Source organism: Phyllostomus discolor, chromosome 13 (assembly GCF_004126475.2).
Source record: "Phyllostomus discolor isolate MPI-MPIP mPhyDis1 chromosome 13, mPhyDis1.pri.v3, whole genome shotgun sequence".
Classification (NCBI taxonomy): Eukaryota; Metazoa; Chordata; class Mammalia; order Chiroptera; family Phyllostomidae; genus Phyllostomus; species Phyllostomus discolor.
The window spans coordinates 21,459,903-21,690,786 of NC_040915.2; the positions used below are offsets into that span (position 1 = coordinate 21,459,903).

Consider the following 230,884-nt stretch of genomic DNA (forward strand, 5'->3'; position numbering starts at 1 on the left):
CAAGCTGACCCTGCCACCCCTGGGCCCGGGTTGGTTGTCCCTTTGTGCTGTCACTTTCCACACAAAAGCATCCATTTTTCTGTGTAGTGGGTTTACTGGCATCAACTCACCAGGCTGTGAGCAATTTGAGGTCAGGGATCGCGTTTTGTTTGCTCTGAATGGTCGAATCCTCAGCAGCTGGCACCGTGCCTAGCACACAGTAGGCACTTCGTGAATACCTGTTGAATAAATTAACACTTTGTATGCTTAAGAGCTCAGTAATATGAGGAAAAGGCATTGGTGAGACATGGCTTTGGAGACAAAGAATGAATTAGAAGGAAAAAACATGAGTCCTTGCTGGAGTTCATATTCCAGGGACTTTCGGCCCCCACCCTCTATCAGAGCCTCCTTAACGGCTTAGTGCGTAGGCAGGGAAGAAATTATTGACCCCATTTAACTGTGGGGGAAGTTCACTCCCCCTCCAGCTGGAAGAGATCATGGAGCCCAACCTCTTCGCCTTGCAGGCGATGTGGGATGGGGTGGTAACACGCAGACGGTGAACTGAGTGTTCTCGCTCATTTAAAATCAAAACAGCCATTCGAGGGGACAGCAACCACGAAGGAAAAAACAACATGACTGACCCTAGTCCACCCTCACCCTGTGACCCAGCCCCGCCGGGCAGACACACAAGGCCACCACCCCATTTATCGTCAGGAAATCCTCCCCCGGGGTCAGTTCATGAGAAACCGCAATTATAGACTGACCAGCACAGACGAAACCTCTCGATTCTAATTTCTTCATCTCAGAGTCCAGGCTCAGGGAGAAGAGACTAGTCTAAGGCGCATGCTGAGAAGGGTCAGGGTCCCAGAGCCTCAGTCCAACCTTCTCCAGTACACCTCCATGCTCCCCTGACATGAACCTTCTAAGCTGGGGACGGGGTGAGAATGATGGAGACCTGACTTGGGCATTTTTAAAGCTGGGGGTCCTGTTGGGAGCAGAGAGGCAAGAGGGCTGGTGAGCTGCCTAACCCATCTGGTTGTCCGACTCCAGAGTTTATTGGCTCCTTCTAGGTCTCGTTGTTTGTGCGTTGTTAGTTAACCCACAAGAAGTAGGAAGTGGGCTGTTTACTGTCCAGTAACTATTTATAAAGATTGTTATTGCTACTCCAGTCCTGTGGTCTCCCAGCTAACAATAACCTAGAGAGGGTGCAGGGTGGGTGGAGTGAGGCGAGCAGAGGCACAGGCAGGGAACCCTGCCAGGAAATGGGGGAAAGTGTACTTGTTTTGGGTTCCAGCAACATGTAAAAACATTGAGAAGGGAAGGGACTTTTTTTTTTTTTTTTTGAGTGAGAGAGAGAGAGAGGAGAAGGGAGGGAGAAAGAGAGGGAGAGAAATACCGATGTGACACATTGATCAGTTCGCCTGTCGTACATGCCCCGACCGGGGACCAAACCTGCAACCCAGGTATGTGCCCTGACTGGGTATCAAATCTGCAACCTTTCGGTTTGCACGACAACGCCCAACCAACTGAGCCACAGCGGCCTGGGTAGGAAGGGACATTTTGACGCAAAGCTTGGAACTGTGGACTCTTACACACACCAGTACTTGCTGTGGGACCCTGGACGGATAACGCAATCTCTCTGAACCCCAGCCTCTCACAAGAGAGGGTTGAAAGAGGTAGTTTCCAGGGCCTCTTGCCCTTTCTATCACGCTCCCTCCAACAAAGCAGACTTGGGAAGGAGTGGGCGTCCTGTGCCGAGGCCTGTGTTTGCCAGGCCAAGTCCTGTTGAAATTAAACCAGGAGACGGAAGAAGAGTGCGGGAAGCAGGCCTGAGACTGCTATTCTCAGAAGACCTGCTTGCACAGTCGGTCCCGGGCCGGCAGTCAGGAACTTCGATCTCAGGAGGATTTCTGTCCTTCCAGAACTGATAAGGGTGGCTCCCTGTGCCTCCACTGCCTGGACTAATGATGCGGTTTGTGCTGCACACCTGCTTTCCTCCTGGGAGCCTGTAGTTCCGTGCTGCACAGACGATGCCCGCACGGCTGGCCCCCAGCAGAAGCCCTGGGCACCAAGTTTCTAACGAGCGTCCCTGGTAGACAGCACGTTACACGCGTGGTCACGGTCTGTCGCTAGAGGAGTTAGTTGAGTTCACCCTGTGCGGATCCCTGGGGAAAGGACTCCTGGAAGCTTGTACCTGGTGTCTTCCAGACTTTGTCCCATGCACCTTTCCCCTGTGCTGATTTTGCTTTGTATCCTTTCACCATAATAAATCATCGTGTGAATGTGATCACGGGCTGGGTTCTGTGGGTCCTCCTAGTGAGTCACTGAACCTGGAGGTGGTCTTGGGGAACCTCGGACAGGAGATAAGCCTAGATTTCACAGAGACCGTAATCCTATACCGATTTCCTATAAGCAGATAGCTTAAACCAGCACTGTCCAACAGAAATCAAACATCAGTTCCGTGTATCATTCTAAATTTTCCAAAAGTCACCCTTTAAAATAAAAACAAGTGAAGTTAATTTCAAGAAAAATGTTTTCTTTAACCCAAATATAAAACTACTAACATTTCAACATGTAATGATGTAAAGATTTACTGAGATATTTTTACATTCTTTTTTTCATACTAAGTCTTCAAAAACCAGTGTGTAGTTTATGTTGATAGCACACCTCAATTTGGATTAAACGCATTTCAAGTGCTCACTAGCCACACTCATTCAGTGGCTGGTAAATTGCCAGCACAGGCTTGGAGATGAATGGCAAGGACTCTGGAGACAGTACATCCGGGTCAGAATCCTGGCTTTGCCACCTACCAACTGCATGGCTCTAATTAAGCAAATACATGTAACTTCTCCATGCATTTGTCTCCTCATCTGTAAAATAGTACCTGGTGCAGACAGGATATTGGGTGAGTACTGGCTGCTACTCTTATTACCCAAAAACTTGGCCCTTGAGATGAACGTGTCTGACTCCTCACTCCACAGATGAGGAAACCGAGGCTCGGAGCTCAGAAGGCACTGGGCTCCAAAGCAATGGCTCCAGCCCCCTCCCCTCTTCATAGACTCCCTGTCTCCTGGCTGGCTCTGAGACTGGATCTGCCGCTTCTTCAGAAAACCGGCATCTGGCCCAACCTAGGTTCTGCAATCCCGTTTTGATTGCAAAACAGGGCCACTCTGGGAAGCTGGCATTGAAGCGATGGGGCCTGGGCCTCCCTGCTGTTGCCTCCACCTGGACCCACTCGCTGGGCAGCTGACCCCATCCCTGAGTCCAGCACTTACTCAACAATGACGGGGCTGGGTTTCATCATTTGGGCTTTTACAGCCTTTTTAGTTTATTAACTCATGTTCTATGTTCCTTGGAGACACAGAACATCAACACGTCTTTTTTAACCTCCTTCTAAGTCACCTGCTGCCCCTATTCGCTCACCAGGCATATATTCTGGGTAAGTAGCGCGCTCCCTGTACACGCGTCAAAACAGGGTGAAAAGGTACTACGTGCCCACTGGTCGGGGATATAGCAGAGCACTCCCTCGGGCTGGAAGCAAAACTGGCTTGTGACTTGTCTACAGCATCCGTCTCCACCCTTCCCTTCCCAAAACCCCATGCAAATCACCTGCTCTCCTCTGACAGGCTCACTCAGCATAATTTACACGGCTCGAGTCTTACTAGCAGGTGGAATCAGACCAGTTTTTGTGGGCTCAACCTCGTTAGCATGTGCTGACCTGAAACTCTGCTTATTCTTTACTCCAAGTAGTGTTTTATCGAGTAGATTTTGATTGAGCATCTACTATGCATTAAGCCCTGTGCAAAGCACTGGGAACAAAGCTTTTGTGTGCCTTATGATTTAGTGTAGAAAACAGACAAGAAATGACAATAAAGCATTGCAAAGGGTTAATATAGAACGTGTCAAATGTGTTAGGAGCTATAAGGGGATCTGAACTATCATAAGGGGACTCTATAAGGAGACCCAAACGAAACTTTTTTCTTAGGAAGTGACTCCAAGTGGAGGCCTGACAAACGGCAGGAGAGAACCCGTGAAGGAGAGACCGTGGTGCGCTCCAGGCCCAGCAGAGACAAAACCTGGAGGCGAGAGACAATGGCATGTTGGAAGAACCGACTGAAGTCCAGCACGGCCGGGAGACAGAGCAAGAGCAGTGTGGCAAGAAGGGGAATTGACTGGACTTTGAGGACGTTGTCTGAAGCACTAAAGAATTTGGACTTCAGCCTGAGGGCAAGAGGAAACAGCCTGGTGGAGCATGACACCTTTCAAAACAGAGGGTTCCTGGGAACAAACCGACCAAATTGTGCTTGAAAAACCAGCAGTGGGAAGACTGGGAGGTGCTGGTTTCCTTCTCGCCTCCACGCACTCCGTGCCGAGGCTCAGACCTCCGCTGGAAGCTGTCTTGTGGCCTGAAGGCCTGCTCGGCACCAGGTTGTGCTCCCCTCACCCCTCACCCCACTGTCTGTGAGATCGAGTCCCCTCAGTTTGGTGCAGCATGGCCTTCCTCAGACCCCTGGCACTGCAGGGCCACAGAGGACACCCTGAGGGACTGTCAAAATCCCTCGTTTACCGGATGGGTCCATGAAGGCCCGGAGAAGGGAAGCACCTTGTCTACGGCCCCACAGGCGGCCTCGGCCTCTCAGACCTTCTCGTTTCCACCAGAGAAACTGGACAGCAGGGCTGGGGCTCGGGTGAGGCAAGTCGGCACATAGGGTGCAGAGCCCAAGGAGGTGCTCACTCTCCGGTGCCAGCTCCGCACTTGCAGGACCCCAGGTGCTCGACGCGCCCCATCCCAGGTGTGCTCTTGCCTCCTCCCGGTCCTCACTATAGCCCCTTGAGGGCAGGGGTTATCACTTCTAGAAAACTCTTTGACGTCTCTCAGGGTGTTAGTGCCATGCTAGGCACACATTTTGAGTCACTAGAGGGTTACAGACGCAAACGAATGGCGGGTTTCTGACACACGGATAGGCGTGCCGGTGTGTGTGCCCCTGGGCATACGTGACAGTGAAAAGATGACAGAACAGAGTGAAGGGGGCCTGAGCCTGGAGTCTAGAGATTTGGGTTCTGGTCTCCCCTCTACCTCCTCTTTGCTATGGGCACTTGGGGAAATGGTTCCCCATCCCCGAGCTTCAGCGGAATGAGGTGGTTGAATAAATCACGTGCACTGAGCACAGACTCCGCCGTGTCAGCCAGTGTTCAAATGTTTCTGTGCTTTCACTCCTTCCCAGGCTTCCTGGCCTTCCTTTCAACAGGCTATGTGTTGAGGTGAGGAAGGCTTCACAGAGAATCTGGGCCTGGAGACTGACCTGCAAAACTCCCACGGGAACATAATATCTTAAATCATTAAAAAAAAAAAAAAGTGGTATCTCAAGATCCTTCCCCGTCAGAAGGCGGAGACTCACCTGCTTCAGAATCACCCTCGGGGCACGTCTGAAGGCAGGTTCTCAGCCTCTGCCCCTGAGGTTCTAAGGCAGTGACTCTGCAGGGGGCGGGAAACCTGCATTGCAGACTTCCGAGGCAGTCAGACAGCTGCGGAGAGCGAGCGCGGAGGTCAACACACTCCCCTGTCTGCGGGCAGGGCCATACCTGGACAGCACAGACCTGGAGCCGCCTGGCCCGACCATCAGCATCTCCCAGCAGAGAAATGAATTCATGGATTGAGTAATGCAGCAAATATTAAGCATGTTGCGTTCTAGGCTCTGTTCCAGGCAGTAATTATGCGCCCTGTTCTCAAGGGACTCCCGGTCTGTTGCTTATTTTAGAAGCAAGTCATCCAGCCAGAACCAGCAAGGCCTTAGAGATCATCAACTAAGCCCATTGCACAGTTTGGGAAACTGAGGCCCAGAGAGGGAAAGCAACTGGTTCGAGACTATACAGGGAGCAAAAGTATTTCCTGCTCCCAAAGCAGCTGAGGCGTCCCAAGGTCCTCCCAGGAGGGGGCTGCATTCAAAGTCCTAGAGCAACCAGTTTGCTTCTGAAACATTAAACCTACACAGAGTAAATGTTGCTGGAAGTCTAACATCAGGTCTTGCTAATAATTTAAATCCTTAACATACCTTCAACCAGAATGCGGGCAGTAAGGAGGCGGGAACACCACGGGGTGTTTAAAGCCTGGGAGTAAGAAATGCTTCTGAGGACTGAGCTCTCCACCAGTTTTTCGGTGCTGTTTGAAGCCCTGGCTATGATGGAGGCACTGTGCCTGCCCCCTCCTGCACTTTAAAACCAAAAGAAGAGGGGCCCGCCTCCCAGGTGCACGAGGATCGACTCCCCGGTCTCTGCCCAGACTTGCTTACGTCACTGTCACCCGAAGCCGGGGGAGGGGGAGACGCGGGTAAATCGTGCCCGCCCCTGAAATGCCAGCCGCCCTGCGATTGGCTACAAGGACTCCGGGCCGGCCACGGATTGGCCACCACTGAGGGCTTGAAAGGTGGCTGAGAGCGCCCGACACCTCAGTCGGACGGTGGCCCGGGATCAGACAGTGTCTCAGGCAGCGAGCCTGAGACGCCCCCCAGCCCGCCATGGCCCGGCTGCTCCGGGCGTCCTGCCTTTTGTCCCTGCTCCTGGCCGGCTTCGTCCCGCCGAGCCATGGGCAGGAGAAGTCGAAGGTGAGTAGCCTCTGGGGTGGGGGGCCAGGGAATGCACATAGTCCCCAGGGGTCCAGCTCTCGGTGGAGAGGCACCCCTCTTCCCGGGGTCCCCTCCAGGAGGCCGACACCTAGGTGAGAGGGATACCCTATACTCCGTTGCCTCCCTCTCCTGCACCGTGACCCGGACCCCCAGACCATCAGTCTCCATGCAGTTCCACCTGTGGGCGAGTGGGGTGCCCTGGGGGGCAGAGTGAATAGGGGAGCAAAATCCCTCTCCCCGAGCTCGCAATCTCTTCCCCAAGGCTACCTCAGAGTCGCTTTGCGACATCCCTGCCGCCTCTGGACCCGAGCTGCTGCCCTCCAGGCAGATCTGAAGGGGGTGCGGCCACAGAAAAGGGCCTAGAGCCGTGGCACCCGGAGGTTCCCGGGGAGACTGGCAGCCCCCAGGGGTAAGGGAGGGAGAACTGCAGCTGGCGGGTCCCCTGCTTTGAAGAACTGCCCTGGGCACTCTTCTAGCCCAAGAATAAACGCAGGTAGAAACACACTTGGATTGGGGGCATCAGTAGAAGGGGCAGAGGTCTGTGACAGAAAGAGCTCTGGACTGGCAGCGTGCCATGCCAGGACCTGACTCGATCCCTGCTCCTTTCTGGGCCTGTTTCTCCATCTTCAGGAGGTGTGTGTTTGGGGGGGAGGGGGGTGGCAGCAGCACAACGAAGCTGATGATTTCAGAAGGGAGGCTGGGAGAAGCTGCGAAATCCGCATGCTCTTCTCTGAAGAGCACACCTGGTGTCCGAACGGCTCTGTAGGAGAGGCGGAATTCTCCTGAGCCTCAGTTTGCCCCCAGCAAGCTGTGGGGCCCCCAACTAGGCCAGGGTGACCTAGCGTGTCCATCTCCTTGGATCACACACACCAAGGTGGGCCCTGAGGACTTCTCCCCTTCCCCAGGGTAGGAGGCAGAACCCAGGTATAGACCCAAAGAGAGAGGTCTCCATCTCCAACTGAAACACTGCTCCCCCCCCTGCCCCTGCCTCAACCTTGTGTGAGCTCAAGAGAAGCTTTGAGCCTCTGGGTTTCTAATATCTTCTGGGTCCTTATTCTGAGATCTTAGGAGTCTATGATTCTGTTTCCAAAATTCTATCCACTGCTCAGGAAGCCCATTCCAAGGACAGGGTTCCTTCTGTCTGTTTCTGTCCCCTGTCCTGTCCTCAGCCTAAATCCCATGCAGTGTGCCCCTCCTTGGAGCCTTGGAGTCAGCCTGGAGACTAGATGGCTATCAGGCCACTTGCTCCAAGCCTCCTTCTTTGTATCCAGACCTGTTCACAATCTCCAGCCCAAACGACGTTTTTCAGGGCAGGGATGGGACTGGTTTCGAGATTAGGGTGCGGAGTGGAGGTGGGGAGGTGGGGATGGAGTCTGTCCTGTACCCCCAGTCTGGGGAGAGCCGGACAGGGGAAGACTGGGCCCTGCCTCAGGAAGGCCGGAGGTGAGGACATGGGCCCATGAATAACTCATCAAGGCTGCGCGTTCTCTGCGGAACTCTGGGGAGGAAGAGCCGGGTTCAGAGGGAACAGGATGGGTATGGTCTAGAGAAGTCTCAGGGTGAGGTGTGATGCTATCAGATGCTACCAGCTAGGACTTGCTGGCTAATGAGAGTTTGGGCATCTCTTCTCTCCTCCCAGGTCCTTAGAGAGTGGAGATGTCAACCATCTACCTTGCCCCTCCACCCGCACCCCAGGGCCAAGAGGTGGGACATGGGATGGGCCGCAGGTGACGGCCCCAAAGAGATAGTTGTCTCCTCCCAATCAAAGGCATGGGCTAGAGAACAAAGGGAATCCTCCTCTCCTTGCTCTGTCCCCTCTGTAGTCCGTCTGGAGGCTGCCCAGGCTCTCTGTCCTTGTTCTGCAAAAGGACTGTGCAGAAGCTGGAGACAGTAACAGCTGCTGACGCGCACAGGACCCTAGTAACCGCTGGTTTCTAGGTGACTAAACCAGGCAGAGAGGATCATGGACCCACAGGCTGACGGAGCTGAAGGGCCCTCAAGACAGCACTGAATCTGACCCCATCTCATAAGGAGGAGCGGGAAGGGAGCGGCCAGAGTCTGTGGCCCAGAGCTTAGGTCTCCTGTGCAGCCCTTCCGTCTCCCATGCCCGCCAGGTTACCCTTTCATAGCATCCCACTGATGGGGCCATGAGATGATAGGAGAGGAGAAAGACAGAAGACCAGCAGCCCCAGCCAGCGGGGCCCTGGCTGAGTCCCCACCCTCTCCCACTCTCACCATCAGAACTCTCCTGTCTTGTCCAGCTCGGGGAGGATTGAGGCTCTCCCGCTGCCTCTCTCCTCCGGCTCCTCTGGCCTCCCCTGTTGAAGGTGCAGGGCTCTGGGGTTCCATGGGCCTGGAAGAGGGACGGGGGCTCATGTAAGAACTGGGCTGCAGTAGTAAATGCAAGCCATGGCTTCCCTGCCGGCTGGCTACACTCCGACCACCCCACCCCCACCCCCACATTGGTCTGGTCTCTCCTGCTGGGGGCACTCTGCCCGTGCATCATGCTCTTCGAACTGGCTGGGAAACATCTTGACAATAATGTGAGAACAACAGGGCCCTTTGCCCTAGCTGTAGGCGGCATAATCATTGTCCCTTAATGTGGGGATTTCTTTCCGAGAGGCTTTGAAGACAGGCTGGCCAGCCAGCAGATTCTCACAGTCATTTGGGGAGGCTCAGAGATCAAAGTGATTTGCCGGGGGGCTACACAGCCAGCAAAGACTAAAACCTAAACAGAGGAGACGCCCCTTGCCCCACCCCCACCCTGCAACTGTGCCCAGAAGTGGATCCACCTGTTGTTTGCGAGCTTTCACTATTTGGACAACCTCTTGGCTTTTCTTCCTCTCCATTTCCCGGAGTTTGCTTTCCAGTCCGGGCGGAGTGGAGGAGGTGGAGAGGTGTGCGGGGAGGCCTGCCTTCCGGCTGCTGGACCTCAGTGGCCAGCTGGGGCGTGTTTGTTGTGCCCTCTATTGTTTGTATTTTGCAGGGGACCTGACCCAGCTGGGGCCAAGGAGGCCCAGGGGCTGCAGGGATGTTGGGCTCAGGTCTAGCGCCCACCAAGTAAAGGAGTAGGAACACTAGGCTCATGTAAAGCAGGGGATTGGCACCGAAGCTGAGAGCTGGCGGTTCTCAGGGGGTGGAGGGGCCCAGCCTCAGCTGCCTCAGCAGCCTGTGGCATCTTCAAGGCAGAGGTGGCTTTTCTTCACCCTCCTGGAGCAAGTCTTCCAGGACTGATGGGAAGAGAGGGCGTGGATTTGCTCCTGAAACTCTCTAATCACCTGCCTCTGCCTCTCTCGGTTAGTTTGTCTTCCCCCCTTTCACAGGTAGTCAGGGCCAGAAAGCACCTCAGAGAATAGTGGCGAGCCCTTTTCTTCCCCATCACGACCAGCCCACCTGCTGATTGGTATTAATGTCCTGACATCTTTTCAAGAGTAGACGCAGACCTTTGTAACCTGGACCAGAAATGAGGGAGTGGCAGAGTCAAATGCGATCTCCTGCTTGCCCTCGGTCATCCCACTGGTAGGGTGCTGTCAGGCTGTCGTGGTTGAGAATAGCTGGTCTAGTCCAAGGTTCGTTTTATACAAGAGGACACTGAGGCCCAGAGAAGAGAAAGGGCCAGTCCAGGACCACACAGGGAGTTAGGGGCAGAGCTGGACATGGGATCCAGGCCCACCGACTCGCAGCCCGGTGCTCTGTCCCTACTTGTCCTGGAGCGGTGGTTGGGCAGAGAGGAAGGCACAAGAGCCGTCATCACAACCACTCACTGACAGGGATGTCTAATAGATGTGAGCCGCTGTTCTTCACCCTTCACCCTCATGGCGGGCCTGTCCCCGTTCCCGGCTCCTGCTCCTACATCCCTGTAACAGCAGCCTCAGCTTTCCGGGCCTCCAGGTTTGGAATCTCTGAATCACCCCTTTCCATACCGCCTCTTCTTTCTTTCCACTCAGGTCTCCCTTCACAATGGTCTAGTTCAGGCCCTCCTCGCCCCTTGCCTGGACTATTGCAACAGCCAGCCAACCAGTCTCCATCAGCCCCTCCAGCAACACAACCACCCGTGTCAGGGCAGACTCGTCAGGGCCTGGCAGATATTTATAAATGGGCACGTGCTGTGAGGTGCTGGCTGCATTAAGTAATTCTCTAGGTTTCCATAGCGCTCACCAGCACGTGAAGTTCTTCCATAATCATTCCCTGGCACAAGGAATTAGGAGACCTCGGTTCTAGCCTAGTTCCGAAGCTTGGAGTGGTCTTGGTACCTTTCCTGGTCTTCAACATGGAGATGCCCCAGTTCCCTTGCAGCTCTGACCGCTCCCTGGCCCCGGTCTTCTGTTGCAGACGGACTGCTACCCTAACGTGAGAGGTACCATCTATGAGTACGGAGCCCTCACCCTCAACGGGGAGGAGTACATCCCCTTCAAGCAGTACGCTGGCAAATACGTCCTCTTCGTCAACGTGGCCAGCTACTGAGGCCTGACGAGCCAGTACATTGGTAAGAGCCCACCCCACCTATCTGGGGCTGTTTCTGCCGGCTGGGCATATTCCAATCACAGGTGCTTCGCTGGTGCAAGGGGGGAGGGGCCCCAGTGATCATGAGGTTCCATGATCCTCCATGGGTCCCAGTTCTGTGTTCCATGGCTTTGTGAAGATGGTGACCTAAGCCTGAGATCTGATTGCCTTGGACATGTTCTAGAAGGTTCCCTGTTATCCTTCTTCATCCCTGGTCACCTCACCTGCCCTAAAAGCAGAGAGAGGGAGGAGATTGGGTTTGCGCCTAAAGCGTCCTTTCCCTGGGGTAAGAATTGGTAGCTTTGCCTTGCTGGGAGTGCCTCACCTGCCCTCAGTGCCATCGCCCTCAGCACTGCTCTTGGCCTGTCTGGAAAGCAGGCGAGGGGCTCAAGGCCACTCCACCTGGGTTTGTGATCTCCAGTGTCCCCACCCCTTTCTTTTTAGCGGGGGCAGAGCACAGAGAGGTCAGGAAGGAAAACACCCCTGGGTTGAGCACAGCCGGCTGCGAGGGGCTGGAAGGAGACGCAGGCAGTCTGAGTGTCCTGCCTGGCAGTGACGGGCAAGTCCCTGCACGTGGAGTGACAGCGGGTTGGAGGGCCCAGTGGTCGGGTGCTCTGCCCAGAACGCTTCTGTCAGGCCCCTGGAACAGAGCATGCGTTTGGGGAGGAGACGGGCTGGGTACTGACCTTGGGTAGGCGGCCAGGGCCTCCCTCGGATCCCTGGATTGCCAGAGTACAGGAGGGTCGTGAGTGCCCTACCCTTACCCCAGGGAAGTCCTCTGCCTTCTCGGGGATGGATAGTTTTTGCTCCAGAAAACCCGATCGTGAGTGTCATGGAGGAGCCTGGCCCAGGTGGTGGACTTTGGCCATGGGCAGGTGACTCGCTACATTGCCTTCTTTCCCCCTCAAACCTCCAACTCATCCAGCTTAGTCAGGAGGAGGGGACTTGAGCCTCAGCAGTGACACATTCAGAGTGATCTTGGGCCACTCCCCCGTTAGGCCTCAGTGATTTCACTTGTACGAGGGGCGAGCAGGCGGTGGTACGAGGAGGAGGGCTCCTTGCCGGGCTATCCGGTCTCCGTTCTCTTTCCCCGTCCCAGAACTGAATGCACTACAGGAAGAGCTCGCCCCGTTTGGTCTAGTCATTCTGGGCTTCCCCTCCAACCAATTTGGACAACAGGAGCCGGGAGAGAACTCGGAGATCCTACCTTCCCTCAAGTGAGTGCTTACTTGGTGTCCAGAGAAAGCTCCGCCAACACAGCCAACCCCGTGTCCCAGCCCAGGCATCTCTTGCACCAGCCCCCAAGAACTCCTCTGCCTTCCCAGGAACCCCGTTTAGTAATGAGGGGAAGAGGGGGCAGGAGAGGGACAGGGCTGGCTGGTTGTGAATGCACGATGGGGGGAGAAGGGTGCACGATGCGGGGGGAGGGTGCATGCGGGGGAGGGTCACTGAGAAGGCACCCAGCTGGAAAGGCTGCAGACCCACACTGTGCCTGTGCCCATTCATATTCATGGGCTCCCCCTGCCCCCTATGGAAGCCGACCCAGATTCCCAGAACACCCCCTCCCCTGTTCTGTCCCTTCCTCTCATTTCTGAGCCCTGTTGCCCTTCCACCTCCTTGGGACCCATCTGAGAACATTCCTCGTAGGCATGTCCGACCAGGTGGGGGCTACGTCCCCAACTTCCAACTCTTTGAGAAAGGAGATGTGAACGGGGAGAAAGAGCAAAAGGTCTTCACGTTCCTGAAGGTGAGTGCGCAGCAGCCCCCTCTGCAGGAGTGGCTCCACCCAGCTGCCGCTGGCTCTGGACAGGGCCAACGCTGCTCTGGGCTCGTCACACAAGGACCAGCCCCTGCCACCCTGCCTGTCTCGGGTTCTGGGGAATTTCTTGGCACCTGTCACTCCAGCTACAGGGCTTTGTATACCTTAGGATCTCATCAGTGCATTTTACAAGTAAGACCCAGTCGGGGCTCCCAAGGGGACAAATTAAAGGTCTCACAATCCGCTAAAGCCAGGATGGTTCTGGGATCCAGTGTGCAACCTCCCAAAGTGGTGCTGTTTTCTCCCTGCCAGCTGTTCCCCTGCCCTGGGGAGGAAGGTGGGAGGGGCCCGGAGCAGGGTTAACATTCCTCGTCCCTGTTCCAGAATTCCTGTCCTCCCACTGCGGAGATGCTGGGCAACCCTAAACGCCTCTTCTGGGAGCCCATTAAGTCCCATGACATCCGCTGGAACTTTGAGAAGTTCCTGGTGGGGCCGGACGGTAAACCCATCATGCGCTGGTACCACCGGACCACGGTCAGCAACGTCAAGATCGACATCCTGACCTACATGAAGCGGCACGCAGCCCTGGCCCTGCGGGGGAAGTAACTGAGGCCTGCCCCGCCCCACACCCACCCTGCGGGGCCGGGGAGGGCCTCTGGTCAGGAAGGAGTCTGTTCCTCCAGCCACACCACACTCCCAGCCTAGACCCCTTCCTATCATACAGGGCCCCAGCCTGACACAGAAGCGTGCGTACGATTGTGTCTGTACTGCTGTGCAGGTGGGTGTTTGCCCACGTGCCTACAGGTGTGTGACCATGTGTGCCGATGTGTGCCCCCAGCTGTGTGCTGTGGAGAGTGCTAGAGACTGACACCCCTCTCTCCGGGGACAGCACACTTTCAGCTGAGCCCAAAGAAAAAAACAGCTCCAGACCCAATTATTTCCCTCTACCTGGACCTCAGCTTCGGGGCCAGCATCTCCCACGGCCTCTAAATACCACCACCGAAGTGCCCGAGGTTTCTGGGTCTCCCACACTGCCCAGCCTCGCTCCTTCCTGAAGGGCCCTCCCAAGCCCCCCACCCCACCCCACCGCGCTCCCTGAGCAGCCACAGCAGGCGTGAGAGCGAGGCATGTTCCCCGAGTCAGGAGTGGTGTCTCCATGAAGGAGGGGCCCGAAGCCCTTGTGGGCGGACCTCCCCTGAGCCTGTCCGCAGGGCCAGCCCTTAGTGCATTCAGGCTGACGCCCACGGGCAGGGATGCCACTCCTGCCACTTCGGAGGACGTGCCCTCCCCCTCCCCTGACCCACGGCATGAGACTCGCCCCTGTGTGTCCAGTAAAGGCCTTTCTGCAGCAGCTGGGCCTACCGTGGTGCTTTCTTGAAAGGCTGGGGGGAGGAGGGAGGGAAGACACGAAGGGAGTGCTTCGGCCCTGGTTTTGGTCTCTACCTAGGCCCGCTCTGCTTATCTCACTCAGCACTGGCAGTTTATGAAACATCTATTCTCGTTCCCTCCCACGGTTCCCCAGGGTGGCTAGGGCTGAGATGAGGTGTTCCGTCTGCAGGTGAGGCAACAGGTGCACAGAAGGCCCAGGCCTTACACAAGGTCTCCTGGTGCGTGAGGCGCAGGGCTGGACTTCAGACCCCTCTCCCCAGGGATACCAGCCGAGACTAATGGTGATGCTCCCGGGAGATGGAGGAGTGGCACAGAGGACGGGGATTCACTGCGAGGGGAACGCCGGCGGGGACATAAAAACACCAGTCATGGAATCTTCCACTTGATTTATATCTTTCGTGCAAAGAGCTGCCCAGGGAAGGATGGCCACCCCAATCCGGGCCTCCAGCACCACAAACCTCCCGTGGTGGGGCAGAGGGCCTGGCGGCTCCAGGCCGGGGACACCTGGCCGGTGTGGCCTTCATCCCAGGCCGCGGTGGCGCAAACAGGGCTGCCCCGGGCGGGGGCGGAAGGCCCTGTGGCGGAATATCCGGTGATCTTCTGTTCCCAGAGGCAAACCTACTCTTCCCGCGGGTCCTCGCAGAGGGGAAGGGGTGGGTGTGGTCTAGGTCTGCGACTACAGGGCTTGAAGCGAAAGTCAGACACACACACAAGTACTGAACGTGGTTCCCACAGGGGCTGGCCCACTTCTGGGGCCGTTTTGGGGAAAAAGGGGTCTCAGCTGCATCTCGCTCTTGAGATTGACGTCCCCTGGCGGATCCCACCAAGGACGGCAGGTTCTCTCTCCACTTGGGGGCAGGATAGCGAGTTTTTTCCAGTCACGCCGAAGGCAGGGCCCAGATGGAAGCCTTCTGGGCAGACCCTCCCCAGTCTGCAAACAGTTCGGGTTGGAGCCTGGGGCGCAAGCTGGTGGCCCATCTCAGCTTCTTGTCGGCTGACACTCTGGCCACACAGAGCACGGGACCTCTAGGTTTTTGGTAATCCGAAGTCTGCTGGCTCTGCAAGATGAAGGTGGAGCCAAGTGATGTACTCTGGTCTCACTGAGGCCCCTTGTGGTCATTTTTTGTGGAGTCTAAATAAACAAAAATTTGGAGGACTTAAACATGAGGTAGTACAGTAGGTTTCCAAGTCCTGTGGAAACCAGTGCAGTGACAGGGCAAATGACAGCTGCAGTTACTGTGTGTTTGTACCCAGCGCCAGGCCCTGGGCTATAGGCACGTTCATCATTCCACCCATCCGGCTCCGCCCTGGGAAGGAGGCAGACTGCGGTCCTTCAACGGAGGATGGAGCTGGGGCACACAGCGGTTTTAAAAAGCCTGCCCGCAGTCCCAGATCTAGAAAGTACTGGAGCCTAGTCAGTCTGGCTCCAGATCCCAGAAGTGGGCATATTCTGGAGGAGGGGACAGACCTGCCCATCTGGCTACCCTCTGCCCCTCATCAGAGCGGCCTCCGAGGGGCCCACAGAGCCTCCAGGACTCGGGAATATGAAAAAATAATGGAGCCACCCAACCCCTCCTCCCAGCCACTAACTCCTCCAACCACACTCCCCCCAGATTGCCTGCAGTCTCCACTTGCACACCTTCTAAGGGGCACGCTGCCCCCCGGCAGAGCCCACCCCGTTTCTGCACAGCTGAGACCCTCCCAGGAGTCCTCTGCACCGGGGGACCACGCTTACCTGGTTCTGCGGGCCGAGCCGCAGGCGAGTCCGTCACTTGGGAGGTCTGATTGCGCATCCCTCCGTAGTGTGGCCTCCAGGTGTATTCTGGCTGCAACAAGACTGGTGCTTAGTGATCAATAACCACACTTGAAAATTACAACAGCAGCTGTCATACCAAAACAGCACTAAATACATATTAGTCAAGTATACAGTTGCCCCTATGCATCCTTAAGAGATTGGTATCCCCCTCCCTGAGAATAACAAAACCCGCAGATGTTTGAGTCCCTTCAATGAAATGTTGTAGCGTTTGCATATAACCTATGACCGTCCTCCCACACACTTTAAATCGTCTCTGGATTACTTATATAATACAACATAAATGTCAGGTAAATAGTTGTTATACTGTATTCTTTAGGGAATAACGACAAGGAAAAAGTCCGTGCGTGTTCAGTCGAGACACAACCACTGCAGACCTAGTTACGCAGGACCTGTGAGTGACAGTGTGGCATTTCCCAAATATTTTCTTTTTATTGAATCTACTGTGGTGATGTTGGTTAATAAAATTATATAGGTTTCAGGTGTACCATTCTATGATACACCACCTGTATATGTATTGTATGTCCACCAGCCCGAGCCAAGTCTCCTTCCGTCACCATTTATCCCCCAACACCCCCTTCTACCTCCCTGAATGTTTTCAACCCACGGTTCACGGAATCCACGGACGTGGACCCAGTGGACAGGGAGGGCCGATGGCAATCGCACCCTTACAACAACCCAGGCTGCCACCCCCGTTTTACCGGTAAGGAAACTAAGCCTCGGGGGGGTTATGTAAGTTTTTAAAGGTTGTCCATCTAGGAAAGTGGCCAAATTTCTATTTGAATCCAGGTCTCTATGACCCCAGGCTCTTAAGCCCCGCACCACACGCCAGCGTTTAAAGCTGCGTGTGAAGAATCGTCACGGGGAGAGAAGCTGGAAGAGGCGGGAGAGCAGGCTGCTGTCCCTGTCCCGGTGAGAGCGGGGGTGCCTGAGACGGCGTGGCAGAGGGACTGGACAGATGGGACCGGTGACAGCAGCTGTTTGGAGAAAGACTGATAAGCAAGGAAAAGAAAAGAAAGAGAAAAAGAGAGAGAGAGAAGAAAAAAGGAAAGGAAACTGCAAAAGGGAAAGAGAAGGAAGAGAAAAGGAAAGGGAGAGAACGCATGGTGAGGACCGGTGCTACCTGACCACGCGGGCAAGTCGTAAGAAAAAGTCCAACCCAAACTCTGATACGCCTGGCCGGCTGGCTGGAGGGAGCCCTTCACACTCTTTCTCAGCCTTTTGTGTCCTACATCAGTGACCCTGAGCAGCTCTGGACTGGACAGACGACCCTCCCCCCACCAGAAGAGCAGACCAGAGCCTGGCCCCGGCACCTGAGTGCGGGCAGGAGGGAGCTGGAGCTTCTGACACCCTCCCCTGGCCTTGCCCTCTGGGAAGTGTCTGGGGTGGCCTGTGTGCGTGTCCTAGAGCGAAGGAGGAACACGGACTCACCAGATGGAAGAGGCGCGAGTTGGGGAGTGGGGGCGGGTGCTCCATGGGCATGGGGGGCGGGAGGTATCGGATCTGGGACCGGTCCTCGAAGCCGGGGTGCGGCACCATGGCTGGCATGGGCGGGTAGGCATAGGGGTAGGCGGCGCAGAGGTGCTCCGGGTGGGGCTCCATGTGGTAACGCTCCGCCGAGGCCTACGAGAAAGGCTCGGGTCTGGTTCTAGCCTGTGCAGCCTGTCACAGGCCATCCCCAGTGACACCCATTTCATCTCCCATCCTCTAGAATTTTAGTTGTCTGAAGGCAGGCCCCTGGGCAAGGAGGCTGCTACACAGGCATCGAGCACTGGCCGGTAAATGAACAGGGAAGGCTGGCCCCTGGGCACAGATGGCTGGCACCTGGGCAAGGAGGCTGCTACACAGGCATTGAACACTGGCCAGTACACGGGCGGGGAAGGCTGGCACATGGGCATGGAATACCAACAACGATGACAGCTAATGGGACCTGAGTACTTAGTCCGCCCCAAGTACTCTTCTAAGGGCTCTACCCGCACGGCCTCATTAGTTAGCTGGGCACCTGAACAGACACTGCCTCTCCCATCAGACTACGGCTCCCTGAAGGAGGTCAGGCGAAGCGCGTGCTGCTGCCTCCCTCAAGCCCCTCACCTTTGCCTTCCTCTTCTGCTGTTTAAGGGCTTCTTTTGCCTTTTCTTCATCTTTGAATGCTTTCAGCTAAGGGAAGACAGGAAGGATGACGGTCAGCTCCGGGGCTTCTCCAGCAGCCCCAGGGTTTTGACAAGCAGATGCACAGGGCCAGCGGCCCGGGCTGTCCTCCCTGGCCCAGCCCCGGGGAAGGGCCCTGAGGGGCACAGCACGGCCCAGGCCGGTGGCCGCAGGAAGGCCTGTTCACCATGGGAGGTCAGAAGGTTCCCATGAGCTCACTGCTCCTGTACTCCCACAGTAACACTTTTCAGCTTCGTGCTGGAAGACAGTGGGGAGCTGGGGGCCAACCCCTGAATTTGCTCTTTAAAGGCATCAAGCATGGTTGAGGAAAGTTACAGCTAGAGGCTAGAGTAGGGGTGGGCTGTCTTGCTGAGGCTCTCAGAAACTCAGGAGCAGAGCCGGAAGGAGAAGCAGCGAATGATGTGACACCCAGTCTCACCAGGGACCCTTCAATCCGTGCCCCCCACCACCACGAGGACAGGCCGACGGCCCCTCCTTGGGCTGCCTCTTCTCACCTGGGCGTTTGACTGGGTGACCTGGGCCTGCAGTTTCTCCACCTGCTTCTTCAGCTCCTCCTTCTCCTCATTCATGCGCTCCCGATCGCTGCGCTCCCTCTGGAAGTCCTCCTCAAAGATCTTCACCTGGGCAGCAGGGAGGGGCGAGGAGGGGTGAGGCAAGGGAGGAGGGGCAGCTCTGAGTGGAGCCTCAGACCCGCTGAGGCCCAGAACTCCAGCCTGTTGTCACCCCATCTCGACAGCAGCCCTACCCCCAACTTCAAACAGAGCCCTTCCGGATCCCTCAGTTGTATAGCCTGGGCTTCCACACAGGGCTCCCCTTAAACAAGGGGACCTACGGCCACTAGCCAGGCCGATCCTTTCACTCTGCTTCAGCCCCAGAGGTGGAGGCCACGGGACCCGAGTGTGGATGGAAGACCCTCCGAGAGCAGAAGGCCTACAAAGCTCTCCCAGGACCCCCGGGGGTTCCTGGCAGGGGAGGGGCTGGCACGAGGCTCTGCCTCTGCACCTGCGGATTCAAATCCTCGCTGGGTCCAGACGACTTGGAAGCGTCCACAGCATGGCACCACGTGGAGACACACACGGGACAACTATAGCCTTTTCAATCACCTTTCAAATCTCCTGTGTCCCTCAAGGAGAAAGTCTCCATTTTATGCTAGTAGGTCTTTAATGCCTTGCTAATACGTGTTAATTTCCCTTAAATGACGGGAAAGAAGACTCAAGTTCAGACTCTACATCAGTCAAGAGTAGCCAGCTAGAGTTGTAATAACACTGTTTGGCTTTTACTGTATTTCTTGCTTATGGTGACTTTCTGTTTGTGCAAATAATAAACAGGTTTTTCTATTTATAGTAGTGATTGACATAAAGCTCCCTTTTAATTACATTTATTGAAAGTAATTTATTTAAAATTTATTCTTTTAAAAAATTACTTATTTATTTATTTTTAGAGAGAGAAGGAGAGGGAGAGAAACATCAGTGTGTGGTTGTCTCTTGTGCAGCCCAAACTGGGGACCTGGCCTGCAACCCAGGCATGTGCCCTGACTGGAAATCAAACTGGTGACCCTTTGGTTCACAGGCTGGTACTCAATGCACTGAGCCACACTAGCCAGGACTAAAATTTATTCTTAAAATACTAGGTGAACAATGGCACAGCTGGGGTACAGAGATGGCTAAATCCTAGAGGGGGCAGAGGAATGACCAGCGAGGGGCACACTGCTGGAAAGGGGAGCCTACCACTGGACCGGGTCCTGGCAGTGACTAGAAGGTGGGCTACTGAGCATGGCCCCCACGGGACTCCAAGCCCCTCCTGGGCACGCAGGAATGTTCCACCTCCCATCTGGCCCCTCCCCTCAGGCTCACCTGCTGTTTCAGCAATTCGTTCTGCGTGACCAGCTCCTGTTTTCTGAGGAGGCCCCCAGCTCCCTCGGGGCTCCCAAAGGCTGCTGGTGGAGAGGACGGGGAGGCCTGGATGCTCAGGGCTTCCTCCAGGGCCTGAGATCAGGAAGAGAGGGGACGGGCCCATCAGCAGAAGTCCTGAAAGTTGGGCCCCACTGGTGGGCTCTTCCTCCGGGACCCACTTCCTGACGATGATCACCACCACCACCAGCACCATCTTATAAATGCTACCCTGTTTATGGACACGCTTCACGACACTACACATGTTTATGACCTTTCACTGAACCCTCTCCGCAGTCCTAAGACCATCATTCCCATTTTACAGATGCGCAAACTGAGGTTCAGAGACCTGAAATGATTTGTTCTAAGTCATAGCTAGTAAGCAGCAAAGTGGGGTTTCAAATCCAGCATGTGCTGTTAACCAGCAGCCTACACTGCAGTCTTCATGCAGAAGGGAGAATTTCCCTTTCCCTGAGCAGGTGTGGCCCAAGCCCAGCTCCCAGGCCTAGAAGGAATATGAAGTCCTTTGGGAGAATCTGCAGTCTCCTCGACCACTGCCCTGCCCTGAGAACTTTAGCTTCTACAGCCCATTCCCATCAAGCCAACCCTTCCATCCTCAGCTCTTCTGCAGTGAGATTAGACTGGACTTTCATTTCAACTTGCTCAAACATTAAAAGGTTTCTAGTCACTGGTTTTCTCCTCCAACCCCGTTAGTGTGTTACTCAAGGACTCTGGAACACCCATCAGGACTGGCCACGCGCATCGCCACTGAACTTCAGCTCCCGGACAGCAGGGCCTCTGCCCGTCACGTGTCAGCACAGCCCACGGCACCTCCCCGGACGGCACGGATAAGGAACACCTTGCTCAGCTTGCACCTGGGTCCCCACGCGGTCCCCTTGACTCCCCCAGAAACACGGGGAAGCAGCTGAGCCGAGAAGTCCGTTCAGGATGCTGCGAGGGGAGGCCGTGGCTCCCTCGCACTCCTGCTGCGTCTGCCCCATCTTCTCCGTGAGGAGACAGAGGTGCAGGCTCGGGAGAGCCTCGCACCGGTAACCCAGCCCCGTGCCTCCGCCCCAGCCACGCCACGGAACCCAGAGGGCAGCGGTCCTGCCTGCTCCGTCTCTGCCACCAGCACCGTGGTCACATATTCTGCCTGGATGTAGGCCCTAAGTCCCCCAGCTCGGGACAAATCACTCTTTTCTCTGAGGTCAAGTCCCAGGGACCTCAGACTCAGCATAATCAATGCTTTTCAAATGCCAAAACCAAACAGGAGAGAGAAGCTGGCCCACAGATGGATGGAGCAAGCCCTCCACGCCTCCAGGGGACACTTCCTTTCAAAGGGCCCTCCCTCACTGTGTTCCTCTGATCGACCCCTGCACTGCAAGGAGGGCAGGGCTGGGACAAGGCCAACCAGGGTTCAGAGGGCAACACGGAGGCCCAGAGAGGGTACAGGCCGGGCCCGGCCCGCTGCCACAAGCCTTGGCCCGGAGGACAGGGCTTCTGCTTCACTCAGCCCACCCTGGGCGCCCTGTCGCCCTGGACCCCACTTCGCAAGGGCGGGAACCCTCGGCCCTGTGCTCATCAGCCCCCGTCAGCGAGTATTTCCTGAACATGTGCTCGGTGCCAGGCACTGTGCCAGGCGCCGGGGGGATATGCCCTAGAGGAGACGCACCCCTCCCACCACTGCACGAGAAGACAGAATGTGAAATAAGTAATTACAAGAGACTGCGAGAAGAGGTGTGAAAGACGCTGCCTGTACTCTAGGGGCACAGAACACGGTGACCCGAATGAGGTTCTGGGAAGGTCTCGCTGACCTGGGCAGGGTGGCACTGTGTGAGGAAATAGCACGTCCAAGGACAGAGAGGGGGAGCGGGCATAGGCTCGTCCCAGGCTGGCCACCAGCGTGAGGGGAGGGAAGGGCGGAGGTGGGGGAATCTCGGGGCAGCACGGAGGCCCTCAGCGCCAGCGCCCTGACCCAGACTTGCCCCTGCTCTGCAGAGGGTCGGGGGCACTGGTGATGGGGGGGCATGGCAGCTGGGCTCAAGGAAGCTCCACCCGCCCAAGGGATCAGGGCTGAGGCACCTACCTTGTTGAGCCGCTGGATCTCCTTTTCCTGGTAGTCCCGCTGCCGGGTCAGAGGGCTCAGCTGATCCTGCAGGTGCCGGACCTTCTGGCGCAGCTCCCTGGCCTCTGTGGACAGCCGCTCCTTGTCAGTCTGCAGGGAGCACAGGGCTGGTGAGCAGGAGCCTCCCCCGGAGGCCAGTCTCCCGGCACTCCCGGCCCCATGCTCACCCAGGCACACCCGCTCTCCTGCTCTCACTCAGCAGCCCTCACACTGCTCACACACAACGCACGGTGCAAGACACCTGGCGTCAGAGCAGCAAGGCCCATTTTGGGGAGTCAGGCCCTGGGTTCTGACTCGGGCTCCTCCACCCGCCATCTGACACCTGGGGCGCTGTCACAGCCCTCCCTGGTCTAATCTTATCTGTCTGCCATAGGCAAGGGCTTTTAAACACAAGTCATACGTGGGCTTCAGGAGGTCTGAGAGCCCCAAAACTCAATGTCAAATTTCCTCTGTGCAATTTTCTAGGGAGAAACACCATAGTTTCTGCCAGATCTGCGCAGGCATCTTCTGTGACACACAGAACGTGAGAACCACTGAGACTCTACAGACCCTTCCTGCTCTTAGTCTCTGAACCCGGAGAAGACACTCAAAGACCCAACGGTGGCATAGGGCAGGAAGTGTCCTCTGCAGGGAAACAGTACTGTGCAGTCAGAAGAGACAACACTGCAGTCGAGCTGAAATCAGGGAAAGCTTCAAGGTGGAAGCACTACCCCCACACTTGCTATGGAACAATCAGGGCTTCTCCCCCCGCAGAGGGCCACAGTGGGCTTGGCCTGTTGAGAGTACCAAGTCCTAGCCCCCTTCCGTGAGGGGAAATGACTACAGGGAGGGGGAGGTGACTTATCCCAGGCTACACACTGAGCTGGGGCTGGAGTCTCCTGATTCTGGTGTGCTCTCTCACCCTGCAAGTCAGAGGAAGTGTTTAAAACAGGCGAGGGCAGCCTCGGTTGGAACCTGTGGGAGCTGCCTACTCCCGCTAGGGAGCCTCCAGGGTGAGCGTGGCCCCGTGTCCTTCCCTACTGGGCCAGTGGAGCGCCCTCAGCTGACAGGGGGTGCTGTCAGATCCACCTACTGATGCGAGCCAGGGGTCTGGCTGACAGTCACAGGACGAGACAGCACTCAGGAGATAAGATAGGCAGTGTCCTCCCTCATCCTCATCTTCAAGGGGGGGGGGGGCAGTCCCTGGGGCCGGCTGACAGCCCAGATCTGGCCCCTGGGTGTCACATGCCGATGAGAGAGAACTCTGAAACGCAATCTGTGTTGAAAATGTCCACTTTTAAGCTAAACAACAGTAGCCTGGGCCCAGTTCCCATGAAAGGAAAGACACTGTGACATAAAATCTCCCCGGGTCTGGGGGTCAAATAGCCTCTTCTCCTTAAGCTGTAACAAGACCCTGCAGGGCCCCGGCTGGTTTCAGTCACAGGCCGCTGCCCCGGGAATGTGCTGGCCACGCATTCCTGGCCCCCCAGAACGATTCTGGTACCTCTTTCTGCCCTCTCCCTGACCCCTGTAACAACCTCTGTGCAGTCCTTAATACTTAAAGCACTTCCGCTTGTTTGCTTCCGTGACCCATTGTTGAGCGTCTCCTCCCCCCTCAAAGGTGGAACTGGACTGCTGTGGCTGAGTCCCTGCGCCCAGCCCAGAGGCAAGGGCGTGCTCCGTTGAACAATGAGTGGACAAACCAATCGGGAAGCTTCCTCTCATAAGTGAGCTCCTCCCCCTCCAAGAGCCAGCACAGCTGGAAACAATCAACAGCACCCCACTCCCACCCCATACTCTCTCTTTCACATTCTGTGCTTTTTGAGCCCGTAAGACTGTAACTGAACAAAAAGTTCTTCTGAAGGGAAATATGAAAATACAAAAGCAACAGCTAATCCAATCTTCTCCGTTTTTAGAAGGGAAACTAGGGCCCGGGGAAGGAAAGCACTTTTGCCTATGGCCACACAGCCCTGTACTGCCAGGGCCAGAGCTGGAACCCCATTTCCTGACCCCTGCTCCTCCTTGTCTACCCCCCTGACTCTGGTTAATGAGAACGGAGGAGTGGGCCTCCTGGAGCTGAACCCGGGGCCCAGCAGTCACACTTGCCTCCTCCACTTCGATCTTGGACTTGGCCAGGAGGAGCTTGCGGTCAAAGTCACGCTGCTTCTGCTCCCGCTCAGCTTCCAGGTCAGTCACCTGCTTCTGCAGGTCGGCCAGCTTCTGGCGCAGCTCAGTGATCTGGGTTCAGAGGCAGAGGGTGGGGCGTGTGAGGGCGACTGTCCGAGGTTCAAAGCTGCTGAGAAGGCAGCAGCAGGCGGGACAGGGGGGATGCGCCGACACCAGACGAGAACCCGGTGCGGCCTTGGCTTCCCACAACCCCCACGCTACCTTCTGCTCGTACTGCTGCTTCATGGACCGGAAGTGCTGGTCCCACTGCTTGTTCACTTCCAGCAGCTGCGGGGAGACATGGGGGTCAGAAGGGGCTAAGCAGAGCAGGACCACGGAGGGCCGCTCCACGCACACCAGCGTCCCGAGCAGCGCGCGATGCGTGCGAACGCTGGCCACACGCTGCCTCAGTCCCTCGCTTCTCAGCGCTGCCCAGAGAGATCCCCCTTTACCAACCGCCATCTCCGTCCTCGCCAGGACAGCGAGACGAACACCAAGGCACGAAAACAGTGCCGTGTGCACAGTCAGGTTAACACACACCCACGTAGAGGGGGGTCTGGAACTGTGTGTGAAAACTCTGAATTCCTACTCTCTCTAACCCAGCAAGTCCACCATAAGAAAAGTAACCAAGGGAAGCACTTGCACATAAAAACGCATGTACAGCATCGATCATCTCGACAGTGTTTGCATCACGGAGAAACCTAGAGGCCAGCCGAAGCAGGGGAGCTACAGTGTGATCAGAAAGCGGAGCACCGTGAGCTGCTCCGGTCTGAGATGAGGACAATGCTCATCCGCCACACTCTCCATGTAGCGATTCCTCAGGGACAAAGACAGCCCTGCGTCATAAACAAAATAGTGGAGAAGGGCATCCCAAGTTCAGAAACACAGAATAAAAAGTGCTCCGAGCTGAAGGTATATTTATATATGTATATACTTATATAGACCCTCAAAGACGGTTTCTTTTCAAGAAAAAAAAGAATTTTGTAATGCAGTACGTATAACCTTTTTCTACCTTAAAAAACAGATTATACGTCAATAAGTACATAGAAGAAAACAAGGAACACATAATGAATTGTTACTAACTGTGGTCATCTTTAGGAAATGGGATTCTCAAATCCTTTTATAATAAACACTGTATTACTTTTGTAACTGGAAAAAAATACCTTAAGGGCAATGCAAACACAAAGCTGAAATTAACGTGCACTAAGCGAAGGACTGAAGGGGCCTGACTTCCAAATGCTGCCTGCGGATGGGACCGGGGAGGCAGGAAGGCCCAGGGACCTGGGGAGGAACCTGAGCTCGGTGGAGAGGAGGCTAAGAGGACAGGGAGGACTGGGCTCCGCCTGGAAGCACAGCCCAGGGGTGGGAGACGGAGGAGCACACGAGACGCAAGGGAACGGAGCAACTTCTGGGACTCTCGGCTGGTTGGAAGCAGTGTCACAAGTAGGTGTCGGATCTCTCCTGCTGTGACAGTCCCTGCCTAACTGAGCCACGTGGTGACAGATGAACTCCAGGCTCCCCACTGCTGGGGCTGACACTCACCTACCTTATCACAGCCTCTTCCTACCGTCCGGGTTCAGCCTTCCTACACCGTCCCTCCCCTGTCAACAATTCTGGGCTGTGCCACAAATGCCACCTCCTCACAGTGACCCTTGTGGGCAAGGGGGCTGATCCAAGAGACGAGAGTCCAGGACAAGCCAGCCAGTCTCTCCCATGACCAGACGGTTCAGTGGTCACCATGGCAGAGCCAAGGGAGGGCCTTTGTCCTGTGGGTCCCGGGAGGCCACCTACCTCTGTGCGCTGCTGCTCCAGCATCTTCACCTTCTTCTCAGCTGCACCCAAGGCTCCCACCTCCGGGATCTTGCCTGCTGCCACACCAGCCTGGGGAGAAACAGAGAGGGGCCTTTAGCAAAGCCTCAAATAGCTCTTCTCTCGCCACTCGGAGCTCCTCCAGGGCCCTTCACCTCGTCTGCCACCGTTCCACCCTCCCACCCACCAGGACACTGCTACACATCCCGCCAGGACTCAGCCCCCTTGGGGAAGCCCCCTGAGACCATTATCCGCCCTCCCGGACCCACAGCGGCTCCCAGGTCCTCCTCCCCGCCTTCCTCCCCGCAGCCTCTTCTTTCCCGGCTCAGGCTGCAGCTCTGAGTACCGCCGACTGCCTCCCCCCCCGCCCCCCACCCCATCAGCCAACAATCCTCTGGCCTGGAAGGCAAGGGTGATCTGTTTCTAAATGTCTTATGACATGAATATTTAAAAATGCTTTTAGAAAGACACAAAAATGAAGATGCCTATATTTGTGGTTAGTGTGTGTACACACGTTTCCTGGCCCTGACCCCTGAGGAGGCCTAAAGCAGCGGCCCTCCAGCGGCAACAAGCACACCGAGGGCCCGGAGCCTGGCTGCTCAACACCGTTCTCTGACAAAAAAAGAACAGAACTGCGTGGATGAGTGGTCAATTCCAGGGCTGGGGCAGGGAATGGGTTTGGAGCATCTTATGGTGTCAGAAAGTAAGAAAGTGCCTAATAATAACAACAACACCGGCATGTCAGATGGGCACAGGAGACAACATGAAAGAGCTTCCTACAGTGAAGCTGGAACAAGGAGAACAAGAAAACAGACCGCGGCAGTACTAGACTATAACCCAAGAAATACAATAAATGTTCCTGAGTCCACACTGCTAGAAAGAAAGAGGTGAATCACTGAGCGGGGGGAAGGGACCACCTTCCTTGAGGAAGAATTCCAGCTGGTGGCTGCAGATGGCAGGAGGGAAACAGAACTGCCATCGTAACACTGCAGGGACCACCGTCACTGCGGCGAGACGCCCCATCGCGCACCACAGTCAGTGAGCGAACGTGCGAGGAGAGGCGGGGTGTGTGCACAGCCTCCGAGTCTCTCCTCGAGAACAGGTATTTATCACAAAGAGAAAACACGCCGCTTTGTACAGAGAAACCCGCCAGCCACCCCTCAGCCCCGAGATCCAGGCTGGAGGTGGCAAGACACACCGCCTCTCTCAGCCTTGACACGGTGCACCGGGAAGGGCTCGCTGTCACTCCCGTGGGCTCCTGCCCAAGCCCCTCACTGCAGCCCGATCTCAAGAACATGTCCAAGGGAACCCAAATTGAGGGGCATTCTACAAACACCTGGCCGGGGAACCCCAAAGTGCCAAGCTCAAGAGAGACGAGGGGCCGCTGGGACCTGACACAGAGTGGGGGAGACTGGAGGGCAGTGACAGTGAGACAAAACATGGGACCTGGAGTGGATCCGGGCACAGGAAAACATGAATGGGAAACCGGTGAGAGCTGCAAGGTCGACAGTTTAGTTACCAGGGCCGTTGTTTTCTAGTTCTGGTCGCTGAGCCGTGGCTGTGTGGACTTGAAGCTGTGGAGTGAGCACTAAGGGCAGAACTTGGGAGGCTCAAGTGCCTCCTGCAGGCTAAGGGCTGTAAGCACGCCACAGAACAGGGGTGCAGGGAGCAGGCTGGGGGGCCCTCCTGGAGGGGGCGCTGCGCGCAACATTACTGGGGAAGGAGGAAAAGGTGGTGCCGGGCTCCCACAGGGCACACTCTTAACCTCCACAGAGAAGAGAGGAGTCAGACTGCCTGGCTGCTGGCACCAAATCTGCCACTAAAAGCAACAGCTAGTGTCGACAGCTGACCACGGGCCAGGCACTAACCCTACTCTCCAGTGTCACATCCCCGAACCCTCTGACACAGCTTAGTGTCTGTTATATAGAGGGGAGACTGAGGCCAGCGAGCGCATGCAGCTCATTCAGGGCGGCGGCGGCATTCCACCCGCGTGCGACTTGGGCACAGGCGCCACCACGGGCGTGCCTCCCATGGGACCGTCCTCTGGGCAGGGCAGTAAGAACATCTCGCCTTTCCAGGGAGTCAAGTGCGACGAGGTGGTATTAAAGGGCTTTGGAAAAATGGAGGGACCTGCCCACAGAACCCCAAGAACCCAGGGGAGATCAGGGGAGTCCCCAAGTCACTTCCACAAGAGGGCGGATGAGGCAGGGTCCGGCGTGAGGGGTAAGTGGAAGCAGAGAGGGGCTCCTTGGGCAGGATTCAGAAGGCGGCTTCTCAGCACAGTTCCCTGCTGGACCCAGGTGTGCCAGACAGCAAGTGGTGCAGGACAGCACGAGGTCATCCCTTCCAGCCTCCTGGCATGGCTGGGTCCTGAAGCAACAGCCCTGGCCTTCCTACCTTACAGGTGGAGAAGAGGTCCAAATAGGACAAAGGATTTACCAGCCCTGGATAAACTCTTCAGTAACAAGTAATTAAGTTATTAGGATGATTACAACTGTCACATAGGTGTGGGGCTTGTTAAAGACACCAAGTCTTGTACTGTAGCCAGGGGAAAGGCACAGCCAGGCAAGGAAAGGGAGAGCCAGCTCCTGCTCAGGGACTGGGTGTGAGCCAGGACGCGAGCAGGGGGGTGTGAGCCAGGCCGAGAGCAGGGGGCAAGTGGGCTGGCCTGGTGGCATTACCAGGCCACGCCCTCCTCTCTCCAGGTCGGAAGCTCCAGGACACAGTCACAGGAACTTAGCAGAGTCCCCTGAGAGGCTCGCAGGGGGCTAACAAACACCCTAATTCTGCCCAAAATATCTGAGAGGTTAAACTGACGTTTGGGAGCCACCCAGTGAGAGTGACCTTGACACACTAGGATAAGTTTAGGGAATGTGTTCACACCGAGCAAAGGACTCGCCGCCACCTTCTACAAGCAATGGCTGCAGGAACTAGAGCTACTTAGCCTGGAGAACACAGGGCTTGTGAGGGGGCACAGAGCCACGGTGGTGGCGGGCAGCCTGAGTGTGTCACAGGGAACGGATGCTCCATGTGGCTGAAGGCAGAGAGCGGGCTGAGCAGTGGAAGCTCCAGGGGGTGGACTATCGGGCGGAGCCAAGGGAAAGCCATCCGACAACCAGAACCTCCAAGCAGAGGCGCTGGCTGCAGCAGGAGGCAGTGAGCTCACTGCCACCGCAGGCAGCCACAGGGGCTAGGCACTGGCCCCAGGGACGCATGGAAGGAGTTTCTGACCACGTACCTGTGGCTGTCCAGCTACTCCCTTCTTGCTCGTGCCTTCCACCTTGGGTGAGCCCAGGGGCCCGCAGGCATCCTCTTTGCCGCTGCTCATCAGCAACTTCTTGAGTTCCATGTTCTCCTCCCTGGGTCGAAGGCAAACAGAGGTCACGTGCTGGCCCTGGGTTGGGGAGGCCAGGGGCCTCGGACCTACGACTCATCTGAGTCCTGGGGTGAAAGGACTGGGGGGAGCCCTGAAACCTCCCTCAGCTAGAACCAAAAAGGACATCCTTAAGCCACCTGGGGGCAATCTGTGGGCCTCCCTAGAAGTCGCCAATCAGCAGCAGGGTTCCCCCAACGGTGGGATGCGTGTACACAGAAGGTCTTCAGGACACAACCAAACCTGCATTGAATAGCCCTGGGCCACACTCTGGTGAGGAAAGGACATCTTTTCCATTTGTGTTTGAACTTCCCACGTACAGGAAGGGAAAGTCTCAGTTAGTAGGTGCTGAGCACCTCTCCAGTACTCCCCAGTCTCCAGCTCAGAGCCTTCAGTGGGCAACGGCACTTGGCCAGAACTATGAACACCCTCTCATTTCACTGCATTTATTGCTGGAGTTATAATTTATTTATGAGAGGTAACGCAGTCTTCTACTTAGTCTAATGAAAGCTTTCCTTATAAGAATTTTAAGTCAAAAAACATGGTTCGAATTAAAGTATTTTCTTGAGTAAATAATAAGGTAGGTGATACAGGATGTAATGAAAAGTGGTGATACAGATTCAGGTGTGACTGGAATGTGGAAAGTGTTTAAGTTCTGTTTGCCAGCTGGGTTTCCACGTGACAACAGAAAGACAGAGAGGTAAAGTGGCTTTCCCCAGGTCACACAGCGGGGTCCTCTTGCCCTCTAGTCATGAGTCTTTCCTCCAGCCTGGGTTTTTGGGTCCATGGATGGAGCCCTTGTAGCTATAAGACTCCAACTGCTTAGAAATAAATAAATGCATGCAGATAAAAGTGGACAGAGGCTCAGTAGTTGCTCATTACTCCACCTGGACCTCACGCACCTGCCTCTGAGACTCAGTCTCCCTCCACACAGCGAGGTCACGGTTTAGCCCGCATGACCTCAAAGGGCCCTCCGAGTTCTGACGGTCAAGATCCGTGCTTCTCAAATGTGATCCTGGGCCAGCTCACAGCAAAAACCTTTCCAAAGGCCCTTTGGAAAATGCAGATGCCTAGATCTTGCCTCAGACCCATGGGCTCAGAATCTTGGCAGAGCGGGGGGGGGTGGGGGGAGGATGGGAATGTACACTTGTATGCCTACCTGACCCTCGGTGACCCTGATGCATGATCAGTTCTGGGACTCACCAGCCCTGACTGTTCTCAGGAAAACTGCAGAACACAATGATGGCCAGCAGGGGGAGCAAAGTCCCCAGCCCTCTCTCCTACAGCTAACCAGCAGCTGTTAGCAGGCTAAGCTTAGGGGCAAGTTCCCAAGAAAGAAGTGCAATCTGCACAGACCTGCTTCAGAAGTTCTCAAGGCACTTTATAAACAGACACTCCCCAAGGTACCCAAGGAGAAGAACCAAGGGGCATCCAAAGCAGGGCCGTGGGCACAGGCCCCAGAGCCCTCAGCCCGGAAATCAGTGCCATGCACCACCGCCTGCTGCTGGCCATCCCACTCCTCACCCCGGCTCTGGGAGCCTGGACCTACCGCAGCCTCTCAGCAGCCTGGTCCCGCTGTTCCAGGCCCTTGTCCAGTTTGGCCTTCAGAGCCTCATTCTCCTTCCGGAGCTGCTCACACAGGGTCTGCAGGGCGGAGGGGCCGATGAGGGTGAGGGAAGGGAAGGGGTGCACCTCTAGTGCAGGTTGATGCTGGAGGACAGGACAGGGGCTACAACCATAGCGATGGTTGCTGCACCGTGTCATTACCAAGTTCTCAATCTTTCAACAAATACTCAGTGAGCACCTAACCGAGCCAGCTACGTGGCTGGGTGCTCTTTCACTCACTGCGTCATCGGAGCCTCACAGCGTCCCCAAAGCTACTACATAATTCATCTCCGTTTTCAAAGTGGGCCAATGCAGGTGAATTAATTTGCATGAGGTTGCACAGCTGTTAAGAACCACCAAGGGGATTAAACTCCATCTGGCAGGCCCTCACCTAGTCTCTCTCCCCACCCCCCTTTCTCCCATAAACGTCCTGTAAGAGCAGATGAGGCAGTTAATGGCCGTGAGCTGGGCAGGGGGCAGAGACTCTGAAATTTACCGGATGGTCCACCTGTTCCCTTCCACTTCCATTTCCCCAGGGCTCCATGCAACCACGTGATTAGTTCTGGCGAAGGAATGCCGAGTGCAAGTCATGTGCCCTCCCGGTCTCTTCTCCCCAGTGCCTGTGGCTGCCTCACATTCCAAAGGCCACGAGATAAATGGGCCATGAAACTAAATGTGGGGCAGAAACAAGGCATTCCCTGCCATGTGGAACGAGAGAAAACTTTTATGTTCTCCGGAGGGATTTCAGGGCAGTTTGGTTCGCAGGAGAGACCTGGGAAGGCACTGAAGCCTGAACCCGTGGGTGGTCAGACAGGAGCGGTCCAAGGCGAAGGGAAGAGAAAACTACTGTAACTGCTCCCGCTGCCTAGCAGAGGCCTTGTGCCATACCCGGCCTGGGCAATGTCTGTCGAGTAAACCAAGAAACGAGTCAACGAATGGATGAAGAGGAACTGGAGGAATGCGCCTCTACCCACAGGTGGGGCAGATAGCCGGGATGCCACGGCCCTGGGTGGGGCCTCCAGGGGACAGAACGTCCTGCTCCCGGCCACTGAGGGAAGTTCAGGACCTGGCCTCCCGTGTCCTCCACCCTTCTAGGCTAGAGGACTGTTTCTTCCAAGTTTCTGGGAAAAGGCCCCGGGCACGAAGCAGCTGACGGAGAAAGGTCATCACAAATGTCATCGAGTCCCGTAAAAGGGGCCAAGAGAGCTCACCCGTGAGTTCGTTAGTTCGTTCGTTCATTCATCCATTCACCAAATGTGCATTAAGCACCTATTAAGTGCTAGGCACTGGGATACACTGACGACTATGACAGACAAGGTACCTGCCTCTCTTGTGAGGCTTCCAGTCTAGCGGGAAGTGCAAGGAAAAAACCCACAAAGTAAACAAACCACCTAATAAAATAAAATTACTATAAACTCTGGCAAGAGCTAAGAAGGAAACCCACAGAGAGGCCTGATACAAAAAATAGCAGAGGTTGACAGGACTCCCTTTCGAGGGCTTTGGAATACGACAGACTGATGTTGAAATCCCAAGTGCACCATCTACCAGCTGGGCAACATTAGGCCCAAAAAAAAAAAAAAATTGCCTCTCAAAGGCTGTGTCCCCACCTGTGAAGTGGGAATAATGCCTTTGCTCCCTCCCTCTCCCCACCGATCTGCAGAAAACCAGGCGGGGCCGTTGCCACCTGCCCACATCCCCGGCCTAAGGGTACCCTGACCATGAAACATGCACTGCGAACCCCAATTTCCCAATTTCCTTCCTCTTCCTTGTTCCTCCCCACAACTTCCTTACCCTGCTCACCACCCCAAACAGGAGGCCCAAAATTGTCCCCCAATGTCAGCGTCACTCTCGGAAGTCCCCAGGGCACCCGGGGTTCCCAATAAGAGCGGGAAGAGGTGGAGAAGGAAGCACACTGGCCCGTCCCAGGGACCCTCCCCGGCCGGCCTCACCTGCAGGATGGAGGTGCGCTGCTCATTCTTGTGCACCTTGGAGGCCAGCCGGTTGAACTCAAGGGCCATGCGGCCCAGGTGGGTGAAGAGCTGGCTGTGGTCTGGCTCCTCCGCGCACACGCTCAGGGTGGTCTCCAGGCGCTGCAGGTGCAGCATCAGGTTGCTGTCCTCGTGGGGCAGGGGGCCCAGCTCCTGGTGGGGGGAGGGGGCAAGCACCATTCTTTAGCAGAGGCTGAGCAGGTGTCACTGGCCATTCTCCCTCTGCTTCCCCATTCCTCATGACTCAGTTTCCCCCTCTGATCCCAGCTCGGCCCAGGGAAATTCTCCAGTTACACAGGTTCCCTGTCTGGGGCTGACTCACAGGGCAGGGCCCGGGGCTCCCGGGCCACCAGCTGGCTCGCCGGCAGTGGAGCCATTCTCCCTCCTCCCACACCCTCCTCCCACGAGTGGGCCTCGCCGGGTGCCTGAGGGCGGATCACTCATCGTGGGGCCTCAGAAGTCTCCTCTACCGAGAGGGCACACACCCCGTCCCCCTCTCTGTCCCTCAGGGTTCTCAGGAGGGCGAGCCGGTAAGTGGCAGCAGCAAGCCCAGGAAAGGGGTCTCACTCTGGATACAGTCCTGCCTCTCGGGCTCAGGGAGTCCTGACCAGGGGGCCACGCAGAGACCGGAACTGCCTTTTACGTCTATACGTGTCTTCTGGGAAACGGCCCAAGCATTCATCAGCTTCTCAGAGGACCCAAGGCTCAAGACAGGTTAAGAATCACAGCTCTAGATAGTTCAAAGACTCCCAATCCAGTAGACTATATAAGCAAGAAGCACACCGTGGGCAAGATGGTCCAATTTCAATAATCAGTCGATCTCTCTCCATCACTCCTGTGCCCAGAACCACCCTTCCAGAGATAGTACCTCAGTGTGCCAACACTGCGCCCACAGGTCCACAGTGGCACCTTACAGCTCACCGCCGCAAGCACAGCTCCCCTGCCACCACCTGAGACCCCAGCTTCCTCTGCTGGAGACCCCTCACCTTCTCAGGCTTTGCCCTCTGTGTCCCTGTGCTCACCCTCCCTCGCCCTGCCCACTTTCAGCTCCTCTAGCAGCCTCCCCCCCCCCCCCCGAACATGTATGGAAGTTTCAGGGGGGCTACAGGGAGCCTCAGGGTCCGGTCTGGGAAACCAGGGTATGGGGGTAAGGAACTTGCCCAGAGTCGCCCAGTGGGTCAGTGGCAGAGCCAGGACTGGAACTTAAGCCTCCTGAAGCTCAGTGAATGCCTGTAGAATACTGCTAGCACCTTGTTCTAGTGGGAGAGAGCACCGCTCCTCCGATTCTGCATTCACCCCTACTGCCCCTCCTCACAGAGGACTGCAGGTGGCGAATGCTGCTCTATTTCAGGCTTGAGAATTGCTTCATCCTCTGATCTGTCCAATTAGCCTGCACGTGCCTGGGAGGGCAGGGTGGCCATCTTTTCTTTGCTCAGCACAGACTAGGCACATGGTGGGGCTAAGGAGGAACTTATTAGTGAGATGAAGTTACAGGTCCAAGGTCATAGAGCAAATACTTTCTGAGCAGGAGGTTCTAGCTGCCTGTGCCAGCTTCTCAGAGCCCTCAGGGACAGAACAAGAGGACAGAAGTTTCCAGGAGACAAAACACCGGACCATTCTAATAGCCTGCACAAAAGGTAAATCACCTGCCACACGCTGCTCTGGGCCTCCCTGACCCTTGGTCTCCCACCGGGGCGGAAGCCCACCGGCCCCGAGGCTGAGTCATAGTGCACGGAGGTGCCCGGAATTCAGAGAAAGCCGGCGGGGCTGGGGATGTGCCCAGGCTTTCACAATGATCGGGCAACTGTGTGACCCAAGTAGGGGAAGTCACCAGCAAGGGATTTGCATAGGCGAGTGAGAAGCATCCCCTGCTCGGGCCCCCCATGTATCCCCAAGTGACCCCAGAGTGCCCCAGGGACCTGAGCGGGCCGTGTGCCTCTCGCCCGGGGCAGGTGACTGAAACAGAGAGGAGACATGGGATGCACCCAGGGATCTGCCTGCCATCCACTCACCACTGTGTTTCTGGTGCGGCCGCTGCTCTGCGGGGGAGAGCTCTGCTCCTCGGCAGGGACCACTTCAAATTCGGACGAGGTGCCCTGTGCAGAAAGGGAGTTAGGGGCCGCCTGAGAGGAGAACCCCTCACCCCTTGTGTGGGGACCCACAGCTGAGAGCGGCAGGGCAGGGCAGAGGTGGAGGGACAAAATCTCTTCCCACATCCAGGTCAGCTGGGCAGCCCCTGCGTGCGGAGCTGGGCTCCCCGGCCATCACACCCCAGTTCATCGGAACCTGGAAGCAGGGTTCCCAACAAGTCTGCCCGCAGCCCACCCCCTGTAAGCTCGCCTCCCCTCTGCGACACAGGGAGACTGGGCCAGGTGATCTTAAACCACTAGACTCTAGGGCCTTCTTTTTTTTAATTTGCGCTTTTAAAATATTTTCAGGAACTCCAGTACAGTGACAGGGTTACAACCCCTTGACTAGATAAGGAAACTGAGGGCACTCAGTGCAGAAAGTAGGGACTGAATCCAAGGCCTGCAAAGCCCACGTTCCTGCTGCGGTGCCAGAGCTGTCTCCCAGGCCCTGGCGCCCCCAACTGGTCACCTGGAGAACACAGATGGCGCTCAGTGTGGCCACTGTCAAGTGGTCCTGCGCCAGCCTTGCCAAACCCACTTGGGATAAATCCCGAAGATGTGTAAATGAATGTGCAGGATTCATCCAAAACCAGGATGGTCCAGGGTTCCCAGTCTTTTTCTCATCTCTCAGCCACTCCAAGCAGAATGGACTCATTACCAGATAGGCCGATGGTCCCTCGGAACCAGCGACTGGCTCTGGAGTTGCTGTGGCGCCCCGGAGTGTGACAGGGAACAGGGAAGAGCCCCGGTGCTGCCCCTGGACTACGAAGGCGATGTCGGCCTCCCCTCTGAAAGGGCAGGGGGGTGGGCGTGGCTGGGAGGACCTCCGCTTGAAGCTTTTGCTGAGCCTCACGGCCACCAGGAAGCCAGCTCTGAATCTTGGCCCTGCCCTAAAAAAATCTCCCTTCACTTCTATCCTTCCTCTGTTGTCTCCCTGACCCGGGAAAGCACTCCTCTCACTCTGGACCTGATCCATAGGGTGACAATGCCAAGTGACACTATCCCTGAGTCCCTTCCGACCCCAGGACACCAAGTGCAATTTCTCGAGGCAAACCCGTGCCAGACGGTTTCTGAGCCCCTGCAGGAGGTGGGCTCGCTGTCACACCCACCCATTTTCCTCGCGCTGGTCAGTACACACTCCACATCACGCAGCTTGGTGTGCTGGAAGGACTGCTTGTGCGTGCCAGGGTCTCCCTGGTGATTTTAACTGTGACCTTCGTTTAAACGTGGGGAAACCACACCCCAGAGAGGCTGAGACTGGCTTGCCCAACATCCGCCAGCAAGTCGGACTGTGGGCTTCCAGACCCCAACCCTCTCTGGTCATGCCCTTGTATGTGTCAAAGCGACCTTGAAGCCCAGGCAACTTTCGGCCAGGACACCAGATGCAACTTACACTGGACGGAGGTTTCTGGACGGGCTCTGGCTTGTCACTGGGCTGTGCAGGGCTGGTAGGGGGTGCTGGGACATTTGCATCTTTTCCTAGAGAATTGAGAGAATGTAAATGAGCAGCAGGGGAGGGGAGGAGCCCAGGCGCTGCCCCTGGAGGACAGCCCCAGGCAGAGGAGCTCTCGGAGTTCCTCCCGTGAGTCTGGGAGACATCTGGGAGGTGGTCCCACCAGGGCCAGGGAGCCTGGGGAAACGACCGGCCCTGGAACCACGGGGACAGAACCTGGGCAGAGAGACCATCGTCCCTGGACTTGCTGGGCACTGCTCCTTGCTACCCAGGACCTGCCTCAGTGATGACAAGGAGGACGGTTTACACTCAACGAAGTGTTACTGTATTATCTCAGCCAATCCTCACGGCAGCTCTGAGTTCCCAGTTTAAAGGTGAGGAAACCAAGGCCTAGAAAAGTCATCAAGTGGCCCACAGACACACAGCCGGCGACTGAAAACCCAGGACTCACACTTGGCTGTCCCTCCCCGACCCCCTGCGGCTCTTGTCACAGGGAGCCCCTGGAGGGCGGCTGCACGGCTCACCCAGAGATGGACCTGGTGCCAAGCTGGGGCTCAGACAACATGGCCGAAGGGAGAAGCGGAGGCTGGAAATGCCCACCGACTGCCGCACACTGGACCCTGAGGTCATCACTTTCCTCCACTGGTGCATTCAGCCGACGTGACCACCAGCCAGGTGGAAGGCTGGCATGCTGGCCTGGGCCGAGAATGCGGGCAGGGCTGCAGCAGGAGGCCCCCCTGAGCCCCATGCGTGCGACCTTTCCCCAGAGCCCCAGACCCTGCCCTGGGCTCGGAGACACGCCAGAGGGCTGTAACCTTTAGTCACCTTCGGCACTTGCCACTAGCGGGTAGCGCATGCGCCCTTACATCTGAAATACACTGCGGGAGGCTAAGAGGCAAGTCCAGATTCTCCCATGGGCCTCAGCTCCCCCAGCTGTAAAATGGGAGGAGGGGGGCCAGGCCAGAGAACCTTCGACTCCTATGCCAACCCCGAGGGACTCTAAGTAGATGCCTAGAGCGCTCTGCCTGGCACACAGTAGCTGCTCATTAAACAGCCGCTAACTAAATAGGCTGATAAAGATGCTGAGGTCCATCCCAGGTGCAGGGGACTGCTGTGGTCCGTAATTAATGTCTGCCAGGGCCTCCAGAGTGCTGAGTCACCCAGCCATTTGGGGACAGAAGCATTCTGATGTCTCACCCCAAGCAAGACTGGGGGCATGGCCTGTGGCCCAAGGGCAAATGAAGGAGATGTGGGCTTCTAAACAAGAAGGCAGTCCCCTGCCGAGGGTTCAGGGAGTTGGGAGTGCAAGGAAAGGAGTCCCCTTGGACCTGTGAGCTCGGGCAGGTGGTCAAAGGAGGCCAACGTGGGAGACAGCGGCGGGAGTGGCTCATTGTCCTTGACCAGCTCCTCTGCCTTCTGCCGCAGCCGGGACGCTTCCATCTGGGACTCCTCCAGAAGTTCCCCTGGAAAGAACGGGGAGAGGAGGAGCGAGAGGAGTTAGCTCTGGGCGCAGGTTCTGCCCACCCCACGCCGCTGAGCCTGCTGTGGCCTGGCTTTTGACACTCCGGGCCCTGGACCTGACTCCCACCACTGTCTTGTGGGTCAACTGGGACATACGTCATTCCAGCCCACAACCAGAAACAGGCTGGTAAGGAAGAGGGCCCTGCGATCAGGGAATAAGGAGTGGAGGGGAATCTAGAACAAACTCCTGGCCCCTGGCACCCTCTTGCTGCCTCACTCCCCCCGCAGTTGGCCGGGACTCCACAGAAAGCCAGGGCTCTCTGAAACCCACCAGCAGGGCCCAGGGGCCACCCTCAGCCTGCACCCACAGTCAGGGCCAGTCTGAAGGGACGAGACCCTCACTAACACCAACCCCTCCGGGCCTCAGCTTCCCTTCCCCCACAAGTGGAGAAGGGGCGGTTCCACTCCTTTTCCCCCAATCTGCCATTCCAAGCAGCAGTTTGCGATGCAAGAAGAAAGCATTTGGAAAATTGGGGACCTGAGCTTGCCCCCAAAGCCTAAGACTGAAGAAGGTGGCAGCAAGGCAAAGGAAGAGTTTTAGGAGTGTGGAGAAAAGAGAGACCCCTCCGCACAGGGAAACCAACAGGTGTCTCTCAAGGAGGAGATGGCGGCATCGGAGCCGGTGCTGACGGACAGGGAAGACTCAGTTATGCGGTGCAGGTGGGGCTGCTCTGGGCGGTGGGGACAGCTCGAGCACAAGCCGGGAAAACAGATCAAGGGCCCTGCTCCAGCGGGACTGAACCCCGGTTGCTGTGGGGATGTCGGTTCTCCCTCTCTCTGGGGCTTCTGGGAGACAAGGCCGCTCTGTTCCCACATCCACAAAATAGGCCTTCCAGCTCCCTTTTCCTGGCCCCACACCTCCTCCTCAGCCCCTCAAGGTGTTCTGAGTCCTGTCCTCATGGTTCCGGGGTGCTGGGGACTCAGGGCTGGGAACGCTGCCACCATTCTACGGAGGTGCCTGAAGACACAGCTGGGGGCAGGAGCCAGCGCAGGGCCAGGAAGGACAGAAGGGGACGTGGGTGGGGGCACAGGCCAGCTGGCGTCGCGGGCTACAGGGAGGAGGCTTGCGGGCAGAATGCGGGGTCTGCTTTACCTAACATCTTTATCCCTTGCATTTTTTCCTTTAGTCGGGAATTCTCCTCCACTAGGCGCTCAAAAGCTGCGGACGCCTCTTCTGGAGGCACGCCGCCCCCAGGGTCGTAGATCCGGTAAGGTCCTCTCCCTTCCATGAGGGTGGCTCAGCCCCTGCCGTGGTGCCCACCTGGCTGTAAGGACAACAGCAGGAGATCAGGGGGCTGGCCACACCACTGAGGGGCCCCAGAAGGCAGGTCCCATAACCCAGAAGAGAACACGGCACTCCTCTGGCCACAGTACCGCAGCACAGGACAGTCACCTTCTTTGATCTGGACGCTCTGCCTCTATTAATGCAACCTAAGAATGGCATCAGTTTCTTTCAGCAGCTTACTGCACTGCTGGCTCATTAGGAACAGCAACCAACTGTGAGGTGCAACACGGATGGGGTACTAGAAAGTGCAGGACTTGGAGTCGAAACACTTGAGTTCAATATCCTGTCCATGGGGTCGAGAAGGACAGGGACCCTGCATCACAGCATCCCCAGCACCCGACACAGCACCAGCTAGGCAACGAGTGCCCCACAAACACGTACTGCACAAGCCAGTGGCCTGACCATTAATTCACTGTGCAATCTCGGGCAGTCCCTTCCCCTCGGAGGAGGGGAAATGAAAGTCTTACACTGAATCAGTGATCTTTAAAGTGAAATGCTTATGCCCTAAGGGATAAGCAAGTCAATACAATCCAAAGTTCCACTTACATGCGCACATCATCTTTTTTTTAAAGAAAGAAGAAAAAACCCTGACCATTATTTAATAAACTAATTGATACTACCAGCCTCCTCCTTCAGCCTCACACCCCGTACGGTCTGTCCCTTCTGGTTCTAATGAACAGATGGATTTTCCACCAAACCACTCTCTGCTTACACAGTAAGTGTTTTGCATTAATCTGTTAAATTTCATCTGCTTTCTTTCAGTTGAAACCACTCAGCAAAGTGATTTCAGAATCCTAGTTCTATGGCTTAGTAGAGAAACTTCTTTTTTGCGTTTGTTCATTCTTTCAACAATTTTTCCATTGAGCACTTACTCTGTGCTGGACATGAGTTTGGGTGCTGGGAAGTCACCAGCCAATAAAACAGACAAAAATCCCTCATGGAGCTTACATTCTAGTGGTAGGGATGACAGACAGACGGACACAGACAGTCAGACATAGTATTAGGGGTGATGAAAATGGATACGGAGCCCTGGCTGGTGTGGCTCAATGGACTGAGTGCGGGCCTGTGAACCAAAGGGTCACTGGTTCGATTCCCAGTCAGGACACAGGCCTGGGTTGGGGGCCAGGTCCCCAACAGGGGGCACACAAGAGGCAACCACACACTGATGTTTCTCTCCCTCTCTCCCACCCTTCCCCTCTGCCTAAAAATAAACAAAATCTTTTTTAAAAAAGAAAATGACTATGGACAAAAATTAAACAGGAAAGCATGTGGCAGGGACTTCAATCGTAAATGGAACAGTCGGGCAAGGCCTCACAGAGAGTTATTTCAGCAGAGACCCAAAGGGAGGGGAGGGAACCAGCCACACAGACATCGGGGGAAGACTAGTCCAGGAAGACAGAGCAGTAAGTGCAAAGGCGCGGAGGCTGAAAAACCCATCCAACCACTAGCACCACAAAGAGCTTCCCCAACACAAAAGAGTTCCACCAGACCTCAGAAGGACTTGGGGCCCCGAAACCTCCCGCCAAAGATCACCACCCCCAGGGCAAAAACTCTTTCAGTCAGGAATCCCCAACGGCCCTTTGCGTGCCCACACAATGCTCCCCAATAGAAAAAAAGTGAAAAAGGACTAATAATAACGGCCACCATTCATGAATGAATCATCTACTTGCCAGGCACTCGCTTTAAATGCTTCAGGTCCATTACCTCAGGTCAGCCCCACAACCGCCCTAAAATACACACAACACTGTCTTCCTCTCATAAGGGAGGCTCAGTGAGGTGAGGGTTAGCTGGCCAGCAGGCGACAGCAAAGATGGGAATCCCACTCTGCCTAAGGAAGCTGGGTTAACCCCCTGCTACCTCGTACAGCCCCCCCCCCACAAGATGCAGGCAGAGGAGTCCAAGCCAGTTTGTGGGGTGACACGGGGCTATTAGGCGCCCTCTAGGCTAGTTCCCCTGCCTTGAAGCACGAGAAATAAGCAGGACTTTGTCCAGAGGTGCACAAACAAAGTTCTGGTGAGCGGGACCCCTCCTCCAAAGACTGATGAACAGAGGAGATGCACACACACTTGGAAGGCTCCCACGCCCTGCTGGGCCCCACGGAGGCAAAGGACAGCTGCCTGCCCGCCAACACGAAAGTCGCCGCTCAGCTCAGTGGGTGGGGGAGGGGGCCTTGTTTTGAACTTGAAAGGTCAGTGCTACACAGCAGAAGAAAGCCCTGACCCGTTCACTGAACAAAGAGACAGAGTGGGCGAAGCCCTTGGCACAGTGCCTGGCCTACAGCAAGGCATGCGAGACGCAGGCAGATGCAGGGGCGGGGAGGGTCCTCGCTGGGTGCTCCCCCCTCCGGCAAACACTCACGGCTGCTGTGGGACGACGCATCTGACTGCTGCAAGCACCTGTGCCTTTGAGAACGTCCTGCTTTTCGCAGGTCTGGCACTTGGAAGGTGAGCCGTGGCTGACAGCAGAATGCAGTTCACACGGCGGAGACTGAGAGCTAGACAGGGCTCCTAGCCACCTTCGGTGGTAACTGGGTGCGGGAGTCCTGGCTCCCACTCACCACTCTACACCCACCCCAAGTGGAACTGACCGGTGCCATGACGTGGTCATTTGGGTATATGATTTTTGCTTCACGTCTGGCTCACCCAATAGACTGGTAAGCTCCGTGAGAACAGGAACCCAGTCCATCTGGTCTACCAGAGTATCTTCCAGGTGGTCCAGAACATGGCCTCAATAAATCTTGATTCAGAGCAGAAAGAGGCAGGACCAGAGGAGCCCCTAACCTGCCCCCACTTCCTGGGAGGCCCTGTGCACACACCCCGGGAGCCTGGCTGTGACCTGCTGAGCAGAGGCACTCTACTCTGGTCGGCCACGCACTTCTGGAATCAGGGCTGGCACAGCCCTGCGCCCTCGGAGGTGCCCAGATGTTACCAGGAGACACAGCAGGATGCAGGAGAGAGGAACTGAAACCCCATCTCCACATCCTCCAAACCACACAACACTCAGGGCTCTCCCTCAGCACCGGGGAGCTGATGGGGAAGGGGGTTCAGGGAGGCAAAAGAGGGGGCAGGCAGCACTCTTCTCCCCAACTCCAGCCTCAGTGGGAGAAGAACAGGCTGCCAGGCAGTGGGCAGATGGAAAAAAGACGGAACTGTCTACCGTGAGAAAACCCTCCCTGGAGATCAGAGGAGCCACCCGAGGGAGGGCCTGGACTTCTGGAGGAAAGAAAGACAAAGAGAGAAACGGGGAATTTCCACGTCCTGCTGACCTCACGCCCAGATGGTCGTCAGCAGTTCCAGGATGACTGCCGGGCAGACGGGAACTTGCCTCCTGCCCAGCACGGTTTGTGTGACCTTTCCTGGAGACAGGGATCATTCCCAGGATGGCAGGGCTGCACAGGAACCTCCAGGCCAGCGAGGCCGAGACCACCCCTGGGTCAGTGTCCAGGGACTCTCTGGATGGGGGCCTGTGTTACCACCCTCCCCTGAGGCTGACCTGCTCTGGTCATAGCCCCCTCCCCTTGCCTGGGTCAGTGTGGGAGGGAGCTCAGCACCTAGGGTCCTGGGGCCCTCTGACTCTCTCTCATGGTATGAAGGCCATCAGTCAGGACCAGAACACAAGGACCAAAGTCCCCAAAAGTCAGGCTGGAGCTGGAAACAGAGGGCCCCTGCTCTCTCCCCAGCCTGCCCACTGCCCCACCCCCGTTCCTGCTCCAGCACCAGGGTCCCACTGCAAAGCAGAAGCCCCACTCCACGTTCCTGTGCGGTCTGGCCCGGACTCCGTATCCACCTGGGCCTGGTTCCCGCAGCCACAGATCAGCAGGTGAACAGCTGGTGGTGAAGAGGCAACCAGCTCAGACCTTCTTCCAAAACGAGACCTCAGCTGAGGGCTGGGGAGGATGGGGGTATGGGGCGGGGGGGGGGGGGGGTGAGGGTGTTCCCACAGCCGGCCCTGAGGGATGCTGGGGTGCCCACTGGAACCAGAAAGGCCTGGTTTGGGGGCAGAAAGGGACCCAGACAGACAGGCCAGGCACAGAATATGAAGACAGAAGACAGTCTGTTGAAACTGAAGGAGCCACCAGCCCAAAAAAGAGGAGCGGGGGCATGGGCCCAACTCACAGCCCCCACCCACAAAGAAGAGGTTTGGAAAGGTGAGATTCTGAATTAAATTTACATCCCAGCTTCTGCCCTGAAATGCTTCAGCCCTCCTGAGACTGTCATGTGCTGTCACCAGGAGCGGGGCTCCCAGGCCCCCAAATAAAGGCATTTACATAACCAGTAACATGTGCAAAATACCTCGTAGTTTTCCAAGCACTGTCTTTCCACCTGACTGTCACACAGCCTTAGGAGGAAGGCAGGGCTGACTGATGTCTGCTTGACAGATGAGGAAACTGAGGCCTGCTGAGGAACTTAATCAGCCAAATCTGACGCTGCTGGGCCCTGGCCGCACCCTGGCGCCAGCAGCCCCTACAGCGGAGCTCTCCCTGCCCCGGAGGGAAGGAGGGAACAGCCTGGGCAGATCTCTGGTGCTGCGAGTTGGGAAGTCACAGTGGCCAACGGTCCCCTCCCCCAGCAGAGGTGAGTGCTTCCAGGAATTGCTAGAGGGTGCAGGTGACAGAGAGGTGAAGGACAGGGGTCTCCAGACAGGAAGGCACAGGACAGAAAGTCAGGGGGTCCTGGCGTCTACTCTGCTACCCATGGCCGTGGGCGAGCCTGTCCACTCTCTGCACCGTAGTTCCCTCGTGTGCACAGGGAGGACCCAAACCCTGGAAGCCTGCAGCAAAGCCAAGGAAAGACAGGGGACTCAGCACACTGGAGATAAGGTGGCCTTGGCGTCAGGAAGGAAGCACCCAACCGGGCTGAGCTAGGGCAGGGGAGGGGAGGGGAGGGGCGCAGGGTCTGACACTGGAGGGGAGCAAGTCCGCCCCCTGAGCCGGAGTCCTCCTCCTGGCTGCTGCGCCTGGGGCCTCACCTGTGCTTGCCTCGCCCTAGTCCCAGCTCTGTCTATCCTGCGGGCTGCCGTGATACTGGACCAGTCCCTCACCTCTTCTAAGCTGCAGCTGCCTCATCTGCAAATTAGGAATAATAGAATCTACCTGGTATCAGAGTAAAGAAATTAAATGAAACCACATGTACACAGTTGGAAGGGAGTTCTCACTTCATACTTCCTCATCATTTGGTTTATTTAACAAGAAATGTATTCATTTTATAATAAAATTTCCAAAATAACAATAATGTCTGTATAGTACTTAGCTAAGTACCTGGCGCATAGTGGGTTCTTAGTGCAAGGATGAGGCAGCCCCATAGCTGGGCCCAGCTGACTTAAGGGCCAGTCTCCCCCGCCCTATTTATTTCTTCTTTTAACAAGTTTCCAGGTTCCTCTTCAGGCTCAGCACGCTAGGTCGAGGCATCCACCCCACGCCTGATAACTTCGAATGGCTGTTACGCAGGGACACTGGTTCGATGCCATAACCAGTGGAGATGCAGGTACGGGGAACCCACGGGCCACAGGGCCACACACACTCGTGCAAGACTGAGAGTCATCTGAACCTCATTTCCTTCAGCTGTGAATGGAAACAGCCTTCAGTCCCCCCAGGGATTAGAGGAAGAGCGGCATCATGAAAGCAAACCAGAAGCAAGAATCTGTTCCCACACATTTCACGGTCACGGATGCTGTGGCCCCAGGTCCACCCATTGAAGAGCAGGTTGTGCCCTCCTGATGACTGTCATCAAAGACACAGCACCTACTTCAGACGGTGTGTCCTCAGGGAGCCCACCCTGGCATCCTTGCCAGTGAGAGTTAATAAGCCTTTGCCACCAATTCAGCAATAAAGAAACTGCCAGCTCGGACCAGAATGTGCGGAGCTGGGGCTCAGAAATCATGGCATCTGGTCACAGTACCCCAGGGCAGACACCGTCCCCTCACCGAGTCTGTTTCCTAAAAGGAGGGGTTCCCTACAACAGCAGTGATGTAACATAGTGGGGAGATCAACAACTCTTTAAGGCCCCTTGCAGTTCTCACGTTCCAGAACTTGCAACTTATTATCACCCCTTTCTACAACCTTATGACCTTGAGAAGGTGACTCTCTGCAGCTTCAATTCCTCCCAACACCCAGGTGGATCTCCCTGACGGGAGAGCCGCCCCAGCCGGCAAAATGCTGTAAGGGGTGTTGTCGCCTCCCCAAGCGCAGTGAGAAACTCCTGGGTCGTGTCTGCAGCCCTTCACCAGGTCCTCTCCTCCTCCCCTGTGTCCTTCTTCCTCCCCCTCCCCATTCTCCCCTCCCCTGACTCGCCCACAGAGGGACCCCTACTGCCTCCCCTCAGCCTGCAGGACCCAGGCTCCACACCTCCAGCCTGGGGACAGGGAGATGGACCAGGGCCATCAGCCAGCTGGAATCGCTGCAAAAGCAGACCAAGGAGCACCTAACCGAAGCTGGGAGAGGGCCTGACGGGTGTTAAGTGCTCCCATGTGCCAGGCCCTGGGCAGTATCATGATGTACATCACCTCGCTTTCCTCCCACCTTGGAGATAAAAGTTACTGCCCCTGTTTGCCAGCAAGGAAACCAATCCTCTTGGCTAGCCAGCATTATCTGTATTTTTCAGACGAGAAAGCAGATTCAGAGAGGTTAAGTGACTCGCCCAAGGACACACAGCTGCTTCATGGAAGAACGAAGAGTGGAGCCTCCATCCGGGGACTCCAACACCGGGGCCCATCCCACTGGCCTGCACTGCCCAAGAGGCAGTGGACTGAAGCTTGGGGGGAGGACGCCAGTCCTGCTGTGGCTGTCTGGACATGCCCCCAGGCTGGCAGCCCCGCCTCTACGTGTCTCCAACCTTGTATGCAATCAGGTCCCAGGCTGCCCTTCATCACCAGCCGTCACCAGGGCTTAGAATCTTGGGCTGGAAGGAAGCTCAGGGCAAATTCAGCCCTGTGCCTGTCCAGTCCCTAGGGGAGCCAAGGGACTGAGGCCAATTACCTTTAGTGACTCAGACCTCCCCCCTCCCCCAAGGAGCCTCCCCTGGGCAGCCAGCACTGGCTGTAGTCAGGCCGCTCCCAGTTCTGCTTCCACCAGCCCTTGCTCTGCCTCTGGGGTCCCCTGGAACACGGAGCATGATGCCTCGCTTCTCCGTTTCAGCCCTGAAGAGATCTGGACCCTGCAGCATTCTCTCGTGGCTGCTCAGCTCTTGTTCCCCTCACTGTTTCCATAGGGAACAGCTCCCAGACCCCTCCCTCTCCACCCACTCCCCTCCCCCCTCCTCCGCCCTATCTGTAGCCGGTCCTGAAACCGAACGCGAACACAACACTCCAGGTGCGGTTTGCCTGACCAAACAGAAACTTTCACCTCCACCCTTTTACATATACTGTGTTTCTACTGATCTCACCTAGTAGAAAAATATTAGTTTTTCTTATAGCTGGGCCACCCACAATAAAGCAAGCCCGTTCTCAATGATGTCAACAAGCTGCTCGTGTGCCTGACTGGCTGAGAACAAAGTTCCCTTGCAGAAAGGATGCTTGAGGAGGTTTCAGTTATCTGAAGGGCCAGAGGTAACTGACTGAGTAATCCTCTAAGAATCTGCAAGTCTTTGCATCCCTGCACACATGGGCTGCACAGAAATGTGCACTGTCACATGCTCTGCCATGGCAACAATGTCCCGAATGGCCATCAAGAGGGCACTGGCTTAATAAATCATGGGGCACTTTTCAATGGAATACTACACACCCACCAAAAAGAATGGGGCGGAATGCTTTGCAACAATGCACAAGAAAGATGCTAATAAAATATCAGTAAGAAAAAAAAACAAAGTATGGATTTATATGTATAACAGGGATTTTTTAAATAAAACACTCAATTGTGTGTGTGTGTGTGTGTGTGTGTGTGTATAAAAATCTCAAGTGTTCATAAAAAAAGGTCTGGAAAGATACACACCACACTGCTACTAGTAGACAGCTCTAGAGGAGAAATTGGAATACGGAACAAGAATCAAAAGAAACTTTTATTTTACCTATAATTTTTATTTTAGCTCTTTATAAAGGAAATCTAGTCCTGTTCTTTCTTTTCTTTCTTTTTTTTATTTTCACCTGAGGACATTTTTTTTCATTGCTTTTCAGAGAGAAAAGGGGAGAAAGAAACATTGATCGGTTGCCCCCTGTATGCACCCCAACCGGGGACAGACCTGCAACCTGGATATGTGCCCTGACCGGGAATCAGACCTGTAACCTCCCGGTTATGGAATGATGCTCCAAGCACCTGAGCCACACCAGCCATGGCGGTCCTGTTAGATTTTTTTAAATTAATTTTACAATACAACGGGGACAGCGCAGGGGAGAGGAAGAAGAGAGCAGATGACTTTCACTTTTTACTTTTGTATTGATTTGAGTTTTTTTGGTTTTTGGGGTTTTTTTTCCCTCCAGTGAGCACATGTTATTTTGTAACTTTTCAAAGAGAGAAGATTGAAAAATAATTTTTAAAAAATGTACGTGTCTTGATAAGGTCGGAACAGTAGGGCAGGCCTGCCGTTCTGGCACCGATGAGGCCGCGGGGCTGTGGGGAGGGGTGAGTGCCCCCGCACCATGTCCCTGCCTCACGCGGGTGGGCAAGGCGACAGGGCTGTGATCACGAACCAGAGTGGAAAGTCCAGGAGCAAGTTTTCTAGTCAAGGAGTTTGGCGAGTGAGGAGTTGGCAACGCCAGGGGAGAGTCTCAGCCTGGAACCTGCCAGAAAGGACCTGGCTTCAGGAAGGTCAGGGCTGGCCCTGCGGTGGCAACGATGGGAAGAGGAGCGCCAGACTTTGGATGACCACTCTCAGCTGGGAGCAGGTGTGAAGCTCCCAACACCTGCTGTGCTGGAGAGGAAGCTGGGTCGAGACAGGTGCCGAGGGTGGTTCAAGGCCACACGGTTCCCAAGGGACACAGTGGAACCATCACCCACCCCCAGCCGATGCTCCCCATGGCCAACAGCCCTCTGAGGAGCGCTAGGAAGCACCCAGGGTACCCCGGCCCGCTTTCCTGCTCCCCCATGCATGCCTCCTGTCAGCTCCTGGGGTCCCCGGTGCCACACTCCATGACTCCCCTCCTAGCAGCTGGGACCCCAGCCGGTCCAGAAGGACCTCGACTACCAGCTACAGGGACAATGGGCATTTGCCCAACCCTGGGAAAACGTGGTTGGGGAACTCCACTGTCCTCCTGTCTCCGGCCCCGACATGCCCGGAGCTGGCTTGTCCAGCCCTGTAACTGCCCCCCGCTCCCGAGAGGGAGGACGACAACTTTTGAGAGCCTCTTTATACCAAACAGGATGGACAAGAGGTTTAAGAAGTTCAAATCCTGTCTCTGCTCCCCAACCAGGTGACCACGAGTGACCTCACTTTCCCTGTTTGTCGCTCTGGAGATGCGGAGAGGACCAACTAGAAACCAGGTAGCTCTCTGCAGAGTTTGAAGTGCTGTCCCAACAGGAGGCTGAAGGGCCAGCAAGGGGACAGCTGGGCAGGGGTGAGACCTCTCAGGTAAAAGCCAAACACATGTTGTTTTAACAGCAAAAGCTGGAAACTACCTAATAAAACAGAGAATGAGCAAATATAATGGAGCAATTTCATGCTAGGGAGTACTCCACAGCCATAAACAATGAATCAACCTTCAGTGACTCGGGGCTAGAAATATCAACACGATGAATCTCACAGATACATGAAAGCAACACAAGCGAGCTTCAGAAGAATACAGACAGTGTGACAGCACTTAAGTAACGTTTTAAAATACACGAAACAATACTACATGTCGCCCAGGGGGGCCTACACTTACAATGAAACCAGGGAGAAACACAAGAGAATAAACTGGACATTATAAGCAGGGAGAAGGTTCAGATGCACAAATGTGTCCCGGTGGGTGCCCAGGGATCGGCACGCCACCCCCTGCGTCTGAAAGACCCCTTCCTCTTTTCTGAAAGTCAATGTCGCTGTCCTCAGACCCTCTTCCCAGGGGCCGAAGGGCAGGGAGCACTTGCAGAGGCCAAAGTGGGCATGTGGAGGGGCCCGGGCTCCTCAGCCTTCTGACGACACTTGCCACGATGAAGGCAGAGGCCAACGGCCGGCGGAGTGAGTCCTCTCCGGTGTGGGTGGAGGCCAAACCAAAGGCCCCTGACTCATGGGCCAGCCCCCCACGCCCGCCCTGAAAATACCACCTCTGGCCTCTATGACTCCTTGGTGACAGGACTCCCACAGCACCCCTCCTCCTGTCCCCCACCCTGCCCCCAGTCCATCTGTCTGGGTCACCCAGTTCAGTTAGCTGGCGCTCGAGGCCACGGCAAACAGCCTCGGGCGAGGTCCTTGGGCAGAGAAGAGCTCCCTGAGGGGGCAGCCCTCAAAGAGCCAGCTGCTCCTCAGGCCACTCACCCGTTCCTATCGGAAGAGTGACTGTCCTCGGCCAGTCATTCGGAAAACACCAAGAACTTCCTGCAACCTGTCTCCAGGGGCTGGGGAGCGTCTCCCTGCCTCCCTGCGCCTTCTTTCTGGCAACTCTCCACGGGACCCCACACACCCTCCCTTCAAAGAGGGCCAGGGCGAGGAGGGGCCGTGGCGCAGTCTCTAGACACAGGGGGGTGGGCACAGCAAGGCCTGGCCCAGCGGGAAGAGCTCGGAAACTGCCGGGGGCCCAGCAGCTGGCCTGCAGAGTTCTGAGCCGGAGGAGGACACCTGAGACACCAGCAGGGCACTCCTGTCGTCCCACAGCAGGCACACCGAAGCCGGCACAGTGGAGAGGCCTGCCTGGGGCTGACGAGACGGGAGTGACACACAGAGGAGGCGACCAGGACCTTCGGGTGGCCAGCTGTGCCCTCTCTGCCACACCCTGCTGCCACCCTGCCTCTTTCCTTCCCTCCCTCCCCCAACATGGTCAGGAGAGCAAGGAGGGAACAAAGAGGAGTGGGAGAGGAAGGACTTTCGCAAAGCCCCCTCCCCTCTCCCACAAAAGCAGGCCATCTGCAACAACGCTGGGGGGCTCTCTGCCAGGCGGAGCATTCCCTGGCTCAAGTGGAAGCTGGAGGATCACCTGCCGGGGTCCCAGGTGCTGCAGAGGGCATCTGGGCCGAATGTCTTCTGAGCCCCTCACGCATTAGATAAGCGTCCACTATCCCGACCAGAGAAGGAAAGGCGCCCGAGACAAAGTGAAGGACACCCTAGCCAGAGAAACCCCCGCACAGCCCACAGGTGGCAGAGGGTCAAAGGCAAGTTATCCTGAAGCACGGAAGAAGGGACCACCCTCATCTTCCCCAGCTGAAACCCCTTCGGTATCCTTATTATCATCAACAAGGTCAGCAGTGGGTATTTACTGATGGCTTAGCCCACGTCAGCCCTGTGCGGAGTGCTGGACACGCACTGTTTCATTCATTCGCACCACTCCAGGAGGTGACACTGTGGGCAGAGAATCCCACGGGTGACGAGGCAGAGGCAGTGACCACCCAGGTGTGCCAAACTAGCAGGGATGTCCAACCTGCGGCCCGACACAAAATAGTAAATTTACTTAAAACGTAAGATTTTTTTTTTGTAATTACGGGTCACAATGCATTTAATATGTGGCCTACGACAGCTCTTCTTCCAGTGTGGTTCAGAGATGCCAAAAGGTTGGACCCCTGCGAGTCTAAAGCGGGCAGTCGGCACCGGGGTTCTCGAAGAGCCACCCAGACCAGAAGCAGTGCCGCCAGCGCCCTCCGGGTCTGACGTCATGGACCACAACCCACCCAACAAGCCACCTGAGTGATTCTGATGCCAGCTGAAGTTTGCCGGCTAAGTGCTCTGATCACTTCCCAGAGCTGCCCACAGGGAAAAACTGACACGTCTCTCTGCCCAGAGGTCAAGGCCACAGGGCTTTTCCTACTCCAGCTCCCGGGCAGCTCCCCCAACCCAGCAGGGCCGTACCCCAAATCCACGGCCCAGGCCCCACCCTGCATCTCATCCTCTTTCTGGGGCCTGGCCTTGGAGTCATCTCCCTCCAGAAGCCCCCTGCCCACCTGGTGCCCCCAAACTGCTTCGAACCCCAGTCAGACTTCCTGCCGGGCACTTGCCGGCACATGGTGGCTTCCAGTCAGTGCTCAGAGCACACTTCTCCCCTGTCCACTCCCAGGCCCTCAAGGGCAGAGTCAATTCCTCTGTGCCTGAGCATCACGCCCCTTTCACAGCACCGGGCAGGAGGGCCATCAGGAGGTGTTTGGTGGCTGTCAGAAGGAAAAAATGCTTCAGGCAGCAAGGTCCGGTTCTCACCCTGACTCTGCCACCACCTCCCCGGGACAAGGGCCTTCCCATCTCAAGGTCCCCGTTTCCTCACCTGGGAAATGCACCGTTATTCTAGTTTCTTCAATTCTGCTCACCCACTGAACAAAGCCAGGGGGGCCTTACCCTCGACACTCTTGTCTAGTATCAGAGATGCGCACAGGAAATTAAAGAGGACTCACCCTTCTATCCTGGGAAGAGCAGAAGGCAACAGACAAGTAAACACTGCAATTACCATATGCCAGACACTACATTCTACACATATACCTTCTCACTCACAAATAAACAAGATTATTGCAGAGCAGGGCAAATGTGTGAAAAAAAACACAATAGTTTCATGACAGAAAGTGAAAAAGGGGGCTACTTTGCATAAAAAGGTCAGGGAAGGCCCCTCCAAGGAGGTGACATTTGAGCTGAGACCTCACAGGCAGGGAAGAACCAGCCGTGGAAAGAGCTGGGGAAAGGTGTTCCAGGCAGAAGGAGCGGCACATACGAAGGCCTCACAGAAAGAATAAGCTTGGCAGGGAAGGAAAGCAGGTGCCACGGCTGAACTGCAGGGAGTGCAGAAGTAAGGGAGCACCCAGTGGTACCCAGACAGGGAGGCGGGCAGACAGCCTCTTACAGTGCTAAGGTGCTCAAATCGGGTTGGCGCGACCCAACCCAGTACATCCGGGCCCAAGTCACAAGCAGCACTGGGGGCAAGGGTATGAGTCAGACCCCATGGCTTCCTGAGGCCCCAAAAGACCTGGTGTGGGCATAAGGGTGGGCACCAACCCTCAGCATGAGTGCCGCGCCATACCCACGAGACACCCACAGGAGGGGGAGAAACAGAGTCACCTAAGCATATAAAACACAGGACATACTCATGGCTGCAGCTTCCAGAGGGACATGATCAAGTGCTTCCACGAAGTACCAGTCCCTGATCACATTATTTTCCCGGGACACAGCCAGGGCAGGAGCCGTGGTCAGTGGCAAGGAAACAGGTTCCAGGGTTCAAAGCTTACTAGTCTGCGGCAAGTCTTAACCCTTTGGGGCCTCAGTTTCCTCATCTGAAAATTGAGGCTCCTAACAGAGATGATCTCCTAGGACTGCTGAAAAGATTAAATGAGATGCTGAACGTAAAGCATCATGCCTGGCACACGGTTAGTGTTCACAAATGTAAGCTGTTATTACCATTACTGGTTTTTCACTGCCTCATCTCCCTCTGCTGTAAAACAGGGATACTGATACAACATCACAGCATTGCTATGAGTTTGTACTAATAAATGTGCCATACTACAATGCAATACCCCTTGTCAGGAATCAAAAAAAATTGAGTCTCCTTTCCTGATCTCTCATCAGATGCCAAATTCCCCTCGACCATACCTCACTGTTTGGAAAGTGAGTAAGTGCTGCTTAAATTCCACTTTGACTATACTGTGAAGTAAAAATGATGCATTAGGAATCCACAGATTCCCCTGCACCGTCATTCTGCAAAGGGGTGGGGATGGATGTTGCTGATTCTTCTGCATCATCCACAAAAGTCCCGCCTCCCCCCCCCACACCCCCCGGAAGCAAAACACAATCTTTCAGCCCAGTCACACAAAATTCCCACCGACTCCCATACACACAATTAATGAATGTAAAATGCCTTCACTTCCATACACATCACCACATGCACACAAATATTCTAGAGTGGAAAAGTCACCCATACATAGAAACGCTACACCCAAAATCACTCCATGAAATTCACTACTGCTACCCTGCACACACACACACACAAATGCTGTCTCCCACACTGTGCAAATAGGCTCAACAGAGCAAGGACTCTGGAGCCGAATGCCAGCTTCCGAAGCCTGACTTTGCAACTCCCTAGCTGCGCGACCCCAGTCTCCAAGTGCCTCGGCTGAAAACAAAATAGGAATAATAATAATAATGCTCATTTTGAAGATGAATGTGACAATTAAATGAACTTAATGCATGTAAAGGGTTTAGATCAAGCGCTTGGAAAGCGTCCAATGATAGTTATTATTTTCCTTTTCATTACCTTTGCACACTGCTTCCAAAACTGGTCTCCCACTCTGTAAACAGACTCAGGCCCGAATACTCTCTGCATCCGGATGGTGCACACCGCCCACAAGCTCTGCATTTGCATGCGCTCCGTTTCTAGGCGTGCTTAAGTATGCAGTGCGCACGCGCACCCACCACCCTCCGCGCGGGGCAGGGTTTCCCCACAGAGCTGGACCCCCTGCCCCCAAGCTGTCCTGGGAGGCACCGGGCACCCTGAGACCGCATGTGCGGGAGCCCAAGAGCCAAGGAGCCCAGGCCACCAGGCCGGGCCTGGCCCCGCACTCCTTGTCCAGTCACTGAACTGCCGGGTCCTAGACTCCCTTCCTCCCGCTCCATCCACAGGCCCCGCCTGCTTACCTGAGGATGAGAGCCTTGAGGGACAGCGCCCCACTCTCCCGGTCCAGCCCCAGGTCCACGGACTAGGTAGCGGCCAGGCCGGGCTCCGGCGCCGCAGCACTCCACCAGCTCCTCCAGGGAAGGGGCTGGGACGAGGAAGTGCCGGGGAGGGGGGGGGGGGGGCCGGGCTGCCCCACCCCTGGGAAAGTCCCCGGAGATTGACAGGCCGATCGTCCAATCGCACGGCATGGTCCAGGCGGGCCCGCGGCCAATGGGGTGGGACCCAGCGAGGTAAACAACCCGAACGGCAGCCGAGTGGCCGCGAGTATACAGTTCCACAAGCCGGCAAGTTCCCCAGGTCTGGGCAGCTCCCGACCGCACTCCCCGCCCCGGAAGCCTCGGGCTGTGGAATGAGGCTACGGCCACCTTGAAAGCCCAAACTTAGCGGGGAGATGAGTTGCGGGGACCACCCCACAACTTCCTGTGCGGATGGACACCAGGCTAGAGCGAGGAGGATGCTTGCCAGAAGGCACGTAAGCCCTTGGAGCTAAGCCAGAACTAAAGCCCAGGGCCGCAGAGTTCTGTGCAGGACGCTCCCGGACCTCTTAGCAGAGCTCATGGGAATTCCGAGCTGAAAGGACCATTCAGGACTGTTACTGCTAACATTTACTCCTGTAAGCACTTTGCATGCATTACTTTAATTTGCACAGCCATCCTAGTGAGGTGGGGTTCGTCCCCCTCTCCCCCGCCCCATCGTGTTTTGTTTTGTTTTGTTTACCATAAACATGCGAAGCGCGGAGAGGTTGGATGACCTCCGTGTCTGAACCAAGATTCAAACCCGGATAGACAAATCCAGAGTCAGCCTCCTGCCCTGCCTACTTATATACCTTTGGTGGGCCAGTCATCCCGACATGCTGTGGGATTTCCTAGATCCATAAGGAGCAGTAACTTGGTTTAAAGTTGGAAACACTTTTTTCCCCTCTTTTTAAGATCATTTTAAAGAGGGTAAGCGTTAACGTTAGACAGGATTTGAGGAGCGATTTCACACAGGCCCTCATTTTACAAAAGGAGAGCTCTGTCAATGGACTGAGACTGTGTGTGAACACACACAGAGACACACGTACCCAACCTGGTATATGCCTGGTCCAAGCGCTCTCTTTTCAGACTTTGTGGCATCCCAGGATGCCTTTAGTCATTTCAAAGGTGTGATCGCATTCTCAAAACAATATTAATCCTAGTCCATTTTAATTATGAAATTAAGTACACGTATACCCATATTTCCAAAAAGAGGAGGGAGGACGGAATGCAAATACCAAAGTACCACTGCTTTGAGGAAATCAGAGGGAGGGAACAGGGGTCTCAGAATCTACATGGCAGCCTTCAGGCATCACCTCTATCCATGGGGTCCCCCCAAACCTGTTTACTTCCTGTTCTTCATCTGTATCCCCCAAATGACCTCTTAGAATGCTCTCTTCCTAATCCCAACTCAAGTCTTCTCATGAGCACCGAAATTCACTTTAAAAAAATGGAGTGTCTCAAACTATTTGCATTCTGTGTCCAAACTATTTCAGCTGTTTTTGTAAAATGCCTGGCTGACCTTAAGAGTTAGGAAAATAAGTTCATTCTCCAAAATGCCAGATGACTTCTAGGTGGGTCTTTTTGGAAATGCTCTAGTATGACATAAAAAGGTCACATAGCTATCATTTTGCCTAATTTCCTAGTTTTGGGTAATTTTTCATAACAATTACAATGTGTGAAAAAACTCCTCTCTTCAAAGTCATGACCACACCCACCCCTGCCATCCTTTTAAGTCTTTGACTTCAGAACATCCCACCATGTCAGAGGCCCTGGAGACCACCTGCCGCGGACACTGGCCCACAGTGCCCACATCGTTATGGATGAGACGAGATACATTCACACAGACTACCGACTCCTGTGGAGGAAAGGGGCAGCACGGCTACTCTCTCAAGAGGAGCGCGCCCCAACCCTTGCCTTCACAGGTTTTTATTGGTTTTCAATGTGCACAGGAATACAGGTAAAGCACATTAATCATTGTCAGGCAGTAAGGTTCAAATGATAGATAGCATACAAAGAACTACGAGGGCTTATTCTGAGTCAGGGTCTGTTAGCTAAGGGGCTACAAAACTTTGAGAAACAAACTCATTTCCTGCTTGGACCCTTATCATTTAATTGAGCGCATTCTTAGCAAAGCAGGTTTCACAGGATTCTACCTATTCTTTCTCAGGCCCGATCACCCAGGAAACCCACCTTTTCCAGCACAGGGCTGCACCGCCCTCTGTCATTGTTTCAGGTTTAAGTCAAGCAGGGGAAGTAAGGCAGCCAGGAGATTAGATTTCTCACAGACAGACTGAGGACTCAGGCTATGTCAAAGCTGAGGGGTGAAGGTCCATCACCCAATTTTGCTATAGCTCCCCAAGTCCTTCCCTGGGGCCTCCCCGTGATCGTGCCTGTCTTAGATTGTTCCCCCCTTGGGGAATCTCACCCGTCATTGGTTAACTGACCAAACATTGGGGGCCAGGCAGGAGGAAGAAAAAGGAGCAGAAGCAGCACCCCTGCCAGGGAGATAAGCTTTGTCTCCTTAGTGGCTTATAGTCCAAAGGTTGCTCACTCAGGCTTAGCCATGGGGGGTGATAGCTTCTGAAACCAGGCAACAACCACCAATCACAGCCCCTTATTTGACAGCTCGGTCAGTGGAGGCCTCAGTGTAATAAAGGACTTGTTCAAGGTTACACATGCTGAGTGATGGGACCAGGGTTGGAACTCAGGACCTGGGCTCCCAGGCATCTGTACACTTTGTATCATGCCATGCCGTCTTTACAATATCCTAATTTTCTTACTTTCTTACAGAGACTCAGCGCCCATGAACATAGGCTATGAATGTAATTAACGAAATTCTAACCCCTACTTGACCAATTACCACCTGGGTGGCCTTTCTAAGCCTCAGTCCCTCTCGGAATGTGGGGGTTAATAATTGTACCTACCCCTCAGGTGATCCTGAGGATAAATGAGAAAATGCAAGGAAAGCCAGAGCTTGGCAAGCAGAAGGCACTCGAGAGATGCTAGTGGTGCGTGGACATGAGGTGCACGCGCTGGGTAGAACGTCACCATTAAACCCCGAGATGCAGCCTTCCCAGGTTCTAGCGCACCGCCCACATCCGCTGTGGGACCCTGGACCGGGGGCCTGGCAGGGGGGGAAACAGGTCGCCTAGCATGTCACCGCCTACTCCCCCTGGATCTGGATGGTTTCCAAGCCAGGAAGCAGGGCCTGCCATTGGGAGCTGAGTGACTCAGGCACATGAGAACCTCTTGTTCTTCCAGAGTGACAAGAAGCACCTGTGCAAAGCCCCACCTTGGAGGACAATCAAAAAGATCTGTGTTTTGTTTTGTTTTGTTTTAAAGCACACAGCGTCCCACTCTCCTTTCTGCCACTCCCTCTGCCACCTCCACCGAGACAGCTCCAAAGTCAGACCTAAGTCAGCATTTGAGGGATTGAAAAAACACCCCCAAACCCACCTACCACTGATTGAGCTCTAAGTCAAATGACTAGAGAGGAATGGAGGCTACGTGTTAAAAAAAACATGGACAGATAACATTTGTGGAGTGTGTGTTGTGTGCTAGGCCTACACTTTGGTATGACGTGTCTCCCAGTCACTGTCTAATCAGGTCAGGACCATCACCATCCCCATTTCTCACATGAAACCGAGGCTCGGAGCTGTGAGATGACGGGCAAGGGCTCATACAGCAACAGGTGACTGGAGCAGGAAGATCCAGGCTCTTAAGCTCTTAATACCCATAAGCATTGTGTTACCGAGTTCTGCCAGCTAGCAAGACAGAACTAAAAATGCCAGTTCTTTTAAGGGCTGTGAGCAAGGATCAGACCCAGCCTTTTTCTTGTGGAGATGAAGGCACAGTGGGCCAGAGGTTTACAACAAGTTTGTGATTAGTGCTCAGGACTAGAACTCAAGTCTCTCGCTTCTAGATCACCACTGTTTCCACATGCCCCACTGATGGGAAATGAAGCTTCCAGAGCAAACAAGCATGTGCGTGCGTCACTCATCATATGAATTAGTGAGTCGGGGCCTTGGCTAGGGGGTCAGTGGAAGTCAGGGCAGTCCTGGTCTGGCTCCTTCCTTAGATCCAGACTCTCGCCTCCATAGCCTCAGGCCGTCTCGGGAATGTAGAACTCTTATCGTAAATTCTAGGTGCTTTTTGGTGTTGGGTGTGTGTGTAGAGGAGAGAGAGATCACAGCGATAGTTAAATGAGAAATCTGTATCGAGCACATGATGTTGACTAAAGTTGTACTTAGTAATCGTGGGGCTTTTTTGGCAAGAAGCAAATAAGCAAGCAGAGTCTACGTTCCTTGCTTCCTACCCTCAGCCAGAGAACACATTTTTAGTTCTCTCTGCCTCCCTCCCAAATAATTGAGGGCAGAGAGATATAACGGCAGTGAGGTAGCCACAACTGTGCACGCTTATTCACTCGGCACCCCGAGGTGAATTAACCATATACCCACAATTGCCCTTCCTCCAAGAGGCAAGGCCTTCGAGGGTCAGGGTGCGGGCTCTGGAGTCAGACAGAGCTGGGGCCAGGTCCCAGCCCTGCCACCACAAAATTCCCCTTGGGATGGCTCTGCGCCTGTTTCCACATCCATAACGTGAAGGTTCGAGCTGTGCCCAGTGCACGGGGTGGAGCAAGTGAAATGCCCAGTGCCTGGCATCAGCGAAAAGCAGCAACTATGACTGTGATCATCAATCCTATTGGGTGGGCAGGGACTGTTTATCTCCCATTTCCTGCGAGGACCCTACCACAGCCTAGAGCCAGGGAGGAGCTTGCCCTAGACCTCACCAAGTGTGTGCTCAGGATGGCCAGGCCTAGAAGGTCTTTCCTGTTTTCCTCTTTCTCCATCCTGACTATTTCCCCTGAGTCCCTGGACTTCCCTGGGATTTCTGGGGCACCACTGGAGGAGAGCAAAGGGCGAAGTGACACTGGGGGACATTCCCAGACTACGTAGCCTTGCCAGGCCCCTCCCACAGTTCCTAGGAATCCAGGCCTCCCCTGCTCTAGCTCCTCTCCTCCTGGCCTCCCGGTCTCCAGGTCAGGGTGTCAAGCAGATCTGGGTTTCGATCCAAGCCTGCCCCTTGTCATCCTCCTGGTGTGGGAAGAGGTCAGCCAGGCCTGGCCCGGCCCCCGAGGAAGGCAGACCCATGGGAACCAGAGCGTCTTCTAACCCCGGGAAGCCCTGACAGGGCCCAGAGAGCAATCCTCCTCTGGCCTCGCCCCATGTCCTCTCCCGCTCCCTCTTCCCGGGCCCCTCCTGCTTCTCCCACCCAGAAGCCACTGTCACGGTGACTTGGCCTGCACTCCTTGCCGCTCCTAGCCAGGGACTTCCCTGGGCTGGGCCTCTGACCGGCTTTGGAAAATCTGGACTGTTAGTGATCAAAGGGTAGGCCACATCAGCCCTGGCTGCCAGCCCTTTGCCCACTCCCAGTGCCCCAGGCTCTGTGTTACAGGTGCAGCCCCAGAAAAGATTCAGCTGCCCCGGGGGGAACACGAGTGGGGGAGCGCCCCAGACACCTGCTTGCTCCAGAGGCAGAGGGGCCCAGCCTCCCATCCTGTCTCCAGGAGGGCGGAGGTGGACTCCAACCTGGTCGCTTCCTGTCTAGCTTTAGATCACTCAAGTTCCCAACACACCCACACACTCCCTGTCACAGAGACACACACACACACACTCAATCACGTAATGACCCAGACACACAGATACTCTCACAAACACACCCACACTCACATAACGAGCCAGACACACTCACACACACCCGACACATACACAATGACCCAGACACCCACAGACACACTCACACATACCCATACACTGCCCCTCACACAGATACACACACTCACAAAATGACCCAGACACCCAAACACACACACACACACACACACACAACAGTCCTCTCATACGCAGACGCACATTCACACACATAATGCCCCAGACATTCACAGACACACACAAACACAAAAACATGCTTGCACACCTCCACTCACACAGACACGCACATATACACCTCGGTAGACCTGACACACACAAACACAGACACACGTACATCCACGTTCACGCTTGTGTATGTACTCCCTTTTCATGGGGGAAGAATAAGACAAAAACAGACCTTTCTTTTCCTTCCCTTTGGAAAAACTAGTAGTGACTAGAGAGAAAAGACTGGCTGAGAAGGCTGGGGGAGAAGAGGAGGGCTGGAAGAGGAAACAACAGGAGGGAGAGAAGCAAGGAGAGAACCGGGCCAAGCAAAGAGACAGAGAGGCCCAGAGCCCAAGCCCCGGGAGGGGCAGAGGGAGCTGGGCCTGGAGCAGCCGACCCCAGCTGGCAGGAAAGCAGAAGAAAGCTCTCAGCCCAGAGGCGGGAGGGTCTGGTGGCCCCAGCACCCGTGAGCCTTGAGCCCTTTCCCGCCCTGCCTGGCTCACTCCCCGCAGGCTGGCTCACTCACCTGGGGAAGGCCAGGAGAAGGCAAGGGTGCGTGCAGAGGGGGCTGCCGGCCCTGTGAAGGCTCCTCCGCTCGCTGCGCTTCTGCAGGAAGGAGGGCTGGGCTGGGCTGACTTTTAGGCAGGAGGGGAATTCCCCGAGATGGAGGAGCCACACAAGGCTCAGTGGAGGCCCCTTCCCACCCCGCTGGCTGGCGGAACCCGGGGCCCTGCTTTATCAGCCCCTACCTGTCGCTTCCCACACTGCCTCTCGCTTGCTAGGAATTCCCGGGAGGCGAGAAGGCTCTGGGGAAGAGCTGGAAGCCTGGTGATTCTCTGGCTGGTCTGAGAAGTGGCACAGGGCAGGGTTCCACCTGGCCTGCCCACCCCACCCCACCCCACCCCCTGGGTTCGCCCAAAGACCTCCGTTTCCTCCTTCGCCTAGGGTGGGGGATTCCAGTGTCAAGGACCCCAAGGAAATCACCAGATACCCAGTCCACATCCTCCTGCCCTCCATCCTGTCCCATCTGTTTCCACTTAATCTGTGGATTCTCCACCGGGAAAGGAAAAATTGCTCCTTCCCTCTGTGCCAGATCTCACTCCGATGTCAAGTGGGGTCCTAGAAACCTACCCACAAGGAACGGCCCAGCTCTGCAAGAACCAGCCGGTGCTCCAGAGCCTGGCTTCCCCATCCTAAGCCTCAGTGAGCCCGGCTGTAAAATGGGGATAACAAGTCCTGCTTTGCCTGCCTCCTGCGATGGCAATTAAAGTAAAATGATGGTTTGTAGACATCCTTCAGAAACCATTTACAAACGCAAGGACTCAGTTCATTATCTGCTGATACGTGGTGAGGGGTGGGAGGGGCCCCCTGGGTGAGCTGGCCTTTCTTGCTCATTCCTGGTTCTAGAGTTTCTTCACTCTTACAGTTTCCTCAGACCACTTATGGTCTTACAGACCACTGAGGAGACAGGAACGGACAAGTCAGACCTGCTTCCTGCCTGCTCAGAACTCACAGATTTGGGGATTGCCCTGCCCAGTACAGTAACCATCAGCCACATGTGGCTATTCACAGATAAAGCAGTCAAACTTAAATAAAACCAGTAATTCAGTTCCTCAGCAGCACTGGCCCCTTATCAAGCTCTCAGCAGTCACTTGTGTACAACTGCACACATACAGAACATTCCCGTCGCTGCAGAGGGTTCAGCTGGACAGCATTGCTCTGGGGGCTGCAGGCCAGTTAGTCAGTGATTACAGTAAGGGCGGGTAGAGCTGTCTGCTGGCAGGAAAAATACAGGGAGCTACGGGAGCCTGGACCAGGGAGCATCTGGTCAGGATTGAGGCATCTGGGAAGTCCTCCTGGAGGAAGTGGCACCTTAGCGGAGATCTGAAAGTGGCCAAGCAAGAGCATAAGAGTGTTCCCAGCGAAGGGAATAGACCCTGCAAAGAGAAGAGGACATTCAGGGAACTGAAAACTGTTCGCTCTGAGTGGACCATGGAGGCTGAAGCAGGCAAGGGGGAAGTAACGGAGGTAGGGCCTGGAGAGACAGGCAGGTCAGGCCACAGGGGCTGCATTCAAGGGGGCCAGGAGGTGAGGGAGGGGGACAGCTCACTGAGTCCAACCCCCGACCGCTTCTGGGCGCTTCCGATTGGGATCCCAAGGGCAGTGCTCCAGACGCCTGCTGGCACAATGGCCTCGCTCCGCAGAGGAGGAAGTGACGGCCACACGAGGGAAGTGACTGTCCAAGTGAGTAAACGGAGGCACTTCCTGACGCTCAGTCCAGTGCTCTGTCCCACACCACCTCCAGCCCCTCGCTCGCTGGCAGATGCCACTTTCTACATGTTCGACAGCCGCATGCGACTAAAGGCACCCATCCTTGAGGTAGACCAGGCGCTAAGGATGATGTACTTCCCTCCCTTTTGCTGGGAGCAAAATACACCTCCCCACACCCACGCTGTCTGGAGCTCGCCTCTCTGCCCTCTGACGCCACACTGAAGGGAAGGGTCTCCCTCACAGCTCAGGAGCAGGCGTCAGGGCTGGTGGCAGGGCTCAGTCCCAGGGAGAGAGACCTCCTCCCTGTGTCCCTCCGTGAAAGCTGCCGGTGACCTGGGTCAGCTGGAGCCCTCCGCGAAACTGAGGCATGGCCCTTCCTCGAGGAAATGGAGTTTCAGATTCCTCATCAGGAGAACGCGTCATTCAGCCCTGAGGTTTTTTAGATTGGGACATTCCCTGCAAACGCGATGTTTTCTCTCCAGAGGCCGCAGTCACCTGGGTCCTCGGAGAGTTCATGAAGCCCAGTTTAGCCCGGTTCCTGCCTGTGGAGTCTTCAACAGCAGGGGGACCCTGGAGGGCCCACGAGGCTGATGCAGCGGGACCTGGCTGAGCTGGAGTCCCCAGTTAGGAATACTTGGCTTGCACGTCCGAGGGAAAGAGGAGCGCTGGGCTCCTTTCCCTGCCAAAATGCTGAGAGCAATTATCTTCCCACTCTTTCTCTCCCTCCTCTTCCTTCTCCCAGCAGTGGATCCCCTGGAACTGCCCTCCCTGCTCAGGCCGCAGGGCAGACACCGAGGAAGAAGAGGCCCTGGGGCTGGGCAGCGGAAGAGCTGAGTTGGAGTCCTGGTTCTGCTGCGTGGTCCTTGGCAAGTCCCTTTCCCCGCTCTGATCCTCAGTTTCCCCTTCTGTAACGTAAAGGAGCCAGACCAGATCATCGCCAAGGGGCCTTCCATTCTGATACTGTGAAGAACTCTAGGAGTTCAGAAGGAGAAGTCAGGGCAGGCCAAGATGGCCAGGAAATAATAACAGCCACAGCTGATACTGAAGGAACGTGCACCAGGCGTGGTAGTGAGTGCTCTTGCAGGAATTACTGCGCGCATTCCTCATCGGAACCCTGCGAGGTGGGGTGGGTGCTGCTGTTTTACAGACGAGGAAACCGAGGCTCATAGTGGCTTAAGCCAACAGCTAATAAGTGGCGTATCTGGAGTTTAACTCAGGTCATGTCTCCAGAGCTCACCTGGAGGAGATGAGATCTCTCTGCTGGGCCTCAAAAGAAGGGGGAAGTTTGGGTAAACGTGGGGACACTCTCACAGGACCATGCCTTTGAATCTTCATTATCTGCCCCACCCCTCGCACCCTGACATCTCCGGTCTTCTTGTTGGTGTGTGGGAACAGCACTGGGCCACCCTCATAGTAGTCAGTCGATCAATATCTCTTCAGTGAATGAATGGACTGGACCCCATGGGTTTCCTGATTCACCAGTTTTATTGAGAGCTCCCCAAGACTGGGGGCTCCTCATGCCATTAGGACCTGGGTGTGATATCTGGGTCCCACCATAGACCTAAGAAACCAGACTGCCTGGCAGGGGGTGGGCCCTGAAGGCAGCATTTTAAATAACATCCCAGGGGTGACCTTAGTACTCAGTAGCATTTGGGAAACCCAAGCTCCTAAAGCCGGTCTTCCAACTCCAAAGTACAAATTATCTCCTGGTAGACAGGCAGCCAAGGGGAGCTCACTGTCATGAACCATCAGGTGGCGGTTTGCTGCCCCCCCCCCCCCCCAGGCATCCAACCCATGATTTCTGCAAACACACTTTGAGTCTCCAAGCATCCGGCGGGTGCCAGGCCCACCTCCGTTCCTGAGCTTGCCGTGTGACCTCAGCAAGCAGTTTCCTCTCTCTGTCCCTCACTTTCCTCACCTGTAAAAGGGGGTCCATTCTCATTGCCCATGTATAGCCCTGAGCATAGCTATGTACCTAGAAGGGCTACCCATTAGGATAATTTCATAAAGAATAACATAGGTCAGGGCCTCGTCAACTTTGGCGTCTGTTAGAATCACCTGATCCATTTGGTCTTGGGTGGGTCCTTAGACCAGTGGGTGACCTTTAGCATTACCCGGCCAGCTATGTAAAAATACAGATGCCCAGGTCCCACCCCAAGCTAATTACAGCAGAATCTCAGAGCATGTGGTCTGGGATTGCTATTTTAAAAGCTCCCCAGGTGACTCAAAGTTGTGGCTCCCACTCCCGAACCTGCCCTCCTGAAACTCGGTTCTGACGCAGGTGGTCCCCGGACCTCACTGTTCCAGGTGGTCTCGCCCCCCACCCGTTTCCCTTTTTCTACTGGAGAAGGTGCCTTCTCAGTACCAGGGTCAGAGACCGTGAGGACGATGGGTTTTAGAATCTGGAGAGAAGCAAGCTCTGTCCCACTTTCTGTGGGCTACAGAACATTGTATGTGGTGGATGTGGAGAGAAAAGTTAAAACTCAAGCCAAGTCACCATGAGGAGAGCAGGTACCTGTAACTCTGCCAGCATCTGAAAGATGGGATTTGGGGATGCGTTTTGCAAAATCGTGCTTTCCAAGGAAACAAATACAGAGCGGTATGTTGCAAGATTTTAGCAAAGGAAGATGATCCAAGGAGAAATGTTGCAAGACTTTGCTGCCGCAGGAAGTGGCCTCTTGGCCCATCGGATCTGGAACAAAGCTTAGAGATTGTCTTAACCAACCCCCTGGCTGGACAGAGGAGGTTACTGAGGGCAAGGGATAGGGAGGCACGTGCCCAGGGTCAGGCAGGGAGGCGCTGAGGAGCTAGCACCACAGTCCCGGCCACCTCCTGCCTGCTACCCTTTCCCCAGTTCCTCAAGTACCTACCACGTCTGTTTTTGCTCCGCATCCCCAGCCCACCCCCTATGCCCACACTCTCTTGGACAGCACCCAAGGTCAAAGGATGGGACTAAATCTGTGAGCCTGGAAGTACACCTGCCAGATGACAGGCACCAAAGCCAGCGGGAGGCTGGGGCGCGCTAGAGAGGAAGGAGCAGTGTCTGATGATGTGGCCTGACCTCAGAAAGGAAGCCTGGTCACCAGGGGGAATTTCCCCGGGTGAGGTCTCCTGGCTATGCAAATGTCGTACTCCAATTAACCTGGACGCCTGCATGGGAGAAGGGCGAGGGGACAGAGGACCCTGAGAGAGATGGGGGTGTGGGGAAGGCAAGGGATAGGGTCTGAACCTCCCCGGGGGCCCGGACTGGGCCAGATTCATTCTTTGTCATCTCATTTCGTCCCTGAGACATCCTCCTAAGTAGGAAGGCAGCCTGAGGCCAGTCAGGGGAGGGCACATTTGCCCAAGAAAATGCAGTACATTCCAACCCAGAGGGAGACCAGGCCTCGGGAAACGGCGGTGATGCTAAAGGAGTCGCTGTGCCGCCGCCGCCGCTGCTGCTGCTGCTGCTGCTGCTGACAAGGGTGACAGTAAAGAGGCTGGAGTCCGAGAAGTCTGACAAAGTTTCGTTTTGGGTTTCCATCTCACTCATTGGGGAGTTTTATCCTGGGAACAGCTAAAAGGCATCTCCGGGGAGGTAGTGACCCTGACCGGCTTTGGGCAAATCCCAGTGCTTGCTCAGAATGCTAGGGGTATGGCAGCTGGCACCGTTAACCCTTTCACCACCAGCTTCCAGAACATTCCTGGTAACATGAACAGAATGGGAACGATGTTTTTGAAGAAAATCTTTCTCTCCTGCCTCTTTACATTCCACTTACCTTGAGCCTCACTACCCCTCAAAACCCTCCCCTGGGACCCTGCTCCCTTCCGAGCCTGAACCCATTACTGCCCGGTCCTCCAGGGAGCTGCTCTTGCCTCCCCAGGGCACGGCGGTCAGGCCTGCGTCTGCCCTCCGCGAGCCTGGCTGTTTCTCTTCCGTGGAAGCACGTACACAGGAACAGGGGAGCCGCTGGTCTCTGGACCACGTGCCAAGACGGGCGAATGTGTGAAAAGCAAGTTTGGGTACTTGTGTGGGGCATTTCCTGTGTGGTCAGTAACACATACGTGGACCATCTGTCTTTCTGTTTGGTACCAGCGGTGTGTTTGTGGACCTAAGCATTTTATTCTTTTCCACGTGGCCACCAGTGTGTGTTTCTGCTTCTGGAGGTACACGGTGTGTGTCCCTGTGGGTGTGACTGGCAGTGATTTGGAATCCTGTGCGTCTGATAAGTAGCATTTATAGGCTTTGAGTCAATACCAGCTAGATGGGGAAGTGGGAATGGAAGTCGTTGGCCCAGCCCAGGCTTAGCATCTCTATGTCCATCCCCCAGCTGCCCGGCTCAGCTATCAGACGCTCCCATCCCATGGCTGTTTCTGTCCAGGTCAAGGCCATCTCCATGGCCATCTCAACTGACGGCAGCTGGGAGCGCAACAGGCAGATGGTGGGAGCTGGGAGGGGCGTTGGGACCATCCTGCCGTAGGAAGTGTGTGCTCTGGAGACTGTCGCGACCCCTGGGCCCGGGGCAGGGGCTCACTCCTAGTGGCTCTGACTAGGGGCTTCCTAGTCCCTGCTTAGCTGAGAGGGCAGTGGAATGGCCTGCACCCGGTGCCTTGGGCCTCACCTCCTGCCTTTAAAAACAACTTCCCACCTCTGGGTTCCCAGGTAATAATGACTCCTGGCTTCCCCTCCTCCTCCATCTCTCATTCATTCCCCAGGGCAGGTCGGGCCCTTCCCTTGGTTTCTTGTTCCCCATGTCTTTCTCTTCTTTCCTCCATCTCTGCTTCCTCCTCTCCGGCTCAGATGCCCATTCCTCCACATCCGGGGAGTAAGGGCAAGCCTGCCCAGTGGTCTCCCGGGTGCTGCGCCCACCTCCTTCTCCACAGAGGCGTCCTCTTTCTAAAGGACATCTCTAATCCTTCTCTTGTCCCCAGCACATTCAGGGGCTGGCCAGAGCCTGGAGGGCCAAGTCCACACCCTAGCCTGGACTCTCTGTGACCCCCCAGATGATGTTCTCACACTGGGTATGGGGCCCAAGGACCAAGGGGCCCTATCCATTCCTCTACGTCCCCTCTGTGCCCTCGCTTGAGCTGTTGCCTCTGCCTGGACCCTCCTCCCACCTTTAATGGCTTTCATTGTTGAAAGCCTATCTACCCACCTTTCGAGGTGCCTGGTATGTGCCCCTCTCCAGGGAGCAAGTCTAGGTTTCTCTGTGGTTAATCTGTGGCCTCGGCACTTGGTACTGCTTGCTACCGTGTGCTGGATGAGTTTTCTAAGCACCTTCTTTCCCCGCTTAGCTCTCTGAGGGCTAGCAGCACAGTGTAGGGACTCGGGAGTCCTCAGAGGCCGGTGAAAGAGGCTTCCCCTCCCTTCCTCATCCATGGCATGGGATCCAGCCGATTTATTCATTACAAAGAGCTGCTGTTTACTGAGTCCTCACCAGTCTGGAGCGGTGTGGTGAGATGCATGTGCATTGATTGCCTTGTTTAGTCTTCACAACACTGTGACAGAGAACGCTTTGTCACTCCCATTTTACGGATGAGGATACCAAGGCATAGCGAGGTCAGGTGACTTACCTACGCCCAAGTGGTCGGCTGGGATGCGAGGCTGGCCAGCCTGCCTGCCGGCCTCTGTAGACCTAGTCAGACGACTAGAATTTCCCACTTGCCCAACTTCAGCCGTAAACCGGGGGAGGTCGGCCCTGGGAAACCTGAGGTCTGAGGGGAGGGGAGAGGCCTGTGAGAGCGCTGATTTACTGCTTCTGGGTGCTGACACTCGGGTTGGGCAACCTCACACTTCTCCCTTCCATCGTCCATCTGCTCGGTCCGGCTTCCGCATCGGGAGGAAGAGGACAGGTCAGCAGAGACAGCAGAGCAGGAGTCAGGAGCCCCAGGTGCTGGCCCCAGACCTCAGCTGTGGTCACAGCCCTGCTCTCCGGGCCTCCGCTTCCTGGCCTATGAGACCAGGGGGCCGCCGTGGATCACCTCCAGGACCGTTCCGCCAATCCGGGATGCGCTCCCGATGGACCATGACAGGAGGCAGTCGTCCCTGCCCTACCGTGAAGGGAGGAATGGTTATGGAAAAGCCTCCTTCTGGCGGCGACTGGTAGCTCTCAGCCAAGCTGGGGCAGAGAGACCACCAGGGGGTTTCTTTCACTCAGCCAGCTGTTCCCACACGGCTCTCCCATGGCAGGAAATGTGACAGTGGCAATTCCCAAACAGCTGCTCCGTGCCCCAGTTAAAAGGGCAACCCACTCCCAACCAGCCACTTCCTTGTGGCCCCGAAGACCAAGGCTGGCACATCCCAGCCCGGGGCTTCTGAAAGGGCTTGCCCTGAAGGGAGGCTGCACGGCTCAAGGCAGGAAGGGAACAGCGAGGCGTTAGAGGGAACACGGCCCGAGGGGAAGGGAGAAGGTGGGAGAGCATCCAGGGTGCTTATGGGAAAGCCCTGAACCCGGCTGGGCCAGGGCTGCAGGGTCCCTGTTCCATCTGCTGCGAAACTGCTGCCGCCCGGGGCCCATTGCTTCCTCTCCGTGGAAGTGACGGTTGTCTTTCTGTAACTGAGAGAGGGAGGTGAGAATTTCTGAGGGCCCCTTCCACACTTAGAAACCCTCACAACCATCGTCCCCTTCTCCCACTTTGAGACAGCCGCGGTTTGGGCTTCTGCTTTCTCTTTCCTTTTAGCTTTAGTTTAGTCCCCACCTCTCTCCCGTGAACTCTGGCCACAGAAGCAATCCCCGGCGCGTTATCGGTTATCAGTTGATACAGGTGTTTTGGAGGGAGCTGGGTGGGGCATTTGAATGGAAGCTCTTAAGGATCAGGACCAAGCCGGTCTGACTTTGCATCTTCAGCCTCGAGCACGCAGCAGGGCACATAGGAGCCGTTCCATAAGTATAAGCTGTGTGAGTGAATGAGTGAGTGAGGCATCCTGGATTCAGAAGGGTGGCTACTCCCCCTACTGCCACGGATCCGGGGAAAAATGAGGTTTGTCCTCTAGGCACCTGGGTCTTAACAAGATTATTGAAATAGACCCCCAGCTGGCCACCCTCCCTTCCGGTTTTTCTCAAATGCACGGCTACCTGCACTCCTTCCTTAGCGAGAAAGGCTCCCCCTGGTTTGTAAGATGGAATATGGACACACCCAGTCCTCTGTAATTGGAAGCGAACTCTTATTTCTAGTCTGGTGTGCTTTACACCACAAACCCTGAGGGCCCCTACCACTGACCAATCTCAGACCACCACCCACCCACTGTATGAAAATCAAGTGCAAAGTGCATGTTGGGAGATCGGAAGAGTCTCTCATCCACCACGAGGGCGGTTGGCGCTGTCCTCATCCCCGGTTTCCAGGAGTCCCAGAATTCCTGGCTTCTCCACGTGTGTTCCCCTCGGCTTCAAGGGGCCTCCTGACTTCCGTTCCCTCAGGTCTCATCACTCTTCCCTTTCCACTTGCAGCCCATTCGCCCTCAGTACCTATTTTTAGGGAAATTTCGTATTTGTGTTTGGATGCCTCCGCAATCTGCAGCTGATTTCTTGAGAACAAGGCTCAGAAAACAACATGGGATCCACGGCTCAGCCCCTGCAGTAAGGCCTGGCTGTGGGGGGGGGTGCTGGCAGGTGAGCCCAAGCCCATTAGGACCCCACTCCACACTCCCACGTGTCACCTCTCACCCTACAAAAGCTACGAGGTAAGCAGAACTGGGGGCCTGTTTTACAGACGAGGAAACTGAGGCTCAGGGATGACATGCCCAGTCAGTTGAAGGCAAAGGCTGTCTGACTCCACACAGCCTTAACCATTTTGTTCATTTATCTTCAGGTAACAGTGAAGTTGGGCAAACACCCCAAAAAGTTCAGCTGACTCTCACGGGGTTTGGGCTCACAGCCTGGCGGAGGGCAGGAAGTGGAGAAGACACAAGGTAAATTGTCTCTCAGACTCACTTTGTCAGAGACGACAGAGGGCTCTTCAAAGCTGTTGGGTCCAACCCTCACTGTACAAACAAAGAAACCGAGGCCGGGTGAGGGCACTGGCTAGTTCAAGGTCACACACCGAGGGGACAAGACCAGACCCACTGTCCCCCAACCACCCACGACCCCTGCACAGCTACAGTAAACAGGCAATGGACTTCCAGGAGAGGCCAGGCAGCCGGGACAGGGGGCAGAGCTCTGCGGCCAGCAGGTGCCGCCGTGCCGCGTCACTGGGCAACTTGAGATCCCAGTCTCGGGGCAGAAGCAGAGCTGGGGGAAGGGAGGCTGAGAAACTGCAGTTGCGTCTACTGCTTATCAGTGATCTTCACGAAGTGGAAACTTTCCACGGGCCTCCCCAGATCACGATCACATCTGGTGCCCTTGAAGGGTTCAAAAGAGGAAGTTCGGGTTTGGTTGTAATGGATGAAGAGCACAGACAAACATCCAAGCAGCAGGGCGGGGCGGGGGGGGGGGCATGACGCAGGGTCAGACTCACTCGCTCCCGGGCAGGCTCCAGGGAGGACGCCCTGGACTGCAGCTTCTCGGTGGAACACGCAGATCCTCACTGGACATGCGTTTGTGTATGTCTTTTTGTTTAAAGAGAGAAGCGTAAAGGAAATGATCTGGAGGCACATCCTCCATGTCAATGGCAGACGAAAGAGCCAAGATCTTTTGCCCCACTCTCTCATGTGTGAGTGAGAAAACAGCCTCGGGGAGGGAAAGAGGCTGACACAAGCTAAACTGCCTTCCAGGCTCATTTGGTCAGAGACGTGTGTGCATATAACACGTTCAGAACTGCTGGGTCCAACCCTTGCTGTGCAAACGAAGACACCGGGGCTGGTGAGGGCACTGGCTAGTCCAAGGTCGCACACTGAGGGGGGGACAAGACCGGACCCACTAAGTCTCCCAACCACCCACGACCCCTGCACAGCTACTCCTGTGAAGTGTGTGGCCGACGCACACTTGAACCCAGGTATCCGGACCCCCGGTTCGGCGCTCTAGCACAACCACCCGGATGGAGGCAGGGGATGAAATGCTGGCAGACCTGTCAGCTGGCCGGAAGACATGTATCTTCCCCCATCGGCCCTCCCACCCCCACCCCCGTCCTGAGAACACTCAGTTGGCACCTGCCACCGCGCCCCACTGTTCAAAGCACAGACATTACTCATTTCATAGACAGAGGCTCAGTACGTGTTTGGATTTGACAAAGCCCAAACGGGGGCAGGGGCTGTGGCAGGGACAGAAGGGGGGAGGAGACAGTGGGGAGGGGAGGTGGACAGAACCTACGGCTACTGTTCTTCAGCCGCTCGGATGTGAGGAGTGACCGCTCTGGGCCTTCAGTGGCCTCTGGGGGTGGGAGCCTTTCCTAAGCCCCAGTCGATAACAAGAGCCCGCCTCTGCCCCTCTTCCCCCCACCCCTGCCCCTTCCTCAGTCTCTGAAGTGGGAGCAATCAGGCCCGGTCACGATGGCTGGTGCTGATGACCATTTCTCGGTGGAGATGCCCGCCCAAGCTGGTGGCCCTAGTCCTCGCCACCACAGAGAGCCAGCAAGGCCTTCATGAAGTCTCCGGAGGTGTCACCCTGGCAGAGGCAGAGGGAGAGGGAGAGCTGAGTGAGTGACAACAACCCTGACGGCCCCCCTGCCCCTCCCCCAGCCGCCCATTTTCCAGGAGCGGTCTGTGCATGTACAGATGCGTGTGTGTTTATCACGCCCCTTTTCTACACAGAAACAGACACGTACCACTCACACTAGTCTGAAGAGTACTTTTCTGAATTAAGAGAAGATCCCACACCAGCATACAGAGTTCCCCCATGCTTTTTCATGGCTGCATCGTATTCTACTACAAAGTTAGACCGCCCTTTATTTAACAATTCCCCGTGGAGGGCTTCCACTCCTGTTGTTACAAATAGTGCTGGCACAAATATTCTTGCCTTTGGGAACATGGGTGGCTATGTCTGTAGCATAACTTCCTACACACAGAAACACTAAGTCCAAAGTGCACATGTTTTCAATCTGGGGATCTCCAATCTTCCCTTTAAAGGCGTGCCACCGAGTTACCTCCCCACCACGCCCGCGTGACACTGCCCCGGGGGTTTGCCACACAGTCTTGTCACCCAAGGAGAACATTGACCTTCAAGGTCTTGGCCAGTGTCCAAGACGAGATAATGGGCTCCGCAGTGAAAAGAGTCCACACAAAAGGATCACATGTTACATGCGTCCATTTATGTGAACTGCCCAGGACAGGCACATCTCCAGAGACAGAGAGCAGCTTGGTGGTGGCCGAGGGCTGGGGTGGACACCGGTGATGGGTTTGAGGACTGCGGTGGTGTGACAGACACAGTTTAGGCTGGACTGTGTTTGCACAACGCGTCACATTTACTGACCTTTTTTAAATTACAGGTGCATTTTATGGTATGTGAATTCTACATCAATAAAATTTTTTAAAAACCAAAAAGAGAGGCTCCTGTATTATCAGGAAATCTGTAAGGATAAACCTTTGCCCCATCTAGAATTTACTGCGGTATAAACAGGGAGGCAAGCCTTCCACTTGGCAACACCCTGGCTGTCCTAAGAGGTCACTCATCGAGAAAACTCTGTGGGAATGAGAAGGACGCCAGTTCTTCTGTTCAGGGACCTGACGCCCGCCCCCTTCCCCTTCACTGACCTCTGGCCCCAGCTCTTACCTCAATGGCTTTGTGGAGAGACTTGTCGTATTTCTCAATGAACTCCCGCCGGACGTTGAGCAGGTCGATCTCACTCCGGGACACCATGATCCTGGTGAGGGTCTTCTCATCCGTGCCGGCACCCTGTGTGTGTGTGGGGGAGATGCAGGGCAGGAGAAGAAACAGGGCCATCAGGCAAGGACTAGGGCTGCCCGTCTGCCCTTCTCCCCTTCCCTGTGGAAACCAGGGTGGGGTGTCCTGCCTCCATTTGCCACACATGGTCCCGACCCAAACTCCCCTGGGCCTCGGACCGGCCAGGCAGGCGAGAATGGCTCGTGTGAGCTGAAGCGTGAACCCCTACATCCAAGTGCACCTGGGACCTCACAAAGTGACCTAACTTGGAAATAGAGTCTTTGCACAGGTAATCAGTCTCGGTCCCCCTGGGTTAGGGTTGGCCCCAGATCCGATGACCTGTGACCTTGTAAGAGGACACGTGTACACAGAGAAGGCCGAGACGAGGGGTTCACCCACACGCCAAGAAACAGCAGGGTTCCCGGGGTTAGAGACGCTGCAGAGAGGCCCCCTCGGAGCCTCCAGAAGAAACCAGTCCTGCCAACACCTTCTCTTGGCACTTCCAGCCTCCACAACCGTGAAAGAATGAGTCCTGCGGCCACTTGGTGTGTGGCCCTTTGTCACAGCAGCCCTGGGAAGCTAGCCCAGCGCATAAGGAGCAGGCCCAGGACAGGTGGGGAGTGCGAGCCACCAGAGCCCACCTCCGCCCCCAGGGAGCTCGGGTCACCGGCACAGGGGGCAGCGCTGGCACATGGCGAGTGCTCAGTCAATGGCTGTCACATGCAGGGACTGCAGGCTGAGAGGGGTCTCCGCTCGCTCCCACCAGGCAGGCTGCCCAGGCTCCGTCGGCAGCCGAGACTCCACTCGTTGGGCTGAGAGCTCGGCCAGCGTGGCCTGGTGTTCAGGGAGCCGGGGCCAGTCCCAGGGCTGAGCACGTGTTACCTTTCGTGATCATTAGTGACAGGAAGCGGCGTGCCACCTGCTCGAGTGTGAGCGCTGACGGGGCAGAGACTGTGCCCCTCTCACCCAGCTCCGGGTCTCCAGGGCAAGTCCCTCGACCCTGCCTGTGGGACTGGCCCTTTCTTTCCGGCGGGAATCTTTCCTGTGTGCTGTGGGCTGTTAGCAGGACCCCCGTCCTTGACCCACCAGGTGCAAGCAGCTGTCACTCCCCAAGCTGTGACACCCAAAATGTGTCAGAACACGGCCAAATGTGCCCTGGGGGGGCAGAGCCACGCCCCACCCCAGGCTGAGAATGACAACCCTGGAGCCAGACAGAGGGCGGATGCTGGTCGGTATGGACCGGGGGACACAGCTGTCACAGTGCTGACCGGAGGGGTGGCGAAGTGCTGGAAGGGAAAGGGTCAAACGAGCAGGTCTTACCTTCATGGACTTGTAAAGTTTGTCGGCGAAGAACAGAGGCTTGTTCTTGACACTTTGAACTGGCCGGAAGAGAAGAGGGACACGGGGACGCTGGTCAGAGCAGTGGTGCCCAGACTCCGGGTGGGGACTTCTCCCACCTCCCCTCCCCCAAACCTGGGCCTGCAGGTCATTGCCAACCCCAGGGTCATACTCAGGGCCTGGCTCACTCACTCCCCCTTCCTGATGTCGCCTCCTCTGGCTCAGCCCTAGGCCCGGCTCTGGCGGGTTTGCAACTCACTCCGGCTGACGTGCTGGCAGCTCACCACGGTGAGTAGAGGACTCACAGGGAGGCGACCCTCACGAGCTCAAGGCACAGGGCCTCAGACTTCTCAGTGCGGAGGGTCACCAGAGAACTTGTTTAAAACTCAAGTGTTAGGCCCTGGCTGGGATGGCTCAGTGGATTAAGCGCCAGCTTTCCAAAAGGTCACTGGTTCGATTCCTGGTCAGGGCACGTGCCTGGGTTTCAGTCCAGGTCCCCCGCTGGGGACATGCAAGAGGCAACCAATTGATGTTCCTCTCCCTTTCTTTCTCCCTCCCTTCCCATCTAAAAATAAATAAATAAAATATTTTGAAAAATTAAAATAAAGTGCAGGTGTCAGGCTTTACCCTAGCGACTCAGATTCCAGGAACATTTCAAGCAGCAGCTCTCAGAGCCGGGCTCCTGGACAGCTGCATCAGCACCATCTGGGGACTCGGCAGAGATGCAAATTCTCACACCCACCCCAGGTGCGCTGAAGCTGCAGCCCTGATGGCGGGTGACCAACTCCTCCCACTCTGCCTGGGACAGTCCTGGTGTGAGGGTGGCAGCCCCTGACCTCCCCCACCCACACCCGGCAGTGCCTGGCTGGCTGTACCAGCCCACCCCTTTCTCAAGGCCTGGGGGTCTCAGGCCCTCAGCAGCTGATGGATTTCAAGGCTCTAGAACCGACATGGGGGCGTCTCAGCCTAAGGAGGAGAAATCAGACGCCAGCCCCAGAAAGCCAGAACGACTCTGGATGGAAGTATTCCTACGAGGAGGGCAGGAGGCAAAGAGGCTGTGCACCCGGGGGCACAGTCACACAGAGACAGTCCCCTGTGACAGGCTCAGGAACCTGTGGGAATGACTGCACCATACACCGGCCTGCCAGGCTCCTTGTGCAGTGCCCCACCACCTTCCAAACACACCCCAAGCCCCTTGGCCTGAATGTCAAAGCTCCTACCTCCCTTTGCTCCCCTTCCTCCAAACGCACTGCGAATTCCTTTGTGGCTTCATCCTCCTCGGATAGAGGAGTTTCCCATTTGCCCTCCACTACCTCACCTTCCCAAATCCCACCCCCATCCCGTAAGGCTGTGCTTGACATGCACAGCCCTAAGTTCTATCACCTCCTCCAAGAAGCCTGCCCTGACTCCAGGCCCAGGACTGAGTCAATCCAGTTAAGAGCAGACTCGGCAGAAACTTCCATCGTCTGTGACCAACCCAGAAACCTAAGCCTGCCTCAGGGGACCCTGGGGCCTGCCGTGGATGGAGTGATGTGAGGGGTGTGTGTGGGCACCCCTGTCCTGCAGGACACTGCACCCCTACCCAGCCCTCCTGGTTTCTTCCCCAGGGAGAGCCGTTTCTTGCTCCTGCCCCGCAGCCTGAAACCAGTCCTCATGTTACCCCACCAGTCCCACATGGGCACGGCCCCTGGGGCCAGCACGTGGCACTGCTGACTTTCTAGTACTAGTAGCTGCCACAGCCATCGCTCAGGGACTCTGGCCATGTTCTCAATGCCCCCAGCCCTTGCTCTTGACCTCTAGCCCCTTCCTTTGGTCCCCGCCAATTACCAATGGCCACGAATGCATCTCTGACGTCCCCAGACATTTCCTTCTTGATGACATGCTCCACGTCATAGTTGGTCATCTTGACGAACTCCTGGAAGACTGGTACCAAGAGAAGCCCCAGAGGTGGGGGATGAGCTTCAGTTCACAGGGAGAGGGGAGATCGCTCCGGTCCCACCCACCCAGCTCCACGCACAGGCTGTGCCTGGCAAAGTGGAAAGGGGCAGCAGGTACAGCTGTACCCAGACACAGTCGCTGTGGGAGGGAAGTTCTGACCTCAGGCTGCCTTGGGCGCAGAGCTTAATCTGTGTGCAGTCAGGCACTGCCCCAGGGCCTTGGTCAAGTTCTAGGAACCTGGGCTGGGGCAGTGGATGAGCATGGGTCCCAGTCACTGCTCTGCCAGAACTCACTGAATGCCCTGGAGGACCCCCTCCTCATTTTGGGGGCTGCCCCTTCCTCCTGTGTCAAGTAAGGATAGAGATTGGTCCACGTACTCATAGTAATGTCACTAAGGAAGTTCCATGTGCCGGGCATTGTGCTAAGTGCTTTTCGTGAACTATATTTTTTCCATCCTCACAGCCATCATGTGTGGTAGAACTAAAACCCCAGGTTGGGGCTCAGGGAATTAAGACACAGACAGTCCCCAGCTTGCCCAAGGCTTCAGGGCTGGTAATGGGAAACTGGAATCGACACTGCACAGCCCCGGGGTTTCTCCTCTTAGCCACGACGCTAGAGCACTTGACAAATTTCACTGGCGAGTGCCAGGCAGATGCATGCCTACAGGTCTTAGTGGAGAGGACCCTTCACGGTCACCTCACATCAGGGCCACCGCATACAGGTGCGCCCTGTGCAAGGGGCAGCCTGGAGCTCCCAGACCAGTACGTGGTCCTTATTTCATCGCCACCCCTCACGGCCTTGCTCTCGGCAGACGTCCCACTGGATCATGACACAGAACCTCCGAATCCTTCCCAACAGAGTCACAAACAGCCACCACCAACCCACTGGGCCGGCTGGCTGTGGAGGTGAAAGCTACCTGCTTTCCCTCACCCCAGGCGTCCCACCTGCTTCCCTAAGGAGGTGGAGGGAGTTGGCCCAAGGCCGAAGGACAGCAGAACTGCATCTTGGGGCTCCCTGCCCCAATCAGCCAATCAGCTCCTCTGGTCACAGAGAGCTGACAGATTCTCCACAGATGTGAGGGTCTCCCCACTGAGTCGGGAAGGGAAGGGCTGAGGCCTCACCTCTCCGGAGGTGCGGGTAGCTCCGCGTGCACAGGATGGTCATGAACCGCGTCTCCATGGAAGCTTTGTCTCCACCGCTGGACGTGTCGGCTATTTCCTGCGAGCCCAGGTAGGGGCGAGGGTTTGGGAGAGGAGACACGAGAGCGCCTTGGTTATCACTCACGTCCACGGCCTTGCCTAGCCCGAGCACCGTTAGAAGGTGCCTTGCCCGCGCCACCCAGGGACACTGACATCGGCCCCTTCTTCCCTCTTCGGCCTCCTCGACCCCCTCGACCCCCTCAACCCTCTCAAGTCCCCAGGAACCCCAAGGATGGACATGGGAGTGCTGCGCCTCACGGCCGCAGGGCAGTGCCCCAGGGGAGGGGCCGACAGGCACCGGGTGTGGGGGAGCTGGGCAGCGTCCTGTGTACGGGGGCAAGGAAACGGCCTAGCCGGTGCTTCCCCAAGTGTCGGCAACGTCACACATACTCTAACACATCACATATGTGCCCCCACAACGGTCTCCTAGCCAGCTACTGGTTCTGTTTGCACTGACTTTAAATGTCCCCTTAAAGCAACCAGTTCCCCGTGGGACGGGAGCGATGCATGCTCGAATGCTCGGGAAACACTTGCCTGGCCCATTTTCACCCAGTGGGGCCCTCAGAGGAGAGGGAGAGAGAGAAGCCATGGGGCGGACCCCAAACCGCTGCCTGGCTCTGCCCCGCTCAGCCCCACCCAGAATCACACCCCACTCAGAGGCCTTAAAATCCACAGGGACACTGCGACACTCACCAAGATCTCAGCCGCCACCTGAGAGCAGGGAGGAGAGAGAGGGGGAGGCAAGAGTCAGAGGCGGGGCCCAGAGAGGGTGGCTCTGGGGGACGGGGCGGGGGGGGGGGAGCTGGGCTCAGGGCAGCCCCCAGGGGACGAGGACCACAGTGGGAGCAGGGAGGAGAGAAAACCCCTTTTTCTGGCCTTTTGGGCTAGAGCTCCATGTGGGGACAGGCCTGGGAATTAATTATAAAAATGTCCACCGATGAGGGGGGGCACAGGACAGGGCAGGCTGCCTTTCATCGTCTCGGGCGACCGACCTAGGGTGATGCCAGACCTGGTGTGCCCACCTCCATGGCCACTGTGAGGCCAGAGTGTGAGAAGGGCTGAGCTCCCTACACCCCTTTCAGAGGTGGAGGGTTCTCAGGGGACCCACTGAACCCCCTCAGGTGGGTGACAGACGGGACACAGGACTGCTGAGGCCGGGGGGTGGGGGGGAGGGGCTAACGAGGGGCACAGAGCCGATCAGGTGGGTAAAGGCCAGCTGTTCAGTCATTTTCAAAGGGTCCATTTTAATCGCAGTCTTAGCCCCAGCACAAACTTTTGTTGGGACACGGTTTTGGTAGGCGAATACCGTGACTCGGAGTGCCTGGGGAGGACATATACCGAGCCCTGAGTACCCCAAACGAGTGTTGACTGCTTATGTCCCCCAAACTCTGCCGACCACTGTAATCTATTGGACAGGCTAAAACCATCCCCTTCCTAAACTTCCCAATAGCTTTATGCTTTAGAAAACTCCTTTCCATTTTATAAGCTGGTGATGTCTATCGTCTATCGAAATATAATATGCACATGCCGTTTGGTCGGGCAGTTGTGCGGCTAGGGCTCTGCCTCGCAGATGCATCGGCAAAGCCTTCCTCGATGTGACGCCGGGGCTCCATCGCAGCAGTCTCTGTAATTCAGAAGACCTGGAGACCGCTGGTAGGTGACTCGTTAAACAGGCTACGTATGGTTCACCCAATACTACAAATAAGATCCACACAGCCATTAAAAAGAATGAGACTGGTCTGCAGGGCTGATAAGGGAGTCTCCATTCAAATTAAATAAAAAAGTAAAGCTTGGCATAACTGTGTTAACTGTGTATAACAGTGTTCCTTTTATCTAGCTAGGAAAAGATGAACACCGGCATTTGCATTTTATTTTTCTTGAAGTTTTGTTTCTATTTCCTCAATATGCAAAAAATCTGCTATTTTTATTTTTTATTTTAATGTCAAGTCGGAGTTATCAGGGCTACTGGGATTATGGAATACTTCTGGGTTTTATTTGTAATTTTCTACATTCAAACCAACCTAGCTGAGTCCTGAGGATGCCATCTAAGTGAAATGAGCCAATTACAAAAGGACAAACACTGCGTGATGGGGAGGGCCCTAGAGCGGTGACACTCAGAGACAGGAAGCAGAAAGGCGGTGGCCAGGGGCTGGGCAGGGGGAAGGGGCAGTCACTGCTCAATGGACACGGAGCTGCGGTTTCTGAGACGGAAGAGCTCAGTGGGTGGGTGACAGCGGGGCTGCACAGTGATGTGAATGTGTCCAATGGCTCCGAACTGTCCACTCAAGAATGGTTAGGGTGGTAAAACTGGTGTTACGTTATATATATTTTATAAGTGTTGTTAATAATGTATGTTTTATCACAATCTTTAAAATAACCATGCTAAAAAATGCCTATTTTTTAAAAAGAGGAAGGGGTTTTAAAAATTTAACAAAAAATAATTAAGGTGTCAACCGTTTTCATTTACTTGGGTCAGTGAGCCCCAGACATACATTTTTTTCAAAGTGTCTTTAAGACAATAATATTTGCAGTATGGAAAACGCAGGAGGCTACTAAAATAATTCTCCAGAGAGTCAACACAAAAGCTTTTCCTTATGAGCCCAGCTACTTCTTGTAAAAATTAATCTGGGCTGTCCCTCCAAAAGTTAAAGAGTCCGCTCCTAGATATAAACTCAAAAGAAGTGAAAATGCACATGCGCATGAAGACTTGTAGACAAATGTCTACAGCGAGCGGCATTATTCACAATAGCTCAAAAGTGGACCCAAAGTCCTATTGGCTGATATGCGCATTTTTAAAAAGTGATATATTCATAATGAAATACCATTTGGCAGTGGAAACAAATGAAGGAATACATATGGTATAGTATGGATGCACTGTGAAAATATTAAACTGAGGGAAAGAAACCAGCCGCAGAAGAGCAGACACAACACGCTTCCGTCTGGGTGGAACGCCAGAACAGGCGCATGTGCGGAGACGGAGAGCGGAGGAGCGGCTGCCTGGCACTGGGGCAAGGGGAGGAAATGAGGAGGAACTGCGGTATGTACAGGGTATGTACATCTGGGGATGATGAAATGTTCTAGGTTGATAGTGGAGATGGTTGTGCAAGGCTGTGAAGACACTAAAAACCACAAAATGTACACTTTAGATGGGTCAATGCATGGTATATGAATTGTATTTCTCTAAAGCTGTTACATTAAAAGATAATCTGGCCCTGGCTGGCATAGCTCAGTGGATTGAGCTCGGGCTGTGAACCAAAGCATCGCAGGTTCGATTCCCAGTCAGGGCACATGCCTGGGTTGTGGGCCAGGTCCCCAGTGGGGCCACATGAGAGGCAACCACACATTGATGTTTCTCTCTCTCTCTCACTCCCTTGCCCTCTCTAGAAATAAATAAATTAAATCTTTTAAAAAATAAAAAAAGAAAATCTAATCTAAGGGCTGAATTATCTAAAACTGGCCATGGTTTTCATTTCACTCTGGGTCTATAATGAGATTATCCATATTATGTATTGCTTGAACTCAGAGCCAGAGGGAAGCTATTAGCAACTACTGCGGGGTGAGAAGTGAGCAGTGGACAGAAGTCACCCTGTCCACAACAGACCCGGACTTCCTGGAGCTGGAGGGGTGCCGGGCGCCCAGGGCGAGGGTGTGGAAGGAGGAGCCAGCACACACTGCTGAGCACCGACATGCATTATCTGGGTGGCCCTGCATACCAAATGCCTTCAGTTTTGGGATGCATTTTCCACCAGCATTCCCATTTCACCTCCAGAAATCGATTCAAAGAAAAAATCATGCATGTGATAAAAGGGTTGGTTACTAGGAGGAGGGCTGGTTAATTAAAGTTTGGTAAATTCTTGAATGGAATAGTTTAGAGCCATCAAATGGTGCTGATTTTTAAAAATATAATATGTAACAGTTTTAACAGAATATTAATTTTTAACTATTATAAATCAGGGATGATATGTATATGACAACTAGAATGATCTATTCTAAAATATTAACAATGGTTGTTACTAACAAGTTCTGGGATTTTTTTGCTTATCCCTATTTTCTAAAGTTTCTACAGAAGCTATGTATTACTTTTCCAGTTGTGAGAAAATGAACCCACACGAAGATGAGGGGCTAGCATCTGTGAGTCTGGAAAGGCAGCTGAGTTGGGCAGGGCTCTGGCTCCTTTGGTTGTGTCCACCCAGGCTCTCTCTCACCCCTTCTCGTCTGTAAAGGCTGCCAGCAAGGTTCACCACCGCCCCCTGCTGGTAGCAACTGGAAGTGTAGCCTCATAGGTAGACCTGACATTAGGCAAAAGCATTGGGATGGGAGGTGGATTTGGGATGAGCTTTTAAGCCAGGTTCAAAGACCCTCAACAGCACAATAGGGCCACTCTGTTGAATGAGTGAATGAAATGCAGCCTCAAAAAGCCACTCTAGAGGGCTGGGTTCCCAGGCTGGCCCCCAACCCAAACACATCCATAATGCAGCTGGAATACCCACGAATGGAACCCTGAAGCTTTTCTGACGGCTGAATTCCAAATCAGGGGCTGGACAGCTGGGCAGCTGGTTTGGAGGCTGCAGGGAAATAACTATACTGGGTCTTGGAGGATATTAGATGGTATTAAGTGTGGGCTTTGGAGTCAGGCAGGCCTGGGTTCAAATCACACTACGGGCACTTAGAAATTGTACCTTTGGATATATAAGAAGCTTCATTTACCTCCAGTTAAAAACAAGGGGGGAGGCATAAGAAAGTATAAAACAGTCTTAGCATAGTGCTCAGGACTTAGTAAGCATTCTGACAGTTTTATAATTGTCCGGGTCCAGCCAAGGATCCTTCCAGCTCAGGTGCTGCTGCAGCATTCCGCACCGCTGTTGGTGGAACTGGGAACAGAGCTGGTGCCCCGACTCCTGATCCATCAGAGCCCTTTCCAACCCACCAATTGTGAAGGAGGAGGGCTGGATCTGCAGGCTGTGGTATTGCGGCCCAGCTCCTGGACCTGGAGTGTCTGGGGGACTGGGGATGGCTCAGGCAGAAGAGACAGAGACCCGGACCTGGGCCAGGCCACAGGGTGCTGGGAACAAGGCACAGGCGAGGGGGGCAGTGCAGAGGGCCTCAGCAGGGGCTGCCCAGCTGTAGGGACACTTAGGGACAAAGGATTTGGGACTGTCCAAATTCCATGAGAAGCCATGTCCAGATCTCAAGCTCCCCAGCCTTAGGAGCAAAGCAGAAGCAGAGAAGCCAAGAGACCCCAGAGAACCCGCAGTCTCTTGTTCATTCAGTAACAACTACATATTGAGTCCTGGTCACGTGCCACTTTGGACACATTGGTGAGCAAAACAAAGACCCCAGCCCTTGATAAACTCGTTTTCTAGGTTCCCCCAGGATAGGACCTTTACTCGGTGCCATTTCACAGATAAACTGGGAGCTGTAGCACTCACACCCCCTTCCAGCAAATGCTCAGACCCGTTGCCTCTGGGTGAATTGCATCGGGGCTACTGATTTGCTGTGTGACTTTTAGGAGTCACTCGTCCTTGCTGGGCCTGTTTTCCCACGGTAACATGAGGAGTTTGACCTGCATGATCTGTAATCCCTTCCAGCTCTGAAGGTCTGGGGCCCTCAGCCTAACTCTTCACACAGGAAACACCAGTAAGGCCAGCACTGCCTTCTTGAACATCACCCTGAAAGCTCTGAGAACCTCCCACATCTCACTTCTAAGGGTGGGTGGTGCAAGAGGCACAGAGCCTGAGTGTCTGCCCATCACACCAGCCACGCCCCCACCAGGAGCCTTCCCCCTCCTGGGCACCAGGGCCTGCCCTGGAGGGGTGTCAGCTGGAGCCGCTGGGGGCCTCACCTGGGCATCTTCCCGGGCCTGGTCCCGATTTTCTCCTCCCTCCTCACGGTTCCCCTGCAGCAGGACCAGAGAGAAGAGTCAGCCCCCAGACAGCCACCCACTCTGCCCCTCAGCAGCCACAGGCCCCTGCTCAGACACTCTGCCTCCCTGAACGCCCTCCCTCAGTTGTAGCACGGGGACAATGAGCCCGCCGTCCTAGGGTGGGCTTCATGGGCATTCCATGCAAACATCTGTCAGGAACTTGGCCCAGGGCCTGACTCAGACACAGTGCACTGGCGCCAGGGCCTGGCACCTGGGCTGTGAGAATTCAAGAGATGGTGACAGCAGTTCTGGGTAATAACACAGGGAAAGGTCACCCACATGGCTTTGTCCTGCCAGCTGAGTGCCCAAAGGGCCAGGCTGAGGGCCATCAGGGACAGCTGCCCAGAGAAGGCGGCACCAAACCAGCTTTGGAGAGTGCACAGTGGAGAAGGCACTGACCGAGGCAGTAACTGCCTCCAAGGGGGACTGAATTGGCAAGTGGGGAACACAGCCTCCCTCCCCCACCCCCAGGGCCCCAGGGGGCCCAGCAGGCCTGGGGCTGTGACGGCACCCACCGTAGCCAGAGAGATGAGGATCCTTTTGAAGTGGCCGGACGTGTCTGAGCTCAGAGCATCCTCCAGAGACTTGTGATAGTCTGAGATGGAGAAAGGGGGTGTGGGCAGCTACTGGCCAAGAGAACTGGGGGTGGGGGTATCTGGAGGCCAGGGCCTGAGCCAGAGCAGTGTTGGGGGTGGGGGTCGTGAGATGAAGGAGTTTGTAGTTGGTCCTTGGGGACATCCAGCTATCTGTTGGTCTTGACACTGATGTGCCCATTGGTCCTTCACCTCCCCCTGCTCCTGTCTGGGGTGAGGCCTTGCTTCTCCCATTAACAGCAACCCTCCCCCCCCCCGCCTTCATTTCCCATCCCCCTTTCCTCCTGCGTGACCGCTGCTGGGCCCAGAGGCACGGCTCTGAGCATGCCACTCCCCGGCCCATGACGTCTCCCATTTTAAAGCTGCTGCTTCCAAGAGAAAAGTTTCAACACTGGTGACCGGTATTCAAGGTTCTTCAGAATAATATGGGGTCACCGTTGAAAAATTGGTAAGAATCTCAAGATGGCAATGGTGCGGCTGCCCAGGTGACCAGCCCCGGAGCTGCCCCTCCGCTCCAGCGCCCTGGACGCTCTCTCCCCCCTCACTCCCAGACCAGCTCTCTTCCACCTCCAGGCCTTTGTCTCTCGGGCGCCCCGTCTGGGGCACCCTTCCCCCAGACACAGGGCTGGGGTCACGCAGGCACTCGTCAAAGCCTCGAGGCGTGAGAGCTGTGGGCAGAGCTGCAGGTGAGGTTGGAAGCTGGGGATCCCAGCTGTTCACCCACCCGAGTTCCAGTGGTGCTGGGCCCCGGGCCTCCTCCCCATGGACTCACCTTCCTTATACGCCTCATTGATGGCCTGGATTTCAGCGTTGGTCCGAGTAGCCAGGATTTCGATGAGAGCCTTCTCATCGGTGCCAGCTCCCTAAAATGCCAAGGCAAAGACCTTCTGAACGACAGCCCTGGCCTGTGTGCAGAGGCCCGAGGGCTCTAAGAAACCACCCAGGAGGGGTCGCTCAAGCCCCCAAGCCCCCTGGATTTTCTCCTCATGCCCAGACTCGGCCCCCAGACCGCAGACCGTGGCCCAGTCAGGGCCGAACCCGCCGGCCTGTCAAGATTTCCGGGACCTTCCACAAAAATGGCTTTGGACCAAAAGTTAGAAAGATCAGAATATACAGTCTGTGCGTACATGTAAGAACATAAGTATTCACACATAAGCACGTAAAGGGAACGGGGACACGCATCACATGTCTATGACTGGGCTCTGGGGGGGCGAGGGGTCACAGATGACTTCCACTATCTCCCCTTGTGCTCCGTGTCCGTCTTCTCAGTGCACACATATGACTTCGTCAGAAGGAAAAGTTTGGTGCTGGGGAAAAAACTATGCTGTTTGCTCACATTTGGCCGTGACAACTGATCTATTAGGTCTTCGGGACTGAGGCAGCCTGGGGAACCCGCTACCAAAGGTCCACACTCTGAGGGAGTCGGACAAAGCTGATTGATTGATTGATTGATTGGTACATTCAGACATCTGTGAAGTCACATGCCCCTGACGGTGCGTGCTGCCGGGGCCACCACGGTGAGACCCCAGCAGTCACGCTCTCTGCGCTGGGAGGTTCCGCCCAGTGGCCAGGGGGTCCCTGCGCTCTCTGCCCGGAAGCAGACTGAGGCTGAGCAAGATCGTTAACAGCCTCTTCATTAAAAGCTGGCATGTGGTGAGGACAGCCTGATCCTCAGAGTGGCCCGAGACCCAGGGTCTAGTCCCATCCTTCTCCTGCTTCTGTCTGTAAGCCATTCGCTGTTTTTTGGTGTGGAGTTTCGAAAGGACAATAATCCCCACTAGCTTTGCCCAGGGCACGTCTGTTCTGCTCGGAATCCTTCAGAGGCCAAAGCCCTGGTGATTTTGAGGCAGGATATTGAAAGTTAACAAAGTTCCCTGGCAAGATGAATGAGGGAAATGGAGACAAAATAGTTAAATGAGGCTGAGCAATTAACAGCCCGCTAATAAATCGCAAGATCTTACCTTCCCTAACCAAGGACACGTAGGAGGAGGTGGTTCACACCTCCCCTCGCCAACCAGCGAGTGAGGAGCTTAAACCACCCCGGTCAGGGAGAGGGACGCCAGAGACATCAGCGCCAGCCAACCCCAGATGGAGTCTGGGGAGCAAATAACCAAAAAGCCCAACCAGAGCCGAGCAAATCCAAGATAAAGGTAAGGCAGGGACGCTGACCGGAGAGTGGTCCCTTACACGTGCGTTTTGATGCGTCAGGGTGTTAAAGGACCCGCCTGGAAAGCTAGTGAATATTCTGTTGAGGTCCTCCCGAGACCTCCTCTAAAACTCCCACCTTGAGAAACACGTAAGAACCCCCAAGACAAAGAACCTAGTGCGTGCATGCACTCTCTCACACGCCTGCGAACCCCCTTCCTCAAGCGTGTATTTTCGCCTTGCTTCTCCTAAACTCCAAGGGTCCCGATGAGACTTGCAACCAGGGGATCAGTAGGCTGTGGCAGCTCATCCTGTACTAACCCAAACCTGTCCCTAAGGGCCTCCGTTTGCCTCTGTAACCTCCTTTCCTGAGTCCACGCGGCCCAGTCTCGGCCCACTCCTGCTGCTGTGATCTCGCCTCTTCTGGCTTAAGCCCTTCCTTTGTTTCACGGTCCCCAGCCTCAATAAATGTACTCTCAAAATCACATGGACTTGTGTGTGCAGTGAACTCTTTCCTGGAAGGAGCCAGGAACCCACATGTTCCAGATTATGTTGGGGCAGGCCGGCCCCCAGTCCCTTCCCGGCGACAATCTCATGCAATTGTCAAGTCAGGCTCTGGAGCCAGACACACCTGATCCAGATCCCACCATGCTGCTTCATAGTGCTCTGACTCTGACCAAGCAACTTAACCCGAGCCTCAGTTTTCCCATCTGCACAATGAGAACAAAATAAAAGTCTTGCCTTGTGGGTTGACAAGACAAGTCTCTGAGCTGAAACACACAGCCCAAGCTGGGTCACTGTGCGCTCTTACTGAGGGAGAGGAGCCCGTGGTCTGATGGGAGCCTCGGGGCGTGAAGCAGCCCCAGCAGCAGCTGGGCCGGGACATAACACCCTTTCTTGCCACTTGCAGGGCCAGGTCTTCAGAATGTTCTTCATGCCCGTGACCTCGCTTGACCCTCCCCCACATTCGGAGGACAGGAATGACCGTTCCTGCAGGACTGGAGTGTAAGTGGCCCAACAGCACACAGTGGTATGCAGCAGGGCCGGACTAGATACAGACTCCCGCTGCTGCTGCTGTTCTGTCCTCCTTCCTCTCGCTGCTCCGTGAGACCCCTCTGACCCTTCGGGTTACTGGGCCTGTGACCCCACTTGGATCAGCCTCGGTAAAAGCCAAGACTTTGGCAGAAGTCCTGGGAGGAACTCTTTCCACTGGAGGTGCGAGCTGCTGGGATATACTCCAGGCATTCTGCCACCACAGGGAGAAAGGCTGGCTGAGAGTGAGGAGCCGCGAAAGAGAGGTGAGCCCAGGTTGGGAAGGGACGAGAGTCCACGTTGTTTTCACCCCTGGATTCAGCCACATCTGAAACCAGACTGAGTCCTGCACTTCTCAGTTATAGGAGTGGACACTCCCTTCGGTGTTTAAGCCAGTTTGAACTGGGTGTAGCAGGGGCTCTACCAGGAGTTACGGCCAACCCACCCAGGCCCTGAGGAGCACCTGCAGACCGGGCCCCAACCGTCTGGTGCCCACACTGTACCTCCATGGCCTTCTTTAACTGCTTGGCGTCGTAATGGTCCGGAGGCATCATCAGCCCCAGAATCAGCCTCGCCAGGTCTCCAGAGAGCTCGGACTTCAGGTCAGCCATCAAGTCCTGCAAAGGGCAGAGCCAAAGTCGCACCGACATCAGCACTTGCCCGCACGTGACTCAGGTCGGCGGGGCATAGGGACTGAGGAAACAGGGGCTCCGTGTGGATGCAAGGAACTGTTGGAGCCTCTGTCTGCCTTCACTGCTGTTGGGTTTACCCAAAGAGGGTGGGGAAGAGGAAGACCTGCTCTCCTTGCAGGCAGCAGACAGGGAAGGAAAGGGCCGCGCCATTTCAGTCTTGGGGGAAACCTGCCGGCCGAAACGAGGAGCCTCGAAGGCACGATGATGATGGACACTCAGCCTTGGGAACCTGAAGCCTCTCTGTGTGGGGGGATCTGGGGGACGCCCAAAGCACTGAGTGAAAACCACCCATGTCCTTGATCTTGCCCCAAGCCGAGCCATTCCCACAAGTGTTGCTGATCACGAAGAACTGGGGGAATGGGGAGAACGTGCCTGCAGGCAGCCCACACCTAACGATGGAGATGCTCTCAGAACATGTGACCACATGGGGTCCCAGGGCCATGGAGACCCGGCTGCCCCGCTGTGCAGAGCTGGCCGCGACAGGCCGAGCTCCCTTAGGGGAGTGTGGATGCAGGGCCCGGCACCCAGGCTGAGTCCCTCACCCGGCCGAAGTGAGACTTGAAGGTCTGCCGAATCTGTTGCCGCTGGGCGTTGCTACGCTGCGTGACGATGTCGATGATGGTGCCCTCATCAGTTCCTGTCAGCAAAGCCACATGGCTCAGAGGCAGGCCTGCGGCCCAGCTGCCGCCCACGCTCCCCACCGATGGGCCCTGCCGCTCTCTGTCAGAGGAGAAGCCCGGCCAGGCAGCTCTGTGCTCCCAGGCTCCGCAGGGAGTCCTGCCTCGGGCCCCAGCCACTGACATCCCCTGGACTCCACCCAGCACCACCCTGTGTCCTGTCGCTGCAGCAACGAGCGCTGGGTCGAGAGTCGGGGCCTGTGCGTTCTCATCCTAGCTCTGGCGATGGTGGAGGACATCCCGTCCCCTTCCTGGGACTCAATTCCCACACCTGTAACATGACTGAAGTCCAGCTGGGGACCCTGCGTCCTTTCTCTTCAGTTCCCTGGAAGGTGGACCCCAGGTCCCTCTAACTGCAGCAAGTTGGCTCTGAAAGGCATCAGAATACCACTTCCCGCCTCTCGGAGTATTGCCCTCGACCTCAGAGCTGGCACAGGACTCTCCTTTCAAAAGCATTTTTACGCCAGTCCTCTTAGAGTCCGAGATATTCTCAGCAGATGCTATCATGCCCAAGAGACACATGAAAACGAGTCCCAGAGAGGAGAGGACTAACCCAAGGTCCCAGGGAGGTGCTCTGGGACAGAAGGGGCTGTGGAAGCCCAGCCCTAGAAGCTCTGTCCCCAACTGCCTTTCCATCCCCCCACAGCGCAGTTCTCCCCCTGCACAAATGGAGGCCTGGAGGGGGGTGGCCACCAGGGGGCGCTTCTATCTGAGAATTGGGACATGGGACAACAAGGGGCCACTTCCCTTGTTTAACTAACACATGACAAAATTGGGAGTCAAGGACTGAAGGATTTGCCCAAAGTCACATAGTAAGTCGGTGGCAAAGCCAGGGCAGGAAGCCAGGCTTTTTGGCCCAGTATTTTCATCTGCACTAGGATATTGCTCCTGAGGGGCTGTGGACGCCTTGGTCTCTGGGAAAGGATTGTGCCCAGCTCCTCACAAACCCCCTCCCTCTCCTATTCCCTGCACTCAGGGAGCCAGGAGCCTCCCCAGGAGGGTGGAGACTCAGGGACCCTAGTGTGAGCCACCTGCTCTGGCCCCGGGCCTGCCCCACTGCGAAACCCACCGCTGCCCCTTTCACGTGTCCCTTACCAAGTCCCTTCATGGCTTTCCTTAGCGCTTTGGCATCTGCGTCAGGGTTGAAGTCGTTGGCTGCACGCACAGTTCCCTTCAGCTGCAAGAAGCAGAAATAGACTCAGCAGGTGTCTGGAGGCCCCCCGGGGGGCCAGGCCAGGAGAGGAGCATGCGAGGGGGGGGACTATCCCCGGGAGCCCCAAACCAAGCAGCTCGGGGGGAAAGAGGCAGAGGCGAAGGCATAGCAGACAGACCCTCGCCCTGCAGCAGAGAGAGGGAGAGAGAGAGACCTCAGCCAGTGCTGGGCGAGGAAACGTGGCCAGGCTCCTGCCCCAGGCCGGCTCTGTCCTCACTCCACGGGGGCCTCCCCAGGCCCTCAGAATCCTGTCCTGTCCCCAAGGCCCTCCTGCCTCTTAAAGAGCCACCCCCCCAACCCAAGAATGCAACAATACTGTTCTGAAATACCAGAACAGAGTTTCCCAAGTTCTAGCTGCTCCTGAATGGTCTGCACTGTGTTTCTCATATTTGTATACACCCTACGCTCTTTCTTGATATTTTTACATAATTCAATCTTTTTCCTGTTTTACTTAAATGCACTCATTTTGAAATACATGTTTTAAAGGTTTATCTTTATTCTCATTCGAGAGAGAGGGGGAGAAACACCGATACGAGCTAGAAACACAGATCGGCTGCCTCCCTGAGCCCACAACCCCAGCGTGTGCCCCGACCGGGAACTGAACCAGCGGCCTCTAAGTTACGGGGCCATGCTCCACCCAGCTGAGCCATGCTGGCCAGGGTAACTTTGAAACACATTTCAATGCTCCTCGAGGGCAAGACTTTTTGTCCATTTTGTTCTTTGACATATGCTTTAACCGTGCCTGACAGTAAACACTCAAAAAATACTTGTTAAATGAATGAATGAATGAAATAATTTTCTAACACTATCATAAACAGGAAGGTGGTATCATGTTCCAACAAACAGATAAAAATAACCCATAAAAGTATGCATAGTACAAAAAAAAAATCCCATGCTGTCAAATACATATCACCACCTTTAAACAAGATGCCGGTCTTGCCCAAGGCAAAAACTCTGCCCTTGACACTGGCTGTCTCAGCTCTCTGACTCTGAAAAGGGAAAACCAGCAGGCACGGCAGACCCGTGGTGCCAGACCGAGACTCTCTCTCTGGCATTATCAGAAAGACCGAGGAACCTGAAAGGGAGCAGCTTTGTCACCACGTGAGGCTCAATGTTGCCACGGAGGCCCTGCCCCCGAACTACATTCATTTCTCACACGAGTTAAGACCACACGCCATGACGGCTCCTGCCTTACAATTTGGGAAATGCTGTTCTAAGACGTCAGAGGTCAAGAGCTCTTCAAGGGCACGGAGACCGCCTCATCTAACACCTCATTTTAAAGGTGGAGGAGAGACGGAGGCTCCGGGGGAAGTGAGGACCTGCCCAGCATCCAAGGTTCCAAATATTTTTGGTGGACCAAGCGCTTCCAACCCCTGAAGTGGTTTTTCCAAGCACTTCTGTGAAACTTTCTCTCCGTCCTTTGTGGAGTCTGGGTCTGAGGATGGCCAGGACAACCTTGGGTCCTCCCGTGCACCCCCGGGTACCCATCTGTTCTCAGCTTTCGGGCCTCCCGAACCCAAGGGTTGGGCCCAGGATGGGACAGGCGCCTCCACGGAACCAGCCAGGTTAGTAGTGAGTGGGCCAGAACACTCCCCAGAGTGTTAGACGTAAATGCAGGAAGCAGATGCCCACCCCAGAGTGCCCGGCCCCAATTCATCACTGCAAGGAGAAAAGGAAGCTCCAGATGTGAGAACCAAAGGTTTGGGCCGGTCACCAGGGGGCAGCTGGGTGCTAACGAGAACGGCAGGAAGGTGCAGGTGCGAGCAGAAGAGTGGAAGCTAGTGGTCAGGAGGTCAAGCAGGAGGCGGGGAGGGTCTGACCTCTACTCGGGCCACTGCACTAAGCTCCCACATCTGATAGGCCACCTGCGCTGCCTCCGGGAAGAACTGGCCAGCAGCACTGGAATGGAGGGGGTTGGGGAGAGGACAGGAGGGAACGTCACCATAGGCAACACTCCACACGTGCGACACACAGCACACACACATAGGCACGCATGCGAACACACACATTTTAAGTAAACCCATCTACCTTCTCTCCAGCCTATGCCTCATCCACTCACCAGACCCCTCACTCCATTTCTGAGGACCCGCTACCCTCTCGCGAGCCCCTGCAACGCTGGCTCTGCCCAACAGCCTTCCTGGCCCTGGGTCCTGAGCGGGACAGCGTTTCTCCAGCCCTTTGACCTCCCCTCTCTTCCTTGTAATCTCAGTGATTCCTGCTCAAGTCTCTCAAACAAGTCCATGACCAGCTCGTAGCCACATCATCTCTGCGCTCCTCTGCAGAGCAGCTGGGCATGCCAGGTGTCAGCAAACATCTGCTGAACTGAACCAGCCCCTGTGGAGCTGACCAAAGCATAACAGGAGGTCTTGTAGCCCTCACTTTCCCGGATCCTCCTAAACTCCAGAAGGGAAATCTCAGTACCTATAGTTCCCCTCCCAGCACACCAATCTGGTCAAGTCGTGCTCCCACTGCCCCGAGGAGAGGCTCATTAGCCAGGAGGAAGCCCCCAGGCCCTGCACCCCTCCTGGTCCCATCTTTGTTCCCAGCACTCTACAAAAGCTCGACCCCAGTTGTGCAAATGAACCAGGCTGTGCCCTCTTATCCCCAGGGTCTTTCCTCCATCCCAAGTGCTCTCCGCAGGCCCTATCTCCACTGCCACCCTCGTCTGCTTCCTCATGGTCTCCGGGAGCCTGCCTCAGTCTGGGTGATGCACCTGCAAGTGCCGTCAGAGGCTCGTGTTCCCTCTGCATCACAGGACTGCCCCGCATCTATACCCTGATCTGTGTGCATTCCTAGGTCACCAGGTGCTTCCCACAGAGGTACATGGGCCACATATGCTAAGTAACGAGTAGGGAGAGCAGGCACCTGTACTTCTGCCATTGAATGGATGATGAACCTGAGCAGCAGCTATGAAGTAGCAGATCCTGGCCCACCCCCCCAGGCTGACTTTCCAAGTTCACAAGAGCAGACGTCTCCATGTACGAGAGATCATGCTCAAGTCCACACACGCAGACACTCAGACATTCACCTGCGTGGAGCTCCTGGCTGGGAGGAATCCCCACGCTCACCCAATCCATCCATTAGGATGAGCCCAGGACAGGCCTGGCCTGCCATCTCCAAGGCCACTCCCCAGGGCCCAAGAGCCACTTACTCATCATCTCCCCCACACAGCTTCAGCAGAGCCTTCTTGTATTCGCCAGAGGTGTCATTCTGGGGGGAAGGAGAGAGAGAAAGGTTACCTCTCCCCCAACCTCACAGACAAAGAGGGGAGGCTCTGGAGAGCCCCAAATAGGGGCAGGCTAAGCATCTCTTCAGAGCAGCCCTGGCTCCCCTCCTCTCCAGAGGTGACTGAGACTGCCAAAGAGGGGTGTGCTGGGAAGTATTTAACAGCTGGGTCTCTGGGGGAAAAAGCCCTGATTGGTAGCATTTGCCCATTTCTGTGGTGTAAATACTTCTGACAGACAGTTCCAAGCTACCAATAAGTGCTCCCCAGCCCCGGGTCTCGGCGGAACACCCTCGGGCCCTCTGTGCACCCGATGGCTCCACTCACCTTGATCATGTTGTACAGGGACTTCTCATACTTGGTCCGGAAGATCTCCCGAATGTCAAGCATGTCCAGCTCGCTCCGGGAGACCATGATGCGGATCAGGGTGTTGTCCCGAGTCCCCAGGCCCTGGAAGACAAGTGGGTTTGGGGGGACAGGGAGTTGAGAGGAGGCTAGAGCGCCGACGGCCCCCAGCCTAGTTGAAAACACAACTTTCCTAATAAAACGTTACAGTCAAGGACAAAAGCAGCAGAACGTGGCCATTCCCTCCCTGTGTGTCCCTCCTGCTTTCACCTCCATGCTCCACCTTACACCATTCCCATCCTTGCTTTCCCTTCCTTAACCTAGCTTTGGAACTCTAAGCAACACATTGTTTTGGCTTGCATATTTTTTAAGTTTTGATTTTAGAGACAGGAAAGGAGGAGGGGGAGAGACAGAGAAAGACAGAAACATCGATTTGCTGTTCTACTCGTCCACACATTCATTGGCTGGTTCCCACATGTGCCCTGCCCAGGAAATGAACTCGCAACCTTGGGGCATGGGTGCAACGCTCCAACCCACTGAGCTACCCAACCAAGGCTAGCTTTGCATGTTTTGGATCTTTTTCAAAAAAACTGATTCGAGAGGGAGAGGGCGGGGAGTGGGGAGAGAGCGAAAACGTGAGAGAGCTTTACTGTTCCACTTATTTATGCATTCATTGTTGCTTCTTGTACGTGCCCTGACCAGAGATTGAACCTACAACTTTGGTGTTTCGGGACAACGCTCTAACCAGCTGAGCTCCCTGGCTGGGGCCCATTTTGGACCCTTGTCACTATGCCACTGTGTGTTTTCCTTTCCTGCTACTCCTGATGGACACCGAGGTGTTTCTAGTCTCTTCCTCATACGGACAATACTGACGGGTGTCGCTCCTGCTTTTTCTTCCACCTGTGGCCCCAGGAGACAAACGCCTGTGCTCGCTTACCCTGCATGCTATGGGAACACTATCGGTTTCTGTGAGTCTTGAGTATAAAGTCCTGGGGAGTGGCATTGTCTGCACACCCAGAGTGAAACCGCTGGGTCACGAGTGAGTACCATGACCCTCAGCAGACAATGCCTAAGTGCTTCCCCTTGACCTAAGTCCTCTCATATCAACGTTCTGATTAATTAATATTTTCAAAAAGTGTGACTTCCAACCCTCAGGCTGCACGGCCCGGCAGCTGGCTGTCACAGGGTAGGTGTTCGGTGGGAGGAGTGTGACCGCGCGGCACCCCAGGCTCTGGAGCTCACCGGGACAAAGGGCCCCCGCCCTGACCTGTGACTGGTCCGTGAAGGCTCCCTTTGCCCAGTGGCCCATAAGGACTTGCCCAAGAGTCCCAATAGTCCTGGTGAGCAGGCGGAGACCCCCTCACCCAATCTTGTCCACATCAAACCCATCACGCACCTTCATGGCCTTGAAGAGCCTCTCAGCAAAATACTCCGGGGTGCTCCGGATACATTTCACTGGGAAGAAGAAGAGAGAGTTATCCTGGCTGCCTTGGAAGATAGGGTGACCTGACCTCTTCTCTGTGTTTATGCCTTTGGGGGCTACAAGTTCAAACCCAGGAAGAACTCTGGCTCCTGATAACCTGCCCCCTTTTATCTCAAACACAGGGGACAAAGAAATCAGGAAACGGGCTGTTATCTGGGCCCTTTTTAAAAGTTAAACCCTCCACACAGTGCTTGGCATGTGACACAGTACACGCTCCTCGAAACTGGCTCTCCTGGCCGCTACTTCTCCACCCGGCCCAGGGCTCCTTCCTCGCCCTCCCACATACACCGGAGGGAGTGGGGGAGGGGAAACTCAGTGCAGCCCCGCCTCAGCCGTGCTGCTCCGGCCACACCTTTGGCGTTCACTGCCCACTGGCTTCTTGCCTTTCCTTCTCCACACCATGGAATTCCCCTTTTCCATTCTCGCCCCTTGTTCCTGGGCCAGGATCCCAGACACCCTCGGAGCCCCAGAATGCAACAGCGGAACGTACCCACGGCCAGCATCAGCTTCTCAAAGTCCCCGGACAGCTCCCCTCTGATGCTGGCTTCGATGGGCTTCCCCGTGGTCCTCAGATACTCATCAAACACTGGGTGAGAGACAGAGAGTCGGGGACGTCGGGAATGCCCCCACGCCATGGAGGACCATCAGGGACATCAGAAGGGGAGGACGCAGTGCCCGGAACGGGAGTGCCAACGTGAAGGTAGGGCTGGTACTTTGGGAGGTGGCTGGGAGGTCACACACATGACCAGCCACCGTGTCGTCACGCTGCGTGTGCTGTGATGGACTGACTGTGTGCACCTCATGCTCCAACAGGAAGAAAGTCTGGTGTTTAGATGACAAAGCCCAGCACAATGTTAATGACTTTGGGAAAGGGCCACACAAACCAGGGTCTCATAAAGTCAGAACCAGTTTTGGGTGGCTGCAGAAATAGCTCTACCAGCAGAAAAGGAAAAGAGAGTGGACTTCTTGGCACAACCCAAGGGGCAGCTGCAGTGTTTTCTGGCGCTTACCCAGCCGGAGATGCTGTTTGCTGCGATTTCCCAGAATATAAATGAACTGGGCTTCGTCTGTTCCCCATTTCAGTTCCCCAGCCTCGTACAGGTCCTGAAGGGGAAGAGGGGGTGCTGACCAAAGAGGAAACCCCAGAGGATAGGAATCTCTGGCCAAGCCCCTCAGAACTGATGTTAAATCCCTGAACATGCCGGTAACTGGTGGCCTCAGGACCTTTGCACGTACCTTCTGCCCTTTCTTCCTGGGAAAATGACTCGACCTTCAAGTCCTATTTGTCCTCAGACACTTCCTGATGCCCCCGACAGAGCTGTTTCCCTCCCTCGCTCTCTCTTCTAGGCTCCTATAGCTGTTTGTTTACAGCTCTGATCCACTGTACAATACAGTGATTTTTTTCCGTGCCTATCTCTCCACTCTGATGTGGACCCCTCCAGGATGAGGACTGTGTCTTAGCATTCTCGACATCTGCCTCCTTAGCGTGACTGGCACGCAGTGGGGCTCCAAACAGCCGGAAGGTATGGTGTGTCCAGGGAGAAGGTGTTCCTGTGATGACTACAAGCCTCTCTCCTAGTGCTGTCTGATTTTGTTCATTAGCGATTCCCCAATGCCTGGCAGAGAGTAGGTATTCCACAAATACTAACTAACTGAATAAATGAAAAAATGATGAGAGCTCCAACATACACCTTACCAACTTTACATACGTTGTGTACCTTGGAAAGATAACATAAACCCTTTCTTTAGGAAAGCACCATATAAATGACGGCTGTGAGCCAGTTATTTCTGGTACTCATGCAAATTACTTCGCCTCCAGCCCTTCCCCGGCCCCAACCCCCCCCCCCCCCCCCCGGGCCCCCTCGCTGTGCCCTGGGATCTCCACGGGGCTGGTTTACCTGCACGTCCTGTTGTACCAAGTCCTCGCTCACCACGTCGTCCTCTTCCCGGGTGCCCTGGGCAGAGAGACGAGGGGCATGTGGTTCCCACACCAGAGCCCGGGCAAGGCCTGGGGGCCAGGTGGGGAGACAGGGAATGCTGGGAAATCCGTGCTGGCCCATGAGTGTCCAGCAGCAGTGACTTACAGCAGCCACAGCATCCAGGCCACAACGTCTACTTTGTCTGGGATCACAGTCCCTCCCGCCGGCTTCTCCCTGCATCCTGGGAGCTGGGACCGGACGGGGGCATCCTTCCAGGTGCTCCCGTCCCAGAGGAAGCCAGAGCCTTGTACTGAGAACATCTCTGAGGGCAGGGCCCCTACCGCTAGTTCTGGCATGGCCCACGGAGCCCCCGACAAGGTCACAAAGGTCTGCCCATGTGCTTTCTAGTAGGGGCTCCCATACCTTAACCCCAAGAATTCACCAATCAGGATCTGAGACCTGGGTCCTCTGGTCTGAGCCCATGAGCTGAGAAGACACCAAACCCCACTGGCATTCATTGCTCCCCACAGCCTCCTGCCCCAGGTGACAGAGGGGGACAGTCCCACTGGGCTGAGTGGTTATGTGGGCAGAGGTCAAGCCTATGCTTGTTTCCTCTTTCCCCCAGGGCTGTGTATCTCGGAATCTCAAACCCTGGTTCTCTTTGGGACGGAGCCTAAGCAGACAGAGCCACAGGCTTACAATCTGTGCCACGCCACTGCCCCGCTGGCATCAGATGTTGCCAAAGCAACATCTTGGACTCTAAGATTCAGGCTGGAACTCTCCTTTCCAGAATGTGCCCTTTGGAAATGGGGGCAAAGGTCATGCTTTCCCACCCCTGAAGTTTCTGATAATTCCCTAGCTGCTTAATAGAGGCAGTGGGTTGTCACGGTGATGGCAGGAACAGAGCTGGAATAAAATGGGGAGGGGGAGGAAGTGTCGGAAACAAAGAGGTGGCTTAATTTATGCTCATGTATAAAGCTTCCTAAACGTTGGTCCTGGGAGCTGGCTTAAGACTTCTCAATGCCCATGCCCACAGGGCCAGCGGTCCCAGAAATGGTGGCCATGAGACTAGGTGAGCACAGGTGAAGCGGCAGGTGTGACCTGCTCTCCGGAACACCAAGCCATGCAAGGGTAGGCCTGCTGTCGCCAGACTTGCAATTATCCAAAAGAACCCAGAAATCCATTTTCTAACAGAATCTCCCTATTTGCAACTAACTTCAGGCTGCCCCAGGAATGCCGCAGCCCTGGCTGGAGAGGGCAGGGGTGCGTGTGGGGAGAGGCTACTCCTGGGCACAAGGGAGAAGGGTGTGTGCAAAGGGGAACATGGGGTCACCTGTCTATGCAAACCGGGGTAACAGAGCAGACACCTGGACACTCAAATTCTGCACCAGGTGAACCAGAGGGAAACCATCTCAAGTTCAAGGATAAAACGGGCAGAGGGGGAGGGAGTGGCCACAGTCTATGAGGACATACACCCAAGGGGCCGCCAAGAAGCCCCTCCCAGGCTACCATGTCTGTGGGGTCGGGAGATGCCCACAGCACTCTGCCTGCACTCCGGCTGAGAGCTCTGGGGAGGGCCCCAGGTGGACTGACCTGGAGCAGGACCACGAGCATCTTCTGGAAGTGGCCAGACGTGTCACCAATGATGTCAGCCTCCAGGTCTCGCTCATAGGCTGCAAGGGTGGAACACAGCACACTCTAGTCCCGTGCCCAGGAGACCCCGGGGGTCCAGGAGGAAGGCCCCTGCTGCCCCCAAAGGGTCAGATACTGGTTACAAACCCCCTCTCCAGGACTGCCACGGCAAGACCCAGGTGTATTTTCAGAGTCCCTACACTGATCCACGACGGGATATGGTGGGATCTGTCCGTTTCTCTGTCCTTGCCAGTGCCGTCCTCCTCTGGGTACCACCATCGCTCCCTGGACGGCAGCCACAGCCTCTGACTCTCCTCCCCATGCCTGCGCTCACTCCCTCTCCAATCCACAGCAACAGGGGCGACCCCCTTAAAGCCCATATCTGATTGTGGGCTCCCCTGCGTCCCACTGGATTTACAATGAAACACAATCTCTTTCTCTTGGCCTACAGACCCTGTGCCCAGCCCTCCATGGCTCCAGCCTCAGTCTGGCTACCAAGCTCATTTCTGCCCCAGGGCCTTGGGACTTGCTGGCCACTCTGCTTGCTAGGATCTCCTCCCCACCCTCCACAGTCCTGGCTCCTTCGCATTTCCTCCCCAGACAGGCTTTCCCTGACCACTCATCTGAAGCAGGTCCTCCCCAGCCAAAGTTTGATTCTTAGCTCATGTGTCTCCTTCATGACAACCACATGTCGCCATCGTCTTTACCTGCAGGTTGTTGGGGCCCCACATTCTCTCATTATTAGTCCACAAGCTCTAGGAGCAGGGACTGCGTGGGTTTTGCCTGTCACCACAGCCCGAGAGCCCAGCACACTGCCCAGCGCAGAACAGGCATTGGGCTGGCCCACACGTCTATTACGTTTTTTCTATAAAACGAAAGGCACACTTTTCATTTTCACCAATAACTTGATTGATTTGGGTATTTTGAGTATGTTGGCTCTCTCCTGCTACTGGCTTGTAGTGGGCAGAGGCCAGGGGTGCTGCTGAACCTCTGCCAATGCAGAGGACAGCCCCGCCACACAGAGTTCTTTGGCCACAATGTCAACAGTACCGGGAAACTTTGCAAGCCACTTTTGACACATTTGGTCAGTCACAGCACCTTCTCTATACACTGCATATCTTTTTTGGAATTTCAGCTGCGTTTTTACCCTTCTTGAAATAATAAAGCATAATGCACCAAAAAATGTTGCATATTTTCTTCCATCTTCAATATTAAAGCAGCTGCACAAAAATTCACCAATTAAGTCTTTTTTAATGCACGCTGATATGACAGCTGTCACAATATAATCTAACAAAACTGTTCTGAATGAAGTTAAAGACAAGCACTACTAGAGCCACTGCACGGAAAAAACGTAATGGACTTTTTGGCCAACCCAATGATTACTGGACGGACAGACAAACAGATGAAAGGGAAGGAGGGAAGAAGGTGGCTGAATAGATTCTTAGGTCACCGCTGTTGCAAGCACCCCCATTTCATATCCGAAAATCTCGAGCAGCCCCTCCCATCCGTCTCACCATCTTTGTACGCTGCCACCAGCTGATGGATCTGCTCATTGGTCCGGGAAGCCAAGATCTCAATGAGGCACTTCTCATCGGTGCCAATGCCCTGGGAGAAGAGAAGGGGCACATGAGTCAGGCGAGGGCCAGGATGGGAGGCGGCCGGCCACGGGCTGGAGTCCTGGAATGGCCAGAGCTATGAAACCCCCAGCATTGAGGGTGCTCCTACGGCAGCTCGTAAGCACTGATTGGGAATGCTGCCCTGAGAATCAAAAGACATAGGTTCTAGTCCCACCTCTGCCCGTAGCTTGCTTTGTGGCCTCTCATTATGATACTGAGTCTTTCTGGGTCTCAGTTTTCTCATCTGTAAAATGGAGATGCTACTAGTTGTCCTACAACCTCACAGGGAGATGGAGAAGGCAAGGACCTCCCACATTGCTAAGCTGATCAGTTTACGAAATGGATTCATGTCTAAAAGGTCATTTGAGGCAAAGATCATAGGACTTCATCAATTCTAAAGTGCTAGGTACACCAAAGGGCGTTTGCTCTCTCCCCGCTTCCTTGGGGGAACCCACAGCCTCAGGCAGACTGAGCTGCTCCTCGCATCCCGAGCAACCCCACACACAGCCCTCCTGCCACTTTCTCTCCAGCCTGGAACGACCTTCCCACTCTGATCAACCAAATCCTCTCCAGGCTTCCGGTCCCAGCCTGATCCTCTCATCTTAACCCACCCTGCACCCAGGGCCTGCCCTCCTACCCTCCTTGTGCACATCGCTGGCCTCTGGATATTGGATACAATTTATTTCCATGTCCTTACTGCTGCTCCCTTAGGACTGGAAGCTGCTGGTGAGGTAGTCTGGGCTAAGGGCCCCCTTTCATGGGGTCTGCCTCACACTGACAGCTGTCCTACATCTATCTGTCCCCCCACAGGAGACTGCGGTACCCTCTGGGACAGGGTCTGGGCAAGCCGCCTCTTGAAGCAGGGCCCACCCACGGGTAGACGCAGGGCGCATGGCATACGTGCAGGAGAGGCCAGAACCCCCCTTTACTATGCCCACACCCCCAGCACACACAGACTCCTGCTTCTTACCGAGAGCGCGTCTTTAATTTCTTTGGCATCACTGTAGGCGAGCGGCCTCATCAGACCCACAATCAGCCGCTCAAACTTCCCGGTCAGCTCATACTTCAAGTCCGCAATGAGGTCCTGATGGGGATGGGGGAGGGAAGAGCGGTTATAATAAGAATTACATTTAATGAGCACATACTCTGTACAGGCTCTGGACTAAGTAATCTCATTGAATCGTCACTCTTGGAGGTGTGTGCTATCCTCAGCCTGAAGAAAGGGCAGGCTTAGAGATCGCTGGGAACCTGCCCAGAGTCACAGAGCTCGTGGGTGGCAGTGCGGAGTTCAAGCCCACAGCGCCCTGCCTCTTCCCTACCACTGCTTATTTACCGGTTTATTGTGTCTCCCACTATCTGGACACCCGAGGGGCTGACACGCCCCTCCTCCCAGGTCTGGTTCACCCACGTAGCCCCAACACCCAGCACAGTGCCCAGCACACGGCAGGTGCTCTAGGCAGCCCGTGGCTGAATGATCCCTGACTGAAGAGAAGAGAGAGAGAGGCCAGAAGTGCCAACCCAGAGGTGGGGACCTGGAGTAGAACACTCAGGAAAGACCCTGAAGGAACACATGGGTGAATGAACTCATCCCCCAGCCCCACATGCCTGCGCCCCGGTTGCCACAGTTACCTTGCCATAGAGGGACTTGTAGCTCTGGGAGACTTCCTGCCTCTGCCTGTTGCTCCGGGACGTGATCAGCTCCAGTATGGCCTCCTTGTCACTGCCTGGAAGATGGGAGGGCACCTGTCACTCTACCCTTACCTGCCTTCGGGAGCCCACCTGGGCTGTCCCCTGCCACCCTCAGCCTTAGCCCCCACTCATGAGGTGGTGGCATCGCAGAGGAGGATCTATGGGGACCTGCCGAGCTCCCACCAAGAGGGATCACAGCACACGCAGGATGTGAGCTCAGAGGGCCTGCCGTTCAGCTCCTTATCACACAAGTGAGGAAACTGAGGCCCAAGTGAGGAGCAAGGACTCACCCAAGGTCTCACAAGGAGCCTGGCTTAGAAAAACTCAAGTGCCCTAATACCCAAGACAGGGTTCTTTCAACAGAGAAAATAAAAGAGAATAGTAAGAACCAATTCCAGGTAGTGGTTACCCCAAGAGGGTTATGACCTGGCTAGTGTGGCTCAGTGGATTGAGCGCCGGACGGTGAACCAAAGGGTCACAGGTTCAATTCCCAGTCAGGACACATGCCTGGGTTGCCTCCAGGTCCCCAGCATAGGGCATGTGACAGGCAACCACACATTGCTATTTCTCTCCCTGTCTTTCTCCTGCCCTTCCCCTCTCTGTAAAAATAAATAAATAAAATCTTTAAAAAAATAAATAAGCCCTGGCTGGCGTAGCTCAGTGGATTGAGCGAGGGCTGAGAACCAAAGTGTCGCAGGTTCAATTCCCAGTCAGGGCACGTGCCTGGGCTGCAGGCCACGGCCCCCAGCAACCGCACATTGATGTTGCTCTCTCTCTCTTTCTCCCTCCTTTCCCTCTCTAAAAATAAATAAAATCTTAAAAAAATTGACGTTTAAAAAATAAATAAATAAATAAAATCTTAAAAAATCTTAAGATTTTTAAAATCTTAAAAATAAATTCTTAAAAGAAAATCATGTTTACCAGAAATTATGGGGAAAAAAAAGAGGGTTATCAGTAGGAGGCCCTGCAGGGAGTTTCCAACCATAGAAGGAAGTGAGTTAGGTGGCAGGTGTGTGGGTGAAGCTTTTATTATTGGTCTGGAATATTTCATTATAAAATCATGAAAAATTAAAAAGGGGAGACAAAAGATGTGGGAACGCATCTTACCATCTCACCCCCACCCTCGAAAGGGCTTTGGGATGGTCCCACATGTGGGGGTACTCCCCAGCCCCCTTTCCTGTGACCCCACGCCCAGCATCCGGCACCCACCGAAGCCCTTCATGGCGGTGTACAGGGCCTCGGCGTCCTGGCTGGCATCGAAGTCTGGGAAGTCATGAATGGAGCCACGGTACTTGGCACCCTGTGGGGGAAAAGCAGAAAGTGAGCTGCTGACCCTGACCCTGGCCCTGGCCCTGGCCCAGAATGGGGTTCCCCGCCCCAACCCCAGGTCACACTCCCAACCCTGGCCCCAGGCAGTGTCCAAGCTCAGCCATAATCCTCTAAAATTGAGTGTCGACCACGGAAAGCCTGGGCGAGGGAGGGGATGGCTCCCCAGGTACCTCCTGCCACAACCTGCCCCCAGGACAGTGCCACTGCCCCGCCTGAGGGAGGGGGCTCAGTCAGGCCCCCTCGGCCCTGCACCACTTTCCTAGGAGCCAGGAGAGAGAAAAAGCCAGGCTGAGCACAGGGACTAGAAATGACCCCTCCAAGAGTAATAAGAACCCCTAGTATTTTTATGACACTTTCTGATTTAAAAAGCCCCTTTGCCTCCATTGTGATTATTTTAGCAGCTTGGAGAAGCACTTAAGACCATCTCCATCACAGGACCCCAGGAACCAAGCCCCGAGAAGGGAAGCCAGGGTCACCAGAACCCAGCTCTCTGGCCCGGTCCCCTCCGCTCTCCAGCTCCAGGAACCCTGCAGCTGCCAGCTTCTGAGGTGGGAATCCCAGCCCGGGAAGCCCAGAGCCACCCTCAATGACAATGCCAAGGTGAGGTGCCACCCCCTGGGGACCGGTAAACGGAGCCGTGAACTGGTGTCTGAGGACAAGTTGGCTGGGTCCTTGGGGTGGAGGGGCGGAGCCAGAGGATCTCAGACAGGGAACCTGAATGCACAATAGGCCGGTTCACCGGGAAGTCAGAGGTGGCCCAGGAGAGCAAACACAGACCAGACAAATGCTGGGGCCCCAGGTGCTGAGCACGCACAGCTTGCGGGGGGGGGGGGGGGGGGGGTGGCAGGGTACTTGACCTGGGCCTGGTGGGCCTGATGTTGCAAGCTACAGATTCAGGAAGAAGGAAGACCTAGCCCTGTCTTTCAAGAGCTTCCGACCCAGTGGGGAAGAGAGACATTATGCACACACATTAGCATAAAGCTTGTAGCAAATACCTAAGACAGAGGCAAAGTAATGAGGAAAGCGCAGCGGTCAAGCCCAGCTGGGGGAGGGAACCCAGGGAGGCTTGTGGAAGTGGTGGGAGGAGACCACACAAACTGCCTTGCAGGAGGAAGAGGTGCACAGGCCGAAATGAGCCTCCAGCCACCTCCCGCATCTCCCAGGGCCGGCGAGTGGACCTGGCAGGCACTTGGATACACTCTGGTTTATGTCTGCCGTTGCTGGCTCTTCCGAGGTATGCACGCGTGGGCGAGGAGTTGCTATTTCAAGCTCTGACAGGGCGGGTGACTAGAAAGGGACAAGCTCCTCTTCCCGCCATCAGTGAATCCCTGGCAACCTGATCCAGCCCCGGGCAGAGAAGGAAAGGGGAGCACACGCCAAGCTCTGGAACCAGAACAGAGATCCTCCCTCTAGAACGCTCGAGGAGCCTCTGTCCTGCTCACTGATGCATTCCCAGCTCCCAGCACGGGGCCGGGTACAACGAGACACTCCCTGTATGCTTGTGTCCTAGACGGAGGGGTGTGTGAACGGATGAGGACCAAGTGTGTTCTGAGTGGGTCGAAGACTTCCTGGAGCGGATATCTAAGCTGTGTCCTAAAGGATGAGTAACAGCTGGCCCCCAGAGGGGTGGGGTGGGGGTTGGGCTAGGGCTTCATACAGAGAAGAGACAGCATGGCAAAGGCCTGGAGGCAGGAGCAAGCAACATTCAGGGAAGCAAGTCCAGACACTTCTGTGCTCCGTGCAGATGCCCAGGAGCGAATGGAGATAAGATAGTAGCGAGTCCCTAGCAGGAATGAAGGCAGAGGTCTCAGCAGAGACAGCGAGCTAACCACCCTCTCCTGCTGCCACTCTCCCACCTCCACCTCCTCTCCCCTCCCCACACCCACTTCGGGGGCCGAGGCAGTGTTAGGGGCAGGGGCTGCAGCTGAAAGATGAGGCAATGCCATCCCGTGCGAAGGTGTACCTCACGACAGACACAAAGCTTGATCAAAACGTCCCCTCAGAGAAAGGCTGGGCGAGTGGCAGGGCCAGTCTCCCCCAAGGGTCTTTGCACAAGGACATTAAAATCTCCTGGGGATGACCAGCCAGATCAGCTCTCCCGGGAGCCCGCAGGACCATGGCCACCAGACAAGGGGGCACAGGGAGCCTGAGCACTGGTCCTGTTGAGAGCCACAGACAGTCCTGCACATCATCCAGGCCCAGGTGTGCCACCACCGGCCATTTTCACACCACGCTGGTGGATTTTGCATCTCCAAGTGCCACCTGTGCAGCCATGCCCACCTCTCCTCTGGCAGACGGGTTCCTGGCCTCAGGTGCCCATGGTCGAGGGGAGGGGAGAGGAGGGCAGAGGCAAAGGGACTTTCCACCTTGAAATATTCAGCAGGTCCCGATGCCAGCTGGTGAGCAGCCTGAACCCTGGGGCTCTGAGGTCTTGGGCTCCATCCAGGCTGCTGCAGGAAGAGAGCTGAGGCCTCTCGGGAGCAGAAGTGACATCACCCAGAGTGAAGGCCACCAGCCAGCCAGGACTCCCTCTGCCCGAGAGCTGCCTTGCTCAGACCTGACCCAGGCCCTCGTCTCTGCACCTCTTGGAATTCCAGGCACCAGCACTTGCCCCTCTTGCCCTGTCCTCAGGGTGTTCTTGTGCCCATCAGCATGTTCAAACCCACACATCTGTGTGCAAAAGAAGCCACAGAGCCACGCCTCCAGGACACTGCACTATTTCTTCACGTCTCTGGGCCTCAAGTTCCCCTCTTCTGAATGGAAAGAGGGGGAGGATAGCAATGGCACAATTATCACAGTAGAAGCAACTGGGGGTGACCTGGACCGGAGAGATGAGGGGGTGGCTTGTGTTGTGCCCGTGCGCACGTGTGCTAGGAAGGGGCACACACACCAGAGGCAGGACGAAGCTGCTCATGGCTGGGAGCAGTGGACACAACTGTACGGCTTCTCGGCCTTCTGGCTGAGATCAAGGGTGGAAGACCTTTGTCACTCCTCTGTCGTGACTTCTGCAACCTCCTCCCCTCCCTAGCCCTTTGCGTTCCAAGCCTGCCAATCTGCCGCCACTGCCTGAACACACTCTCTCCCTTCTGGCCTTCTGCTCCAGCGAGCCCTCTGCCTAGACATCTCAGCCCCCGGCTCTTTCTGAGTAGCTCCCCCAGGTGGCTGCCCCCGTTCCCTCCACCTGCGCATCCCCAGAGCTCCTTCTCTGCTCCACCAGAGCATCAGCACCATGCATGGGGGGCTCTGACTCACCCCATGGGACCCCTGAGGCTCTGCCACTTAGGCCTCTTGCTTGCAGGATTGAAACAGTGTGCAGCCAAGAGGGGGGCCCCAAATAGGGATTTGGAATGGGGTCCAGAACTCAAGGTGTCTAGGAAATATTAGAAAGACATATAAGATGTCTTCACCCCTTCCCCGCACAGGTGTGAGCTGGGGGAAGGGACACACGGAGCAGGAACACGCAGAGCTGTTTTGTGCAGCCACAGCTTTGCAGCTAATCCGTGACACGGTCATTTAACACACCCATAGCCTTTCACTGGTTGCACAGATATGTTAAATAGCTGTGGCCATGCTTTGAGCCAGGGGGATGGAAGGGACTTCCACCCAAGATGTAACTGGGCGGGGCAGGTCCCCTTGGTTACAGCGCCTGCATGGGAGCTTGGAGAAGACTGGCTCCATGACATGGGGCCACCCCTGCCCAGACTCGTGATGGCAGCCCAGTAAAGCTGGAATAATCATGGCAGGTGCAACTGATTGTAGGAAGAGTCGGAAATGGGGGTACAGAGGAAGGTTGGCACGGGGATTTAAACCCAGACACAGCAGCCATTGGGGAGAAGAACCATGTGGTTTTGCCAGAGTGCAGACCCCCGAAGCTTTGGTGAAAGGAGAACCACGCAGCTTTGGGGTGCTCCCTTTGGCCACGTGGCCTGGGAAGTAGGAGAGACTTTGCCTGGAGGAAGGGTGAAAGAACTCATGCCAGTAGGCCATGAGAAGGTGCCGTCAACCTGAATCATGGACGTTTGCTTCCTTTCCTGAAATACAGTACCCCAGATTAGGGCAGGGGGAGAAGGAAGCACTGTGGATGTCTGTAGATATCCAAAGGACTTTGATATTTTAATGAAGACATTGGGTCACTACTTTAAGTCTGTATAGCTTTAAATAAACATTTCCTTTCCTTCTCACAAATCTCTGGCATTGAGAGCTGTCTTTCCTAAGGCGGCGGACAATCGAGCCTAGTGGGGGGTCCTTTCGGTAATTGTATATCGTGCCCACTTGGCCCCTGTGTGTTCTGTAACAGGATGCCTACTGGCCCCTGACCCATGGCAAGAAGAAAGCACGGGTCCAGTGGTCTGGGAGCACTGGACAAGGAGTCTAAAGATCTGAGCCTATGTTCTGGCCCCTTTGATCTCCCAGGGCCTGATCCGTCCACTTCAGTCACCTAGCACCTTGCAACTCGAGTGCCTCCCAGGAAGTACTCAGAGAAGGACTAGGCATGGGAAATGGAGAACGGCAGAAGTTCTGCCTCAGACCTTTGCCCATAACCACTGATGCTCTCTCCTCCTGGCGAAAGAGGCCACTCGCGCAACGGGTACTCCTCGGATGCAGGCAGGGCGGCCACAGCGAGGACTCTCTGGAGTGCCCTGGTCCTGTTTCCCACGACACACTGCGCTCGTCAAACACTGTTCGTTGGGTGCCAGGCCACGAAGACAGGGATGGAGTTTAGTTTTCACTGAGCTCAACCACCTCGCAATGGAGACTGAGGCCCAGAGAGGGCAAAGGACTCACCCAAGATCACACAGCTTCTGTGTTATGTCCATGGCCAGAAGCTCTGTGACTGAAGTGAGGAACAAAAGGGGCCGAGTCAGGTGTCCCTTAGCTGGATTCTCCCTTTTCGATCCCATTGTTGCAGTGACCTCGTCTCTTTCTCTAAAGCCCACAAACAGGGGTCTCTCGCAGGCAAATCCTGGCACGGGATGACCCCTAGCTCTTACCCAGAACAGAGCCCAATCCTGGCCACACACAGGAGCAAAAGCTCTGATACATCTCAAATTCTACTGCCCGGCAAAGTGGTCACGGGGCATGAAAGACTGGGGTCTCCTAAGCCGGGGGAACTTAATTCCAAATACAAGGGACAGGGAACACTTCCACCTCCGGAGCAGAGAGGACGCTCCAGTGTTTCTGCCTGTCCAGTACCCATTTCCCTTCCTAGGGAACCATTTTTGGGCCACGAAGTTCCGGTGCGATCGACTCCATTGTCTGGATCCAAGTTAGCCAGGCCCGGCCAATAAGAACCAAGCCTCTGACTTGCCCTGGAATCATGGGGAATAAATTACATTGTTTCCTCCCAGCTGCCCAGGAGCTGCTGGTGACTAGTGTACCAAATCAGGGAGGGACTAGCCCAAGACTGAAGCCGCCCAGAACAATTCCAGTTCAGTGGCAGAATTCTGATACTACCATTGGGGCCCCTGGATCCAGCCAGACCTGAAGGCCTGGGTTTCTCAGTCATGTGCACCAATCTACATACTTTCTGCTTAGGATGTTGTGTGTTGCCATGAGTCACTGTCTGAAAAAGCTGTGACCGGTAACAGGAGCAATGAAGCCTGCGAACTTCTCCTGCTCCTTTCGAGCTGAAGGTACCAGGGATCTGAGCAGCACACCTGGTGACTCTGGGAGCCCAGGCCCGGGGAAGGCAGAGCACGGCCCTCGGGGGGGAGGGGCTCCTTACCTGTGCTGTCTTGGCCATGGTCTCAAGTTCTGCAGCAGACAACACTGTGGAGAAGAAAGAGACCCCGTGAGACTCCCTTGCACTCTGCTTCCCTCCATCCTCTCCGCCAAACTAGCTCACCCATCCCTCCTCCCACGGGAGACTGTGTCGCCCTGGCTCTTCCCGCTGCCTCCAGCCCTTCAGGCTACATGACACCCAAAACCTGGCTCAGGGCCAGTTGAGTTCTTCAGAGGACAATGGCTAGACTAGCCGGTGTCCAGACAGTCACACCAGGATGGGAGAGGGACCTGGAACCCAGGGGGAAAGAGGTCACAAATGACTGTGAGGCTCCCCCAGGCCCGGCAGGGCACCTTCCCAGGTATGGTTTCCGCCTAACCCTCACGGCAACCCTTCCCGACAGCAGACTCCCGCTTCCTAAATAGGCGGAAACTCGGTGGGGACACTGCTGCGGGAGGTTAAACAACTTGCCCAAGGTCACACAGCTTACAACCGAACCCAACCAAGTCCAGATTCCACAGCCCATGCCACCTGCACCGGGGCTGTTCTCTCTCCAAGTCACCACGCACGGTTCCGGGACCCAGGGCCCAGCGGTCACACGTGAGAGGCCCCGGGGCCTCCCGGTCACCTGCTGCAGCATCCGAAGGGCTACGATTCCTGCGCAAGTCGGGAAACGCTTCCTCAGCAGCCACTCTGGTGAGGCACTGCGCTAGGCACTTAGGACACAGCAGCAAGCACAAGAGTTTCAAGCCCTGCTTCTCTGGAGCTTACGCTGTAATGGGACAGGCTACACATGCACGTGATGAAAACTCGGGAGAAAAGATAAAAAGCCTGGTCAGGAGAGAGCAACAGTGGTCGGGGTCTCAGGGACCGTGTGGATACCCGGGTGCAGGGCAGCAAGGGCAGCGGGGAATGGGGGCGGGGACGCTCGGAGGATGAAGAGGATGCGGAGGATGTGGGGTGAGAGGACCCAAGCCTGAGGCCACTGCAAAGACTTGGGAATTTTCTCGGATGCAACAGAGTCGTGGAGGGGCGTGACTGAGAAACCAGGACACGACCTTCCTGTTTTCTGGATGTCGGGACACAGGCTCTGCAGTGAAGGGGAAAGAAACCAAGGTGAAGCCCTGGCTGGTGTAGCTCAGTGGATTGAGCACGGGCCGAGAACCAAAGTGTCACAGGTTCGATTCCCAGTCAGGGTACATGCCTGGGTTGCAGGCCATGACCCCCAGCAACCGCACATTGATGTTTTTCTCCCCCTCTCTCGCTCCCTCTCCCTCCCTTCCCTCTCTAAAAATAAACAAATAAAATCTTAAAAAAAAAGAAACAAAGGTGAGAGTCAATGATATTCTATGATGTGCGGTATCAGGTGAGTGCTCGAAATACTGGGGGGGCCACTTGGGAAGTATATGGCTGTCTAATCACCATGCTGTACCCTGACACTAATACAGAATAATACTGAACATCAACCGTAATTGAAAAAGGAAACTAAAAAAGAAACCAAGGCATCTTACCTAAAGAGAGGTGAAGGAGAGGGTGTAACTGGTTTGAAAAGGGGAAGGAAAGGGAAGGGGCCAAGCTCGTGAGCTCTCCCAGCAGGAAGGCAAAGATGGAAGTGAAACAATCTTTTTAAAACGAGAGAAAGGAAGACCAGCACTTTCCATTTTATGGAAATTAGGCCTTTTTTTTTTTTAAATCTCCACTGGAGGACATGCTTATTGATTTTAGAGAGAGGGGATGGGAGGGGGAGAGAGGGGGAGAGGAACACGGATATGAGAGAGAAACATTGATTGGTTGCCCCCAATACAGGTCCCGACCGGGGACCACACCTTGAATCCACAACCTGGGTGTTTGCCCCAGCCGGGGAGCGAACCTGCAACCTTTCGGTGTACAGGACAATGTTCCAACCACCTGAGCCACCCGACCAGGACTATACTGCTTTTTAAAAGTAAAAATAACAACTCTATCCAACATACCCACTGAGGCCTATGAGGAGCAGAGCTAGGAGAGAGGGTGGACACCAAAGAGACTTTCCATCTCAGTGCTCCCCAGTCCTGCACACCCAGCCCGCCGCACTTCAGCAAACAACAGAGAAACCCTTAAGGGACAGCAGCCCCTGACCTCAGTCCATAACCCCGCTCTCTCTGCGGCGTCCCTGGTGACGGGTGACACGAGGGGGAACTCGGGTTTTAGAGTCACACAGGCAAACCTGGACTCAAGTCCATTTTGTCACTTATTAGCTCTGTGACCTTGGGTGCATTACTCATGTCTGCCTGAGTTCCAGGTTATCTCAAGTGCAAACTCGGGCCAGGAAGATCTGTTCTCGGTCAACGGTGGCATTCCCCACACAAGCGGGAAGTTCTGAGGGCAGGCTCGTCGTGTTTGCCCACAGTGGGTCCCCACGACCTGCTCTCGGGTCCCCCGCGCTGCAGGAGCAGACGGACGTGAGACGGGGCTGGGAGTGGAGAGCAGAGGACGGAGATCTGCTTGCAAACACACTTCTGTTGCCCTGACAACCAGGGGCCCCTTGGTGAAAATATGCTCTTCTCCCCAGGAAATGGAAACTCCTCCCCTACCCCATGCAGGGGAGGGGGGGCCCACCCCCACCCTGGGGTCTGCCGCAGCTGAGTTTCCCTGGGCCTGGGGAAAGCATGGATGAGGGAGCTCCAAGGCCAGCAGAGAAACAGGGGCTGAGGAGGCCCAAGCAGTCAGCAGAGGCCGGGAGGGGGGCTGAGGCCTGCCACCTGCAACTCCAGCCGCAGAGCATTCTCTTTTGGCCTTGGTGACGGAAACTCCAGCTGCTGGCTGCAGCCCAGGCCCGTCTGGACCGGAGCCCCTGCCCTAGGAGCCCTGGCGCACAGGAGGGGCCTCCAAGTCTCCGGGAAAATACTCTCAGCTCTGTTTATGCGTGTGTCCTGCGAGTGCACGCATGTGGGTACACGGAGAGCAAGCCGCTCCCAGAACTAGACATTCAGACTGCAGTCCAGGGGGGCCTGTCTCCAGCAGCCCCTCCGCGGAGGGCTCAGGGATACTCTGGAGCTAACTAAGCACAGAGGCGCCGTCTACCCTGGTCTACCCTGGCCTTACAAGGGGCTCTGACTCTTCCCAGAACAACCCAGACTGTACTTCCCAATGCGCTGAATAAATGTTTTGTATCCAATGTTTCAGAAACCCACAAGATCCTTAACAACCCACTACTCTGAGCCTCTCATTTTCTAGAGGGAAGGTGAGTGACTGGCCGAGACCCAGACAACAGCCAATCTCTCTGCCTCCCGGACCTACCTACGTCCCAACAAAGCATCCGCAGGGCCCTGAGCCCTGGCTGGGGCACGACAGTAGGACGAGACCACAGGGGAGACCCCGGCTCTTACTCCCAATCTGTCTGCAACCTCAGACAAGCCAGGTTCCCTCTCTGGACCTCAGTTTCTTCATCTGTAAAAGGGGTATATTATCGCTCCCTGCCTGGGAAAACCCAGGGTGGATGTGAAGCTTTTACAGATTTGACCAGGAATCTTCAAAGCAATGTCTCCGAGTATCATCGGTCCTGCGAGCCACCCCCCACCCTGGCCACGGCATTCTTCTCCAGCACACCCCACCCCAGTATGTAGGTTTCATCACCTTCCTTGAAATGGTTTCTCAAAACCGGCAGGTATGGCCCCTCTGGGCCTCCGCCTCTCTCCTCCTAGAACCCTGAATCCCTCCTGACCTGGCTGTCCGAGAGAGCTCCTCCTGGCTGCTCATTCCGGAAACCTGTTCAAGGGTGGGTAGCCTGGCAGCTTGGGGCTGCGCTGGCCACCACCTGCCTCGGTCCTCGAGCCTGCAAGCAATCATGTTTCCTCCCTTCCTCTTTGGGGGCTCAGGACTGACTCCATGAAGCATGTTCTGGGGCGGAGAACCCACAGAGCTGGCGGGGCCTGTGGCTTGCTGCTGCCCAACCTCGGGGCTGGGCGAACCGACAGCCATGTTAGAGTGGGCAGTCAGACGGACAGCTCGGAGCAAGGATGGTGGGCCAGGTGCACAAGGTCACTAGGGCGGAAAGCCCCAGGGGTGCCCGGCAACAGGCACAGCTAAGACACAAGGGCCTTGCCCCCGGGGTGACCTGTCCTCCCCAGCACATATCAGCTGGCAGACCCCCTGACTTTTCGTCCCTGAAGATAACATCTTGGCCTGAGTTCTGTTCCAGCTCCAGGCCTAGAAAAGCGGCAAAACCAGACCAGCCATGTCACAGCCGCCTCAGGACAATCGGCTGCAATGACTAATGGCCCTGTGCCGACCAGTCAGTGGAGGCCACGCCCTGAGAGGACACACCTGGAAAGCTGATGAACATTCTATCAAGACCCGACCCTCCCCTCCGACCTCCCTAAGGGTCCCACCAGCAAGACAGAAATAAAAACTCAGGACAAAGGACCCAGCCTCCACCCTGCCCTCCAGGGTGTCGAGCGTCTGGAGCACACAGCGCCTTTCCCCGCCCCTCTCCTTCCCCCACAGGCACCTCCCCGGCCCACAGTTCGCTGCGGTTCCCCACAAGGTGAGAACTGCCGCCAGGGGAGCAGCAGGCAGTGAGCCCCTGAACGAGTCCCCTGCCCTGCCCTGCCCTTGCCCCCCCACCCTGACTTCCCAGTGAGCTAGGGCAGCCCAGCCCAGCCCCTGCTGTTGCTTCTATGCTAAGTCCTTCCTTGCTTCACTGTGCCCAGCTTTAACAAATGTCTGAGTGCGCTTTGCTGTGGCCAAAGCATCACTGCCCGCTTTATCGCACTTTGTCTCTTAACTGAAACCTTTCCTTCAGGGAGACAAGAGCCGAGGTCTCGTGTTCTGGTTGGCAGCAGGTAGACCGTGGAAGCCCACGTTGCACTCGTGCGAACGGCCTGGGATTCGAGGTCAGACACGGCTGTGGGCCACAGCTCCACTCCCCCCACCAAACTGTGATTTAAGGAAGTTACCTGAACTGAGTCTCCCTTTCCACATCTGCAAAATGCATTTAAATGGTATCTCCACACACCGAGCAATCAATGAACACTGAAGGAAAAGCTCTTACACAGTGCCGGGCACAGAACCAATGGCAGCTTTTTCTGTGACGAGCCCAAACATTACGAGCAAGGGTGGGGGTGTGGCATCCTAAGGAAGAGTGGCAGCTTTTGCACTGACGACCTGAGTTCGAATCCTGACATTGCAAATTCTTGGTTCACGACCTTGAGTGAGTTAGGTCCTTTCTCTGACTCAGCTGCTTCATCTCTGAACTGATCATCCCACAAGGGTCTTATAAAAACTCAAGGAAATAAGGCCGGTAAATTACTGGGCGCGGACAGATACAGATGAAGTGTGTAGTGAGTGGTGGCTTCTGTCGCCATAGCCATCACCATTAGAGCGGTGGTCCCCAGTGTGGATGGTCCACTTCGGATGCCTGTTGCACATATATAGAAATGAAATACACATGTCAGTGCTCCAGGCTGATAGAAGTTCACCGTCAAGAGTGTGGGCTCAACGTAATTAAGCAGGTGGAGGAAGAGAGGGAGGAGGTGTCAGGCAGAACGGAAACACCAGCATCAACAAAGGCACTTCTGTCCTTAAAAGGTGGCTTGTGGGGCTTTGGGGGCACACAGAGTGCACTTTTAGGGAGGGAGGACACGTTGAGCGTAAGGGTGTGAAACCGGTGTGTGGGGAGGGCAATGTGAGAAAAATCAAGAAGTAACCTGGAAGGTCTGCAAAAGATATCCCCCAAACTCCTGTGTCCAGGAGTGCCCAAGGGACTCCAACCTGAGCTGTGTCCCTGCCCTCACTACAGGCCGCCCTATAGCCCCACCCTCAAGGCCCTCGGGACCCTCCCTGATTCTTCTGCCCCCCTCCCGCCAAACCAGGAATCTCACCTGCCAGCGTTTCCTACCCAGCCTCCTAGCATCAGCACCAGCGCCTTTTCATGCTGATGCCATTAACAACCGCTGGGGAGTTTTTCAAACTAACCAATGCATACATAAGTAAGGTCAAACCGCCCCCCCCCGCCCCCCCGAGATTCTGACCCAGCAGCTCTACACTTCGGTCATTTTTACCCACTCTCCTACATGGGTCTGCCAACTCTTCTAGGAAGCCAGGGGGGATTTCTCCGGCCGCTGAAGCCCCACAGCCCTCCGAAACCACCTGCGCTTGGCTGGCTTGCGTCACCCCCTCGGACGTGTCCCTGCTCTGGCGGGCGGAGGCTGCTTGCCTCCCCGGTGCTGTGGGAGGAACTTGTGCTGCAGCTTCTCTAGGTCGTCTGATTTCAGTCTCCGTTTTTGAGCTATTTTGAGCTCAGTAATGTTTGGATACCTAATGGTAATACAAAATCGTTCCTGTAGCCATGCTCCTCCGGTCCTATCCGGTCCAAAGTCCAATGGGTTTCTCTCTCCCTCTGATGGAAAAACTAGTTTGCCTCCAGTTGTACATTCCTTTTGATATAAAGAATGTGTCTACTGATTCCCTCTGGAGCTGGTTATAACATCTGCCTGGTCCAGTCATCAATTCATGCACAAAGTAAAATCTTTAGCACATGGTCATTTTTACGTCGGTGTGAGTCATGATTCTTCTCCTTCTTGCAAAGTGCTGTATATGCGTCTTTGCTGCTCCCCCACCACAGCCTGTGGCTCGTGGCCATTGTTGGATGACATGCACTGAGTAGCTTTAATGCTGTCTTTAGTGCCCCCCTTGAAAAATCACGGTGTAAGGAAGGAAAAATAATTCTCCTTTCACTAGCCCTTCTACATTCTTCCAGCTGGCTTCATAAAAACGTGAGACAGCTTAACAAGAGAATACCCAACTTACCATGTATGTACATATGAGGGTTCCGTAAGAACATGGGACTCAACGACAAATCTCTAGTTGAGGCTTATAAACCATCTTGAATGAAGAAAGTGGGGAAGTGGCTTGGATGTCAAAGAGGAGGCAGGCAAGGTACAGGCAGACAAGAAGGAGCGGGCATCTGGGCCACCCGGGAAACAGCGGGCCCTGAGGGGGTCTAACCCCGGCCTTCCTTCCTCTCTGTCTGCCACACTCGGCTCACATTATGCTCAGGTGGGTCTGCCCAGGTGAATATGCAAAGGTGAGCCCCCTTCCTGGGCCAGGTTTTTCTATCGGAATTCTTTTAGACAAGGAAGGGGGAGGTAAAAGGCTCTCCTTGAGTCATGTGTTTCTAGAACACAACCAGCTTAAAATAATCAATATCCATCCCCCCCCCCAAAAAAGGGCATAATTGGGGGTGGCAAACTCTGCTCCCCCTCAAGAGAATAAAATAAACCAGCCAGCCTGGTGGTTTTATTCCTCATTATAGGGCCAAGAGAGGAAGTAACCCAAAGGGTTAAGTAACGTGCCCAACTCATAAAGAAAATGAGTAATTAAGTAGGGGCTCAGTTTTCAAAAGGTATTTCTTGAGCACCTCTTGTATGCCCGTCGGTAGGGCTGGGGGCCGAATGAAAAATGGGACAGAGGAGTCTCCCAGCCACCACCACAAAGCTGGCACTCTGGTGCAGTAATGTGCGTTTTTTGATCCTACACACCACCAGTAAGAAAAGAAAATAATTGTGCATTCATGAGAATAAAAATATACTTTTTAAGCATAAGATGAGATGAGACATATAATAAGTCTGAAAGTTTTTTCCTGTACCTTCTGACTAAAGAAAGTCACCTTTAGCGTGTGGATGGACACAGGCTGCACACTAACCCTGACTACCTCGGGGGAGGCCCGTGTGGTGAGACGTACACACCCGGAGACCAAAAATAACCCCACAGCGGGGCCTGAAATGCAAACTTTCTAACTAAAAGCCAGTCAGAGCGGGCAGTTTAGTTCTGAGCTAGACTCTTCCCCAACAAAGGTCAGTCTTAACCTTAACCTTAACTGATCCACTCGGGTGTCTTTCTGCATCTGAGATAACAGACCTTTGGAATGTCCAGGCAAGGTGCTCTTTTCCCGGACCCCTCTGGGGAACAACCACCACACCAGGACGGTGACCGAGTCCTCTCACTGTTATTGCTAATTATTGACTGTGAACTGTCCCAAATCCACAAACGTAAAAGAGGTGGTGTCTATTCCTTTTACTTCTTATCCAACCCCAGAGATTCTGCCTCCTGCTTTCTCCTGCCTCCCCAGCCTATCACCAGTGGATTTCACGTACCGCCTCACATCTTCCCCGGGACTCTGATCAAGAAAGTAAGTGGTAAAACTGCCATTCTCTGGAGCATTTTCTAAACCCATTTAAGATTTTGCTTCTCGGCAATTGTTATCAGTTCGGCTGAAATAAACTCACAGACATTCTTACAGGTTGGGCTGTTTCTTACGGTTGACAAGTGCCTCCGGGGGTATGTACACCCCACTTCAGAGGCCCCTGGCCTAAAACATCTAGGTCCCTCCCCTTCCTCTTTCCTGATGGCTCCTCCCCCAGCCCAGCCGGAGAAGACACCTGGGACCAGCCCCTGGCCCTCCAGGGGCCTCCTGGGTAAATGGCATTCCTGGCCCTGTGCGTGGGCACACCCAGCTTGTGCACTCAGGTTTCTTAGAGAGCAGTATCTTTCCCTCTCCTGACCCAGAAGCATTGATCCTAGGGCTGGGCAAGGTCCCAGCTCACTGGGGTGGTGCCCAAGGTTGGAACTGGACAGCCCCCGGTTAGAATCCCAGCTCGAGTCACTTTCCTGGGAGGCAGCAAAGCGCAGTGCCCCCAGAACTGAGGCTGGAGCCGCAGGGCCTGCGACTGAGCCTTGACCTGCGACACAGACGCCTTCCTTGGGCAAGTACTCAGCATCCCAGGTAAGATGGGAGATAAAAGTGCCGTGGTGAGGACGGGAAGAATTAAGACGGGCTTAGTGCTGAGAAGAGGCCCCGGCACTCTGGCCACATTCAGGGAGTGTATCATTTCTTCCCTCAACTTTCCAAGGCCGAGTTTCCACATCTACAAAATGGACATGGTGACAGCATCTCATGTATCACGGGCTCAGCCAGGGCCTGCCAGGATGGACGGGTTTAATAAAGAACAGAAGTTACTGTTGCATTGTTACTTAAGGAGTGCCAGGACACCCGTGTCACAGACGAGGAACCCCAGGAGGCACAGGTCACGTGCCTCCTGCAGCACCGCACGCTCCCAGGGTCGCAACGGTGGCACCCGCTTCTCCGGGCACCACACTCTGCAGTTCACAAGGCACTTTTACGCCTGCCACTCCAGACTCTCCTGAGGGTGAGCGTCAGGCTCATCCTCACTTTGCAGGTGGGGGGGGACCTGAGGCTCGAAGAACCCAAGGACAGTCATTCCTCCCTAGCCAGTCTCTGTGGGGGCCTCTCAACCTCGGGAAGAAAGGCAATGGAGTGCGGCTGATTCCAAGCCAAGACGTTGATAAGCATAAAGGCACCCCTACCACACAGGCAGGCTTCCTCTCCTCCCTTGGGGGCGGGGGGGGGGGGGGACGGGACGGACGGAGGACACGCACACTCAGAAATCAGTGTAAAGACCACATCCTGTGCTTTGTCCCCACCCAGGAAGTATCTTGGAGAGGTTGGGTGGGGCGAGGCAGGTGACACCACTGAGGCTCCCCAGAAAATCCTAGAATGATATAACAAGCAGAGCCATGCAGTCCCGACCCATCCTACCAGCTAGGTATCCCGGGCACAGCTCTCATCTCCCTGGAGAGAAAGGAACTAAGGACCAGGGGGCAGGTGTGCCCAGGGCACCGGCTGGTTGGGGGCTGGGGCTGGGGCTGCTGGCCCAGGGCCCCTCTGGATGCCGCAGTGCGGAGCTTCCAGACCCTGGCAGCCGCCCATCTCCGCAGAGCTCCCCCACCCCGCCCCAGAAATCAGCCCCAAGAGGTAGCCCCCTCCTCTGTACACCCAGGGGCAGCCCCCTCCTCTGTACACCTGCCACACATTCTGCCCCAGCAACAGCTGCGGCCCTCGCCCAGAAATTGCAACTGTGTTCTGTATCCTGGCAGCCCGCCTTGGGAACAGGGGTGGAAGGCAAAGGAAGATGGGTGAGTGACTGTCGCAGCTGCAAAGGGGGAGTGGAAGCCTCCACCTCCCCGCACCCCCCCACCCAGCCCCACCCAACTCCCAGAACTCTAAATCTCACAACAGTTGGATCCTAGACTACCAGCACTGGAAGCGGCGGCCGACTCCAGCAGACTCTGCTACAGACGGGTAGTCACTCAGGCCCAGAGAGCAAGGGGCTGGCCCGAGGACCACCAGCACCTGGAACTATACAACCCAGCTTTCCACTGACCCCCAGGCCAGTGCCCTCTGCGTGGGGCAGGCCCTGAGGGCCAGAAGGGCAGAGTCCCTGGGAGCTGAAGCCGGGCGGGTCATTCACCCAGAAGAGGAAGGACCAAGAGTTCAGGATATCTCATCTGAATCAGTGGGGCCCGGGAGTGAAGGTGTGCTTTGGGCAGAGGAGGAGGGGGAAGTGAGAGAAAGGGAGGATTGGGGGAAACCAAAGTCCTTCCACAAGCCCGGGAGCCATATGTCCAAATTTGGAGTAGTCCTGGAAGACCCACCAGGCTCCAGAGAAGAGGAGGAGGCGGGAGGAGGCAATGGCTGCGTTCATCCTCCCAACGGACCTCCTGCCCCTACCCCTGTGAGGGCCTATACAAGCCTGAAATCAAGACTCCCCAAACCAGTAATGAATTACTCCTTGCAGCTGACAAATAAATCAATTTTCACAGCCACTGTTTCCTCGGAGAGGGGCTGGGTCTATCAACTCCGGACTTGGAGATGGAAACTGAGGCTGAGAGGGAAAGCCGCGGACTCAAGGTCACACTTTAAGTTGTTGCTGGAGCTGGGCTTCCATTCAAGGAACTTCACCACCAGTCCTAGTGTTCCGGGGGTTATCTGAAGCCCCCAGACTTTGGGAAGGCCTAAACTGGGCTTGGGGGGGCAGGGGGAAGGGTGGGGCCCCGCCTGCCGTTCGGAGACCAGTTGGGGGCCTCCTTTAGAGGCAAGCAGGGTCCTGGGGGCCTTGAGGCGTGGACAGCCGGTCCTCCCCACAACGACAAACTCAAGCCACTTCGTCTGACTCTTCTAGTCTCCGGTCTTCGGGCTCAGCCACACCCTTCCTACCAGTGGATCCTCAGATCCCCGTCCAGCCGCCCCCAGCCCCGGGCCTTCACAGTCTCTCCAGCGCCCTCCCCCAACAAAGCAGGGTCTGCAGCTGCGGCAGCCTTAGCCCGGGAGCCCCCCGGCCCTGGACCACACCCTCCGCAGAGCCAGCCATCCCTTCCCCTCTGTCCCCTCCCCTCCCCCAGACAGGGCGCCGTCCGCCTCCGATTCTGCGCCTGCAGCCCTTTATTTGCTCCGCTGCTCTCCCCCCAGACACACCCAGCCTGGACCCTCTCGGGTTACCGCGCCCTTGGGTTCCAGTTCCTGCGCCCCACCGACCCGCTCCCGGGCACCCCCTTCCCGTATCCCGGCGGGAGGCATGGGTCCGGGATGACTGGGCGTTTATTGATCTGCCCCGCGTTCTTGCAGCCCCCCGGCCGGGGGGTTCCCTAGAGCGATCCCCTCTTCGGCCTCAACCCACTCACCGCGCGGCGAAGGTCTCCTGTCGCGGACGGGCGGACGGGCAGAAGGACGCGCGGACGCGGAGCTCCTGGGTGGAAGCCCGTTAGCGGAGCAGCAGCAGCAGCAGCAACCGCAGCGTAGGGCGGGTCGTGAGGACAGCCGTCGGCTCCCGGGATGGACACGTGGCGCGCAGGGGCCAATCGGGTCCGCCCCACCTCCCCTCCTCCAACTCCTCCCCCCTCACTTTCCTTTGCTCCGGGAATCTCAGAATGTCACCAGCGGGGGTCCCCTCCCTGAGACCCTCCGGAGCTCAGACCTGGGACTTGAGGCCTGGAGAGGGGAGGAGGATTTGGCCAAGATTACATGGCCATTCAGGGACAGAAGTCAGGGCTCCCGACTTCCAGTTCTGGACACTTTCCCCCAGAGTCCTACTACTTGCCAAAGCTTTGTTGAGAAACAGAACATGGAGGCTTGACGAGATCGAGGCCGAGACCTCGATTCCCTTGGTCGGGTTCCATTCTGCAATAGCGCACTGGATCCGTGACGTTCCTTAGCCACTTCCCCGGAGAGAAGAGCCCAGAGGCGGCTTGTTCGTTGGCCCTCGTCACAGAGCCAGTAAGGTGTGGAGTCAGGGCTGGAAACTGAGCGAGGTGACTCCAGAGGTGCTTATTCGTGCTGGCTCTGGATAGTGCGTGGTCCAGGGGAAAGGGAGACAAAAAGACTCCCCCCCCCCCCACCCTTCAGAGCAGTCTAATCCAGGGTTGTGGGGAAAATAACAGATATATTTTTTTAAATGACAAACTCTTTGGGAATCCAGAGGAAACTGAGAATAATTACCCCCAGGGGATTGGTAAAGACTTCCCGGAGGGGGTGATATTGCAGTGAAGGTCAGTAGTGCCTCCCACCCTCTGCCCCCTTAGAAATTCTGCTTCCGTGAAAAGACAGAAGGTGGCAACTGTGGGCAGTCACTCAGCTGCAGAGTCTCCCTGGGTGAGGCATTTAACTGCTCTGATGATCAAGGTCCTCATCGGAAAGAAAGATAACCAGAGCTTTTGCAAGGATTGTCCTCATCTGCCACTCTTTCAGAGACCTCTCAGCCTCCCACAAGGAGACCTGGTTGGAGAGTCCCTCCATCCCTTCATTTCCCAGCAAACACTGAGCACCTGTTGCATGCCAGACGCTGAGCTGGGAGACGGAAGTAAGCAAATGGGAAGTGAGCCCCTGCCCCGCCCTCATGGAGCCCCCACTCTCACGGCAGACAGAGGTTAGGGCATCGTCACAATTCGGCCCAGCCTGTTGTAATCTGGAAAGGATACAGTGCGGCGATGGAGCACAGCAGGCGGCCCAGCCTCCCCTGGGCTTGTGAATGAGAGCGATGCTATGTTGTCACCACAAAGATCAGTGGAGTCTACTAAGAGGCTAAAAAGAAATTAAAATAATCACGTCCTGGCCGCTGTGGCTCAGTTGGGCGTCATCTGGCGAAGTGGAGAGGTTGCGGGTTTGATCCCCAGTCAGGGCACAAGCTGGGTTGTGGGTTCGGTCCCTGGTCGGAGCATGTGCTGATGTTCCTGTTTCACACTAATGTTTCTCTCCCTCTCTCCCCCTCTAAAATTAAATAAACACAATCTTTAAGAAGTAATAATTACCTTCAGATTAGAAGGGACCAGTTGCAGGGGTGAGGGTGGGGGCTTGTGGCTCCCGTGAGACTTTTACTCTGAGGCATTCAGGGAGCAGTTGCAGAGTGCTGAGCAGAGGAGGGATGTGACATTTTTGTCTCCTTTTTTTACAAATCCACATGACATATATTAAACATTTACAGTGACCAGTTTGGTGGCATTTAGTACATTCTTATTGTTGTGCAACCACCACCTCTATCTGGTTCCAAAACATTGTCACCAACCTAAAAGAAACCCCTGTAAGCAGTCACTCCCCATTCCGCCTCCTCTCAGGCCCTGACAACCCCCAGCCTGGCCCTTTGTGTCTGGCTTCCTTCACTGAGCAAAACTGCATTCGGGTTCTCCAGAGACACGGAACCAATAGGGTGTTATAGAAATAGATGTATGAGGAGATTTCTCATAGGAACTAGCCGAGAAGTCCCACGATCTGCCATCTGCCAGCTGGAGCACCTGGAGAACCAACGGTCTGGTTCAGTCAGGATCTTAAGGCCTAGAACCTGGAGCTTCGAGGTCTAAAGACAGGAAAAGACAGACCTCTCCGCTCAATGAGAGAGAGAGAGAGAGAGAGAGAGAGAGGGAGGGAGAGGATAATCCTTGCTCTGTCTCTTGCTCCGTTCAGACCTTCAGTGGACTGGGTGAGAAGGCAGCCGCCTTCACTTAGTCCACCGAATCAAACACTAACCTCTTAATTAGCCACGTGCTAAGCCTCACACACACACCCAGGAATACTGTTTTTCTAGCTCTCCGAACATTCCTTAGCCCAGCCAAGTTGGCACATAAAATCAACCATCATGATAAGGTTTTGAAGTTCATCCCTGTTGTAGCACTCGCTGGTACTCTGTTCTCTTTACCACTGAATAGTGTTCCACGGTATGGGTGGGCCACGGGTTGCCTATCCGCTCCTCAGCTGACGGGCCGTTGTGGACAGTGCTGCTCTAAGTGTCTGTATGCAAACACTTGTTTGTGTAGATGTTTTCAGCTCTTTTGTGGATTTACTGGAGAGGGGAATTGCTAGTTCATACAGCGATTCTACAGTGAACTTTTTAAGGAGCCATTGAACTGTTCTCCACCACAGCTGCACCATTTTTCTTTTTTTAAAAAAGATTTTATTTATTTATTTTTAGAGAGAGGGAAAGGCAGTGAGAAAGAGAGGGAGAGAAACATCAGTGTGTGGTTGCCTTTCATGTGCCTCCCACTGCGGACCTGGCCAGCAACATAGGCATGTGCCCTGACTAGGAATCGAACCAGCAACATTTTGGTTGATAGGTCAGTGCTCAGTCCACTGAGCCACACCAGCCAGGGTATTTATTTATTTATTTATTTACTGTGGTTCCCCCAGTCCTGGAGCATTCCCTCAGTTTCCAAAGAGCTCTCACGCTTCCCTAACCTCCTCTGTGCAATCTCAATCTCTCTTTTGCTTGTTGTGAAGAAGCTAAGTGGCCCTCAGCTGTCTCTCAGGAAGAAGGGCTCTAAATATCGGTGTGCCTTCCATGTGTTCTGGGGGAGGGGCGAGCTCAGCCTCCCTCTGCGTGGCCATCTGGGACTGAATTCCAGCTGCACCCACCACGTCATATTCCCACCAGCAACATACAAGGGTTCTCTGTATCCTTACCAACACTTGATATTTTTAGTTTTTAATGTTGTTCTAATTGGTGGGAAATGGTATTGCATTGTGGTTTTTAAAAATGTTTTAAAAAGATTTTATTTACTTACTTTTAGACAGGGGGAAGGGAGGGACAAAGAGGGGGAGAGAAACATCAGTGTGTGGTTGCCTTTCTCATGCTCCCTATTGGGGACCTGGCCCACAACCCAGGCATGTGCCCTGACTGGGAATCGAATCAGCGACCCTTTGGTTTGAAGGCCATGCTCAATCCACTGAGCTACACCAGCCAGGGCTGCATCGTGGTTTTTGACTTGCTTTACTCCAGTGATAATGATGTTGAACATCTTTTCAACTCCTTGTGGGCCATTTGTATATCTTTGATGAAATGTCTATTCAAATCTTTGCCCATTTTTAAATTGTGTTGTTTGTCTTTTTGTTGTTGAGATGTAGAAGTTCTTTATACACTCCAGAGATGATGCATGTCTTGAAGGGTCACTCACATCCCTGTGCTAAGAACTCTGAATCACCAAGAGTGGAAGCAGATCCCTTCGGAGGCTTTTCCAGTAACCTGGGCAGCAGGTGCTGGCAGCCGGGCCAGAGTGGAATAAATGGAGGTGGTGAGAAGTGCTCAGAGACTGGATGTATTTGGAGGCGGAGTTCACGGGATTTCCTGAAGGTCTGGAAAAGAGGTGAGAACAAAGAGAGGAGTCCGGAATGACTTCAGGGATCCTGGCCTGAGCCGCTGGAACTGAGATGAGCAGGATTGCGGGGGGAGAACTTTGGGGGGCAGAAGTGGGGAAAAGGTCAGGAGTGCAGTTTTGGACAGTTTGCTTCCGATTTCTATCCCACGTCCGGGAGGAGACGTCGCAGAGGCGGTTGGACAGACAAATCTGGAGGTCAGAAAAGAGGCCAGTGCTGGAGATGGGAATTTGGAAGTCCGAGGCATACAAGTACTCTCCAGGCCCAGGAAGGAGATGAGGTCATCCAAGGGGAAGGGAACGAGGGACAGGCCGCACTGAGTCAGGCAGAAGGAAAGGATCCAGCCACGAGGGAGGCTGGAAGGAGCCGGCTGTGACGTGGAAGGAAACCCAGGGGAGAGTGGTGTTTTAGAGATGAACCGGAAAAAGCACCCTGAGGGGGAGGGAGTGCACAGTTGTGCCAAATCTGCTCCTGGGTCCAGCAGACAGGCCCCGAGAACCCATCAGGGATTTCACACCAGGAAGGTCCGATGTTCCTCTGCTCCGGAGAGCAGACCTGGGGGAGTGTGTGTGTGTGTGTGTGGGGGGGTGCGGGTAAGGGCCAGACAGGAATGGGCTGAGGATAAAAGTGGCAACTACTCATTCCAGGAGTTTCGCTGCACAGACCAGCGAAGGAACCGGGCAGTGAGGGCAGGGGCGGTGTCCAAGCGCTTAACTCGCAGTGCAGGGAACTGACGTTGGGAGAAGTCCTGGCCTTTGCCCGGAGGGAGCTCCCGTGTGTGAGGCCAGACGGAGCGTCAGGGGCCCCTGCACGGCGGGGCGGCGGGGCGGAGTCTCATTGCCGAGCGGCAGGAGAGGCTAATGATGTGCTGCGCTCCTTCTCTTTGAGCTGGTCGTCTAGCTTCTGGGAACCGGTCCTAAGAAAATAACTTGAAATGCAGAGAAAGATTTGAGGCCCAACAGTGTATCTTTAACCACAAAAAAAGAAACAGTCTGAACCTCCAGGGAGCCATAAATATAGTAAGTGAGCCTGTGCTGTGTGGACACACTAGCCCGTAGAAGCAGGCGAGCATGGGATGGAAGAAACATACTAGGATGACTTCATCTTTCTGGGCCTGCCCCAACCCCCTTCTTCTGTGGCACGACCCTTCCAAAAGTGTTTGTAAGAGAGACTGTGCGATGTGGGCCAGAACCATGGACTGGGATTCTGGACTTGCTCACCGCAACCCGCTCTGGGCTTTACTTTCTCTGGTTTAAGGGGGAGGTCAGATCACCAGGCTGCCCTCTGGGGAAGATGGAATAGTCAGATACTGCCACCTGCTGGCAGGTTTCAGTTCTGCTGGCCTCTGCCAGGAGAGGGTGCCTCACGCTGGGCATTCCAGAAATGGGTCTCACTTGGGTAAGTTCTCTAGAGAAAGGAACCCCTGGCACTACCGTTTGCGTGACCACCAGGGAGCCCCCTTCCTCCAAAAGCCCCCTTAAGGTCTGCCTTAGTGCCTGGCATTCCTCTGTAAGAGCTGAGGATTCCTTCCCTCTATGGGAGTGAACATAGGAGCGTCTAACCACTTGGCATGAGGCAGATTATTTTCTGCTGTGGGGTCTCAGCAACGTGCGGACACTTAGTTGTGGGCAGGCAGGTCCCTGAGAGGGTGGAGACCCGGAGAAGCAGTGTGCACACAAAGGGCTGAAAAACCACAGAACCACTTTTCTCATGGCTTTTATCTTTTGTTTTATTATTGTAAAAATAATTAGTAGCCATTATAGATAATTGTAAGATAAAAAAATGTAAAGTCGTAATCCTATAATCCCGAGATAGCCTACATTAACACATTGTTCTTTTATTACATAGTAGTAGCATTAATATACTGACATGTATGGAATATTATGTGCCACGCACTTATACTTTTCTTTGGAGAACATTGAAACTTATTGCAAACATTAATTTATCTTTTATAAACCTTAATTTATTGTGAACATCTTTTTATGTGATTAAATGTTCTTAAAAATTTTAAATAACTATTATTAAATTCCATTGTATGACTCGTAGCATAATTTGTCTAATTGCCTATTATTAAACAGTCAGGTTGACTCTGATTTTTTCTGACATGGCTTTGAGATTGTTTTCTAAAACTTGAGAGAGTAACAAATATTTGTGAGGCTACTGATAACAAGTTGCTAAATTGTTCTCCATCAGGGGAACTCTCCCTCACAAAATAGGAGAGACACCATTGCACCTTAGCATCATTCCGTGTGTTTCATAAGTCACAGCCACGTCTGCATCCATTACTCCTTCACAGGGGAGGCAGACAGAGCAGACGCTATAACCCCGGCTACAACATGTGGCCTCGCCGGCTGGTGGGAACTCACCGGGATCCGGGGAGGCCCTGGACGTAGCCTGCGTAACAGCCACTTCGTGCCTGGACTCAGGCTGCACCTCGTGGTTCCTGACTCCAGGCTGTCTCGTGGATCCCAGAGACAAATACTTCCTTCAGGTTTGACAGCACGTTCAGGTCTTGAGAACACATCACTTCTTGGACGTGAGAGTGTACGGTGGACCTTCCAGGCAGCTCATCACCCCACAACAAAGTCAAGCCAAGACACGACCTTGACCCCTACAGGGAGAATCGTAGGAAGGCTAGGGTCACTGTGAAAAGGGCAGGCCTGTGAGTCGCTGCAATTAGCAAACCAACTGCTCAGTACAGAGCTTCACAGCACGGTCTTTAAATTAAAAAGCAAATAAGCAGGAAAAGCCCTGGGGTCTGCGTCCACCACGTTCTAGCTGAGCAAGCATTGCCCTGTTTCCCCACCCCACCCAGATTGTTTCCTTAGTCATAATACCTAGTTAGTGTAAAAGCATCCAACTCAGAAGTTTGTTGTTGGAACTCACTGATACAATTATATAAACCACTTAGCAGCGGTGAGCACATAGTAGTGAGACAATAAATATAAACATTGCTACTATTATTAAGTAAATGGATACAGTTCTGATTTATTAATAATAAGAGGCGGGAGTTAGTTCTGGCTGGGTTTCAGCCCCTGTAATTTTGTCTTGTTCTTTGTACAATGGTAGAGAGAAGGAACAGGAACAAAGGATTCCTTAAGATTGCCTTTGTTCCTATTTGAGAAGACTCTGAGCCTCTCACATTCTGAGATTCCATTTACTCCTGAAGTGGTTGCTTTAAGATTCTATGAGATTAAGATTCTATGATTCTGAGATTCTTTTTCCAGGGTTCTAGAATCTCACGACTCACTCAAAATCCTGTTGAAAGATGTCGTTTGCGTGAAAGGAAACCTCTTCTGAGCCTGGCAGAAGCTTGCCTGACTAGCTCTTCCTATTCTCGTGGGTTTCTCCTTAAATAGCACTTCTTCAGAAATTCCTTCCTGACTCTTCCTCCAGTGCACTCTACCCACCCCTTCCCACGTCTCTGCTGGAATCCTGCTCTTCCCCATCCTAACATGGTCCTAACTGGTAATCAGATACTTGTGTGATTCGGTTGATGCCTGTCTTCCTGTCTCCATTGCTTGGTAAAGTAGATTCTCAAAAAAACCCACAGTTGATGAATGATAAATAAATGGATTAATTAATTCTACAAGTCAAAGATTCCATGAATGTTTATTCCCAAAGTCTGCCATTCCAGACCATCCCCCTCCCCCCTCCGCTGAGGATCTGAGACCAGGAAGTGAGTGATCTTCCCAGTTCCAGGATACTGCCCGGTCCGCTTGTGCCTGGCCTCTTCTGCTCCCCACCTCTCCACTTCTTGCTTCTTTGGGGAGCCCTTAGATTAGAGCGAAGTCTGGGCTGTGTCTCTGCTGTTGCAACCAGCCTGGACCAGTTTGTTCGTTCATTCATTCATTCATTTATTCAGCAAATGCTTGGCTAGTGCCCACAAAGTGCCAGGCACTGGGCTAAGGGACAGGGACCAAGGGTGAGCAGAGCAGACATGGTGCTGGTGTTCACAGACCTCACACCCCAGAAGGCTGGACACGGGCATCCGGGATATAACCACGAACAGAGAGCAGAGTGCTGCGGGATGGAGAAGAACAGTGCACGCACTAGGCCACCATGAGGTGCTCTCTGGGGCCTTCAGCTGGTCCCCTGTGCCCATTCTCTGGGACACCTGCACACTGTCCTCCTGAAACCCCTCCCTGGGGAGCAATCGGCGAGAACTGGGGCTCAAAGTGGTGATATGCCAAGCTCCCGGTACCCCTCAGAGTACTGCCCCCATCGGGCTGAAAGCTAAATCATCGCCTCTCAGAATGCTTCTTCTCACAGGACTCAGTCACTGGGAAGGAGCTTTTGATGCTCCACAGCCTCCTTGAACCGATGGGGAACGGAGGCCCCAAGAGATGAAGATGTTCAAGGTCACTCAGTTAAGTAGCAAAGTGAGAGCAGAACCCCAAGCTCCCCATTCTCTCTTCTTACCCACTTCCTCCCACTACTGCCAAGAATGACCACTGAGTCTATGTACGCAGAGGAATCTTGCATCAACCTGAAGCCAAGAGGGGTTCCACCTCCTTCTTGTAATAGTTAGAATGTAGACAAAGCTCCACAGGACAGGGAGAGGTTATGGCTACATTTGGAGGGATTTGCACTGTGGCGTCTCCTTAGGTTACCTGGCAGCATGTCTGTGCTGAATACCGTAACAAACATCTTCAAGGAACTGTAGCTTTTGAGCCAGGAAATGCTAGTTCTTGCTCATTGAAGCTTCATTTCCAATCGCAAAAAAACTGGAGACATCCTAAATTGAAGCAACCTAAAAGTCCTTTGGCAAGAGAATGGATAAACTGTAGTAGAGCTGAGCCACAGAATGTAGCACTTCAAAAAGTAGAAAGGTAGGTCTCCAAAGCGGACCAGGCACATGGCTGAGATTAAAAGGGAAAAAGAGCAAATTTAAGAAAAATTTGTACAGTGTCAAATCATTTCAAGCTTCATCTGTAATTTTTTTTGAGAATGAACTTTATTTACCTATTATTTACTTAAGCAAAATATTTTTTTCCCAAAATACCATCCTTTAGAGCAAGGGTTAAGAAGCTTTTTCTGCCAGTGCCCAGACAGTGAGTGTGTTGGGCTCTATGCCCACCCCTCACCCGCCCGTCACCTGCCATCGTGCGAAGCAGCCCAGACCACACACATGGGAGTGAGTGTGGCCACTCTCCAATACGGCTTTATTTATGGACACTGCAATTTGAATTTCACGTAATTTTCATGTGCCACCAAATTCGTTTAATTACTTAAAAATGTGAAAACTATTCTTAGCTCACAGGCTATGCAGAAGCCAGTGGCTGGCAGATGTGGCCCAGAGGTGAGAGCCAAACCCTGCTCTAAAGCCGGTTCAAGCCCCGCCTCCCTTCTAGACGCGCTCACCTATTTTTGTCCTCAAATATTCTTCTTCCTCCAGGACCCTCCTGTGACCTTCAATGGCCCCTCCAGCTGCCTCCCGGCTCCGCCCACCCATCTGGCCTTGGGGACCCTCATCTCCTGGCGGCTGGGCTGTTTTTTCCTGAGCAGGGCTCTGAATAGCTCCATTCACCTTGGCGAGAGGGAATCCAGAGAAAAGGATTTTGTTTGGAGTCCTAGAGAAGCCAGGACTCGGGACTTTGATTTGCCTTTGAAATCAGGTCCCCTCCCCTGCCTTTCCCAGGGGTCCCCTGCGTTCCCTGCTCACACCCTGCCAGCCCCAGCAGCCTGTCCCCTGCAGAGGCTGTGGCCGCATCAGCAGCACAGCTCCAGGTCGCTCACCATGGACCCCAGGACCCTCTGCTTCCTGTCCTGTTGCCTGCTCCTCTGTGTCATTTCAGGTACGGAGCTCTCCTTCCAGCCCCTGGGGTGTCCTGAGAGGCCCCCTGCCCCCGCCTTTCCCAGGAGCGGAGCACCCTGCATCTGCCTGGGGAAGGGGATTGAGCACTGGGACCCTGGTGTCGAAGTTCCGCTCCTCTCACTGTCTGTGCCACCAGGCCTGGGTCCCCTCACCTCTGTGAGCTCGGCTTCTTCCTTGATACATGACAAGGATGGGCTGCGTGGTCTCCCAAGTGTTTTCCGGAGCCAGCAGGCCTCTCTGACCTGCGGCCAGAGGCTGCCCCTCTAAGGCCAGGAGTGCCTCAGATGCGTGGGTGGTGTGGGCACCGCCGCAGCTCTGGGATCAGGCAGCACGAATGCGGCTCCTCCGCTCACTGGCAAGATGGGCTAGACCAGCCTCCGAGACTCAGTTTGTTCAGGAGTAAGGTGGGGACAATGGTAATCTGCAAATTACAGATTGGTTTTGAGGGTTAAATGATGTCACGTATATAAACGTTCGGTCTGGAGCCTCGCACGTAAATACGCAATGAGTGGTGGCAGTATTACTTTAATTGTAAAGACCTTGATGATACCTGGTCGTAGCAAGATCCTATAATTCTAAAAGTCAGAGTGTTTATTCCTAGGTTCTTCGACTCCGAGAGCCTGTCATTTTGCTCACAAAGAGCAGCCGGTGGAGGGCTCCCTCGGGAGCACAGCCTGAAGCGTTTCTAGCCCAGAACCTAACAGAAGACAGATCCTTGGGGAGGCTCGGGGCCCAGGAGACTTTTCCTCCATCTCTCCACTTCCAGCCACCCCAGGGAGAGGCTGGGACTGGAATAATCTCTGCAAGAGAATAGCTGGGCTTGGAACAGGATTCGGAGGGATGGTGTCATCCCAGACTCCCTCTTCCAGATGCCATTGGAGATATTCCCATGTGGCGCTATCAGATGTTATTTAGGGAGCTTCAGACAGAAGGGAAGGGGCAGGCATCTTCCTGGGAAGAAGCAGCTCAGCGAAGGGTTGGCGGTTGGAACTGCAGAGTTACTGGAAGGAGAAGGAGTGGAGGGGTGGAGGGTAGTAGAGGTGATGTGATCTCAGACATCTAGAACATGGGCACTGAGAAGGATCCCCGAGAGTCCTCCAGCTCAGGGCTTGAAACACTATGCTCGCCCTAGCCGATGTGGCTCAGTTGGTTGGGCATTGTCCAGCAAATGGAAAGGTCACGGGTTCAATTCCCAGTCAGGGCACATACGTGGGTTGTGGGTTCAGTCCCCAGTCGGGGCTTGTGCAAGAGGCAATTAATCAATGTTCCTCTCCCCCTCTTTCTCCCTCCCTTCCCCTCTCTCCGGAATCAATTAAAGAAAATAACTTTTGAAAAAACTGTGCTCTAAGGAATAATTCTGTTGTCCTATTGCCTGTGCAGGGGTGGGAGAAAGAGGGGAAACAGTGGTTGAAAAGCAGGATGGGTGGGTTTCCAGCCCCCACCCCTGTAACCAGAGCAACGCTGTTATTATTTTTTGTCATTGATCTTCCAATATTTCAAGAGAGGGCTCTGCTATCTAGGCTTTATTTAATGATTGGTTTGCTTTTAAACTCGAAAAGCTTTGGTTTAGTCCAAACTCTTCATTTTGTAGATGCAAAAACTGGGACCTAGACACAGTAAGAAGAGCAATACAATATGGTAGCATCGGACAGGATCCCTTGGGCAAACTCCATGACACTCGGTTTCCTCGTCTGTGAAATGGGGATGTCTGTGAAGGCTTTCTGGCGGGGCTTTGTGAGTGTTGGAGGAGACAATACACAGACAGCTCTCTGCGCGGTGCCCAGGGGCCCGGGGGTTTTAGTTGGGGTCATTAGTATCCTCATCAGGTCCTGAAATGAAACTTGACATCTTCCAGAAGTTTGCCCAAATGACCTGTTGGCTTGGAAAGCCGAGAAGCTCCGAAGCTGTGCACCTCTCGTGACAGCTCCCAGGGAGCCCTGCCCACGTGGTCCCGCAGCCCACAGTCCTGGGCAGTGGAGCCTCCACTAATGAAGACGTGTTGGCAGCCGCCCTGTAATCAGGGCTTGCGGCGGGCCCTGTCGGATCCGGCCAGGATGGCTGCAGCTCTGGGAGCCACTCTAACCCAGCCCTTGGTCAGACTTCAACTCCAGGCCACACAGGGGTCCAGACCCAGAGTCCAGGGACTTCCTACCCCCCGCTGCTCTGACAGCAGCCTCTCAATTAGGGCAATCAGAACCAGGAGGTACCCCTGCCCTTCTCGCGTCTTGCCCTCTGATTGGCTTGCTTCATGGAAGGCCTCTATCTAGGGATGTTTGACTATTAAAGCATTAGCTTTATATTTGGATTTTTAAAAGTATAGGATTTGTGGCAGACAGAATAATGTGCTCCCACAGGTGTCCACATCCGGATCCCCAGAACCTCACATGGCAGAGAGGACTGAAGGCTGCAGGTAGAATTAGAGCCACTAATCGACTGACATTAAAATAGGGAGAGTCTTCTGGATTATTCACGCAGTATAACCATGAGCATCCTTAGACGTAAGAGAGGGAGTCAGACAAGAGAACCAGAGAGAGGTGGCTGCGTGAGGAAGGCTCGGACCCACGTCGCTGGCTTTGAAGCCGGAGAAGTGGGGCCCATAGCCAAGGGTATGGCAGCCTCCGGAAGCTGGGAAAGGCAGGGGCACAGATTGTCCTGCTCACACCTTGGTTTTAGCCAGTGAGACCCACGCCAGACTTCTGAGCTCCAGAACTGTCCGGTGATGAATTAGTGTTGTTTTAAGCCACTAAGCTTATGGCAACTTGTTAGAGCAACAACAGAAATGAGCAAACTGTTTGTGATGACTATTTGTTGGCTGTTATACACCTGGCACTGCACTAAGTGCTTCAAGTATATTCTCACTTAATATACGCAACACAGGCCGACCTCGGAGCTGTTGTGTGTTCGGTTCCCAGCTGCTGTAGTGAGGAGAGTATCTCAATAAAGTGAGTTGTGATCTTCTTGCTGGTGGAGGGTTTGTGAAAAACCACAATGTCTGTGAAGGACGAGGAAGCGAAGCACCAGAAAAGGATGTGCACCCATAGTCATGCGAGACAGGTGTTCCTGTTCTCATTTTCTACAGCGAATGAGGAAAATGTGGCTCAGGAAAATCAAGCAACTTGGCCAAGGTCGCACAGCTGACCTGAAGCAGAGCAGGGAGGGAAACCCCAGCAAGACTGGCGCTGAAGCACCTGCTCCAGCAGCTCGTCCAGGGGCCCACCCCTTCTCTGGCGTGGCCCAGACACCGCCCCAGAGAGTCTCTGTCTTTAGATGCCAAATGTCAGTGTTCCAGGTCACCCCGTCAGTACGCTGAGCCCAGCTGCTCTCTCTGAGGCTGCGTTTCTCAACCTGTAAGGAGAGTGCTACATGCTCACTGGGCGGCCTTTGGGGGCTGTGGCGAGGATTAAGCCAGAGAGTGTGTGTGTTGGGGAGGGGGCGAGTATTCTCTGTGAACCAAGTGTTCTTCCCATGTGAAGAATTTAGAATAAATCTCCTCCAAACTACCAAAACTTCCTCAAATCGTTGAAAACGCCCTTTCCCTCCAAGGTGCCCCCAAGCCCACCCTGTCTCCTCTGCAGCTGACTTCCAGGAGCGTGGCAGGACTCCAAAGGCTCAGAAGGAGAAGGACACCAAAGCAGCCAGCCCTGGTGCGGGGAAGCCCTCAGGAGCCCCAGACAGGAGAAAACCCACATCAGACCGGAGACAGAAGTCCCTGCAGATGAAGACTCCTGTGGAGCCTGCAGCTCCCAGCCCACGGGCCCCCTCCATCCTGACCCAGGTGGTAGGGCGGGGGCGCTTCCAGCAGGTGGCGGACTCTCTGAGCCTGAGGGCTGGGGAGTCCCTGGAGCTGCGCTGCTGGGGAAAGGTGGTCCACTGGAGGGTGCCTGCGTACCTGGAAGAGGAGGGTGAGGGGCGCCTCAGGTATGGGCTGGAGGGACTCCTGCGACAGCCTGGATGGGGCCGGGGGTCAGTTTATTAGCACTTTTTACAGGGATTAAAGCAGCCCAGGGCCCACACTGGGTGTCCCATTTTGTACAGCTACAGGCATGTAAAAGAAGCAGTAAAATGGGCTCACAGGACCCATCAGATGCATAGCGGTTTTACAGAATGGGAGACAAGGCTTCCCATTATAAAACTGGGTTCAGAAGACCTGTCTACTTTCTCTCAATTAAGTCTCTTAAAGTGAGAATTTCAGGGTCTCTGCCTCCTTTGTCAGGCGGAGGTGCTCAGAGGGCAATTGCTGACCTGGATGAAGGGACATAAGGAAGGAGTCAAGGAGCACAAAGGAGTTTGGGGGATCCCACTTGCAACGTGTGGGCACAGTCAATGGGGAGTAGATGAGCCAATTAGAAGTTGCATGTGGGATGGGCGAGCCAATCAGAAACTGTGGGTGGGGCCCATACAAAGCCTGACATCACCATTGGGGAAGGGGAGCTGGGTGGGTGGGGTGATGAAAGTTGGGGAGGAGGGCTGTCAACCAACCAAATGCTACCATTAGGTGTCTCAAGCTGTGCCCATCTCCTGTCCCCATCTCCTGTCTTTCAGAATCAGGCACTTCAGGCAGCACAGAAGGTTACAGCTGGTGAACTCCACAGGTGCAGACACAGGGGAATACAGCTGCTGGGCCTGCCAGGATGCCGCCTGCCTGGACGACCAGGACCGCCAGGGAAAGACCTTTATTTTCTTCACAGGTGCCCTGGAGTCAGGGTCTCCCAGAACCTCGGTCCAGGGAAGTCCTCCCGACACCACTGTCTTAAGTCCTTCCCCTTAGTCGCACCTGTGAAATGTAGGGATTGTGCGGGTGGTTCTCCAAGATCCTTCTCGTGACATTCTGGGGTTCCGTGGCTAATTCCACGGAGAACTGAGGGGCCCAACTGCGTTCCACTGAGGAAATAGATGCCTCTTCTAGAATCAGCTGGGTCTCCCCTTACTCAGATCCAACCATCACAGTCTAGAGGTTCTTGGCCCTGACTCAGTGGCACCTGGAGACCTGTTAAAACACACTTTCCTCCGCCCCGTGCCCATGAAGCCCGAACCCCGGGATGCCAACAAGTCCGTCCTACAGGGAGGTCCTGTCTCTGGGAAGATTTGGGAGCCAGCAGACAGTGCTTTCCAATTCCAGTTGCCCAGGAGGGTCATTGTGGAACTTTAAAACCGCTGACTGCACACCCCTCCAGTAGGGCTCTGATTTACTTGGTCTGGGGGTGGCGCCCGGGTACTGGCTATTTTAAAAGCACCTCAAGGGATGGTGCTGTTCAGCCAGAGTTAACCACTGCATTTGACCCCAGAGCCGCTTCATTCAGTACAGAAGCCACTAAACCAATGTGGCTATTTAAATCTAAATTACTTAAAATGAAATAAAGTTTACTATTCAGTTCCTCAGTTGCACTAGCTACGTTTGAAATGCTCGATAGCCACATGTGGCTAGTGGTTACGTGTAAGACAGGCAGGGTGCAGAACATTCGCCGTCGTGACGGAAAGGGTTGCTGGGCAGCGCTGCTCTAGAAAGCTGGTCCCCAGATAATTCCTACTCACTGCACCGTCATGCACCCAAGAATTGGACCTCAGACTTTGTGGCTAAAAGCACCTTGACAGAGTTTGATAAGTGTGTGCCTCCCACAGGCCTGGTGCCTCATATCTGGTAACCGTTTTGCTTCTTATCAGCTCTGCAAAGTAGGCCAAAATGCGATTATCACTCCTACTTGACAGAGAAGAACAAAGGCTGAGAGGAAGACAGTAATTTCTTAAGATTTTACAGCTAGTGGGTGGCAGGATTGGGACTCAAATAAAAAAATCTCAACTTCAAGTTCAGAACTTCCTGTAACACTTTGCACATAGAAGGGCCCTCAGAGACCAAGTCATCTGAACCCTCTCAATGTACTAATGAAGGCACTGAAGACCAGAGAGGGAAAGAGATTTGTTTAAGATGCACAGCAAGCTAATGACAAAAGCCGGAACTAGCAGGCTGGTCTTCAGCCCCTAGTCCAGAGCCTCTTACCAGAGAGGAAAGAACATGCAGATTGGAGATGGGCAGGGACAGCGGCATTTCAAGGCCCCACAAAGGACCTCGTGCTCATGAGCGGTGACAGAGCATCGGGAGACAATAAACCTGCCCGGAACTCACTCTTCTTTCTCCCTCCTTCCTTCCCAGACCCGGAAGAGCTCTTTGTCCCCACAGAGAATTATTATGAAATGGTACAGTTACGCAGCCATCAGCCACTCCTGCTTCCCTGCCAGGTGACCAACCCCCTGGCCCAGGTGACACTACATCGAGAGTTCCCCCCAGAGGAGGTCCCAGTGGATGGGACGGATATCTCCTTTGATGTGAAGAAGGGCTTCACCATCCACCGGCCCCAAGCTTCCTTGGCTGGCTCCCTCTTCTGCTTGGCCAGCCTGGGAGGCATACGGCAAATCTCTACCAAATACATGCTGATCTACATCAACTGTACGTGAGCCCAGGGCTCTGGGTGGGCAGGGCAGGGCAGGGCAGGGCAGGGCAGGGGAGGGGAGGATATGGGGAGGGATGCCTCCTTTGGGAGCCTCAGATTTGGGATCTGTGGATTATGGAGCTCTAAACCACCAACCACCTTCCAACAACATTCTGTGTATTCCAACTTACACATTCTGTGTAATCTCTGAGCGAGCCGGAGATTCTTGTCCAGACATTGTCAGCCAATCAGCTATTGAGTTGACCTGCATCAACTCAGCCTGCCTGTTCATCCATTTATTGTTAATCAAGTCACATTATTCCATTCATCCATCCTCCCTCAAACCAACCATTCCATTCACCAATCCTCCGTCAATCAACTGTTCCATCATCTACTCCTCCTCTATCAATTCAACCACCTCCACCATTCATTCTCAGCCAATTTAACCATTTCACTCATTCCGTTCAATCATTATAACAATCAATTTGACACGTTTGTGTCCATTTCTCTCCCATCTTCTCCATGGCAGACCCATCTTCGCCCCCCAAGCCCACCATCCAAGCTTCTGCAGCATCGGTCCTGCTGGGAGAGAACTTCAGCGTGACCTGCACGGTGCTGAGCGAGCCGGAGATCGCCGTGGACTTCCGCTGGGAGTACCCAGGGCAGAAGGTGAGCGGAGGGTGGGAGGAGGCCATGAGCATGAGTGTGTGGTGGCGGTGTGTTGGGTGATGGATGGGGACGCGGGCCAGGAGCGGTCACAGCAGAGTGGGACCACTGCTTGACGGGGCGGCCGATGAACAGCGATTCTAGTCCCAACCCTGACACTGCTCCTCTGAGCGGCCTTGGGCAAGTCGTTTCCCTTTCCTGGGCCTCAGTTTCCTCATTTTTCACACAGAACTACTTCTCAGGTTATTGTCTAAAAGTGTACAAGGTGTCCCTTTGTTAATTTACCCAACAATAGTTATTGAGCACCCACCACCTGCCGGACACGGTGCGAGGTGCCGAGACTGCACCGATGAGTCGGTAGATTGCTATGCGGGAGCCTGCAGCCCACGCAGGGAGGGGGAGTGAACAAACGTGGCCGTCTGGAGAACCCTACGAGCTGCATCAGGGTGAGTCAGGGCTGTGGCCAGCTGTACTTAAGACGGAGTGGGCAGGACATCTTCTCCCAGGTGACATTCGAGCTGAGACCAAATGGCCTCAATCACATGGAAATGGGGCTTCTGTCTGTTAGTCTTCTCACTCAGAGTTTTGTATACTTTTGTCTCTTAGTTTCTGGGAGAAAAGCTCTTTCAACATTCCTTATAATGCAGAGCTTGTGGTAGCAAATTCTCTCCGCATCTGTTTGCCTGGGAAAGCCTCTATTTCTCCTTCGCAGCTAAAGGATAACTTTGTTGGAGAAAATATTGGGCTGATTTCACTCTTTCGATATTTTAAATATTTCTTTCTACTCTCTCCTGTCTTATAATGCTTCTATTGAGAAATCTGATGAAAATCTAAGGTTTCCTTTGTAGGTCACGGTGCTTTTTTTCCCCCTGGCTGCCTTGAGAATTCTTTCTTTGTCTGATTTTTGAGTCTGAATAAAACGTGTCTTGGGGAAGGTCTTTTTGTGTTGGTACGCTTATGTGTTCTATCAGCTCCTTCAGTTCTGAATTCTAGTGCTTTTCATAAAGTATTTTGTTGAGTATGCTTTCTGTCCCCTCTCCCTCCCTCCCTCCTCCTGGTATACTTATTATCCCGCGGTGCTCTTTCTAATGCAGTCAGAGAATTCCTGTAGAGTGCTTTCATTTTAAAAACTCAGTTCTCTCTTCCTCCTGGGTTATTCCCAGGTTTCTGCCTTCAAGTTCACGAATTCTGTCTTCCATCCGATCTACTCCATCTCCGATGTTTTCGAATGCATTCCTAATTTTACTCCCGAGCTCATGTAACTGCCTTTCTGAGTTTTCTTTTATATCGTTGAGTTTCCTCCTAACGGCAACCTCGAATTCTGTCCTTTAAATCAGTCTTCCGTGACTCTGAGTTTGGTTTCTGGAGACTTCTTGTTTTCTTTCTGTGCTCCCAGGGTTCCTTGCTGTTCGTGGTGTTTGATGGGTGGCTTCTCTGCCCGAGCACTGGCGGCAGGGTGCCCCTTGGTAGTGCAAACCCTGTTTTGCCTTTGGCTACTCAGCATGTTTATAGGTCGGGTGCTTTCTTTTGTTCGCCAGCAGAGGTACGACAGCACAAGGTTTTGTTTCCTCTCACCTGCACCGTTTGCACACTTGGGCTAGTGGTGGAGTGGCATCCTTTAGACTGAGGAAAATGCTGCAAACCCACTGGGAATGGTGGTGCCACCTCTGTGACCAGCTCTCCTTGGTTACAGGGCACGACCCCTGTGGTGGGGGGGTGTGGTGGGTGGTGGAGAATAGCTTTTGGGAGCCCCCAGAGCCACCTGCTTTTCACTAATGGCCGGTGCCCTGCTGTTCCTGGAGGCATCTCACTGCCTCTACGGGCTCTGCTGGGATTGGTAGGGCCGGGGAGGCTAGTTCGTGATTCACGGCTGTGACCCCTGGCCAGGAATGGCAGTTGTTTAAGGCTTCCCAGCCGCCTCTACCCAGCTCTGCTGCGATGGGGAAGAGAGAAGCGAGAGGCCTTTTATTTTTCCCCAGGGAAATGGCTTCTGTCCCTCTCACACCCCAGCCCTAGTGTAAGGGCTGCGGCTCCACCCTCCCACCGTTCCTGTGCTGGCTGGAGTCGCAGCGGACACAGACACTGAGCTGCATCTGTTGCAATGGTCCCTGCCCGTCCCCGTCCCTACTCATGCCAATACGCCGCCTTCAGACGTCCCGGTGTGTGGGCCTTCCGGGAGTGTCTGCACGTCGAGCTGGGGATCCCTCGAGTTCTAAATGCCCAACTCCTTGTAAATTTAAGGGGAGAAACAAAGGAGTCTTTTTGCTCTGCCATGATGGTGACGACGTCGCTTTAGGAATTCTTAAAAGGGGTTTCTGGAAGAGCTGGAATTTGACGTGAGCCTTGGGGGGAGGGCTGGACCCAGCGAAAGGGTGATGAAGGGGAGCCTGCCCCCAGGGGCTTTCGGACATAGAATTGGTGGGGATCATTTTCCCTGCTTGTCAAAAGCAGAAGCTGAGACCCAACAAGGGGAAGAGAACATGCAGATGGTTGGGAGACCGCAGTTTCACTCTGTTAACATTTCCCCAGACGTGTCCCTTGGAATGGTAGAGTACCACCCACCCCCCAAAGTGTGTTCTTAGGAACAACTGCCTCGTACAACCATCACCCACAGTGGAGGTTCAAAACCTGCACACATGACAGACGCAGTGGTCTGAGTCACCCCCATTTCACTTTGCTTGCTCAGTGTTCCCCAGCAATTTTGATAATGGGTCCCCCTCATCCCTCTTTGGTGGAGGGAGTACCCATCAGCATCCCCCCAGGACTAGGGCACCACAATGCCCACCCCGGGAGGGGCTGCTCGGGGCTGAGCTACCTGCTGCAGCTCCGTGAGCAAGGAGGAGACCCCGGCTGCTCTCCAGGGACTTGCAAAGCTTCACATTTTCCACAAAGAACCCGGCCTTTCAGGTGCTCTGACAATGAGGTGTGGTCTTGGGCAGGTCACTTCCCCTTTCCCTGAAGGCTACCTGGTGCCTCTTACCTGCGTGCTGGTGCCTGAGTCAGAGACGGCTTTTGGGGAAGCCGACAGTTCTCCTTGTCTCCTGCAGCTGGGCCGCCCCCCCTACGTCAGTGAGCGGGCCAACGTGGTACGCCGGAAGGGCCAGGTACAGCAGGAGGCAGAGAGCACCCTGTATGTGGAAGAGGCCCGGGCGGGGGATGCTGGCGTCTACACCTGCCGGGCCACCAACCTTCAGGGCACTGGGACTGCCACCACCCGCGTCCATGTGACCCGAAGCCCTCGGGACTCCCCTGTCCCTTCCTAGCTCCCTCCCTACCTGCAGGCATCTGGGTGCAAAACAGCGGGCAGAAGCAGTAGGTCACTGTGTAAACTTTGGTGTTTTTTATGCCAAGAAGGTGCCCCCAGAGGGCAGAGAGAACCCCACCCCTGACCCTCTCCTGCGTCTACTTTTACCACTCACTTCAACCTCATTGCCTCACTCCAAGCCCTGACCTGGTCTGAGAGCCAGCCTCCACGCCGACCCCTGGTCCCAAGGCTGGGCAAAGCTGGGGCCCGTGGGACACCGGGACCCAAGGAGGGATCCCAGAACCTGCCGAGTCACCCAGGCCCCAGGACTTACTCCTCCCAGATGCCTGCCCCTCACAGAGGTATCAGGAGGACCCCCCTCCTCCTTCTCCCAGGAAAACACGGAGGCCAAGTGAATACTGCTGGGAGCTATTTGGTTTCCACAGCTGGTCTGCCCCAGGGTGAGGCTCTGACCTCAGTTATCTCCTCGCAGGCACCCCAGGCCACACGAGGGGCACCCTGGTCCCCACAACTGGCCCTTTCTCCAGCCCCGCCCCTCCCATTAAGACAATGCTTTCTAAAGGGCGTTCTGCAGCCTCAGGTGCTCTGACACTCAGTCCAAGGCGCTCAGGAAATTCTGAATACTTTGCTTCTTTCTGGGCAATTTGCAAAGGACGTTAGTTATTAAAGGTTCTGAGAAGTCCTGCAGTTTGCATATCTGTTTAATCTGATCAAACCTGGAGTTTCTCAAAGTGCTTGGTCACCAATTCTTTTCTTGTTTTTCCCTATTAGAGTCCAATGAACTAGTGCGTCCCAGACAGGCTTTGGGAAAGGTCAGGTGGAGACGTGTGTGTGTGAGATTCACTCCAGAGCTGCCCCAAGGCCCCCCAGGTGACCTGTTTGCCCATGGCTGCAGAAGCAGCCCCAGAAGCAGCCCCGGGCCCTGCTGAACTCCCAGAACTGGAAATGGACAGAGAAGGCTGCCTGGGATAGCACAGAATGCGGAAGGCAGTCAGGAACGATGGAGGAAACCGCAGCTCTAGTGGGCTAACTTCCTAGGTGCTGGCCCAGGGCTTTGGGGCTGGAGCCAGAGGCCTCAGGCAAGGCCCATGGGCTCCTATGATCTCAGTCTGCTTCAGGGCTGAAGAGGGGTGAGAACCGGCTTCAAGGCGGTGATGCATATCAGAGGAGGGTGGTGTGCCTGAATGCTCTATGCAAGGTTGTTATTATGGCCTCCGGCTGACCTGAAGCTTCCTGAGAGAATCTTAAGTCCCCAGATGTCAGGGCTGGGCAGGCCTGCTGGGGTGAGTTCCTGCAGCCACCCCTTTGCACTGTGGGGGAAGCGGAGAGCTGGGTTCTGGGGGCCTAGGATCAGGGGTGGGGGGAGGAGTTAAGATGCAAGCGGGAGTAAAAGAGAGAAGGAAGTGGGTGGGGCCCATAGAAAGAGGAAGGAAGAGAAAGACTGTCACAGATCTGATCTTCCCAGAGCCTGGGGAGAAAGAAAAAGCACAAGATAAGACCTGGATGATAGATGAGGTCCCAGTCTGGGCCTTGGGAGTCCCACTCCCCACCTAGGTTTCATCTCTGTACAGAGATGAGGTCCCAGCTTTGGCCGTGGAGCGTACTCAGATCTGTTCGGTGCCCCTGTGCCCACAGGGCACGGAGACTGAGGGACCTGGAGGGCTGAGGAGTGACCTTTGCCTGGTCAAGGGGGAGGCGCTCCGGCCATCACCCCTGGGCTGACCAAACTCTGGATGGGACCAGGAGCAGTGGCCTGTCCATTGGCCTGCCTGGCCCCTGCCTTGGCTTGGTTGGCCCCTGGCACGGCCAGCCCCAAGGGCCCCCAGTGACCCCCTCCCAGCAGTTCACTTGCCCCAGTTGATTCACAGGGTCTGGCCCACTTCCTCCCCCGTCCCGCAGCTCCTAGTCTGACCCCAGAATGGGACACTGTAGTGACGTAAGAGTCATTTGTTCAGTTTCCCCAACTGCTTCAGAGAAGCGGTAAACTGAGGCCGAGAGGCCAAGGCACAAGGGGGACGTCTAGGGGTAAGCTGGTGAGCCGGCAGCCAAGCTGACAAGTGAGGACCCGGAGGTCGTGTCCTCTTTGTCTCGAGGTCAAAGTGGCACAGGCTCCCCCCCCCCGACAAAGCCTCAGAACTCCCCGGCATGAACAGAGAGAGGGGAGGGAGGAAAGGGCTCCTCTTGCTCGTGCCTGGGCCAACTCAGCAGAAGGCTTCCCAGGGCCTCTGGGCCCCCTGGGTGACTGCGTGGCCCAAGCCCCCGGGGCTCGCTGGGCACACACCCCGGCTCCCATCGCCCTCCCGCCCTCGTCCCCCCCTGGGCGCAGAACGAGAGGCCCCTGCCGTCTTCTCCGGAACGTCCTGGACAGGGAGCTGCGACCTCAGGCATCATGGCTGCCCAGGCCCGGAGCCTATGTGGCCAGGAAGGAGACCTCGGTGGGAGTGACGGAGGCCAGGGGGTAGGCGGGGGCGGCATCAGCCCCCAGGACCCGGTACAGCAGCTCCTCCTTCTCCTGCTGGAGCTGTCGCCGTAACTGCGACTCCTTCTCCAGGGCCTCATGGGCGAGAACCAGGTCCTCCGAGAGCTGCCTGTGGGAGCAGACAGAGGCCGGGCTGCCTCTCAGGGCCTCCAGCGACCGCGGAGACCAACCCACCCTCTAGGACGCCTTCCTTTGAGGCGCCACCAGCCTGCTCCAGGGTCCCCACCGCCCCGTCTTGCCCGCCATGAACACAGGGGCCATTTGATTTGCTGACCAAGGAGAGTGGCCCTCCCAGGTGGACAGCTCTGGGTTCTGTTCCACCCTGACACTTAGCTGTGTGCCCTTGAACAAGTTCTTATTTACTCTTGTCAAAGTTGCACTTTCCTCCTTCATGAAATGGGAAGGAGAATAATGTGGCCCCCCTCTCAGGGCAATAAGGAGGCTCAGAGGAGATGCAAACTATTCAACAAGTTATGTCTGACCCTCGGGGTTGGCTCTCATTTACCACACACCTAGAGCTGACTCATTTGTGTACTTCCATCCATTCATCTGGCCTCTCGAGCTCTACGTTTCTGGTTCCCCCTTCTGAGACTGGGCTCCCCGGTGAAGCCCACTCAGCCAGGATGGGGACAGACAGATCCTGCTCAGGGCCTCGGTTCAGGTTTCCAGGCAGAGCCGGTCCCTAGGGATACCTGACTCTCAAAGAAAGAGGAGCTCTGCCTCTTGGGGAGGCCTCGTCTATCAATCCCCACCCCCCCAAACACACACACACACGTTTCCCTGAGACTCTCAACTGGAGATGTTGGCAAAAAGGGTGGGGACGGGGGAAAGGAGGCAGGGGGACAGCTACCTGGACACAACTGTCTGCTTGCGGCCTCGGACAAGGAGGTCCTCATATTCCTGCTGCAGGGTGGACAGCTTCTCCTCCAGCAGTAGGTTTTTCTCTTTCTGCAACAAATCAGAATGAGCTCAGGGAGCCACCCAACTCCTATGACACAAGGCACACCGTCACCTCCCTCTTATCTGCGGTCACTGAAGACACCGGCTCATTCCAGAGCAAATGCTATGTGTCATGGAGCAATAAGATGACTTAAAAAAGGTAAACTACGGGGGGGACAGAGGGCTGCCAACATGAGAACACGGACAAACGAGTATGGCCGCCATCTCGTATTGCCGTCATTTCAGAAGAAAAAGGATATCCTTGGTTCTCCAAAAGCCCGGGAATATAATATAAGAAATCAAGTCGAGTGTGTCTGTTATGCGATGCCATGAAAATGGCTGAACAAGTCCGTGCGGGCCATCCGAGATGGTCTGATGAGAACAAACGCCCTGTGGCACACCCAGGACCAGGGAGACTTCCGCCAGATCAGCGTGATCTCCGTTTAGACTCAACCCTCGGTTTCCAGGGGCCCCCTTCTCCTGGAGACCAGGCCACCTGTGCCTTCATGCCCACTGCTCCCCGGGCCTGTGCTTGCTGACCCTGGCCTCCCATACCTGTCTGACTTGTCAGCCGTCCTCGGCCCCTGCCGGAGGACATGTGACATCTGTCAACCCCTCCTGATTAGCTGTGGTGTTAGCCGTGTTACAGCAGCATGAGTAGCAAGGTAAGTGCAGGACTCAGATGACGAGGGGCCACTGTCTGACCCAGACAGTGGCAAACCAGCCTCAGCTGTCTCACGGGCCAGCACAGGTGGCAGGCCCAAGCCAGTGGGGCCTCATCAAAGTGCCTGCGCCCTGCACACCCTCCCGAGGAAATGCTCAGAAAGCACAGGCCTGACGCTGCCTCCCCCCAGCCGCTCCCACCCACGTACCACCGTTTCCATGAGGATCAGCCGCTTGTCTAGCTCGTGAATACGCTCATTCTTCATCTCGATGACAAAGTGCAAGCTCTCCAGCTCCTGCTCCCAGAACTGACTGGGGCTCCCGTAATCCTAGACAGGGACGTGGAGGGACTTCATCAGACCAGCCGGCAGAAGGGCAAGGGCATCTCCCTCCTCCCGAGTCTGCCTCCAACTCACTATTTGACTTAAACAGATGTCGCCTCCCTGTCTTGACCCATGGTAAGTGCTTAATATGTTGAGTCTCACTCTGCCCGGTTAACACCCACTGAGGCATCAGGGATGAGGGAGCTGTGGCTCAGATAGGTCGAGTTGCTTATGCTAAGTGGTAGGTTTGCTGTTTGCCCCTAGTTCTCTCTGGACCAGAGCCTGAGCACTTTACTACCCCATAATCCTCTCTCTGTGCCTTCCTTTCCCGCCCAGTGACACAGGGACCCTGTTTCTTCCAGACACTTGTGAAGGTAAGAATGTCAAGTCCGAGCCCTATCCTAGAAGACAGACTAGGCTTTCCTGTTGCCCAGACCCTGACCTTGGTGGGGATTCCAGAAGGGAGGGCCCCCAGGTGTACTGCCACCTACCTGGATGTGCTTCTTATAGTCTCGGCTCAGAATGGACTCCTCTACCCTCTTCATCTTGGCCCGGAAGTCCTCCAGCTGTGAGTTCAATGCATCGATGGTCTCCTGGGGAGGGGAGCAGGAAGGAGATGACAGAAGCCTGGCTCACAAAGGCAGAGGCGGACCTCTCCACACCCCAGAGAGAGATCAGGTTCCTTCTCGGGTCCCTCAGTCTGTCTTTGCCCTACCACACCCAACAAAGCGGGCTTCACCCACTTCAACCACTGCTTGAAACGAGCAGCCCCACTTCTTGTTCCAAAGCCTTTAATGACTCTCCATAGCCTTGGGGACACATTCAAGGCTGGCGTTAGCGTGGCATTCAAAGTGCACCCGGATTGGGCTCGACCTACACTCCCAGTCTCATCTCTCACTGCTGCCCGCTACATACCATCCCCTGCAGCCAAATATCACATCACTCCTCCAACTGCAAGGCGCATTCTTTTCATTTTTTTCAAGTTCATTGGTAGTCAAGTCTCTGTCCATCACCATGTATCCGCCCCCCATCCCCTCTTCCACCTGCACCAAAGCATATTCTTGTTTCCGTAGTTTTCCCCTGCCAAGAACTTCCTCCACCAAAACCTTGCTCGTTACCTTCAGGATAGAATGCAACCCCTTGCTGTGATTCACAGGCTCCCCCCATCTGGCCCTTGCGACCCCTCCAGCCTCAGTTGTCTCTCCCACTGTGCTCTGTACCCCAGGCATCTTGGACTTTTTTCTTTTTTTTTTTTCCTGTGTAAGGCACCCTTCCTACCGTTCTTCATCTGAACAATACTAACCTATCCTCCAGGTTCCGGCTTAGACCTCACTCCTTCTAGGAAGTCCCTGACTAGCCCAACAGGGTCAGGTGCCTTCTTTTAGGCCTTCCCAGGTCCCAGTGCACCCACCACCAGTCTGATCGCAGGGTGGCACCTGGCCCATGAAGTTTCCAAGATCTTCCCAACAGTCCTTGGAAAAATAGGCCGACCCTAACCTCCAGCCTGGTTGCTACGTCACGGGGCTTGGAGACACAAAAAACAATCAACTCTATCCCCACCACCTGGGCCGAGGCCATCAGCTTCGGCTGCTTTGGAGCGCCACGCTGCTTCCCTGCGGGTCCTCCCCTCCCAGAGACTGGCTGGCCCAGCCCCTCTCACCTGCAGGGCCGCCTTGGCCTCCTGAAAGGAGTGGGAAAGGGCTTCTTTTTCTTGCTCGTATGAGGTCCGGAGAGCTGTAGGGGGAGGAGACGGAAGAGACCTCTGTGAGCTCAGACAAGCAGACACTTCACCCTAAAGGCTCCTGGCAGGTCCCACCAGCACCAGAGAGTCCCAGGGGCCACCTGGGACCAGACAGGCCAGGAGCATGGAGTGCTCTTATCCATCCTTCTGCCACATGGGCTTGGGGCTATGTCAGAAGTATAGTAGAGACTGAATAAAAGCTCTTATAAATGGAAACAAATTATATCCTGGGAGGAACCATGAGCCCTATGAGATTGTGGGGGTGCCCACACCTTGCTGAGTGAGGCTAAGATCCAGAGATCTTGCCGCAAGCTGGTTCGTCTCAGCCAACGGCACGCCATGGAGAGTGCACAGGGCCAATGTTTGGTAAGCTGGGCTAGCCACACGGTGAAACCGTTAGGTCCTTAGTCATCAGACTGTGTCACAAAACCGTGGCGAGTACATTACATGTGGGGCCAGGAAGTCTACCTGGTCCTGGTTCTGCGTCTTCAAAACTGAGAAGCCTTGAGGAGATCACTTAAAATACCCACAAGTCCTTTTGCTCGACTGTGAAATGGGCCAATAAGCCCGGCAGGCGTCTCTGAGGGGTGAGAAGAGGACTCGCAAGGGCTTTCCCGCCTGGGCAGTGCTCTGCGGAACTGGATGTATGACTCCCCAAATCGGTGCAGTTACAGTTTTCATCCCGCCTCCTCTACAGGGTTCCTTGTGGGAAGTTCCGACGTGGGAATGACCAATCAATGGTGGGATGGGAAATAGGACAGAAAGGACAGGAAAGTTTAATACAGCCAAAGGCCCGGACACAAGAGGTCTGTATCACAATGGGCAGTGGGCAGTGACACAGAGAAAAGAATGTTCAGTGACATAGATGTGATGGAGAGGCATCTAGATTAAAATTACAGGCTTCATTTTTTAAAGTTATGGGCTTAACTAGCCTAACTGACTTGCCCATCAGGACAGGTTCCGTCTCCAGGTGAGGAGGCAGGAGCACGCTCCGTCCTGTCTGCCCCACGGGACAGAGCTGTAAAACCTGGACGGAATACACGGAGCAGCTATTTCCAGACTCTGGACAGTAAGTGGTGGCAGGCAGACTGGGCAAGGAGACAAGAATCTGAAGTACCACCGGAGCAGGAGATTTAAACAAGACCCAGAATCTCACGTAACTCAAATATTCAAAATGTCCAGGATACAATGCAAAATTGTCAGCGTATGAATCCAAAATGGCTCAGCATACACACCCAAAATCGCTGAGCGTGCAATCCCAAATACTTAGCATATAAAGTAGTAGAGAAATCCCAACGTGTCCGAGAAAAGAAATGCAGCAGATGCCAGCCCCGCGGTGCCACGGAGCCGTTGCAGAGACGTGAAGGCAGCCGTTGCAGAACTGCTCCGTGGAGCAGGGCGACCACTCTTCAAAAGAATGGGAAAGCAGATGGTCTCAGCAAATAAACGGAATATATCCAGAAGAACCAAAAGGAAATTTTAGAGCTAAAGAAATGCAATAAATGAAATAAAAGCTTACCGAGTGGCCTCCAGAGGAGGGTAGAGATGCCACAGAAAAGAGCTAATGAAGCTGAAGACAGATCAATAGGAATGACCCAGCCTGAACAACAGAGAGAAAATACCGGGGAAAGATGAACAGGGCCTCTGGGACCTTTAAGACAACCCCCCAATATCTAACATTTGTGTCGTCAGAGTCGCGGAAAGAGAAAAGTGTAGTGCAGAAAATCTGTTTGCAAAAAGAATGGTCGAATACTCCCCAAATTTGGCAACACAAACCTGTAGACTAGAGATGCTCACCGAACCCCAAACAAAGTAAACCCAAAAGAATCCACAGCCAGACCCATCACTTTTGAGAAGTAATGACAAAGAAAAACATCCTGGACGAAACCAGAGAAAAGTAGTGTATTACTTAGAGAAAGCAGCAGTTTGAATGACTGTGGATTTCTCATTAGAAACCTTAGTGACTAGAAGGACTAAGAACATTTTAAAGCTGCTAAACCAAAAGAACTATAAATCCAGAATCCCATATTCCGTGAAAATACCCTTCAGGAAAGGAGGTACAACAAAGACATTCTCAGGTGAAGGCGCACCATTAAGAACTCACCACCAGCAGACCTGCTCTAAAAGAATTACTCAGGAAATTCTTTAGACAGCAAATGATACCAGAGGGAAATGAGGGACCTCAGCATGTATGCGAAGAGCAACAGAACTGGTAAGTACCTGGGTAAATAGAATAGACTTGTTCTTCTCCCCTTGAGCTATTTAAAACATGACTGATGGTTAAAAGAAAAAATTATAACATCGTCTGATGGGGTGGTCAGTGTATGTAGTTGAAACACATAGACAAGCACAAGAAAAAGGTGGGGGCGATAGAGGGGCCCACAAGATGGTAGTTCCCTACATTCTACTTGACGTGGTGGAAGATTAATTTAAGTAGATTGTTACATATATTGCAACTCTTAGAGCAGTGATTATATGAACACAGGCAGAAAGAGTAAGAGCAAAAGAAAGAATAGGTGAGTTAAAGGAGAATATTAAAAATATTCAAGTACTTCAAAAGAAAGCAGGAACACAAAGACAGAGCATAAAGAAACAGAGGACAAGCCCTGGCTGGCGTAGCTCAGTGGATTGAGTGCGGGCTGGGAACCAAAGTGTCCCAGGTTCGATTCCCAGCCAGGTACATTCCTGGGTTGTAGGCCATAACCCCCAGCAACCGCACATTGATGTTTCTCTCTCTCTCTCTCTCTCTCTCTCCCCCTCTCCCTTCCTCCCTTCCTTCCTCCCTTCCCTCTCTAAAAATAAATAAAATCTTTAAAAAAAAAGAAACAGAGGACAGAAAACAAACATTGAACGACAGACTTGAATTCAACCATATTAATAAGAACATTAAATTAAATGGCCTAAACATAATAAATAAAAGATGGAGAATATCTGAATGGATTTAACACCCCCCAGCAATATGCTGTTTATAAGAAACCCACTTTATTTATTAATGAGAGAGAGAGAGAGAGAGAGAAAGAGAGAGAGATTTGTTGTTCCACTTATTTCTGCATTCATTGGTTGATTCCTATATGTACCCTGGCCGGGGATTGAACCTGCAACCATGTCGCATTGGGCAACACTCTAACCAACTCAGCTACCTGGACAGGGCCTTATAAGAAACCCACTTTAAATATCTGTCACAGGTAAGTTACAAGTGAAAGGGTGGAAAGCTGTAGTGGCTATATAAATTTCAGAAGAAGCACAGGTGAGAATAAGGGCAATTATCAGGGATGAAGTAGACAATGATAAAGGGGTCGATTCTGCAAGGAGACATAATAATCCCAAATGCTTACACACCTAACAATGGTTCTTCAAAATATGCAAAGCAAAAACTGACAGAACTGAAAGGAGAAAGAGACAAATACACAACAATACGTGATATAATTATATACCGTAATTACAGTATAGTATAATTATACTCCTCAATATTCAATAGAAAAGCAGAAAATCAGTAAGAGTAAAGACAAATTGAAGAAGCCCATGAACCAACTTGATTTAATCGATTCATTTATAAACTATCCAACCTAACAATAGCAAGTGTGCATTCTTTTCAAGTGCACCTGAAACAGTCACGAGATAGGCCAGCCTGAGTCATAAACCAAACCGTAACAAGTTATCAATATATTTATAATGCTAAAAATAAAATCAAAGCAATGCTTGGAGAACAGAGCTGTTTCCCCGCCACAGCCTCATGAGGCAGGGAAGGCAGGTATGAGATACATGGAAAGTGAACTGAGACCCAAGGCAGATTTCAGAAACGCAGAAACTGAACTGAGGTCAAAAGATGGCTCCGTCTCACGGGGCGCATTAGTATTAAAATACTCAAATTCCCAAGGCAAGGGCCTTGATTTCAGCTCAAAACATTTTGTGCCAATGTTGCAATATGTTTCAAGATTCTTACCATTGTTCAGACCTCTGTTCTAGTTATGCCATTTCTGGGAATCTAAGGACATCATGTGAAATGCGGGCACATCTTTGTGCAAAAGGCGTCCAGTGCAGTGTTATTTGTAGCAGTTAAAACCTAGACGTCTAGACTCATGAGAAATTAAGGAAGACCACACGTGCAATGGTCTTGACTTTATAAACATTTTAGTAGCTGCATAATTACATGGAAACATGTTTGATACCATGTTAAATGAAAAGAACAAAACTTTACCTGTAAGTAGTCATCTTTTTAAAAGAGAAATAATTCTGGGGAAAGGTCATGCGAATACTGATGATTACAGGGAAAACTGGCATAACATTTTCCAGGTTAATTTCAATCGCATCAAAAATGTATGTAAACTTTCCCAAAGAAGATACACAAATGGCCAAAAGACACATGAAATGATGCTCAGTGGAATTAGTCATTAGGGAAATGCAAATCAAAACCACAATGAGAAACCATTTTGTACCCAATAACATGGCAAAAATAACACTAATAGTATCAACAACAACAGAAAACAACACGCATTGGCAAGGATGTGGTGCAGTTGGAGCCCTTGTGCGTTTCCGGGGGGATGTAAAATGGTGCAGCCACTGTGGAAAACAGCTGGCAGTTTCTTCAAAAGGTTAGCATAACATTACCGTCTGACCCAGCAATCCTACTCCTGGGTGGACACCTGGGGGAAGTGAAAGCAGGTGTTCAAGCAGGTGCTTGAATAGTGGCACTATTCATAGTGACCAGTGCCAGAGGGTGGAGATAGCTCGTGTGCCCATCAACTAGTGAATGGAAACAAAGTGTGGTGTGTCCATGCCAACAGTCATGAACTATTACTCAGCCACAAAAAGGAGTGGGGTGACTTGTAGAATGGACAAAGCAACAACCAAGGAATGGAGTGCAAATGCAGCTGCAGTCTGGGTGAGCCTTGGAAATACCATGCTGGGGGAAGGGAGCCAGAAGGGGAGGAAGTTATCTGTTTCCACTTATACGAGTGTCCGGGATAGGCAAGGCTCTGAGACAGAAAGCAGATTGGTGGTTGCCCGAGGCTGAGGGTCAGGGGGCGGGGCCTGTGGAGTGACTGGTGAGGTCAGGGGTTACTTTTCGGGTGATGAGAGTATCCTGGAACTGGATAGTGGGGATGGCGATGGATGGATAATCGTGATGAACGTGGCCAAGATTTTACAAAACAGGTTCACACACATGTAAGCATCATCACTAATTGCAGGAAGTGGCACCAGTCTGGAGTTACCTAAATGCTTAACCTAAGGGGCCCGGTTAAATGAACAAGGGTGCACTTTGGAGGGTTACGTCGTCATTAAAACTTATGTCACAGGAGTTTAATGACAAGTTGTTGATACAATTCAAAGTAAAACAACAATTCATCTTCTCCACCCAAAGTGTGTATGTGTGTATAGATGTATATTCTAGGTACGTAGAAAAAATGAAAGGGACCTACATCTAAGGGATAGCTACTGAGTTCCAAATGGAATTGCACACACTTTTAATTTTCTCGATAATAAAATAATAACACTAATAATTATTTGCTAAATCTCTGGCAAAATATCAGGCACTGTTCTAAATACTATCTATGTAAAAGTTAAATGAAACTAAATGCCCTGTGAACGAAGCTGACTACCTTCTTCAAGGCCACACGGCTGATGAGTGGCAGAGCTGGGATGCAGACCCAGGGCGGCAGAGCCCGAGATCCTAACCACAATGTTGTAAGATCTTTTTGTTTAACCTTAGATTCTAAATTTTCTATGACGACCACATTTGGTAATGTAAGAGGAAAGAAAGCTATATGAAAAAAAAATTCAAACTATCAGAAGTTGTACACACTGTCATTATTTCAAGGAAGAAATATGAATATTAAAAAAGTCTCCTATATGTTTAGGTTTTTCAAATTTCCTTTAAGGAATATGAATTGCTTTTAAAAAGGAAAAGAAAAAACCTCCCAGCTAAGGTAAAACAAGACATGGTGTCAGACGCTTAAAACAATGCCCCAAAGAACAAGTCCAAGGACCCTGCGGATTCCAGCCCTGAAGCAGCCAATTGCTTGTGAACCAGAGGTAGGAGGGCAGGGCCCATGGGTGCCCCCCTCCCCCTGCCGCAGCCATGAACTTGTCAGATGGGACGGAAGGAGGGCCCTCCCACACCCTCCCCAGAGCAGCATCTGCATCCTTACCCTGCAGGGCTGCCTCATGTTCTCCCTCCAGGACTCTGCGCTGCTCCTCCAGTTTCTCTCGGAGCTCTAGTTCCCTCTCCTTCTCCACCTGGGGGTGGGGGTGCAGAGCTGGGTGAGACTGAGTAGGTGCAGGTGCATCAGAGTCTCACACATTCACTGACCGCTAGAGCTACGTGGAGCTAGGTGATCAGAGCCCCCCACTCTCCCCCCGTCAGACTGATGGAAACGTGCTCATAGCGGTGAAAGACCCCCAGACACAGCAGGCGTGGCTGACTGCCTTCACTAGGACTCAGAGGGGGCGTCCCAGAGAGTTATCCAGGTGGAAAGGGATTTAGGAGTCTTCTAATTCTGAAGCCCGCTCAAGGGAGGAGCCCTTCTACTTTGTTAGCATTTCCCCAGCTTTCTGTGCATATACAGGATACAATGAATCGTACGCAAGCAGTTATAGATATTCGTTCAACAGATACAGAACTCCCTACTTGGAAAAAGGAGCAATGGATACCACAACAATAAAGTCAAAAGCTGGTCCTCTTTCTTGGATTTTGCAAGGTGAGCGGAGCAGGGGGAAAATAGAGTGCTGGGGGTTTACCTGTTGTGCCCATTTCTTCTTGTCCTCTTCGTGCTCCTGGAGAATCCTGGTTATATCCTTCCGGTGCTGCTCAGCCTCCTCCGACGCACACAGCTGGACAGTTGTGGCTATAGGCGAGAAAGCAAAAAATAACAATAAATAAATAAATAAAGATAGATCACGCTGACCCGAAGTGGGGTAATGACACCGGCAGAGAGAGAGTGGAAGGCTGGGGCCCAGCACCCTAATCTCAGCCTCAGGAGTGGTTTTAGCGGGGGCTGGGTCTCCCCAGGCCGCCCCCTGACCCTTGGCCTTGCAGACCTTCCGTGCAGGAGCTCGTGGTCCCGTGTTGCCCCCCAGGGTCTACAGCAGGGCTGGTAACTGACAGGACAGGTTCAGCCCATTTGCACTACCCAACACCCCCGCCTCAAAAAAAAATTACTTGCTGGTGTTTAGTGACTGGGCAGCTTTTACCTAACACAGATTTCCAGCTTTTGTGAAGAAGCCAGAGAGCTGCAGTGTGTGCCTTTGTGTCAACCAGGAGCTGGGGTCGGGGGGCAGCTGCCTCCCACCCTGTCCAGCACGTGGCTCTCCCGTTTGCCACAGTCCCCACCTGTCCCTACTGAGGTATGGATAAGGGGTCCTCTCTGCCTTTGGCTTTACCTGCAGGGGCCTGTGAGTGACCCTCACCTTTAGCATTTCCCCTGCGGGAGGGTGAGGAGCTGTGTGAGCAGGAGAAAGACACAGACAGGAAGTCTGGTCCTTGCTTAGAAAAATCCCAGTCAGGCCCCACTGATGCCACTTGGAGTCTGACAGGCTCCGAGAGCGACCTGAGGCAGTGACCCATCCCCTCTGTGCCTCAGTTATTCAATATGTGAAATCAGGACAGTAACAGCACACTTCCTGTGGGGTTACTGAGATAATTAAACCAGAAACAATGGCAACAGGAAGACAACAGCAGCAGGTAAGGACCACTGAGAGCTCAGCACGCCCAGGGCCATGCTGGCTCTGCTCCAAGCGCCTCACAGGTATCACTCACATAATTCTCACAGCCACCCCACGCACGTCACAGGTGAGGAAACTGAGGGACGGAGAAGTTAGGCGATTTGCCCAAGACCTCCCAGGCCACCAGCGGGGAGAAGGGCCAGGAAGCCACACGAGCTGACCCTGCAGCGAGCTCTGCTGACTGCCACCTCACTTCCGAGAGGGCGCACAGGAGCCGTGGGAGCGGTGCCAGGCGCTCCGGAGTGCTCGGTGCTTTCTGCTGCCCACTGTGTGGCTTCTGAATGTGCGTCAGGGCTCGAGACCAGTGTTAGAGGCCAACACCAGCGCTGCTGGCATCGTTATTCGTGTTGGTGTTATGATCACAGACCTCCCCAGGCAGGGTCTGGCCAAGGGGATGGTGAGAAACGTGGGAACAGGGACTGCTGAGCGAGAAGTCACCGCTGACCTCGGTCAGTCCATCCGGATAGAGGAAGAGTGAGTCAGTGCCCTGGGTCCTGGTGGACAGCAGTGGCCAAGATCAGAGAGCCCCACACTCTCACAGGTCGCTGGGCTCAGGGCCCCAAGTGTCAGTCCACCAGACCAGTAGCAGACTGGCCCCCGCTGGGGAGAAGCTTATTCAGAAACGACGTCATCATTAACAATGCAGGTTCTCCAGCCCCACTCCCAGAGATTCCGATTTCACTGGTCTGCGGTGGGGCCCCAGTATCTGTGTCTTTGAAGTTTCCCCAGGTAATTGTTATGTACAGCCGGGCTAGAGAAACTCTGATTTCTGGTCCAGTTGCTTATCTGGTACTTGAACTTCATCTACAATGTCCCTGACCGCCTCCAGGCTGTAATTAAACACTTTCGGAGGCGCAGAACTCATTCTATTACTAGGCAGTTCTGATGGTTTCAAGCCAACCACCACACAAAAAATTCTTTGAGGCTGGACTGAATTCTGCCTGCCTGTTCCTGCTACCTTGAGGCCCTAGCCCTGACCTTGGGCTGACACCGTACAAGGCTTTTCTTCTCCATTGAGGGCACTTTAGACACTTGGACAGAACTGCTGTGTTTTTACTGCAACATCTTCTTTCCAGGTAAAACATCCTCTTTTCCTTTAACAGTTCCTTACAGGACCTGGTTTTCAGATTCCTCATATGTCTATTTTTCCTTTCTTCCTTGTACACCTTCCACTTTTTCTGAATTTCTCTGAAAATGTACTTTACCGAAATAAACTCAGCACTCCAGGTGTGGTATCAACAGCCTGGAACAGGAAAGCCCTGGTCAGGAATATCACCTCCCTGATTGCAGGCACAATACTCCTATTAATGTAACCTATCCAATATCCTATGAGATAATTAAGTAGATATATGACCTTGGTTAATTATAAAGTAGAAAACATCATGGAAGGTATTTATGGAGCAGGTATTTACTCACCTGTGTCCCCATTGGGGGGACCCAGTTCCTGGGGCTCTGGTCTGGGCGGCTGATCTGGTTCTTGGCGTCTCTGGAAGAAATGGCACAACCACGAGGTGGAGGAGGTCAGTGTGAGGACAGATGCTGCAGCAGCAGGTCTCTCCCAAAGGCAAGGCGGGACTTCCGACCGTGCCAGCCCCCGCAGGCTGCCTCCCTCCCCACCCCACGGCAGCACTCCCTCTGCATGAGGGGGTTCCCAGGGCAGGGCCTTGCGTCATGGCCAGGGAAACCCGTGTGAAGAATCTGATGCGGGCCGAGCACTCTTTAGATTCCTGTGGTTTGTCTCCTGCCACAAACCACGGGGCCCTCCCTACCCTCTCCTTCCTTATCCCAGGACTCGGCCAGACTTGGGCTTTTACCCTCACTGTAGTTATGACCTTGAGGTACTTCCCAACCTCTACTTCAGAGACAGTCCCCCTTCTTCTCAGGGCCTGCGGCCATCACAGCTTCCAGCCAATTGTCCCTTAAAGTTCTGAGGTGTGGGGAGCAGAGCATCAGAAGTCAAGGCCACGGTTTTACCCGCTTATTACCCGATAGAAGGGGCTGCTTCCTCCACCAATCACGAGGAGGAAGAAGTACTTTCCTTGCCCCCTGGGGTGAGACACTGTAACGGGATGTACCAGGCACTATGCTGTGGTATCCACACTATTTGTCTAATCTGTAAAGCAACCCCGGGAAATGGGAATATTCCCAGTTTAAAGATGAGAAGGCAGGTGAGGACCCCATCAAGGCTGATGAGGCGGTAACTGGCAGAGTCAGGTATCGGAGCCACACCCAGCGGGCCCTCCAACCAGTCTCGGTCAGTGCCAGTTGCATCCGCACAAAGGACAGAACTGATGGGTGCAAAGGGCGTCCTGCACCCCAGGGTCAGTGGCACCCAGATTTTCAGTTTCCCTAGGTGAGCAATATTTTTAGTAGGAGAGTTGAGATGGATTGACGAGCAAGGATGCTGAAAAAGATATTGGTAGACTATCATTCTCGCTTCATAAAATAGAGGACGTTTTAACCTTCCAAAATACAGGAAGGCAGCCCCGAGGCCACTTCTCCCGGGAGAGTGGGACGACACCCTCACGGAGCGGTGCAGACATGTGCACACCTTTTACTTTCCCGTCTCACCCCAGAGCGGTGAACATTCGGTCCGGGCCTGGCAGTGACCACGGGGCCAGAACTGGGGTGGAAAAAGTGTCAGCCCTTTTGTATACTTCTCGAGATATTCTTTGAAAAGTAATAAAAAGCCCTGGCTGGCGTAGCTCAGTGGATTGAGCGCGGGCTGCGAACCAAAGTGTCGCAGGTTCGATTCCCAGTCAGGGCACATGCCTGGGTTGCAGGCCATGACCCCCAGCAACCACACATTGATGTTTCTCTCTCTCTCTCTCTTTCTTTCTCCCTCCCTTCCCTCTCTAAAAATAAATAAATAAAATCTTAAAAAAAAGAAACATGGGTTTATTATTTAAAATAATAATAATAATAAAAAAGATAACCTAGACCTCATTTTGGGAAACTTGAAGAAATAAGTCAGCCCATAAAAAGGCTGTGAAAATGTTCAGTTGTGAATAAACACTGCAAAAGAAAAACTTCATCAAATTGCAAAAAAGTAATTATTAGCATAAAAATTATTAACAATTTCATGAACTCAAGAACCACTGAAATGCTGCTAGAAAGCCTACTTCTGATTGGGGAGGAAAGATAAGAGAAGGCTTCTAGAACATTCTGTTCCTGGCACGGTGTGAGCCCCCACCAAACTGAGGGAGGCCAGGTGCCTCCCCCAGGCCCTGGTGCCCCAAATGGGCTTAGTGGCCAGGCGTTGCTGACAACAGAGTCCTCCATCCACCCCGGAGTCCTCCATCCACCCCGCGAAGACTCAGCCCGCCCTTCCCAGGGGAGAGGGAGGGGCCCGGCCCAGGCACCAGCCAGGGAAGCTGTCAACACAGGAATTGGGAAAGTGACAGGAGCCAGCCTCTCCACCCCGGGCTGGAGGAAGGAGGGAGATAAACATAAATGGTTGTCTCATCCCTGTTGCCGCCACTGGCTACACTAATCTGGGCAATGTTTTCATGGAGTGAGAATTCCTGACTGCAGTCAAGGCCCTTCCTCAAACTTGGACCAATCCCTTTCCTCCTTTGTGAAGCGGCAGTGAGGAGGTCTGCTTTAACCCATGGCCCTCTGGATGTCAGAGACTAGAGCGGCCTGAGCAAGAAGTTTGGGTTGCCTGGATCTGAATTCAAATCCTAAAGCGGACACTGAGTGGCTGTATGATGTCCCCAAGCCTTGGCTTCCCCTGAGGTTGGTTTAAGGGTTAGATGAGATAGTGCACCTGCAACACCTGGCACATCCTAGGAGCAAAGCACGGCCTGAGTTTGCTACTTCATGTTTGAAAAAGACGGCAAGAACACAGACTCCACCGGGCTTTGGAGGTTGCTCAGGCTGCCCGAAGTAAGATCACAAAGCCCATGAGAAATCGTCTTCTTCCCGAGAAGCACCATAGAAAGGGGCAACTCTCCTTCACTAACTGCTTCCGGGCCACAGGCAGGACACCGCCTGCCCCCGAGTCCCCAGATCCCGACAAAACCACCCCCAGGACCACTCCTTCAGAAGGACATTCTAGGCTCGTCACAGTCTGTCCTCAGTTTACCATCCCCCTCCTCCTCCCCATTTTATTTTTTTGAGTCCAGGTAACATTATGTAAGTGTCAGGAGTACACATTTAAACAGGATATCTGTGCACACTACAAAGTGACCACCACTGTAAATCGAGTTTGCACCTGTTGCCACGCACTTGGCCCCTCCCCCCATTTTGCCGCCCCTCCCCCACCCCTCTAGTAACCACCAACCTGTTCTCTTTATCTAGGGGCTTCTCGTTTTGCTTTGTTTATTTGTTTGTTTTGTTTTATACATTCCACATATAAGTAAAATCCTACGGTATTTACCTTTCTCTGTCTCACTTATTTTACTCAGCATAACACCCTCAAGGTCCATCCATGCTGTTGCAAATGGCGAGATTTTTTTTTAATGGACAGGTAGTATTCCTTTCTATATACTAATTGCACCCCAATTTCTTTGTCCATTTATCCATCAGTGGAAACTTAGGTTGTTTCTATATCTTGGCAATTGTAAATCATGCTGCAGTGATCATAAGGGTGCAGATATCTTTCTGAGTTGGAGTTTTTGCATTCTCTGGATAAACACCCAGAAGCGGAATAGCTGGATCAGTTTCGTAGTTCTTTAACTTTGTGAGGAATCTCCGTACTGTTTTCCATGGTGGCTGGCTGCACCGGTTTACATTCCCGTAACAGTGTACCAGGGTTTTCTCTCCTCCACCTCCTCTCCAACACTGGTGCTTTCTTCTCTTCCTGGGAATGGCCAGTCTAACAGGTATGAGGTGACACCTCGCTGTGGTTTTGACTCGCACCCTGATAACCAGTGATGCTGAGCATCTTTTCCTACGCTCGCCAGCTATCTGAATGTCCTCCTTGGAAAGATGTCTATTCACATCCTCTGCCCATTTTTAATTGGGCTATTTACTTATGTTTATTATTGAGTTATGTGAGTCCTTTATATACTTTGGAGCCCATTTTCTTAATATTTGAATATTTGTAAGCATCTTTTTCTAATTGTAGCAGCAGCAACATATATGTGTACATATATACACACATATTCAGTATTGGAATATTACATTATTTTCTTATATCTTAATTTTTCAAGTATATTATGAACACTTACTACATGACATTAAATATTCTGTAAAAACATTAATTTTAATGACTTCAGTATTACATCCTTATGGAGGAATTTAATCAATAATCTACTGTTGATTATTTAGATTATTTCCATTTTTCAATTCCCAAATTACACCTTAGTTAACGCACTGATGTACGGGAGTTTGTTACACATCTAAAAGCACTCGTTCTGCCCTCCAGAAACGCTGCACCAATGAGCTCACCCACTCGCGGCCCACAGGCCAGTTTCACTGCACCACGGCCAACATGGAATAGTGTCACTTTCCTAAAAATGTGGGCAACTTGGCCAAAACCAAACCAAAACACCCCGCTGCGCCCCAGCATGTGCATCCACGTGTTCACGGCCATCCCACGCTGCCGAAGATGCACTGGCATGGCACACGGGCACCCCTCGGAGAGTGGGGTTTGGTTCCAGACCACCACAATCAAGCAAGTCGAACCTTTGTCCTGGTGCAGGGCGTTGCCTTCAGTTTGTAAAAACGCAACATCTGCGAGGAGGCACACAGCGCAGGGCAATGAAACGCCTGCCTGCACAGTCGGCAGTTCCTCAGGCCTCAGGGCCCAGCTCACGTACCATTTCTTCTCTGTCTCTCCCTAGGACTGAAGCAGCTCCCATCAGCTCCAGCCTCCAGGCCCACGCAGACACCTATGTGAGGCCCCAGCTGGCCACCTGTGTTTCTCCTGTAGTCCAGGGGGCTCCCGGAGGACAGGGACCATTTGCAAAGCCCACTGTAGATTTGCCCCGTCAGGATGCCCAGAGCAGTATTTGCAGGCATGTGGCCTATGGGCCTGCTGTATTAGAAGCACATGGAGCGCTGGCTTAACTCGACTCCCCAGGCCCCGTTCTAGACCTAAGAATCTGGGGGTGCTGTGTGTGCTGGGAGGCTCCAACCTCCAATCTCTTGGTGACTCAGGTGCTCATTAAAACCTGAAGATACATTGCCCAGAACTGAGTAGGCACTGATAAGCAACCACTGCATGGAAAAATCCCCAGGTGGAGCCTGACCACTTCCTCCGCAGAGGTCATGGAGCAGAGTTCGCCCTGCAGTGGGAAAGGACGGGACCTGGGAGGGAGACGACAATTTCCCGTCCAAAAGCCAAGAGCCGGGGGAGGCTGAGGACAGGGGTGGGACATCTCGACTGAGCCCTGGAAAAGGGATGGCAGCTGGAACCCGGTTCCAGTTTTGCTCTGTGGCTTTAGAGAAGTCCATTTCCCTCTCTGGACCTGTTTCGCATCTGTGATGGGTCCGGGTTGGAACAGATGGTCTCCTAGTCCTTCTGAACGCCAGGGCGGCCCTTCAGCTAAGAAGGCTGGAAACAGGATGCCTGTATCTTGGTGACACGTGCAGTTCTGGGGCCCAGGTCCTCATTGTTGAGCAGACCAGAGCCCTGCCCTGGCTTTGGCCCGAAGCTAACCTGGTCTGAGTGGGACTCGGCTGCCCAAAGCGGACCCAGAGCCAGGCACAGTGGGAGGACAGTGGCCCGAGCTCGGGAGAAGCCAGACAAGTTCATATGGGGCCTGGTGAGGCCCCCTAGGAATAGGTTCGAACTCTGGAGGGTAAACTGACCAACCGGAATGCATCCAAGAGGAACCGACAGGACATGGAAGGAGACTCCAGGCCAAATGATAGGAGGGACCGTTAACAGAACAACAGTTGCTCAGTCTCAAGAGCAGTCAAAAAAACCGTGGCAACTCTCTTCACATCTCTGCAGAACAGCAACAACTTCTAGCCTGTGGTCCACATTCTTGGAGAGCAGGGTTGTGCCAAGGACTAGGAGGTTCAAGAAGTTTCACTTCAGCATGAAAAAGGATTTCAGAACTCTCCCAAACAGAAGTAGGCTGCCTTATTGGAGGGCGGTATATGGTGGTGGTAGTGAGCTCTCCATCACTGGTAGCATACAAGGAGAGGCAAACTTCATTTTGCCTGTTGAACCAAGGGAACTCAGAGAACCCTCAGCTCCAACAGTCTATAATTCTACAAGGTATCCCCGATGCTCAGCAAGTGAAGATTTCTGGTGAGCATGAAGTGTTTAGCTAGTGCAGATGGGGCGTAAACACCACCTGCATTTGTACAGAGCCTCGGAGGGCTCTGTTGAGTGCTATGCTGCACTTTGGGTGAATGTCCATAGTTGTACACTGCGGGGGAGACTCCTCCACTTCCCTCGAATCCCAGGCCTCACCAGGAAAGAATGAGTAAGGCAGAAGCTGCCCAGCTCTTCCTTACCTCAGGAACCCTACCCAACGGAAGCCGAGAGTAGCCCTAAGAATGGCTCAGCCTCTCCTGAAGACACTGGTTGGACTAACCCTGCTTCAGGGACCACAACTCCACCCCATTTGTGGGACTTCGAGGCTTTGTGCATTTCTGAGGGAGTGTTTTGATGTATGTCCTCAGTGTTCTGGCTTAGCTTACAGAATTTAGTAACCAAAGCCACATTGAGAATTCACCTAGCTCCTTCCCTGTCCCCATAAACCACAGCCCTGGCTTCCCTTGGCCACACAGTTCCATCACATCCATCTTGACCCAGAAGACAGGGTTGCAAGGACCCCTGAGGTCAGTCTATTCCCTGAGGTCAGTCTAATCTCCACCTCCTATTTCCAGATGGAAAACGTGAGGCCAGGGGAGCAGAGGCTTAATGAGAATCCAGAATCACAGTGGAGCTTGGAGGCCCTTCCGTTTCCTTAGTGCACGTACCAGACTGATCCAAGCATAGGGGACGGGTGATTTTGAGTCGCCAGGGACTCAGGTCACGCCCCACTGCAACATCAGAGCTGCCTTTCCGGTGTCAGGACTCAGTGCGGGTGGGGCCAGGGCCCCATCAGTTTCAGGATCTGAACCACAGTCAGAGCCCATTGGCTGAGGGTGGAGGCAGGAAGGAGGTGGGGGCGGAGGCTCCAGGGGCCCCCTCCAGGGCCTTGGGTGGAGGAAAGGCAGGGCCTAAATGCTCAGGGCTGTTGAGAAATGTTAGTATTCACGCCCAATGACACAGGCTCAGACAGAAGAATACCATAAACACAGGCCTCAGTTTCCCCACCTCTAAGGCGGGCAGAAGAATTTTGCCAAAGCAATGCCTGAATTTGATTTGCATTTTCACATTGTCAGGGATGCTTAAGATTTGGTTCAACGCTTTCTGTTACACAGTGTGGTAGCAGCATCCCCCACTGCCTGTCTGGGGGGCAGACCAACGTGGCTACACCACCCACGTAAAGGAAGGCACGCCAGGCTGCACCGCTCAGCTGTGCTGAGGGCACTGCCTATCGTGGGAACACCTGTGGTACCCCCAGAGCACCCCGAATGGGGGGCTGGGCGGATGTGGTCTCCACTGCTCCTGCCTGTCTGATGGGCTGATGAAGGAGAGGTCGGGGGAGGACAGAACCACGCCCTCTGGGGCACCTGCTGCGCCAGATCAGGGCCCACGGCTGTGAAGGCCTTGTGTGCAGGGCCCAACCCCAAGTTCACACATGAACAGGCTGAGGCCTAGTGAAGGGCTCTTCAATAGACCATATTCTTTTGCTTCCTCCCTGGAGCCCACCTTTTCCTGTCCCCTATCAGCTTCCCAGGGTGCCTGCCAGTTCCAATCGCCTTAGAGGGCCAGGAGCTGGCAACAGACTTGGCACCATTTCTGGCATTTGGGTCAGCCTGGCAAGCAAAAGGACTCTGAAGGAGCAGGACGGAAAATGAGGTCAGTGGCCGGGGTAGACGAGGTCAAAGAAACACTGCCAAATACTGACCTGACTCCCCAGCCCAACGGCAAACTCCCTTGGGAGTCCAGGGTTGAGGCCTTGGCTTGCCACTTGCGTACTGTGTGACCTTGGGCAGCATCCTCCCCTCTCTGGGCTTCTGTTTCCTCCTTTTTGTGGCAGGGGGTTGGGCAATGGGTAGGTCAGAGCCCTCTGGGTCTTGATGCACTGTGGGTGCAGAAGAAGGGGCAGGGTGAGGTCGTCCTAACACCTCGCCCTCTGTCAATCCTGGTGTTCACTTGCTCCGGGCAGGCCAGGGCTGTCGGTGCAGCACACTCAGCTGTCAGCCCTGTGCGAAGACAGCTCCTCTGGAGGACAGGCATGGAGGGGCCTAGTCAGGAGGGCCTGGGTGGGAGTCCTGAGCCTTTACCCCAACCCCCTGTCCTGGAGCAGCCCCGTGGGGAGGCACTAAAAAGGAGGGCCTGGAGCAGAGGAGGACAGCTCAGTGGCCACCTTCCAAGTTCCAGGAGCATGCTCACTGCCCTGCAATGGCACTGCCGGCAGAGAGAGGCCGGCAGCCAACAGTGAGCATGATGGCGCCCACACGATGCCCAGGGAAGGGCCATTTGTTGTAGGGAAACACCGGAAACTGGCCTCACGTCCATAACGGGCTCGATGCATGGAGTACCGTCCGATGTTATTCCCATGTTTGAAAACACACAGCAGATCTTTACATACGAAGATGGAAAAGTTGCTCTGGCCAGTGTGGCTCAGTCGGTTGGGGTGTTGTCCCATAAACCAAAAGGCTGTGGGTTCAATCCCCAGTCAGGGCACATGCCTGGGTTGTGGGTTCGGTCCCCAGTCACGGAACGTTTGAGAGGCAACTGGTCAATGTTTTTCTCTCACATGGATGTTTCTCTCCTCGTCTCTCTCCCTATCTTGCCCTCTCTCTCAAATCAATAAGCATGTCCTCAGGTGAGGATTTTTTTTTTTAAAAAAAGGGATGGTAAGGTTGGTAGAATATCAATATGCAAAATAAATGATTTCTACTGGTACCTAAACGTCCAGGAAAACACACCTAGAAAAGTGCAAATGGATGACAGTCATCATTTCTAAAGGAAGGACTACTAAAATTATGGTCGATTTTGGTTTTACTTGAATCCTGAAAATGCTTAAAACAATAGTGTATTCAAGTTCTATTTGTACAAAGACACTAGCAGGAAAAAAATGCCCCTCCTGGCACCGCCACGCGGCCGGGGCGGCTGTTTGGCGGATGGGAAAGTGAGGCCCAGAGACGGCACGCCCGCTGTCTGACCCCACACAGCCCGCTGGGGACAGAGGCAGCAGTGGGGCCCACTCTTGGCTCCCATTCCTGGGCTCTTGTCCCTGCAGAGGCTGCAGCTGGGCCCCTGTGGTCCAGTACGATCTCATCTCTCCTGGATCATACCCACAAAGCCCCTGTTTCAAACGAGGTCATATTTACAGGCTCCAGGTGAACAGGAGCATTGGAGGCGCGCTCTTCACCCAGCACAGGTGACTTGTCTGCCGCCAGGCTGCTTCCTCAGGGAGGGAACAGGGGGTCGGGCTGCCCGGGCAGTGGGGAACCGGCCGGGAGGTCTGCGGGGCTCATAGACTCCCAGTGACAAAGAACTCCACCTCTGGGGGAAGACACGCTGAAAGTAGGTCAGTCTGTACATGGCTTACCTGGGGGGAGGGGGAGCGTGGACGGGGATGGATGTTTTATGCATTGTATGGCATTTGGCCTAGTTGTTCTGGAAGATTCAGATTTGACAACAAAAAAGTGACACATGATAAATGATTTTTAGGGATTAGAATTCACTTGCCGGGAGAAGGATGGCTGGTCTTCGGGTAACAGACAGATTTAGACCCATCTGCGGCGAAGACGGGGGGATCTTCTCTGCTCCTTCTTGTCCCTGCCCCCCACCCCCCACCCCGTGAGCTCAAGGCTGCTTCCCTCTGCTCACTGCCAGTCCTGCTCCCTGTCGGGCCCTGTCCCCTCAGGTTACCCAGGAAGGTGCACACAGTGCCCTGAGGGTGGGGGACACTGAGAGGACAAAGTACAGGGGGCGGAAACCCCCAGTGCACCCCAAAATATCAGAGCCAGGACTCGGGTCATCTGTTAAGACTCTTCCTTTTGTGGGGGGGTCCCCTACTTTTTCCAAGTTGATTTTTTAAAAATCCTCACCTGAGGACATTTTTTTCATCGATTTTTCAGAGACAGGAAGGGAGAGAAGGAGGGGAAAGCAACATCAAAGTGAGAGAGAAGCCTCCAGTGTGTGCCCAGACTGGGGACAAGCGCCTGGCCCAAGGATCGGCACGTCCGGACCGGACACTGCACGCACCCACGCTGGTGCCCAGACCCAGCATCGATCAGCAGCCTGGGTGTGAGCCCTGATCAGGAACTGAGCCTGCAGCCCTTTGGTTACTGATGATGCTCCAACCAACCAAGCTTCACCAGCCAGGGCTCCCAGGTGACGGTTTGAACGTGACTGTTTGTGAATGTGATACTGGTACCCATCAGGGCTCCCTGCCAGGCTGAGTCCGGCTCTTGTCACAGGCTGACCTAGGGACTCTGAGATGTCAGGGGGCAGCCCCTCCCACTGGGGCGTCACCATCCAGACTTGCCGGCCTCTCAGCCACTAATTTGAAGTTTGATCATTTCTGCCCTTTTTATAACGACAACAACAAACACAACAACAACAAACACAAGTGCTGCCGTGAAGCACAGGCCCCAAACAGGACACCAGCGGGGGCAGGGATGAAGTCCTTAGGTGACCGGAGCATAGCAAGCGGCCAGGGTGCCTACCCTAGCAGCCTGGGAATTCAACCACAAGGGAAAAGAACAGAATTGAAAGCATGTACGTGTGCAGAAAAGGTGTTACCAAAGGTGCATCTCCGAGGCAAGCATGACCGAAACTTTTCTAATGGGTTTGATGTCACCGAGGATACAGGTGTTCCTTCATAGCACAGAAACCCCGTTCAACCTCGTAAGGTTTCAGGGTGCATACGTGTGGAAGCCTGTATCCGGGTTAGCAGGGAGGATTTGGGGGGGATTATTTTTCAGGCTGGGCACAAACCACTCAGAGGCCGCATACTCACCCATGTCCCTACAGTGTCTGTGGCAGAGGGCGCAGCCCCCAGGAAGGCAGCTCCCTTTCCCAGACCCTCACCGCCCCGCCCTTGGCACGCTGAGTTGAATGGTCAGATTTGCCCTGCTCCTACTAAGCAGGTGTTACGGGCACAGCCTGTCACGTACCCCACTCGCCCTAGCACAAGGTCAAGTCCATCCACCTCCAGACTCAGCCAAGATGCCATCTCCCTCGGGACGCCTTCCCTCGTCCCCAGCTCTCCCCTCTGAACGCAAAGGCGCACTAGCCCAGAGTTAGGATGAAACACAGGAATGCTCACGAGTAATGTCAACACCCAGTCCAGCTGGTTAAATAAGTCACAGGCCAGCCACAGAACATTAGGGAGCCATTCAAAATCATGTCTCCATGGACTATTTAACATGGGAGAATGCCCCAGCACAAGGCTGAGTAACTGAAATGCAACCAAGTAAAACAGTCACACTGGCGTGTATTACCCTGCAGGAAAAGAAAGACACTGAAATGTACAGAGTCTATCCCTTAATGATGGGATTAAAAGTGACTCTTCCATTTCTTTATACTTTTCCAAATTTTGATATTCTGCCTCAAACAATGTAATAATCAGAATAATTAGATGTTTGAAGTGGAATCCTAAATATTTGCTAGTCCAAAGCTTGCATCCCCTCTTCTATCCTTGCCAAAATATCATCTGACCTCTACTTGAACTCCTCCAGAGATGGGGAACTCACTACCCTTCTTCCTCATGAGAGGTAGAATCAGGCTTCCTTTAGCTTCCCCTCACTGACCACAGTTCTACCTTCTGGAACAACAGAGGACAAGGCTGTTTCTCAGGCCCCTTGGCAATACTTCAGAGGCTGGAAGACAGTGGCCAGCCTCCAGGCCTCCAACCCCAATGGTCTTTCAAGGACATTAATGTCCCCCCGGCTCCCACATCTCTGCCTGCCTTCCTTGGGTACAGTTTGGGTACAGATGTCCTTAGAGTGTAACTATGTTTCCCTTATGCCATTACCACATTTCCCTCTTATCAGGGGCGTGCCGCTTGCTAGTCAGTGTATCAGGGCCGCTATTAAACACATTCTTTCATCGAACTCTTGGAACGACCCTTGACCCAGGAGCTAATATCACGCTTATCTTACAGATGAGGAAACTGAGGCATGAAGAAGCCAAGTTCCTTCCACGGTCACTGAATGGATCCGGATGGAGCCAGGACTGAAGCAGCACGGAGCCCAGAGCCTTGAGAGCCAAGTTAATGCATGGTCACGGGAATCCAGCTCTAAAACCCCTGCCTGCAGTGTCTCTGGTTGAGTTTCATTATTACTTCTTCCCACGCAGGCTGTTCCATGTCCTCCCTTCTGCGTCCCTCCCTCGGTCTAGCCTGGCCTGCTCCGAGGACATGATCACGAAGGGCTGCTGAGAGACTGACCCATCGAGAGCCTGCTGCCCGAGGCCCTGCTTTGGGAGCAGTGCCGCGCAGGTCCTCTGTCCGCCTGCTCAGGGCTGCGGGGCTGTGGCCAGAGCAGAAGCCCCAGGACTGGGAGTTCAGACATCATGCCAGACACCTGCACAGGGGTTGGCCATGGGGTACCAGGTGCCCCTCCCTGCAGAGTGGCTGGTAACCTGTAGGGAAAGGAAGGCCCTGCACGCTCCTACAGGTGAGTCTACAGAAAACTTGTTTCCTAGGCCCCTCCTCTGTCTGTCCGGCTTTCTCCAAAGTCCTCCCAGGGGACATGGCCACATCAGCCATGGTCTCGGCCAAGACAGGTACAGGAAGGACCACGTCACGCAGATAGTTCCTCAGTGCGCACCCTGGGTCTGCAGGGGATCCCCACAAGTTCATTCACCAGGATGTCAACTGTCCCCAGAAGGCAGTGACTTGGCCTCTCAGGAGACTGGAACAGCTGGTCAGCTGAGACCACCAGGCACTGTAACAAACTCAGCACACCCTCAGATCCTTGAACCCGGAGGGACTCTGAGAAGTCCTAGTGGTCAAGTCCCTGTCCCTAGCCAGAGTAGCCCCCACTGAGAGCTCTGGTCTCATTCCTTGCTACCTGCCACCTCCACTGTCCATGACGAGCCCCATCATACTGAGTTTTTTTCCGGTTCACAGCCTTTGCTCAGGCTGTTCTCTCCGCCTTGACTGGGTAACTCCTACTAAACCTCCAACACACAGTCAAGGCATCTCCCCGCCTTCCCCGCCCCACCACAGATCCAAAAAGCCTTCCAAGGCCGAATGAGCTACTCCTTTCACATGCTGGGCTAAGCCCTAGCCTGGCTCTTACTTGGCCCACGTCGACTCACGCAAACATTTACATAGCACCTGCTCTGTACCAGGTGATGAGCATTGGAGAGGGCGTGCAGAGGACCAGGATCAGTCGCACAGCTTTGCCACCACCTGGCTCTGGTGACTTTGGACACATCACTCCTCCCTAAGCCCCGGGTCCCTCACCTGTGAAGTGGGGAAGATGCTGCAGCTCAGCCTTACTTTCAGGGCTCCCTGAGCTCAGCAGGATGTGTAAGCGCTCTGTAAACTGCCACTCAGGTTGAGTCATTGTTGTGGTGACCCGTCCCGCTCTAGTCTGAGCTCATTTTTGTGCATCTCATCCTCAGAGCTCTCTGCGCTCACCCCCCACCAGGGAACTGGCAGCCCGTTGGGGATGGGCTTAGGAGCTCTGGGGCTGGCACCTGGCTGAGAGACTGGGCGTGAACGTGAAACAGGCATGAACTTTAAACAAAATCGACTTACAAGTCCTGTCCTACAGGGGCAGGGCCCTGGCATTGCCGGGGCGAGGAAGACATGCCAGGCTGCTCTGAGGCAACAGGGTGAAGGCTTTCATGCCAAAGGGCTTTGGAATAATTAAGAAGCCACCAAAAGTGCAGGGTAGGTGCAGAGACCAAGAACCCTGGACGGGGGACTGGATATCAGGGCTTTGCTCTCAGTTACTCTGTGTGACACCAGTCAAGACCCTTCCCTTGTCTAGGCGGCCACCTCCATCCACACACTGGGCGCTTCAGCCCAGGTGGTCGCCAAGGCCCCCGCTCACTTGGGTAGTCCGTGCTGACTTTACTTGCTCTTCACAGTTTGGGGCAGGGGTCCAGGACAGACGGGGACAGCAGTAAGGCCCTCAGGAGGGCCAGGAGGCACAGGACCCCACGCTCACAGTGGTCTCCTCTTCTAGCCAGTGTAAGGGCCAGCTGGTCCAGGGCCCTCCTTCAGCCTCCTGCCACCGCTGTGCGGATGGAATTCACCACTGGCCCATTTTGCAGACCGAGAGGTTGACACAAGTAGACAGAACACACACTCTCAGACTGTTAGAAACCATTCTGCATTCCCCTCCTTCTCCGTATTGAGGGAGAAACTGAGGCCCAGAGAATGGTAAGGATGGTCAGGGTTTTCTTGGGGTCACACATCATGTTTGTGGCAGAGCCAGGACCTAACCCCAGGACCAATGTCCACCTATTGCCAGCTCGATTACAAGGCTCAGGCCTGGCTCAGGTCTGTCTGCCCACCACCCCTGACAGCCGGCCCTGTGCTTCTGCTGATGAAGCCAAGCCTCAGTTTCCCTGCTGCAGCCAGGGAAGAAGACGTGATAGTTTCTGGGCCAGAGCTTGGTGAGGTTTTTTTGAACTGGGAGTAAAGGAGGAGCCAGGAAAAGCGGGGGAGGTATTGTTCTCGGGACTAAAACTTGTCTTCCCGGACTAGGCACGGGGCATGGCCACACAGGGAGCAGGGCGGGGGCAGCGCTGACTGCCCAACAGACTAAAAAAGCTTGTGCTTGGGCACAAGCACAGCAGGTGCGCAGAGGGACAGAGAGAGGCTCAAATTCAATGAAAAAATGACCAAATAGTCTCAAAGTTTGGGTCCTGCCAGGGTCTCCAGGGGGCTGATTATCAAGTTTATGGGACCACCTATTCCCACTTAGCTGAAGGGCAGGCAATAGGAGGAAAAAGGGCCAGGACTTGAGGGGTCCTCCCTTTTCCCTCCTCACCTCAGGATGTCCCCTAAGGAGATTGTCCTTCAGGCTCTAAGATCGGAACCTTCTGGGCTTGTCAGACCCCAAGGGGCAGCTGGTCCCACTGTAAGAAACCTGAGTAGTGTCTCCTGGGTCCTAACCCAGCTCTGAGGCCCCTTGGGGGATCAGAACGGAGGGAAGGGCAGCAGGCTGTAGGTCTCCTCCCTCTTTGGCCCCTCCCAGTTCCTCCACCCCCACCGCACCCCGGGGCAGTCCACAAGCACCCGCGGGGCTTGAAGAGACTCTAGATCAGCGATTCTCAAACTTTAAAGCTTACTGTCATCAATCACCTCAGCCTCTTGTTAAAAAGCAGGGTCTGTTTAAGCAGTCTGGGGCAGAGCCCGAGATTCTGCATTTCTAACAGGCTCCACGCGATGTGGATGCTGCGAATCCGTGGACCACTCTGTGAGCAGCAGATCTGGAGAGGGTCTGCTTCGGAGCCGTGGGAAAGCCGAAGGGCCGGGGAGGTCAAGTCACTTGTCCATGGACACACAGCAAGCAGCCCCAGACCGGACAAGGGCATCTGCCACAGGCACTAGGGATTTCCTCACTCTGGCATTGGGAATTAGGTATCTGCCCTTCCCGGGCCCAGGGGCCGTGTTTGTAAACTCCGCTGCCCCGCGTGGCTCAGCCCCGGGCCGGGGGCAAGAGCGCCGCCCGGCGGAGCCTTCCCCGCCTCCCTCCGTGCCGGCCTCTCGCAGTTCTCCGCCCGGCGCCCCGGGCTGCCCGGAGCGAACCCGCGGGGCCGAGGATCCCCTGCGGCAGAGCCGCTCCACACTTCCCTTCCCTTCCGAAGGCAAACTTCTCGGCCGGCGCCCTTTACCTTTTGGGGGGCTTTGCAGCAGCTCAGCCTGCTGTGTCTGCAGCCCATCCTCCTCCGGGGGCTCCCGGACGCCGCCTCCCAACTCCGGGGCCCCCAGAGGGCCCTGCCGTCCGGGCCCCGCGGCTGGGTCCGCGCCTGCCGGCCAGGGCTGCCGGCGAGACCCTGAAACTGAACCTGAAAGCGCAGACTTGAGCCCTAGCGGCGCGGCCGCGCGCCGTAAATATCCGAAGAGCGGGACCTTGAGAAGCCCGTGGGGTTCGCGGCTTCACCGCTCAAGGCAGGTGACTGGAAAGAATTCTTGTAAATGTAAATGATAGGAACCCCCGGCCAGAGCGGAAAGGATTCCTACGAGCAATGGGTGCTTTTCTGGGCCCTCAGCAGAGAAAACGCCAGGAAAAAATGAAAACAATTTTTAAAAATTCAACATAACAGCTGCCATTTATTGAGGGCTGTGTCTGTCCCTGCTTCTTCATACATGTTATTTCTATTTCTTGCCATCTCCTTGCAACAGAGGTGCTATTGCCTCCATTTTACAGGTGAGGCTCAAAGATGTGACTGAACTAAGCTCACATAGCTAGTAACTACCAGAGCCCAGGTATAACCCAGTGTTAACCCCAGAACCTAAGGTTTAAACCATTTCCTTACAAATACATAATAATACTAAGTTTGCTTGCAATGTGCTCTCACTTGTGGGTGGAGAGCTCTTTCCAGCTCACGAGCATCTGTGATATTCGACTCTCTCCATTTTGGATCAGTGATGTCCCTGAGAACAACTTCGTGGGAGCGGGGTATAAGGGGACTGAACAGTAATGGGAAAAACATAATAAAGATTTTTAAAAAGTAAAAAAATGTATAAGCCAATTAAACATTGAAGAACAATGAGAAAAAAAAACCCAACAACTTTGTGAGGCAGACAGACATATGCAGTGGGAATACGGAACATAAAATGCCAGGGCCTGGGGGTGGCGGGGGGGGGAGGCTTTTTATCTGCCCTCACTTTGTTACCCGCTGAGGTTTCTAGGAGTGGCAATATGGGAAAAAGACACCTAACTTTGAAAATCAGTGTGCAGGCATGTCTGTGTGTGTCTTAGGAAACCACAGAAGGCCCAGAAGACGCTTGGAAAGGTGTGGTCATGAAAGGGACTTGCAGTCTCAAGTGGGGAAAGGACAGGAGACCACAAAAGAACTTCCCCCTGAACAGAGTGTAAGACCAGTTGCAACAGGCTAGCTAATAAAGAAAACCAAGGGCACAGGCGGTGTTAGGTTCTTGGAAGTATGAATAACACAGGATGGTGGTTCACAAAATGTGGTCCCAAATCTGCAGCATCAGCACAACCGGGGAACTTTGTTAGAAATACAAATTCTCAGGCCTCACCCAGACCTGCAGATGCTAAACTCTGGGGCTGGGTCTCAGAAATCTGTAGCTTCCCAAGCCCTCCCAGTAATTCTGGCCCATGCTAAAGTTTGAGAACCACATGTAGGGTGGGCTAAACAGATATTAAGGAAAGAGTGTCTACTTAAATTAACAATGTTTCTTGAAGCAGTGCTTGTGATTTAATCAAAACCAAAACCAACAAACAAGACAAAAACCGAAACAACCAAAACATCCAAGAAATGAAACTTGGTTAAATAAATGATCATTTATCCGTAAAGATAGAATGTCATGTAACCAGCAAAAATACTGATGAGGATGAATGTTTTACACATTATAAAATGTAACAAATTCATTCTTATTGAAAAAAATCATTAGTGACTACCTTTGGATGGTAAGCTTTGGGTTTTTTAAATTCTTCTTCATTTTCTTATACTAAAAAAATGAGTATGCACTTATTACCATTGTAGAGAATTACAATGGTAATTAGTATTGTAATAATAGAAAGGTTTTTTTAAATATGATTTTTAAACCCATGCATGAGACTGAGGCTAGTTTTTCACCAGGAAGCCATGGGTAAGTCTGTGAAATGCCAAAGATATAAATGACCATGAATTAGCTAGGTAGAAAAGCAAGGAAAATGGCAAAATGTGGAGAGGTCATCCTGAACCAGTTGTTTTTCCTTTTGGAGAGTTCCTCACCTAAACAGTGAAGGGCTGAAGTTTCTAAATTGTTCTCAAATTGTAACGTTAACAATGGAAATCAATAACCTGGGCTGGTGCGTGGGAACTAGGAAGGTTATTCTGTTCCCGGAGCCCTTTTCTCAAGCGGTCTGGCCTCCAGCTTCCCTGAGCTTTGTGGGAGACTAGTCTCAAGTTCCCACGTTCATACAACTTGCTTTTTTGATTATGTGCTTCAAAGTTTCTGCCTGAGAAAATAACTCAAAGGAGTTTTTTTTTTGGGGGGGGGTTGTTTGTTTGCCTTAGTGACTTGACTTTGAATACGTTGCTAATGAACTTTGAGATTTTCAGTGGTTGATGTACCAGTTGGGTTAGGTTAGGTTTTGCTGCAGTAACGAAAAGCATAGACATCTCAGTGACTTAACACAAGGGAAGCTAGCTTTGGCTCACACTACATGTCCAGCACAGGAGGCAGCGGGCTCTGCTTCACTGCAGTCTTCTACGCTGTCCTGTATGCAGGCATCTCAGCACTAGGGCTCCAGGGTTGGCCAGGGCAAGAGAAGAGAGTGTACGGAGAATGGTGCATGGAGGCTTCAATGCTACCACTCAGAAGTGACACCCATGAAGTCCACTCACATTTCATTGGCCACAGTAAGTCACGCAATCATGCCCAACTTCAAGGTGATAGGAAACTGCAATGTGTTCCCAGAGGGAGAGGAGCACCCCAAACAGTGGTGAACAGCAGTAAAGTCTACCACACTCAGATAGCAACAAGCAGATACTATGATGTGCCCATTTCTTGGACAACTTGGGTGAATAACTCGTCCTGATTTAGCACCAAAAATCCTACATCCCAGGAAAATCCGAAGTCCTAGGCACACTGGCATAGTTGGTCATCCTATGGGCAAGGATAATGAAGGTACAAGAGAAGAATACTAAGTTCTTGTCCTTGAATTAGTTATAATATGGGTTTTATTTTTTACATTAGACCTATGTCTAGGAAAAGGTGGGAAGCAATGCAAAACAGGTTATAAAGCTAAGCTAATGTTAAGTTATATACTCCATGTGGAAGGTATTAACATTAAAAGGAGATAAGGAGACCATGGTGACCAGGGATGGGGAAGGAGGACTTCCTGGAGGAATATATTAAAACCAAAGGACATTTATGCCAAAGGAAATCCTAGAATCTCAGGTTGGGATGGGATCTGCTGCTTCTCTTCTGTCGCTCGCAACCCAAATCTCTTTTATAACTTCCTTCCTAGGTATTCGTGGAGCCTGTGTCCAAACACTTCCAGCGATGGGGAAACCACTACGTACCTTGCCGTATCTAGGGAGGAAGGAGTAGTTACAAGGAGGAGGAACAGTGCGAGCCAGGTCAGGGTAGACTGTGGAGGTTGGGGAGGGTGGGGAATGAAAAATTAGTGTTTGTAGCTCGGTTCCCTGTAAAGGGATAAAAGTTGAGGGCGGGGTGGGCTCTCTTGGGAAAGATTGGAAAGAACAGCACGGGGATTATCCAGAGCCTATTTCTTTAGAAAAGCACAATGTGCCCATACATAAGAAGTTTTGCATGGAATTTCAGGCAGTTCAGGGCCCTCCCCTGCGATGGGGGCTCTGTGTGGATCCCAGGTTAAGAACCTTTCAACTCAGCGGTTGCTAAACGTCTTTCTAGCCCCCAAAACCTTTTCTGTTCACACCCTTCTGATTGAGCCCAACTGTTCCCCAAATGCGTGTTGTCTGCGCAGAGTGTCTTTCTCCACCACCCATCTCTGTGGGCTATAATTCTACCTGTGTGTCAAACGGCAGCTCAAATGTCCCCCTTCCGAAGGCCTTGCAGCACCTGTTCTGTGGTTCTCACAGCACACTTGGCAGCCTTCCGCGGAATTACACTTGTTTGTGCGCTCTGCGCGTCCTCCCTAATGGGCTAAAGGTTACACAGCTCTGTCTCCTCCCTCCTCACCCCGCCCAATACTTAGGAGATTGCGGCAGAGATTTCCAGTCACCTTATTCAATTTTCATTCTTCCCTCTTCCTTAGTTACAGAATCCTGATGTTCCCTGAGACAGCAACGTGCTGGGCCAACCATCAGGCTGGTTACCCAGCTTCCCTTGCATCTGTGGGTGGCCAGCGATATGTAAGGGGAAATTATTGTAGGCGCTTCCAGGAAATCTTTTAATAGGAGAATGGCTCAGCTTGGAGCAGGGATCCCCCTTTCCTTGTGCCACACCCCGCTTTTCCTGCCTGGAATACAGACTTGATGGCTGGATTCCAGCAGCCATTTTGTTATCCTGATCAAAACAATGGGAAGTGCCTTGAACTCTGGTGAATTTATGGAGCCCCTATACCAGCATTGATCAACTATTTCCTAACTTTTTCACACAATAGAATAAACAACAAATTTCTTTAAGACATTGCCATTGAGAATCTGCCCACTAGCAGCAGAATGCAATCTCTAACCAATTCACAGTCACTAATTAAGTTTTGTGATATTGAATTGAATAAGAATAATTTTCTCTTCCTGGTTGGCATACCTCAGTGGATTGAGCTCGGGCTGGGAACCAAAGTGTCCCAGGTTCGATTCCCAGCCAGGGTACATTCCTGGGTTGCAGGCCATAACCCCCAGCAACCGCACATTGATGTTTCTCTCTCTCTCTTTCCCTCTCTCTCTCTCCCCCCCTTTCTCTCTCCCTCTCTCTCTCCCTCTCTCTCTCTCTCCCTCCCTTCCCTCCCTAAAAAAAAAAAGAAGAAGAATTTTCTCTTAAAGACACTGGGCGTAGCCCCAAGCTTGAGCTTTGCAGGTGGAAAATGAGGTTCTGCTGAGAAAGGTACCTTGGATTTGCCAGACTCTGGATGGAAATGTTGTTTTTGACGATTTCCTCTTGGAATACATGTAAGAGAAGGAAATGAGAGGAAACCAAAAATTGTTGCATCCTGATGCTTCTGTTGGAGTGCTGCAGAAAGAATGAGCAGGCTCACTGGCTTCAGAACCACCTGGGCATTGTTGGTTAAAAGGCGGTTTCCCTGGAGCCCTCTCTCCTTTCCCATCTATTGAACCAGGGCCTGAGGAATTTTCACACTAAAATGTGAGCCTCATTGGTAGCATGGTTGTGGTGGGTCATCTCACAAGGGAGTCAAATTGCTACATTAATTATACTGAATTGAATTAATGGGGGAGTCCTTTGAAAGGAGAGTGGAGTCTGAGTAATGCTAATTAGCAAGAAGCCATCCCTCCCTATTTTCCCAGGAGACCTGTGGTCTGGGATTTGGGACTGCCCTGGGAGAGGTGGCAAGGTTCACGTCACCCCTTTTCTTTATGAAGCAAGCATCAGTTCCTGTCAATAACCTCAGCTTGTGTCCCCTCCTACACGCCCCCTCATGTCCCTTATCAGAAGGCCGTGTGTGCACCCTCTGAATGTCCCACCTGACCTCCCGTCCAGACATATTTGCTGTGACTCCTGCCTTGGGGAACCACAGTCTCCGACAGTCTCCCTTGCTCTCTGATTTGAAAAATAAATGGTTTTCCACCTTGTCACCTGCTATTTAACCACAGTGTAAGCAGCCCCTTTTCATCAGATGACTGCCCTAACCCGTCCCTTTTGGAAAATTCGGAGTTCCCTAGCCCTGATACCACCTTCCCCTCCCCCCTGCGATGGACGCCTTGCCCACGAGCAGCTGACCAAAACGAGGCTCCGCGGATGGCAAGGACAGGGACTGTGTTCTCCAAGGCAAAAACTGGAAGACATAAATTTGGCAGGGGAATTTATGACATTTACATTTTTTATTGACTTGACTTTGTTCATCCATTTATTCTTTAGCAGCATATTGGAATTCTGGGGCATCTAGGTAGTTTGTGAGGGCAAGGAGGCAGAATATTTGTTAATGGGAAGGGCCCAGAACATAGAGGATATATGGTTGAGGTCCAAGGCTTAAAACCTAAATGTCCACAGGGCTGGTGGGCACAGAGAGGAGGACAGGGCCAGCAGGAGATGGGGCGGGGTGTGAGCTGGGAGCTGCATGCCCTTCAAGAGGAGCACAGTGGGGCGTGTGGCCGCGGACGGGCGTTAGAAGGAAGCGAAGGCCCAGGCTGGCCCAACCTTCCAGTTTTTCAAGAGAAACTAGAAATTGTTTGTTTGTTTTTTAATGTAAAATAAATCTTTCTCTCTCTTACACACACAGAGTCCTGTAGGCTAAACCGAATATTTGCTATTTACTGAAGATTATATCACCTGTGATCCAGGTAGCCACACAATGTAACAAGAGGTTGGGGCAGTATCATGAAAGCAAAAATGGTACCTAACTGGATCCGGGAGAGGAAAGGGAGGAGCCGGCTTCATGGAGGAGGTGACATCTGAGCAGGGCTGTGTAGATGAAGTAGGGGCTCCAGTCAAGAAAGTGGGGAAGTGCGATCCTGTGGGGTCAAGGAGGTGTGAATGGCCTTGTTGTAGTGATCATTTTGCAATATACACAGGTATAACATTTTAAAAAAGAGGGAAGAACATTCAGGCCCAGCGCTGTGTGGCTTTTCAGGGGACTCCGTGGCTTAGTGCCTCTGGAGTGCTGGGTGATACCAGGGAGCGAGGGAGACCCAGATGGGCAGGGAGAGGCCCTGAAGGCCCGGCCAAGGCATTTCTACTTCACCCTCTGGGCAGTGGGAATGGCACAGACTGATTGGTGTTACACACGGTCACTCTGGAGCTCAGGTGGAGGGTGAACAGGCAGCGCTGTCCCGGAGCCATTGAATATGTACTGGACTGGTTCCCGAGGGACCTGGTGTGGGTCCAAAAGGCATTTTGGCCCAGAAGGACAGCAGCCCCCAGGTCCAGCCCAGGTTCTGCCCTCACTGAGCTCCCAGCCTGATATAATATAGTAACTACGGTGGCTGGCGGTGGGTGCAGGGCAGAGTGTGGGGTGCTGTGGGGTAGGCGGAGAGCAGTTTCCTCTCCTCTCAGCCTGGGAGGCGGCAGCTAGCAGCCGGCAGTGTTGTGGTTACCGGGGCCTTGGGTTACAACACATGTTTGTTTTTAAAAAACGTTGCAATACCTTTTAAATCAGGGCCCTGGACAGGATCCAAGGACAGTAGCAGAACCAGCCCCTGTGACGCTTCTTAAAGAAGCAGCTGCAGAGGGAGGGAGCTTTGGGAACCTGGATTGCCGGGAGGCCCTGAGTTCAGGCGGGGCTTGGAAGCTGAGCAAGGCTGGAAGGAGATCAAATCTCCAATTCACCCTGTTGCCCCTCAAAGCACTTTTGGTTCTGGAGCCCTTGAAGAAGATGACCAGTCTTCCAAGGTGTCTTGGAAAACTAGAAGCAGGGGGTACAAGCCCTCAGGAATGGGGTGGTCTATGTTTCTCGAAGGAAAGTCCTTCCACACTGTCCAAGATTCAGGGGGCCAGCTTGACAGGGAGTGAGTGCCCCATTTTGGGAGGTATGCAAGCAGAGGCTAATATTGGTAGGGCCTGTTGGAAAAGACATGTGAGGGTCTGCTGACATAGGGGTCCCAAGGAAATGAACGATCAGATCCATGTTTTAAAATATTTTATTTATTTATTTTTAGAGAGATGAGAAGGGAGAAAGAGAGGAGAGAAACATCAATGTGTGAGAGATACATCGACCGGTTGCCTCTCACATGCCCCCAGCCTGGGACCTGGCCCACAACCCAGGCATGTGCCCCAACTGGGAATCGAACCAACAACCTTTCAGTTTGCAGGCTGGTGCTCAGTCCATTGAGCCACACCAGCCAGGGGTGATCAGATCCATTTTGACTGCAAGGGGTCATTTTCCCTTTTCAGAGACAGAAGTTATTCCTCAAAGGAGTCAAGATTGGGACTCAGGAGACTTTCATTCTGGTGCACTGTGGGTGGGAATGTAAAATGGTGCAGGTGCTATGGAAAACAGTAAGGAGGTTCCTCAAAGTGTTTAAAATATGGTCATATGACCCAGCAATCCCGCTTCTCAGTGTACATCCCTTAGAGTTCGGATCAGGATCTAGACGAGATGTCTGCACTCCCGTGTTCCCCGCAACAGTGATCGCAACAGCAATCTCAACAGCCAAGATACGAAAACAGCCCAAATAGCCACTGACAGGTAAATGGATAAAGAAAAGGTGGTATGTACGTACAATGAATGGAATATTATTCAGCTTTTCAAAAGATGGAAGTTCTGCCCTGGCTGGTGTAGCTCAGTGGATTGAGCTCGCCAGTTTGATTCCCAGTCAGGGCACATGCCTGGGTTGTGGGCCAGGTCCCCAGCAGGGGGCACCAAGAGAGGCAACCACACATGGATGTTTCTCTCCCTCTCTTTCTCCTTCCCTTCCTCTCTCTCTCTAAAAATAAATAAAAAAATATAAAAAAAAAACCCCAAAGATGGAAATTCGGCCTTTTATGACAACACAATGAACCTGGAAGACATGATGCTAAGTGAAATAAACCAGTCACAGAAGGACACTTACTACAAGATTCCACTTTAGGGGGTACCTACAACAGTCAGGCTCATAGAAGCAGAGACTGGAATGTTGGTTCTAGATACCTGTGCTACAACAGAGTGCCTATAGTTTATAGGCATCACAATACTTTATTGTGCACTTACACACTTGCTAAGAAGGTGGATCTCGGGGTAAGTGTTCCTACCACAAAAACAAACAACTGAACAGAAACAAAAAACAAAGGGGCACAAGGGAATTTTTGGAAGTCATGGGTGTGTCTGTTAACTTGATTTTGGTGATGATTTCTGGGGTGTATGTATATGTTCAAACTCTTTGGATTACATACATTATTTTTTTAAAAAAATATTTTCATTCTGATTCTTGGCTTGCTATTGACTTGCATTTGACCCTGGATAATTCGTATACATTCATTTCTCTGGCCTCACACCCTCGCCCTACGATTTACCCAGTGTTTGACATGGAGTAAGCTCTAGCACAGATCTGTTGAATGAATGAATAAATGAATGAATGAATGAATGAATGAATGAATAGCTTGGATTGGGTCCAAAATTGGATTGGGATCAGTGAACTTCAGAGTTTACATCAACCTCCTGAAATTACATTCACAAGTGTGTGCATATAAGTGATTAAAATCTGTCTGGGCAAAGGTTCTATAGCATTACTCATCGTCACTACCATTTATTGAAGATTTGTTATGGTATGCTAGGGTCTTTGCCTATGTTTTCACCGTTAATCTTCAGGAACCGTGAGGGAGATTGGATGGGGTACGAATTCCGCTCTACTAAAGTGGAAACTCAGGTTGGGGACTGTAAGGACCTGCTTAGAGCCACATGTTGGATTTGAACCCAAGTTCAACAGACTGCACAACCTGAGCACAGATAAGTTGCTACAGCTTCTCAAAGAGATCTGTGACCACCCGAAGGCAAACAGAAAACATTCTATGGCCCCAGAGTTCTCTTTCTCTGCGGGACTGTGGGAATGGAGAGAAAAGGGCGGAGGTGGAGGAGAAAGAAAGCCAGCCAGAGCAGGCAGCGCCCACGCCAGCAAGGGCTGCTATTTAGAGCCCCTAGAAAGGATGATAAGGGGGCGAGCAGGGAAGAGCAGTTAAAACAGAAGCCCCAGGAGGGGGAGGGGGAGGGGGCTATCTCCTCCCCCGCCCCTGCTGCCTCCAGCTCACCCTGTCGCCTGATGTCTAAATAAGGCTTACAGGCACATTCTAGGCGGCTAAAAATAAACGCCAGCTCCCCCTCCTGCCCTTGGGCTCTGGCGACCTCCCCAGCCCCGGCAGGGCTCCCCGGGGCAGGACCGGCTCTCCGGGGCACGCCCTCGGAGTTACAGAATCGGATCTCGCTGGGGACCCCCGGGTTCCGGTGGCCGTGCTTCCTGCAGCAAGAAGACCCAGACCAGAAGTCAGGACGCCTGGTTTCTACTCGTCATTTGCTCTAACAGACCTGAAGAAGTCTCTCTTCTCTCTGAATCTCAGTCTCCCCACATGTATCAATAAAATGCAGACTTTAGAATAATGATGTAAAGCTCTGGCATTTTTGAATGAAGTCAACTTCAGAATTTGCCCACTGGGATTCTTTCGGGTACATCTGTCCTGCAGATTTATTTTTAGTTCACGCAGTCTTTTATAATGATCTGAGTTAGCTGCTCATCCTTAACGATTTAAAGAATTCACATAAAAGTCTGGATTTCCAGCCTCTCAGGAAAAATCCGATCCGTCCACACCGGGCCGGTGTTTTCGGGCAACTTGAGTCTGAATTGGGTAGCGGCCGCCCCCCGCCGGCAAGATGAGGGTACTACAGGTACTACAGCCGATACCCTCACTCACATTTCAGTCCAGCCTTGCAGGCAATTGGGTGCGAGCAGAATGAATGAGGCCGCTAATAGAAAGCTTTGGAAACAGTGAAAAACTCCGTGAATAGGGTTTGATGATGGCGCCACCTGGCTGAAATCTGGTGCCTAGGCATTGCTAGTCCCTGTCCTGGAATCCAGGCCCCAAACCCAAAGAAGGGACAACATCCTCATAACCTCACTCTCAACCCCATCCTGTTGGGAATAATCAGACAATTGGGGCTCTCTTAGGCATTGCCTGGGCCTCCGGAGAAGTCGATGGGAATGGAAAAATACGAGCAGAAACAGCCAGAGTTTGTTGAATTCAAATGATCCTTGAGAGCCAGTTCGGAGGCCAGCAGAGTGGTGCCGGGCAGGGAAGGAAGCAGGAGAGAAGAGGGGTAAGAAAGGGAGAGCAGAGCCGTTGGAGGAACAGGGTTCTTTTGGCCGGCCGGCTGGGATTCTTCCAGCTCCTCTAGGGCAGCTGGTTGGGGCCAGGCACTGCACAGGATGGAGGAGGCTGCGTCTGGGCTGGCCCTCAGACCTCATGGGTGCCATCCCACCTCAGAGGTAGGGTGCAGGGAAGGAAGAAATTGTACTCCCTTCCTAGGTTCTTCTAGCTAGTCTAATAAATAGCCATGAGACAGATTAACAAGAGAAAATAACCAAATTTAATCACATACACTCACACGGGAGTACCACCTACAGGAGAGGCTCAGATATAGAAAGGGAAAATAAAGAATATGTGACATTCTGAGCTAAGGATGAGGTCAGGCACCTGGGGCTTCTGAGGGGAGGAAGATCATTCACAAGATAAGAAGAGCAGATGTTCAGTAATTAGGTTTTTGCCCTGCTCTCTAGATAGGTCATACAAAGTTTTTTTTCTGGTGATAACTCTTATTATGGGCAAGGCTCCAAATTTAAATTCTTTCAGGAAGAGGTAAAAGGCTTTCGTGAGAGCCGCAGGGTTTCAGTTGCTTTCAGCCCAGAATAATCCTCATGCTGAGGTAGCACATCTTGGGGAGGCTTGTTCTGAGGGTGATGGGGAGTAGACATGAGAACCCGGGAATGACTGAGGCTTTGTCCTTCCTGCTCTGTTTCACCAGGCCCCTTCCTGGGGAGAAAAGAGTGACTCTATGTGTATCCCCTACCCCAGCCTCTCAATGGTGGAGGAAGTGGCTCTAGTTCAGACCCTTGCTACTCTGTGGTCCTCAGACCTGCGGCATTGGCCTCATGGATAGCTTGTTATGAATACAAATTCTTGAGCTCTGGCCCAGCCTGCTGAGTCACAATCTGCTCTTTAAAGGGGATCCAAGGTGTTTTGTATGAGTATTACCATTAGATAAAAGCTATTTTAGACCCGTGGTTCTCAGCATTGGCTATACCTTGGAATCCCCTGGGAGACCTTTTAAAATGCTGCTGCTCTCTCCCACCCAAGGGTGCAGCCTGGGCTTCGACATTGAGGTTATTTGTTTAAAGCTGCCCAGGTGAATACAATGCGTAGCTAGCATTGAGCATCAAAGCTCTAAGCAAAGGCTGTAATGAGGTGAAAATCTTCCGGAGTCAGAGTGACGCAAACTTGTGTGTGCGGGGCCCACCCACCCCGTGCCCTCAGCCTGAGGCCAGTGGCGGAGGCTGCTCTAGAGGCACCTTCCCCAGCCCTGTTTGTCTTGCCAGACCAGTCCAGCCCCTGGTCCCCAGGGCATTTCCAGGCCTCCAGCTGCTCTCGGGTTTCAGAAGAGTAAGGTGAGAAGGGAGTGGCGCCCCTGTTAGCTTTGCAATCAAGGGATGTTGCGCTGAGCTGGGAGACCAGAAGCCTGGGTGCTCATTCTAACTCTGCTGGGTGGCCATGGGCTCCAGTTTCTTGCTCTCCCAGATGGGCTAGTCAGAGGGGATGGAAATCACTTCTAGTGTTCCTTCCGGTTTATGCACATACACACGCTCTCAAAGTTGAAGGGGACCTTGGAGATCACCTGGTTTGACATTATCTTCCTATGAATGGGAAAACTGAGGCCCAGGGAGATTAAAGGCATTGCCTAAAGTCAGAGATATCATTCCTATTTAAAGAAAAATTTGGGCTTTGTTAAAGAACAAAAATTCAACCAAGTAAATTTGCAGATCTAATTGGCTTTTTAAGTGATTCATGAATACAGCAGCATTCTATCTAGCAGCTAAAAGGGTGCTTCTGAGGGGTTGTAGAGAAGGGACAGTTTTTCACAGTGAGATACCACTTCATACTGGTCAGAATGGCCACCATAAACAAATCAACAACAAGTGTTGGAGAGGTAGTAGAGAAAAGGGACCCTAGTGCACTGTTAGTGGGAATGCAGACTGGTGCAGCCACTGTGGAAAGCCATATGGAACTTCCTCAGAAAACTAAAAATGGATCTGCCTTTTGACCCAGCAATTCCACTGCTAGGATTATATCCTAAGAGCCCCGAGACACCAATCCAAAAGAACCTGTGCACCCCAATGTTCATAGCAGCACAATTTACAATAGCCAAGTGCTGGAAGCAACCTAAGTGCCCATCAATAAATGAATGGATGAAAAAACTGGTACATTTACACAATGGAATTCTATGCAGCAGAAAGAAAGAAGGAGCTCCTACCCTCTGTGACAGCATGGATGGAACTGGAGAGCATTATGCTAAGTGAAATAAGCCGGGGGTGAGGGACAATACCATATGATCTCACCTTTAACTGGAACCTAATCAACAAAAGAAAAAAAAGCAAACAAAATATAACCAGAGACACTGAAATTAAGAACAAACTGTCAGTGACCAGAGGGGAGGAGGGAGGTGATAATGGGGGGAAAGGTTTTCATGAACAACTATAAAGGACACATGGACAAAACCAAGGGGGGGTTAAAAGCAAGGGAGGGAGGAGAGTTTGACCGCGGGGAGGAGTGGGGGAGGTAAATGTGAACAACTGTAATTGAACAACAATAAAATAGTTTAAAAAAAGAATGGAAGGTTTTTACTTTTTTAAAAATTCACTTTATTTTACTTTTTGCTATCCAGTAGAGCATTTTGAAGATTTATTTATTTGTTTACTTTTAGAGAAAGGGGAAGGGAGGCAGAAAGAGAGGGAGAGAAACATTGATGTGCCAGAGATACATCGATCAGTTGCCTCTCACATGCCCCAGCCAGGAACCTGGCCCACAACCCAGGCTATGTGCCCTGATGAGGAATCAAACTGGCCACCTTTCAGTTCACATGCCAGCACTCAGTCCACTGAGCCACATCAGCCAGGGCCGAAGTGGAATGCTTTTTAGGTAGAAAGAGAGTGGGGCTAGGGAATTTTTTAAAGAGTGGATTATTTCAGGCAAGAATACTTCCCTTTTGGAGAAGGCAGGGGGTTCCGTCAGGCTGATTACTTCACTAGGATTGACTCAGAAATTCCAGATCATAAAATTTGAGATCACTAAATTCCACTTCTTGAGAGAGGCTGAAACTGCAGTTAGCTTAGTTATTAAGTTTTGGTTTGGCAATGTGGCTTAGCATCACCAAAGACCATTTGGCCATTGTTTTATTTTATTTATTTTTTGGTAAGAGCTTCAGTGGAAAACTAATCATTTCTTTGAGCATACTCTTCCACATATCCAGTTATGATTATATGACAGGCTCTGTGCCGTTCATTGCCTCTGATGTTGCAGACAACTCATGAGAATGGACAATAATCTTTGCCTTTACACGTGCACATGTGTGTGCTGCGGAGGCGACACTGACTTCTCCCCCCTTCCACAGACAAGGCCAGTTTTGCCTTCATTTGCACGTTTACCTCAATACTCCTGATCTATAAGTGTGTGTGTTCTCTGCACGGGTTGTGACATCTCCCAGGTTCCCTCGCTGAAGGAGTTAAATTAAACCTCTAATGCATGCTCATTTTATATGAAAGTCATGATGTCACCTTCTGTTAAAGGGAAACCACAGACCCAAAATGGTGTCACTTGTGCCAAAGCCCATGATACCAAACCTAGATTTAGTACGTGACCTAATTGTTGTTTCAGCCTTTCCTAGAGATATAACCTTAAAATTCCAGTCAGGAATTTTCTGGTCAAGAACCAGTCAAGTAACCTGTCTCATGGGCCCTCTCTGTCCCCCACAGAAAGAAGAGGCAACCTGCCTGATAAAAACTCTGGCCATTCCCTTCCTCCCAAAAGAAGATGTCTCAGTATAAAAAATAACCCTTTCCTTTTGCTAATGGCCCCCTTGCCCCACACTTTTTCCTACAAGGACTTACCATTCTATACAACACCACAGAGTCCTTTTAGTTGTTAGATAGGACACTGTCCAATTCATGAATCGCTTAAGAAAGCCATTAGATCTTCACATTTACTCAATTGAATTTTGTGTTTTTTTAACACTTCCTCAGAAAATTACTCTATAATAAAAAGAATAGCCAAGATTTAAGAGTCTTATGCTCTTTGAATTGAGCTAGGTGGGTAGGCCAAGATTCAAAACCAGATGTCCAGGCTATAATTGGATTGAAACCAGAGACCAGTCAGTAACTGAGTGTTCGCATGTCTGCACCATCAGCTGTGAAGGGGTTTAGAATAGTCCTCCCAAGACGCGCTGCTTTGGCCTGTGGATTATTCTGAGCTGAAGGCAATCAAGACCCTGAGGGCTCATGCGAAACTTTCACCTCTCCCTTAAAGAATTTATTTATTTATTTATCTATCTATTTTTTTGTTTGAAAGGTTTTTTTCTGTGTGTGTGTGTGTGTGTGTGTGTGTGTTTAGATTTTGCCCTTTTTATTGAATTTATTGAGGTGACACTGGTTAATAAAATTATATGAGTTTCCGGTGCACCATCCTACTACACATCATCTGTGCACTGTATTGTGTGTTCATCACCTCAAATCCAGTTTCCTGCCACCACTGTTTACCCCCCTTATCCCCTCCTCCGCCTCCTTTCACCCTTCCTCCCCCCAGCAATCACCACACTGTTGTCAGTGTCCACGAGTTTCTTCTCTTTTTTGCTCATTCCCTCCACCCACCCATCTGACTCCCCAGTCACTCCGCACTGACACCCGTCAGTCTGTTCTCTCTATGAGCTTGTGTCTGTTTTGCTTGTTAGCTCATTTTGTTCAGTGGATCTCACATATGAGTGGAATCGTATGGTACTTGTCTTTCTCTGGCTGACTTATTTCACATAGCATAATGCCCTCCAGTTCCATCCAAGCTGTCCCAAAGGATAAGATTTCCTTCTTCTTTTTTCTTTTATGGCTGAATAGTATTTCATGTGTAACTGTATCACAGCTTTTTTTTTATCCATAGTAAGAGTTTTCACCAGAAATAACCTTTTATGACCTCTCTGTAGGAGAAGGCAAACACCATATTACTGAACACGTGTTCTTTTTTATCCTGTGAATGACCTTCCTCCCCACAGAAGACCCGGGTGTCTACCCTTATCCTTAGCTCGAGATGTCATAGTTTCCGCATAGCCCTTTTCTGTCTCTGAACCTCTTGTGTACATGGGGTCTCTGACTCTGTGTATGCAGGGTTCCCATATACACATATGCCATTAAATTTGTTCATTTTCTCTTGTTAATCCATCTTGTGTCTGTTTGATTATTAGATCATCCAAAAGAACTGAGAAAGTAGAGGGAAGTTTCTTCCTCCCCCCACAGTGGCTTGTCTGTGACCTCTACATCTGACCCACGAGCCTGCTTCATATGCATATGAGGTGGCAATCACTCCTCATTACACTCAGGGCACTCACCACACCAGCCTTTAGACACATGCTGTGTCCCCAGCAACACCCCCCATCACACATAAGCATGCTAGGTCACCCTGGACCATGTTGCTCTGGGGCCCAGACTCAGTCCTCCAGGAAACACATGATGATGAACATTAAGAGTTGCAGCAATTTCCACGCTTCCAACCCATCACCCCTGGAATGTGGGTTCTTCAAGGTCAAGGGCCTTGTTTTAATAATTGTCATTTTTCTGTGTGTGTGTGCACCTGTTGTATGCCGGGTAGTTGTCAACCTTGACTGTCTATTTTAATCACCTGGGATTAAAAACCAAAACAAAGAAATAAATGGTTTTGTCCCAGCTCCAGAGATTTAGATGTAATTGGTCTGGAGAGCCGCCTGGGCACCAGGATTTCTCAGTGCCCCCCAGAAGACCGCAGTGTGTGGCTCTGGCTGGGAGCTGGCCCTAAGGGCTCGACCGTGTTTACATTTCACACTCGCTTTCACCCCAGTTGTTTCTCATTTCTCCCAAGGATGGTCAAAATCTGCCTCCTCGGAGAGTTCTTTTTAGGCTCAAGAAGGTAACCCACTGCACTTTGAGTTAGTTCAATCTAATTTCTTGTCTTCTGATATTATTACTCTTGGATTATATCTTGTTTATTTCTTTATTTGCTGATTGCTCTTCTTGAATAGACCCTAGTCCCATGATAATAGACAAGGTCTTTATCATGTTCAACAGTTGAGTTTGTAAGTATTTGTAAGTATTTGTTGGATGAGTGAATAGCTTAGTGCTCAAAGGTAGTTTATTATTATTATTGTTATTAGTTATTTTAAGCCTTGTTTTGCAAATGAGGAAACTGAGGCCAAAGAGGTTATAGCCCCTGACCAGGATCTCACAGGATGCAAGCCTGGGTCTGCCTGACTTGGAGCAAGCACTGTGAGCAAGCCACGGGTCTGCTCTCCCTTCCACAGTGGTTATAGTGTGCCGAGGGCAGTATCGAGTGGTTGGGAGGGAGTGGTTAATGGGGTGGAAGGGCCTTGGCTCGTGCAAAGATGGAGAAGAAATGATGCTGGAAGGCAGGCTTGCAGTCCCCTTCCTATTTCCCAACGAGGCCCCAGTGATACCTGTGTTGGCAACCAGTTCCCCCACCTGCCACCTACACATCCACCAAGGAGTACAGCCACACGGACATCTCTCATCCGACTGGGATCAGCCTCAGGAGAAGCGAGTGCTGGTTGTACTTCTGTGCGTGACTCGGCCAGTCCTCTTCTTCTTGGGGCCTCAAATTGCACTTGTGTATAATGAGGCGGTGCTAGCTGAAAGAGGGAATCCCTTATCAGATTGGGAGGAAGGTGTACAATTTAAAAAGCATATGAGAAGATCAGGTAGCCCTGGCTGGTTTGGCTCAGTGGATTGAGTGCCGGCCTGTGAACTGAAAGGTCGCTGGTTCGATTCCCCGTCAGGGCACATGTCTGGGTTGCAGTCCAGGTTCCCGGTTGGTGGTGTGTAGAGGCAACTGATGGATATATCTCTCACACATCGATGTTTCTCTTCCTCTCTTTTTCCCCCTCTTCTTCTCTCTCCAGAAAATGAATAAAATCTTTTTAAAAAATCAGGTAAAGTCTGGAGCTTAGCTGACACTAGTGTACTAATGCCAGTTTTCCAGGTTTTATAAAAACACTCCATCTTCTTGTTAACGATGGGGGAAACAGATAGCTAGCTGTGTACTACTTTTGCAACTTTTCTGTAAATCTAAAATTAATTCCAAAAAAAATGTTTAAGAAGATGATTAGGTAAGTTTCATACATCCATTTATTCAACAAAGATTGGTTGTCTTTTATGTGTCAGGCACCGAGTACACATCAGTGAATGAAAGTCATGGTCTCATCCTTTGTGGGGTTTGCAATCTGGTTAATACCCCTATTGCTTCTTTAAAAAGCAAACCTCAATTACAAAATGTAGTAGATTAACAAAATCTTGTTTGATGAAAAAATGATCTTCCCGCTTTGACTGTCACAGCGTGAGTTCGGAAGCAACGGCTACGCCCCGCCCTCCCTCTTCGACCCCGCCCCTCCCTCGCGCTTCGGCCCCGCCGCCCTCGCTTGACGTTCGGTCCTTCTTTCCCAGCCTCCCTCTCAGGCTGTCAGCTCAGCCCAGTTCCTGAACTCAGCCGCGCCCCTTTCCGTTTTTGGCTCCACCTTCGTTCCTCTGAACTTGGGGGCTTGACGCCCACGCGGAGGAAAAGACGCTCATGGAGGAACCTCTAAGGTGCGGAGTTGGGAAAGATTTGTTCCAGCTCAAGGCCTGGAAATACCAGATCCCAGCAGGTTGGGACGAATCTGGAAGTGGCGGCGCTTAGCTTTGCGTAACAATACACAGCTTTGCATAACCAACTCTGACAGGCATTTAAAAGGCGTCGCGGCAGCCTCAGACGCTGTTGTCATCTTCGTGCAGTCCCACTTTTGCAATGATGCCCGGGATGCGGGCTCCGATCCTGATCGCCCTGGGCTTGCTTCTCGCGGGACCTGGGGTCCTTGCAAAGGTCCCAACGAAACAGGTGAGTGCGGCTCTTTTAGGAGGCTGTTCCCACTATCCTGGCCTGATGGGCTGGGATGGGATATAGCTATTTCGGTCCCTGAAATTCCTTCTCTGCAGCAAAGCCTCTCTCAGGGTTTGTTTTCTTATGTGGGAGAATAAGAAGCTTACCTCTGCCCTTCTAAGTTTTGTCTGTTGACAGGTGACAGATTAACGAGAGAAAATAACCAAATTTAATCACATACACATGCAGGTAGGAAAGATACCACAGTGGCACATTTTGGGGAGGCCCGTCCTGAATTCCTTCACCCATCTGTACAGTGGTGGTGGGGGGGGTGTTGGTGGTGGTGGTGGTAAGACCTCGCTCAGCTCCAGACCTCTTCAGAAGGTTTAAGCTCCCTTACTCATGTACTCTCCTGCCCTCTTTCCAACATCTGAGTGAAGTTTTGCCAACCTGGAAGATTTAGGCACTGCTCCCAGGCCCAGAGACACAGCCCTGTTTACCTGCCCACCCTTTCTCCCACGAAGAGGCCTGGCACCCTTCCCTTCTCCCCTGTACTGCTCCGTGGCTTGGCCTGTCCTGATGGGTGGGTGGGTGGGTTCGAGAGGCCCCCCAGGCCAGAAGGTCCAGACTTGCACTTCTGGTTGACCAAGGTCCAGCCCTACCTCTGGTTGTGAGCCATGGAGAGGCTCTGACCTCTGAGCTTGTTTTTTCCACTTCTCGCTCACCCCAAGCTTCAGACCCTTGGGGAAGGGAAGTTCTGTGTTTCTGAGACCCAGAGGAGCCTAGTTTCATTGCCGCTTTGGTGCATAGCTGAGGGCAAGACGCTCACTATCGCTGGCAGCAGCTAAAGAGAGAGGCCCAGCCGAGATCCCCTTCTTCCAAACACCTTGGAAGTATTTGTCTGAGAGTAATAAACTGTGGTGTTAGGGGAAAGTGGGATAGGATAGGACTGAGAGCTGGGGGGCTTGGCTTCTGATCCTATCTCTGTCTCTAGTCCATGGGCATAACCTTGGGGCTCCTTGAGCTTCCCTTAGTCTCTCCATCTATGAAATGGGCATGATGTCAACCTGTTCTTGCTTGTGGGTTGTGGGTGAAGGGAAGTGTTCTAAAATCTTAGATAAGGTGATATAAGCCATTGGACTCAGCCTCACCCTGCCACAGGGGCAAGGAGTCTGTTTGCCTGTTGAAGGAAGGAGCGGGCTCTTTGGGCTAACTCTCCCAGAGGACTCACACTTTGTCCGCGAGTGTAGGGTGAGAATGTTTCTCTTGGCTTCAGGTCTGACCGCTATGAGGTGGAGTTCAGCTAGGGCTCGAGCTTGCCCTACATCCCCATTCTATATGTTTTGGCTATGGATGCCATGCGGGACCATTCCAAAGCGTTCTTAGATTGACAGTTTTGGAGGGGGCTTGAGACATCATAGAGTTCATCTACCACACCCAGGCCCATAGAGAAGGATAGGGGACTCATTCAAGATTACACAGCCAAGTGGCCATCTCAATCCTTATCTGCCATCGTGTAGGACTTCTCTGGGATCATGTGATTCCAAGCCCTGCCCCCGAGATCACAGGTCAGATGCAGGCTGTGAGTGTTTTCAGCATCCAGAGCACTGAGTTCCCGTTCCTCCTCTAGCATTAACCAGTCTTGGGATGCTGTGTTGGGTACCAGGGGAGAATGCCCGGCCCCATGCTGGGAATGCAGACTCTGTGGTAGTCTACAGTGACTGTCATTTATTGTGCATACACTGTGTGCTATGTGTTAAGCCACGTGCTTTTTTTCCTAATAGACCTTTTTTTGGGGGAAATAATTTTAGATTTACAGAGAACTTGCACAGATAGAACAGATACCACATACTCCTCACTCAGTTTCCCCTAATGTTAACATCTTATTTACCACGGTGCCCTCGTCAAAACTGAGACGCCGACATTGCTATGTTACCATTCATGAAACACTAGACTTTTTATTTGGATTTTACCAGCTTTTCTGTGAATGGCGTCTTTGTGTTTCAGGGTTCAATCCAGTGACCACATTGCGTTTATTGTTTTCCCGGTCCCCTCTGGGCTGTGATACTTTTTCCGTCTTGTTTTCATGGGCTTGACAGTTTTGAAGAGTTGTGGCCTATGCTTTCTGTATACAAACCTCTCCCTCTCCCAGTAGCCTAGTGAGAGGATGTAATTATGCTCATTTGATAGATGAGGAAATCGAACCCAAGAGGGATTCACTTAGCCATGGTCTCAGCTAGTGAGAGTGGCTGAGGTCTGATTCGAACCCAGGTCTGTGATCTGTAGCCATATTTCTGCCTCCAGAGCTGTGCCTTGCCCCTCTGCCCTACGTTGTCCCATATTGACTCTTCCCACATACTGGGATGGCAAATATCTGGTGCCAGGCCTGGCCCTTGGTGGGCATTGCTAATTCATCATAACTGCTTTTCTGGATGAGGCTGACTCAGCTGCAGAATTAATTGCCACTGAAGCCTCTAGTCAGGCATCTGGAAACCACCTTGTTATGTCTCCCCGAGGGCCTGGGAGAAGGAGAGGGGAGGGGATTCTTCAGCTCCGACAGGGCATTTTGGACACTTTTTCCAGCCTGGGATCAGTCCTCCATGTTCATCAGGTTGCCTTAGAATCTGTGAAAGCAGCCCCTGAAAATGGCTAGTCCTCCTACGTACCTCCCAGCCTGACTCTTAATTCCAGGCACTTTTTCAGGTGACAGTGGTCTTGTAACTGGTCTCCCCACTTCCACCTTGTTCCTCTCCAAGCTGGTCTCGACCATTAAACAGAGCATGGCACTGTCCTGCAAGGGGGCTCCATTGCACTTATAGAAAATTCAGCCTCCTGATTATGATCTGTGGGGTCCTGTGTTAAATGATCCTGCCACCCCTTCAACCTCATCTGGGTCCCTTGTCCACAGCACGTAGCCCACTGGCTTTCTTGTGCCAGAGCAGCTAAGCTGCTTTCTACCACAGGGCCTTTGCACATGTGCCCTCTGCCTGGACATTCCTCCTCTCTGTACTTACACGTCTGACTCCTCATCCTGTAGGAGTCTACCTTAAGTATCACTTCCTCATCACCCTATTTAAGTAAGTCCTTTGTTACTTTCGTCTTTTGTTTTGCTATGGCACTCAGAATCATAGTGGGCAATGGATACTTTAGACTAAGCTCTAAAGACAGGGCAGGAACCTTTCTAATTGTTTACCGCTGTTAACGCAGCACTGAGCCCAGTCTGCGGTCATTGCTCCACACGTTTGGGGAGTGCATGTTGAAGGACGCATTTATCGGCTCTTGCCCTGTACAAGGGGCCCTGGGGAATACAGGGATGAACCAGGCCCTGTCCTGCCTTTCATAGTCACGGCACAGTGTTTCATTCCAAGCGACAGAAACCCATCCCAAGAAATTCAAGTAAAGGTGAGTTTACCCCAGGTACATGAGGAATCTCATGGAACTGGAGGCAAGAAAGAAGTGGAGGCTGGGACAGCCCGTGGCTGTCGTTCAGTGAGCCAGCTCATGCTTTGGGCATGACCTTGTGTTATGAGCATTACATATATGCTCTCGCCCTTGCAAGAGCCCCGAGAGGAAAGTATAAATGCCTCCACCTAAAAGATGTGGAAATTGGGACTGAAGAGGAAACTGCTTGTATCATCACATGATATGGTGGCTGAGCTAGGATTTCAGCCCATGTCGGTTGACTAAAGCCTTGACTTACCCCATATCTCACTCCAGAGCCATGCCCCTCACTGCCTATTTTGATAGGGGAGGGGAGGAGGTAGATGACTACATTCGTTCTCTTTTCCACAGACCCTTAATTCTTGTCCCTTTGTCTTAGCCATGGGTCATGCATGAGTCTCGAGTTCTAGCCCCATCCCAAAGCTGTGACCCAATAACAATGCAAAGCCCAAGGTCCTCTGAGTGACTTTGCCTCCATCTCAATTCCCAAATCAGAGGCAGAGAGAATCTGTCACCTAACCAGATTGGGTTAGGTGTTCCTTTTTGGCCCAGTTGGCTGTGGGTGTGTTGATGATGGGGATCGGCTTGGCGGTGTGGGAGTAGTAGGTTTTCCTTCTAAGCTGGGGTGTGCATGGTAGGCGGATTGTAAGTTTCTCAGAGGGGGCTGGGAAAGGTGTGGGGGTGGGTGGGCAGGGAGTCTGCATGGTGTGTGGGAAGTTCGAAAGATCATAGATGAGAACGGAGCCGTGGGCACAGGGCGCTCATGGTCATGTGTAGTTGGACAAGATGGTGGAGTCAGGAGACCTCTGGGCGATGTGCAGGAAGAAGAGAAGTGGCTCAGCAAAGGGAGGAGTGTGACTCAAAGGGAGAAGGGGCCTGAGCAATGGGATGGGAGACAGAAAGCACTGGTTAGGATTAGGGAACGTCATTCATTCAACTAGAATTGTTTATCAACATGTGGCTCCCTGGGGGTCGTTTCCTGTGTGTCCTATTCCCTTTCTGGGTTAATTGCACACCCTTCCAGGGTGACCTTTCGGATGTTATGCTTCCTCCTGTGTTTGTGTTTCCTATCGTCCCTGGGCCTGCGCTGGGGTGGGGGTGGGGTGTGTGATGGGAATAAGGTCCATGGCTTGGGCTGCAAAGGGAAACCCTCCAGGAGCTGCTTTCTAAGGGGATCCCAAGACTGGCTGGAGAGGAGTGGGGAGCAGGGAGGTGGGAGGTCAGAGGAGGCACCTACCAGAGGCGGATATGGTTAGTCTCCTGTTTGGAGGGTCTGAGCATCGGTAACACCGAGTTCCAGTCCCTCCTCCAGCATGAACCGCTTCATGGTCTGGTGTACTGGGCTTTATAGTTTGGCATGCTTTTGAGGGTCTTACATTTTGAGCCTTTACTTCAGTCCTGCTTATGAAGTGGTAAAACAAGTGTCACCCCAGGTTCACCGATGCTCAGTTACAGATGAAGCTCGGAGGGGGAAGCCACCTCCCTCGCCCATGATCATTTCTGTTGATCCTTCTAACTGGTGAGATTTCCTTTGGCCGACTTTTCTTTTCCTGCTGCTGTGATTGTCCCTAGGCGTTCCGGATCAGTAGCTTTTCCTGGGAGAACTGTGACAACGGGAAGGACCCTGTGCTGATCAAAAGCCTGAACGTGGAGCCCAGCCCCATTGTGGATCCCGGGAATGTGACTGTCAGTGCCGAGACCCTGACGAGAGTCACCCTCACTTCTCCCCTGAGGGTGAGCCTGAGGGTGGGTGGGATCGGTTGGGAGCTTGAGGGAAGGGGCTGTGGGCCAGCTGACAGGGGCCCTAAGGGCCCCAAGGGACCAGTTCCTCAGGGAATGGAGGGTCCTGGCATCCCAGAGCAGCAAAGGAGGCGTGCATTTGTAGACTCTGTACTGAGGTTCATAGAATCTCGGTGTCACAGTGCTGCAGATGGGAAGGAATCTGCTGTCAGCCCCAGCAACCTCCAGCCGAGCACATGATTGACGGCTTCCTCACACCTGGCAGGAGAGCTCCACCTCTCGGGCAGGAGGGCACAGTGCTCACTGTCGTTTGACAGCTTTGGCTGGGCATTTTGGTTTCGGTAGTGGTGCCATTAATTAGAACACAGACACATCAACTAACAAGTGATACGTAGTCAACTTTAGAGAATGATAATGGTCAGAATGGGGTGGGGGGAGGGGTCACCTGAAGTCTCACTGCCTCGTGATAAGAGGTAAGCATTTTTAATGTTTTGGAACAGTCCCCCATAAAATGACATATAATGCTAATTTTAATAGATACATATGTGAAAATTGGCAGTGCTCTGTGTAAATGTCCTCCTATAATCTCACTCCTCATGAGATAATCATTGGTAGCTATTTAAATGTCCTGTCAGACTTTTTCTGCATTTGTAAATATATATATTTACATGGGTGGGATTATATGGCATGTGCTATTAAACTCCCCCCCCCCTTTTTTGCATCATGCTATGTGTTCCATATCTCTCTCTATGGCATTTGGCTTAGATCTACTTAATCATTTTTAAATGGCAGAAATGTTGTTATAGATCTGCCATAATTAACAAATCTAATGTCAGATATTCAGTTTGTTTCCAGGTCAGTTTTTTTTGTTTATTTTGGTTTTTGGCTATTATAAACACCTTTGCAGAGATTATTCTTAAAAAGCACCTTTCTCTACTTTTCTGATTGTGTAGATGCAGATTTTTGGGTCTTTTTTTTAAAGATTTAATCTATTTACTATTTTTTAGAGAGGGAAGGGAGGGAGAAAGAGAGAGAGAGAGAGAGAGAAACATCAATGTGCGGTTGCTGGGGGCTGTGGCCTGCAACCCAGGGATGTACCCTGACTTGAACCTGCGACACTTTGGTTCACAGCCTGCGCTCAATCCACTGAGCTACATCAGCCAGGAGATTTTTGGGTCTTTTGATACACATTGCCAAAGTGCCTCCAAATGTTCGAACCCAGTTGTCCTCTTACTGGAAACAACAGCTTTGGCTCTTTCCACACATTTGTTGACATTGAGCGTTTTGTAAAATCCTTTCCAGGCTTGTATACCATCCGAATGAGGTTCAAGTTCCTTTCATAAGTTTCTTTGCATTTTGTAGTCACACTTTGGGAAAGTCTAGGAGGCAGTGCTTGAGTTAGCCAATCAGCAGTCAGATAATGACAGAGGCATGTCAGCCCGAGTTAGCTTCAGCCGTGGGGTGGTGCTGACTGCCTAAAGAATTCTAAGGCTGTGGTTCAGTGAAGGGAAAAAATCACATTTGATTATTCAGGTCTGTCATGGGCTCAGGAAAGGGTAATATTGGGGCACATGCCACAATACTGTCATTTCTGGTTCGGAAATCTCTAAGATCCCAAACAATTTAAATCTCTGTGATTGAAATGAAATGGTGACTTGTTAAAGAGGCACAGGAGCTAGTAGGTTTGCCTCGAAACTGACCGTTTTTCCAACTCTTCTCGCCAGGCGGAGGTGATCGTGCAGAAGGAAATGGCTGGCTTGTGGGTCAAAGTCCCGTGTGTGGAACAGATCGGCAGCTGTACCTATGAAGACGTCTGTAACATGCTTGACATTTTCCTTCCCCCTGGAGAGCCCTGCCCAGAGCCCCTGCATGCCTATGGGCTTCCCTGCCACTGTCCCTTCAAAGAAGTAAGTACTCAGGGAGGGAGAGAGAGCATTAGACTAGAGTAAAGACCTGGGGTTCAGAGAGAAAGATCCTCACATTCTCCTCTTGCAGATCTGGGTATGATCTTTCCTGAATTGCTTCTCTTTAGAGAGCCTCAGTTTATCCATCTGTGAAATGGGAGACTTGAACTTTGCTGTGGCCTTCAGTGCCTTTTGGCCGTGCTCTCAGTGCTATGGCGATCTCTAATCTCCTGTGGCTCTCAGGAGAACAGGAGCGGGGATGGTTCACGGCTGTAGCCTTAGAGGTGGCTCTAGGAGAGGGTCTCGTCAGTAGGCTCCCACTGACCTGCGACCCATTGGCTTTTCCACAGGGCAAATACTCACTGCCCAAGAGTGTTTTCACCCTGCCCCACCTGGACCTGCCTGGCTTGCTCAGCACCGGAAACTACCGCATCCAGAGCATCCTAAGCAACGGCGAGAAACGTCTGGGCTGTTTCAAGATGAATATCTCTCTAGAGGCCTTATAATGTGGCACCAGCTGCAGAAGAACAAAGGGGTGTGAGGGAGGTGACCCCCTTCCTCTGTCTTGTGTTTGTCAAGGCCCAATTCCGATTTTCTGTCCCCCTTCAACCCCCTTCCCACAGTAATGCTACTACCCTCGCTGCAAACCATTTTGTGCCACTTACATTTTAGGTGTGGGCAAGCAGCCTGAACCTACGGTAGGGAGAGCTGGGTTGTTCTTGACAGCTCAGGACACCTACCGGGCTGGCCACTCCCTCTTCCTCCTCACCGCTGCGGCTCGGCTCTCGTCTCAGAGCTTAACTCATCTTCCAAACAGTCCAGCAACAGGACGAACACGTGTTGTGATGCCACGTTCAGACTAACCCAGCCTTGCTCTCCTGTAGTAACTTCATGGTTTTCTCATTAAAATTGTGTTGTCGTTAACTTAAAAGCAGAGTGAGAGTGTTAACAGTTTTCATTTTACTCCAGCCCCTTCCTGCAGTGAAGGGCCTGAAGTAGTAGATCTCAAGCGTACTTCCCTGGTAACATCTAGAATTAGTTGAGGTAGTCTTTTCTAGATTTGCCTAACTAGCAAGCGGGGCACAGCATATCCTGGAGAGGCAGGGCACGGGGTGGGTGGGGGCTTCCTTGGGAGAGAGATTTAAGGATGCTGTACATAGTATTTAAGATAGTTTACAAACTCAGGCGCCTGCAGGGCCAAGCACGAGACATAACCGAGTGACGAGGGCCACGGGGAACGCACACGGGTCTTCCCTTTCTATAACAGCGTGTATGTGCCGATGTGAGACATCTGATGCGCAGTCTCGGGAGGGGGCTGTGATTGGGGCCGATGGGCCTGGGAGAGTTGGAAAGGGCACGTGTTGCTGACAGGGGCCTCTGCTTTTTAGATGCAGCCAGTTAGTGTCTCACTGGAGACACTAGTGAGAATGTTGTAGGCCCGGTTTGCCAAATATTCTCAATTTCTTTTTCCATACAGAAGCTGGCAATCCAGACTTTTATATGAAATCTTACAATGTTTAAGCATTGGCAAGCAGTTATGTTTTTAAACACTGTGCAGCGGCCAGACAGACTTTTCGGTGGGGAGACTTGGCTCAGGGAGGCCAATTTATGGCCTCTATTGTAAGAACATGCATGCTTTGTCATTTTGGCCTTGAGACAATTCCTCTGGTGCTGGTTGTCCCTGCTTAGGGCCAGAGCCATAGTGTCTGACCCAAGCAGTAGGCCCTTCCAGTGCTCGGGGAGGTGGAGGCAGCCTCTCGGAGCTGTGAGCACTGTCAGGGTGCATGTGGTGGATGCTGAGGGTTGGATCCCCTAGCAGCTGCTCTGGGGAAGGGATCCAATGAAGAGAGGTGGACCCAAGTCAGGTGCCTGTGTGTGTCCATTGTCCTGTTCTGCGTGACAACTTACAGACCCACAAACCAGTCCTGAATTCTGAATTCGAAGCCTAGAATGGTAATGTAGGCATGTGCTGCTTAATGACAAGGAGGTGTGTCATTAGGCCATTTCGTCATTGCTCGAGCACCGTAGAGTATAGTTACACAGCCCTGGATGGTGTATGTGGCCTGCACAGCCAGGCTACGTGGGACAGCCTATTGCACCTGAGTCCCAAGCCTGCATGGCATGTTGCTGTACTGAGTACTGCAGGCGGTTATCACAGAGTGGCAGTTTGTGTATTGAACATAGAAAAGGTACAGTAAAAATACTCATGTTCATGGGGATGCATTGCACTAGGACCTTTTGATGGCTATGGTGTCCCTAGGCAATAGGAATTTCAGCTCCACTATAAACTTCTGGGACCTCCTTCATATATATGGTCCATCATTGACTGAAACATCGCTATTGATGTATTGCTATAAATCTTTTTAACTTGCAGAGTTCCTCCTTTATATTGGCTGTATATACATTTTTATTGATCACATCCCAGGATTTCAGAATTTTGGTCTGAGGCTTTATTTTCTTGTCTTTGTCTAATTTTGGTTCATATGTTGCTTTTCTTCCACTGATAAACCACAAATATATTTGCATATCCGTAGGTGCATTTTTGCAATGTTTGAGGGCATCATATAGCATTTTATTCTGGATGAGTCATAATTTAACCTAATGTTGTCTGTTTCTGAGACTTTTTACTATTATAAAGAACATAAACTCCTTTTGCATACATTTTTTTTTGCAAACACAAAAGACAGGATAAATTCTTATACGTGAAATTAGTGGGTCAGAGGCCTACACATTTTAAGACTTATGTATTATAAAATTGTCCTTCAGAAAAACTATAACAATGTATAATCCCATCTGCAGAGTGTAAGATTGCTTTCAAAACCCTTCCCAAAATTAAGCATTTAAAAAAGCAGGTCAGTAGGTCTGGCACATGACAAAATCCTTTTCTACCCGACAAACTTCTCAGCCCTTCCAACCTAAATCAGTTCTAAATGGCTTTAAGATAGATAGATAGATAGATAGATGATGTCCTTCTAGGTAGCAAAGTCACCATAATGATGAAAAATTACTAAGACATTTGGTACCGACTTCTTAACTGACTTCTGGTGTGTCCATATCTCCAGGGCAACACAGTAACTTGCTGATGGAAAACCAATTTTCACACATGTGGTTAGAGAATAATTATTATTTTTTTCACTTTCAGAATGGCAGAGCAGGAAAAGCCCTTTATAACCATTTAGTCCAGTCCTGCATTTCATAGATGGGAGAACTGAGACAGAGAGAGGGAGGAGCTGGCCCAGGATCCCATGGGAAATAAGTGGCAGAGCCCATGGTCAGGCAACATTACTGCCAAGCTCTGTTTGAGCTGTCTGTGAGTCTTCCGCTTAGAAGACCATCTAAACCGAAAACCCTTTTCCCCAGTGTATGCTTTTCTAGAGCTGATGCTTTCAGGGCAGCTACAACCCAACAGAGGAAACCATTGCTTTCCCTTTTTCAAATATGTGTGGTTTCTGTTCGCATGGGCATCACAGGCAAATGGTGCGCCTTTTCCCATTAAATGAGGCTGACGACATGAACAGTTGAATAGTGGTTTTGGTCAGGAGGTACAAAAGACCTCCAAAAATACCTCCCCCCCAAAAAAGGGCACATCCGGAGAGGTATCAATACCAACATGTGTCATTTACATTTCTATTGGGAAGATAAAGAAGCCACTCATTAATACAGAGATGCTGGGGTTTGATAAACATATATATATCATCCACAATAGAAGCCAAATGGGGGGTGGGAGGAGGGAGGGCTATTCGAGTAAAAATGGATAACGATGTGCGTAGACACCTGTGGAGTTGGCTATGGAGTGTTTGGTGGGTTGGATCAGCTCATAGAGGGCTTGGTATATTCCAAATACGCACCCCAGAAGGCCCAGGGTGCTGATCATGATGTCCTTGGCAATGGTGACGAAGCTCATGTTTTCAGGGTAGAAAGTGATGAGCTCCAGGAGGGGCGGGATGATGAGCGCCAGGGCGCTGCTGCTCACGGAGCCCACCAGGGCGATGACCAGGTCCAGGCGGGGGATGATGATGGCTGAGACACCTGCGGAGAGGGGAGCGATTTAGAATCACCAAATGTTCCTGCAGGAAGGGAGCCCAGAGACAGACCATTTCTTTGGAGCCCGTAACTCCACAGATGCCCGATAAGCCATTCTGGAGAGCGGGGAAGGAGCCCGTTGCAGACTCGGGCAGTGGCTCAGGCACTGTGTGGCTCTGGCCTCCCACCTCCGTTTCAACAACCAATGTAGGCGCTCTCCTTTTACGTTTCATTTTATTGGGTTTTTCACGTTTAGTGTTTATTGGAAAGGCCCCTCCTCCACCTGTCTATTACAACCTCACTGTAAAGATGCGGAAATCTAGAGCTCTGGAGGGAGCTGACTGTGCCCACGGTCACACAGAGCTGAGACGAGAGTCCACAGAAGTGCCCAATCCAAGGCCTTTCCCACCCCACCCCCGTGCTGCCTCCCATTTATGAGAAAGAACCTGGTGCGCCATTAAGTACTCAGTAAATACTTGACTCTTCCCCAGGCACCGAGTCTATGGTGAATTTGTACTAATCTACACAGTATAAACACTGTCTAGAAGCAAGGATGTGAAAAACGAGAGATGGCTCGGTGCTGTCAGAATCTCAGTCCTTTGCTTTCATTTCTTAAAGGGACCTGGATAATTAAGAAGGACAGGAAACTAGAAGACAGCATTAGGCTGCTCACTGCCCACCTTTTCTAGAAACACATTTCTGTCTTTGAATGAATAAATATATACTTATTCCACTTTATACAGCCATCTGCTTTTCTTATGAACACATTAGGGAAAACCTGCTCTGGAAAGCACCCTTGCTAGTTTGCAGATCTCGGAGCAAAGATCACCGCTTTATGAACTTGCTCCAACACATCCACTCAGAGAATGAGAGAGACTCAGCCTCTCGCGGTTGAGAATGCATCATCCCTCTGATGGGGTGGTTCCCGCCCACAGCATTCCTTCATCGGATGTTTAATAAATTGCTTAAGGAGGTACAGAGAAAAATCAGCGTCTTCACTCCAAGCGGGTTCACAGTAACAGGGCAGAGAAGACAGGTTCAGGGAAGCTCTAAATCGAGGTAAGCTGGAAGGGCGCCTCCGAAGGGCGAGACCCGACCATGTGAACCCACCGCTCAGAGCCCCGCCCCGTGGTTCTCCATGGCCTGACCTTCTCGGGCCCTGCAAGATCTCTGGCTTCATGTTTTATCACTCCCACCACTTTCGGTTTTCCAAAGAGGCCAGATGTAAACACCCACCTTGGATCTGTGCAGGGCTTGCTCCCTGCTCATGGTACACCCTTCACTGCTCCACCTACCTCCTCCTTCCTCATCTTTTCGGTCTGAACTGAAATATCCCTCTACTGCAGAGGACTGCCTGACCTGACCAAGGCCAAGTTATAGGACCTTCTTGTGTTGATGTCATAAGAACAGGATACCCTTTCTTTATGAGCACATCTTTCTGTGCCGTAGTTATTTTCTTGCTTCTATTTCCCACTCAACTACAAGCCTCAGGGGGGCAGGAGCCATGTCTTCTTCATCATTTATTATTGTGTCCCCAGTGCCTAGCACAATGTCAGGCACATAGTAGGTGCCCAACAAACAATTGTTGAATGAAAAAAGGGTAACGGAGTTGACAGATGAAGAGAGGAGGAGGAAGCAGTCATAAAGCACACACCAGAAGCGGGACATGTTATTAGGTCAGCTGTGTCTTGCAGTGTGTTTCCTGACCCAGAGTGGCCTGAACTACTCAGTTTTCCTCTTCAGCTTACACCCTTTCTCTTAGGAAGGATCTCACAACAATATATCGACAGGTTTCTGATGTCTTGGTACAGACCGGGAACTCTGTAATACTCTAGACCAAGCAGGGGGCTGTTTCTGCATACAGAACTCCAGTTACGGGAAGTGTGGCATCTGATAGCGTGTCCTGCTGGGCTGCTCCAAGACTGACCCAGTTTCTTCCGACTCCAAACTGACACCAGATTCTAGAACCTTTAAGACTCAATTTTCTCTCTCTCCCTCTCTCTCTCTCTCTCTCTCTCTCTCTCTCTCTTCCCCCCTCTCTCTCTGTCTCTGTCTCTGTCTCTCAATAATCTCACAGGTGGCTGAAGACAAATACAGATGTTGTCCAAGCTCTGGCTTCTCCAGGCAAAATATCCCTAGTTCTTTCCCTCATGCCTCATGGGGCGCCTTGACTGATCTTCTTTCTCTGGACCTGCTTTGAGAAAGAACCCCCCAGCCCTGTTCATGACGTTTCCCCAACATCTACTGTCGTGCCTAATGTAGAACGAATGCATAGATATGTGAGTGGAGAGACGCATGAGGGAAGGTAGGAAGGGAGGGAGGGTGGAAGGGAGAGAAAATAGTGCTCCCCAAAATACCTCCAAGACCTTCACAAACCAGCCCCTTGGGGTTTTTCCCTCCAGTTAAACACAATTTTATGGTGGGGGCTTGACCCTAATTTATGACAGAAAGGGATATGGCTCCATGGAAAACACAGACTTTGGTGCTCTACAGCCTGCGTTCGAATCCCAGCTCTGTCACTTGGCAGCTGCATGATCTGAGCACGTCACTCACTGAGCCAGTTCCCTCGGTTGGTAATATTCCACTGCTAGGTAATATTCCACTCAGGCTGTCCTGAGTGTTAGGTAACATCACCACCATGCCAGCATACAGGAGGCATGCAGGAGTGAGAATGAATGAGTGATGGTTCTTCCTCCCTTCTGTGTGTAGGCAGGAGAGATTACTGTAGTATTTACTATGTGGTAGTTCTGTTAAGCCCATTGTTTAGGTGGAAATCTGAGGTTTGGGGAGGTAAATTTTCTTGTACAAACTCATGAAGAAGGCAAATGGCAGAGCCAAGGATAGAGGGGTAGATGCCAATGTGGTTCCCAGCCACAGCTGTGGGCAATGAGCACCCTACTCACAGGTCAGACAGACCAAGACTGTGCGGATGGACAGGTCTGCAAACAGTGCCCAGTTCTCTGGCACCTGGGAGACGACGAAGGGGATGATGATCTCAGCTGGGACGTGGAACTGGAGGGCGTAGGTGAAGAAGATGCCGATGGAGTATATCAACTTGACCGACTGGTACAGCCTGCAGACAGACGGATGGGATGTGAAATGGGACATGGCTCCTGGGCAGGGCTGCTCGGGACTCCCTCACCGCTCAGAAGCTGGTACTTGTCACTGAGTGACAGTACTGGCTGACTTCCATTGACTCAGGCTGCACCCAGCGTCAGAGTCCCCTGAGAAGCTTGTTAAAATTGCACATCCCTGGAGATTCTTTTTTTTTTTTTACATTTTATTTATTTTTAGAGAGAGGGAAACAGAGGGAGAAGGAGAGGAAGAGAAACATCATTGTGTGGTTGCCTCTCACATGGTCCCCACCGGGAACCCAGCCCGAAACCCAGGCATGTGCCCTGACTGGGAATCGAACCAGCAACCCTGTGGTTCATAGCCTGCGCTCAATCCACTGAGCCAGCCATACCAGCCAGGGCTGGAGATTCTTATTTAACAGTCTGTGGCTCAGAAATCTGTGCCTTTTCTTTTAGTTTTTAAAAAGAGGTGTATCTGCATAGCCCTGGCCAGGTGGCCCAGTTGCTTGAAACATCATTGTGTTCACCAAGGGTTGTGGGTTCAGTTCCCAGTCAGGGCACCTACCTAGGCTGTGGGGTTGATCTCTGGTTGAGGTGCATATGGGAAGCAACTGACCAATGTTTCTCTCTCACATTGATGTTTTTCTCTCTCTCCTTTACTCTCTCTCTCTCTAAAAAAAGAAGTCAATAAATATAACCTCTGGTGAGGATTAAAAAGAATAAAATAAAAAGGTATATGTGCATAGAGTAAAATTCATAACACTAAAGCCATACAGTGAAAGACCTCCCTCCCACACTAGATTCCCAGTCTGCAGTCCCTCTTTCCACAGGCAGTCCTTGTAATAGTTTCCTTGTAGCCCTTCCAGGACTAATCTGTGGGCATACAAGCTTATACGGAATGGAGGTACACACACACACACACACACGGTAGCATTCTCTATACACTGTTGAGCTCTGTTTTTGCTCATTAAATATTTCTTGGAGATTGTTCCTTGTCAGCACACACGGATCTGGCTCCTCTATTTAACAGCTGCTTGGTATTCCAATTGCGTGGATACACTCTAGGTTTTCAAGCAGTCCCCGGTTAATGGACATGCAGGTTATTCCCAGTCTTTTGCCGGTAAACAATGCTGCTGAGGACATCCTTGCACATATATACTCTGCACATACAGTGTATAATCCCAGAAGTAAAAATGCTGGGTAAAAGTACTTGTGATGTAATAGTCACATGGTCCTGTGGACACAGGGCCCACGTCTGGTCCCAGCGTGTGGGAGGGCTCGTTTCCCACAACCGTGCCAAAACAGCGTGTGGACATGGGCTGCTCTCTGCCGCTGGGTTTTAAAAAAAAAAATTGGCATTTCCGTTATTATGAGGGAGACACAGCATTTTTTCAAATATAGAAAATGCCATTTTTGGAGATTTGTCTGTGAACTGTTATCATGGCCATTTTCTCTGGGCTGTTGGTCTCTTTCTCATTGGAGAGGGGTCTTTTTTGTCCCTTCGTTAAGGCTGCCCTGGAGAATCCCATGACCAGCCACATTTAGAGCAGGCGTGAAGCCCCCGTGGCACCCGGGGCCCAGGATTTCCCGTGGAGGCCCCGGAAGGAAGGCACCCTGTGCGGGGTAGCCAGTGGTGGCCCAGATCACCCAGAGTAAGAACAGCCTATGCAGATGCTGTCTGACTTATGTAAAACAAGTCACAACTTCAAAGAAACCCCATGTTTATTATCATTTTTTAAATAGTAATTTTTAAAGATTTTATTTATTTATTTTTAGAGAGAGGAGAAGGGAGGGAGAAACAGAGGGAGAGAAACATCAATGTGTGGTTGCCTTTCACGCGTCCCCCACTGGGGACCTGGCCTGCAACTCAGGCATGTGCCCTGACTGGGAATCGAACTGGCAACCCTTTGGTTTGCAGGCCAGCACTCAATCTGCTGAGCCACATGAGCCAGGGCCCATGTTTATTATCTTATCTAGTCATTACCGCAGCACAGTGAGGGGGTGGTTGGTGATATTTTTCTCATTTTGCAGCTGCACGGAGCCTTTGTGGGAAATGATTGCTCTACCATCCTACTCTTCCTGAAAGACCCAGGCCATGGGGACGTATAACCATGACAATAGCTAACCTTCAATGAGTGTCTACTATGTGCCAGACACTTTTCTAAGCACTTCATGTGCATTAAACCAATTAATCCTCACAATCACTCCATGAGGTAGCGTGGAAGTCATCTGGGCTGTTCAACAAATATTTCCAGTTCTTCCAAGCACGTAGAATTAAACCTCCCTTCCCCTTTAACTGATGAAGGGCTAGCAAGAGAAATGTGCTTTAGCAGCTTCACAGGAGAGGGTGTGGTTCCCGTGCTCTAAGCCATGGCAACCAGTAACATTTCAGGGAGTGGTTGTTCCATCAGTCGGGGACCTGGCGTGGGGATGGTGCTGTCATCCCATAATGGACAGGTAGCATGAGCATATGTTTAACCAGTTGTATGTATTCAGCCATTGAGATTTAGGAGTTGTTTACTATTGGAGTATAACTCAGTCTATCCTGATTGATATAACGCAGCATTAGTATTACCTTCATTTTACAGAGGATGGAAATAAGGTCTGCAAGATTGGGAAGCTTGCCCAAGGTCATATGAAGACTAGGATGCAAAGCCCATTACTCAGCTTTAGAACTTGTGCTCTTAAGCATGTGGCTGTACTGACTGCTTAGTCACTGTGTACCCAGTACTGCCAGGATAATGAGAATAGCTAACATTCAATGAATGCTATGTGTCAGCCCCCAAAATGTTTCCTGGTTGAATGAATGAATGAATGATTGAATAAGAACTCCAGACTGAATTCCAGTGGGGCCGTAGCCATAGCAGCAGCATAGATCCACTTCTGGAATCAGGGGCCCGAGCAGCAGCCTACCTGCAGGACCCTCAGTTACTGCTCTGGAGTTATGCTTTTTGTCGTTACTCTTTCTGTTCCCCAAACACTCCAGATCATTCCTGTTTTAGGGCCTTTGAACTGCAGAGCCAGACAGATTCGGTTTCAAGTTTCAGCTTCTCACAAATAATATGAACTGGGAGAGTTTCGTACCTCTCCAAATATCAACTTCCTCGTCTATAGGTGGAATTGGTAGTAAGAATGCTAACTCACAGGGCTGTTGTGAGGGTTAAACAAGATAAAGCACAGGGTCTGGATTATTAAATTTACCTGCTATTCTAATGCAAACATTAGCAGTAATAATTGTTGCCCATGATAACCCGAGGGAATGTCACATCCTCTTGCTAAGACTCAGAGCCCATAACTCTCCCCTGCGCACCCCGGGCGGCAGGGACGTACCAGCAATTGGGCAAGTTGAGGATGATGCTGGCCTGGGTGTCTGACCCGAACTTCATGTAGCCGAGTGTTCCCAGGCAGATGAAGAGGATGATGACGAGGGACATCCCAAAGTACAGAACAAAAGAAAAGTTCTGTGGGTGCTTCATCTGGTTTTTGAGAGGCAGAACCTGGCAGTGGAAGGAGTTGGGAAAGAGGTGGAGGGAAAGGGTTGAGACACCTTGTGAAGAAGCAGACGTCCTTTTGCTGGCGGCGCAGGGTCAGGAAGGGGCCTCTCCACGTGGCCACACCCCTTTCAGTCCCCTCCTTGCTCTCTATCGGCAGGCATGTCCCCCTCCTCCATCTGGGCTGATGAGTGAATCCTCACTCAGTCTTCAAAGCTTAGTGTGGGGCACGGGGCAGCTGGCGCCCTGAGAATAGGTCCTGACTTTCCCCCCCACCAAGAGGAGATCATATTCTGCACTAATCATAAACACTATTACTTGCTCATCTGGGACAATGGCTGGCTTCCTCAGAGACCACTAGGGATCATTCACTTACATGCTACATCAATCTTACCATACCGACGCCTTCAAACGTGAAGATGGCTGTGCCGAAGAACAGCAGGAAGGTCTTCCAGTCTGCCATCAAGGGTAGGTTGCTGGGATCTGGAATCTCCTGAAAGGAAGGAGAAGGGCAGTGGCTTTGCCATGGTGTAAAAGTGGTCGCCTGGTGGAGGGCTGGGCCACGCCTCATGTCAACAGAACTAGTGTCAAGAGCAGCTGTCAGCCAGCTAGGCCTGGACAGCCTTCTTGTCTTTTGAAAAGGTACTTATTTTTCTCATGGTAAATACACATAGTATAAAATTAACAATTTTAGCCACTTTTAAGTATACAGTTCTGTGGCATGAAGTATATTCACATCGTTGTGAGACCAACACCATTAGCCATGTCCAAAATTCTTTCATCATCTCAAACTGCTGTACCCATTAATAACTCCCCATCAGCCAGCCCCCCTTTCTCCTTCCTATCTCTCTGAATTTGACTATTCCAGGTAACTCATGGAAGTGAAATCATACCGTATTTGTCTTTTTTTGTGATGGCTTATTGCACTTAGCATAATGTCTTTAGGGTTGATCCATGTTGTAGCATAGATCAGAATTTCATTCCTTTTTAAGGCTGAATAACATTTCAGTGTATGTATTTACTGCATTTGTTTATTCATTCATCAGCTGATGGGCATTTGGGTTGTTTCTGCTTTTTGGCTATCAGGAGCCCTCTCACCTTTACGTGGGGGAACCAAGGAGGAGAGAGGGATTTAGCTGAGGTTACTCTCCAAGTTAGTGGCACAGCTCAGGTAAGAATCCCAGCTTTTCGTTTTCCTGTTCCCAAATGCCTCTTCTCCATCACTTCTCTTAGACTATGCAGTTGTTGGGAACTGCCCTGCCTGGTTTCAGAAACTAACCTCATGGCTAAGGCTGAGTAAAAAGACCTTGGGACCATAAGCCATTAAAGAGACAAAGCTTATCTTCCTCTTAGGGGCACTGCCTCTGCCCCCTTTCACTTCACCCTGCGTGGCCCCAGGGTGGATGACTGGTTAGCCAATGACAGGTAAGATTCCTTAAAGGAGGGACGACCTAAGACAGGCATGGTCATGAGGTTGAGAAGGGGCCCTCAGGGAAAGACTTGGGGAGCTATAGAAAAAGGGGGTGATGGACCCTCACCCCTTGGCTTTGACATAGCCTGAGTCCTCATTCTGTCTATAAGAAGTCTCCTAATCTCTTTGGCTGCCTTGCTTCTCCTACCCGACTTAAGCCTGAGAAAATGCCTTAAGCCTGAAACAATGCTGGAAGTGGGTGCAACCCTGTGCTGGAAAGAGCGGGTTCTCTGGAGCAATCAGGCCCAAGAAAGAATGCATAAAATTCTGTGAGACCTACTTTGCTAATACCCTCAATTTAAATGATAAGAGTCCAAGCATAGAATGAGTTTGTTTTGCCTAAGTTTTATGGCCCTTTAGCCATCTGACCCTGATTCAGAATAAGCTCTCAGAGTTCTTTGAAAGTTATCTATTGTTTGATCATTACTGCCTGACAATGACTAATGAGCTTTACATATATGCCCTGTATTCCTATGCAAATTAAACCCAATAAAAGCCCATTGAGGAACAGGCTCCTGGGCCTTCTCCTTTGAGAGACTGGACGCCTTTCCTCCCCATGCAGATCTTGTCTTGGTAGACTTATTCTCATCCACGGTGGGGGGCTCTGCGGGCGAAGCTCCCCCACACACAGTCTATTGACTGGTACATCAGCTGTCATGGATCTCGGGGTGGAATAATGGCTCCCCAAAGATGTGCACGTCCTAATCTCCGGAACCTGTGACTATGTTATGCTACAATGCAAGGGAGAATCAGTGTTCAGACTGAATTAAGGTTGCTAATCAGCTGACCTTAAAATAAGGAGGTTATCCTGTGTTATCTGGGTAGGCCCAGTGTGACCCTGGGGTCTTTCAAAGTGGAAGAGGGAATCAGAAGAGAGAGCCAGAAAGAGATGGGAGTGTGGGAAAGCTCGGCCTGACATCGTTGGCTTGGAAGATGAGCCAAGGCATGTGGGTGGGGAAGCCTCTGGAAGATGGACAAGAAAACAGATTTCCCCCATAAATCTCCAGAAAGAAACAACCCTGCTGACAACTTGATTTTAGCTCAGTGAGACCTCCAGACCTATAGGATAAATTTGGGGTAATTTGTTACAGCAGCAATAGCAACTAATACAACCACAAAGACTTTCGAAGAAAGGAAACCGTAATGGTGGAATTTCAGGACCTGTGACGATAGCGTAGCATGGGCTTGGGAGGCAGACTGACTGGCATTAGTAGGAAAGTTACTTTCTGTTTATCAGTTTCCTTGTCTGTACATTAAGGATAAAGGGAGCACTTCTAAAACAGTAATATTGTGAAGACAAGAGTTAATAAAGAACTCAGCAGGAAGCAAATCAACTCCCCTTATCTTCCAAGTATCCTCTGTCCACCTACCACTGTTAGAATTGTTGTTGATTATTTGATTGTGGGTTACCTCCCCAAGCATGTGAAGTTAGCCTCCAGGAGAGCAGACACCCTGTCAGTTTTGCTTACTACTGAGTCCCCGGCCCTTTGCACAACGGCTGGCTCACAGAAGGTATTCAGTGACTGTTGAATGAGCCTTTGTTATCCAGGGTGACAAAGATGGTGATGAGGATGACTAGCTTTTGTAGCTTGTGGTAAAAAGGTGTTCACAGCTATCAGCATAGCAGGGGCTGCTCAGAGCAGGGGGTCCCCTTCTGTACCTTTACCCGCCCATAATGATGACCCTCCCTGGATGTCCCAGAAACCCTGGACACCAACCCTTGTCTGTGGTGGTTTCAGGCACAGACCTGCGTGATATACTCAAAGATCAGAGCCATGCTCCCCAGGGTGGTGATGTTGGCCAGAGTCGAGAAGACGGACAGCACCTTGAGGTTCCGGATGAACACCAGCAGGACCAGGAAGGGTAGGATGGTCAGCATGTAGACTCGGATGTCCAGGATGGGGGTCAGCGCCAGGCTCTTCCTGGGCAGGCAGACATTGGAGGTCACGTGGGCTTCCTCCACTATCTGACGCAGAGCGTGAGAAAGGGGTGCAGTTAGGGTTGCGGATGAAACACAGAATACCCACTTAAGTTTCGATTTCAGATCATTAACAGGCAACTTTGTAGTACCACCTGTCGCAAATATTACATAGGACATACTCCCAGTAAAAACAATGATTTGCTGCTTATCTGAAATTCTAATTGACCCGCACGTCATATATTTTTATTTGCCAAATCTGGTTACCCTAATGTTATTGCCCATGACTGTGACAACCAGAAACCCTTAGAATCATAAAATCTCAAGGTCAAAGTGTCCCCTTGTCATCTAGCCCAACCTCCTCTTTGGTTTTCTATCATACCTCCAGAGAACGGGAGTGGATTACACAAAAATAGTTTCCTGTGTTTTACATAGCCCTAAACGGTAGAGAGCTCTGACTATTGTGCAAAATCCACCTTCCTGAATATTCTGTCTACATTAACTGTCATGGTTCCGGCTGTTGGAAAGCACGAGGACAAGCATGCTCCCTCTTCTCCACGAAGTCAAGAGAGAGGCTAAGATGCATTTGCATTGCCTGTTAGGGGTGTAATGAGGATAAGGCTGTGGCTTGTCTGTCTTATGTTTAATTAGTCATCTTCTATACGACAACCATGGGGCACCTAAAGTAAATCTTACTAACACTTTTTGGACTACAAAGTCTCCAGTGTTTCTGATTGGATGTGATTGCAAGCCTCTCTCTCTCCATCCTGGTTACACTTCTCAGGTGTTGCTTGGGCTTCTCTATGATCTTTTTTAAAAGTGATTCCCGGGGCTGAACGCACTCCCCTCTGAGATCAGGGCTAGAAATGAAGCCGTCTCCTCCCATGATCTGAACACTGTGCTTTTGCTAATGCAGCCCGAGCAGTAGGAGGCCTGCTTTTCTGCCACTCTGCCCGGAAGAGGCCTGCTTACCTGCTGTAAGTTGTCTGCCATAAATATGAAATAAACACTGCAGAAGCCCAGCTGCGTGATGATCAGTAAGAAGCTGACAGTGTACCTGGGAAGGAAAAGGAGAGGCAGACGGAGGGAGAACCATTAGTTTTTTAAAAATGCATCCATTTTTATTTTTTGAAAAAATGATTTGTCATTTTAAATATTTACCCCACTTTTTTATATATTGAAAATTTTCAAAGCCAGAGAGAAAGCTGAAAGACTAGTATAATTAACATCCATAGATCCTTTAACTAGATACCCAATTGTTAACCTTTGGCCCTAACTTTGTCATGTGTGTATTCCATCCGCACACGTGCACACGCCTTTTTTCAGAACCATTTGAAAGTCAATTTTAGATGTAATACTTCAACTCCAATACCTCAGCGTACCTCTCTTAAGACTCTGATCTCTGGAAAATCAGCTTCAATACGCTCAAATATATAGTCCATAGTTTTTAAATAACCCAATTCTCTCCAAAATATCCTTTGTAGCTCTTTTTATTTTTAAGATTTTCAAAAAGATTTTATTTATTTATTTTTAGACAGAAGGGAAGAGAGGGAGTAAGAGAGGGAGAGAAATATCAATGTGTGGTTGCCTCTCACATGCCCCCTCCCCCAAACTGGGGTCCTGACTTGTAACCCAGGAATCGAACTCGCGACCCCTTGGTTCACAGGTTGGTGCTCAATCTACTGAGCCCCACCAGCCAGGGTTATATTTTTTTTGATTCAGGATCTAAACAAGGCTTGTATATCACATTAAGGCTCTGTCTCTTCAGTCCTTTTTTCATGTACAGCAGCCCTGAATCTGCCTTTTTTGTTTTTCATGACATTGTTTTTCTGGGAAGAGTCCAGGCCAATTGTCATGCAGAACGTCCACCCCTGGGGACTTGTATAACCGCTTCCTCATGATTAGATCCAGATAAGCACTTTGGCAAGCATGCTACGTGTGATATTTTGTGCTGTTTTCATCCTGTTGGGAGCACGTGATAGCCTGTGGTTCTGCTCTGAGGGGGACTGCCAGGCCTCGACATTGCAAGTGTGAATTTCCTTCTTGTGACCTGGGGGGAACTTGGAGAGGGCGCAAGTACCCTATTCCCCTCAAACCAAGGGTTTTAACATTCATTACTGACCCTTTGCCTCAGTCAATTATTTCATCAGTAGTTGCAAGCTGATGGTTTTCTAGTTCTATCTGTGATTTCTTCTAAATTTATCAGCTGGCATTTAAGAAAGATATATTTTTTCCTCCTCTTTTTTTTTTGGTGTCACAATAGACTCACATTAATTGTTTTTGAATTTGTATAAGAATTTTAGCCAAGCTGATGATAACATTGCTGGGAAGCAAGATCCCAAATGCTCCCTCACATTGATTACTTTCAAGCTCACTGCATTCTTGTCCATCAGGATCATTATTCTTTTGGATTTTCAAACTGCCTCCAGTTTGGGGGTGCATTTATTTCTTAAGGAACAGAACATGCTCCTCTATTTAGATTCTAATGTTTCAATCAGCGTTTTTCAAAATTGGATTGTAGCAGCAATTGCATCAGAATCATCTGCAGTTTATGCAAAAAACACAGATTCCTGGCTCTCAGATCAGCTTCTTGGGTCCAAAGCTGGGTAGTGTCATGTGAGACTTCAAAATGCAGATTTTTTTCCTCTCTTTATTAGGCAGATTTTCAAACATCTACACATGCAATGACAGTGATTTAATGACTCCTCATGTGCCCGTGCCAGCTCCCACCATTGTTAACTATTTTCCCAATCCTCTTCCATCTTTCCCTTCACCCCTGTTCCACACACACGTCTATTTCGCTGGAGTATTTGCAGCAAACTACAGACCTCACGGTACTTCACCTGTAAAAAATACAATGTACAGCCCTAAGGGACAAAGACCTAAAAAATAAAACCCTCATGTGACTATCGACACTTACGAAATTAACAATAATTCCTTTACACTATTTAATATTCAGTCTATATTCCTATTTCTCCAGTTGTCCCAAAAATGTCTATTTTACAGTTGAAATCTATAGATTGCCTTGTGTTAGGTCTCTTAAATGTTTTAAACTGCTATGCTCCCCTTGCCCCACTTTCTTTTTTCCTTTGCAACTTCTGATCTGGGGGTAGTGCGGGAGATGCCGGGTCACTCGTCCTGTGGTGTGGCCACTTTCTAGATTGTGTCGACCACTTCACACTGTCAATTATTTTGTTTCTCTGTCCTCGTGTTTCCTGTGGACTGATCATAGATCTAGCAGTTTGATTAGATTGGGGTTCATCCTTATCTTCCTGGTGAGGACAGTTCTGGGGTATGCTCTGGACTCCCTACTGCACCCCGTTATAAGATGCCTCATGTCTGGCTGTCCTGTGTGCAAACACGAGATGCTCAGGTTAGTACCTGGGGTCAGGTGGTGTCACGGTATTCTTCCTTCATGAAGTTTCCCAATGACCTTCCCCCTAAGGGTTGCTGCCTACATGAAATGGGCAGTCTTTAATCAAGCTACCTGGGCACACTAAAATGACAAATCATTGGTTTAAATATTTTCCCAACTCCTTCTCAGTTCCTGGACTTCCAGAGAAAGGGAGGTCCTGGTTCTGCACGAAAGGTTGTGTAGCCCTGGGCAGTTTGATTGGGCAGCCCTGTCTGGGCTTCATTGTCTCCCTCCTTTTGCACAGGCATGGGCAGGACGATCTCCAAGGACCCTCTTCCCTGCAAAAGTTTTGCCCAGGGTGTCGTCAGAAACTGAGAAGCCTTGGTGAGAAATGATGGGCAATTGGGCAATCGTGAGTCCCCCATTGTTAAGCCCCAAGAGCTCAGCTGTCTGTAATCAGAGTGACACTACTAATCCGGAATCCTGGCCCGCTGCGAGTCCCCGAGAGGAGCGGCTGGCCTCAGGGATGCTGGCCCCTAGAGTGCCCCTACAGTGCCCCCTTACCACTGCCGGAGGGGCTCTGCCTCGAAGGCTGACATGGCAGGTTTTCAGTCAAATCTCTGCTCCACTGCCAGCCCTGTCTGTGTCCTTGGATGTGTTGTTTTGTCTTGGGGAGCCTTAGTCACCTCCTATTCCCAGGACAATGCAAACCTACCCTGCCTACCTCCCAAGGTCGTTGAGAAGGTCAGAGGGGCCAAGGCATGGAGAAGCATTTTGCACACCATGCCCTTTTTACTGAAGCAAGGGAACGACCTGAATGCTCACCAGCAGGAAAAGGATTAAGTAAATCCGTGGCATACATCAGTGCCAGGAACATCGTGAGCCTTCAGAGGTAAGGAGGGGCATTTCTACGTCCCGACATGGAAAGAAATTCAGAGTGTGTTGTTAGGTGGAAGAGCAGATCGCCAATAACCATTCTAATTAATGTGTAAGAACACACACAATGAGAAGTGTATTTCCATCCCCACACTCATGTCCAGGTACGTCGGAGCAACGACGTCCAAAGGGACCTTGACTAACCGGATAGCAGAGATTACTTCTCAGACGGAGCTATCAGAAAATACTCTCTGTGTTGATCGTTTGTAATGAGATAGTTTGATTGCTGGAGTACGTTTGCGTATTCATGTACAACTTGCGAGACCAGAAACAAAGGAAGGACGGGTGAGGACTGTGGTTGCTGGGGTGGTGTTTGTTGTGAATGATTACTACGATGGCTACTACCTTCCCCAGGCCGCGTGCGTCCTCAGCCAGGTGTTCGGGCAGGTCTCGAGGCTGTGCATCATGGCCTCTCCGTAGTTCACAAACGTCTTTTGCAGCCTGGAGGGAGGACAAGACATGCCTGACTCAGAGCATTTGTGTTAAAAGTACAGCTTACTCCCACGGTGCGTAGTTATTGCATATTTGTGTGTGAGCATGGAGCATCCCGGTTATTGTCTAGTAACGATATTACCGACATATTTATAACAGTGTACTTTTAAAACTTTGAGGAGCCTGCCTTTTTTATTTTTTAAAAGTAGTTTGTTTTTTTAAAAAACAACATTAACATTTCAGTGGGTTTTTAGAAAGTAAACCAGGAAAGAGGGGATGTGAGGGGCGTGAGGCGTGCACACCTGGTTGGGCGGTGTGGTGGTGGGGGGGGGAAGTAGGGAGGCGGGGCTCTGGGTTTCTGGGCTTACATCACTCCTTCCCACGGTGAGGGTGTTGGGACATTTGAGAGGCCTGCTCCCGACCAGATCTCACCCAAAGGTGATACTCAGGCTCCTGCCCAGCAGCCCTGTAGGATGTGACACCCCCGTTCCAGCCTACCCTGTCTCTTCCCCAGGTAGCCCTTCCTCAGGGTGGGGAAGGCCCTGCTGAGGAACTGCCTATGAGTCAGCAAAAGCAGCCCCAGGAGGCTGAGGGCCTTACCCCCCCTGTTCATTGCTGGGAGAGGAAAAGCTCCCCAGACCTGTCACAAAGCCAGGGTTTGGATCCCGACATGCCCTCTATGGTAGCTGGGAAGCCTCACATGAGTCTCGAGCCTCAGTTTTTTCCCCAGGCACAGGCTGGGTTGGGGGAAGGAGACGGTAAGGCTCAGATTTGACGCTGTGTTGGGAAGGTGGCATAATCCTTCTGTTTTTATTATTACTCACTGTGCTTGGCCTTTCAAATCTAAGGGGGCCACACTGCATAGGACTGGCAAATATGTTAGTCTGAGGACTACAAACTCAAAAGCTGTGGGGTCCAGCGCGACATCAGTCATGTGGTCAGAGGCCCTGGGTGTGAGGCAGGCAGTGAGAGCGGAGGAGAGAGTGGCACACCCTCTGGGACACTGCCTGTCCTAGAAGGGGTCACTGGGCCTTGGTGCTGGCTGAGCGACAACAGGTTGAAGCCCCTGATCGCCTGACTGGCAAGAAGAAGATGGAGACTTTTTTAAAATGTGAAATATCTATGGTTTTAGACATGGGCTCAAATAAAACCAAGCACAAACTGTGGAAGTTCCCTAAAACGTATCTGAAGGCCATAGTCAGCTCTTAGGCCATCAGTCTATAACTTCTGTTTTAATGGGAATAAGTCATAAAAAGTCAGGAGGTTATCATGAGTGACATAGATATTAGAAGTCTACTCAGTGATACAATGGCTCCAGCAGGCGTGATGGAAGAAAAGATTTGAAAGTGGTTTCAGCGGAATCAGAGAGGTCTTGAAACAGGGGCTCTGCCACTTCCCGGCTCTGCGACCACAAGGAAAGCATTCAACTCAGATATAAGTGCCAGTTTGCTTGTCTGTAAAATGGGGATAACAATAGTGCCATTGAAGTTTACTGTAGGGAGTAAATAAGGGAAGGCTTGCAAAGCTCTCGCCTTGGGCCTGGTACAGTGGAATTGTGCAATAAGTTTAATTGTCGAATGAGTAAGTGCTCTTCCAGTGTTTTGTGAGCTGGAAAGTTCGCCACAGGTTAGGTGTGACTGATACATTCTCCAGATACACCTCTTCGGGTTTGATACATTGGCTTTGTGGGGAGTTTCATCTACTATCTGTGGTCGGACTTTGGAAGCCTTTCTGCTTCAGGCCTCGGGAACTGCCGAGTGCTGTGGATAGGGAGCCCCCTGGTGGTAGGCTGTCAGAAATTACCAACCACCCATGAACTAAAAGCTTCTAAATATGAAACTCAAGCACTGTTTGCATTCACTACCTTTGTCTTTTCTTTGCATTGAAGTTTCAAAAATATAAACACTGAGTATCAGATGCGTGCTTTATTAAGGACAAAAGTCATTGTGGACTAAGTGTTTCATTGCTAATTTTTTTTTACTTTTACTAAATTGTCCCCCAAAAGGTTTACGTGGAACAAAACAAATTACCCTTACAAGGTGTGTGTGTTGGAGGTGGGGGAGGCTGAGCGTGGGGAGCTTAAGGGGAAGAAAGATATCCCTAAGTTTCTCGCATGTACACGATGGTTTATAGAGCATGTTTGAATCTTTTATCAGTTTGATCTTTCTAGGTTCAGAGGTGCAGGAACTTGACAGTGTTGCCCAGCTAGTTAGCAGCATGGTTGGGCCTGAGCCTCAGAGTTTCCAGGTGAGGTGCTCTATCACCGCCTCTGTAGATTCTAGAACAGCAGGGGTGGTGGCTTGAAGGGGTGGCCAGGTAATTGGGTCACTCATTAAAGGAAACTCAACACACTTTCAGACAGGGCCTGGCACTGGGGCGAGAGGGAAGCAGGACGCTCACCTCTGACTGAGGTGATGCGCACAGTTCAGGAGGATGACCATGCAGTGCACGGTGAGGACCCCGATGGTCAGCAGGCCGATAGGACCAACCTGGAGGGCAGAGGAGAGGTGGAGGATGGTTAGCCACAAACGGATCGCGCCCCCACCTGGCCCTCACCCCGCCTGGGAGCTGGGACTCCTCTCAGAAGGAAGCTGCCTCTGGGGTGACAGAAAGCCCCTGCCTGAATGTCCTTGTGCATCTGTAACCAAACGCAGGTCTGGCTGCCCGCCTCTGTGAAAGCCAGCACTTGGGAGGCAGGTGCTGATGTAAAGGAAAGGGGTTTATTCAGATACTGGCCACCTGGGAGAAGGGGGACTCATGTCACAAAGCCTGTCTCCTGGGAAGGTGGGGGACTCACATCTCAAAGCTTGTCTTCCCATCTCAGCAGAGGCAGAGGTTTTTATAAGGAGGGAGAGGGGAACAGAACAAAGAGATCAAGGAAAGGGTTGAATTGTTCTCTTCGTGCAGATGAGCACAGTCCGTTCCAATAAGGCAAGTGATGGGCCGGTGTGCGTCATCCCGGTTTAGCCATCCAGGCGTCATGTCATCCTGACGCCATGGATGATGATCAGCAAATGTCTCCGAGCTGGGATGCTTGAAGATCGCAGGCTATCTTTTGAAACTAGTTCCTAGGATCCTTATACAAACATGCTGTTCATGGACGAGTTACGTATTAGTCAGAGTCAGCACTTAACGAAAACAATGTCAAAAGAATGGCGGGGTGGGTTACAATTTCCCACCATTACACCTCCAGATGCTCCAGCTTAAATGCCCTTCTTAGTATCACTGCAAAGTGATCGCCCAGCCTCTGCTGGGATGCTTCCAGTGACAGAGCGCTCACTACCTCCCCAGTCTTAGGATTTTTTCCCCCGAGCACCGGGATGTCAACAGAGGCACTGGTGACATTTAGGGCCAGGCGATGCTTTGTTGTGGAGGCTGTTCTGTGTGTTGCAGGATGTTTAGCAGCCTCCCTTGGCCTCGACTCCCCAGGTATCAGCGGCATGCTGCCCCCCAAACAAGGTGTGACAACCAGGAGTATCTATGACCTCGTCAATGTCTTTGCGCAGGGTGAGAAATCGTCCTCAGTTGAGAATCGCTGCTCCAGTGTGTCTAATTTGTCAATTATATTAATCAATTATTAATTTGTCGATCTATTTTTTAATAAAAATTGTATATGTTTAAGGTGTACAACATAGTGATTTGATATACATATTCATAGTGAAGTGATTACGAATGAACATATCTTCTCCTCATATAGTTTCCATTTTTTTGTATGTAAGAAAAATTTTAAAAAACAGGACTCATTATTAATCGCAATCTCCCAGACATGATCAGATGGCACAGAGTAAAGAGGGTCTCTTTCACCTCCTTTGTTCTGGACACTCATGCCTTTATAGACATGGCCTGAGATAATACTCTCTCTCACAAGGAAACAGATGAGCGGTCAAGAGTATCACGGGGTTTCCCTAGACGGAGCCTCCATACAACAGAGACCTGGTTGCATTTGCTTCCACATTCCCGGGGCCTCAGCACGCACATGACAGGTGCTCAATATTATTCCTCCAGGGGATCATGGCCAGAGGTTCTGGCGGGAGGTGGAGTTCAAGAAGTCATCTAACGACTCCTAGGAAGCACAAATCAAAGGATAGAAGAGCTAGTTTAAGCAGCAAATACCACCCTGGCAAAGACAGCTTGGCTGAAGGCCATGTGGTAATAACACTCTTCAGAAGTTCTAGAACCCTGAGAATTCCAGAGAGGAGAGCGCCATCTCTGGGTGAGAACTGCCACAGACTGAAGTCACGACAGGAGCCAGGGTCTCCATATGCCTCCTTTGGGCACAGGGACCACTTCCGGGGCCTGGAGACAAGGAGAGACTCACTTCAGTCAGATGGAAACCATCTGTTCGCCATCGATTCAATTCAGTGGACATGTACTGGGACTTCCCGAGTGCTAGTGTCTCCGGTAGGTACTGTGGGGAGGTGTTAAGATAAATCTGAGCTCCTGCCCTCAGAGCTTTCAGGTAAGCAAAGAAGACAGGAATATTAAAAAAGAAGCGTGTCTCATCTTTGTAAATGCTGTGAAAATTCCAGGTGAGGTACATATAAGTTCCAGAAAAACAGAAGGTGAAGGTGCCGTTAATAGGAAACATTCAGGTTTGACAGAGGAGGGAGAAGGGAACGGCATAAGAAGAGACAGGCAGGTGGCCCGGAGTGTGGGGGCCTGGAGAAGATGTCATCCTCATCTTCCAAGTTACTCTCTCAGCATCAGCCAAAGGGGCTGAAATAGAAGCCGCACATTCATGCAGCCGCAGGGACCAGGCTGCTGATGGAAAGGAGTGAATGGGCTGGATGTGATCCTGGGGGGGTGCAGGGGTGGGGGCACTGTAGCAAAGTGGATTATGTGTCTGCCTGGGAGGATGGTGGGCCTTTCAGAATGACGGTGGGGTGGTGAAGGAATTGAATGAAGGCAGGCAAAAGGTGCGAACTTCTGGTTCTGAGATAAACAGGTCCTGGGAAGCAATGCACAGCACAAAGGCTGGAGTTAACACTGCGTATGGTGTATTTGAAAGTCTCGAAGTAGATCCTGAAAGTTCTCATCTCAAGGGAAAAAAGTTTGTGTAACTGTATGAGGATGGATGTTAGCTCAGTTTATTGATTGCAATAATCATTTTGCAATATCTATAAGTCAAGTCATTATGTGGTACACATTCATCTCATATAGAGCTGCATGCCAGTTTTATCTCAATAAAACTGGAAAAAGTGGAATGTTTTATCTCTTCCGGGCACATTCTACTTGGCTCCAGGTTGGCTCCTGTGGATTGATGTCTGCAGACACGTTTGCTACTACAGAGGGTACCCCCAAATTGTCCATTGATAAACAGTGCAAAGGCCTTGGAGACCCACCGCCCCATTCCCCCAAATGGGTGAAACTGGTTCTCACCACCACATCCTTCTTACCAATATGCCGGCATTTTTCATGGCCAGGGGAAGCCCCAGGAGCCCTGTGCCAATGTTGCATTTCCATAAATGGATCAGGGTTTGTATCATCCTGTGTGGGGAGAGCAGGAGACAAGAGGGCGTGTTAGTGGAGGGGAAGGGTGGTCCTCGAAGCTCCGCCTCCTTCCTGCAGCTCCAGCACCTTCTGTTGGGAAGAGTGACAAAACCCAATGAAGTGCATTCTGGTTTAACGCTCAATCCCGGGATCTGTCCTGCAGCATCTGATCCAGCGCTGGTGTGAGTTCAGCCAGCTTGACTAATGTTTCACATGCACTAAGCTTTAAAGAAACAGTTGCTAACAACTGCTACCATCTGGAGAACTCCCTAGTACCAGTTCATTCATTAACTCATCCAGCAGTTTCTTTCATGGTTTATTCCCTCAAATAATATTGATTGAGAGCTACTAGGTGAGGCATTTAGATAGACAATGAAGAAAGTCAATAATTTTCTCAATTTATAGGGTATTATTGGTGCCAAGTCATTGATTAATTCACTCCCTAGAAAAAACAATCTCCCCCCACATATGGAGTATTTACTGGTTCTTGTTCCATTCACTGGACTTTCATCTACTCACTCAACCAATATTCCTCGCGAACTTATTCCTTGCTATGCGTTGGATAAAACTTAATAACATCGCTGCAGTGCACACAGAATGCTTACTTTGTGCCCGGCAGGGGGGCTCGGTGCCAAGGTTCTAAGTGTTCCCACCTGTGCTGGCAGCTCCACTGGGGAGAGGGAAGGTGGGGACAGGATGATAAGAAGAGAATAAAAAGGACCTGAAGTGAAATGCTGGGCACAAGAGCACTGAACCCAGAGGCAAGAAGCGTGGATTCCGAGTCCCAGCTCTGCCATTTACCCACTGGGTTTGGTCGCTACTTTGGGAAGACCCCGAACGGCTGACGTCTTGTTTCTTCATCTGCCGAGAGAAAGAGCGAGCGAGAATAATTCTTGCCCTGCCTACCTCCCAGCGTCGTGGTAAGAATCAGGAGTGATGCCATGATGACGCTGGGAACTGTGAACGGCTCTGCAAATGCGAGGCGTTGTTGCCATCGTCGTTAGCATCGCCATCATCATCATCATCATCATCACTATCATCATGATGACCGTCATCATCATCACCATGTTCATCGTATCATCGTTACTCCCACCTTTGGTTTGGCCTTGTGGTGCACACCTGTCGGGAAGGGCCTCTTTGGAGAGGAAGCAGAGCTGGGCTGGCAGCCAAAGGGTGAGCAAGGCTGGTTTAACCAGGTAGAGGTGCCCCTTCCCCCTCGAGGAACCGCAGGGCCCCTTCTGGGCAGTCTTTGGGCTGTCTGGAGGCAGCCGGGAGGGGGGAAATAAACTGACCAAGGTCACAGGGCAAGTGCTGCAGAGAGAGTCTCTGTCCTGCGGGGGAGTGTTTTACATTCCAGTGCCCGCCCAGGAGAGGGCGGGGTCCCGAGAGCAGGGTGCGCCCCTGGGGCTTCTGGGACTCCCCGCATCTCTGTAAGTTCAGTCGCGCGCCTAAGCAGGAGGGCACCCGCGGTCCCTTCACTTCTAAGGAGTAAGGCTTATTTCTTGGTAACTGGAATCATTGGAAAATACATCAAAGCAAAAACTTAAAAAAAATGTTTTGTCAATTCTTTGATATTAATTTTGCCAAAAGACATGCTGTTTCTCCGCTGGTCCTGCCTCCTTCCCTCCTTCCCCACAGCAGGGTGTGGTCCTATGTGAGTTGGGTTTCTGGGAACAGGCGACAGGAGGTTTTGGAGAAACCCTTGAACTTAGCTAACAGCATCATAGATCAGGGCCTTAGCTAGTGAAACACATGTGAGGGACTCCTGGGGAATCTACAAATTTTTAATATTTATATTTTTTCCTTGAAAAATATTACATTGCTATTATAAAAGGAAATTCAAAATTTCACCAAATAGGAATAATTGCCTTTAACATTTTGAATAACATTTTTCTGGGCATCCTTATTTGCTTTTAAATGCACACGATTTTACACAAGGACAAATATTGGTAATATTGTATCTTAAACTGATTTCCTTTATGAATAGTATGTCCCATACATTCTTCCATAACCATAGATTTTCTTCATCACTTGTAATGGCTGTGTTGTATTCTGCCGGGTGTGGGTACCATACTTTATTTAAATAACCTATTGTTGTGCCTGAATTGTCAATGTTACAATCAGTGCTTCAATAAGATCATCATGCATACCTATGTTATCTCATCAGGAAAAATTCCTAGAAGTGGTATTATTTTGATCAAAGGATGTATTTATATTTAATTATACTTAAAAAACCCTAAGTAGCAGCATGAAATTAAAAAAAGGTAAGACAAAAATAAGGACCAAAAACTCTCATATAGTGAACACAGATCTCTCAGTATCTCAATTCTCTTCCCAGAAGTGGTCACTATTGTCAGGCGTGTGTGTGTGTGTGTGTGTGTGTGTGTTTGTACTTTCAAAGAAAACACATGCCAAAAAGTATCTGTATGTTTTACATAAATACATGTTAGGATTTGCAATACATTACAGCATTGTCATCTACAAAGGTACCAATTCCATTTTCCCCCAAAAGGATGGGAGAAGGGGCATTTCTTGACACCTTATCAACACTGGCTATTGTCATTTACAATCTCATTGTGCCTGTGGCTAATATCTGATTATTAGGTAACAGTCTGGTTGGCAATAAAGTCCTAAGAAAATGTCCCACATTTCCGAGTCTATGGCAGTAGAAGTAGGGACATGGGGCGAGGAGATGACCTTCTGTTTCCAGGATGGGTGTGTTGTTGGGACGGAGGAAGGAAGGGAGAGACAGACAGAGAGGAAGTGAGGAACAGCACATGTGGGAAAGCGGCCTGAAACCAGGGCACGAGGAGCGGCCAGCCTAAGAGAGGCTCTCTCTGGGGTTGGCTATTCCATCCGGGTTCTTTGCAAAAACTGGGCAACAGGGGCACACCCAGAGCCACACGGATCAGCCTTCTCAGATCCTGAAGGTTCTGCCTTCCATCCCTTCGTCTCCTATTCCGTGGGGATACGTGTGTAAAGAGGAGAAGAAGGAAGACATGGCCCGGAGTCGTTAGGGCCACGGTGCTTGGCCTCAGATCCGGAAGGGCAGTGTAGTCACTTACGACAATCTATTGGCTTCCTCCGCAGGATGGACATCCTCTGAACTGGTGTCACTGCCACTCTTGGAGACGGACTTGGGCCCGCCGTCCAGGGAGCCGGACTCACTGCTGTCGTCCCCTCTGAGCAGAGACGTCTTCGACATGGTGTGTCGGCGGCAGTGGCTCAGGGTGAAGGCCTGTAGCAGCCTCGAGCCAGGCTTCCATGGGCTTTTCCCCAGAGAAACTGGCGCTGGACAGCAGGGGAAGCTGGCGTTGACTGGGCCTCACCTGGCTTTTGGGGGACTAACGAGCGGCTCATCTCAGTGTCCCTTGCATTTGACTGGCCACATGCCAGGGCTTGCCTGGACTTTCAGCCCCTCCTGGTTCAGCCCTTAGAGCTACAGGACAAAGTGAACAGTGTGACAGGAAGGAAGGAGGCACCATTGGACTGGAGGTCCTGGTGCCTGGATGCAGGGCCAGGCTCAGTGCTCTGATGCCTCAGGCAAGGAGGAAGCCAGAGCTACCTCACAATGGAGGCCGCCCAGCCAACAAAGTGCTGCAGAATCCCAGGGTGCAGGCGTGGCCCAGCAGAGGGTAGTCAGGCTGCACCTTCCTGGGGTGGGGGTGAAGCTTGGCTTTTAATGCCCAGTTCACATGCCACCTGCTCAGAATGTCTGTATAGGAGGAGTGTATGACTGCCACCTGTTTGAAAGGAGTGCAAGTAAACTTAGAAGAAGTTATTTATTCAAAAAATATTTATTGAGCATCTAGAATACAGAGGTAGGTAAAAGTAGGTTTGTAGTTGTGAGTATGTGAAAATTTATTCTTGTATTATTTATTTATTATTGTGTTTGTTACTATTATTAACCTCCTTTTTCCCACCCCTGTATGCTAGGCACTGTTCTCCATACTAGGAGCATGCCCTGTGTATATTCTGGGTAAGGAACTTAAAGCAGGGGCAGGAATAAGTGCACAGGTCCTGAGGCAGGAGAGTGCCTGGGGTATTTCAGGAGCGATAAGGCCGTGTGGCTGGCTCAGTGTGCACGGAGGACGGGGGAGCTGAGCAGAGGGGCACACATCTGGTTTTCCCAGGATTTTGTGCTTGTTGCCCTGGCACGATGAATAATTATTAATCATTAACATTGCCTCTTTTCACCATCAAAAGCACCCTGGCTTGAAGGATAAATTACATGATCACATCAGAGATGCAGTTCGTGTGAGTGGAAGCAAGAAAAAATGGATGGAATGGGGTGGGCAGGAACTTGTGGGCCCCTGGAATGCCTTTGGTTTTGACTGAGGGTTTTGAGCAGAGAAGCGACATGACTTGGATGTTAACAGGGTCTCTCTGGCCATTTTGTTGGCAGCAGACTGAAGCGGGTGGGACAGAGGCGGCAGGAGGCTGTTACAATGAGCTAGGAGGTGACTACAGTGCCCCAGGTCGGCACTGGGTTACCCCGGGTGGTAGCTACAGAGATGGTGATCAGTGACTGAAGCCTGAATGTCTGCAGAGCTAAAGCCATGAGGATGTGCCGATGGACTCAATGTGAGGTGTAAAGGAAAGACAGGGGTCAAAGGTGACTCCCGTGTTCTTGTTGTAACAAGATGGATGGGACTGGCAGGAATAAAGTCTAGTCTCAAAATATGCATTTGCAGAGCAAAGCCAGGCACTCTGTCCTTTGACTGTAGGTTTATCTGTGGTGGTTTGGAGGGGTCACTTATGAAGACCATGGTGGGGGGACAAATGTGCCCCCAGTGTCAACCCTTAGTAATGCTCCCTAACCAATGCTACGAGCCTCTTCTGTCTCCTGAATATCAGGTGAGAGCCTTCCCTTCCCGGATGCCCTAAAGCCTTTTCTCAAGTTGAAAATAATTTCCCCTCCCTACTGCATTTATTCATTGCTCTAATACTTAGTAGTGAATGCCTGCTCTGTACTAGGCAGGCACTGCAGACTCAGCAGTGAACACTTGCAAGGAGTCTGCACTTCAGTAGGAAGTAGGAAGATGACAATAAACAAGAAACAATAAGACAGTGATAGATATAATACATGCTGTGCTTACCTCAAAACAAAGCAAAGTAATCACAAAACTACAAAAGTGAGCATCACCGTCATCCAGAGAGAAGAGCGAGGGACATTGTAATGGGCTTCGTTCATACATTCGTTCCACCACCGACCTGATGTGTGATACAGCTTTTTAAAAAATTGGGAGGCCCTGGCTGGGTAGCTCAGTTGGTTTGAACATTGTCCTGATACATCCAGGTCGTGGGTTCAATCCCCAGTCAGGGCATTGAATACAAGAATCAACCAATGAATGCATAAGTAAGTGGATCAACAAATCAATGCTTCTCTCTCAAATCAATAAATAAAAAAGTTGTGGTGAAATATATATAACATAAAACTTACCATCTTAACCATTTTTAAGTGTGCCGTTCAGTAGTATTAACACATCCACCATTGTCCTGGATGGGTGGCTCAGTTGCTTGGAGCGCTGTCCCGTACAACAAAAGATTGTGGGTTCGATCCCCAGTTGGGGCACGTGTGGGAGGCAATGGATCAATGTTTCTCTCTCACATCGCTGTTTCTCTCCCTCTTTCTCTAAAATCGATAACTATATCCTTGGGTGACGATTTTTAAAAAGCCTTAATATGCTGCCAGATTTTATTTGCTATTATTTTTGTTTAAGGTCCTTGCTTGTTTATAGTTGCCCATAGTTTTGGGGTGTGCTTTGTTAGATTTTGGTATCAGAATCAGGACACCTGTGCATGAAAAGTAGGGATGACTTTCTTCTGTCTGTGTCTGTGAAGAATTTAAACAGCATCAGGTAATGCTGTACAATGGCTTTGCTCCTGATTCACCACACGATCTCCAGACTCCCACCTCCATTTTACAGCTGCTTCCTTCGTCGTAAAGACAGGTTATTGGGTTTCTAATGTTTACACATGTGTAACCCATTGGACACCATTTTCCTGTTTGTTTTTTCCCCCCACTTTGATCACCACCATTCAAAGGGCTTTCTTGGGCTCTGCCATGCAGGAAGGAGTGTTGGGGCACAAATGTTTGAGTCCTGGACCCATCTGTCATCGTTTGATGGTCAGCATGTTACTTAATATCTCTGAACCTGTTTCTTTGCCTGAAAATGGGGACAGTGACAATACGTGCTTCACAGAAATGTCAGGAATAAACGAGGTAATCCTACAAAAAGCAGTAAGTGTTCAATGAGGGAAGGAAGGATTTTCTATGATCCTTGACTTAATAGCCAACTCCAAAAGATAAAGAATCAGTAAGTTAAATGGCAGGGGGCAGTATTTATGTAAAACCCAGTACCAGACAATTAAAAATTTAATATCCTCCTGTCTGCTGTAGCTCAGTGGGTTGAGCACCAGCCTGTGAACCAAAGGGTTGCTGGTTTGATTCCTAGTCAGGGCAGATGCCAGGGTTGTGGGCCAGGTCCCCAGTAGGGGGCATGTGAGAAGCAAGTACACATTGATATTTCCCTCTCTTTCTCTCTCTCCCCTTTCCTCTCTCTAAAAATAAATAAAATCTTTTAAAAAATAAAAATGTAATATCCTCAATAGTCAAACACAGTTCTAACAGTTGGTAGTCTTTAGTATTGTTGGCAGTTACTAATGAGTCTCCCCAGCTTGCTTTTATGGGTTACATCAGTATTGCTAAACTTACTTTTTTCTTTCTAAGATTTTAGTTTATCCAGGTTGGTCTCAATAATAAGATTAACCTGATGACTTTGTGCAGTAGGGTTTTGTCCTGAGAGAATGAGTGTGACCACTTTTCAGTAACAGAAGACCATGTTAAACTTCACAAAAATGAACGGGATGACAGTGGAGCAGGGTGAGAGAGACAAGTTTGAAGAGAGGAAGACGGCTCTGCCAAGGCTCTGCCTGACCAGCGGAAGTCCTTCGGGCCTGCCGATGAAACAGAGAAGTCGGGGGTGGAGGTGATACGCCGCCACCTGGCGAGGTGGGCTGTGGACCACAGCACAGGCTGAGTGTCCCCTCTCCTGGTAGGTACTCTGCAGACCCTGGGGTCTGGGCGTGGTCAGGCAGCCCGTCCCCTACCCGAGCAGGGCTTATGCCCCTGAAGTACCTTCTGGGAACCCAACAGGTGGAGAGTGACAGAAAAGGAGCGGACCAGGACTTGGGAAGTGAGGCAGGCACATATTCCCCCACTGCACCCCCCAATCTTCCCTAGGCTGATAGGGAGGTGCATGGTTGAAAATAAGCAGAAAGGGCCTTTTTCAAATGTTCCTCTAAAACTTGAGGCTAAAAGAAGTGGGGATCATTCTCGTAAACCACAGAGAGTATGATGAGAATCTCCCTCCCCTTGGACTGCAGATCTGTATACTGTCTATCTACTTGGTTATTCAGGGGCGTCGTCCCAATTTTAGTAATTTTAGGAGGGAAGGAGCAAACACCACCAGGAAGGCTGAGGTGGCGCTGACTGAGCTGCCTGGCCTCTGGCCAAGGTCACGAGAGAGGGCACTGGAAATGTCGAGGCAGCAGGACTGAATTCCCTGCTGGGAGACCCAATTCTCAATGGCACCCCCTGTGGAATGTCATTGCTAGGACTCCAGAGCAGTGAGTGTCCCCTGCCCTTATAAGGACCTGTGCTGAGTTGCTTACCTGCCATTCTCTCCCAGAGGACAGTGGACCAGCTTCTTGAGGGCCGGGATTCCTTTTTCACTCACTGGTGTGTGTCCATTAGAGTAATGTATCAGTTAACTTCTGCTGCATAAAAACTCCCACACCTCATGGCTTAAAATCACAAACATTTATTTTCTCGCAATTCTGTGGATCATCTGGTCAGTTCGTATGGTCTGGGTCAGCTTCACTGGGGCTGCATGTAGTCTAAGAATGGCTTCACTTATGTGACCGGAAGTTGGCAGGCTGACAGGCTTGGGGGGCAGGGCTCAACTGGAGTAGTTGGTTTCTGCTTCAAATGGCCTCCCATCCTGCAGCAGGCTTTGTCACCTGGCGGTCTTGGCTCCACAACACAGCAAGGGGTGAAAGCCCTGATGCACAAGCCATCGCCAAACCTCTGTTTGCATCACCTTTACTAACATCCCCTTGGCCAAAGCACATCAGAGTCTAAGACCTGATGCCGAGGGTAGATTTCCCCTCTTGATGGGAGGAGCTGAAAAGCCACATTGTTAAGAGGAATTTGTGGCCAGTTTTGTAATCTACTACAAGAGCCTAGAACTATGCTTGGCCCACAGTAGGTAATCAAGATGGTGCAAGACATAACAGGAAAATAATGTCCAATGGTGTCATTGTCCACCCCTTCCCCCCACCATTGGCACAGCTATTTCCATGCCTCCGATCTATTGCTGGGATCTTTGAATTGGGCCAAAACTTTACCCACTGGTTTAGAAAGTGTATTGCCCTTGACAAATACGATGGCTCTTCTGTCTGCAAGTTGTGGCTCACAATGGCCCTCTTGGCCCTCTCCATCTCGATGCTGGAGCTGTCCACTCTTTGCCGAAACCCTTTGTCCATCAAACCCAGGTCAGCCTTAGCTGGCCACACCTCCTTCTGCCAGTTGCTGCCACTTGGGTGCCCCCAGTGGTGACTTCTTGCATAGCTCCACTCAAGGTGTAAAAATCACTGCGTGAATTGCCCAAAAGTTGGATGGAATTGAGAGTCTACCATGGGAGAGCTCTCAACGTAGCAGAAAGCTAGAGATGGAAAGAAAAGGAATAAAAAACATTTAAATTACCGTCTTAGACCTCGTAGTTGGTGAGTCCTTGCAAAATAAAGATAATGCATGTATAAAAGAGTTCCATATCATTAAAAATCAGGTGCTGGTGGGGGAGGAGCTGTGCCATTCTCACTAAATAAAAGTGGTAGAGTTGGAAAAGGTGGCAGGGTGTCCCGGCTGGATCAGCTCGTCCAGGGCCTGGTAGGTCCCCACCACAAAGCCCACGAAGCCCAGGATGCTGATCAGGACGTCCTTGGCAATGGCGAGGGGGCTCATGCCCTCCGAGTAGTAGGTGGTGATCTCCAGGAGGGGCGGGATGATGAGCGCCAGGGCGCTGCTGCTCACGGAGCCCATCAGGGCGAGGACCAGGTCCAGGCGGGGGATGAGGATGGCCAAGACGCCTGTGGGTGAGGATACAGGAGAGGCAGATCATCTGGGCCTAGCCAAGCTCTTAAAGTTTGTTTTTAAACTCCTTTCCTTAAAACAGAAGCCAGCTGTTTCTCATACAGTCAGTTACATAAAGAAAAAGCTGAAACTCCCATAATGCCCCCTCTTGCATTCACTAGAGGTTACACACGAAAAATTTGCTGCATCTCCTTCCAGTCGTTTTTCAAATATATGGATTCATATCCTTGGGAGGAGAAAGCCCACTTAGGTTCCGTGATGGGGCCCTGCAAACTTACCTGACAATAGACAGGTTAACAGGAGAAAAGACAAAGCTTATTCAGGCTAGGGAACCTTCAGGTGAATTGGCTCCTGGAAGAGCCAGAGACGGGTTCCCACCCCCATTTTCTAGGGTGAAAGGGAGAGGGCAGAGCTTCTCCGCAAGACAAGTGGAAGGCATGACGGTCTCATAAAGTTTTTTGAAGTGATTTCTCGGTGTGTCATGACAGTCAGTCTGAAAACCTCCGTCCTGGCTGAAAACCTCCCAGAGAGGGAGTGTCTACTTTCAGGAGGGTCCTGCTTAATTCAGCAAAGGAAGTTCAGATAAAATGAATTCTTCTTTTCCCCCTGTGGCTGCTGTTTGTTCAAATGTTTTTAGTTTAAAATAAT

At 52.6% G+C, this 230,884-nt stretch overlaps 8 protein-coding genes across 21 annotated transcripts in view; 3 read left to right on the top strand and 5 right to left on the bottom strand.

Moving 5' to 3' along the window:
- Positions 1–6,397: 6,397 nt before the first annotated feature.
- GPX3 (glutathione peroxidase 3) lies at positions 6,398–14,215 on the top strand. Its single transcript, XM_028527913.2, has 5 exons — positions 6,398–6,581; positions 10,935–11,088; positions 12,205–12,322; positions 12,753–12,852; positions 13,249–14,215. The coding sequence occupies exons 1-5, from the start codon at positions 6,495–6,497 to the stop codon at positions 13,468–13,470; spliced, it is 681 nt and encodes a 226-aa protein (XP_028383714.1). The 5' UTR covers positions 6,398–6,494; the 3' UTR covers positions 13,471–14,215.
- Positions 14,216–14,624: 409 nt separating this feature from the next.
- Positions 14,625–60,796, bottom strand: TNIP1 (TNFAIP3 interacting protein 1). 11 transcript variants are annotated; one of them, XM_036014178.1, is made up of 18 exons: positions 60,713–60,796; positions 39,366–39,537; positions 38,080–38,214; positions 36,692–36,777; positions 35,182–35,265; positions 33,131–33,322; positions 31,126–31,220; positions 29,442–29,562; positions 26,186–26,275; positions 24,617–24,682; positions 24,335–24,466; positions 22,211–22,339; positions 20,089–20,220; positions 18,730–18,855; positions 18,158–18,223; positions 17,498–17,689; positions 15,989–16,079; positions 14,625–15,444 (listed from the first exon to the last, which is right to left on the bottom strand). In XM_036014178.1, exons 2-18 carry the CDS (start codon positions 39,499–39,501, stop codon positions 15,386–15,388), a joined length of 1,932 nt encoding a protein of 643 aa, XP_035870071.1. In that variant the 5' UTR covers positions 39,502–39,537; positions 60,713–60,796; the 3' UTR covers positions 14,625–15,385. The 11 variants fall into 11 exon arrangements, with proteins under 11 accessions (XP_035870071.1, XP_035870070.1, XP_028383919.1 ...); XM_036014177.1 differs by lacking the exon at positions 60,713–60,796 and adding an exon at positions 54,215–54,492; XM_028528118.2 differs by lacking the exon at positions 60,713–60,796 and adding an exon at positions 54,215–54,489 and having other exon boundaries at positions 14,625–15,385.
- Positions 60,797–71,559: 10,763 nt separating this feature from the next.
- ANXA6 (annexin A6) lies at positions 71,560–120,560 on the bottom strand. Of its 3 annotated transcripts, none has more exons than XM_028527919.2 (26): positions 120,419–120,560; positions 108,902–108,945; positions 103,057–103,147; positions 101,788–101,882; positions 101,129–101,242; positions 100,057–100,147; positions 98,504–98,583; positions 96,890–96,946; positions 96,002–96,095; positions 95,482–95,577; positions 94,905–94,963; positions 93,491–93,613; positions 93,092–93,150; positions 91,761–91,839; positions 89,823–89,904; positions 88,593–88,687; positions 87,862–87,975; positions 84,954–85,044; positions 84,104–84,183; positions 83,508–83,561; positions 78,359–78,376; positions 77,588–77,684; positions 76,356–76,451; positions 74,511–74,569; positions 73,080–73,202; positions 71,560–71,975 (listed from the first exon to the last, which is right to left on the bottom strand). In XM_028527919.2, the coding sequence occupies exons 2-26, from the start codon at positions 108,917–108,919 to the stop codon at positions 71,916–71,918; spliced, it is 2,025 nt and encodes a 674-aa protein (XP_028383720.1). In that variant the 5' UTR covers positions 108,920–108,945; positions 120,419–120,560; the 3' UTR covers positions 71,560–71,915. The 3 variants fall into 3 exon arrangements, with proteins under 3 accessions (XP_028383720.1, XP_035870508.1, XP_028383722.1); XM_036014615.1 differs by lacking the exon at positions 120,419–120,560 and adding an exon at positions 111,169–111,267 and having other exon boundaries at positions 108,902–108,947; XM_028527921.2 differs by lacking the exon at positions 78,359–78,376.
- Positions 120,561–129,915: 9,355 nt separating this feature from the next.
- On the top strand, positions 129,916–141,267 carry LOC114509857 (platelet-derived growth factor receptor-like protein). The gene is made up of 6 exons (XM_028528414.2): positions 129,916–130,171; positions 133,767–134,109; positions 134,734–134,879; positions 136,340–136,633; positions 137,146–137,285; positions 140,330–141,267. Exons 1-6 carry the CDS (start codon positions 130,114–130,116, stop codon positions 140,543–140,545), a joined length of 1,197 nt encoding a protein of 398 aa, XP_028384215.1. The 5' UTR covers positions 129,916–130,113; the 3' UTR covers positions 140,546–141,267.
- Positions 141,231–188,457, bottom strand: CCDC69 (coiled-coil domain containing 69). Its single transcript, XM_036014494.1, has 12 exons — positions 188,426–188,457; positions 180,940–181,115; positions 174,615–174,682; positions 171,246–171,440; positions 155,831–155,900; positions 153,431–153,537; positions 152,842–152,929; positions 146,612–146,685; positions 145,443–145,544; positions 144,838–144,957; positions 143,877–143,974; positions 141,231–143,135 (listed from the first exon to the last, which is right to left on the bottom strand). The coding sequence occupies exons 1-12, from the start codon at positions 188,455–188,457 to the stop codon at positions 142,958–142,960; spliced, it is 1,308 nt and encodes a 435-aa protein (XP_035870387.1). The 3' UTR covers positions 141,231–142,957.
- An 888-nt stretch (positions 188,458–189,345) lies between these two features.
- Positions 189,346–199,414, top strand: GM2A (GM2 ganglioside activator). Its single transcript, XM_028528097.2, has 4 exons — positions 189,346–189,822; positions 194,818–194,979; positions 196,710–196,892; positions 197,240–199,414. The coding sequence occupies exons 1-4, from the start codon at positions 189,733–189,735 to the stop codon at positions 197,393–197,395; spliced, it is 591 nt and encodes a 196-aa protein (XP_028383898.1). The 5' UTR covers positions 189,346–189,732; the 3' UTR covers positions 197,396–199,414.
- Positions 199,415–200,625: 1,211 nt separating this feature from the next.
- SLC36A3 (solute carrier family 36 member 3) lies at positions 200,626–224,640 on the bottom strand. Its single transcript, XM_028528333.2, has 10 exons — positions 224,145–224,640; positions 220,986–221,076; positions 217,990–218,078; positions 215,503–215,598; positions 211,839–211,923; positions 210,696–210,914; positions 207,872–207,970; positions 207,317–207,483; positions 203,816–203,985; positions 200,626–200,918 (listed from the first exon to the last, which is right to left on the bottom strand). Exons 1-10 carry the CDS (start codon positions 224,282–224,284, stop codon positions 200,626–200,628), a joined length of 1,449 nt encoding a protein of 482 aa, XP_028384134.1. The 5' UTR covers positions 224,285–224,640.
- A 4,252-nt stretch (positions 224,641–228,892) lies between these two features.
- The window catches only part of SLC36A2 (solute carrier family 36 member 2), a 21,630-nt gene continuing 19,638 nt past the window's right edge, over positions 228,893–230,884 (bottom strand). Inside the window, exon 10 of one of the 2 annotated variants that reach the window (XM_036013950.1) lies at positions 228,893–230,232. In XM_036013950.1, the coding sequence (XP_035869843.1) occupies positions 229,854–230,232 (379 nt within the window). In that variant the 3' untranslated portion in view covers positions 228,893–229,853. The remainder of the gene's footprint in view (positions 230,233–230,884) is intronic. The other variant, XM_028528064.2, reaches the window with a different exon arrangement.

What these genes read in the sequence shown, in the direction of transcription:
- TNIP1 (XM_036014178.1), bottom strand. Translation starts at nt 39,501, where the DNA reads ATGGAAGGGAGAGGACCTTACCGGATCTACGACCCTGGGGGCGGCGTG. An exon ending in GCAAGGGATAAAGATGTTAG is followed by an intron (nt 38,215 to 39,365) that starts GTAAAGCAGACC and finishes CGTTCTTTCCAG; the next exon opens with GGGAACTTCTGGAGGAGTCC. An exon ending in AGATCCAGCGGCTCAACAAG is followed by an intron (nt 20,221 to 22,210) that starts GTAGGTGCCTCA and finishes TCCTGATCTCAG; the next exon opens with GCCCTGGAGGAAGCCCTGAG.
- ANXA6 (XM_028527919.2), bottom strand. An exon ending in GGCTCTTCAAGGCCATGAAG is followed by an intron (nt 93,614 to 94,904) that starts GTGCGTGATGGG and finishes CTTGTCTTCCAG; the next exon opens with GGCCTGGGGACTCGGGACAA. An exon ending in CTCTCCACAAAGCCATTGAG is followed by an intron (nt 71,976 to 73,079) that starts GTAAGAGCTGGG and finishes TGCCTCTGCCAG; the next exon opens with GGTGACACCTCCGGAGACTT.
- LOC114509857 (XM_028528414.2), top strand. Translation starts at nt 130,114, where the DNA reads ATGGACCCCAGGACCCTCTGCTTCCTGTCCTGTTGCCTGCTCCTCTGT. An exon ending in GAGGGTGAGGGGCGCCTCAG is followed by an intron (nt 134,110 to 134,733) that starts GTATGGGCTGGA and finishes CCTGTCTTTCAG; the next exon opens with AATCAGGCACTTCAGGCAGC. An exon ending in CATGCTGATCTACATCAACT is followed by an intron (nt 136,634 to 137,145) that starts GTACGTGAGCCC and finishes TCTCCATGGCAG; the next exon opens with ACCCATCTTCGCCCCCCAAG.
- CCDC69 (XM_036014494.1), bottom strand. Translation starts at nt 188,457, where the DNA reads ATGTCCGTGTGGCTGTACTCCTTGGTGGATGT. An exon ending in TCCCCCCAATGGGGACACAG is followed by an intron (nt 153,538 to 155,830) that starts GTGAGTAAATAC and finishes TCTCGCCTATAG; the next exon opens with CCACAACTGTCCAGCTGTGT. An exon ending in AAGCAGACAGTTGTGTCCAG is followed by an intron (nt 143,136 to 143,876) that starts GTAGCTGTCCCC and finishes CTGCTCCCACAG; the next exon opens with GCAGCTCTCGGAGGACCTGG.
- GM2A (XM_028528097.2), top strand. Translation starts at nt 189,733, where the DNA reads ATGATGCCCGGGATGCGGGCTCCGATCCTGATCGCCCTGGGCTTGCTT. An exon ending in CCCTCACTTCTCCCCTGAGG is followed by an intron (nt 194,980 to 196,709) that starts GTGAGCCTGAGG and finishes TCTTCTCGCCAG; the next exon opens with GCGGAGGTGATCGTGCAGAA. An exon ending in GCCACTGTCCCTTCAAAGAA is followed by an intron (nt 196,893 to 197,239) that starts GTAAGTACTCAG and finishes GCTTTTCCACAG; the next exon opens with GGCAAATACTCACTGCCCAA.
- SLC36A3 (XM_028528333.2), bottom strand. Translation starts at nt 224,284, where the DNA reads ATGTCGAAGACGTCTCTGCTCAGAGGGGACGACAGCAGTGAGTCCGGC. An exon ending in ACGCACGCGGCCTGGGGAAG is followed by an intron (nt 211,924 to 215,502) that starts GTAGTAGCCATC and finishes TTTCCTTCCCAG; the next exon opens with GTACACTGTCAGCTTCTTAC. An exon ending in TCTTTGAGTATATCACGCAG is followed by an intron (nt 207,971 to 210,695) that starts GTCTGTGCCTGA and finishes CCTTCCTTTCAG; the next exon opens with GAGATTCCAGATCCCAGCAA.